The following is a 208,154-nucleotide window of genomic DNA, read 5'->3' as shown; positions in this document are numbered from 1 at the left end:
CATTAACAACTACTTTTTGAGTATGGCCATTCAACTAGTTCCAAATTCATCTGATCATATTATCATATTTTCTACATTTTTCTCTTTTCTATAAGAATAACAAAACACTTTATCAAATGATTTGCTAAAATCTAAGTAAACTGTATTTACTGTCAATCAACTAATAATAATAGCTATTAAATTAATATTTACTAAGTCTCTATTACATGCCAGGTACTGTGCTAAGCCACTAGCAATACAAAGAAAGGTACAAAAATACAGCCCTTGAGAATTTACAGTCTCATGGGGGAGACAATACAAAAACAATGTGCAAACAAAATATACAGCATATATTAATAAATACAGGATAAAATAAATATACAGGGAAAGCACTAAGGTTAAGGAGGACTAGGAAATGAAAATCATAGGTTTCTTAGTTTAATAGCTCTGTCAAATAATGAAACAAGGTAAATCTGGCATTACTTGTTCTTGATGAAGCTATACTGGCTCTTTGTAATTATTGCTTCTTTTTCAGGCTGTTCATTAACCACCTTTTCATAGGCAAGCATAAAGCATGTGCTGACATACCTGGCTCAAAATCTGTACCTGCTTAGACAGCTTTTAAATGATTCATTCTAGAATTTTCCTAAGAGTTGAAGTCCAGTTATTGGTCTATAGTTGCAGATTCTTTTGTCTTCCTCTTTTCCCTTTCCCTTCTCCCCATCAGGAAATTTGCTTCTTCTCCATAGTCTTTCAAATATCACCAACAATGTCTCAGAATCACATCTGCCAGTTTCTTGATTACTTTAGAATGTAGCTCATCTAGGGGCAGTGAGGTGGTGCAGTGGAGAGAGCATCAGCCCTGAAGTCAGAAAGACTTGAGTTCAAATATGACTTCAGACACTTAACATGTCCTAGCTGTGGGATTCTGGGCAAGTCACTTAATGCCAATTGTGCCTCAGCCAAAGGAAAAAAAAAAACAACAGAATGTAGCTCATCTGGATCAGGGGTGGGGTGGGGTGGGGTGGGGGGGCTTGGATTCATCCAGAGCAGCTAGGTATCCTCTCATTATCTCCTTACTTATTTTAGTTATCAACTCCTTGTTAGCTCTTTTTTGTTCTGTGCTTTCCAATCTAAAGATCATTCTCCCTGGCCAGAGGCAACAGCCTCAGAAGCAGAATTGAGCAGCTCTGTCTCTTGTCTCTTGTCAGTTATCAGCACTGCATCTACCCCAAGCACCAGCATAAGATATAATATAGATATAGATACTATGTACATATATATATTGTCAGTAGTCCAGAACCATCCTTTGTGTGGCAACAGGCTAAAGTCAGGAGAAACAGGACACAAATAGAAGCTTAATTTCATAGTGAGGAAAACACACTCCTAAGAAAAAGGGCTTAATATGCTGAGCCAAAGACAGGACTTAGATACCACAAGTGGACTGTGTAATGGCAATCATTCTTAGGTCTTGAGTTACTACTGGTCATTCCCAGGGGCCCTGTAGAAGCCATATTACCTCAAGTCTTGCAGGCCATACCCATCTCGTGGGGCACAGAACCAGAATTCTGTGATGGGAACAGGAGGTCAGTGACAAGATAGAGGGATTGTAACTATATGATGGATGGCCTGGAAACAGGGGGAGCTAAATCTCTCAGTGAATACCCTGGTGCTAGTCCATGGAATACACTTTGCCAGAGGATGATGTAATCTTTAGCAGATTATTATTATGCCAAGTTCAAGACAAACCCTGCTTGCCGGGTCTTAGCTCTAGGAAATAGGGTATTTCCAAAATATTTTGATAGCATTTTATTTTTTCCAAATACATGTAAAGATAGTTTTCAGCATTCATTTTTGTAAGATTTTGTGTTCCAAATTTTTCTCCTCTCACTCTCCTATATCCCCACTCCCCAAGATAGCAAGCAATCTGATATAGGTTAAACATGTACAAATCTTTTAAATATATTTCCATATTTGTTATTTGGTGCAAGATAAATCAGACGAAAAGAGAAAAATCCATGAGAAAGAATAAAACAAACAAAAAGTGAAAATACTATGCTTTGATCCATATTTAGTCTACATTGTTCTCTCTCTGGATGTAGATGGCATTTTCCATCCCAAGTCTATTGGAATTTTCTTGTAGCACTGGTTTGCTGAGAAGAGCCAAGTCCATCACAGTTAATCATCATCAATAATATTGTTTGTTCTCCTGTATAATGTTCTCCTGATTCTGCTCACTTCACTTAGCATCAGTTCATGCAAGTCTTTCCAGACTTTTCTGAAACCAGCCTGCTGATCATTTCATATAGAACAATAATATTCCATTACATTCATATACTATAATTTATTTAGCTATTCCCCAACTGATGGACATCCATTCAAATCCCAGCTACTACAAAAAGGGCTGCTACAAACATTTTTGCACATGTGGGTTCTGTTCCCTCTTTTATGATCTCTTTGGGATACAGGCCCAGGAGTGACACTGCTATCTCCCAAATATTTTGATAATATGTAATACATATCTATGTATATATGTCTGTCTATCTATCTATCTATCTATCTATCTATCTGCCCTTTTTAAGAACATTTAGGTTGGTTGGTAAGAACATTGTGCAGTCACATTAATCTCTTGACTCATTTTTTAAAATTAATTAATTAATTTGTTCTTTATGAATCACATTGGGAGAGAAAAATCAGAACAAAAGAGAAAAACCAACAAAGCTGATAGAATATGGGAATGTGTAATGCTAGGGATTGTGAAAATAAGGACACACTAATGAATGGCTGGTAGAGCTGTGAATAGAGCTAATCATTTGGGAATTAGAAGAAGAAGTAATCAAAATGTCCATATCATTTAACCTAGAGATTCTACTTCCAGGCATTTAAACCAAGGAGATCAATAACAAAAACAAAGAACAAAGACTCTATATATACACCAAATATGTGTGTCACTTTTTGTGGGAACAAAAAACTAGAAACCAAGCAGATGCCCATAAATTGGAGAATAGCCAAACAAATTCTGATACCTAAATGTAAAATAATATTAATGTTCTATAAAAAAATGAATAAACAACAAACAACAACAGCAACTATGAATAAGGGGCAGCTAGGAGGATCTGACTTCAAATCCAGCCTCAGACATTAATACTTCCTAGCTGTGTGACCCTGGGCAAATCAATTCATTCCAATTGCCTTGCCAAAAAAACAAAATAAAAAATGAATAAGATGGTTATGTAATATCCTAACCTCCCCATCTTGGACCTCACCTAACCCTTTTTTGCATTTCTCTAATATGTCTGTCAAGTGTTATTGTATAATTGTTATTTTTCTGTCATATCTCCCATGGAAGGTAGTGTGGTATAAGTAGACAGGAAACCAAGCTCAAAGCCAGAAAGACCTGGATTCAAGCCCTGCCTTTAATATGTACTGTTTCTGTGACACTAAGCAAGTCACTTGAATTCTCAGGTAGGTCTCTGGATAACTTTCTGAGACTGAGAGAAGGTAGCTACCTGCAATGATAGAAAGGTTTTCTCACCCTTTTCATATTTATGAAATCATAGGTCCTTTCCTAAACCTCTCTCTTAGACAATAATCTCAGTGAATCAGGTTTTAACTAAACTTTTTCTCTCCTCCAGGACTTTGCACAAACTTAATAAATATTTGTGAATCAAATTTATGAGCAAATGAGAACCCAGTCAAAGCTGATGAATTTGGCACTTCTGCAATGGTGGCATACAGAGTCCATTCCCATTTTGCTTGTGATTGGGAGGAGGGCTAAGCCAACAAATAAAACGCACCAAACTTGTAAGTTAATTAAGTTTGTCTATCATGTATGGTGTTTGTCCACAAACATTTATTGAGCTTCTCCCACATAGGTATCTTAGTGAGCATTTGGACCTAGAGTCAGGAAAACCTGAGTTCCAAGACAATCTCAAATACTTAGCTGTGTGACCCTAAGCAAGTCACTTAATCTTTATATCTCAGTTTCCTCATCAGTAAAAGTGGAATAACAGTAGTGCTGTAGTGAGGGCAAAATTGGCTATAAGTATCTTTCAGGATCCCCAGCTGCATAAGGCTCTTAAAGGGAGTGGTCTCCATGGTGGTATGGAGAAGAGTCAACAAAGCACATCCTTTTCTACCCTCCTTGTACCCCTCACATAATAAATATTTGTGGAATTAATAATTATTATATATGATAATAACTAACATTTAGATAATTATTAATAATAACTAGCATTTAGATGAACTAGCTGATTTTAGAAAGACCTGGAAAGATTTATACTAACTGATGCTGAGTGAAACAAGCAGGACCAGGAATACATTGTACAGAGTAACAGCAAGAATGTGCAATGATCAACTATGATATTCTTCTCAGTGGTTCAAGTAACCCAAGGTAATCCCAATAAACTTTGGATGGAAAATGCCCTCTGCATTCAAGGAGAGAACTATGGAGACTGAATATAAATCTACACATGCTATGTTCACTTCAGTTTTCTTTTTCTTCTGTTTCTTTTCCTCTCATGGCTTTTCCCTTTTGTTCTGATTTTTTTCTCCCAACATAATTCATAAGAAAATATGTAAAAAAAAGAAAAGAAACAAATGAATATCTATGTATAATCACCCCCCCAAAAAAGAAAAAACAATAATTGTTTTTCTAACTAGAGAAAATTAATTAATTAATTAATTAATTAAAGAATAAGTAGCACTTTAATGTTTGCAAAACACTATAATTTTTTTTTTATTTGACACAACAACTTTGGAAGTTACAAGATATTATTGTCCCCATTTTGCTGATGAGGAAACTGAACATGAGGGACATCAAATAACTTATAAATGATGTGTTCTTCTCTAATAAATAGATCCCAGTTTCATGTATAAAAGACATCTGCTTAAGTGACTTAGCTCTCTACTGGACTGTAAGCTCCTTGAGGACAAGGAGCCTGTCCTGGCTAAACATATACCTCCTCACATAGCACTGCACACAGGACTCTGACAGATCTAGTAGGAATAAGGCACAAACTGCACTAAGAATTTTGGGATTCCCAACATAATTATATTTGTTATAATAATACAGATGATAATACAAAGCATCATAAATATTTTCTCATTTGATTCTCACAACAATTTTGGTATCATTATCCTCATTTTACAGATGAGCAAACTAAGGCAAACAGTGTTAAGTGACTTGCCCAGGGACAGTTGATAAGAGTCTGAGACCAGATTTAAATTTAAGTGTCTTTAACCCCAAGTCCAGTGTTCTACAATATTCATTGTATTACTCATATTATGTTGTTAACAATAATAATAAACTTCCTTTCTATTGTGCAGTGTTTTCTGTGGTTTTCTGAAGCAGGCATTCTGGAAATCTTAAATAGCAATGTGAGTGATGTAAGTATCTATTACAAAAGATTTTGTTAAGATGATGTGACTGTCAAATGTAATGGATTTGGCTCTCTTCACAATAGATTTGTAATGGAAAGTGTTGTCTGCATCCAGAGAGAGACTATGGAGACTGAATGTGAATCAAAATATAATATTTTTTTTCCTTTTGTTGTTGTTGGCTTGTTGTTTTTTTCTTTCTTGTGTTTTATCTCTTTTGATCTGATTTTTCTTGAGCAGCATGATAAATATATTGGATTGCTTGTTGTCTTGGGGAAGGAAGAGGAGGAGAGAAATTTGGAACACAGGGTTTTGCAAAGGTGAATGTTGAAAACTGTCTTTGCGTGTGTTTGAAAAATACTATTAAAATGAAAAAAAAAAAAGACTTTTGTATACCAACACTGTAGTATAACTATTAATAAGTTATATTAATATAATAATATTATATCATATTATGTTATGTTATATATTAATATAACATTATAAATAAATAAAATAATAATTAATTGATTAAGTGACTACATCTGTATCAGGGGCTGTACTAATCACTGGAGAATAGTAAAAATACAGTCCTTGACTTTTAAGGAACTCATATTCTAATGAGGGGGATAACATACAAACAATTCTGTGCAATCAAGATATATGCAGTATAAATTGGAGATAAGCATATAGGGAAGGTGCTAGAATTACTAAGGATTGGGAAAAGCTTCCTGTAGAGGTTGGAATTTGGATTTGAAGAAGAAACCAGGGAAGCCAAGAGCAGAGGAAGGAGAGTACTAGGAATGGGGGACAACCAATGAGCATTTCCAGAGTCACGAGAAGTCTTTTGTGTGAGGAAGAGTAAAAGAAGCTAGTGCCATGGATACAGAGCATGTGACAGAGCAAAGTGTAAGAAGACTGGAAAGATAGGAGGGGATCAAGTTATGAAAGGGCTTTAAAAACTGTGACGACCGCATTAGCACCCTGGATACCTTAGAATCAGCTGGAGTCAGGATATGCAAAAGTCTTTATTCTTGGTCTTTAGCCATAGAAGTGAAAAAAGTGGACACGTAGGATCTCTGAGACCTCACCATCTCATCTTTCTCACAGAAGTGACCCTGGCTAAACTCACTGTACCTCCTAGTCCCTCCCACAATTCTTTGTATACACCAAACGATTGGGCCAGAACAGGATAGTGGGAAGGGCCATTTTCCAAGCATATTCTTATAGAGTATTGTCCAATTGATAATTAGCCTCAAGTGCTCGATTGTCCCACCCCAGTGTGTTGGCTCAAGACTTTCAGCCCTTCACATCTCCCACTTTCTTTTGTTTTAGAACACAGATGGTCATGCCATCCCTGACTTCTCAGGGAGGTGAGAACCCCCAAAAAGAGGTGATCATGCCCTCCCTGATTTTTCAGGAAAGGAGGTGAAGACACCAAAAAGGAGGTGATCACGCCCCCCCCCCCAACTTCTCAGGAAGGGAGATGAAAAGCACCAAGGGAAGTGGGGATTGCTAGTGGGTTTCTGGACTGAAGGGTCTTATCAGAAACAGATATGCACAAACCCATCAGTATGGGAGGTATTACACAAGCACATAGCAATAATGTACAGGCTATCAGTGATGACTCTCCCCATAGCCAGTGCAGGCTCAATGTGGTGTAACAAACATGAATTGTACATGCAAGTAGTGATATAACAAACAATATAAATCAACATGGTCTTGTAAAAGATTTGCAAAAGTCCTAGAAGGAGGGTATGTAAACAATAGTCACAAATACTCCTTCTTCAGCAGCCCAGAGATAGTCCAAACCCAATCTATTGTCCATTGCTTCACATGTCAGGGAATCCAATGATTCCTGCAGATTTTGAAGTCCTGCAATAGTCTTATCATGTCTCAGAGAATCCAAGGATTCTTGAGGGTTTTGAAGTCCTACAACAATTTTTTCATGTCTCAGGGATTCCAATGATTCCTGAGGATTTTGAAGTCCAACAATTTTTGATGACCATGAGTCAAATGCCATAACTGCCATGCTCTTTCAGTAGTGGGTACAGTCAGCAACAGAACCACACGATGTTTCTTGGGTCTTCTCCTTCATTTCAAGGTTCTGCTCCATCTCTCTCTGATGGACAAGGCGAATACAGCTCATTGGCACCCATCTGATTTCTTCTCCATCTGTAGAAATACAAGCAAACCCTCTCCCCCAAGCAGTTAACCTATCTGGTCCCTTCCATTCACCACTTTCTGGGTCTCTCCACATCACCTGGCGATTATCTAAAGATAGTGGAGCTGCTTGCACTGGACATTGCCTTTCTGGTGGGTTATAAAACCTGTCTGCTGAAGTCAGTGTGTCCTCATCAAAACCCAAAAAATTAATAGTATAAAGAGTTAAGTTTAGAAGTTCTCTAAAGTTACTTGTGGCTCCCCCTTTCTTTTGTTTTTGGAGGAGCATCTTATGTCTCTGTTTCTCCTCTCTACTATTGCCTGTCCTTGAGGATTAAAAGGTATGCCAGTAGTGTATATAATCTTATACTGTGCACAAAAGTGTGCAAAATGTTTAGAAGTATATGCAGGCCCATTATCTGTTCTTATTGCTTGTGGCACATCCATAATTGCAAAAGCTTGTATAAGGAATTCAGTGACCACTCGGCTGTCTCTTTTGCTGCTGGTATTGCAAAAGTGAAACCTGATAAAGCGTCTACCACAACATGGATAAAAGACAGACAACCAAAAGATTTATAATGGGTCATATCCATTTACCAAATTTCATTGGGTCTCAAACCACGAGGGTTCTTCCCTGGAGGGAGTGTATGAGCGTGGAAAGGAAGGCAAGCTGGACAGGCTTTTACTATGCTCCTAGCTTCCTCTCTTGTTATTCCAAATTGTAAATGCAAAGCTCAAGCAGCCTGATGATAATGAGATTCTTGGGCATCTTGAAATAAAGAAATATTGGCCAACATAGTTAGAAGGCTACTGCCTTTGAATTACCATCAAAAATAGGACCTGGAAGTCCACTATGAGAGTGGACATGCAAGATATAAATCTTACCTGGATGCTTTCTCATTTACTCTTGAAGTTCCTTAAAGAGTTGATATAGGAGACTTCAGGCCAAGATGGTGGAGAGGAGGCACACAGCTGCTTGAGCTCCATGTGTTCTCTCAGAATTTACTTCATGACAAGCCTTGGAATTAATGCTTGACCAGAAAAAAACCCCACAAATAATTACCAACAGAAGACATCCTTGAAATTTGCCAGAAAAGGTCTGTTTTTGCTCAGGAAAGGGGATGAACAGACTGGGCGAAGGCTGAGGGCAAGTAGCAAGAGAGAGGCAGGCAGCTCACACTGCTCAGACCAGAGGGGGGAAGGGTGCGATCTCTGCTCTTTCGGTAGAACGACCCCAATATGGATATTCCATCTTTGCAGCAAGCCAGGATCAGCAGAGAAGGTGTAAACACAGGAGGTAAAGAATAAAACCCCAGAAAGCTAGCATCTCTTGGGACCTGGCCACCCCCACCCCCCACCTGGAGTGATTCAGTGCGTTCTTAGAGCCTCAGAGTGCAGACTCAGTGCAGCCATCACTTTCCTGTTAGTGCCTCACTGTTGTCTCCCACAGTCTGTAGAGGGAGCCCAGTAACATCATCTAGCACTATCCCCCCCCCCCCCAAAGCAGACCAATTGTCTCTCTTGTCAGTTTGTTTTCTTTGATTCTGCTCTGACAAAATGAACAAAAAATTTAAAAGGGCTCTAACCATTGACAGTTTCTGCATGGATAGAGAGCAGACTTCAAACCCTGAGGAGACGAAAAACAGACTGTCTCCAGAGGAATCCCCTAAGGGGGATATGATCTGCTCCTCAATACACAAGACTCTCATAGAGGAAATCAAAAAGGCTCTCACAAGAGAGCTAGAAGAGAAATGGGAAAAGGAAAGGGAAGCTTGGCAAGAGAGTCTGGAGAAGTCATCCCATGCATTTAAAGACAGAGTGGATAAAGAAATCAAATCATTGAGAAATAAAATTAGTGAGTTGGAAAAAGAAAACAGCTCTCTAAAAAATAAAACTGGCAAAATGGAAAAAAATTTAATAGAAGAAAAAAAACTCACTTAAAAACTCAATTGGACAATTACAAAAAGATATAAAAAAAATGAGTGAAGAAAATACATCGTTGAAAATTAGAATTGAACAAGTAGAATTGAATGACTCAAGGAGAAACCAAGAAGTAGTCAAGCAAAAACCAGAAAAATGAAACAATGGAAAAGAATGTCAAGTACCTTATTGGGAAGACAACAGACCTGGAAAATAGATCCAGGAGAGACAATTTGAGAATAATCGGACTCCCTGAAAAATATGAGGAAAAAAAAAGATCCTGGACACTATTTTCCAGGAAATTGTCAAAGAGAACTGCCCAGATGTTTTAGAAATAGAGGGTAAAATAGACATTGAAAAAAATTCATCAATCACCTACTGAAAGGGACCTTAAAATCAAAACACCAAGAAATACAGTGGCTAAGTTCAAGAATCATCAGAAGAAGGAAAAAATATTGGAAGCTGCCAGAAAAATCAATTCAGATATGGAGTAGCCACAATAAGGATAACACAGGATCTGGCAGCGTCCACATTAAAGGAGCGAAGGGCCTGGAATATGATATTCTGAAAGGCTAAGGAACTTGGGATGCATTCAAGAATAACTTACCCCCCAAAAATGAGCATCATTTTCCAGGGAAGAAGATGGACATTTAACGAAATAAATGAATTCCATCTATTCTTGATGAAAAAAGCAGCTCTACACAAAAAGTTTGATCTTCAAATACAGAACTCAAGAGATTTCTAAAAAGATAAAAAGAAATCTTGAGAACTATATTTCTGTCATAAAGATATGTATAGAACAAATATATAATTTGCCCTAGAAACTAGAGGTGGAAAGGAAATTATATTATAAAAAAGGATAAAGTGATGGTACTACATCTCATGAAGAGGCAAAGGTAACCAGTTATATCTGAGAGAAAGAAAAGAGGGGGATGAATATAGTGTGCATCAATAGACATATTCGATTTATGGTGAAACTCCTTCCATTTCATTGAAAAGTGGGAGGGAAAAAGTGAAAAGGGAAGGAGTAACAGAAATTGTGAGGAAAAGGGGTAAAATAGGGGGAGGAACTTTAAGGTATGGGAGGGATACTAAAAAGGAAGGGCTGTGAAAAGCAAGTGGTGCTCACAAGTTTAATACTGGGGAGGGAGGTAAGGGGGAAGGAAAAGAGAAAAGCATAAGCAGGGGTTAACAGGATGGCAAGCAATATAGAATTAATCATTTTAACCATAAATGTGAATGGGGTAAACTGCCTCATAAAGAGGAAGCAGTTAGCAGACTGGATTAAAAGCCAGAATCCTACCATATGTTGTTTACAGGAAACACACCTGAAACAGGGTGATACATACAGGTAAAAGATTGGAGCAGAATCTACTATGCTTCAGGTAAAGCCAAAAAAGCAGGGGTAGCCATCCTCATCTCAGATCAAGCAAAAGCAAAAATTGATCTAATTAAAAGAGATAAGGAAGGGCATTATATCTTGCTAAAAGGTAGCATAGATAATGAATCAGTATCAATATTAAACGTATACTCACCAAGTGGTGCAGCATCTAAATTCTTAAAAAGAAATAGACAGCAAAACTATAATAGTGGGAGATCTCAACCTTGCACTCTCAGAATTAGATAAATCAAACCAGAAAATAAATAAGAAAGAAGTCAAAGAGGTAAATAGAATACTAGAAAAGTTTGATGTGATGGATCTTTGGAGAAAGCTAAATGGAGACAGAAAGGAGTACACTTCTCAGCAGTTCATGGAAGCTATACAAAAATTGATCATAAGACATAAAAACCTCAAAATCAAATGCAGTAAGGCAGAAGTAGTAAATGCATCCTTTTCAGACCACAATGCAATGAAAATTACATTTAATAAAAAGCCAGGGGAAAATAGACCAAAAAATTATTGGAAACTAAATAATCTTATACTAAAGAATGATTGGGTGAAACAGCAAATCATAGACATATTAACAACTTCACCCAAGAAAATGACAATAATAAGACATCATACCAAAATGTGTGGGACACAGCCAAAGCAGTAATAAGGGGAAATTTCATATCTCAAGAGGCCTATGTGCATAAAATAGAGAAAGAGAAGGTCAATGAATTGGGCTTACAACTAAAAATGCTAGAAAAGGAACAAATTAAAAAAACCCAGACAAACATGAAACTTGAAATTCTAAAAATAAAAGGAGAGATTAATAAAATTGAAAGTAAAAAAAACTACCTTCCGAATCCAATTCTTCCTTTGTAACAACAAAACAACAACAAAATTCCGTTCTGCACATATATATTGTACCGAGGATATACTATAACATATTTATATGTATGGGAAAGCCTGCCATCTAGGGGAGGGAGTGGAGGGAAGGAGGGGAAAAATTTGGAACAGAAGGGAGTAGAAGGGATAGTGTTGTAAAAAATTATCTATGCATATGTACTGTCAAAAAATGTTATAATTATAAAATTAATTTTAAAAAAGAAAGTAAAAAAAAACTATTGAATTAATTAATAAAACTAAGAGTTGGTTCTATGAAAAAACTAACAAAATAGACAAACCCTTAGTAAATCTGATTAAAAAAAGGAAAGAGGAAAAGCAAATTGTTAGTCTTAAAAATGAAAAGGGAGAACTCGCCACTAATGAAGAAGAAATTAGAACAATAATTAGGAGTTACTTTGCACAAATTTATGCCAATAAATTTGATAACTTAAATGAAGTGGTAGAATATCTTCAAAAATATAACTTGCCCAGATTAACAGAGGAAGAAGTAAATAGTCTAAATAGTCCCATTTCAGAAAAAGAAATAGAACAAGCTATTAACCAACTCCCTAAGAAAAAATCCCAGGACCAGATGGATTTACATGTGAATTCTACCAAACATTTAAAGAACAATTAACCCCAATGCTATATAAACTATTTGAAAAAATAGGGATTGAAGGAGTCCTACCAAATTCCTTTTATGACACAGACAGACATGGTACTGATACCTAAACCAGGTAGGTTGAAAACAGAGAAAGAAAATTATAGACCAATCTCCCTAATGAATATTGATGCTAAAATCTTAAATAAAATATTAGGAAAAAGACTACAGAAAATCATCCCCAGGATAATACACTATGACCAAGTGGGATTTATACCAGGAATGCACAGCTGGTTCAATATTAGGAAAACTATTAGCATAATCGACTATATCAATAACCAAATTAACAAAAACCATATGATCATCTCAATAGATGCAGAAAAAGCATTTGATAAAATCCAACATCCATTCCCACTGAAAACACTTGAGAGGATAGGAATAAATGGACTTTTCCTTTAAATAATCAGGAACATATATTTAAAACCATCAGTAAACATCATATGTAATGGTGATAAACTGGAACCTTTCCCAGTAAGATCAGGAGTGAAACAAGGTTGCCCACTATCACCATTACTATTCAATATTGTACTAGAAACGCTAACCTCGGCAATAAGAGCCGAGAAAGAGATTAATGGAATTAGAGTAGGTAATGAGGAAATCAAATTATCACTCTGCAGATGATATGATGGTATACTTAGAGAACCCCAAAGACTCTGCTAAAAAGCTATTAGAAATAATTCAGAACTTTAGCAAAGTTGCAGGATACAAAATAAATCCACATAAATCCTCAGCATTTTTATACATTACCAACACAATCCAAGAGCAAGAGATACAAAGAGAAATTCCATTCAAAATTACTGTTGATAGTATAAAATATTTGGGAATATATATATATACCAAAGGAAAGTCAGGAATTATATGAGCAGAATTACAAAACACTTGCCACAAAAATAAAGTCAGATTTAAATAATTGGAAAGACATTAAGTGGTCTTGGATAGGCCGAGCGAATATAATAAAGATGACAATACTCCCTAAACTAACCTATTTATTTAATGCTATACCAATCAGACTCCCAAGAAACTATTTTAATGACCTAGAAAAAAATAAAACAAAATTCATATGGAAGAACAAAAGATTGAGAATTTCAAGGAAATTAATGAAAAAAAAATCAAATGAAGGTGGCCTAGCTGTACCTGATCTAAAACCATATTATAAAGCAGCAGTCACCAAAACCATTTGGTATTGGCTAAGAAATAGACTAGTTGATCAGTGGAATAGGTTAGGTTGACAGGACAAGATAGTGAATAAAAATAGCAATCTAGTGTTTGACAAACCCAAAGATCCTAACTAATGGGATAAAAATTCATTATTTGACAAAAACTGCTGGGAAAACTGGAAATTAGTATGGCAAAAACTAGGCATGGACCCACACTTAACACCACATACTAAAATAAGATCAAAATGGGTCCATGATTTAGGCATAAAGAACGAAATCATAAATAAATTAGAGGAACATAGGATAGTTTACCTCTCAGACTTGTGGAGGAGGAAGGAATTTGTGACCAAAGGAGAACTAGAGATCATTATTGATTACAAAATAGAAAATTTTGATTACATCATATTAAAAAGCTTTTGTACAAACAATACTAATGCAAACAAGATTAGAAGGGAAGTAACAAATTGGGAAAACATTTTTACAGTTAAAGGTTCTGATAAAGGCCTCATCTCGAAAATATATAGAGAATTGACTTTAATTTATAAGAAATCAAGCCATTCTCCAATTGATAAATGGTCAAAGGATATGAACAGACAATTTTCAGATGATGAAATTGAAACTATTTCCACTCATATGAAAGAGTGTTCCAAATCACTATTGAAATGCAAATTAAGACAACTCTGAGATACCACTACACACCTGTCAGATTGTCTAAGATGACAGGAACAAATAATGATGAATGTCGAAGGGGCTGTGGGAAAACTGGGACACTGATGCATTGTTGGTGGAGTTGTGAAAGAATCCAACTATTCTGGAGATCAATCTGAATTATGCCCCAAAAGTTATCAAACTGTGCATATCCTTTGACCCAGCAGTGCTACTACTAGACTTATATCCCAAAGAAATACTAAAGAAGGGAAAAGGACCTGTATGTGCCAAAATGTTTGTGGCAGCCCTTTTTGTAGTGGCTAGAAACTGGAAAATGAATGGATGGCCATCAATTGGAGAATGGTTGGGTAAATTATGGTATATGAATGTTATGGAATATTATTGTTCTGTAAGAAATGACCAGCAGGATGAATACAGAAAGCCTTGGAGAGACTTACATCAACTGATGCTGAGCAGAACTAGGAGATCATTATACACTTCAACAACGATACTGTATGAGGATATATTCTGATGGAAGTGGGTATCTTCAACATAGAGAAGATCCAACTCACTTCCAGTTGATCAATGATGGACAGAAATAACTACACCCAGAGAAGGAACACTGGGAAATGAGTGTAAACTGTTTGCATTTTTTTTCCCCAGGTTATTTTTACCTTCTGAATCCAATTCTTCCTTTGCAACAACAGTAACAACAACAAAATTCAGTTCTGCACATATATATTGTACCTATGATATACTATAACATATTTAATATGTATGGGAATGCCTGCCATCTAGGGGAGGGGATGGAGAGGAGGGGAAAATTTGGAACAGAAGGGAGTACAAGGGATAATGTTGTAAAAAATTACGTATGCATATGTACTGTCAAAAAATGTTATAATTATAAAATTAATAAAAAAAATTTCTTTTAAAAAATAAAAATAATTAAATAAATAAAATTTTAAAAATAAAAAAATAAATAAAAAAGAGCTGATATATTAGAGGCTACAAATTTTATTTGGGCTGTGGCAATTCTTTGTACCACACCTATTGAATAGGCCAAATCAGATATTATATTTATATCTCCTGGATAATAAGTAAGAAGTAGAATGACTGCATACAATTCATTCTGCTGAGTGGATTGAAAAGGAGTTCTGACTACTCTCTTTATAGTTAAGTCACTAGAGTATACAGTGCAAATATTATGTTTAGATGCATCATTATGTTTAGATAGTTGGTCCTTTAAGAGGAACTTTAGGAACCTTTTCTTCAAGAATCCATTGCCAATTATGTAATAGTCTGGTTATCTTTAATGGAGACCCGTGTATAAAATTTGAAGCCATGGCTAATAAAATTTGTCCTCTGGGATGATTTCACAGCACACATTAATTTGTACATTAGTATAAAACGTGTATATTTTGTCAGGTCTTATCCTGGATAATTTGTACTGCACGCTTAATGGCCTTTAATAAAATTCTAGCCACAAGCACTGTGTAAGGAGTAAGGCTTTGTTCTGGTTGTGGTGGGAGGTTCACCCACTCTATCACACTGTCTCCTTGATGAAGGACTGCTGTGGGTACCTTTTGCCTAGCAAAAACGAATATTTCCAAGGGTTTTTGAGTGACTCTTTCAATTGGATAAAGCCAGTTCAACTTCTCTCAAAGCCTCTTGAGCTTCTTTTGTAAGCTGATGTGATGAGTTTAAAGCACTGTCTCTCCTTAAAATGTCACATAATGGTTGCAATTGATAGGTAATCAAGCCTAACACTGGACCCATTCATTGGATATTTCCTATCAATTTCTGAAAGACATTTAAGGTGTTTAGCTTCTCTATTCTTAAGGACAGTTTTTGTACTTTAAGCACCTTAAGGTATACTTCATATCCTAAATATTGAAAAGGAGCATGTCTTTGAATTTTTTCTGGAGCTATATTCAATTTGTAGTTCCTTAGTGTTTCCATGGTCTTTTGTAGACATACTTCTAACATTTGTTCCTCAGGTGCACATCCTAATATATCATCCATGTAATGTAATAACGTTACTTTTGGAAATGGTTTTCTTACTGGAGTAAGAGCAGCAGCAACATACATTTGACACATAGTAGGGCTGTTTTTCATTCCCTGTGGCAAAATTGTCTGTTCATATCTTTTATAAGGCTCAGGTAAGTTAACGCTGGGCACTGAAAAGGCAAATCTTTTCATATCCTCCTTATCTAGAGGGATAGAATAGAAACAATCTTAAAGTCTATAACCCATAGAGGCCATTCTCTAAGCAACTGAGTAGGAGATGGAAGTCCAGGCTAAAGAGTTCCCATAGTTTCCATCTGTTCAATTACCTTTCTTAAATCAGTCAACATCCTCCATTTTCCAGATTTCTTTCTTACAGAAAATACTAGGGAATTCCAAGGACTTAGAAAAGGTTGTGTCCTTGGTCAAGTTGCTCCTGTATTATATCTAATTAGGCCTGAATTTTATCGCTACTTAAGGTCCACTGTTCTACCCACACTAGTGTATCAGTTTTCCATTGGATAGGAACAGGTGAAAGTGTTAGCAGGCCTTCAACAGAAGCCCTGCCTAAAAAACTGAAGTATTCATTTTTAACCCTAATTGTTGTAAAATGTCTCTTCCCCACAGATTGATGGGGATTTTTTCAACTATAAAAGGAATAAAAACTCCTGTTTCACCTTCAAATATCATCTCAAAGAAGTAACATTAACTTCAGGTGCTATTGATCCTCCTATGCCAGACATGTAGGTGTCTGCTTTAATCTTTGACCAGTGACTGGGCCAATTGGCACCTCTAATGACTGTACGATCTGCACCAGTATCTACCAATCCTTCTTCTTTTTTTTTTATTATAGATTTTTATTTACAAGATATATGCATGGGTAATTCTACAGCACTGACAATTGCCAAGACTTTTGTTCCAATCTTTCCCCTTCTTCCCCCCACCCTCTCCCCCAGATGACAGGTTGACCAATACATGCTACATATGTTAAAGTATAAATTAAATACAATATATGTATACATGTCCAAACAATTATTTTTCTGTGCAAAAAGAATCGGACTTTGAAATAGTGCACAATTAGCTTGTGAAGGAAATAAAAAATGCAGATGGACAAAAATAGGGGTATTGAGAATTCTATGTAGTGGTTCATAGTCATCTCCCAGAATTCTTTCGCTGGATATAGCTGGTTCAGTTCATTACTGCTCTACTGGAACTGATTTGGTTCATCTCATTTTTGAAGAGGGCCCGTCCATCAGAATTGATCATCATATAGTATTGTTGTTGATGATCTTCTGGTCCTACTAATTTCACTCAGCATCAGTTCAGGTAAGTCTTTCCAGGCCTTTCTGAAATCATCCTGCTGATCATTTCTTACAGAACAATAATATTCGATAATATTCATATACCACAATTAAAATTAATCAATTTTAAAAAATTAATTAAAGCTTTTTGTTTTTATATGTGTATACATATTTATAAAGTTCTGTGGTGTGCAATTCTTTTTTACACATTTCCCATGATGCACAAGAAAAATCAGATCAAAAAAGAAAAAAAATGAGAAAAAAACCAAGCAAACAACAACAAAAAAGATGAAAATACTATTTTGTGATCCACATTCAGTCTCCATAATCCTCTCTGTGGATGAAGATGGCTTTCTCTATCAGAAGTCTATTGGAATAGGCCTAAATCACCTCATTGTTAAAAAGAGCCCAGTTCATCAGAATTGATCATAGTTTTATTGTTGCTGTACATTGTGTACAATGTTCTCTTGGTTTTACTCATATCACTTAGCATCAGTTCATGTAAGTCTCTCCAAACCTTTCTGAAATCATCCTGCTGTGAATCCTTATCTCTCTTTTTTTTAAATTTATTTTTTATTTTATAATTATAGTTTTTTACATTACATATGCATGGGTAATTTTTTTTACAGCATTATCCCTTGTACTCACTTCTTTTTTGACTTTTCCCCTCTCTCCCTCTACCCCCTCCCCTAGATGACAGGCAATCCCATACATGTTACATGTGTTACAGTATATCCTAGATACAATATATGTGTGTAAAACCAAGTTTCTTGTTGCATGGTAAGAATTGGATTCAGAAGGTAAAAGTAACCTGGGTAGAAATTCAATAGTGCAAACAGTTTACACTCAATTACCAGTGTTCCTTCTCGGGGTGTAGCTGATTCTGTCCATAATTGATCAACTGGAACTGAATTAGATCTTCTCTATGTTGAAGATATCCACTTCAATCAGAATACATCTTCATACAGTATTGTTGTTGAAGTATATAATGATCTCCTGGTCCTGCTCATTTCACTCAGCAGCAGTTAATGTAAGTCTCTCCATGCCTTTCTGAAATCATCCTGTTACCAATCCTTCTAATGGTATGACATATATATAGATAGTGAACATAGGTCGGTCAGCTGTCACAGATACTGTCCAGTATATTTCTGGATTTTGTTGCTTGGAGTCAGAATCTGGGCAACTATCACCAGATTGCCCATTAGAAGTCTGTATCAATAAACCTGATGCTACTACTTCTCTTGGTTGATAAGTCTCACATTGTTTACCTGTATTAGTGACTGGGATATTATCTACACATTCCCCAGTTTCTCACATCAGTGTATGGATGGACACTGTTTTGTAAGTACTCTCAGGAGGTGAAATGGTCAAGCCTACTGTGCCGGGAGGCAAGAGATCCATAGGCTGGAGAGTAACAGATTTCACCTCTCCAGAGGGTATTTCAATTGTCCCAGCTGCATACAACTCTATCTTCTCCAATTGTAATCCCTTTCTCTCATCAGGTTGCTTCCTGGCTGATTGGTCATGTCTGGGTATTGGACTTCTAGGCACTCTCTGGGTGTAGCATCAGCTGCCATCATGCCCCAAGTGTTTTTTGCCTTGGGCTCTGGGGCTGGGCCCCTCATCCCATTTCCCTGAATCAGACTATATTCTGATGCCCAATGGAAGCCTCTGTTGCATTTTGGACATGGGGTATTGGATCTTGTTCTCCCACCCTGTTTTCTCACTCTGTCTCTATGCCAACACTGAGTTTTTGTATGCCCTACTTTACCACATTGAAAGCATTGACGAGTCTCTCTGGAAGTCCCTTGCCAAAAGAGACCCTGTCTTCCCATGTTGGGATCTTGGGAAGTCTGCATTATAGCCTGGCTAGAAAAGGCTTATGATCTCCTCTAAAGGAGCATCCTTGTGTAGTCCTAGTATAATTCTTCTGCAAACCTCATTACCATTTTCTTTAGTAAGTTGCCTTATCATAATTTCTGTTACTGCATTTTCACCATTAGTTTGTATGACAGCTGTCTGCAAACATCCCACAAAATCAGCAAAGGGTTCATTTGACCCTTGTGATATTTTTGTGAAAGCCTCACCCTTGTCATTTTTACCGGGGAAAAAAGCCCATGCTTTGATTGCAGCAGCAGCAATTTGCTCATGTGCTGCTGTAGGGTAATTAATCTGTACTGAAATGTCTGCATAAGAACCCACACCAGTCAGTTGGTGATAGGTGATTGGAGGATTAACTCCACTTTGCCTATTTTGTTGAGCTCGTGTCCTATAGAGCTCACTATATTCAGAAAGCAACAACAAGTTTTGTCCAGATTCTAAGTGAGTCCTTGCTATAGATTTCCAGTCCCTAGGGGTTAAACTTCATAAGCCAAATTCTGTAATAACATCTTAACATAAGCTGATGTAGCCCCATAAAAAGTGCAAGCCTTTTTCAGGTCTTTGAGGATTTCTATATCAAGAGGAGTGTATCTTCTACTTTCTTGACCAGAAGAGTTAAACTGTTGCATCACGGGATACATATTGATTTTCAAATCAGCTAAATCCTGCCCTTCTTCTGTGACCTTAAGTAGTGTCTTTTTTTTTTTTTTTTTTTTTTTTTTTTTTTGAGGCTGGGGTTAAGTGACTTGCCCAGGGTCACACAGCTAGGAAGTGTTAAGTGTCTGAGACCAGATTTGAACTCAGGTCCTCCTGAATTCAGGGCTGGTGCTCTATCCACTGCGCCACCTAGCTGCCCCTTTAAGTAGTGTCTTTTGCAATCTAGTCATAGGAGGAGGTGATTGCTGGGGAGGTGGTGTTGGTGGTATCATTGCCCCTCCCACTACTCTTCCTCCCTCCATCAGGGAAAGTGAAGTTGATGGGGGTGTGTCAAGTTCTGGTTTAGGCAGGGTTGAAGCTGCCTGGTTAGAGGGAGAATCACCACACCCTTCACCACATCCTTCATCCTCACTTAAATCCACAAGCCCTCTAGTGATATTGCTACTAATCTGTTCATTGTCTTCCTCTTTTTCCTCACACTTCCTCATCTGTCTGTTCTTAACATTTTCCTTTTTTCTATAACTTGCAGGATTCTTTAAGGCCAATTGTATTATGTTGTATGCATAGAATGTTTCCTTGGAAATTGAATGATATCCTTTATCATTGTAGTATTCACAAAGTTGTTATCCTACCAGCTTCCAATTATCTAGCTCTATTTCTTCTTCCTTTAAGAACCAAGGGGACATGCATTCTAATGTACCCAAGGGTCTAGCGATCTGCAGCCAAGTTATAATTAGGCCTTGTCCCTTTATCATCTTAAGCATGCTTTCTATAGCACCCCCTCGGGGTAAGGGTGGGGGTGGGGGTGGGGCTGGGGCTGGGGGAAAATCTTTTCCTAATATCTTCCCCATTTCAACTCGAAAAGGTTATGCATTTAGCCCTTAACAAAGTAAGTTCCCTGTTTGTCTATTAAAATACTCATCCTATTTTATGGTCCCTGAGGGCTTCTTCAGTGAAATTAGGGTCCTTGGCCCACATGCTGGGCATCGAATGTAAGGACAGTGTTAGCACCCTGGATACCTTAGAATCATCTGGAGTTAGGATAAGCAAAAGTCTTCAGCAGTAGAAGTCAAGGGAATGGAAGCAGAATCTCCATGACCTCACCTCTTCGTCTCCCACCCAGAGTCAGTCTGACTAGTCTCACTGCAACTCCTAGTCCCTCCCACAATTCTCTGTATACACCAAATGATTGGGCCAGCACAGGATAGTGGAAAGGGCCATTTTCTAAGCATATCCTAATAGAGTATTGTCCAATCAGTAATTAGACTCAAGTGCTTGGTTGTCCGACCCCAGTGTATTGACTCAAGAGTTTCAGCCCTTTACAAAAAAACCAAACAGAATTTCATAATATCAGCAGGATAGCCAGGAACTATCACATTGAATTTGAACTTTAGTTTCCTCCTAAAATACAGGTAGTTACAATTGTAGTATCTATCTCCTAGGATTGTAGTGAGGCTCAAATAAGATAATTCAATTCAGCAATTCAATATACATTGATGAAGTGCCTACTATGTGTCAGGCAGTATGCCGAGTGCTGGGGATAAAAAATAAGAAAGACAGCCCCTAACCTCAAGGAGTTTATAATCTAATGGGGAAACACAACATAAAAAGGAAGCTGGATAGTATTTTCACACACACACACACACACATACACCCTTTTATTGCTGCTGTTTATTTTTTTCTTTCTCATTTTTTCCCATTTGATCTAATTTTTCTTGTGCAGTATGATAAATGTGGAAATATATTTAGAAGAATTGTACATGTTTAACCTACATTGCATTACTTGTTGTCTAGAGAAGGGGAGATGTGGGAAAGAAGAAAGAAAATTTGGAACACAAAGTTTGCCAAGGAGAATGTTGAAAACTACCTTTGCATGTATTTTGAAAATAAAAAGCTATTATTATTTTTAAAAGAAAGGGGAGGGAGCTGGAAAGGGTCCAGGATCCAGGGAATACCTATATTGTTCTGCAGAGTTGAAATCAGACAGAGCAGCAGATACAGAGTCTGCCCTTGATAAAGTAAAACATCAAGAGGAATTTGGCATTCTTCCCTACAGCCATCCAATCACAGGGGAGAGGAAGCTGAGGAAAGTGGTGTCTGAGGTTTGAGTTAGCAGAATAGTGTTGAGATTAGAAAATGTAGGTGAAATGCTTTCCAGAACTTAACCAGCTATGAAAATGTGGGCTATTATTATTATTAAGCTTTGTTCCCAAACTGTATCTCTCCATAATTATCTTGTAATTTTCATATATTTCTGAATACATAAATATGTATATACATATGTATATTGTCTTTCCCAATAGACAATTGGCTAGCTCAAAAAGGCTATAGTCCCCCACTGTACCTGCAGCCATCTCCAGTCATCCTGCTTTATTATCTTGTCACTGGACCCCAATGGCTCCCGAAGAGAAAGTGAGGCTGGTGACTTTGCACAGCCTTGCCTCACTTAAATCCAATTTACTTGAAATCAAGACATTACCTTTCTTCTTTTTTTTTTTTAATTTATTTTTTATTATAGCTTTTTATATACAAAACATATGCACAAGTAATTTTTCAGCATTGACAAATGTAAAACCTTCTGTTCCAACTCCCCTCCTTCCCCCACCCCCTCCCCAGATAGCAGGTAGTCCCATACATGTTAAATATGTTAAAATATATGTTAAATACAATATATGTATACATATTTATAGTTATCTAAATCTATCGGATTTAGAAAGGGTAAAAATAACCTGAGAAGGAAAAAAAACGAAAATGTAAGCAAACAGTAATAGAAAGAGTGGAAATGTTATGTTGTGGTCCACACTCATTTCCCAGTGTTCTTTCTCTGGGTGTAGCTGGTTCTGTTCATTACAGATCAAGTGGAGCTGATTTGGATCCTCTCATTGTTGAAGATGGCCACTTCCATCAGAATTAATCCTTATATAGTATTGTTGTTGAAGTGTATAATGATCTGGTTCTGCTCATTTCACCTTTCTGATGTTGTAAGTTCCTCTACAGAATCATTTTTTTCTTTGTGTACTTAACACCTGGTATAGTGTCTAGTACTTAGTAGGCACTTAATAAATGCTTATTGATTAATTCATTGTCTGACTGAACCTTGTCTCCTATCTCTAGGTCCAGTGTGTTTCCTCTAACATCCACTGGCCTCTCTTGAATTGGGGACAATTTGGTATAGTAGATAGAGTACTAAACTTTGAGCTAGGAATATATGGGTTCAAATCCACTCTTACTTCATGAACACAGGCAAATACATTAACTTCTCTGAAAAGGATAATAATAACTATAGCCACCAGTGGTTAGTGTGAGGATCACATGGAATTATAAATATCTTTGTATGTGTATATACATATATATGTTTGTGTGTAGTATATATCACATATAAACTACATGCACATATATATGTGTGTGTATATATACATAGATAGATAGATAGATAGATAGTTATTGTTAAACCATAAAATGCTCTGTAAATGTCAGTTATTATTGAGAGTGGTACAGTAGGTGGAATTCTGGGTTTATAGTTAGAAAGAACTGGATTCTACCTTAAACACTCAATAAACAATTGACTGGACAATTCATAGATAGAGTCACTCTCAGCCTCAGATTTCTTAGCTGTCAAATAGATTGAATAATACTGAATAAAAGTTATGGATTTGGTGTCAGAATGAAATGCTTTCTTAACCTTAAAGCAATGTAAAAATGTCAGTTATTTTTTATTTTTTTTCTCCAATTTATGGTTTTTTAATTTTTGAATTTCAGATTCCCTCCCTCTCTCCCTATCTATCCCTCCCCCCTAATTGAGAAGACAAACAATTTGATACAGGTTATACATGTGTAGTTATGTAAAACCTATTTCTGTTAATCATATTATGAAAGAAAAAACAGACTAAAAAACCCAAGATAGATAAAGTAAAGAAAAATATGCTTCAATCAGATCCCATCAGTTCTTTCTTTGGGGGTAAATGGCTTTTTTCATCATGAATACTTAGAACTGTCTTGGATCATTGCATTACTGAGAATAGTCAAGTCATCATCATAATATATTGCTGTTACTATATACAATATTCTTCTGTTTCTTCTCATTTCATTTGCATCAATTTAGGTAAATCTTTTCATGGTTTTTCTCATTATTTCTTACAGCAAAATAGTATTCCATCCCAATCATATACAACTTGTTGTTCATCCAGTCCTCAAATGATGGGCATCCCCTCAATTTCCAATTCTTTGCTACTACAAAAAGAGTTGCTATAAATATTTTGGTATATATTTTTGTTTTAATCTATTTCTAATGCAGACCTCAGAGTGATATTGCTTGGTTGAAGGGAATTCAGCCTTCTTTATAGCCCTTTGGGCATAGTTCCAAATTGCTTTACAGAATGGTTAAATCAGTATAGAATTTCATCAACAATGCAAGTGTCTCAGTTTTCCCACAGCCCCTCCAACATTTCTCATTTTCCTCTTCTGTCATATTGGCTAATCTGATGGGGATAGACTGGTAACTCAGAATTTATTTAATTTGTATTTCTCTAGTGAATAGTGATTTAGAGTATTTTTTCCCATATAACTATGCATAGCTTTGATTACTTCATTTGGAAACTGGCTGTTCATATCCTTTGACCATTTATCAATTGAGAAATGGCCCTTATTTCTTTCAAATTGACTTAGTTCTCCATATATTTGAGAAAATAGGTCTTTATCAAAGAAACTTGCTGTCAACGTTCAAAGTTTTTCTCAGTTACAATTATATTTCCGTCCGTCCTATTTTCCCTCATTTATGCTACTCTCTCCTTTAACCCTGTCCATTCTCAAAAATGTTTTGCTTCTAACTTTTATGGCCCTCCCCACCTTCCTTCCCTTCTATCAGCCCCCCTCCTTCTCTTATCCCCTTCTCCTTCTATTTTCCTGTATGGGAAGATAGATTTTTATCCAACTTGAGCCAATTCCAATGAAAAAGTAAGGTTCATTTTCCTTACATTCTCCTTTGCTATAAAACCTCCTTTGTGCCTCGTTTATGTCAGATAATGTATCTTATTCTACCTCTCCTTTTCCCCTTCTCCTAATGCATTATTTTCTTGCCCCTAAATTTTGTTAAATATCAGTTATTGTTATGCTTGTGCATTCTACTCTCTCCTTGCCTAAGCTCCCTTTTTTTCTAGCATAGGTATGGTGGCTTGGCAATGATGGTGATTCATTGAGCTTGCTTTGATGAGGCTTTCTGCCCCTTACTCCACTTCCTCACCATACTCCTTGTAATCCCCGCAAAGTGCTCTCTTCTTCCATCAGCCAATTAACATTGTACTCATTTAAGGTACTGGCAATCAGTGATCTTATTTTCCTTGACTTCTCTGCAACATTTGACCCTGCTGACCATTGCTTCTTAAAATTGCCCTCCATCAATGATTGCAGGAGATAGTTTGAGATCATTCCTTTGGATTAAGAATGAGAAGACCTGAGGTTCTGGTTTTGCCTTTGTCCGTATCTTATTGTGTGATCTTGGAAATCTCATTAATTCATTCTATATTTCAATTTCTGCTCTGAAAGGGGAAGCTTTTGAATTAAATAATCTCAAAGGTGCCTTCCAAATTTATGGCTTATACAGTTTTTGGGGTCTTACTAATGAACCTCATATTTCCATGATATAACGGAAAGAACATCACTGGCTTTCTCTGTAACTGTATGACTTTGGGTAGCCCACTTACTTTCTCTGTGTCTCCATTTTCTCTCTTCTGTAAAACGAGGGAGTGAAAGTGTAAGTTCACTGAAATCTTGTCCAGCTCTAACTCTTATGATTTTCAGTTTATCCATTGAAAATAGTTCTGTGGCCCCAATAGTTTCACAGGTTCAGTGGAGAGTCCCAGGCAAGATAATTTGAAAAGTGCCATTGCAGTTTCACAACTCTGTTAATAGGCTGGCTTCTCAGCTTCCTTCCTCTATGGTATTCATTGTGATGTGATTCACAGTTCCTGTTCCCAGCCCTCACAAACTGAGTTTGGAGAAAGTCAGAGAACTCTATTAATCTAACCTAATAAAATGTCATGTTGTCTAAACTTTGTTTGGGTCTTCCCTTCCAGACAATGATTCCTAGTATGCACCAAGAGAATGGCTTTTACAGATCTTTTCTCTCCTCAGTTCTACATTCCCATCCATATTCTGTGTTCTTTCAGTGGGTGATCTCACTTCCCACTTTACTGGGCAAGGCAAAAGAAAAATTCCAGGAGGGTCACACCAGCTGCCATGAACCCTTTCGTGCTTCACATAACCCCAACACCCATCTTCCTTTCTCCTTTCCAAGTGTATCGAATTAATCTCTCCCCTTGCTTTTCCAACGATCTGTTCTTGTCCATAATCTCTACTGACTCTTTTCCCCATCTTACACTTGTTATGGTCTTCTCCATCCTGACATTGTTTCATGTCATGTCATGTTGCACTCTAATTATTGTCCCATTTCTCACCTTCTATTCTCTAATACTTCATCAGGATAATGAACAGTCAAGAACTGTGTTCAAATTCCAACTCATGATAAGGTAAAACCAAAATGTCAGAGGGACTCACCTGAGCTCTCCCCCAAACCCCTACAAATTCCTTTAAATAATGACTCTAAACAAACTTTAGAGTATCAGAATCCACAAAAAGACAGAGTGGAACAATTTTCCAGCCAAAGAAAGTCAGCTGGAAAGGTCTATTGTGCCCAGGGGGGAGTCTAGCCCAGTTCCAGAGTAGGCAATTCCAGGGTAAAAGGGCCTTAGAAACCAGCAAACCAAGAGTGCAGCGGAGATGGGCGAAGCTCCTGGAGACTTCAACCCACAGAGGTCTCTTTACTGTCCCTGAGGAAGGACTCTGCTGCTTTAGCACACTAGAACTTATAGCCACAGTGGAGCAGGGACCCTCCTCACAGTACCAGGGTAGAAAAGAAGTCAGGTCCTTAGAAGCATCTGTGAAAACAGCTGCACTAAACCCCTGAAGCTTGGGACAATGCACCCTCCACTGTGGAAATGGAACCTTACTTTAACAAAGAGTTAAAAGCTGAGTAATAGACTGGGAAAATAAACGCACCACAGAAAAAGATTCTGACCATAGAAAGTTATTATAATGAAAAGGAAGATCAAAACATACACTCAAAAGATAACAAAGTCAAAGCTCTTGTATTCAAAGCCTCCAAGAAAAATAACAATTGGTCTCATGCCATGGAAAAACTAAAAAAGAATTCTGAAAATCAAGTAAGAGAGATAGAGGAAAAATTGGGAAGAGAAATGAGAGTGATGAAAAAGGAAATACAAAAAGCTAATGAGGAAAAGAATGTCTTTAAAAACAAAATTGGTCAAATGGGAAAGGAAGTGCAAAAGATCACTAAGGAAAATAATTCCTTAAAAAGTAGAATTGAGCAAATGGAAGCTAATAACTTTCTGAGAAATCAAGAAATGATAAAACAAAACCAAAAGAATGGAAACATTTTTTAAAAAGAGAAGTATCCCACTGGAAAAACAACTGACTTGGAAAATACAGCCAGGAAAGATAATTGTAAAATTATTTGTCTACCTGAAAACCATGATCAAATAAAGAGACTAAAAATCATCTTTCAAAACATTTTCCAGGAAAACTGTCTTGGTATTCTATTACTAGAGGGGAAAATAGAAATTGAAAGAACTGATCACCTCCTGAAAGAGATCCCAATATGAAAACTCCCAGGAATATTACAGCCAAATTCTGTAACTCCCAGGTAAAGGAGAAAATATTGCAGGTATCCAGAAAGAAACAGTTCCAGTGTATATAGTAAAGCCACAGTCAGGATGACACAAGATTTAATAGCTTCTACATTAAAAGTATTGGAGGGCTTGGAAGATAATATTCTAGAGAGCAATGAAGCTAGGATTACAACCAAGGATTACCTACTCAGCAAACCGAGTATAATCCTTTAGGGGAAAAAGTGAATATATAATAAAATAGATGACTTTCAATCATATATAAGGAAAAGAGCAGAACTGAATATAAAATCTGATTTTCAAATACAAGATTCAGAAAAAGCATAAATAGGTAATCAGGAAAGGAATATTACAAGGGACATCTGTTTACATTCTTACTTGGTACTTGTAACTCATAAGAATTTTCTCATTACTATGGCAATTAAAAGTTATATATATATCATATATATACACATATACATGTATATGTGTGTATACATATATATGCATACATGTATATATATACAGAGGGCACAGATGTGAGTTGAATATGAAGGGATAGTAGCATAATATCTTTAAAATATTATTAAGGTGTGAGAGAGGAATGTACTAGGAGAATGGGAAATTATCTGCCATAAAAAGAGTCAAGAAAAACCTTTACAGTAGAGGGGAGAAGAGGAGATAAGAGGGAGTGAAGGAATCTTACCCTCATGAGAATTAGTTCAAAAAGAAAATAATATTATATTCAATGTGGGTATAGGAATCTATCTTACCTTGCAGGTAAATAGAAGGGGAAGGGAATATGAGAAATGAGGAGGGTGATAGAAGAGAGGGCATATTGGGGGAGGGATAGTCATAGCAAAACACTTTTGGGAGGGTCAAGGTGAAAGTACAGAGAGAATAGAATAAACAGGGGAGAAATACAGGTAGCAATAGTAATTGTGAAAAGAATTTTGAAGCAAGTTTCTCTGGTGAAAGCCTCATTTCTCAAATATACAGGGTACAGAGTCAAATTTATTTTTAAAAGATCCATTACTTAATTGATAAATGATCAAAAGATATGAACTATGCCCAAAGGGCTATAAAAATATACATAGCCTTTGACCGAAGAACTTCAAACTATCACCTCTGGCTCTGGTCTCTTCTCCCACCAGTTCATCACATGTATCTTCCCAAACCAACACAGAAGTCCAAAAGCTTCAGTGTTTGGACTATTACTCATTGAATAAAGTCCAATCTCCTTAGTTTAATATTCAAAGTCCTAACCTTAGAAGGCAATGTGTGTCAAGAAGCACTAGGTTGTCATTCTTTTTTACTTCCCATTTGTGTGATCTCAAGCAGGTCACATTACCTCTACCCCCAATCTCAATTTCCTGATCTGTAAATAAGTTTGGACTAGATGTGCTAATAAGCTTCCTCCCAGAATTCAGTCTGTGATTCCTAGAAATTATGTATTTTTCCAGCTATGTTTTTCACTGACCTTCTACATAAATGCCTCTGTAGTCAGACTGTAATCTAAACCATCTCTAAAACACATTTTATGCTATCATACATCCTTAACTTTGCTCATACTGCTTCCCACATCCAAGAAAGAATATTAATAAGGCTCTCTGTATTTTTAGGCTGAAATCTGCCAAAAATAATTTTCATTTAATTTATCAATAGTGTCATATGCAAGCATTTCTTGCTAGGCTAATAACAACAACAAAAAAATAGCTCGCATTTATAGAGTCCCTATTTTGTGCGGGGTATTGTGCTAAGTACTTCACAAATATTATCTCTTTTGAGGTTCATAACAATTCTGGAAGGTTGGTGATATAATTACTCCTCATTTTATAGCTGAGAAAAGTAAGGCAAGCAGAGGTTGTAATTTGTCTGAGGTTACTTGTCTGAGGAAGACCTGGCTTTAAGCTCATACAAGATATAGAGATATATATGTTTGTACATAAATATATATTTGTATGTACATATGTGTATATTGTATGTAGGTATGTGCATATGAGTATTTGTAGCTCTGTGACCATGTGAATGTTATTTAACAAGTCAGACTGGCACATAATTCTTTCCCCAAAATGATTTTAGATAACATAGGCATCCTAAATGACAAAATTATAATATGTGTTTGGAGTAACATTCCAGAGTAGTTGAGTAAGTCACTGTTCCAAAGATCAGTATTGAGATTCTTTACAGAACAGGAAGTGTGGAGAGTACCTCTCTTTCAGGAAAACAGAAGATGCTTCTCTTGGGCAGAGAAAATAAAGAGCATAAAGAAAAGAAGATTGCCTTTGGATGGGCCGCTTTCCAAATCAGTTCTGGATTGGGGAGTGCAACAAATTAAACCATACATAAGTTGTTGAGTGTTTACTTCAATTCATTTTCTTAAGAAAGGCCTTTTTGCCCAAATCTATCACCCATATTACTTTGCAAAGGTTTTTCCCAGAAATCTGGAAATGGCTATACAGAAAAATTGTTCTTAATTTTTTTTACTATAGGGTATCCTAAAAAGCAAATTGCAGCTTAAAGATTCAGTAACTTCCTAAATAAGGTGTTCTTTTTCTTCTTGCCCCTCATCTCCATATATTTAAATTATATATCTTTGTCAAATCAAAAGTTTACAAGTATTTCTTAAGAGCTTATTTATTATAGGTTAGGTTAGGTATTGTACAAAAAAGGGCAAAAAACCCAGCTTATCATGTAAAGAGGGAGACAACATACAAACAACTATACTAGAGTATAAACTGGAGATAATTTCAGCTGGAAAGCACTAGTATTAAAAGGGAATAGCAAAGGCTTGTTGTAGAAAGTAGGATTTCAATCCCCTTCATCCTATATTAGTGAAGTTATCTAGAGGCGACAATGATCTCTTTCTTCCAAAATTAGGATTTAGCATTACACTCAGCTGGCAACTAAACATGTGACATCTCTTGTGTTATTAGTTTCTATTGCTTAACTTGTTATAGGTCTCTTTTTTTGTTCCATTAACTAGATTGCAACATTCTGCAACTGTAATCCACCACTTTCCCTCCAAATGAAGGATCACTATTACTTTTCATTTTGCCTCCCTCAGGAGACAAAGCTTTATTTTTTTCTCAATATTATTTTGTTTTTCCAATTCAAAGTAAATATAGTTTTCAACATTATCTTTTAAAATACATGCAAAGATAATTTTCAACATTCACCCTTGCAAAATCGAGTGTTTCAAATTTTTCTCTCTCCTTCCCTTCCCACCATTCCCCTAGTTATCCACTATAGGTTAAACATGTGCACTTCTTCTAAACATAGTTCCACATTTATCATGTTGCACAAGAAAAATTAGATCAAAAAAAGAAAAAATGAGAAAAAACAAGCAAGCAAACAACAAAAAGTAAAAATAATATTGAACATTAATTTTTGTAAGATTTTGAGTTCCAAATTTTCCCCTCCTTCTCTTACCTCCCTCCTCTCCAAGACAGCAAGCAATCTGGTATGTTATATGATCATATTAAAATATTTCCATATTTGTCATATTATAAAAGAAAAATCAGAATAAAGGGGGAAAAAATCATGAGAAAGCAAAGAAAAAGGTGAAAATGATAGGCTTTGATCTGTATTCAGATTCTATAGTTCTTTCTCTGGGTGTGGAAAGCATTTTCCATAATGAGTCTTTTGGAATTGTCTTGGATCATATTTAATAATTGAACAATATTGCTATTATTATGTACAATGTTCTCCTGATTCTGCTCAGCAGGATCATTGGGTTTGTTTTTGTTTTTGTTTTTGTTTTTTTTAATAAGGATCTCTTTAATATCTCTTTGAGGCATATGTTTCAGTACTTTGCCAACACACAAAACTCATGTTGTCCCCTACAGTAGTTAGAGCTAGGAGAAGCTTAGAGATTTTAACACTAGACCTTAACCCAAAAAAGACCTTCCTTTTCAATGAACTTTAGGGGTCTTTAGGGATTACTTACTCCTTTGATATCATCTTAGGAACTCATACCAAGGTCCCACAATGACATGCAAGTGAATTGGATTTAAGTGAGGGATGGCTGGGCAAAGTCCCCTGCCTCACTTTCCCTTCAAGATAAGAGATAATGCTGAGTGCCCCACAAGAAAAAGAGGGACCCAAAGATTCTAGATATGTCCCAGACTGGATTTCATAGTGATTGACTTTTCAGATAGGCCATATCCATTCATTTTAAAGGCTCTAACATATTGAATTCAAACACTTACTAGTGTGTGACCCTGAGCAAATCCTTTAACCTTGTTTGCCAAGCTCCTCATTTAAAATTAACTGGAGAACGAAATAAAAAAACCATTCCAGAATCTTTGCCAAGAAAATACCAAATGGAGTCACAAAGAGTCTTACCTAACTGAAAAACAATTGATATTGGTAACTAAATTCTAGATAGAAAAGTCAGTAGGGAAGTAGCTCCTCATTTTGTCTTTAATCTCCCTCCTATCCAGGAGAACTGAAGAAGTTGATAGGAATGCAGCTGCAAAATTGTTTGGAAACAACCTAATCAAGTTACAATCCATAAAGTTCAAGATAAGGCTTTACTGAGAAGTGGGAATGAGCTCTTTAGAAGACCAAGCATTTATTCCATTCTACAAAGGGCATTTGAAAAAGTTCCTGTGTGCTCTGTAATTGAATTGCTCACAAGGCTCCCTGGGCGCATTTAGTTCTGACAGATTGAATCTTTAGAAACTATTCACCTGTAGTGATGACCTGAAAGGGAAAAAAGGGAGAGAGACTAAAAAGAGACAGTAAGAGGCGGGAATAGGTGGACTGCATTCTCACAAAGCAACCACCAACTTCCTAGGGTCAGAGGATAGAAAGCCACTAAATATTTTAGAAGTCATCCCATCCAAATTCTTCATTGTATAGAGGAGAAACATGTTATCTACAGTTATTTTAAATAGAATTTCTCTTTCTTGCTGCTGGACTTAGTTGTTAACAAATAGACAAGCTGATGATTTATATGGATTTATTTTGTATTCTGCAAATTTACTAAAGTTGTTAATTGTTTCTAGTAGTTTTTTTAGTTGATTCTCTAGGATTCTCTAAATATACCAGCCTTTTATTTGCAAAGAGTGATATTTTTGTTTCTTTATTACCTGCTCTAATTCTTTTAATTTCTTTTTCTTCTCTTATTGCTAAAGCTAACATTTCTTTTTTTAAAATTTTTATTTATTTATTTATTCTTTTAATGCACATTTCTTTATGATCACGTTGGGAGAGAAAAATCAAAACAAATGGGAAAAACATGGGAGAGAAAAAAAGATAAAAAATATAAACATAGTATATGTTATTTTACATTAAGTATCCATAATTCTTTTTCTGGATGCAGATGACTTTTTCTATCCAAAGTTTATTGAGATTGCCTGGGATAAAGCTAACAACTTAAAACAATATTGAATAGTGATGGTGATAGTGAGTAATCTTGTTTCACCCCTGATCTTACTAGGGATGATTGCTGATGGTTTTAGATAGATGCTGCTTATCATTTTAAGAAAAACTCCATTTATTCCTATGTTCTCTAGTGTTTTTAATAGGAATGGGTGTTATGTTTTGTCAAATGCTTTTTCTGCATCTATTGATATAATCATATGATTTCTGTTGGCTTGGTTATTGATATACTCAATTATGCTAATAGTTTTCCTCAAATTGAACCAGCCCTGCAATCCTGGTATGAATCCTACTTGGTCATGGTGTATTATCCTGGTGATAAATTGCTGTAATTAGAGGAGAAACATGAAAGAAGCTAAATTACTTTTCCAATATCATGCAGCTAATAATAATAATAGAGTTGAGCTTCAAAACTTTGTCTTTTATTATTGTTATTCAGTTATGTCTGACTCCTTGTGACCCCATTTGGGGTTTTCTTGGCAAAGATACTAGAGTGGCTTGCCATTTCCTTCTTCAGCTCATTTTATAGATGAGGAACTAAAGCAAACTGGGTTAAGGGACTTGCCCAGGATCACATAGTTAATGTCGGAAGCTAGATTTGAACTCAGGTCTTCCTGATTCTCTGCCTGATGTCCCATCCACTGAGCCACCTAACTTCCCATGTTTTCTCACTAGACCTCTAAATGTATCTTTTACTCTGTTATAATGTTTCATCTTTCTTTTTTTGCACCCATGCTCACATGAAAATCTAAGCATCATACAATCTCAGAGCTACAAGGCTAGTGTTTCAGAGACTACTTAGTCCAGCCTCTCTCCTAATGTAGGGATTTTCCAAACAGGTGAGCATCCAGTCTTTCTTGGAGGCAGCCCAACATAACAGAAAGAATGATGGTTTGGGAGTCAGTGGACCTGAGCTCAAATCCTGCCTGTGACTTTTATGATCCAAGTTTTCTTGGGCAACCTTCTTGATCTCATCTGTTACATGAGGAGGCTGTACTAGCTAGCTTTCGAGGTCCCTTCTAGCTGGAGATCTATGATCCTATGTTCTCCAGTGACAGAATGCTCATTATCTCTTGAAGTAGCTCCTTCCTTTGTTAGACAGCAATTACTTCTTATAGTGAAGCAATTATACCAGGATCCATGAACTTCTAAAAAAACAGATCTTTATAATTATATTTCAATATAATTGTTTTCCTATGTGTTTTATTTTGTGCATCTTAAAAACATTATTCTGAGAAGGGGCCAATGGCTTTACCTGACTGCCCATGGAGTCCATGATGCCCGAAAAAGGTTAAGAGCCCAGGGTAGGTCCGAAGTCAGGAAGTCAGGGAATCTCCAGTCCTCAGTAACATAACTTTGTGGGGGAAAGGAGTCAGGTATTATCATCACCATTTAGCAAAAAAGGAAATTTTGGCTTCATCTCTCTCCCATTCTGTTCCACTCTATGCGTACAAAGACTTGCTGTCTGCCCATTTTTTACTTTTGTTTCACTCTTTGATGGTAGTATTTGTTAGCATTTGTTCTTTTCATAGTTTGGAAGTGGCTGTTCTTGACCTTTGGAAAATAAAGAGATCTAGCTTTTCAATCTTTGGGCAAAAGCATACTTTATAATATGACATTTCAGCCCAGATAAGTCTACTATTCCTTGCTCACCTGTAGAGAATGCTATTTGGGTGATGCTCCCAATGTTCTACCAGATCTTAACCTACTACTTGATTCTTCTGGTCTTCCTCAATTTGATTTGTTACCATCAAGCCATCCCATATCACCCCTGGGATCCTACAAGCTGCCAAAGACTATGGTAGAGTTTTCTGGAGTATGAAGAATACTAGAAAACTAAAGGTTTTACCTAATCATTCACCAACAATCTGCTGAATGATGGAGTATGAATATTGAAAACTATCTTTTGCATGTATTTTGAAAAATTAAAAATCATTATTTTTTTGGTGTCTGAGGAGCCTTTTTAAAATTAAAGCTTTTTGTTTTCAAAACATATGCACAGATAATTTTCAGCATTCACCCTTGCAAAACCTTGTGTTTCAATTTTTTTCTCCCTCCTTTCCCCACCGCCCCCTCCCTGAGATATCAGAGAATCCAATATATGGTAAACATGTGCAATTCTTCTACACATATTTCCACAATTACCATGCTACACAAGAAAAATCAGACCAAAAAGGAAAAAAAAAAAAAAAGAGAAATAAAACAAAATGCAAGCAAACTACAACAAAAAAGTGAAAATCTACATTGTGATTCACACTCAATCCCCAAAGTCCTCTCTCTGAGTGCAGGGGGCTCTCTCCATCTATCTCCGTCTATTAGAACTGGCAAGAATTACCTTGCTATTGACAAGAGCCACATTCATCAGAATTGATCATTGTATAAAAGCCATTATTATAAAGAAAATAATGTTAGATTCAGTCCCTGCCCTGGAGGAAGCTAGCTGGAGAACTGGGAAACATACACATAAAAAGAGAATTAAGAATTAAAGCGAGGGGCAGCTAGGTGGCGCAGTAGATAGAGCACGAGCCCTGAAGTCAGGAGGACCTGAGTTCAAATATGACCTCAGACACTTAAACCTTCCTAGTTGTGTGACCCTGGGCAAGTCACTTAACCCCAATTGTCTCACAAAAAAAAAAAAAAAAAAAAAATTGGAGCTAAACATAATCAGCATTAAGAATAGCTAGGTGTGCTGAGTGAAATGAGCTAACCAGGAGATCACTATACACTTCAACAATGATACTGTATGAGGATATATTCTGATGGAAGTGGATATCTTCAACATAGGGAAGAGCTAATTCAGTTCCAGTTGATCAATGATGGACAGAAATAACTACACCCAGAGAAGGAACACTGAGAAAGGAGTGTAAAATATTTGCAATTTTGTCTTTCTTCCCAGGTTACTTTTACCTTCTGAATCCAATTCTTCCTGTGCAACAACAACTTCCTCTGCACATATATATTGTATCTAAGATATACTATAACACATTTAACATGTATGGGACTGCCTGTCGTCTAGGGGAAGGGGTAGAGGGAAGGAGGGGAAAATTCGGAACAGAAGGGAGTCCAAGGGATAATGTTGTAAAAAATTACCCATGCATATGTACTGTCTATATATATATATATATATATATAATTAATTTTAAAAAAATAAAAAAAGAAAGAAAAGAGGACACTAATGGAAAAAAAAAAGAATAGCTAGTGCTACAGTGATTAGAGCACCAGTCCTAGAGTCAGGAATACCTGAGTTCAAATCCATCTTCAGACATTTACTAGCTGTATTAGCCTGGACAAGTCACTTTACCCTATTTGACTCAGTTTCTTCATCTATAAAATGAGTTAGAGAAGGAAATGTCAAACCACTCTAGTATCTTTGCCAAGAAAAACCCAAATAGGGTCATAAAAATTCAGATGTAACTGAAAAACAACCGGACAACAACAAGATAGTGGGGAGCCACTGAAGGTTTCACTGAAGTAATGATAGGGTTAAAACAGGAAGCTAGCTACATGATGGATTGGAACAGGGAAAGAGTGCTAGATTTGGAATCTCAATTCTTCCACACTTGTGTCTTCTAGGGTAAATGACTTAGCTTTTTTGGACTTTCTTCTATCTTTTCATCTATAAAATGAATGAGTTGATTAAATAACCTTAGGTCCCTTTCAACTTTAAATACTTGATCCCATGGCTTCTGACATGTCATAATGGAGGGGGGACTCAAGAAATCTAGAGACCATTCCCCACTACAAAATAAGACCATTCTTATAGAACTGACTAGTTTTTCTCACCACTATGGAAATGATAAAGTAATGTCTTCTCTCATTTGTTAAATTTACTTTTCTCCCCACTCTGCAAGGCTGGGACATCCCTTCATGGCTTTCACCCTTGATCTCTGTATTGGAATTTTTGATAACCTTCAATCTTGATCTCCTTATTGGAGTTTTTGATGACCTTGAATCTCAGTCAGTGTTGCTAGGATACTTAATTCAGATGGTTAGAGCCATCTACCGTACCGTACTATACTGAAGCCAATGTCATGGGTTCAATACATAAACCCAGTGGTTTTGCTCCATCCCATAGCTGTATACCATTGCTCCTAAGGGACACTCCTGAGAGAATATGTTTAGCTCATACCTCTGATAGCAAAAAGAACTCAAAAGTGGATATCCATCAGTTGGGGAATGGCTGAATAAGTTATAATGCATAAATGTGATGGAAAATGATTGTTCTATAATAAATGATGAACAGGCTGATTTCAGAAAAGCCTGGAAAGCCTTACATGAACTGATGCTGAGTGAGCAGAAGCACAGTTGATCATCAACTATGATGGATTTGGCATTTTGCAACAATGAGGTGATTCAAGGCAATTGCAACAGACTGGTGATGGAAAATGCCATTTGCATCCAAAGAGAGAACTATGGAGACTGAATGTGTATCAAAAAATAGTATTTTCACCTTATTATTGTTGTTTACTTATTTTTCTTTCTTTCTCGTGGGTTTTTCGCTTTTAATCTTATTTTTCTTGCAAAGTATGATAAATATGGAAATATGTTTAGAAGGATTGCACATCAGATTGCTTGCTATCTTGGGAAGGGGCAGGAAGAAAGAGAGAAAATTTGGAACAGGAGGTTTTGCAAAGGTGAATGTGGATAACTATTTTTGCATGTATTTGGAAAAATGAAATAGTATTTTTAAAAAAGAACTCAAAAGAGTACGCTATACTGAAGGCAAATAGTTGCATTATTATTTTTATATTTGTAAATAATGTGCTGGCTAACTTTTTCTAAAGCCAGTCTCTTAAAAACCACCACCACGACCACCACCAAAACCAAAACAAAGAACCTTATGATGAGGAAGGAGTATTCAGTGCCAATTTTTTCCCTCTACTATGTGTGTGTGTGTGTATGTGTCAAATCTCACTGTACTTTCTCCAGGCAGCCTACTCCCTTTCTATCTAGCCTTTCTTTGTTATTTAGAATCATCTCCACCCACCCACAGACTCTCCCCACACGCTTTCACCATCAACTCCCACCAATGGCTATATTATTCTGTACTCTGCTCTCCCACGACCTCACAGTTTTTCATTTTTTACTTTCTAGTGGGAAAAAGAAAACCCAGTGTCTCCAAAAACTTCAGTATTCTGATAGCAAAAATTGCGACGGAAATCCAAAAAAGCTACGGAATCCCTTCTGTCCCCGCTGCAGATGGGAAGGGACTGGAACAGTTGGGGTTGTAATTAATTTTAAAGCCTGGGGTGACATCTTCTCCCTGAGTATTGACCTCCTTTCATTCTGCCAATTTAGCAAGTGAAATTGGAAATTCAGGTGGGCTTGCCCTACTGGCAGCATCCAGGCCCTCCCTGTAGGTCTGGATACCACTTTCTTATTATGAAGATTCTTTTTTCTCGCACACTGAACTATGTGGGTAATAAGTGCCAGACACACTGCAAGCGCATAGCGACCAAATTCCCACTCTGATAACACAGTGTTGGAAGCTACCTAAGGTCATTGAGCTCTGGCTAGGAAAATAGCTAGCACAGCCATCCCCTGCCCTTGGAGGGATGAGGGCCATTTTAGTTTTAACACGAATTCCTGGCTTTCATGCTACTGAAGTCACCTAATTAGAGCCAATTATATAAGTGGGATGTGGAATATAGATACCAGGTTTTTGAAACCAAAGACCAATAAACCCTAATGACTGGACTGACTCCTGAAGTGCTGAGGCACAAGTTGAGGAAGTGGACTCGGTGTCCCAACCCCACCCTAGTTTTCTCTGTGTGGACACCCTGCGGAATTTTCCAAAGTCTTTATTTCACACCTATGTGATCTGGAGTTCATCAGCTGCCTACACACCTCAGAAATTTATTGTAAAGTACTTAAGTTTCAAAGAACATTTTCTGAGCATCAATTGTGTTTGGAATCCTATCAGAGGAACAAAGAAATAAAAGATAAAAAACTGTTTCTATTCTATGGTCGCTTGAAGTCTGAGGAACTGGAGTGAATACTCATGAAAAAAGATTTAAGAAAATAATATGTTAATAGGTCTAATGCATCAATTTGGGGGAAGACAGGGTAGAAGATATAATTGTGCTAGTATAGGGTTGATCAGGGAAACCTGCTGGAGGAGGGAAGGGAGTTTTGAACCAGAATTTGAAGTTGGGAAGAAAATATGAAAAAAAAAAAAAAGGAGAAAGGATGGGGTGGGGGGCCCCAGAAATAAAGAGGTGTGAATAAACAAGTCATTTTCTTGGGGCAGCAAGTAGATCTGCCCAATTTGAGTGATCAGTTGGAGCTAGACAATAATGATAAACAAGATTAATGAAAAGGGCAGAAGATGACTTGGTATAGGTTAAAGAAGGGCAATTTAGATTTTATTTGTGGATTGAATTTATTTTGTTTAATTATCTTTATTTTTTCCTTAATTACATGTTAAAATATTTTTTAAACATTTGTGTGGTATTTCTTTTTTTTAAGTTTTGAATTCCAAATTCTATTCCTTCATCCCTACTCCCTGAGACTGCATATTGCTTAGATTTGATGATCTCTATTTCTTTTTGTACAAAAGTCCCTCCATCCCTGCCACGGATGGGAATAGATTATTGTTAGGGACATGGGTAGAGGACATCGATCAATGTTTCTACCTTCATGAAGTTATTCTCACAGCTACTCTGAGCACCTCTTGCCTAGATTTTTACCTCTTCATGGACTCCCAGATTCAAATCTCTTCCCAAACTGGTCCATTTTTTTTCCATTGATGCCAAAGTAATTTTCCTTGAATGACCATGTGACTCCCCTCCTCAGATGAGACTCCAGGGCTTCCTATTATATCTAGAATAAAATCTAAACTCCTCTTTTCATCTTTTACAGCTCTGCACAACATTGACTCCAACCTACCTTTCTAGATTTATTGGACATTACTCTTCCTCCCACACTCTGTAATCCAGCCAAACTGGGTTTCTCTCTGTCCCTCACTCATTCACGACATTCCTTCTCTCATCTGCCTTTACCTTGGACATTCCCCATGTCTGGGATGCATTTCCTCCTTAATTTTGCCTCTTTGGGCCCCTCTCATTTAAAATGAAGTCTTAGAAAAGAACCCACAAGTCCAAAAACATTTGTAGCAGCCTTTTTTGTAGTGATAAGGAATGGAAATTGAGTAGATGCCCATCAGTTGGGGGATGGTTGAATAAGTTATGACACGTGAATGTAATGGAATATTATTGCTCTATAATAAATGATGAGCAGAATGATTTCATAAAAGCCTGGGAAGATTTATATGAACTGATGCTGAATGAAGTGAGCAGAACCAAGAGAACACTGTACACAGCAACAAGATGATGTGATGATCAACTGTGGTGGACTTGTCTCTTTTCAACAAAGAGATGATTCAAGGCAATTCTAATAGACTAGTGATGGAAAGTGCCATTCACATCTAGAGAGAAACTATGGAGACTTAACGTAGATCAAAGCATAGTATTTTACCTTTTTGCTATTGTTGTTTGCTTGCTTGTTTGTTTTTTTTTTCTCATGATATTTTTCCCTCTTTGATCTGATTTTTCTTGAGTGGCATGAAAAATATGGAAATATGTTTAGAAGAATTATACATGTTTAATTTATATTAGATTGCTTGCTCCCTGGGGAGGAGTGAAAAGAAGGTGGAGAGAGAAAAATTTGGAACATAAAGCTTTGCAAAAGTATCTTTGAAAGTACTTGAAAAGGGCAGCTAGGTGGCGCAGTGGATAGAGTACCAGCCTTGAATTCGGGGGACCAGAGTTCAAATCTGGTCTCAGACACTTAACACTCCTAGCTGTGTGACCCTGGGCAAGTCACTCAACCCCAGCCTCAGGAAAAAAAGAACAAAAGTACTTGAAAAAATGAAAAGCTATTGTAAAATAAATAAATAAATAAAATTAAGTCTTCCCTATCTCCCAACTGCTAGTGCCCTGCCTCCCATACTGCCTTATGTATAAATATGTACTAATTTATTTGTTAACTTTTTATTTATGCTGTATATATGTGTGTGTATATATATACATATATGTGTATATATATATATATATATACATGTTTATGTGTTCTTGTTATCTTCTACATCAGAATGTAAGCTTCCCTTTTTTAAATATACAATAATTTAAATATGTTTCTATATTAGTCATGTTGTAAAAAAATCAGAACAAAAGGGAAAAACACGAGAAAAAAAAAGTGAAAAAAGATGCTTTGATCTTCTTTCAGTTTCCATAGTTCTCTCTCTGGATGCAGATGGCATTTTCCATCACAAGTCTATTGGAAATGTCTTGTATATTTGCAGTGCTGACAAGAGCTAACTATTATAGTTGATCATCACATAATCTTACTGTTGCAATGTCCTCTTGGTTCTACTCCACTCAGTTCATGCAAGTCTTTCCAGGTTTTTCTAAAAATCAGTCTGCTTATTATTTCTTTTTTGAAAATTCCTTTCTTTTTATTTGTTTTTAATACAGATTGCTTTATGAATAATGTTGGGAGAGAAAAATCAGACCAAAAGGGGAAAACCATGGGAGAGAGAGAATAAAAAAACAGGAAAAAAAAAGTGAATATCATAATATGTGTTGATTTACACTCAATCTCCTTAGTTCTTTTTCTGGATGCAGATGGCATTTTCTGTCCAAAATCTTTTGGGATTGCTTTGAACTGCTCATCATTACAGTAGAATGCAAGCCTCTTTCAAGAAAGAATTGCTTCACTCTATGTATTTTTATCCCCAACACCTAGCATAGTGCCTACTACATAGTGGGCATTTAATTAAATATTGGTTGATTGATTGGCCAGATTGCCAGCACTTCTTTCATTCCCTAAGGAGTCAAACAAATTGTTCACTGATGTTGGATCCAACCATATGCTAAATTGTATTTTGGGTGATATTTGTGCTTGCCACTTTTTTGCCTTAAGAATTCCACTTGCAAATCCAGCTCCGGGGATGGAGATTGGAAGGTGATGGATACCTACAGCCTTTCCTCTTTCACCAAGGAGACCTCACTCTGGCAGTTCCTATGGATATACTCTGGGCTCATGACTTTGACTGAATTCAGTAAGCATTTATTTAGTGCCTCATATGTGTGACATGCCAGGGATATCAAGACACTGAAATATCATGCCTCTCCTCAAAGAACTTACATTTTGCTAAAAAGAAATAAGGTTTAAACAAATAAAAAATATACATATCTTCCTCCAAAATTGGCCCTGTACAGATTGAATACACAAAAATCTTTGATATCTTCATTCTATATCAGACACTTGCTTCTTGTAAATGGATGTTAAAGCACTTTCTCTGCCTGCCTCTGGAATTCCATGGTCAGACACATTTCCTTACCTCCCACCATAAGTTTACATCTTCTGTTCCAAAATAACTTGATCCCACCTCTCTAACCAGGACTCAATATCTTTTATTGTCTCCTAAGATTTAGAGTTCTGTGAACCAATTTGTCTTCCCTTTATAACCCTAGAGTCCAGTTTGGAGCTAAATTCTGGTAGATGTAACCCCACTCAAGTATTCAGTATCTACAATTCTAGAAGAGGCTGCTGTCATATCTTCTTTTGCTATGTGATTATAAATCTACTTTTTACTGTTGATGTTACTCAGGCTTTTATTTAACGAGTACCCTTTATCCATTGAGCCATACCTTATAACAAGGATTTCAAGGGAAAGGGGGGGGGGGGGGGAAAGTAGTCAGACAGTCCATACCCAATGGCCTCCAGCTAAAAAAGGAAGAAAGATACACTTTCCTAAATCTTCTCTGGGGTCAAGTTTGATTGTTATAAATACAGAGTATTTAGTTTAGTTTGGGGATGGCTTATATTTGGGGGGAGGTCTCTCCATTTGCATTGTTCTTGTTTCTTGTTTTCCTGGTTCTCTATTCTGAAACAATTCGTGTCTTCCCATTCTTCTTTGAATTCTTCATATTCATAATTTATCATAGCGCAGCAACATTCCATTATATTAATGTACACCAATTTGTGTAGCTGTTCCCTAACCAATGATCATCTACTTTATTTCAACTTCTGTGGTGTCACAAAAAGTGCTTCCCTGAATATCTGGGTTTATGTGAGCCCTTTCTTTCTGTCTTTGACATTCTTGCTTATGTTCCTAACAATGAGATCTCTGCATCTAATAACCTGTTAGTTCCTTTTTAGCATAATTCCAAATTGCTTGGAACCATGCTCAAAGGGCTATAAAACTGCATACACTTTGATCCAGTAGTGTCACTGCAGGAGCTGTATCCCAAAAAAGAGATACAGAGCTGTATCTTAAAAGAGGGAAAAGGACCCCCATGTGCAAAAATGTTTGTAGCTCCTTTTTAGTAATGGCAAGGAATTTTTTATTTTTGTGATGGCAAGGGAGTTGAATAGATGCCCAACAATTGAGGAATGGCTGAATACGTTATAGTAAATGAATTTAATGGAATATTATTTTCTATAAGAAATGGCTGATTTCAGAAAAGCTGGAAAAATTTACATGAATTGATGCTAATTGAAATGAGTAGAACCAAGACAGCATTGTACACAGCAACTAGATTATGTGATGATCAATTGTGATGGACGGGGCTCTTTTCAACAATGAGGTGATTCGAGGCAATTCCAGTAGATTGGGAATAGAAAATGTGATCCACATTCAGAGAGAGAATTATGGAGATCGAACATGGATTGAAGTATACTGCTTTCACCTTCGTTTCTCTTTTTAAATTTTTCTTTCTTGTGTTTTTTTCCCTTTTATTCTGATTTTTCTCTCCAAACATGACTCATATGGAAGTTTAAAAAAAGGGGCAGGTATAACTTAATAAAATATATTTTTTTCTAATTTTAAAAAACAATTCCAAATTGCTATCCAGAATGATCGGACCAATTCATAACTCCATCAGCAATATAATAGTGTACCTATCTTTCTTTAGCTCATCCAAGAGTGATTATATCTTCTTTCATCTTTGCCAATTTGATGGATAGAAAGTAAAACCGCAGAATAGTTGTAATTTGCATATTTCTTACTTGTACTGATCTGGAACAAAATAGAAGGTTTTAAGTGGTTGTTAATCAGAAATGATTATAAAGCATTTTACTGGATAAATGCTGCTTAGCTAAGTCCATTGGAGTCTTGAAATAATAGTCTTCAAGGTCACCATTATGGAACCATCCACCATATGGAAGAAACCACCTCTTTATAAGTACCTTATGTCACATTATTAAATGAGCCCTTCTTTGGGAGGAATTCAAGTCCTCATACAGAATATTTTTGTATTGTAAGTCACTTAATAGCACTTAGGTCTCAGTGCTTTAAGTTATCAAGATGAGGGATAGCTCATTAGTAAGAGGAGCTGCATCCTGACGAATTAGCCCAGGAAAGGCACAGCTCCAGTCTCCCACTTGTGTCTGTTGACATCTCAGTATTCTGTCTGCTTTTTCTGTGCACAACTGAGCTGGTGATGGGGACTCTCTAATTCTCCATGTAGTCCAGAGGCAAATGTCATGCAATGAACCTTTTTGGTCTTAAGTGTTTCAGGTGGGTCCCTTTGAGGAACTTAGGATCAAACACCACAAATGTGTGGAGATTCAGGAACAAATGTGTCTGAGAGAAGTTCAGAATAGCAACTGGAGGTAATAATGTCCCAGCCTTGGGCACCTCCTATCTCTACAAAGAAACCAGCCAGAGATGCAAAGGCACATCCTTCCTGAACGTACCTGGTCATCAGCAAACCTTGGAAAGGAGGGAGACTGGGAGGCAGAAAAAGCGGTCTATAGGTCCCGCAGGCTGGCAAGACAATCAGGGAATATCCACAGAGGGTTCTGTGAGCTGTTTTGAAAAAAGGAATTTTGGCTAGGACCCAGCCTATGAGATTCCTGAGCCAAACCTTTTGTATTGAACGATTGGTATTCATGACAGCATATGGGCTTCAGCTGGAAGCCGTACATCTTTCATCTACAATGCAGCCTTGAGGTGAGGGTTCTCTATGAAGCTGTCATTCCAGAAACCCAGGCCAATGGCCCTTAAAAGCACAGGAGTGCTGCTCAAGACCCAGAAGGGCTCCCCAAAGGCCTGAGTCCAGTTTTCCCTTTTGAGACATGGGGAAAATCAGATCCCACAAAATTAAATATCTCGTCCGAGTTCACATGGTTAATAAACATTTATCATGTACAACTGTGCATCAGGCACTGTGCTAAGCACAGAATTTGAAACCAGACCTATGATAATGCTGCACAGCCAGGTCTATGTAGAGCTAAGTTTAGTTTCTTTGAAAATGCCCTTGAGTGAGAGGCTAACATGAGAGAAAAGTAAAAAGACTGCACTGTTGGCAGAGTTGAGAACTGGCCCAACCATTTGGGAGAACAATTTGGAATTAATCCCTAATAGCTATAAAATTGCATATTTGTTGACCCAGCAATAACAGTATTAGGTCTATATCCCAAAGAAATTAAATAAAAAGGAAAGGACTTAGATATGCAAAAGTACTTCTAGCAGCTCGTTTTTTTTTTTTTGTTGTTGTTGTTTTGTTTTTTATGATAGCAAAGAACTGGAAATTTAGGGGATGTCCATCATCTGGGTAAGGACCAAACAAATTGTCAGATTCTATTGTGCTATAAGAAATGCCAAACAGAACAGTTTCAGATAAACCTGAGGTTTATATGAACTAATGCAGAATGAAGTGAAACAGGAAAACACTGTACACAATAATGACAATATTGTGATGATCAACAGGGACTTAGCTAATTTGATCAAGATAATGATCTAAGTCAATTCCAAAGGACCTATGTTGCAAAATGCTACCTACATCCAGAGAGAGAACTGGTGAATACTGAATGCAGATTCAAGCATATTTTTTTCCACTTTTTATTTTTCTTGCTTTTTTGCAACATGGCTAATATGGAAATGTTTTGCATGCTTTCACTTATGTAATTGTCTCTTGAATGGGTGGCAGTGGGTAGGAGGGAGGGAGAGAATTTAGAGCTCAAAAATTTTTTTTTGAATGAATGTTTAAAATAAATAAATAATGAACTTGGATCTTAAAGAAAATACCTTTGAGTGACCATCGTCTTTCCTACAAACTAGCCTTGAGGAAATAAGGAAGGGCATATACCAACTTCTTTCAAAGAGAAAAACCTTGATTAAGGCTCTGCAAATGCCAGGAGCTTGTCACCTTTGGGTTTCCCAGTTTCATCCACACCATCTCATCCCAGGTATCAGAAGGGAAGGCTGCATTCTCTCTCTAGATCATTTTTACCTTTCACAGTGACTGGATACGAAGACAATTAGGCAATTAGCAGCCCAGCATGGTCTGAGGACCAGTGTCCTTTGGATTCTGTTCCCTGTCTCTTCAGTGATCAGAAGAAACACTCCTAGCTACTTTCCATTGATTTAATCAATCCAATGTAAGTGTTTATTAAATACCTACAAAGTGCAAGAGGCTGAGGATATAATCCCTGCCCTCAAGAAGTTTACACTCTAACAGGGGAGATGTAAAAATGACGTAGAGGACTGATCCTTGAATCTGGAGTCAGAAAAACATCTAAAATCTCAAAGTAGCTGAGTGAGTTTAGCCAAGGTACTTAACTCTTCTCAATCTCAATTTCCTTATTTGTAAAATGAGGATAATAATTCCAACCTCACAGAATTGGCTGTGAAAACTGGGATAATGGATAAAAGAGTGATTTGCAAAACTTTAGGTTATAGAAATGTTAACTATTATTATTAATAAATTATCTATAGCTATTTATACATTCATCTATTTATGCTATGTATCTATCACCTCTAGATCCATCCATTTATCCATTCAAATATCTTTTTTCTATCCTCTCTAGCTATCCATCCATTCACATATCTATCTTCTATCTATCTATTCATCTATTAATTTATTCTTCATCCTTCTATTCTATTCATCTATCTGTTCTTTCATCTGATCTATTGATCCATCCTTCTATTACTCCATCCATTCTTTCTATTGATCTATTCATTCATAAATCTACCTTATCTATCTAGATTTACTTATCTGTCTACGTCCATACTTCCATCTAGCTAGCCATCCATGCATCTATTCAGCCATCCCTATCTATCCAGCTATTCTGTCTTATCTATTTATCCTTCTATCTACATCCATATATTCATCTAGCTAGCTAGTCATCTAACCATCTATCTAGCCATCATATCTAAACAGCTATTCTATCTATCTATATCTATGTCTGTCTGTCTTTCTATCCATCTACCCACCCATCCTATATATCCGTACATACATACATCCACAAATTATCTCTTCATTTATCTATTCATTCATACATCCATCTATCCATTCATCCTACCCACCAATCCACCCATTTATACATCCCTCTATCTGTCTATCCATTCTTTCTATCTGTCCATTGACCTGGCTATCTTGTGATTTTCTCTTAGTTTCAATCTTTTTTCTTTCCTTCCCAAATAAGTATGTGTGTGTATATGAGTGTTTGTTTTCCTTCACAGATTGTCTTCAACCTACCTGGAAACAGAATAATCCTCTTCATCCATATTGGCTCATTTACTGGTCCCTGAAGTCCCTGTTTTCTAGCCTGTGAGCCTTTATACCGAATTATTATTCTCTATACCTGGAGCAACTGTTTCCTCATCGTATATATCACACACATAAACATGTATATCTACATACACACATATATATTACATGTTGTATAAATGATGTATATAATATATATGTGATGATTTGAGTAGGTGGGAGAGTTCATGAACAGTGAAGGGAATCAGGAAAGGCTTCCCATAATAAGTGACACTTCCATGAAGGAAGTCAGACATTCTAAGAGATGGAGACAAGGAGAGATGCTATTCTGTACAAAGATCTGTCAGAGACTAGGAAATGTTGAAATCCAGGGACTGTTATGTGAACTAGTCTGGCTGAAACCTAGAGTATATGAAGGAAAGGAGGCAGATTGTGAAGGGCCCTAAAGGCCATATTTGCACCTTCCTCTAGAGGCAATAGCAGGCCACTGAACATTTTTGTGCTAGAGAAATAAGTCAGTCAGACTTAAGTTTTAGCAAGAAATATTGGCAGCTATGTGAAGAATGAATTGGGAAAAGGAGACACTGGAAGCTGAAAATAGGAAGGAAGGAAGGAAGGAAGAAAGGAAGGAAGGAAGGAAGGAAGGAAGGAAGGAAGGAAGGAAGGAAGGAAGGAAGGAAGGAAGGAAGGAAGGAAGGAAGGAAGGAAGGAAGGAAGGAAGGAAGGAAGGAAGGAAGGAAGGAAGGAAGGAAGGAAAAGAAAAGAAAATGTATCTAAGACCTTGATGTCCAGAGAACAGCCACTGGAAAAACAAAAATCTCCTTTATCCTATAGCTGTTCCATGGGACAGGTAAATGCAGGTAGATGGCTAAGTGGATAGAATGCTGGGCCTGGAGTTAGGAAGACCTGAGTTCAACTATAACCTCAGACACTTACTAATGTGTGACCCTGCACAAGTTGCCTAACCCTGTATCTGTTATTGGAGAAGGAACTGGCAAATCACTCCAGTATCTTGGCCAAGAAAATCCGAAGACCAGCATGATCCACAGGCTCACAGTCAGACAATTCTGAATGATCAAACGACAGTAGTCAATCTGGTGTTCAGATATGCACACCAAGGGGTAAAGATTGGTCAGGGAGCTCTGGGAATTTCTCCTTTTTCTGGTCTTATTGTGATCATCCTCATCAATCAGGGATAAAGTTCCTATTGTGGGCCTAGCTCTGTGCTAAATACTATGGGAATAAGATCCCTGGCCCCAAGTGGAGAAAAAGTATAAACATGAAAAAATTAGGGGAAAAGAGTTCTAAAAGAAAGTATAAAATTAAGTGCTGCATCATAGGGTATAAGTGCTAGAGGGATTCAGATGTTTGAGGTCTCAGAGTTTAGTCAGGGACAGTGGCCATGGAGAAGGAAAAAGGAAGGGAGATGGTTCTAGATGAAGAGATTGTATGAAGAGGGACAATCCAGATGAGGAGAACCAGAGACAGAAGGCAGCCTGATACAGGAGAGAGAGAGATGGTTAAGCCAGCCCTACTGGAGCAGAACAGATCAAAGGGGAGCAAAGACCCAGAGCCAGAAGGAATCTTAGAGACCATCCCATGTTTTACAGCTGAGGAAACTGAGTCTCAGGGAGACAAAATACCTACAAAGGCAGTTTTCAACATCCACCCTTGCAAAACTGCCAAGGGAGTCAACTTGCCAAGCTCAATCTAGCATTTAAGTTATTCTACTTATTATATTAATATTTATTATATTATTATATGCCTATAATAGGCTCCAAGCATTTAAAATGAGATCCCTCACCTCAAGGAACTCATAGTCTAATAAGGTCAAAGTTCACCCCCAAAATAAGATCCATGGTAGAATGTGAACCCTGGTCCTCCTTCCACTGTGTTGTGCCATCAAGTAATGAATGAGCGTGAATAGACAAGGTGGAATTTAAGGAGGAGGGTTCATCATCGCTTAGGATTTTCACTTCTAGGGTACTTTTACACCAAAAATGAAGCTGAAGTTTCTCAGGGTTAAGCTCACATTAAGTCCTGCAACCTGCCTTCAGAGGCTCACCGTGTGGGCACTGACCCACAAGGAGCACCTGCATGTCTAACCTGGACAAAGTGGAGAGACTCAGTCACTAAAAAAAATACACATAAAACAGGAGAAAGGCCCTCACAGACTATGGGAACCTCTACTACGGGATGGAACTAAATTTTTTTTTTTGCATAATTGTATAATATATATGTATATTGTAGAATGGCTGAATAAGTTATAGTATATGAATATAATGGAATATTGTTGTTCAATAAGAAATGAAGAATTATCTTATTCCTAAAAAGTCTGAAAAACTTAAGGGGGCTTAGTGAAGTGAGCAGTCACAGCATGGGGGAATAGGAGAAAAAAATATATGTTTATGTATAATGTACATATATAAAACAAATATTTATGCCTATGTATGTGTATGTATAATGTACACATGTATGTATATATAATGTGTACATATAAAATATATATGTAGAATGTACATATATAAAATACACATATATGTGTATAAATGCACATACATACAAACACAATCAAAGAGCTTGCTTTTTCAAAGAAGGGAGAACTTTGGAACTCAAAAGTTATAAAAATGAATATAAAAATTGTTCTTACGGTTTTGCAAAGGTGAATGTTGAAAACAACCCTTGTATGTATTTTGAAAAATAAAAAGTTATTAAACAATTGTTTTTACCTATAATGGAGAAAAAAAATAAAAACATTCATTAAAGGGGCAGCTAGGGGCACGGTGCATAGAGCACCAGCCCTGAAGTCAGGAGGACCTCAGACACTTCCTAGCTGTGTGACCCTGGGCAAATCGCTTAACTCCAGTTGCCTCAGCCAAAAAAATAAATAAAATAAATACATTCGTTAAAAAATGTACTCCGTCAACTATATTCTTTTTCTCTATAAGGAGTTCCTTTGAATCATCTTTCCTTTATTTTCTTTTGGTTTTATTCATAGCCAAACAGTTAAGCTTCATAAGAATCTTCCCTAGCAATATCGCAACTGTTCACTATAGTTAGCATCCTCTGGTTACTTTTCTGCCACTCTGCCAATCTATAAAAATAGAAGGGGGCAAAAAAAAATCACAGAGGGCTACTGAAAATTTCTTTTATTCCATCTGTTTTTCATAGTCACCCAACAGGCTACTGATAATGATGTTTTCACATTTCTGATCATTACATCATGTCTGTGAACTTGGTACAATTTGACCCATGGGGAAACTGAGGCACAGGGAGGTCCAAGGTGACCCATCTGGTTAGCATCCACGAGTTCGGTATGGGGCAGCTGCTGGGTCTCCTGAGACCTTCCAAGGTGATTGACAGGACTGGGCTGTCTCCCCAGGTGATGCACTCTGGACTTGGGAAAGCCTCTCGAGAAATTCTGTTCCTCCTTCATTCTCAAGGAGGAGCAATGACTTCTCCAGGGTGATGTCTTGACTTGCTCATGTAAGCGAGGCAGGGCTGGACAAAGTCACTTGCCTCCCTGTCTCCTGCAGAAGTTCAGTGGGGATGGAGCGCATGAAGCAAGCTCATTTCCATGACTAGCAGACCCCGTCTCCCTCTCCCCCTTTCTTTGCTTGTCCCGCCTCTTGGGAGAACAAAGATCTCTCACTGTCGGTGTCCACTGGCAGGGGGCTGGTTCCATCCTCCTTCGCCTTGCAGGGAGAGCAGTCACTCAGCCCTGGGCCCAGTGTTCTCATGGGGTCCTTGCCAACGGACACATCACCCCTCCTTCCTCTGAAGCCAATGGGAAGCCTGCTTCTCCTCTGGCCTAATTACAGCTGCTCCAAGCTCCCTTCAAATCTTCTTCTGAGAACCAGGAGCACAATCCCAGGGTGACCACCGGTGACAGCTCTCAAACAGGAGGCTGTTAGGGGCTATCAAGATACTCGCAGTGCATCTTTTTTTGAAACGTTAATTTGATTGAATCTTTGTGTTTTGACCCGATAGTCATTCCTGAATGTGCGCCACCACTAAATGAACCTTCTTGGACAGCAAAGTAAAACAGTGAAGTAAAACAGCCAGGACAATAACTGTATCTAACAGGGTGGGCAAGACTGCATACTCCTAGTCAGTAAGGAGGGCGAGAAAACAGTATGTGCAATGGCTGGGAGGCGAGAGACAAACAAACACTACAATGACATGAGATCGAGATTAATAGTTTTACATTCATGGCATTCACCTTCATTTTAGTGTTTTTTAGTCTTCCTTACTGCATCTATTCAGATGAGTTTTCCTTGTTCCTCCTAGTTGTTGTTTTCTGAGCACAAAATATGCCATTATTTTCATATTCCATTTTATTCATTCAGCTATACACTAACTAGGGCAGCAAGGTGGTACCATGATGCGCAGAGAGCCCTTCCTGGAGGCAGGAAGCCTCATCTTCCTGAGTTCAAACCTGGCCTCAGACACTTATTAACGTGTGACTCTAGGTGAATCATTTAACTCTGTTTGCCTCAGTTTCCTCATCTGTAAAATGAGCCAGAGAAGGAGACGGCAAACTACACCAGTGTCTCTGCAAAGCAACCCCACATGGAACCATGAAGAGGTGGACACAACTCAAAACTGACCGAAATTCCCTAACCAATGGGCACTAAAATATTATAGTAACACTTTTTTAAATAGTAAAGTATCGGAATTAAAGCATAAGCCTATTGATTGAGAAATGGTTAAACAAATTATGGTACATGAAAGCAATGGAAAATTACTGTGCTATAAGAAACAGTGAAAGTCATGAATGCAGAGAAGCGTGGAAATATCTATATGAACTGATTCAGCGTGAATTAAGTAGAGCAAAGAAAACAACCTACATAATGATTACTACAATGCATAGTAAAGAACTACACAACACTCTCTCACACACATCCAAAATGAATGTTACAAAATTCTTTAGAACAAGCATGGGTCAAAAAAAAAAAAAAGAGATGTGGAAAGTCATCTCCCTCTTGTCTCTTCAAAAAGATGGCAGGCCCACAAATGTTGCATATTGAATATATTTTCAAATTTTTTTAGTGTTTTGATCAATCACATTGCTGTTCCTCTTTTTTTGTCTTAAAAATGCTGTTTCATGTTTAACATTTGTTGGATTACTTGCTATTTAAGGAAGGTAGTGAAGGAAAGGAAGGGAGAAAAACATTTGGAATACAAGGTTTTGCAAAGATGAATGATGAAAACTGCACGTGTTTTGAAAATAATAAGTTTTAAAAAATTCTGCAATACAGAATGGGAGAGGAGGAAAAGGAACACTGAGAGAAACTATAGATATATTATCTAATTATATTACATAAAGACTTCAATAAAAACTTAATTTTTATTGAATTGATCTAAAAGCATAGTATTAGTAATGGGATCTGAGACAAAGAGTATAAACAATTTATTGATTTTTCTCATTTTACCACCTTTGGTTGTTTAATGAATGTCTCTAAAAAAGATAGGTTATACAAACTGATCATGGGTAGAGAGGACTAGAAACGTTTCCTATTAGGAGGATACAAGTATAAAGGAGAATATTTCCCAGAAGGAAGAAGGCAATTCACTGAAGCTCCTTGAAATCCTAGAGTCCTGAGTGTAAAACCCAAGAAGTTCTTGGCCTTCCTCTGGCTCCCTGCTGCACCTCGCAATGCTAGTGCTCAGAGCTGTTCCATGCTAACTACCCCGCTGCTCACTTCAGCTTCCAGAGAGTTGGACATTGGTGACATCATGAGCTGCAAACCTTAAACCAAAACCTTAGTGTCAAGTTCTGTTATTTTGTGCCCCCAGACTTCTCAGCTTGTTGTGGCAGTAGCCTTTCCTTTGGGGTTTCCTCTAGCTCGAGGATTCTTAACCTTTTTTGTTTGTGTTACGGTGGTAAAGTCTATGAACTACTCAGAACAATTTTTTAGATGCAAAAAACAAAACACATTAGATTAGAAAACAAACCGCTTACATTGAAATGCAGTTATCAAAAAAAAAACAACACATTTTTTTTTTTTTAAATTTCACAGACCTCAGGTTAAGGATCCATGCCCAGCAACAGTTTGGATGTCTTTGTTCTGGGGGATGCAATTTAATGTTCAAGGGCCTGGGAGAGGCAGACTTTGAAATGGCCTCCATTTATTTAGGAGTTTTGGGATTTTTTTTTGCTGAGGTAATTGGGGTTAAGTGACTTGCCCAGGGTCACATATCTAGGAGGTCCGAGACAGATTTGAAATCAGGTCCCCCTGACTTCAAGGCTAGTGCTCCTATCCACTGGGCCATCTCACCACCCTCTTTTGCTTCATTTATTTATTTAGGGTTTTTTTTTGTTTGTTTGTTTGTTTGGCGCAGTGGCATCCCTGATGGAGAAAGAAGGGTAAAACGATTGGGATGTATGTACCTAGGTACCTATGGACAAATGGATACAAAGATGTAGGACCCCTGAAGCATTAGAACTATTGGCTCTAACTTGTACTTGCCATCTTCTTATGGTTTGTTTTTTCCTGCCTTAATTCATCAAAGTTCTTAAAGGCTAAAGACTCACGAAAACCACAAATGTGTCTCCTAAATTTGGGCAACTTTACATGTGTACCTAATGTTCTTCAATTGTTTTTCAACTTTCCTCTGGAAAACATTTCATTTGTTTCTGAATGAATCTGAATTCACATCTGAGTAGAGCCATCCCAAGCCAGAGCCCGGTTTGTCTGGTCACCTGTTTACGTGTGAGTCAGAACTGGCTAGAAGTGGAGAAGGGAAGAAGTTGCGACCTCCTCCCTTCCCAGAAAGTTCATTTTGATGTCACAGAAGTAGAACGTGCCTCTGAGTGTGAAGCTCTCTTTGCAGCTTGCCATTCACTGATAGAGCAAGCTATGGATTTAGAGTCAAAAGACTTGCCTTCATATTCTGCCCCTTTTGCTTGAGCTAGGACACATGCTTGGATGAGGAATCAATGTACAGTAATCCCTTTCACATCACAACTTTCCCAGTCATAGTTTGGATATATCACAGGGTAGTGTAAGAAATTAAATGGAGGGGCAGCTAGGTGGTGCAGTGGATAGAGCACCACCCCTGAAGTCAGGAGGATCTGACACTTAACACTTCCTAGCTGTGTGATCCTGGACAAGTCACTCAATCCCAATTGTCTCAGAAAAAAAAAAAATTAAATGGGAATTTTGGGTGAGTTTTCCACCAATAACATGTATAGGCAAACATAACAGAAAAAGTTTAGAAACTCAGAAATGTAAAAAATATATGTATACTATTGTGTAAATATCAACCCAATTTTTATAATAAAGTATTATAAAACACCCCATAAAAGAAAAAAGAAAAAAATCAGACTTCTCTGGTATGAAGAGAGTGCCAAAAAATGGTGCATGGATTTTCCAGGTTGCAGGGGTAGCACACCTCTAACCCCCACTATGTGGAAGGGATAACTGTAGAATGTGGAAGGTGTACCTGCCCCACGTTCCTTATTACAAAGTGTCAGACACATTGCTGTGGGACTTGACATCATCCAGTGTGACCTGAACCAGACTGAGTAAAAATACAATAAAACGTAATTAATGTTAATAAGAGCAACAAGAGCCCAGTGGGTTCCTTACGTACAGTGTAGTGGCCACCAGCCCTGTTTGCTTGACTCTTTCCGTGCTGCGTAGCTCCGTGGTAGTGGTCACTCCAGCTTTGCCTCTTTAGTAAGGTTAATCCTGCCGTCTGGAACACAAACACACTTGGGGATTTTTGACACAATGACTCCATATCCTTATGTTTTCATTCCCGAATTCTTATCTCCCTTCCTTGCCCGAATGATCAGTTCAGAAATGGTGGAGAGATGAGGAATTCCCCTCTCTCTGACTATTCCCAGACTCCCACTCACCCCTTCCCTCAGACCCACTCATACCACCCCCTCTCTAGACTCCTGCAGCAATGCATATTTACTCCCTCTTTGCCTTATGGGTATCATCATGAGGGCCTGCAGCTAGAAACCGATTGGAGAAATCATAATCAGGAGCTAACAATTTTCGGCCCTTGTACTTTCTGTGTATTTTGCCAAGAGGTTTCCATGGAGACATGTCTTTGATCTAATCAGAATAAATGAGGGGTAGGAGAAAATTTCCAAACTGAGTGAAGAATAAGATGGTGAGACCTCCAGCACTTGGGGAAAGAGGTGAGGAACTTTGCATAAGTTAGAGCCCATAGCACTTTTCCTCATAAAATTGACTTGCAGGCCCCCTAACTTGGTAGATGAGGCTTTCAGGTTGGATGGATAGCCCAACCTGTTGGGATGGATTACCCACATGTGGAATCAGCTGATCTCCCCGAGGGACTCTTCGGTTCTGTCTTAGAGAGTTTTACCCAGCGTGCAGAAATAATGCAGAATTATTCCCCAGGAGGAGACTCTAACGGCTGATTTCCTTATTCCCAAGACCATGTCAGCCAAAGACAGAAGACAGGATTGAGAATCACTTCAGTCTCGGTCCTCCTTTGTAACCACCATGTCCTGGAGGCCACGAAAGCCTTCCCTGTGCTGGAAGATCCAGCATCCCTGGAGTGTGCTGGGATGTTGCTGGTCACTAATGCTGTAGAAAGGACTAGCCTGGGATAGGTGGAATCAGGAAACACAGCAAGTTCTCTTTAGAGCCTGAGCCCTGGTGCTGTCCTATTGTTTGTGAGCTCTATAAATATGGGGGTACAATTACAAAACCATCCAACTCTGGTTTTGGAGGGAAAGATTATTAATTTACTTAGTTCTGTGACCACGGAAGAGTCATGGTCACATGGCTTTACTTCTCTATCTCAGGATAACTCCCTATAAAATAGGACTAATGCTTTCCATATCTATTCCACAGGGCCATAAAGATCCAAGAAGAGCTTTGAAAAATATATAATGTTTAGCAAATGTCATGGATAGGGGCTCAGTGGATAGAGTGCCAAGCTTAGAGTAAGGAAGACTTATCTTCCTGAGCTCAGATATGATCTCAGATATTTACTAACTAATGACCCTAGGTGAGTCATTTAACCCTGATTCCCTCAATTTCCTCATCTATAAAATAAGGTGGAGAAGGAAATGGCAAACCCCTCCAATATCTGCCCCCCAAAATCCAAATGGGGTCACCAAAGTCAGATATGACTGAAAAACAAGAGATGGATGTTTATCCCTATCTCTGTTTGTGCAGGAGTTCAAAGGTCCATCCGTAAATACGGCTTTTGCTTTTTTATCTTCTCATGTATGTAATCTTTTTTTCTGAAATCAATAATATTTTATTTTTCCAATTATATGTAAAGAGTTTTTAACATTCATTTTTATAAGATTTTGAGTTGCAAATTTTTTTGTCCTTTCCTTACCTTCCCTTGACTGAAGACAGCAAGTAATCTGATATAATTTAGACATGTACAATCATTTTAAACACATTTCCATGTTACTTTATAAAAGAAAAATCAGACTTAAAAGGGAAAAAAAAGCATAAGAAAAAAAAAAAGCAAGGTGAAAAATACTTCAATCCACATTCAATTTCATGGTTCTCTCTCTGGATGAAGATGGCATTTTCCATCCCAAGTTTATTGGAATTGTCTTGGATCAATGTGTTGCTAAGAAGAGCTAAGTCTATCATAATTGATTCTCACACAATCATGCTGTTATTGTGTAAAATGTTCTCCTGCTTCTGCCACTTCATTCAGCATCAGCTCATCACATGTTTAACCTTACTGAGCATTGTTCAGTCTCACGTGAGAGCTTTTAGCCTCATTTCTTTGTTTTTCTTTGTTTACCCCTGCCTTGAAGAAAGGCTTTATAGACTAATGAAAAATGTCTCATACTAGAAATTGGAGGGACCTGAGTTCTAGTACCCTTCTCTTCTTCCCAGTATTCTTTGGTTAATCCTTTTCTTTGTTCTAAGTGCCAGTTGTGTCTTTGAGAAAGAGAACAAATGATAACCTCAATTTCTGACCATAGGTCTTAGATTTAGACCCTAGACCCTAGACTGGACCCTAGACCATTTAGCCACTAAATCATCTGGAACCCTAGACTACGAGGTCACTAGTCCCATTTTACAGATGAGGAAACTCAGGGCCATAGAAGCAAGGGAATGTATCTACAATCATACAAACAATAAATGGTGGAGTCAAGGTTTGAACCCAAACCTTCTGACTTCCAACTCTTTTTACTGAACCATCAGAAGGTAAAAGAGACCAGAGTCCAGATGTCCCTGGAAATCCAGTGTAACTAAGGTCTAGGAGAAGAATAAATCCAAGAGCAAACTTCACTATTTCTCCCTCAGAAACCCAATTTATCCCTTTGTTTCCTCTCACCATGTCACAGTGGAAAGAATAGTAATCTGGGTTCTGATCCTAGCTGTTATTTTCTAATTGTGTTCTTGGGAAAACTAATTTCCCTCTCTAGTTTTGTGTATTCCCCTATAAAATGAGGACGTTCAACAAGATGGTCTCTGATACATCCTGTACAACTCTTGAGGGTTCTTTGGTTCTCCAGAGAAGCCACAAATTGTCTAGGCCCCAGCAGCTTGCTTTCTTGAGTTGTGGGTTCCTTGAACAAGACACTCATCTCCCAATTCTTGATGTTTTCACTTGGCTGTTCCCTGTTTCTAAAATGCCCTCCTTCCTCATCTTTGTCATCTGGTTTCCTTTAAGTCCCAGCTAACACGCTACTCCCACGGGAAGCCTTTTCTGGTCCTCCTTAACTCTCGTACCTTCTCTCTGGTAACTATTTCCAATTGGTCCTATATGTGGTTTGTTTGTACATAGTTGTTTACATGCTTACACCTTGACTGTCCCATTAGACTATGAGTTCCTTGAGAACAAGGGTGGTGCAGTGGGGAGAGCGCCAGGCTGGGAGTCATGAAGACTCATGTTCCTGAGTTCACATCTATTCTCTGATACTAGCTTGTGCGACTCTGGGCAAGTCACTTCACCCTGTTTGCCTCAGTTTCCTCATTTGTAAAATGAAAGCATTAGATTCCATATTGTTCTGTAAGAAACATTCAGCAGGATGAATACAGAGAGACCTGGAGAGACTTGCAGGAAATGATGCTGAGTGAAGTGAGCAGGAGCAGGAGATCACTGTACATGGCAACAAGAAGACTATATGATGATCAATTCTTCAACAATGAGAGGATTCAGTCTAGTTCCAATGGACTTGTGATGGGGAGAGCCATCTGCACCCAGAGAGAGAACTGTGGGAACTTAATGTCGATTACAACATAGTATTTTCATCTTTTTGTTGCTGTTTGCTTACTTTTTGTTTTCTTTCTCATTTTTTTTCCTTTTTGAATCTGATTTTTCTTATGAAGTATGATAGTTGTGGAAACATGTATAGAAGAACTGCACATATTTAACATATATTGTATTACTTCAGTCTAGGGGAGGAGATGAGGGGAAGGGTGGGGAAAATTTTGAAACAGAAGATTTTGCAAGAGTGAATGTTGAAAATTATGCATGTTTTGAAAATAAAAAGCTTAATAACTAAAAAGATATAGACCTCAAAATAAAAATTTTAAAAAAAAAGGAGAAACTAGATTTGCTGAGGTCCTTTCAGTTCTACATCTACAATCCTCTGAATACTCTTTGAAACATTTAGGTATTTTCTTTGAGCTTTATTCCAGGTTTTGTTGCTGTCCCCTCTGTAGTTATGTGCCTTCTCCTGAAATACTTTTGGGTTGTCAAGAGCAGAAAGTTTGGATTTTAAAGTCCTTTACAATCTGGCCCCTTCCTTCCTTTCTAGTCTCCTCACATTTCAATGTCTTTCATGTATGTACTGTAGGGTCCATTGACATTCATCTTGCTATTCCCCAAACAAAATGTCCCATCTCCCAACTAGCAGTCCTCTGTACCTTCTGTCTTCTCTTCCTAGCTTCCTTCAAGACAAATTCCATCTTCTGCAAGTGGCCTTTCCTGCTCTTCCCTCCCACTTCCACTGCTAGTGCCTTTCTTCTGAGATTACATCCTATTTACACTCTGTCTTGTATATACATATTTTTTTTTGCTTGTTGTGCCCAATAAAATGTGAGCTTTTCCATTCCATTACTAGTTCTTTATCCCAAAGAAAAGGAAAAGGACCATATACACAAAAATATTTATAGCAGCTGTTTCACTAGGGGTAAAGAATTAGAAAATGAGGGCTAGCTCATCAGTTGGGGAATGGCTGAACAAGCTGATGTTATGAATGTGATAGAACACTAGTATGGTATAAGAAAGGATGAATGTGATACAATACTATTACGGTATGAGAAATGATGAAGAGGATGGTTTCAGGAAAACCTGGGAAGACTTTTATGAGGTGATACAAAGTGAAGTGAACAGAACCATGAAAACAATATATATAATATTATATAGCAATATTGCAATAATGATCAATTGTGAAAGACTTAGCTAGTTTGATCAATATGATCTATCACAACTTCAAAGGACTCATCATATAAAAAGCTACCCATCTTCAAAGAATGATGCATTCTGAGTGCTGATTGATTGGAGCTTTATTTTCCCTTTATTTTTCTTGCTTCCCCTCCTCCCAAGAACATGACTTTTACAGAAATTTGCTTAATGGGTATAATAGTTCTTGATTTATCAATAGGTGGAGGATGAAAGAGGGAGGAAGAGAATGTAGACCTGAAAAATAAAATGAATTTTAAGTTTAAAAAAAAAGGGAATGTAAGTTCTGTTAGGGCAGGGAGTTTTTGCCTTAGTATCCCCAACACGCTAGCCCTTACAGGAACTCTTAGAGGTATAAGGCAAAAGCTATTTTAGTAATAAAATTAAATATAAAATGATATTAAAATGTTTTAATTCCTAATGTGGTAAAGATCTATAAATATGACCCACTATTTGGGTTCCTTAACAATTTTTGAAAAGGGTCCTGAGATCAAAAAGTTTTAGAACTACAGTCCTTGGCACATGCTTGTTGACTGACTGAAAGTAAGCTCATTAAGTCATGTCTTTCTCCTCTAACCCTTTTCCAAGTAGTACCAAACCTGAGACTTATCCCTTTTTCAGACATGAAATATAGTCAGGATTTCTTTCTCCAGGAGCAACAGTAGCAACCTTGTACCACTCAAGCTAAGAATAGACTTATTCAAGTCATCCTGCACCAATTCAAAATATGTATACTAATGGAGGACACTGGAGGATAGTGGAATGGGAACTACCATTTACTATCTTTGTGGTCTCTAGCAAGCCATTTTCTTTCAGCCTTTTTCTTCCTCTATAAAATCAAAAGGTTGAACTAGACCTCTATAATCTCTTTGTTTTAATGGATAAAAAGAGCTATGATTGAGGACATGAATCCAAGACCTTGGTGGTGGTGGACACTAATGAAATCAACAATTATATTGCTAGAAGCCCATCTGGGATTCCAACTTTTTCTTCAAACTCAAACCTCTTCCCATTAAAAGGATCTGAGACCTCAGATTGGCTATTTAAGTAATAAAATAGGAGACTTCTTACTGGGGACATCTGGAAACTTGGCTGAAATTGGAAACTCCAGCTTCTTTAGAAATTAATTAGAAATATAGCTATTAGTCTCAACTCATATCACATTCATCCCCCCAAAAAATACCCTCTACCCCTTTAATTGCCTTTCTGTGCCAAGAAGGTTCTCTTCCTGAGTGGGCAGTGTTTTTTTTTTTATTAATTTTATAATTATAAAAAATTTTTGACAGTACATTTGCATGAGTAATTTTTTTTAAAATAACATTATCCCTTGTATTCATTTTTCCAAATTTTCCCCTCCCTCCCTCTACTCCCTCCCCCCGATGACAGGCAATCCCATACATTTTACATGTGTTACAGTATAATCTAGATACAATATATGTGTGTGAATCCAATTTTCTTGTTGCACGTTAAGTATTAGATTCCGAAGGTATAAGTAACCTGGGTAGATAGACAGTAGTGCTAACAATTTACATTCACTTCCCAGTGTTCTCTGGGTGTAGTTGTTTCTGTCCATCATTGATCAGCTGGAAGTGAGTTGCATCTTCTTTATGTTGAAGATTTCCACTTCCATCAGAATACATCCTCATACAGTATTGAAGTGTACAGCGATCTTCTGGTTCTGCTCATTTCCTGAGTGGGCAGTGTTAATAGCCAGCGACAGTGGGTTATCTCAGCCATCACAATGTCTTTACCACTATCACAGGACTCTTGAGTTGATCATGTAGGAGTGATAAAATAAATATTCCCAGGACTGCAGCCAATCTGAGGTCTCAGATCCTTTTAATGGGAAGAGATTTGAGTTTGAAGAAAAAGTTGGAATCCCAGATGGGCTTCTAGCAATATAATTGTTGATTTCATTAGTGTCCACCACCACCAAGGTCTTGGATTCATGTCCTCAATCATAGCTCTTTTTATCCATTAAAACAAAAAGAGATTATAGAGGTCTAGTTCAACCTTTTGATTTTATAGAGGAAGAAAAAGGCTGAAAGAAAATGGCTTGCTAGAGACCACAAAGATAGTAAATGGTAGTTCCCATTCCACTATCCTCCAGTGTCCTCCATTAGTATACATATTTTGATTTGGTGCAGGATGACTTGAATAAGTCTATTCTTAGACAATATGGGGGGAGGTGTGAATATTACATGAGTGGTTTGGCCTTCTTCCAGGCAAGAAGCAGTTAAAATCTGGGCTATCCAAGTTATACAGACCTTTTGCTGGTTTCCCCAAAGGCAGCACAAAAGATAGCAGGTGTGGGAATTTCTGGAACTATTAGGAAAGAAGAGTTATCTCAATAAGTCTGGGAGATATACTTTTGCCTAATAATCTCTTTTACATTCTCCTCTGGCTTAAGACTCTCCATATCTAAGGGACTTGCAGCAATATGCTACTTGGCAAAAAGGCTGGCTCCTCCAGGCCAGGGGAATCCCTCTGGCATGGGTCTGGGGAAATAGGAGTCCTTCCCAGAACAATGTTTTTAGATGCACAACATTAAATAAAAAGATTATAAAGTATTTTGAAATATATTTATCAATATATTAAGAAATTCACAGGCTCCAGGTTCAGAACCCTTGCTCAGGGTAATTCAATCCACAGCCCTTTGTGAAGGGCTCTTTTTTTTTTTTAATAATAGTTTTTCTTTACCAGATATATGCATGGGTAATTTTATAGCATTGACAATTGCCAAACCTTTTATTCTAATTTTTCCCCTCCTTCCCCACCTTTCCTCAGATGGCAGGTTGAACAATACATGTTAAATATGTTAAAGTATAAGTAAAATACAATATATGTATACATGTCCATACAGTTGTTTTGCCGTACAAAAAGAATCAGACTTTGAAATAGTGTACAATTAGCCTGTGAAGGAAATCCAAAATGCAGGCGGACAAAACTAGAGGGATTGGGAATTCTATGTAGTGGTTCATAGTCATCTCCCAGAGTTCTTTTGCTGGGTGTAGCTGGTTCAGTTCATTACTACTCTATTGGAACTGATTTGGTTCATCTCATTGTTGAAGAGGGCCACGTCCATCAGAATTGATCATCATATAATATTGTTGTTGAAGTATATAATGATCTCCTGGTCCTGCTCATATGAAGGGCTCTTCTTGTGATCCCTTTCCCCAAACTTCCTTCCATTGCCAGTGCTTTGGATCTTAGGAGAAGGATCTTTGGGCTCCCCGGGCACTTGCTGAAAGCCAGAGACAAGTTGGGGAGCTGACTCACCTGGGATGGGCCTTTTGGGGCAGAGAGACAAAGAGAGAGACCTCATTTTCCACTGCAGAAGTGGATGACCACTTTGTTCACAAGATGGTGAACAGAACAGTTGGTACCCTTCTGATGAGAGGTATAGGGCTTCAGAGACAGAAGAAAACATGTATTTGGGGGTATGTTCAGTATAGAAATATATTTTGCGTGACCATGCATAATTGTTATGAGAATTTTGGTTTTTTGGATTCCTTCCCTCTTCAGGAGAGAGAGGGTGTCTCTCTGTGTCTTTCTGTCTCTGTCTCTCCCTCGTCCTCTCCCTCTCTCCTCCCCCCTCCCTTTCTCTCTCTCTCTTTCTCCCTTCTCTTCTCCCTTCCTCCCCGGAGTGTAATTTGGACTTTTTAAGCTGTGAACTGAGATCTTTGGAGTAACAATCTGTCCAGCCTATGGGCCACAAAGTTATCAGTATGATATAGTGTCAGTCTTTGATGAGAAAGATGAGGTCAGTCAAAACACTTCAGTTTTATGATTTAAAAAATATACACCTCAGGTGAATGATTTAAAGAAAAGCACAAAAAAATCACAAGATACACATGTTTTCATAGATTACTTTTGTTTTTTAATGTATTGATTTTAAGAATAGTCAGCAGTTTATACTGATAATCACCAAAATGACTTCCATGTTTCTATAACCCTTCCGAACTTTGGTGCTCATTTAACATGAGCCTTTTGCTATTATTGTCCTTAATTATACAGTTATAGTTGTGTCTTTTCTCTCAGTTCTGTTTTCTTCACTCAGCATCATGTCATATTTTTTCCATATCTTAAAATTTCATATTTCTAATTTCAGATTAATATTCCATTAGATTCACATACCATAAGTTGTCTGCTGAATTGCTGAATTCAAAAGTTGTCCCACGGTTGAATATCTCCACAGACCTCATTTCACAGACAAGCAAACTGAGACCCAATAAAGTTAAATGGCTTGCTAAAAGTCATACATGGAGTAAGCATTAGAGGTGGGATTTGAACCCAGGTCTTCTGAATGCATATTGCCAGAACTCCTTCCACTAGACTATGTCCCTCAGCTTGGAATTCAAAGCATTTCACATTCTTTCTCTGCCCTCTGTCTGCACTTATTTAATATTGCTTCCCTTCAATAATTCTATATGCCAGCCAAATTGACAAGATTAGCATTTATCATTTCTTACTTCCAGGTCTTTGCCTGGAATGTTCTTTGCCACTCTCTGGAATATACTCAGCCCTGGCTTTGCAAGGATGGCAGGTGAAAGACTTGAAGTTCAAGCCCATGTGAACTGGCCCCAAAGCCAGTACTCTTTCTGCACTATCATGTCACCTCAAGAAGGATAATTCTTAACAATGAAAAAGAAAATACAAAAAAGAAAAAGGAAGAACTTATATTGTTGAAGTTCACATTTTACTCTAGAGCAAATAATTATTAAAACTGTCCTTGACAAAAAAAAAAAAAAAGAAAGAAAACTAGGTAAGTTTAGAGCTGAAAATGACATGTGAGATAATCTAGTCAAACACAGAATTTTGCAAATGAAGAAACTCAGGCCTAGTGTGGCCTAGTGGGCCCTGGTTTGGCAAGAATGGTAAGTGAAAAATTTGGGATTCAAAGTCCAGCACTTTTTCTGTCCTATCATGCCACATCAAGAAGGGCAAAGCCTTATCAATTAAAAGAAAAAGGGAAAGAAAAAAAGAGCTTCCATTGCCAGAGTTCACATTTTACTCTAAAAACAATAGTTATCACAAATATTACTGCCTAAAAAAGAGAACGCTATATCAGTAGAACAAATTGGAAAATAATGAGTTAGCATTAAATACATATAATAGCTAAGTGTCAAGAAACCTAAGTTCACAAAATACTGAGGGAAATCTTCATTAATCAAGAAAAAAGCTGTTGGGAAAACTAGATGGCAGTTAGCAAAAAATAAGAGTAGATCAGTTTATATCACACACCACCATAAATTCCAAATGAATTAATCTAAATATTTAAAAGACATTTTAAAATAGAGAATTAGCTATATTTTTTCACAACTGTGAAATACAGAAAAATTATGGATGAGTTACTGCTTTTTTTAAGACTCAAATCAGGTGCTACCTCTATAGAAAACCAGTAGGATCTAAGCTTAGTCCTTGAAAGGCAAGTAGTGTTTTTGTTTTTCTGTCTCACCTTTACATCCCCCAAATTGTGAGAGAAGCAAGGTGCAATGCATAGAGGGAAAGTCAGGCAGCCTGGAATGGAAGTCACCTGACGTCTCACCAGCTCTCCCTTATAAATTGCAGAAAACTCTGGTCTTATTAGTAGAGGGAGTTTCCTTTCCTGGAGAATACCCTATATAAATGGAATCATAAATGCATTCCCTATCCTTATCCTGACTCTGATCCCTTGCAGAATATCTTATGTGATTTTTTTTTTTTTTTTTTTTTTTTTTTTTTTACCTACCAGGAATTTTTATTCAAGTACTTAAATCCTCCAAATTCTGATTCATTTTCAATATCACAACGGTTACCACAGATGGGACTGGGATGTAAGTAAATCTGATAAATGCTAGGAGCCAGATACCCTGGTTTTCATTCTTTTCCTTCCCCAATTGCAGTTTTAAAGTGCAGACTTCAAAATCTTTGCATTGAGTTTAGCTCTACAGATAATATTTATTCCTTACCTTTCCAATAGCCATAACTACCTGAACCTTCACTGTCATTTCCAAGTTAAAATGATTAGACAATTTTTCAATTATGAAACCCTTTCTTCAAAAGGTTCAATTATTGCTTGCTAAAGAGGAACATTTCTCTATTGTGTAATCATGAAAGTAAAAATGGTAGTAATTTCATTTAAGGAAAATATTTCAAGTTCAAGTAAATGATAATCATATCTATTCCTGTCCTCAATTGTGCCTTTTTCTAAGCTCTGCTGAAATAGAATGCTCAGTCAAGGAATGAGAAAGTATAAGACAGATTGTTCTTATAAGGACAACTTTTTCTGTCCAAGGAATATACACATAGCAGGAATCCAGGTAGAAGAGACCATTTTTCATGCCCATCTCAGATACCATAACCCTCCCCCTGCCCTAAACATGAAGAGCCAAGGAAAGTTTCTCCTTGCCTTATCTAATGCTCCAAAAAAAGGGGAAAAAAAAAAAAAACACGCTATCAAAAAAAGCAGGAAAGGCCTATATGAAACAATATATAAATTATTCAAATCCAATTAAGTAACTCTCCAAATCTTTCTGGGGGTCTCCTGCCACCATCATGTAAAGTTATGCATCTCAGTTAAAAGAAATGCCCATCCTGACCAGATGGTCTAAAAATCATTTTGTCCCAACTTAAGAGCTTGTTATCCTAATATGCACACAAAACCCTAATTTAACAGCTTTGTAAAAAGCCTTTAGAGGTCTGAAATTGAGACAGAAAGATGTCTAAGCAAATGCTGATGAGGAAATTACAGTTGTTGAAAAAAGGGGTTTGATTAGTCATATTTTCCTCTTAAATGGTAGTCCAACCTATGATTTTCTGCCTCAGATACTTACCTAGCTCAGGTAGGTAGCTAAGAAATGGGGAAGAAATGGACAGGGAGTATCCCTACTCCTCTCTTCCATGAGAGGAACAAGAACTTGATAACTAAAACAATGGCATTTAATGGGAGCTGGGGGCATGGTTACAATTACAAAGTCCGACACAAAACAAGGATAGGGAGCTGCATGGATAGGTTACAAAATAAAGGGATCAACAGTAGGATCTGGAAGGAAAGATGGTCCAGAGATGCCTGAATCAGGCTAATATGGCCTCTCCCGTCTGTCTTGTCTGTGTTCACCCCTTGAGTCCATCTTGCCAGGTCCAAAGCCACCTCTGTCCCCTCCACCCCGGCCCCCTCGGAATCCCCCACGGTCCCCGCCTCTGCCTCGGTACCCTCCACGGTCATAGCCACCTCTGCCACCTCTCCGATCATCTCCAAAATTTCCCCCCATATGAGAGCCTCCAGGTCCCCCTCCAGGTCCATCAGGTTTAGGTGCCTTACACTGGTTACACTCATTTCTCCAAGAAAAGTTCATATTCTCACAGGTGGGATTAGGACACTTCCAATCTCCAGCTCGTTGCTGCCCTCCACCACCACCTCCTCCACTAGGAAATCCGCCTCGGCTGCCACCACCACTGCCACCACCTCCAAAGCCTCCACGGCCCATGGGTCCTCCACGCCCACGGCCACCACGGCCATTGCCACCTCCTCTGTTGAAGTCTGCTCTTCGTGTAGCAAAAGACACTTTAATCGGGTTTCCAGAAAATTCTTTGCCATCAAACCAATCAATGGCCGCCTTGGCAGAGGGGGGGATCATCAAATGATACTGTAGCTTCTCCTTTCAGTTTTCCTGTCTCCCTATCTGTATACAAGTTGATCATAGGCTGCCCAGTCTTCTTATTGGTCTTAATAATGCCAATTTGCTTGAAGTAATCTGCCACAGACTCAATGGTAACATTCTCACCCAAGCCTTGGACGAAGATGGTGTTATTATCAGAATTATCCTGTTCTGAATCATGGCGTGATCCTTGGTCCCTGGGCCCACCAAATTTATTGAAGCCACCACGGTCACTTCCGCCCATGCCACCTCTGCCTCCACGGCCACCTCCACGACCTCTGGGTTCATAGCCACCACTGCTACGGTTGTAGCCACCGCCACTGCCGCTGCCGCCTCCGCCACCTCGTCCTCTTCCCCCACGGTCTTGCTGGCCACCCCCATAGCTGCTGCTGCTACCACCGCCACTCTGGTCCTGGTTGCCATAGCCACCACCACCACTCATAGATGATTGATCTTGGCCATAGCTACCTCCACCACCCCCTCCACCGCCCCCACTGCTGCTGTTATACTGGTTCTGCTGGCCATATCCTTGAGGGGGATTGTAGGAGCTTTGCTGCTGTCCATAGGAACTTTGTTGTCCACCATAACCAGACTGCTGACCATATCCCCCACTCTGGGGCTGTCCATAGCTACTGCTCTGGGAACTGCTACCATAGCTTCCTGAAGTGCTGCTAGGAGCTGGCTGTTGGCTGTAGCAGGATAGGATGACTGCTGACCATAAGAAGGTTGGGAACTTTGGCTACTGCCATAGCCACTGGCTGAACCATATCCTTGGGGAGCTGATTGGGTACCATAGCCTGTGTTCTGGGTTTGTCCATAGGAGGAGCCATAGCTGCTCTGACCATAACCTGAGGTATCAGCTGACTGGCCATAACCACTATAGCTCTGTTGGCCATAGGGCTGACTGCTCTGTTGGGAATACCCTTGTCCAGGCTGGGTAGGGTAAGCCCCATAGCTTTGTGTGGCTGGCTGAGTGTACTCGTTGGAAGCCATGTCCGCGCACGCGCACAACGGCTGCCGAGCAACAGAAAACAGAAGACAGCCGACCACCGACGCCTCGAGGACTGACATCTTATGTGATTTTTTCAGAAACTATGCAGAAAAGAGATATTTCCCCTCTCCCCTTTTGGCTCTTCAAAATAAAAATCCCTTTTACTAGGAGGCACAGCGGGAAAAATGAGAGCCTTTGTGGTGACTAATGACTTATCTGCTTTGTTTTCCTTTATTCCCGCTTTGGTCATGTACTCTAGTATATGCTCTCTGGTCCAGTATCAATAACCTCTGAAAGGATGTGCTGGAGGTGGCCTTGCATTTTTTAGAAAACCAGCTCGATACTTGGACACTCTTGCCACTGTAAAACTGGAGAACCATTCCCAGAAAACATGTTTTAGGAGATCTACATGGGTATAAGTGAGGGTGCTCAGGAGAAAGGGACCATGATAAAATCAGAAGAGATGAACTACAGCAAAAGGCTCATCATACAATGTTGTCAACCACTTTGATTGAAGATCTATGTGTATATTCCCACACTAACAAACACACTTGTTACAAAAACCTTATCAATTATGGGTTCATAGAGTGAATCTTTAATCCTATCACTTTTATAAAATATTCTGTGCTTATCCAAAACAAAAGCCAATCATTTTCTAGGCCAAAAAAGGAAACTCTAACCTATATCAGATTGTTTGCTGTCTTGGGAAAGGGAGAGGGAGAAAAATTCGGAACACAAGACTTTGCAAAAGTGATTGAAAACTAGCTTTGCATGTATTTGGAAAATATAAAATACATTTTAAAAAAATGACACTACTATTTTCCAAAAACAAAATCAATCAATTCTCAGTGACCTATATAAACATGGTGACATGAAGGATAGAAAGTACAAGTTAGTGTTCTTGTTCTCTAAAGGCAGCCTGGCTGGGGATTTGCACTACATATAGAATAAGGTGGCAAGCAACTACTATATGAGTGGTACAGATAAGTATCTTGGGAACTCAGAAGCCATGGCGATCACTAAAGATCTTGGAATGGTCAAGAAAGGTTCCATGGCAGAGCAGATCTGAGCAGATCCTAGAAGGATAGATCAGATTAGTCAGTTGAGAAGGGGAGAGAAGAGGCATTCATGAATCATGAAATTTGCTTCCTACTATCACAGGGTTGTTGACACATGGCAGGTGTTTAGTAAATGTCAAATTTAAAAGTTAACATATGCTGCCATTTGAGTAATTCAGATTTAAGTTCTGAGGAGGAAGAGTTCAGGAAAGGCTTTGTGGATAAGGGGAGACTTAAGCCTAGATTTTGGATTTCAGATGGGGCATTCCAGACTCCCTAAATCTGTGGAGCGCAACATCACCTTGAGTCCCTTAGGATCACAACTTCACGATCCTCAGCTCACTAGCTCTCACCCCATATCCTCCCCATATCCAAACTGTTGCCAAAGTCTCTCGATTTCCCCTTTGGGTCATCTTTCTCATTACTTCTGGTACAGGTCTTCCTCGCCCTGGACTACTGTAATAACTGGCTGCTGATGGACCTGTCTACCTCAAGTCTCTCCTCACTCCAATCCATCCTCCGTTCAGCCACTAAAGTGATTTTTAAAAAAAATATGCAGGTCTGACCATGTCATCACCCCTATTAAATATACTCTAGTGGCTCCTTCTTTTCTCCAGGAACAAATACAAATTCTCTGTGGCATTCAAAGCCTTTCACAACCTATCTTTCTCCAACCTATCCTGTCTTCTTATACCTTAATCCCCAACATTTTCGATCTTTGAGACTCTGATCCAGTAACAGGGGCCTTCTGGATGTTCCACTAACAACACCCTGTCTCTCCCGCCTCTGGACATCCCCCATACCTGGATTGCTCTCTTTCATCTCTCCCAGCAGCTTCCCTGGCTTTTTTTAAGTCCCAACTAAAATGATATTGCCTTCCCTCTCTTATTTGCTTCCTTTCTATCTGGCCTGTAGATTCTTTGTATATGTTTGGGACTAGTCAGCAAACATTTAATATGTTCCTACTATGTGTGGAGGTACTGCGTTAATGCTGAGGATACAAACACAAAAGGCAAACTTGCTTTAGAAGTTCAGTCCAAATAACTAAGTACAATTAACAGCTATATACAAGATCATTTGGAAATAGTCACTGGGGCAGCTAGGTGGCGCCGTGGATAGAGCACCAGCCTTGAATTCAGGAGGACCCGAGTTCAAATCTGGCCTGAGACACTTAACACTTCCTAGCTGTGTGACCCTGGGCAAGTCACTTAACCCCAGCCTCAGGGGGAAAAAAAAAAAAAAGAAAGGAAATAGTCACTAAAGAAAATTACTGGAATTCAGAGTGACTGGGAAAGGCTTCTGGTAGGTAGGATTATAGCTTGAAGGAAGGCTGGAAAGTCAAGTGATGGAGATGCAGGGAGAGAACATCCCAAGAATGGAGAACAGACAGTGAAAATGCTCAGAGTCAAGAGATGGGGCATCTCGTCCAAGAACAACAGAGAAGTCAATATTGTTCATCCTTCATTTTCAAAAAGGACAAATGACATCAGAGGAGGGATGTCTTGACAATGGCCAATGATTAAGATGTAAATGGCAGAGGATGAGTACGTATTCTGTAACAAAACTAGAAAGGTAGTGGGGCATTGGTTAAAAAGGCTTTGAATGCCAATCAGGATTTTATTTTTCATCCCAGAGGTAATAGGAGGCCAGTGGAGTTTATACATAGACAGATCTGAGTGTTAGGAAGATCATTTAATGCCAACTGAGTGAAGGATGGACTGGAATTGGGATTAGTGTCACTTATTAAGTGCCAATTACATGTAGGTATTGTACTAAGGACTGGAGATACAAAGAAAGGCAAAAGATAGTTCCTGCTCCACAGGAGCTCAGTCTAATGGAGGACACAATACACAAACTATGTATGAACCAGATATGGACAAGATAAATTAAGAGGGAAATCAGGGAGATTGAGAGAGTGGAAAGGACTTCTTGCAGAAGGTGGAATGTTAACTGAGACTTGAAGGAAGCCAGTAGGGAGAGATGACTGGGAGAATACTAGGCATGGGGAGCAGCCGAGAAAATGGCTAGCCTCAGGAAAAGGGGTATTATGTGGAAGCAGCAGCAAGGCTACCATGTCCCTAGATCTCAATGGCACTGTGACAAAATAGCAACTGGCCATCTCAAGGGCATCAGACTCTGAAATGGGTGGCACTCTGAAACCTAGGGGTCTTGCTCCTCCAGCTTAAGTCCTGCCCCTGTTACCTACAAGATTTCATAATACAGCAGATCAGATATGAATACTTTGCTGGGTTGAAATAGTTGTCTTGGTCAGCAAAATCAGTCAAATATTTATTAAATAGATATTCTGTTTAAGTGTTGAAAGGAAAAATAAAATCCCTGTCCCCAAGGAGCTGATAGTGTTGGATTAAATGTTCTTTAAATTCCCAGATCAGAATATTGGGAAGTCAAGTTTGGTAGATTCAAGTCTTAAAGTTCTTAGAAAGTTCCTGGGAGACAGGTTTGTTGTGAGAGCCTTACAAGAGGTTTAAGCTCTCACTGTTTTCAATCAATAACGTCTCCCTTTAGACAGAATGTTCTTCATTTTCTCATTTTTTTTCTTATTATTTCTCCATTTTCTTCTTGCAACAGTTTCAATAAGATCATTTTGCCTCAGCCCTGTCAGAAAAAGGAGCAACCACCAATCTTTTATGGAATACCTCCCAATTCCTGCATTTGAGATACACACCTAAGACCTTTTTCATTATCTTTAAAAGAAAAAAGTGACATTAAGCATTGCTTTAACACCCCCCCCTTCCCCAACATCTAAAGGATGATCACAGAACCAGAGATTGTAGAATGGAGGGGGGACCTTGCATTTATAGAGCTTTAAAATTTCCAAAGTGAATGACATCTATGATGTTATTTGATCACCACAACAGTCCTGTGATGTAGGTACTTTTATTGTCCTCATTTAGAGTCCTCATGGGACTTAACATAGGTGAATGAGGCGGGATTCATGTACTTTACCAACTCCAAATGGAAAGCTTCTTTTACCTTATGCTACACATTAATTGAGCTTCCTCTCCTGGGCAGGATTCTACTGGAGCATATTCCTGATAAGATGACCACCCAGTTTCCTTTTAAATACCTCCAGCAACAAGTTTACTACCTCACTTGTGGTTTCATTTGTATAATCTGCTTTTCTGTAACTTCTGTCCTCTGCTCTAAGACTCTGGAGCCACACAAAATAAATTTAATCCATCTTCTACAAGTCTTCCCTTTTTTTAGGCTAAACACTTCTAACAATTCCTTGTATGATGATTTCCAGACTACTTACCATCCTGTATGCACTGCATTTTATGTTACCGTCCCTCTTAAAATGTGTTATTATATTTTACATATACACATTCACATACATAGCACATGGATTGCATGCAAAAGAAATGGGTTGTGACCAGGAAGAGATCCGTCACCATGTGGCTATTAACAAGTCTAAGAGACTTAACTTTTTTGACTTAAACATTAGGCTGACAGGCTGATAAAATCCCTAGGGCTTTTGGGTATATAAATATCTAATCATGTATTGCCCCATCCTGCACTTCTACTGTTGACTTATTCAACCTAAGGGTAGGCCATTATATGAATTCCATTTCATTATCTTAGTTTTTATTCATCAGGGGGCAGCTGAAATATTTTTTAATCTTGACTATCATTCAGGTGTATTAGATATTCTTCTGAGTCATGTAATCTGAAGATCTGATAAACATGTTTACTTTGACTTTCTTAAAATTTGACCACCCTCGAGGTTAACATCATAGAATCATAAATTTGGAGTTGGAAGGTACCTTAGAAGTCATCTAGTCTAAGCCTTTATTTTGAGAGACTGAGCATGCACAGAAAGTAAGTGTTTTGCTCAAAGTTCGGTGTTAGAGATAGGATTCAGGACCTGTGACTCCATTTCAGCATTCTTACAAACTGTAATCTGCCAAAGAATATACAGTGTAAAAACTCATTATCAAAACAAGTAGGTCAGTATAGCCGGACTGGAGACTGAGAAAGAGTGTGAGTGTGTGTGTATTGCGTGTGATAAAGCACAAAAAAGAAGGTATGAGTGAGTTTGAAGGTCTGAGGTTGCAATGACAAACAGGAGCCTTTATGTTTGATTCTGGACTTAATAAGGAGACAGTGAAATAATGAATTGTGATAGTTGACATTGTCATACTTACTTTAGATAAACTACTTTGGCAGCTGAGAAGAAATGGATGTGAAGACTTGAAGCAAGGAGACTGATTAGGCTAGTACAGTAGCTTAAATATACGGTGAGCAAGGGAGGCAGCTTGTGTGCATGGAAGAACATCCACAAGAGATGTTGGGAAGATTTGGCAGTGGACTGAGGGGAGTTGGGAGAACACTGAAGATATGAACTTTGGGGACCGGGGGTGGCAGTAACATCCTGACAGGAACACAAAGTCTGGAAAAGTGGAGAAGCTTGTGGAGGAAGGAGAAGAGACAGAGCTCTCCTTTGGACACTCTGTGATGGAGATGCCCCCTCTTAGATGTTAGAGGGTGGACAGTGAGGGAGGACTAGAAAAACCTTCTAGAATTTTCATCGACAGAGAGGTGCCAACTGAATCCACTGAAATTGATGAGATTGCTGCCCCACACTGCCTCCCATCAATCCATGAATTAATGTTCTTTGGATACAGTTGCTTAACTATGAACTCACCAACTACTCCACTTTTCTCTCTATTCTCTACATACCAAGAAAGACTGCAATGTTGAGATCAAAATATACTCTTTCATATCCCATTACAAAACACAGAATCAAACTGAGGCCATCGTTTTATGTGGCTATACAACAGTCCTCTGCTTCCGAAGTACTACCGAATTTTGATTCTGTTGTCCTCCCCCATCTCTGACTGTCCATAGCCTTTGCTGTCATTTCGAATTATCTTGTATCTTCTATTTCTGATAGCTTCATATGAATGTCCTTTTCTTTTCCCCAAAGTTTTAAGTTTCTTGAGAGCACAAATTCAATCATTTACTTCTTTTGTAATCCCCCATGATGCCTGGCATCTAAGTACTTGATCTTTATTCAAGAGAAGTGTAATTGATAATCCTCTCCTCTCTTACCCCCCCCCCCATCTCAAACTGATTGCTGTATGATGATTAATCTGACAGAGATAATGCCCAGTCCCCTTCGGGCAATCATTCACAGATAAGATGGAATATTCACTATGCATCATAAACCATCATTTGTAAGATGAGAATGCTAACTTCAAAGAAAATAGAGCTTCACAACTCCCATTTTTCCTCTCCTCTAGGAGGGAAGCATTTTGTGCCCCCCTTCACCCAAAGCTTTGCAGCTGGCTATTATTCTGACATTTGAGCAGCAACTCTGGCCAAAGATGAATTTGAGGCTTTCACACAGTTGGTTTACAAAACTGTGAACAAGTTGACAGGGTCCAAGGCAAGTACGGAAACAAGGGTGTGAAATTAAGCACCTCCACAGAGCCAGAGGGAAGAACTTCACACTTGGAAGTAACAGGAAAAAATAATAGCTATGTGGCTAACACATGTGCCTCTAGTAAGGTTTCTATAATAAAACAAAAACATTCACTCAAGATGAAATTTTCTGATTTTTAACTTTGATTAAACTAATAAGGGAGACTTTGATAATAGCAATGATTCTAATTTTTGAGACATATCCAGAACAATATTAAAGACAACCATGTTGTCTTTGATGTACCTTTTAGGAAAAATTTTAGGCTTTCTGCTAATTCTGTCCTTAACGAAAATCAAAGTTAAAATTTCAGATGGTTACCAACCAACAAGCACTTTCTTTTAGCCCAGAATTGCTAGAGCAGGAAGGGTAAGGCTCATCTCCAAATAAAAACTGAATTCATTTTCTTAAACATTAAATTATAAGTTCTTTGAGGACAAGGATTCTTTTTTTTTTTTTTTAATCTATCTCTAGCACTTAGCACAACGTATGACACATAATAGGTACTTAATATTTAGTACTGACTTTTAAAAAAATAATCATGAAAATTCTGTTAAAACTCCCTGAAATTATAGAAAAAAAAAATGTTAGCCTTAAGGTCTAAGATAATGGTGCATACTATTAGTGCTATAACTTCTCCTTTAGAAATAGAGATAAAGTTCTGGGCTTAAGTGGGAGTATCCCCTTACAAGAAGTGTTCAGCAAGCTTGGAAGCTGGGATCCATCTCCAGATGAATTTCTGTGTTTTCATGGTCTTCTCTAAATCTCACATCATCCATTATACCACAAAGCAAATGTCCCAGCTAACACATAAGAAATGACCTAAATAATTTGTGAAGCCAAACTTAACTTGTTTCAAAACAAACTACACAGTCATATAGTTTTCAAATAAAATTTATTTTGTTTAAAAAATAAGACATTTATTTAGCTGTGAAATATAGATTTTATAGCTTGAAATTTGCTGTGTGTGTGTGTGTGTGTTGAGCGAGAGACAGAGACAGAGAGACAGAGAAAGAGAGAGACAGAGATAGACAGAGAGAGAAAAAGAGAGACAGACAGACAGAAAGACAGAGAGAGAGAATGTGTGTGCGTTTAGTTCTTATCTGTCAAATGGTTTGCCTTCTTCAGGTAGGCTTTAAGCTACAGCCAGATTTAAACAGGATCTTCAGATAACTCATGTGCAGAAACAAGCCATTGAGCCTGCTCTTGGCCACACAATCTCAAGTAATTGCTACTGTCCAGGAGACCTCAAGGTAAGCTATATGCTCACCTCTTGCATAACTTTCCAGAGAAGCTGTTTCTCAGTTTTGGGATATGCTATTTCCTGCTGAATTAGTAGCAATCAGCTTCATTTTCTTCCAGAATTCCTACCGTGGCCAGCATGTCCTGCAAGAGGGACTGAGGACTTTTCTCAATGTGGTCACTACTCTTAGCTAGTGTCCCTCGAAGTCCCTCCAAATCTACTGATCTTAGGACTTCTAGCACATCATCAGGCTCTTGGCAATCACCTCTGTCTGCAATCTCACTGGGCTGACCCTGGTCCCTTGCCTTCCACTTCCTTAGAGTTGTTTCCAACCACGCAGTGTTTTGGGTTCCTAAGGATGCAGAACAAGCTTCCCCACTCCCCTGAAGGCTGCCATGATGAGCCAATTTGGCTTTCAAATACAAGAGGACATCACAGGACTTACGGGCCACTGGCCTGTCACAGTCACATAAGGCGCTAAATATAAACTCAAACAGTTTCATATGGCAAAACATCTGCAATGATTCCGTAAGCTGGGTTGACTGAGCCACTGAGGACATTTCCACAGCATAGGGGCACTCAGTCCCATGCTGCCCGAGGGTCTGAACAAGAAAGACCAAAGCCAGTTCTAATCCTTGAACTCTGACTTCCCAATCTAAGTCACAACTCACAACCTGGAGCACTTTGGTTACAAATTGCTCCTTATCCTTTGACACATCTGTGTGACCTTCCCTCAGCCACTCAGTGAAAACCTGGATCACAGCTCTCCGAGGGAAGCCTTCTGAGTCAGTAGAGAGGATTTCTAGAAGTTCCAAGAACAGGCTTTTCTAGAGAGAGCAAATACAACGAATAAGAAGGGCAGGACTGAGGCAGAGTACTGAATTGGATAGATAACAGAAGTATACATTATCTTAATGTTAAAACTCTGTTGTGCTGAACCACTCAACTTGCCTAAAAGCAGTGAAAATTAATGCTCTTAGATTAACTCTCCCCGCCACAATGTACTATCTTTTGACAGATAACTCAAATAACAAAATTACTATAAACAAACTACATTCACTTAAGGTGGAGAAGCAAGGTTTCCTCCTGTCTCCTACCTTTTCATCATTTTTGCTCTCGGTGCCAATGGGGTTTGAACACAGGCCTCTGCTGGACAACTGTCCCATGGCAGTCACGGCACTTGCTCGGACGTAACTCTCTGGATCTCGGAGGAGATCCTCTGCAAGCTCTGGCACCTCCGAAGAGAGGAGAGCTTGTCTGAATCCAGCCTGCCCTGGAGACATATATTCAGCCACAAAAACAAGGCTTAATGGTCTATGCAGTTTCCAATGCAAACACCTTTCTGTCCTATTAACTCCCAGCTGACAGCATCCCCCATTGCCAAAGAGCCACACTGCTCCATGCTGGATACCACCACTCAGGGCTGGCCAGAACCCCCTGAGCAGCTGCACCTTCCAAACACTGAGCTGGAGGGAGTTGAGTCTTAAGGCTGAGGCAGCTGCCACACCCTGAGAGGGGTTTGTTTGGACTGGAGACCAGCCTGGTGTGCATCACAGGCTCTGTAAGGGAGCCCTGCTCAGGAGTTGCCAGGTCGAGTTTCCCCTTGACACTTACCTCCCCACTGTTTCGTTAGCTGCATAAGGAATTCCAGAGCTGAGTCCCTTACTTCCCAGCAAGGGCTACACAAACGCTTCTGCAGTATTGGGAAGAGATCTGTCCAAAAATGAAAGGAAGGACACAAAGCCAAAGTCAGGAGCTCTGGGCTCCTGGGCCAATGTTCACATCTTCCTCTCTTGAGCACCATTGCACAGATTACTCTTGAGTGTCCCTGGCCAATTACGATTAATGGAGAATTCATATGGGGGTGGGACAATCCTACCAAAGATCAGTCACTCACTAAACCACTCGGTAGCTGTGGTTCCTTTTCAGCTTACACCAATAGCGACTGTTTAATTACCTCTAAGGAAATGCTGGGTTTGTGGGCAGAGGTCACTGGAGGTAGAGGTTTTGGACAAACTCAGCAGCCATTTGAGTGTGGCCTGAAATGCCTTCTTCAGAACCTGGAATAGGGCAAAGAAGACTGTAATAATCGGGAGGGATGCTGTACTTCCAGCCCAACTGCTAGTTAATATTGCTCCTTTAGTATCTGCTATACAATGAGTTCTAAAGATAAGGTGGAAGCAGTTGGATCTGCTCCTTTCACTTAAATTATTGTGTGCTGGTCTCTTGTGTCAGACTCTGGTCCATCTAGAAGAGCTGCAATCTATGGTACGGGAATATAGGGAACATGCTCTCTGAAATTCATCTCTAATGCCCTCATGATCATTGTATTGTAGAATCAAGGAAAGGCAAGGTGAAGAACTAATAATACCTAACTTGTAAACAAAAATTGGAGCCACTTTTTTCCCCCTTTTTTCTTCCATTCTGTACTTACTGTAGGACTAGAATCTGGGCTCTTGAGGTACATGAGAAGGATCTCAACTACTCCTCTTACCAATTCACTGGGGCCTAAAACAGAGACAAGAGTTTGAAACACAACAATACCACCTGTTCATACTTATTATTTAGCATTTTGAAGTTTATACAGGCCCTTATATACAATGATTCACAAACTATTAGAGTGAGAAGAATTCTTCTAAAGCATCTAATTCAACCTCTTCATTTTATATAGAAGTTAACTGAGATTCACATTACTTGGACTAAATAAAAAAATTATTAAGTAATGGGCTTCCAAAATAATGACTTCCAATACAGTATTCCTTCTATCCAATTATTATCTCACACCAATTAATAACAAGAGACTCTATGTCACACCGGTAAAATATAAGTCAAAAAAAAAGAAAAAAAAGAAGAAGTCAAAAGTCAAAAAAAGTCAAAAGTCAAAAAAAGTCAAAAAAAAAAAAAAAAGAAGAAGAAGAAGAAGAAAGTCATCATCTATATATCAGACAAAGACCAATTCCTTAAAAGATCACAAATAGCAGAAAAGAAACAAACAAAAAATTTTAAGGAACTACCTTGAGTCCCTTTTACAGGGAAAAGATAAAAAACTAAAAACTTTAATTTGGACTTCATTCACCAAAACTATAGGCTTGTGGAGCTTATACAACACATTTTTTCCTTAGAAGAAAAGGAAACAAAATCTTACTTACTTGGCCCTTGAGAAAGGGTCCCTAAGAAATCAAGTGCTGATCGCTGAACTCTGAAGCAACCAATCAATATCCCACAAAGCCTATCTCCAACACTGGAAGCTGGGGTAGCCTGACCACTGCAGAACCGCAATATGGTCATTACAGCACTGAGCAAAGGAACATGTGGCCAATCTATCAGTAAATGACTCTGAAACACAAAAAAGAAAAACTCAATGACTAAGTTTATAGCACAAATCCAATGATTGTCAGGGCATTAGGGATAAATTTCATAGAGCAAATTCCCTATGTTCCCATACCATAGGTTGTAGCTCTTCCAAATGAGCCAAAGTTTGACACAAGAGACCAGCACATGATGACTTAGAGGAGAGGAGGATATCAGTGATCACAGAGTCATTCACAGATTCACCCAGCAAACCTTGAGAGACAAACAAGAATTGTTTCATAAGGCAATGAAGACAGGAAGAACAACATTCATAAACAAAGAAAAATCCATAAAAAAGTCACAAAATCCTCTATGCCTTCCTATACTAGTGATAATCAACCTATACCAAACCGCATTTTTAAGAAGTTCCAAGTATGCTTCAGACATCATATAGCTTGAGAAACACAAATAGTTAACTATTTTACAAGTAAAACAAATCAAATTGTTGAGTATGACCCATAAAAGGTCCAAGAACTAGGACCAGGTGTACTTACTCATCAGGTCCATGTACTGTTCAAGAATTTTGAAATGAACAACTGTCTAAGGACCAAAAACATATCAATCTTTTGAATAATGAGAGTTGCCCATCTTATTAGATGCTCACAAGTAAAGTTGATGCCACTTTAACATCAATGACATATGATACCAATACCCCATGGAAGAACCTTCCCCACTTCTAAGGTAGTCATTTGGGTCACTTATTAGAAACTCTTTATCTTATTCAATATTATCTCTATTCCAAAAACATGCTTCAGTGACATACCAGCACCATGTAACCATCTGTTAAAGCCATTACTGGTCCTCATTCTCATTGTTACGTTTACCCAGATAGCTGATATATTCTATAATTAAATCTCCCACATTGCCCTCCTGGACTCACATAACCTTAATTTTCCTAGTCTTGTCCTATCATAGTAGCATACCTGGAGATCCAGTAGGTTGAGAAGCAGCTTGCAGAACACAAACTAGTGGCTGAAGCAGGATGCTAAAAGCCTTAGTCCTTAATGTCTGTGGGCTTTTAAAATAGAAAGAAAGAACATATATATTTCCCTTCTTAAACATTAAAGTGGCCCACCAAAAATCCACAGAATAATAAAACTGAAAAGAATCTTAATCATCTCTTTCTTCATTCTGCCTCTACAAAGGTGAAGGTGAACACCTTATTATCCTATGATGAATGATTATCTAGTCTATTTTTAAAGTCTTATGGGGACAGCAAATTCACAACTTCTATTGGTAGCCTATTTGTGTTTTCAGTCATGCTTAAAGACTCAAAAAGTTTTTCTTTAAATTGAATAAAAAAATCTTTTGGCATAATTTAAGTAATACTCTTCAAATGGTTCCCAGAAGGAACTGATCCATATCCTTACCAAAGTCTTTTATAAATTTTAAGACTTTTTATTATTCTTTAACTTTATCTTATGCTAACTACTCAAATTCCTATGTTCTCTCTACAGAGGGCTTACTTTCCATCCCTTTAGTATTTCTGGGGCTCTTCTATCAATCCTCTCCAGTTTGAACCTGGCAAAAATCAAGGGACAGAACAGGAATAGGGGTTAGATCTGTGACTTCATTGATATAAGGAATTTCCCAAATGAAGAAATCCTCTACCAATGCAGATTAGCCCTTTCTCTGCAATTTATGGTTTAGGAGAAATGCCTAAAGCACGAAGTTTAACGTTGTGCCCAGTAGTGTCAGAGGTGGGACTTGAACCCAGATCTTCCTCAATTCAAGACTAGTTCTCTCCTCACTGTTATTTTGCTTCTGTTGGCAAAAATCAAGCTGGATTTAAAAAACAAATTTTCTTTTTTTTCTTCAATAGTGCTTTTCCAAATACACATAAAGATAGTTTTTAACATTCATCTCTGTAAGATTTTGTGTTCCAAAGTTTTTCTCTCTCTTTCCCCTTCCCCAAGATAGCAAGCAATATGATATAGGTTATACATGAATGATCCTTTTAAACATATTTCCATATTTGTCATGTTTTGCAAGAAATGTTAGGCCCAAAGGGGAAAAAAACAAAAGAAAGAAAAAGCAAACAAACAAAAAAAAAGGTGAAAATAGTAAGCTTTGAGCCACAATCAGTCTCCACAGTTCTCTCTCTGGAGGAGGATGGCATTTTTCTATCTCAAGTCTACTGGAATTGTTTTGGATCATTATTTTGCTAAGTCTGTCACAGTTAATTATCCTATAATCTTGTCACTATATGCAATGTTCTCCTGGTTCTGTTTACTTCATTTAGAATCAGTTCATGTACGTCTTTCCAGGGTTTTCACATTCATAACCATAACTTATTTAGCCATTCCCCAACTAAGGGGTATCTACTCAGTTTCCATTTTCTTGCCATCACAGAAAGAACTGCTACAAAGAATTTTGTACATGTGGGAGCTTTTCTCCCTTTTATGATCTCTTTGGGATAAAAGCTCATTAAAGACATTGTTGGATCAAAAGGTATGTACAGTTTTATAGCCTTTTGTGCATAAAGAACAAATTTTCTAAGCTATTCTAAAGCACAGGAAATTTTGTCTTTTTTCCAAACTCTGGCTTTTGCTAGTCAAGCTGATCTTGTTTCCCTTGGCTCTGTGTTCTAACTCACACCACTTTCCTGCCTGATCTTTCTCCCTTGTCCAGCTAAATCCACCCCAGTCTTTCAGACCCATTCTTAGCCCTGACCAATAATGATGAGCTCTCCTCTAAATTTCTGTAATACTTGTTTTCATTACCATTTATTTGGTCAGCATGTGACTGCCTTATAATAACTCAAATAATAATACAATAAAACAACAATTCAATAAAATAATATCTTACATTGGGATTTAAATTTTTTTGTCCCAATGTCTTATTTTTCCAGTATGTTTCTCAAGGGGAAGGTGTATGTTTTAGACTTCTTACATATAATTAAGTATCTGACTTAAATAATATTTTTGATTGATCAAATGATAAAAATAAACCAGAATCCATACCAGTCCTTGAGATTGAGAATTCCTAAAGCTAAGGGCCCTGATTGGGTCGGGCTTAGACGATTCAGGGCCCGTGTTGATAATGTCCACAGATCACATTCCAGATGGCTGAACACAGGAGAGCTGTAAAGAAAGAGAAACAAGGAGAGGCAGTAATATCCTGCCCTACAGAGAGATCCCATGGATGCAGAAACAGCATAGGCAAGCCCCTCTGCAATTTTATCCCCAACTTGTATCAGGCAAACATGCTTTTTTTGATACCAGGATTTTTTTAAAAAACATTTTGTTTTTAATCTGTGCCTTCAATCCTTTTTCTCATTTAAAAGGAAGTTCTCAGGGCAAGCTCTCTCATTCTGCAGTCTCTCACAAAGCACTTCTATAGGGAATTATTCTTTACTAATGATTTAGCCAGGACAAAACAGTCATTATCTTTATAACTTTACCGTGCCATACTAAGGAAGAGATCCACTAGTGAATGTGCAGCCAAGAGGGGTTCTTTCTCCAGGAGTGATCCCACAAATGGATTCATCCGCATCCAAAGAACTTCAGTCCAAGATTCATGGCAACGTCCAAACAATGTGGTCAGTACATTCAATGCCTGTGTGATCTGAGGAACTGTCCCTGAGCGAAGGGATTCTTCTATATGTCCTACAATCATTCGAGCACACACTGGCCAGTCACAGTCCTGAGTAGTGAGGGGCACAGCTCTCCTGGAATGCATGGTGAATCCCAAAATATGCACAAGCAGCTGACTAGCTGCTGAAGCAACAAACAGGCTGGGATCTCCTTGTAAAGAGAAGATCACATCAATAGCACCTGGTAAAAGTAGAGAGAAGAAAAAGACAATTCAATTAATGAACTACAATTCAAATTTATATTTTATATATTATATTTATATTATATATAAAACTATTTTATATTATTATATATATGTTACATACAAATTCAATTCAATAAATATTTTTAAAAGGGTGTACTATGTATGGAACTGGAAGAGAAAAAAAGTTTAGGTAATGTAGGTACTTTTCAAAGATCACATGTGACTTTCAAAATAGCCCTTGCAGGTAAGTGTTATTATGATCCCTTTTTAAAATTGAGGAAACTGAAGTAAACTGAGGTCACATTGCTAGTATCTGAGGCTAGATTGGAACTCAGATTTTCCTGACCCTTGTTTTCAGTGCTCTATCCATTGAGCAATCTGGGTTTACTGTCCAAATATGGGGATATGACATTAAGACATAGCAACTCTAGGTTGAAAAATAAGAGACTATCATCTATTACTCCTTCATATGTGAAAATATTGGAATTTCCCTTATCAACACCTACAAATCTTGTTCAAAATCACACAATTGGTAAGTATCAAAGACAAGATGTGAATTGAGATTTTCATAAGCTCAGCTTCATCTACAATACTGATTGCCTCTATGACACATTAAGTATTATTAAAAATGAAAATGAGAGAGACAAGAACCAATATGGAGAGTAGCAAGAAGTGAACTCTTCCTACAAACAATAGTAACAACAACTAAAAACACAATTCTTTCAACCATATCTGGAAAAAAACAACAGTTCTAATCCTAATGGGACATCCTGTCCAGGCCAGATAAGCATAGGGAGAGACATAGAAACCTACAAGACAATGGAAATGGGGTCTAGCTGCATGTATGATTATAGCATATAGAACAATGCAGCAAGAACATGGGGCAAGGGAAGGTACAGACCTACACAGGGACACCACTTAAAGAGAGCAGGAATGGGTGCCAACTGGCAGCTTTGTTGACCTATTCAGTTCCAGCCAGGAGGGATTGGGAAGGAGACTGACTTCCACCCTATATGGTATTCCCAGTTAGAGAAGTTCCAAGTGAAGAACCAAGAAAGGAGTAGGTTCAGAAGCCAGTTTGTATCTGATGTGACTCAGACCTCAGGAGCAGAGCAGAGTCTCAGTTCCAGATTCTAGACTAGTCTGAAGCCTGTCTTGTTACCAAAGTAAAAATCCCAAACCAATGGGAAGCCTTTACTTTTGTTACTCTGAATCAGATCAGCAAGCTTTCCACCTGGCTAATAAGGGCTGAGTCAAATAGAAGTATGCTGTTGTTCATACCCAGACAGGGAACTTAGAGAACTCAGACCAGGATGGGTTGCAAGAAATTTGTCCTGAATTAGACCATTTTAGCAGCACTAAAAGCTTGCAGGTCACCAGCTTGTCCTTGAGATCTTAGAAAAATACAACAGTCAATATGGAGAAAATATTAACAAGACAAAATCAAATCTTCCCTATAGAAGTGTGTGGAGCTTAGCAATAACATAAAATTAAAAGTCAGAAAGTAGACTGGAAGAATAAGAACAGAAAACAAAATTCCACCATAAAGGAATACTGTGGTAGTGGGGTCACTTAATTATTATTATTATTTTTTATATTAAGAGCATTTATTTTGGGGGGGGGTCACTTAATTAACAAGTGTTGAAAAGAATGACTGAAAATACCTACAAGCAAAGAAAGCATCAAAGAAAAATATAGTTTGGTCATATATTCTACTAGAATTCTTAGAAGAGATGAAAAAGTTTTTTAAAGTGTTTAAAATATTTTTTTATAAATGAGAATTCTTGAGGGGAAAAAAAATTAAAAAGAAAGGAAAACCATGAAAGAAAGTAGTAAGGCAAAAGAGAAACAAAACTTTACCCAACCAACAAACTCCTTAAAAATCTGAATAGCTCAAATATTAGTAACTTCAAATGACAATGAGAAATATTAAAGTAAAAATAAAGAGAATAAAAGAATAGCAGAAAATGTAAAGTATCTCACAGCAAAACCAACTGATCTGGAAAACTGGTAGAGGAGAAAAAATTTGTAAAAATTGCTACATTACTTAAAATTCCAAGATTACCCCCCACCTCTATCACAGAAAAGAGTTTAGACATCCTATGTCAAGAAAACTGCCCAAATTTTAGAATCAGAAGGCAAAATGAAAACAGAATATACTGGTTTTTCTTGAAAGAAACCCCAAAATGAAAACTCCCAGGAACATGATAGCCAAAATGCAAATGTTCCATGTGAAAGAAAAATAACTGCAAGAAGCAGAAAGAAAAAAATTCAAGAATGAAGGAAACACAGTAAAGATCACTCATGGTTTAGTAGCCACTACTATAAAAGAAGAGAGGAATAAGATACTTTAAAAGAGAAGACAGAGTTATGGCCAAGAATAATTTACCCAGAAAAGAAACAGTATACTCAAGGGGGGAAATGAATCTTTATTAAAAGAGGTCTTCTACACATTCCTCTTGAAAAGACCAAGCTGAATAAAAGCCTTGAAGTTCAAACACAGAAGTGGAAAGATATATTAAATAATCACTGGGACGAAACAAGGGCAAATTGCTTACTTTCAAAAACAGGGAAGATGAAACATGTGTCTCCTCAACTATAAAATCATCAGGGATCATGGAAGGAGTCTAATTTGACAATGCCTAAAAGTGATTCTGAGGACAGCTGGGTGGCACAGTGGTAGAGCACCAGCCTGAAGTCAAGAGGACCTGAGTTCAAGACTGGTCTCAGACACTTAATACTTCCTTGCTGTGTGATCCTGGGCAAGTCACTTAACTCCAGTTGTCTCAGGGGAAAACAAAAGTGATTCTGAGTTATCCTAATGATCTTAAGAATGGAAAGGAGAGGAAGAGAAATACACTTGGGGTGGGAAGAGTAGGGAAAATCATTTGACATAATTGGAGTGTTGAAGTAGATATCTACACAAATAAGAAAAATAAGAGGGAAAGAAGAAAAGAGAGAAGGAAATATTAGAGGGAGGACATATTAATGAAGGAATTAGTCCTAAGCAAAACAAACTTAGGTATGTACAAAAATATTAGGGTTTTTTTGAAGTGACAAAGAATGGAAATTTGAGCGGTTGTCCATAAATTGGGGAATGGCCAAACAAGTTATGGGGGCATGTGTGTGTGTGTGTGTGTGTGTGTGTGTGTGTGTGTGTGTGTGTTGGAATGTTACGACATGCTATATAAAATAATGAAGGGGACGGTTTCAGAGAAACCATGAAGATTTTGTATGACCTGATTCAGAGTGAATAGGTCTAATAAAATTATTAATAACAATGATAACTATAAAGTAAAGATAAGTCTGAAAAAATTAGGAACTCTGATTACCAAGCACAATTGCAGAGGACTAATGATGAAGCTTGATACTGAATGAAGTGAACTGTGAAAGCTATCTCACAAGATGGAGACTGTGTTCTAAAGAATCAGTGAAGGTTGGCTGGGCCCCCAGGCCAGGTTTCTTTCTCCAGAAATCAAGTGGTTTACAAGGAGTGGGATCTTTGTGAGACTAAGTCAGGGCCCCCTTGGCACTGGAACTCCCATAGAAGATAATTTAGTTTGTTTTGTTTTGTTTTCTCTTTTTAAAATTAATTTTATAATTATAACTTTTTTTTTTTGACAGTACATATGCATGGGTAATTTTTTACAACATTATCCCTTGCACTCACTTCTGTTCTGAATTTTCCCCTCCTTTCCTCCACCCCCTCCCCTTGATGGCAGGCATTCCCATACATGTTAACTATGCTATAGTATATCCTAGATACAATATATTCGTGCAGAACCGAATTTCTTGTTGCACAGGAAGAATTGGATCCAGAAGGTAAAAATAACCTGGGGAGAAAAACAAAAATGCAAACAGTTTACACTCATTTCCCATGTTCCTTCTCTGGGTGTGGCTGATTCTGTCCATCATTGATCAATTGGAACTGAATTAGATCTTCTCTTTGTTGAAGATTTCCACTTCCATCAGAATACATCCTCATACAGTATTGTTGTTGAAGTGTAAAATGATCTCCTGGTTCTACTCATTTCACTCAGCATCAGTTGATGTAAGTCTCCCCAAGTCTCTCTATATTCCTCCTGCTGGTCATTTCTTACAGAGCAATAATATTCCATAACATTCATATACTATAATTTACCCAACCATTCTCCAATTGATGGGCATCCATTCATTTTCCAGTTTCTAGCAACCACAAAGAGGGCTGCCACAAACATTTTGGCACATACAGGTCCCTATCCCTTCTTTAGTATTTCTTTGGGATATAAGCCCAGTAGTAGCACTGCTGGGTCAAAGGGTATGCACATTTTGATAACTTTTTGGGCATAATTCCAGATTGCTCTCCAGAGTGGTTGGATTCTTTCACAACTTCACCAACAATGCATCAGTGTCCCAGTTTTCCCACATCCCCTCCAACATTCATCATTATTTGTTCCTGTCATCTTAGCCAATCTGACAGGTGTGTAGTGGTATCTCAGAGTTGTCTTAATTTGCATTTCTCTGATCAATAGTGATTTGGAACACTCTTTCATATGAGTAGAAATAGTTTCAATTTCATCATCTAAAAATTGTCTATTCATATCCTTTGACCATTTATCAATTGGAGAATGGCTTGATTTCTTATAAATCAGAGTCAGTTCTCTATATATTTTGGTTCTATATTTAGAACCTTTAACTGTAAAAATGTTTTCCCAGTTTGTTAAGAAGATAATTTAGTAATCCTAAAGGTGTGGTTGGGTTAAGTTTTTCTTCATTTGACTTAGAATGTGAAGTCATTTGTCCTGGCTAATCAGGACAAAGACCCAGCTTATAGAGTGTTAGCCCAGCCCCCTATATAGTTCTTGTCTGTTAACTGGGCCTCCCTTCTCCTTGCCTAACTGCTTGTGGGGGGTGGTGGAGGGGAGATGCTCTTTCTCTTGAGATCATAATAAAATTCCTTTCTGCTTTTGCCTTGAGAAATGTCCTTAATTTATTTGATTTATTTGAGCTGGTGGTCTTGTCCCACACAGTACTCACCTCCCAATAGAAATGAAGGACTCAGAATATAGAACAAGAAATATTTTTTAGACAAGACTAATATAGAAATTTATTTTGCTTTCACTACATATATATAATATATGTGTATATAAAGATAGGTAAACAGATTTTTTTTCTTAAATAGGGGTCTTTTTCTCCTTAGTCAACCAGGAGGACGATAAGGCAAATTTTTGATGATTGAAAATATATACACACACATGTAATTTTTTAAATGGAAAGGTGAGAGTTCAAATAGCAGAAAGCATGTTGAAAATTTACAAAATTAAAAAAAAAAAAAAAAAGGCAATTGAAACCTACCCCTTAGGAAAAGCATCATCCTCATCATCTCGTACTTGGACTATAACAATAGTCTTCTGACATATGCCTCTTCCTACTCCAGTCCACCCAGTTGTCAAAATGATTTTCCTAAAGTATAGATCTGACCATGTCATCTAGCTACACTCAATAAACTCTAGTAGCTTCTTATTGCCTACACCAGGGGTAGGGAATATCCACTTCGGGCCATATAAGAACCAAAATCATTTGCCAAGGCAATTGTAAGTAATGATGAGGTGAAAGCTAAGTACAACCTCCCACTGCTTGAGTTTTTTAAGTTGTTAATTTTTGTATGGCATATGAATGATGTTACAAATATCCAAATGGCCCTTGGCAGGAAAAAGGTTCCCCACTCTTGACCTACAGGATCAAATGTAAAAGCCCTTTGTAATTTGCCTCCCTCTTACATTTCCAGCCTTCTTAGCTCTTACTCTACCTTTCAACCCACCTATAATCTTGCAATTCAAAGACACTGGCTTTGCTGTTTCAAACACAATCATAACCCGATTCCTGCATTTTCTCTGGTTAACCCATATGCCTAGAATCACTCTCCAAATCTGTGTCCTTGGCTTCCCTTTCAAGCCTCAATTAAAATTCCACCTCCTGCACATGTAGCTTTTCTTGATCCCCTTTAAATATCTTCCATCTGAATTTATATCCAATTTATCATAAGTGTACATATTTATTTGTGTGTTGTTTCTTTCATTTAGTCTCTAGTAAGTTCCTTGAGGGCAGGGGCTGTTTCTGCCTTTCTTTGTATCTCCAATTCTTAGGATTATTCTTGGCACAAAAGGTGTTTAATAAAGGCTGGTTGACTTGCCTTTTCTACTTCTGCATGTGACACATTAGGGATTAAGAGGATAGAATTAAAATTAAAATTAGTGGTACTTCCACTATCATTAATATCCACATCCTAAGAGAAGTTAAGGAACTGGTGATATTTTTTTTTTTCTTCCACTCTTTGATATCCTTTCAGCTTCAACCTGAAATACTCTTAAGATAATTTTTGTATAGTATATAAATGATGTTACAAATATCCAAAAGGCCCTTGGCAGAAAAAAGTTTCCTTAATTGGCTTAACTGAATCCCATGTCAAATTTTCTGCAAAGTCTTTTTTGTTTGTTTGTTTGTTTCTACTATTTCCTACTGTTTTATGAGGCAATAGTGTCTCCTCCAAGAAGACTTACAAATGAGTTTATACTCTAAAATTACATTGTGCTTGGCTGCTACATCTTACTGCTTGAAAAGAATATAAAAGAATTTGCTCATTGGGATGATTTCTTTCCTCTTTTAGTCTACTTTGTTATAGTAACTGCTTTACATCAGACTAATTTCTTAGTCAATAGTGATCATCTGTATAATATCTGATGCTTTATTTTCCATTTTTAAAAACAACTTGTCAAAATGGGTTAGTATGGGACTATTTTTATTTACATAGAATATCTTTTCATCTTTATCCTTTCTTCAAAAATGTGAAGATACATATTTTAATCTCCAATTTAACAAGTTGATATGTATATATATTAGGTGATTGTACACAATCAGATAATTCAGACATGTCTGTCACATCACTAATAGTTGTTTCCTATCTGTTAAAATAAGAGTCAATTTCACTTTTTTGTTAATTCTGACTCTCTTCTTAAGAAGAAGAAAAGGCCAAAATTAGTAGAATTCTGGGCAGGCCTAGAAGGGGACATAAAGAAAAAGCATTTTCTTTGTTTATTCATTCTTTTAGTTTTATGTTAACAAAGGCAAGAGATGTGGGAATAAGATTTTACATGTTTCCTTGATGGTTATTAAATTTATAATAAAAAATATATCATTTCCTGACCAATAGGATGATTTCAGAGAGTCCTGGAGAGACTTACATGAATTGATGCTGAGTGAAATGAGCAGAACCAGGAGATCGTTGTATATTTTAACAACAATACTATATGATGATCAGTTCTGATGGACATGGCACTCTTCAACAATGAGATGATTCAAACCAATTCCAATTGTTCAGTAATGAAGAGAGTCATATACACTCAGACTATGGGAACTGAGTGTGAACCACAACATAGCATTTTCACTCTTTCTGTTATTGTTTGCTTGCATTTTTGTTTTCCTTCTCTGATATTTTTTTTGTTTCTAGATATGATTTTTCTTGTGCAGCAAGATAACTGTATAAAATGTATACATATATTGGATTGACCATATTGAATATGTATTGGACTACCTGCCATCTAGGGGAGGGGATGAAGGGAAGGAGGGGAAAACTGGGAACAGAAGGTTTTGTAAGAGTCAATGTTGAAAAAATTACCCATGCATACGCTTTGTAAGTAAAAAGCTATAATAAAAAAAATTACACACACTTACACACACACACACACACACACACACACACACACACACACACACACAATTTCCACAGATAATTAAGTTCTTAATTTTTTTAAAAAGAAGTATTCATATGTAGGGATAAACCTTCTGCATGGCCTACAAGTTTTTGGCCTCTCCTGTATCAATTCTCCATATGACCTTCCAGTATACCTTTCCCCCCCTGTCCACTTTTGGACTGAAGTCAACAAATATTAAAGCATATGTTGATATGGAAGGTCTGATATGACAATCTTTGTAGAATTTCTCTACATCATTTTCTGTAGCATATGTTAGCACGTAAAGTTCAATTCTGTTGCTAATTATAGTTTTTACTAATGCTCATACTCAGGTAAAATGACCCAGCATTCCAGAAAATGGTACTTCTTGTTTTCTTTCGATAAATAACACACCGAATTCCAAGGAGAACCTATAAAGGATCCGTCTATAAAGCTTTTAGTTTTTATTTGTAATGTCAATAGTGACATGATTCAATTTCTCCACTCTTACATTAGACAAAGATTAGTGAGTCAACAGATTAATGTTTACAGATATTCTAAAACCTACATGATTGTTTTAGTGCCATCTGTTCCCCTCTTCCCCTTTAACCACTGTCACAGTGTCTGCAGAAACATAAGTTCATAGAATTTAGGACCATTTGGTATTTTTCTTGGTTTCATAAATAGCTGTAGTCAAAGAACTACTGAGTCAGTGACAAGCTCCAAACTCTCTGCACTTAATTGGTCCTCTGGTATAACAGACACAGCTAGGTACTGGATCCTTACTGGGATAGCCTTCAAGAACATGGGATGATTTCCATGTCACAAGAGGGCAATGTAAACAGAACTTTTGTGAAAAGTTATTCTTTTAAGTGAAAAAAAAAAATTAATGTAGAGGTTGGAAGTAAATTTAACACTTGGCAGTTCCCTGGACAAGATTTGAAAACTTGGAATTTATTCCAATATTAATTGATATATTAAAAAACATTTTGAACCCAGCATAAATTTCAGTACATAATTTTTTCCCCCAAGAAACAGAAAATGTAGAAAATGGTGTCTCTTCCAAAAATTAAAAAGTTATAACCCTTCCAAGGCCTACTTCCACAAGCAAACTTCAGATCTTTCTAAAGATAAAAGGTTGTCTTTATTGGATATTTGCTGGTGCAACAAGATGGTGGGCATAAGAGGGATAGCCCAAACACTACCTCATAAACATGTTTTTTCCAGACTCTGGCTATGAAGTTCAGAGGATTGGCATTTTGACCACTGACTTGCCTAAGACCCTCACTATTTATTATAGTATTTATGTATTTCTAAATCACTTAACATGTATATTGTGCTATATTTTTATGGATTTATATCTTCTATGTCACTTAAATTTTTCAGCTTTGTGCCCCCCCTCATCCCAGTTTTCCCATAAACACTGTGGTTTTTATTGTATGATTTTGTATAACTTGGTGCTTTTGGGGAGTACAAATTATAAATTACAATAGAATTTACTATACCAAGAATATTTTAAAAGGTATTTCCAAAACCACCCACAAGCCCAGTGTTAAGTATCTTTTGGCTTATTCTATAACCTCTTGTCACTTCTGTCACCACCCAGCAACCTGTCTGTTAAGACTTTATGGCACAGTGCTCTAAATGGAATTTCTTTTTCCTCTTATTTCCATCAAGCCAAAGCACATTTGACTCCTGAGAAAATAACTATCTAAGTTATCTCTAAGGTAACTATCCAGTTAGAAAGGCTATGACCTACTAATTCATACCAAGATAACAAAAGCTGGTAAGGCTTAATGGATTATTCCCCTGAGGTTTCCACATATTATCGGAAGTCCTTATTTTTGCCTATAAGGACAAATTCTAATGGCAAAATTACAGCCATCACAACAGGCTCTTTCTGAACTTGGCATGGGGAGATGAGGAATTCCCAGCACTGTCACCTCCCTGCCTGCCCCATCTGCATCTAAGGAGAGCCAATGGCTGAGGGCCTGGGAGCTGCTTCCTGGGAAGCTGGAGGCGCTAATACTCACCACAGTCACATAGGAACTGCACGGCCCTTTCATGCTGTACCATGCTGCCCACACCCTGGATCCAGCCGCTGCGCACAGAGGGATCCTCCCAGGCGGGCCTGCTGAGAGGCCCCGCTTCACTGAAAAGGCTGAGCAACACCTCCCCCTGCTGACTCAACAAAAAAGAAGCAGCACTGTGAGGACCTGCCAGTCAACATTTCCTACATATTAGCTGAGAGAGTAATAGCTAACATTTATATAACATTTTAAGGTTTGCAAAATGTTTCCAACATAATGTCTCATGATGATATCTTAACATCCTGCTGCTTAAATCTAACCTGAGGATCTTTTTCTAGACACTCTGATTTGGATGTTGGTGAGGGCCACTGAGAAAATCATTCTGTTGTTGCATATGCATATGTCTGAGCAAAAATACATATTTATGTCCATTTGTTCAAGTCAGCAGTTTTTTCCCCATAAAGTCTTAGTAAAAACGCCCCCATTAGTGTTCTCTCTACCTTTAACAGAGGAAGACAAGTTTTGTAAAAGAAAAGAATACCACATCCACAAAAAATTAGCACATTTCCTAAAGTAACATCCTACACCTAAAGTAATAACCTCACCCAAAACTCCAATGGTTCTCCATGCCCAGTGGACAAGTAAAAACCATTAAGTCTGGAATTCAAAACTTTCCATAATTAGACCTGCCAGGACAACCTTATCTCCTAGGACATACCCCTTCCTTAAGTCACACACTTCAGTAAAACCTACAACTTTCCAATTCCCATACATGATGCCTACCTGTCCTCAGGCCTTTTCTGGCTGCTCTCTGATGAAATACTGATTATTTCTTAAGTACTAACTCAAAATGCTGATATTTCATGAAGCCTTCACTCAATCACCTTAGACAGAATTCTCTCTTCCTCTCTTTCACTAATTATCTTCTGCCTAACCTTCAATCTTCAGTCTCTTCGTCTCAATTCAATTCAACACACACTAACTGCTTTTTTCTGATACTGCAGATACAAAAATGAAAAAGAACACAGTCATTGCTCTAAAAGAACTTTTTAAAAAAAACAAAGATGAGACATGTAATGAGTTTAAATGTTATAAAATTGGCAAAAATATACAGAGTAATCTGAGAGACATCAAAGTATAAGAAAACACTTCCAATTGAGGGGAAAGATAGCAGGATACAATTCACACAAAAGTAGCACCCAATCTGGACCTAAAAGGTAGGGAAAGATATCAATAGATGAAGATGGGAAAGTTTGCAAAGAGACAGAAGAAGGCAGAATGAGAAAGGGAAAGAGTGAGCTATCCAGATCTTCTGAAGTTTAAGTACATAAAAGGAATAAAAAGAAATAAAACTGAAATGCTATGCTGAAGCAGATGTGAAGGGCCCTGAGACAAGGCTTAGAGATTTATATTTTATTTGGCAGGAGATAACAATAGTCCCCACCTCCCAGGGTGGTTGTGAAGATCAGGGAGATAATAAATAAATAAAGTGCTTAGCACGATGCCTAGCACAAAGCAGAAACTATACAAATACCATCTATTACAACTATACTTACTACCACTACACCTCCTCCTTCCAAAAGCAATAAAGAGACTAAAGAAGAAATGACTCTTAAGACCTATGAATCAAACAATGAAAGTCTAGAGTAGATAGAAAGGGAAGAGAGTAGGAAAAAAAAAAAATCTATTTTAGAAACAAAGCACTGAAAATCACAAACAAATCAAGCTGAAGTGAAAGATACAAAGGGTAAATTCTAACTGAGAAGAAAAAACAAAGGGAACAGTTTATTTTGCATTGGGTACTTCTTAAAAAAAATAAAAAACCAAAACCCAGGAATTATAATGATGCCATCAGACAAAATAAAACAAAAATATACATTTACATTGTTAGGCTGAGTACATTAGGTTTTTTTATTTGTATTACTTAACTTCACTCTATATCAGTTTACATCACTAGTTTTTCAGAATTACTCATATTATTTCTTATTGCACAATAATATTCCAAATACACAGTTTTTCTGGTCATTCACCAATCAATGAGTAATTGTCTAATTTCTAATTCTTTGGTATTTTTTTGGACCCTTCTTTTTCTGTCTTTGATAAATCATCTATTTGGTTTCTAAAGCCCTTCTTAACCTAGTTGCTTCTTACTTTTCCAGTCTTCTTACACCTTTCTCTCTTTATGTACTGCAGCTAGGTGATTCAGTGAATAGAATTCTGGCTCTAGTAAGGAGACTTGAGTTGAAAGGTGGCCTCAAGCACTTATTTATTGGCTGGGTGACCCTTGAAAATCCTGTTTATGAGCTTGGAATTTTCCATTCTCATATTATTTTTAACTTGCCATAGAGTTAAAAACATGAATGGAAATAATAATATATTTGCAAGGTAAAGATTTTCTATGAGGGCAAGGGGGGCTCATTTATCCAGAACTGTGATTGCTTTGATGTAAAGAATTTCACATGAGGAGATCCCCTCTACCAGTGTAGAACAGCACCTGTTCTAGAGCACATAGTTCTAGAGACTACAGAATCTGAGACTCGAGGCACCAGAGGTAAATGACCGGCTAAAGTTAAAAGAATAATTTGGGTCAGAGGCAGGATGATAAGTTTTCCTGACTTGCTAATGATCCTCCACTGACCACTCCTTCTCCTAAATACTCTTTCTTCTCTAGGTTATAAAATACTTATTATGAGTGACTGATACTCCTTTAAAAATTTTTTTTAATTTATAATAGCATAAGCTATTGCTCAGGCACTTTAAATTTACAAAACACTTTCCCTACAACAAATCTCTGAGGTGAATACGTTACTATCCCCATTCTATAAGAAAATTGATGTTCAAATTGAATTTACTTGCCCAAAGTTCATACAAGTTAATAACTGATGGGCCCAGGATTTAAAAAAACAAAACAAAACACTAAACCATTTCCCTTAAATCACACTCCCTCTAGGACCTAGCAATCCTTCAGTGTCCATTCATAGAATCACAGTCTGGGAAAGGATTCAGAGTCTATTTAATCCAGGCCATAGTTGAACAAGAGCTCCCTCTACATCAAAAACAACAAAGTGACATTCAGGGTTTGCTGAAAGACTTTCAGTGAATGAAGACTTCCCCCCCCCCCTTCTTAAATAGACCATTCTACTTTTAGATAACTAATTGTAACCAACTTTGATTTTATTCAGCAAGCCTAAATTTGTCTCTGAAGCATCTATCCTTTGTTTCGGGTTCTATCCTCTAAGGTCAAAAGGTCTAAATTGAAAATATCTATCATATGCACCCCCTCCCAAGCTTTCTCATTGCCAAATTAAACATCACTAGTCCCTTTAACTAATTCCTATATGAAATATCTCAAAACCCTTTATTATTCTGGATATTCCACTCTTACCAATCTCTATTTTAATTAGAGCAATCTTCCTACCATGTGGCCCCCAGAACTTAATAGTACAGATGTAGTCTGATCAAAACATAATCCACTATTTCTCTAATCTAGGATTCTTTGCCTACCAATACAGTCTGTATTGTACTGTATTCTCCTTGGCTCCACTATTTATTTATACAGAGCATGCAATTCACAAAAACTCTTAAAAATCATTTTAGATGAACTGCTATCTAACCACAACTTTTATACTGGTGAAAATTACTTTTTCAACACCAGTAAGACTTTCCTGTGTATTCCTATATTTCATTCCATTGATCTGACCCACTATTCTGGCCTGTTGAATCCTAACTCTGTTTTCCACCATTAGTCATCTATCCCAGCTTTATGTCAATTAAAACTCAATAAACATGTCACTTATATATTCATCTAATTCTTTGGTAAGAATGTTAAATAGCACATGGCTTCCTAGGACACTCCACTGGAGAACTCTCCATGTTGATATAAAATCATTAAGGACTACTGGGTATTGCTATGCACCCAGGTTCAGGTCTATCTAACGGTCTATACCACCAACTAGTTTTCCATCTCTACCTTTTTTTCCAAGGATTTTGTCAAATGTATTGATGTACCATCAGTCTAGGAACCAAATACTAAGTCATGTTTTTGTAAATTATTTATAAAGTATATATAAAGTAGTGGAAGTCTCCCTTTTGTTCTTAAAATATTTTATGAATGCCAATTCAGATACTTATAAAACAATTTTTAATCACTGTGTAATTCTCCAAAGAAAAGAATATAATTTTATAATTATAAATTTACAAAGAGAAAGCGCCCTCTATTAATCCACTGGCACTTCATCTGACTTTACTTGACTATACCAGGATTGTATAGTACATATGAATCAGTGACAGGACTTGAACTTGGGTTAAGTGGCTTCAAATCTGCCCCTCTAGCCACACAACACATTTTAAGTCAAATATAATCAATTCATTTTGAAGAATGCCAAGTTTTAAACCATACTCCAAGATAATTTATACTGAACCCAGCTAGAGGATTGAGTTTCACACTCACTCTACTATAAAAGATACACAATAATAACTACAACTAAAGACTTCTTTTGAGTTATGTATATACGTGAATGTATACAGATATACATTTGTATGGGGGTGTATAAGTAGGTGCATATATGCATGTATGTTTTGTGTGTGAATCAGTTTGAAGCTATAAAACAGCACTAAGACTTTGGGGACATCCTGCTTCTTTAGTCAAGCAGGAGATCAGAAAATATATGAGGCATATGTCTTAAACGAATGGACAAAACTCTGCTTCAATCAATGTAAGAAATTTTAAAACTGAAGGGGGGGCCAGCAGTGGTTTTAATGAATTTCTGCTAAAGAACTTACAGGAAAACAAAAAAGAAATGGACAAGAATTACATAGAATGAAAAGACCTAGATGGGTTGAAATCTTTGTCAATGGAAGCTGTATCCTTATAAATGAGAATGTATTTACTCAAAAGTATGTAAAAAATACAATATATGGTACACATGTCTACATATGTATTCCTGTAAATAAAGCCCCACAGAATTACATATGCACAGCATTGACGAGATCAACACTGAACTCACCTGGAGATATTGAAAGCTGTTTTCATGGGCTGCAAATATTCCTGCAAGTCGTAGAGTAAAAGACAGGATATTGGAATTCACATCCTGTAGTTTCACCACATGAAAGAGAAGCTCTGTAAGGCAGGGATTCTCCTGTAACACTAGCAGACTGGACTCTGTGAAATAAGCGAGCATCGGAAAAGGATGATTATTCCTTTATCATTTTAGAAAACAACAGGAAATTATTTTGTATCATCTTCCATTTCCCTCAAGAAATTTTCATCCTTCCTCTTTTAAAAGCCCATCTATATTCATAACAGTCATCTATTATAAACTGAGGATTCTCTTTAATTTTACTTAAATTAGAATTTAAAATACAAACAACCCTTACAATTCCCACACTCCAACTTGCTTTCACGTCCTTAGAATCGGTTGAAAAGTATGATAGATACCAAATCCATTTATTTAGACATGTGGAGCACTGTTGAGTCATCATGTACCATGTCATAATTCTCTAAATACATCCATCAGCCTATGGGTAAACAGGGAGCATACACTACCACAATTACCTGCTTCAGTTACTGTCTTAAACCAGTCTAGTAGTTTTTCCAAACAGGTATCATCAGCCACAAACTGCTTTGGGTCTACCAAAACTGCACAGACAGAAGGTAGGAGCCGTGAACATTCAATGTCCATAGTGAATGCAGTGGGTCCTGTTAATGAAATGTGAAAAAAAAAAAAAAAAAAACAAGAAAAAAAAGCACTTAGTACCCAGTATTCAAAGCCAAGTAGCCACAGCAGTGTCTTGGTAGCCCCTTCAAGTTATGGGATTTGGTATACTTGGCCAGAATTACTTCATCTCTTGTTTCTTCAAATATCTGAAAATGCAATGGCCAGTGTGGCAATGAGCCAGAGACATTAACCAATCTATGGCTGGAGTCCTTGATTACTTAGCTTTCCCTAATAAAATAGTGACTTGAAGCCAGGGACTGGCTAGCTTTGGTATATGTATCTGGAGGGCCTACTACCTACATGGCACATAGTAGGCTCTTAAATAAATGTTTGCTTGATCATAATCCTAAATAGGTCGTTCCTAAGGATCATGATAAAATTTATCGAGACAATAGTATTACGGACAGACCTGGTAGAGAGGGGATATAGGACCTCTGTAATTAGTTTTATAAGGACTCTTATAACTTTAGTCAGTCCTTTTTACCCCAGGTATTTTTTACTTGTTTTTTCTTTCTTTTAGAGAAGGAAGAGGTAGAAGTATGAGATGAGAATAAGCTGATTTCAAGCTTTCTATTTCACAGGGTCATAGATTTCCAGAAGTTGGAAGAAAATTCATGTATTTCAATCCTTTCATTTAAAAATTAAGGGAACTGAGGCTCCGGGAAGTTAAGTGAAGGTTAAACGGAAGCCTCCTAGATTACCCCACTCCTTCCGCCGTGGTAAGCATCAGAGATGGTTCTGTGGGTGTCTTTTTGCGTGCCCGTTTCAGGGGATATTTGTGGGGTCTGTAACAGGGCAAGTGTACGAAAGGACCAGGGGCACATTCCTATCGAGGGCACTGAGAGCCCGTTTGCCCGCGAGCACGAGACCTATCAAGATCTTAAAGTAGTATCTCTGAATTGGACGGGGGGGGAGGGAGTGCTCGGCGAAGGGAAGGTGAATGGAGAGCGGCGGTGGGGGGGGGTGTCTACCAAACTCCGGGAGGCTTTGGATCCCCGGGCAGAGGAGGCCACTCCGAGGTCAAGCCGTCCCCAATTATGGCTCCTCTGGAGCCTGGTTTGGGCTGAGGCCCACCCCCCTTCATCCCACCATCCCCACCGCTCCCGGGAAGGAGCAACCCGTCCATTAGAGTGTGGAGCCCACCCCCGAGCCCCTCACCAGCTCGGCTACACTCCGCTCCTTCGGCGCCGCCTCGCCCCGCCCCTTCCCTCGCGCTCGGTCCTCCGGCTCAGACCACGTCAGAGAGCGGTAGGGGGGAGAATAAGGAAAAAAATAACTTCGTTGTCGAGCAAACATATCAATATTTTTAAAAGGAATATTTCGGAATAAAGTATCTTCTTGTCTTCTGATATAGCTGGTTCTCCTCTGATCTTTTCAGTGGCACGCAAAGAGAGAGGCATTTCACAGGACTCCCCCATCTGTGCACCTAATAGTTGATGCCAAAGCTATGCGCAGTAGGCGGGATCACGTTTTAGGAAGTGGGCGTGGCTACGTGAAACGGGGGCGGGGCTTTGTCTGTCTAGGACAGCGTGTCTCACCGAATCCTCAAATTGTGAGGAGGGAGAACCAAGCAAAATTCGGGGGTCAAAGGATTTAAAGCTGTAAGAGACCCTAGAGACCAGAGAATTCAACTCCGCAATTGAAATAAAAGTGGGTAAGGGAATTGTTTTTTGTGGCGTAGTGGGAAGAATGCTGGGCCTGCCGGCACCAGTTTGCAGAATTTTGAGAGTTGTGGCCGTATGGTCTATTCCATACGGGAACGATGCGCCCAGCACCACTGCCTCCGATGGGGAACTCATCCCTTGGCGGAGGAAGGGAGGGCAATAGGAGGGAATAGCCTATTTCTCTCTCAGAAAGATCCAATGATTGGTAAATTTCTTCTGACATCAAGCCTAAATAGTGACCTCTTTGAAATAACCATTCCTTCTGATGTTTGGGATCAAACAGCAAGTCTGATCTCTCACAAAGAGCAGAACTTGTCTTCCACAGATTGAAGTCCTTCCAGTATTTGAACAATAAATAGCTAGTTATGTCTCCTACTCTTCCTCTCCTCATACCCTTAGTCATTTCTTCCCCAGCGTAAATAACTCCAGATTCTTCGACTGATCCTCACAAAATCGTAGATTTAGAGCATGAAGTAATTTGGAGTTTATAAACCATCAAATTCATCTATAAAATAGATGAGGAAACTGAGGCAAATCAAAACTTGTCCAGCCGCACCTAGGGGATCGGAAGGCAAGCCCCCTGGCTCCAGAGTGAGCCCCTTTCCGACTTCATTCCTTAAACATATAATGCAATATTGCAGAAAATGAATGATTAGGGAAGAGAAGATACAAATGTAATTATCCCCTCTATTTCTAGAAACTCTGCCTCTCATGATGCAGCCCAGGATCACTATTAGCCCACTGATATTGAGCTTGGAAAACAAACTGTTACCTAATTATACTACTTTACATTTGTCCCTAATGAATTATACACCTAATATTGTAGTCTGGCAAAATCCTTTGGTGTCTTGGCTCTGTCTTGCAATGTATTAGGCATCCTTCCTATTTGATGTCAGCTGTAAATTTGACGAGCATCTTATCTCACCTATACCTTTATCAAAGTCATTGATAAAAATATTAAACGGCCAAGTACAGGTGTCTTGGTCTTGTATTTGGTAGATTTTGAGTCAAAATCTAGATTGCATCACTTAGGTGATCAATAGTAATCCACTTATCCTCTCTGAGCCTCACCTTTTTTCACCTGTAAAATCATAATACATGCACCTTCCTTTCTCATCTGGTACTTAAGAAGTCTTTTTAAAAATCACATATTAGATTGCAGCTGTGGAAATTTTTAAAACTGTTCACTAGAGCCAATGCTTATTTGGGAAAAAAAATCCTTCTGAAGAACCAACAAAAATGTTTTGGGTTTTTTTCTTTTTTTCATCCCAGTAGTTTTATGGGTTTGTCTGATTGAACAGGATTTCCTTCAGAACATAATAAAATGCAGTAACTTGTACCAAAAATATAACTTTGAAATATGATTTGAGACTTGTTCAGTTGTGTCCAATTCTTCATGACCCATGAACCATAGCACGTCAGGCTTTTCTTTCTTCCACTGTCTCCTTAACTGTGCAATCTCATATTCATTGCTTCCATAGTTATCTATCCACTTTGTCCCCTGCCAAGAGATATGACCAAGAATATCTAATTTCTAATTTTCATAACTGCTTGTTTATAGATCCTTGTATTTTAATGTGACAATGATTTACAAAAAAGTCATAATTATTTTATTATAATCTTGAAAGGAATATGAATAAGACATGATTTTATTAGTGTAGGAATTTACTAGATTAGGACAAGCCTACTAGCACAGGTCAACATCTTTTCTGCAATTTGTAATAGGTATGGTGCTAGTAAAGGGAACAGTGGAATTTGTATTCCAAGAACCTAAATTCAGATTTTGAGTCATTTGTGATCTGGGTCACCTTTACTAAATTGTTCAACTTTTCTGGGCTCTGAGTTTTCTCATATAAAATTTTGAGTTAAACTTTCTTTTCAGCTCTAAATCTATATTTCTCTGCTATGTACTAAATAGAATGAGGGTTTTTGAAGGCAGAGACTTATTTCTTAGTTTTCATCTCCAACACCCAGTGGAATGCCTTGCTTTTAGAAGTATATGACATGAATGTTTGTTGAATTGTTGAATAGAGGTGCTTAATCCAAGAAAAATCTGAAATTTTTACAAAATAGGAAATTTTTACAAAATAGGAAATGACCACTGGGTGGTGCAATTCAATTGTCAAAGGGACCCTCATTTGTATTAGAAGATAAAAGGTCTTGAGTTTAATTAACCCCATTCAACTGATTGGATTTAATGTGATCTCTCAAAATTTTTGACACTGTTGACACCTTCCTGATGTTCTCCATCTTCTGTGTTTTTGTGACCTAGTCCATTCCTGGTTCTCCTATGTAGCTGATCATTTCTACTTGACTTTCTCTATGCTGAATAATAATGTTTCTTATAGTTTACAAAATACACAACTTATTCTGAGGAAGTTTGGCTTTCTTACAAGGGCCCCTGTTCTGTCCCCAGGTATGTGGTTTGGACTCTCCAAATAGGGGCTTAGGTTCCCTTTTCTCACACTCATCTGCTTAATAAATCCCCTATCCTGGCACTCCCAGAGATGATTTACTTATATCTCAGGGTATGACTTGTATCTAGGTTTTGCCAAAAGTTGTAAAACTAATCAATTTATAAGACCTGGGTATGGAATAGGTAATTTATTACTATATATGCAAGAAATGCTAAACACATGGTAGAACAAAATTCAGTAACTTTAACTTTTATATGCTGTACAGTTAGCTGGAAAGGTAATACTCAAATATCATTAGAACATAAGTCATTCTGCAGGACTAATAGGTTTACATTTCTTCTTGGCATTGTCCAAACAAACTATTTTCAGTGTGTTTGCTGGTAAAACAGCCAGCTTGGGGCCAGTCCTTTTATCAGTGGACATGCCCTCCAAAGACTAAACCGTACTTGCTATTAGTCATCTCTAACTCCTGACAACACAGGACCTCCAGGACCAGAGAGACAGCTCTAAAAAAAAAAAAAAAAAAAAAAAAAAAAAAAAAAAGATTGATAAAACTAAAGTGAAACATGATTATTCAGTGTTCTCCAAAAAGAGCCCTCCCATTCTTGCCAAAGCTCCAGAAGTCATATTTAATGAAAGTAAATAAAAAGGACAACCTAAGTAATCTCAGCAAGGTTGTAGACTTTCACTGAGATATGTTTGTAGCCTCACCATAACTGGGATTCCTTTTTCAATGGGATTTGGAGAAGGGAGAGGTGAGTGGTCAGGCTGCTCCCTTTTATAATCTCCATTGAATTATGTCTAGCAATTCTGGCTACACAGTATAGCTGGAAACGCTCTCTGTCCTACCCCCTAATTATTGCCCCTCCATTTTCCATATAGTCATACAGTTCTAGAAATAACAATTGAATATATTCCATGGGGGGAAGGGATAGAGGGAGGCACACATACATTATCTTCTATGAACTTTTTAAATAGCCTTGTGAGATGAGAACTAGAGATATCTTCATTTAACAGATGAAGAATCTGATGTCTTTAGTCACATTATTAGTGACATCAGAAACAGAATTTGTTATATAGTGGAAATAGTGCTGAATCTGGGAGTCAGGACTAGGATCTGGATTAGAATCCTGCACTTGACACATACAAACTATATTATTTTTGGCAAGTCACTTCCTTCACTCTCCGGGCCTGTTTCTCTCACCTGTAAAATGAGTATAACAATAGTACTTGCCCCTCAGGGTTGTAAGGACCAAATAAAATAAGAGGATTTTTAAAAGAATTTTGAAAAAATGCTACATAAATAATTAGCTATTAAATAGAGGCTAGATTTCTATCTTCAGGAACATGCCTTAAACCAAAATCAATCTGATTATTATTGGCCACCATTAAAGCCCCATTTGGTCCTTGTGGGGTCATGATTAAGATTGAATGCAAGTAGCAACCATTTCTGTTTTGTCTGAAAACAGAGGCTCTTCTCCTAGATGTGAATTTTTTTGGGGGGGATTAGGTGAAATAGTTGATTTTTTGCCTCAGCTGCTACCTAGCCTTAATCACTGAATGGGTGTGGCCTCAGTCAAACTGAGACTCATTGAAGACCTAAGCTCAAAAAGGCCAATGTTTCCCTTTTCATCTAAGACTATCTCTATTCGTCCTGATGTAGATCTTGCCAGTGGACCCAGAAGGCCCTGGAGGGGAAAGTGTGGCAGGTGACCTTGCACAGACTTCCCTCACTTAAATCCAATTTACTTGAACATCATGGCATCACCAACCTGATGTCATGGTCCTCTTCCAGAATGAAGGATAAACAACAATCCAGACACCAAATACAGCAATCTATTCTCCACTCCATACTACTTCTCAACTTGGCACTATTTGTTTTGAAATTAATTTTATTGCTATATTTTTTGTATTATCTACATTTCTCAGTGTATTTGTTCTTCCTTCTCCTCCCATCTCTTAAAAGAAAAAAAAAAAAGTCCCACAAAACTAAGGTGGATGAATAGTCAGTATTTTCTACCGATAGCCCTCCACCTCTGCAAAATAAGAGTGGAAGGTGCCTTCTCATAACTCTTCTTTACAGTCATATTTGGTCATAAGGTTGAAGTATTCAGTTTCAATGGTTTATTGCTGCTGTTCTTTTCAATTTATATTGCTACAGTCATTGTGTATATTATTTTCTTGGTTGTACATTTTTCAGTTTGCATCCACTTATGTCTTCTCATATTTCTCTATATTTATCATATGGCAGCACTTTTTGGAAAGGCCTAAAGAACTGGAAACAAAAAAAAATGCCTGTTGATGGAGATATGGTTAAACAAATTATGAAACATGAGTATGACGAATTTCTATCCCTTTTGCCCATCTTTATTACTAACTTCTCAACTTGGCTTCTCTTTTATTGAGCTGCTAGCATTTTCAGAGCAGGGAAAATAGATATCCCTGATTTAATCCCATATTTATCAGAAAGTTTTAAGTATTTTCCCCTTAAATGAAATGCTTACTTTAGTAAATAAAAAATGCTTGGTTTTATACTTTGTAATATTAAAATATTCTATTCTTATTTTTAATTTTTAAGCATGTTACATTTTGTCAAAGGCTTATTCTGAATCTTAATATAATCATGTGGTTTTGGCTATTTTTGTTTTTTAATATGATGGTATTATTTTCCCAATGTTGAATTATCCTTGGATTCCTAGTATAAATCTAACCTGGTGAGAGTAAATGATTTTTTGACAAATTATTGATAGTCTTAAGATTTTATATAAAATTTTTGAATATTCATTAATGATATTGGTTTCTTAGAAAATAAGCCTTTCCCAACCAGCAAGGAAGGAAGGAAGGAATCCCCAGTCTTAAGTCACTTTCTCTGAATGATCTCAGTAAGATAGAATTTGCCCAGAATAGGACTCATGGCTCAGGTACTGTTGACATCATTGAGGTTATTTCATTTTCACTTCCTTAGAGAGGATGCTGCTTTCCCAGGGTCCTAATTCAGCTTCCCAAGGAATCATCTGCACTATTTCCCTCCTGTTCATCTCTCTTCCCCATTTTAGATGCACTGGGGCAAGAGATTCTGCCCTTCCTTCCCTTCAGCATTGGAAGTCTCATCTGTCAATCATGGTCTGCTCCTAGAAGTCCATGGCAGATCTAATCTCTTACAGATTGAGAGAAACACAATGAGATTTATAATCCAGACTAGCAGGCATCACCTCTGTGCATATCTTCTCTGTACCTCAAAAGACATTAAGACAGGGGCAAGTAGGTGGTGCAGTGGATAGAGCACCAGCCTTGAATTCAGGAGGACCCGAGTTCAAATCTAGCCTGAGACACTTAACACTTCCTAGCCCTGTGACCCTAGGCAAATCACTTAACCCCAGCCTCAGGGGAAAAAAAAAAAAAAAAAAGACATGACAGGAAAGAATGCCCTATTAGACAAGAATTGCTAGGAAAATAAGGAAACAATATAATAGAAATTTGATTTAGACCAACATCTTATACAAAATACCACAATAAACTAAAAATGGATATCTGAATATTAAAGGTCAAATCATTAAAAAAAATGATCAAGTAACTTTCAAATTAAAAAAAAAAGAGCTAAAAGATGAATTCTTACCCAAATAACATAATCAACAAAAATAAAGTGATAATATCAATTACATAAAATTGAAAACTTTTGTATGAACAAAATGGATGCAATTTGGATAAAATACAAAGGAAGTGACTGGGAAATATCTTTGTTACCAAATAACTTTTGGTAAAGGGCTGATATACAAGACTTATAGGCAACTAACAATATATAAGGCATTTCCCAATATTGTCAAAGTATATGAACCAACAGTTTTCAAGAAGATTTCAAATTATTAACAATTATATGAAAGAATGTTCCAAATCAGTAGATTTGTGCATAATAGATAACTGTGTATTATGAATAACTGTATAATAGAATAACTAACAAAGCTGGCCAATGAGGGCCCAATCCCTGGAACACTTACTCATTTGCCTGTTCTGTTAAGTTACTTGGAGCATTTATATTATCTCTTTGCCTTGTTTCAACCTAAAATATAGTTAAGTGTTAAGCCAGTAGACTGAGGAGATGAGATGCTTTGTGAAATTTACCAATTGGCTTTAAGGCTCTGAAATTCAGCTCAGCTGGATGAGGATAGATCCACAAGTTCTATCTGCTACCAGACCAACATGTGTATGTGAATGCATGGTGCCTATGTTTCTTTTTGTCTTTTTTGTGTTTACTCTTTCCAGGTCTTGGGTGATTAACTATCTGGAAATAAAGTTCAATGGGTTCTGACCTTGGAAGTTTTAAAAGTTTTAAAACTATCCAAAGTCTCAACAACAACCAGAGCTGATAACAGAAACCATTGGAAATGGGAACATTGGTTGAGTCCAGAGGAAGAACCAACCCTAAAAAGTAACATGCTTGATCCAGCTCAACAGTTGATTGACCAAGACATTGAGAAACCAGTTCTTAAAGGAGCTAGCCCAATTAAGCAAGGGAGTGTGATTCAATCATCAAAAAAATTAACATTGAGAAGCAAAACTTGGTGGAGACTCCAAGAAAGGAGAAAATTCCCAGTGTCTTACATATGTTCTGTACCTCTTCCTCATTTAGTGCTTTTTTAAAAATTGTGGACTAAATTACTTTTATCAAATGGAATATTGATGCTTTTTAATAAATTTTTTATTTTTTAAAATTAATGTTCTATTTTTTAATAACATGCAAAACCAAAATTTAACATTAATTTTTTTTAAATGTTGAGTTCCTGATGCTCAGTGAAATGAGAACCAGGAGATCATTGTATACTTCAACAACAATACTATATGATGATTAATTCTGATGGATGTGACCATTTTCAACAATGAGATGAACCAAATCAGTTCCAATAGAGCAGTAATGAACTGAACCAGCTATACCCAGCGAAAGAACTCTGGGAGATGTCTATGAACCACTACATAGAATTCCCAATCCCTCTATTTTTGTCTGCCTGCATTTTGGATTTCCTTCACAGGCTAATTATACACTATTTCAAAGTCCGATTCTTTTTGGACAGTAAAACAACTGTTTGGTCATGTATACATATATTGTATTTAATTTATACTTTAACATATTGAACATGTATTGGTCAACCTGCCATCTGGGGGGAGGGGAAAAATTAGAACAAAAGGTTTGGCAATTATCAATGTTGTAAAATTACCCATGCATATATCTGATAAATAAAAACTATTAAAAAAAAAAAAAACTGGCTTCCTATCCAACAATAAACTTCTACTTTTGCCAATTAAAAAAAAAATGTTGAGTTCCATTTCCTGCCCCCTTTCCCTCTTCTACTTAATCATTGAGAAAGCAAGCATTTTGATTTAGGTTATAGGTGATATATGTGAAGTTATACAAACAGTTCTACATTAGTCATATTGTGAAAGAAAACACAAAAACAGTACTTGCCCATAATTTCCAGAGATCTTATTTGTATGTTCAAGGAGAGAAGGTACCCCTAAGTTTGTGAAGATTATCTTGAAATATGTTCTTGGTAAAAATTCCTTTTATAATAGCTAATTAATATTCTCCAGTTATTCTAAATTGAAGGAAGCATAGTAGGAGGGGACTAAAAAAAAAAAAAGCATCAAAGATGAACACAAAAATCTTGAGGGGAACAGTAAACACTGCCTTCTGAAAACCCAATCTATTCATTCTATTTGGAGTTGGAAGAACATGACAATAATAATTGAAATGCAAGACAAAATAAAGAATTTCATCTTCTTGGAGTTCAAAGAGGACCTCAAAAAGGTTGGGGTTCTAGACTGGCATGGTAAAACACCTTTACTCAAAAGAATTTGCAGGCTTAGACCCATCTCCGAGACAAAGGGCAAAGTTTATTATAATTGTAATGCCAATTAATTAGTGGGCTTAGTTCCAAAAGAAGCTAGCAAAGAACCAGGGGCAAGAAGATAAATTTATAGGGAAAAATTGAGACCAGGTGCATCATGTCATTGATATGCTCATTTTAAGCTGAGGGGTACAGCTAAGGAGTAGTCTGGTTCTAACTTTGTGCACAGGTGTAATACCTATAATTCCCTGGGCAGAACTCCTGGGAGGACCTTCTGAATTTTTTTTTTAAGCTTTTTATTTTCAAAATATATGCATAGTTTTCAACATTCACTCTTGTAAAACCGTGTGTTCCAAACTTTTTTTTTTTCTCTCTCCCTTCCTTTTACCTGATCCCTCAGATGGTAAGTAATCCAATATATGTTAAACATATACAATTCTTCTAAACATATTTCCACAATTATCATGATGTACAAGAAAAATCAGATCAAAGAGGAAAAAAATGAGGAAGAAAACAAAATGCAAGCAAACATCAATTGAAAGAGTTTAAATACTATGTTGTGATCCATACTAAGTCCCCACAGTCCTCTCTCTGGGTGCAGATAGCTCTCTCCATCACAAGACCATTGGAATTGGACTGAATCACCTCAATGTTGAAAAGAGCCATGTCCATCAGAATTGATCATTGTATAATCTTCTTGTTGCTGTGTACAATGTCATCTTGGTTCTACTCACTTCACTTAGCATCAGTTCATGAAAGTCTCTCCAGGTCTTCTGAAATCAGTAGGATGCTGATTGTTTCTTATAGAACAATTATATTCCATAACATTCATGTACCATAACTTATTCGGCTATTCCCCAACTGATGGGCATCTACTCAGTTTCCAGTTCTTTGCCACTACAAAAAAGGCTGCCACAAATATTTTTGCATATGTCAGTCCTTTTCCCTTTTTTATGACCCAGTACATATATTGCTGGATCACAGGATATGGACAATTTGATAGCCCTTTGGGCATAGTTCCATATTGCTCCTGGAGGTGTGTTTTTAGGCCTGAAACATCACTAGGTCATGTGGCAGACATCCAATTTTGTTCTGTGGCTGCATTAACTTTAAGCATCTCATTATTGTTGCTCATTAGTCTCAGAAATTCTGTTATCACTCACCAATATGGTGATAATATGACAGTCAGCAGTATTTGTAGCCTGGTCATATAGAGTAAAGTGGGGCAGAATAACATGGGAAGAAATATATCATTTCCAACTACATCACTGCCAACGCCAAGTGGCCTTAAAGTTATTGTTACATCTTCCCTAGAAGTTTACCATATCAATTTCATATCAAGGAAACTGGGAAAATGACAAAAGGATGAGAAGTCAAAATTTGGAGAAGTTACGGAAAGATGGGAGAAATTAATACCCTGATGCCCTGCCATTGATGAAAATTGATACAATCAATGTGGGAAGAAAAAATTATATGAAGAAAGTGACTAAAATGTCCAGAAAGATACTTTGACCCAGAGAATCAATTCCTAAGCATATGTTCTAAAGAGGCCAATAATAAAAAGAAAGATCTCATTTGTATTAAAATATTTCTAGCAGCTCTTTTCTTTATATTCATAAAGAATTAACACAGAGTCAGTGCCTATCAATTGTAGGACTAAGCATCTTATGTTAAAGAAATATAATGGAATATTATTGTGCTATAAAACATGATGAATATGATCAAATAAAGAAGCATGGGAAGATATATGAACTGATGAAAAAATAAAATTAGCAAAAGCAAGAATTACCACTTTCCAAATATCTATGGCAGTATATTATGAAAAAAACAAAGCAATTGAAAATGAAGGTTGTGAAGTTACAAAGGCCAAGCTTGGTGCCCCTAAAGAGATATATGGTCATCTTTTTTTTTTTTTTTTTTTTCTTTTTGCAGAGCTAAAAGATTATGAATAAGGATGGTTAGTTTTGCCCAATTTTTTTTCACTTTTTTTTTTTAATTCTTCTAAGTGATAGCTTTTTTTCCTAAGTGACAGAAGGCCTGTCACTACTAAGAGGATGTATAGAAATGGTGATATAAAACAATATATAAAACAAAGATATACCTAGAGGACGGTTTCATGAAGAAAGTGGACTTGGCTTTGAAGAAAGTGAAGAATTGAATAGGCAGAATCCATTTGGAAAGGGCTGTTTAGTCTAGACATAGTTCACAGTATTACACAAAAAAATAGAGGCAAGACAGGATAGTTTGAGACGGAAGTATTAATGGTGACTTTGGAAAGAACATAAAATAAATAGAGATGTAAAGAGAAGCAAGGCTGGAATGTCAAGATGGAGGCAGAGTTTGAATACCAACCTGCATATGTATTTTATTCACCAAGCATAGGGAGCTGCTAAGTGATACAATCTACTCAAATACCCTCATTTTACCTTATTTTTAAAAGGCTTGTTGCCACTTAAAAATACATTTCATAATATTCTCTGCCCTTTAAGCTTTCTTATAATAAAATAGTAAATAAAGCTAATTGGTCAAGAAAGCAGTATCTATCTATCCATCTATCTATCTCTATCTCCATATATTTTCTACAATAAGCATGTATAATTCCTGCTCTATCTACTAACAGGAAGGAGTATTTCATAACTTTGCCTCTGGAATCAGTATTCTTTGCATTTAGCTAAGTTAAGCAGCCTATTGTTTTCATTTATTGTCATTGTGTAAACAGTATTCTAGTTGTGCTTACTTCGTTATTCACATCCATCTATATCTATGGGTTTCCAATTTATAGCTAGTTTTCTGACTACTGATTTGTTCATACAAATGTTTTTTATATAATAAAAATGTATGGGTTTTTGTGTGTGTGTGTGTGAGATTTGGTTAGGAAATCTCAACCTAGCCACAGATCTTTCAGTTATCTAATTATTGTGATGTTTCCTTCATCTTGTGGTCTTTTATCTATTAGGAGCTTTATTTTCTGCCAAACTACTTTCTAGTTTTCCAGCATTTCTTTTGTAATAAATTCTTTCTCCAATAGTTTGTGTGGGATTATTATGCTGTTTTCCTTTGCCTCCACATTTAGTTAGCTAGTCAATTCCACTGATTTATTTCTGAATAAATTCATTTTGGCATTTTCATTTGCTTTTTTCAATGTCAAAATTATTTTGTCCAATTCTATAAGGTAGTCCTTCAGTAATAAGACTCAATTAAATCTGTAAATTTTTATTGTGCATTTTTATTATATTAGTTCAGCATAGCCATGAACAATGAATATCTCTGTGTGCTTGTTGGTTTACTTCCAGGTGTTTGAGCATTTTGTAATTATTTTGTATAGATTTTTAAAAATGTTTCTCCTAGCTTCTACTATTAATAAACATATTTTGATATATGTTGATATACAAAAGAGCCACTGGTTTTCTTTATTTTTTTATTCTGCTTCTTTACTGAAATTATTGTTTTGATTTTGTTGTTGAATCTCTTGGACAGCTTAAGCAAATCAAGAAATTAGTAAACATTGATTAAAGGCTTCTTAGGTGCTACAGACTATGCTATTCTAAATATGCCATATTATTGACAAAGGTAATACTGCTTCTTCTCTTTTAGTATATATGTTTATATTAATATGAAATATTTAAATCTTAAAAATACAAATGCTATTATATTGAACATATCTTAAAATACTCAATATATATATGTATAAATGTTTTATAATATAAATAATATAAATGTTTTAGTGTATCATTTACATTACATCTTACACTACTTTTGTTGTGGTTCAGTCGTTTTTGACGATGACCCCATTTGTGGTTTTCTTGGATACTGGAGTGATTTGCCATTTCTTTCTGTAGATAAGGAAATGGAGGCAAACAGCCAATTACTTTGAACTCGGGTCTTCCCGGCTCCGGCCCCAGCCCCCCCTGACGGTGATAGCTAGCTGCTCATACGAGCTGCACGAAATAAGAACCCAATAGCTCCCATCATATCTGTGTGTGCTAGTCAGAGTGTCTCCCCGCTGCCCCGAAGAGCTGCAGCAGGAGTCGCAGAGGCCTGGGATCTGGGGCCATTCATAAGATGCCAGGTTCGTTCACGCATCCGGGGCCGCGGCCACTAGTGCTGACTTATGTGCTGGGGCCGGGCCTGGCCGGCTCCGGAGAAGACAGTGAGGCTGCCGCTTGGGCAGCTCCGTCTTACGTGAATCCAATTTAGGCGCAAGTGAAGACACCATCTCGCGATAGGACGCGTCCTCTTGGGAGAGGAAGACCCAACAAAGTGAACATATACATACTAGAAATACACAGACGTTACAACCTTTATACGTCAATCCGTCTGCCATATAAGCATACCTAACATACTTAATCGTGCCCCACAGTCCTTTCCCTCCTCCCTCTCACCTTTCTCTCCTTTTCCCCATTTTCCAGAACCCTAGTCAATGGACAGAACTAAGAGCACTTCCTCTTCCAGTTCAAGGCTGTAAACAGTGAGCGCGCTCTCAGTCCACCCAGCATCAACCACTTTGGCCTCCATCAGTTTCCTTTTACCCAGGGAGCCCTGCGGTTCTCCTCCGGGAAGTCGCTCTTTCCTTCCGGAGCTGTTGGAGGCGGGCTTGCTGGAGCTGCGTTGGGTACCTCCTTGCCGTTGTCATGGAGACAGTCCTCCGGAAGTGCCGGGACCGGCCCGGGTCGTGTGCGGTGGCCTGCAGCCTACGCGGCGGGCGGCGGGCGGCGGCGGCGGCGGCGGCTGGGGGTGGGGGGCATGGCGGGCATGTGGCGCTGGAGCCCACCGATTCCGTGAACCTCTTAGCGGGGAACCCGCCATTCCCGGCTCCCGAGAGCCCCCCACCCGGCCGCCGCTATGTTACAGGAAATCAGTGAGCAGGGCTCGGAAGCGGTAAGGGAAGGAAGCGGGCCCACCCCGAGGTGGCCTCTCCCACCGTGCTCAACGGCCACCCTCTGCTCCGCGTAGCGATGCACGGTGGGCCCACGAGGAGAATGGGTGCAGCGGGGCGGTCCCAGGCCCAGGGTTTAAATTCCGCCTCTTGATGCTTACTCCGTGCCTCCCTTGTGTGACCTCCCAGGCCGCCGTGCCCTCCTCGGTACTGTGCAGAGGGGAGAGCGGAGGAGCCCCGAGGGCCCTTCCAGAGTTTATAATGTCCCAGAAGTTTCACTGCAGTCGTAAACGCCTAAAGCTCTGCGTTACGCCACGAAAGCTTGGAGAGGCCGGAATCTTGTGGGACACGGTTTTATCTTTTATTTGGGCTTGGCAAAGGCAGTAGCTCTTTCGTTGCATCTATTCTCCCTTTGAAGTTATTTAAAAAAGAAAAAATTCCGAGCAGGACGGTACCTTGGGGATCCATTGGCCTATCCAAATCTTTATTTTCCAGAAGAGGACACTGGGGAGGGGGCGGGGTGAGAAGTGAACTTTCCCAAGGAAACATGGCAAAACCGAACCTTTCTGGTTCTCACTGAGAACCTGGCAGTCTTTCACCTCCTAGAATTTTACAACTGAAAGCGAACTGAGAGATCCTCTAGTGCCCGGATTCTAACCCAGTCCCTGCCTTCATCTTGTAAAAGGTGGCCAAGCCACCAAAAAAGTGTTAGAGCCCAACGTTTTAACCAGTTTTCGCTATACCAACACTGCCTCCTACTGCTGCTTTAATACTGCGTTAGTGCTCTCTTTTTTATAACTGTTTTGGATCTAGCCTATTCTCCTTGAGGTTAGAAATTGTATTTTAGGACTTTATTAATTTAGATTCTAAACTTTAGAGCACTAGAGAATGATCTAGCATTTAGAGAAGTTACTCCTAAACTTTTCCCTTCACTGTGAAGGTAAACATTTTACTCCTCAGTTTATCACTTTTGCTTCAATTTCCTTCTTTAATAATCTTGATCTTTAAGTTAAGTCTAACTCTCTACTATTCTCTCCTTCTAGGTCTTTATTCTCATGTCTTATGATTCTTACATCTTTGCCAAATCCCATCCTTAAATTACTTCTATCTTCTCTCTCCTCTGTACATTCTCCAGTTAGCTGCCAAAGTGGTCTTCCCAAACCACACATGATGCTGAGAAACTATGAGGTAGGGAGAGGGGGAGTTGAGGGACCTTCTTTTGAATGGCCTTAGTCTTGTCTTTCCTTTTTAAAAATTTTTTTGGCCCTAGTCTTTTTAATGAAATAAGAGGTTATTATAATTTCCTATAAATATTAAGAATGGGGATACAGTTCATAAGATAATAGATAAGAGCTGGAAAGGATCTTGGATTTTAGTCAGGTTGAAAGCTTGAAAGAAGAAAACATTTGGAACAATCACTGGAGAATTTTCTAGAGGATTGAAATTGTAGCTCAAGAGATTTGTCAAGAAAGGATTAGGTTTAACTTAATCTTGCTATGTCCAGATCTGTGATTTCCATCAGTATAGAAACTCCCTCTACTGATATAGATCAGTAACTGACAAGTAATACTTAAAGTTGTCTGAAAACATTGAGAAGAGAAGTAGCTTGCCCATTCTCCCATAGCTAGTCCATGTTAGAGGCAGAATTTGAATCCAGATCTTCCTCAGGGTTGGCTCTAACTACCACTAAACCCCACCCTATTTTCTAAAATTACCTTTTATAACCATAAATTTTTAATGGGTAAAATCAACTTAATTTAATGATGTTTTAATAATGAAAGCTAAAGGGAGAAAGAAATGAATAAGATATGCCTAAATCATGTTACAGATGATGAAGTGGACTGAGGGGTTAAATAACAGAGGACATCACCTTAATATGGTTAACTCTCAAGCATGCTAGGAGTTGCAGCACCAGTTTGAAATCTTACAGTATACATACATCCTCCAATCAATCCCCTGCTGTCCAGTTATGTTCCAAGAGAATTAAGAATTAAGAGGTGTCTAGTTTACCTAGACTTGTGTAAGGGAATATTTGTGAAGTTTCATATGTCTCACTGAATTCCTAATTAGGAGTTTATCTTATGTTCCTTCTTTTTATCCAATAGTTTAAATTAAAAAGGGTTGGTTAGAATAGTTAAGTCTTGAAATTATCTCTAGGTTAGATTGCAAAATAATATAACTTCACAATAATGAGGTTGAGCTTTTAATTTGATCAAAGGGATTATCAACAATGAAGCTAGCTTGCTTCGCTGACATCAGATTTTTTACCCATCTTTTCTGCAAAACTGTCAAGAAAAGCTTCCAGAAACTGAAAGTAAGGGTATAGAAATACTGTAACAGCATGTAAATATCCTGATTTTTTGGGGGGAGAGTCTTTTGACCTCTTGTGAAGCAACCCATCATATCCTATTTAGGCATTGTGCATAGAGTTATCATAGCAGAGAGAAGAATGATTAACTGAAGAGATGTAGTAATAACGCTACAAGGAATTCTTCCTTTGGGAAATTAAACACTGTATGTGGTACTTGTCCTTCCATCTGAAATTGTGTCAATAAATAATGTCTTTCATTCTCCTTTTTTATCTCTACCCAGTAACATTTCCTTGATTCACCAGGTTCTCATTTTCGTCCTTTAAAAAAAAAATACTTCTAATCAAGTAGAGATGATAACCAGAAAAGACCATGAAAGGAACAGAAACGCTGAAATTGACTGCAAAAACAATAAGCATAGACTTTTAGTTAGAGTGTTGGAATCAGTCAGTCAATGGAAGTTTATTAAGTGCCAGGATCTGTATTAGGTGATGATGTAATGACAAAAGATTAAACAGTCTCTGTCCTCAAGAAGCTTATTACATTCTATTGGAAGAATTTAAATATGAGATTGAGGAATCTTCTCAGCCCATTGCAGGTGCTATCATTTGAATAATTTGCAGTATAGTGAGTCTAGACGCAGTGCTCCTCACACTTTTTAAATAGAGGGCCAGTTCACTGTCCCTCAGACTATGGGAGGGCCGGACTACAGTAAAAACAAAACCTCACACTCTGTCTCCACCCCTCAGCCCATTTACCATAACCCAGAGGGCTGCTGCATAAATGTCCTCAGTGGGCTGTATCTGGCCCTCGTCTGGCCATGGGCCATACTTTGAGAACCCCTGATCTAGAGTCAGAAGACCTAGGTTCACATCCCATTTCCACTTAATACTTTCAGTGTGAATAAGGAGCAGATACTTTCACCTTTCTGGCCCTGGGTTTCTTCAGTTGTAAAATGAAAGAACTGAACTAGATAATCTCAGAGGTCTAACTCTAAATCCTACGATTTGGAGTCACAAAGGAAGAAGATCGTTACAATTATTATATTGTATCTGGAACTATTATAGCACTATGAAACATAGTGTTTGATATTTGATAACTATTCATTAAATTTTGAAAAGAAACAAGCTTTTAGAAATTACTGGGCAGATCAAAAGAATATAGTAGTTCTTAACATAATGTACTTTACCTCAAAATTACTTAAATCCTCATCACATGTGAACTACTCTGTTTCAAGCAACTAAGTGACCATCATTTGTTTCCTTGTTGGCATAATGGCCACCATGAGATCTTTTCTTTTTAGGGTCAATTAAGATGTAGAATTTTTAGGGATACTAGACCAAAAAGTGGGAACAGATGGATACCCTTAGTAGATACTACAATTGCCTTATATTCTTTTCTTTGTTAAAATGTTTATACTTTATAGTCTTTCCTGTGTTGAAATGTTTATGCATAATCTTCTAATCAAACATTTTCTTGGCATGGGCTGAACATTTTGACTGTTTAAGGTCAGCACTTAGTGCTGAAGATCAGATTTTACAGCAGGTGTTTTTATTTCTGGAAATTATCCAAATTCAAGTAATAATGAAGTGGTAAAAAGCACCATTATGAAATAATTTTTTAAAAAGGCACCAGGATAAATAAATTTGGGAGAGTTATAGTTGTAAAAGAATATTTTATAAAACTAGCATAATAGAGATTTAGTTTGTGGCTAAAGAAATTGTCACAGTCAGCCATCACAGGTTATTCTATTTACATGAAAATAGTTTCACAGGCTCAAGCAATTACAATCCAGAAGACAGTCATACTCAATGAGCATATTGGTTTGGGAAAACAATTTTTTAACAGTGAGTAAAGAAGTTGTAATGGGGAGAAACCAAAGGAGAGTTGGGAAGATAAAAGCAGGATAAAGGAAGATCCAGGTTGATTACACCTAACTGACCAGATCCAAGACCTGTCTAAAGATAAACCAATCAAATTTCAAAGGTTGTGACTGTTTTTAAAGATACTAACTAGGCAGTCTCAGAGGTTGGAGTTCTAGGCATTGGAGAACATATGAGCCTATTAAAAAGTTTTGGTCTCATATATTAAGAGTTTCACCTCTTTAGAAACAGAATAATCTAGGAGAACTTGCTTCCTTTTTGTGCTTAATTATGGTTTATATTAGCAAGATGGGCTCCTTTTAGCATAGTTTAGGGTATATATCAGTAACATGTTATAATTGTCAGATATCTATATAGCAACTATAAAATTGATCAGCTATAACAATTGTCACACATCTGAATACAATTTATAGGAAGAATAAAATTATTGTACTATGTATGAAATATTAATAGTTAACTTAGTTGATGATTTTTTTTATCAACTCGCATACATTTGAAATGCATTAGTACTCTACCAGTGTATATTACCTAGACTTGAATAGTACACATAAGACAAAGCATGTCTTTTGAAATATAAAAATCTATTGTAAAATCTGAATATAACATTGTTAGTCTTAAAATATGGTTGTTCTAATTTAAAGGGATTGAAAATCTTCCATCTTTTCTGTTTCTGAGAGATTGAGTGAGCAGTATATTGGCATATTCTTCCATATGAAAAATGTGTTTTTTTTTTCCTACTTGGCAACCCAGTCTTGACAACATACTCAGCTAATATGTAATCTCTAAAGATTAGGAATGGAAAAGGACCTTCTTAAATAGAAGTCTCTTGTTAAACAATGTGGTAATGTCAGTGAGTTTTTAAGAAAGAATTTTCAACAAGTATTTTAACAAAAGAGGTTCATTTGTGGCCTGTCTCATAACCAAGTTCATTGATTGAAGGAGAAAATAAGAGCAACTCTTGTTTAAAACAAAACATTTTTATTTAGAAGTAATTTAAAATCAGAATATAAAGACTTCTAGGGTTTTCATAGACAGTAATTAGTTTATTTCATTGCCATCCAATTACTACATGAAGCGGTTTTCTTTTTTTCTATACTGATAGCAAGATTGAACAAGCTAGCAGATATTTGGCCTATGAGATTTTCTTCTTTTCAGGTCAGCGTTTTGAGAGTCTGTTAGAGCAAAAAGAGATTGCTTTAGAATCAGGAAGATGAACTGAGTTCATGTCCTTTCTACCTTTAACGTAGATGGCTTCTGCAACTCAAGATGGTTAATTCACTGCTATTGGGGAACTTTCTTTGTCTTTATGATACAGATCTGCTTTGAACGAATGAAAAACATTTATTTAGGGTTTATTTTTATTTTGAGTGGATTATGGAAATAGTTCATCATTCTCTCAAGAAGCTTATATTCTGTTGTTCACTCTTTGCAGTTGTCTTTTAGACATGTCAGACTCATTGTAACACCATTTGGGATTTTCTTGATAATGATACTCAAGAGATTTGCCATTTTCTTTACCTCATTTTACAGATTTTGCAGAAATCGAGGCAGAGTCTTATGTGATTTATCCAGTATCATAGCTAGTCTGAAGACTGATTTGAACTTAGAAAAGATGAGTCTTCCTGACTTCAGGCCCAGGCTCTTCCACAATGCCACCCAGCTGCCCAATTTATCTTCTGATAGATACCAATTAACCAGGAAAGGGAGTTTTGACCTTGAGTCACCTAGACCAGTGAGAGTCATTTCATTTCTATATCGTTTTCTGGAGAAATGGTAGTACTGATTCTCTTATTCTTCCCAGAGCAGTTTGTGGAAGGGGGAAAAGATCCCAAGAAAGGTCGGTTAGCCAGATACATAAAGCAGAAAGCTCCTTGGGATAGTAAGTATGACTTGGGGCTGGCTAGTTGTATTGGGTTAGATGAGTTTGAATGCACTCTTTTGTCAATCAAGATCAGCCATAGGGTAGGAATTCTTGAAAACTGAGTATATTAGTTCTTCTTGGGAGGAGAGGGGAAAAGGGGTCTCTGGATTTCCACTCTGGATTGTGTTATTCCAGGTGGGATAAGGGTGAGGAGTGGCAGGGCCTATGGCAGGATGCCAGGGATGGATGGATGGATGGATGGATGGATGGATGGATGGATGGATGGATGGATGGATGGATGGATAACATTGGAAGAGAGAGTTTGCTTATTGAAAGTTTCCTAGATTAGTGTGTGTATTCCCAGGTCTGGTTCCTTCTTTTAGTATAGTTAAATAAATTGTTGCTAGCTTAGGAGATTTTATGAGATGGGTGCATTAGGAGCCAAGTCAGATTCATAAAATGATGGTGTACACATCTCTTTTTTCTAGGGAGATGACAGTCTATCTGCGATTACCTACGAATCAGACTTAGAGATGGTAAGTGTACACTTTCCAATCAGCTGTATGCTTCAGTACCCTAGCAAATTCACTCTTGCAAACATCCTAGACAGTTCTTTGGTCCCATTTTTTTTTTTTTTTTTTAGGTCAGGTTCTAAAATAGAAATTTAAAATATTCCCTTTGAGTTTGGAGAAAAATTCAGGTTTGAGATGCTAAGAAGAGTAATTTTTACAAATTGAATAAATAAAATTGTCAACATTTCATCTATAAAGATGAATACTTTTCATTGGCAGAGTTCAAATAAATTATAAAAGTTCATTGTCTATTAGAAAATAAGAACATTCAAATTTCAGGCAAGAAAGATTGATGTTCTAGTGATGTCTTAATTTCTACAGATATGTAGCGGGCCATTTTATTATGTTGGAAATAAAGTCTCAGAATATTTTTTTTTTTTTTTTTTTTTTTGCTTTTGTTGCTTCTTCATTGTTAGGCTTACCCTTAATAGGTGGTAGTAGCTTGCTATATCTAGAACAGTAGGATAAGCTGCCAATTATAACTACTTAGTTATTGTGGACAAGGAGTTGTGGAGTTGTTGAGATTCTTTTTTGGGTAGCATTCTAATCTGGCTTAATTCTTTTTAAGTTGTCATGCTTTCTACTTTTCCTTTGTATTATTATATATGTGTCTTTGAGTTCCCATTTAGTTTTAAGATTAGGTGAGAGAACTAAATCTGATCTCCTTTTGATAGATCATTGTGTTGTAAGCCTTCTCTTTTGCTTAGTCATCTCCTTTAGGTCAGATAAATCAATTGCCCATATTTTTGCAATGAGACTTCTTCTGACATATTACTGCAACTTATTCTGAACTCTTTTACAAGCCACATATTAAGTGGTTCAGTAGTGGTACTGTTTTTGTAAAAGAAAAACACATGTTTTCACATCATTTCTTCTGCCTTTCAGAAATCAAAAAAGAAAACTTTTCACAAATATCCACCAAGATCACCAAGTAAGTATGATACAGTTCTTTTCCTCTGATCATATATGTATAGAGACATCCATAAAATGTTTTACATTGGAAGTGTTTGTTTTTTCATTAAACTATCCTTTACTAGTGATCTAGGTAGTAGACCAAAATAATTTCTTTCTGCAGATAAGTGAAATCAGACAGCTCAATTAGCTGATTTATCTTTATAGTATACTCTGGGGTACGACTTAGGCATTCATTGAATTGTATCATTAGAATTGGAAGCAGTGTCAAAAGTCATTTAGTCCGACTTCTCTGGAAATCCTGATTTTCTTAACTGATTCTCCTTACCTGCTGCTACCGCATCATTCATGCTCTCATCACCCATCTCTTAAATGACTTTAATAACCTCTAATATTCTCCTTTCTCCATTCTGCCCCATTTTTTCACTTCATCTTTCCCATAGCTTTCATAACGATCTTCCCTCCTAAAGTGATGGATTGGTCATGTCACTCCCTTGTTCATAAATATAAATGGCTACTTTGTGCCTCTAGGATGAAATAGAAACTCTTCAGCCTAGCAGTTGAGGTTATCCATGGTTTGGCTTCAGCCAACCCTTTCAAATTTTATTTCATGATATTCCCCTTCACCTCATTTGTATAGTAGTTATAGAAATATAGCTACTATATTTGTAGTAGGTTTCTGATAGAAAAATATTCTGTAACTACTGTTTCTGTGAGTACATGCTGTCACTGAGAGTTAATTGTATCTCCTGATTGTCTGTTACTGGTTAACACTTGAGTGTAGGAAGCTGTGGTGGAAGATTGTGCAAATAACCCGAGGGCATGCTATGTGTGTAATAATGAAAATTTCTATGTCCATTTTGCCTGTTCCTACAGAATAGCAAAATTCCTTGAGGCAGAGAATATTTTATTTGTCTTTGTATTTCAATTCCTTAGGGACAATATCAAAGTAATTCACCATTTGGTGGCTATATGAGCTTGTCTAATCTTGGGCAACTGACATAATTTTTGAGAATCTTTGTATCATGTTGAAGAATGAAATTTAAGTGTAAAATTTCCTGTCATTGAAGTGTTTTTTAAAAATATTGCTTTAGTGACTTTTTTCTTCATATTAATTATTTTCTCCAGTTTACACATAAAAATGATTTTTGACATTCATTTTTTAAAAAATTGAATTGCAAATTCTCTTCTTCCCCTTGCTGAGAAAGCAAAGCAGTTTGATATAGGTCATACACATGCAGTCATGCAGAACATTATTATTGATTTTATTGTAAAAGAAAATATAGTTTTGTATTTTTCTTGTATTTTTGTATTTGTAGTAAAAAAGATATTTTCTTAAAGTTTTGAAAAGTGTGTTTTGATCTGTTCTTTCTCTAGATGTTGATAGCATTTTTCATCATAAGTCCTTTGAAATTGTCTTGAATCATCAGTGTTGTTGAGAATAGCTAAGCCCTTTGATCCAGCAGTTTTTCTACTGGGCTATATCCCAAAGAGATCTTAAAGGAAAGAAAAGGCCTATATGTGCAAAAATGTTTGTGGCAGCTCTTTTTGTAGGGGCAAGAAACTGGAAACTGAGTGGATGCCCATTAGTTGGAGAATAGCTGAATTAAGTTGTGGTATATGAATATTATGGAATATTATTGTTCTGTAAGAAAAAATCATCAGGATGATTTCAGAGAGGCTTGGAGAGACCTACATGAACTGATGCTAAGTGAAATGAGCAGAACCAGGAAATCATTGTACACAGCGACAAGATTATACAATGATCAATTCTAATAGACATCTTTCCAACAATGAGATGATTCAGACAAGTTCCAATGATCTTGTGATGAAGAGAGCCATCTGCACCCAGAGAAAGGCCTGCGGGAATTGAATGTGGATCATAATATAACATTCTCACTCTATTTGATGTTGTTTGTTTGCATCTTCTTTTCTTAACTCATTTTCTTTCCTTTTTGATCTGATTTTTCTTGTGCAGCAAGAGAATTGTATAAATGTTTACACATATTGGATTTAACATGTATAACTTATATTGGATTGCTTGCTATGTATGGGAATGAGTGAGGGGAAGAAGGAGAAAATCTGAAACAAAAGGCTATACAAGGGGTCAATGTTGAAAAATTATCTGTGCATACGTTTTGAAAATAAAAAGCTTTAAAAATAAAAAGAGAATAGCTTACAGTATTGCTGTCGCTGTGTACCATTGTTCTCCTAGTTCTGCTCATTTCATTTTGCATTATTTGTTCACATAACTTTTTCAAGGCCAATTTTTATAGCATGATAGTATTACAGTACAATCATTTAGACAACTTGTTTAATTGTTCCCAATTGATGGCTATCTCCTCAATTTCTAATTCTTTGCCACCACTAAAAGCAGTCACAAATATTTCTTTATATAAAGGTTCCTTTTCATTTTTGTTTTTAATTTCTTAGGGCATTGCTAGGTCAAAGGGTATGCATGATTTTATGGTCCTTTGGTCATAGTTCCTAATTGCTCTCCAGAATGATTGAACTATTTCACAATTTCACCAATAAATTAGTCTCTGAGTTTTCCCACATCCTCTTCAACATTTGTCATTTTTCTTTTCTGTCATATTAGCTAATTTGATAGGTGTGAAGTAGCACCTCTGAGTTGTTTTAATTTGCATTTCTTCAATTGATGGTGATTTTGAGCATTTTTCCCCCACTAACTATAGATAACTTTGATTACTTCATTTGAACACTGTTTATATACTTTGACCATTGACCAAATGGGGAGTGATTTGTTTTTTATAAATTTGATTCAGTTCTCTACATATTTGAGAAATGAGACCTTTATCAGGGAAACTTGCTGTAAATTTTTTTTCACAGTTATGAATTACTAACTATATTTCCCATTATCCTATGTTTCCTTTTGTTTAATCCAAATTTTCTCTCTTCTTTCACCTTGTCCATACTTAAAAGTGTTTTGCTTTTAATTATTAACCCTTATAATCTACCCTCCTTTCTGTCAGCACCCTATCCTCCTTCTCTTAACCCCTTTCCTTCTTACTTTCCTGTAGGGTAAAATAGATTTCTGTATACAACTAAGTATGTTTATTATTTTCTGCTTTGAGCCATTTCCAATGAGAATAAAATTCAAGCTCTCTGTCCCTTCCTCTGAACTCCGTCTTTTCTCCTTCACTTTTAAAACTCTTTTTGTGCCTCTTTTATGTGAGATAATTTACCCCATTCTATCTCTAGCTACCTTCCTTCTTCCAGTGAATTCTTCTTTCTCACCCCTTAATTTAAATTAATTTTTTTTAGGTATTATCCCATCATATTAAGCAATTCATGACTTCTGTCTTTGTATAATACTCCTTGTCTATGTATAATACTCCTTCTGACTGCCCTAATAATTATAATGTTCTTAGGAATTACAAATATCATCTTCCCATAGAGGAATGTAGCTTAACCTTACTGAATCCTTTATGATTTCTCTTTTCCTAGTTATATTTTTATGCTTTTCTTGAGTCATGTATTTGAAAGTAAAATTTTCTATTTAGCTCTGGTCTTTTTAATCAGGAATGCTTGAAAGTCCTCTATTTTATTAAATATACATTTTTACCCCCGACAGATTATATGCAATTTTGCTGGGTAAATCTTGGTTCTTAGTTGTGCTAGTTCCTTTGCCCTCTAGAGTATCAAAATTCAAATCCTCTAGTTTTAGAATGTAGAAGTTACTAAATCTTGGATTATCCTGCCTGTGACTCCACAGAATTTCTGACTTTTTGTAATATTTTCTCCTTGACTTGAGAATTCTGGAACTTGGAATTTTCATTTTGGTATCTCTTTCAGGAGATGATTGGAGAACATCTATTCAATTTCTTTGCATTTCTATTTTACCCTCTGGCTTTAGACTTATCAGAACAGTTTTTCTTAATTTCTTAAAAGGTAAGCTTTAGGCTTTTATTTTATTTTATTTTTTTGATCATGGCTTTTAGATAGTCCAATGTTTCTTAAATTCTGAAACAATAATACAATAACAACAAAATTGTGTGATGCTTTTCTCAGGAATACAATAATCCAAGACAACTCCAAGAAACTCATGGTGGAAAATGATCTCCATAACTAGAAAAAAAGAATAATGGTTTCTAAGTGCAGTTTGAAGCATACTCTTCATGTTTTTTTGATTTTTTTTGTGTATTTTGTTTGTTTGGTTGGTTTTTTTACTCATGGTTTCCCCCTTATGATGTGTTTCTTCTTTCACAATATAATTAATGTGGAAATATGTTTAGCGCAATTGCAAATATATAACCTATATTAGATTGCATGACATTTTGGGGCGGAGGGAGAAAATTGGAATTCTAACTCTTATTAAAAGTGTCTTTGCATGTAATTGGAAAAAAATAAAATGCTGTTTTTTAAAAAAATTATTTTTCCTGAATCTATTTTACAAGTCAGTTAACTGTTTTATCCAATAAGTTATTTCACAGTTTTTTTTCTTTTTCTTTTTTTCTTTTTTCTTTTTTTTAACTTTGTTTTATTGTTTCTTGAAGTCTCATGGAGTCATTAGCTTAACTTACTCGGTTCTAATTTTTAAGGAATTATTTTCCTCATTGAGCTTTTGTACTCCCTTTTCTATTTGTCCAATTCTACTTTTTAAAAATTATTATTATAGTTTTATATTTACAAGATAGATGCATGGGTAATTTTTCAGCATTGACAATTGCAAACCTTTTGTTCCAACTTTTCCCCTTTCTCCCCACCCCTCCCCCCAGATGACAGGTTGACCAATACATGTTAAGTATGTTAAAGTATAAGTTAAATACAATATATGTATACATGTCCAAACAGTTATTTTGCTGTACAGAAAGAATCGGACTTTGAAATAGTGTACAATTAGCCTGTGAAGGAAATAAAAAATGCAGGCAAACAAAATTAGAGGGATTGGGAATTCTATGTAGTGGTTTGCAGTCAGCTCCCAGAGTTCTTTCGCTGGGTGTATCTAGTTCAGTTCATTACTCTTCTATTGGAACTGATTTGGTTCCTCTCCTTGTTGGAGAGGGCCACGTCCATCAGAATTGATCATCATATAGTATTGTTCTTGAAGTATACAACAATCTCCTGGTCCTGCTCATTTCACTCAGCATCAGTTCATATAAGTCTCTCCAGGCCTTTCTGAAATCATCCTGTTGGTCATTTCTTATAGAACAATAATATTCCATAATATTCATATACCACAATTTATTCAGCCAATCTCCAATTGATGGGCATCCATATCAGTTTCCAGTTTCTTGCCACTACAAAGAGGACTGCCACAAAAATTCCCCTCCCCCCCCCAGGCTGGGGTTAAGTGACTTGCCCAGGGTCACACAGCTAGGAAGTGTTAAGTGTCTGAGACCAGATTTGAACTTGGGTCCTCCTGAATTCAAGGCTGGTGCTCTATCCACTGTGCCACTTAGCTGCCCCCTACCACAAACATTTTTGCACATGTGGGTTCCTTTCCCTTCTTTAAAATCTCTTTGGGATTATAAGCCCAGTAGTAACACTGCTGAATCAAAGAGTATGCACAGTTTGATAACTTTTTGAGCATAGTTCCAAATTGCTATGTACAATAGCTGAATGTATTCACAATTCCACCAACAATGAATCAGTGTCCCAGTTTTCCCACATCCCCTCCAATATTCCGAATTATCTTTCCCTGCCATTCTAGCCAATCTGACAGGTGTGTAATGGTATCTTAGAGTTGTCTTAATTTGCATTTCTCTGATTAATAATGACTTGGAGCATCTTTTCATATGGCTAGAAATAGTTTTAATTTCTTTGAGAATTGTCTGTTCATATCCTTTGACCATTTATCAATTGGAGAATGGCATAATTTCTTATAAATTAGAGTCAATTCTCTATATATTTTGGAAATGAGGCCTTTATTTGAACCTTTGACTGTAAAAATGTTTTTCCAGTTTCCAATTCTACTTTTTAAGGACTAATTTTCTTGAGTGAATTTTTATTCATCTTTTTCCAGTTGGGAAATTCTGCTTTTAAAATAGTACTTCTCTTCAGTAAATTTTGTGCCTCTTTTAGCATTTGGTGTATTTTGTTTTTTTGAGGAGTTCTTTTCTCCTCACAATTCACATTTTTCTTTGGGAAATGGGGTGAAAGGGATGAGGATTTGGATATAGCAATTTTGACTCAAATATAGCAACAATTTAGATATAGCAAAATTTGACTTTCTTTACTAACAAAAAATAAACTTTTTTTTTTCTGCACTTTTTGTTGCTGGGGTTATCCTGTCAAGAGTAGGAGCTTCTGAAACTTTTAAGGATAAAAAGGGCAAGTTAAGAAGTTGATTCACTCTCTTACCCTAAAGTTCTAGTGAATAAACTGAAGGTTGTGAAAAGAATTGTTTATTCAAAGTTGGGATTCTCTTGAACCTTTCTCTCTTACCATACCTTTTGTAGTCTCACTGACTTGTATATCACATTTTCCCTGTCTGGGTCACTTTTTCTTTTCCTTTTTCTTTTCTTTTCTTTTTTTTTCTTTTTCTTTTCTTTTTTTTTTTTTTTTGTTTCTCCAGGTTCCTCATTTCCCTTAGATGATAATCATTTTCCTTTTCATTCTTTTTAAAATTTCTACTTGTAATAGTTCAAAATATGAAAGAGAATTATACTTTTAAGTATTTGTTTTATTTTGCACATTTTTAATTTTTAAAATCAGATAAGTAATTATATCTCAGATTTTAAAAATTAAAATAAAAAAAAAATTTTTCCACTTAACATGCAAAGATAGCTTTTAACACTCACCCCTGTAAGACCCTGAGTTCTTTTTTCCCCCTACTTCCCTTACCTTCTCCCTCCCCAAGACATCAAATAATCTAATATAGATTATACATGTACAACCATTCCAAACATACTCCTATATTAATCATGTTGTGAAAGAAAAATCAGAATGAAAGGGAAAAACCACGAGGGAAAAAAAGCAAACAAAAAATAAAAGGTGAAAGTAGTTTACTTTGATCCATATTGAGTCACAGTTCTCTGTCTGGATGTGGATGCTATTTTTTTCCCTAAGTTTATTGGAATTGTCTTGGGTCGCTTATCATAAGTCTTATCATAGTTGATCATCACATAATCTTATTACTGTGTACAATATTCTCCTGGTTCTGTTCACTTATATTTAGTATCTCTTCATGTAAGTATCTCCAGGCTTTTCTGAAATCAACCTGCTCATCATTTCTTACAAAATAATAATATTCCATTCCAATTATATACCATAACTTATTCAGTCATTCCCCAATAGATGGACATCTACTCAATTTCTAATTCTTTGCCACCACAAAAAGAGCTACTGCAGACATTTTTGTATATGTGGGTTCTTTTCCCTTTCTTATAATCTTTTTAGGATATAGATCCAGTAGTGGGTCTATGGATTTTTAATCCAGTAGATCAAAAAATATGCACAGTTATCCTCAGCATTTTTATACATTACCAACACAATCCAACAGCAAGAGATACAAAGAGAAATCCCATTCAAAATAACGGTCGATAGTATAAAATATTTGGGAATATATATACCAAAGGAGAGTCAGGAATTATATGAGCAAAATTACAAAACACTTGCCACAAAAATAAAGTCAGATTTAAATAATTGGAAAGACATTCAGTGCTCTTGGATAGGCCGAGCGAATATAATTAAGATGACAATACTCCCTAAACTAATCTATTTATTTAGTGCTATACCAATCAGACTTCCAAGAAACTATTTTAATGACCTAGAAAAAATAACAACAGAATCATATGGAACAACAAAAGGTCGAGAATTTCAAGGGAAGTAATGAAAAAAAAATTAAGTGAAGGTGATCTATTGGTACCTGATCTAGAACTGTATTATAAAGCAACAGTCACCAAAACCATTTGGTATTGGCTAAGAAATAGACTAGTTGATCAGTGGCATAGGTTAGGATCACAGGGCAAGATAGTGAATAAAAATAGCAATCTAGTGTTTGACAAACCCAAAGATCACAAATTTTGGGATAAGAATTCATTATTTGGCAAAAACTGCTGGGAAAACTGGAAATTAGTATGGCAGAAACTAGGCATGGACCCACATTTAACACCACATACTAAGATTAGATCAAAATGGGTCCAAGATTTAGGCATAAGGAACGAAATCGTAAATAAATTGGATGAACAGGGGATGGTTTACCTCTCAGACTTGTGGAGGAGGAAGGAGTTTGTGTCCAAGGGAGAACTAGAGACCATTATTGATCACAAAATAGAAAATTTTGATTACACCAAATTAAAAAGTATCTGCACAAACAAAACTAATGCAAACAAGATTAGAAGGGAAGTAACAAATTGGGAAAACATTTTTACAGTTAAAAGTCCTGATAAAGGCCTCATCTCCAAAACATACAGAGAATTGACTTTAATTTATAAGAAATCAAGCCATTCTCCAGTTGATAAATGGTCAAAGGATATGAACAGACACTTTTCAGATGATGAAATTAAAACTATTTCCACTCATATGAAAGTGTTCCAAATCACTATTGATCAGAGAAATGCAAATTAAGACAACTCTGAGATATCATTACACACCTGTCAGATTGGCTAAGATGACAGGAACAAATAATGATGAATGTTGGAGGGGCTGAGGGAAAACTGGGACACTGATGCATTGTTGGTGGAGTTGTGAAAGAATCCAACCATTCTGGAGAGCAATCTGGAATTATGCCCAAAAAGTTAACAAAATGTGCATACCCTTTGACCCAGCCATACTACTACTGGGTTTATATCCCAAGGAAATACTAAAGAAGGGAAAGGGACCCGTATGTGACAAAATGTTTGTGGCAGCCCTTTTCATAGTGGCTAGAAGCTGGAAGATGAATGGATGGATTCTCCATCAATGGAGAATGGTTAGGTAAATTATGGTATATGAATGTTATGGAATATTATTGTTCTGTAAGAAATGACCAACAGGAGAAATACAGAGAGGCTTGGAGAGACTTACATCAACTGATGCTAAGTGAAACGAGCAGAACCAGAAGATCATTATACACTTCAACAATGATACTGTATGAAGATGTATTCTGATGGAAGTGGTTATCTTCAACATAGAGAAGAGCTAATCCAATTCCAATTGATTAATGATGGACAGAATCAGCTACATCCAGAAAAGGAACACTGGGAAATGAGGGTAACTGTTATTTTTACCTTCTGAATCCAATTCTTCCTGTGCAACAAGAAATTTGGTTCTACACACATATATTGTATCTAGAATATATTGTAATATATTTAACATGTATAAGACTGCTTGCCATCTGGGGGAGGGGGTTGGGGGAGGAAGGGAAAAAATCTGAACAGAAGTAAGTGCAAGGGATAATGTTATAAAAAATTACTCATGCATATGTACTGTCAAAAAAAAAAGTTATAATTATAAAATAAAATAAAAATTAAATTTAAAAAATATGCACAGTTTTATAATCCTTTGGGTATAATTCCAAATTGTTCTCCCCAATAGTTGAATCATTTCACAATTCTACCCACATCCCCTCCAATATTTATCATCTTTTCCTGTCATCTTAGTCATTCTGAAGTTGGTATGAAGTGGTACCTCAGAGTTGATTTATTTGAATTTTTCTAATTAATAGTAATTTAGAGCATTTTGGCGTGTGACTTTAGATGGCTTTAATTTTGAAGATAGTTTTCAGCATTGATTTTTGTAAGATTTTAAATTCCAAATTTTTACTCTTTCGTCCCATATTGCCCTCTTCCCCAAGACAGTAAACAATCTAATATGATCTATATATGCAATCATTTTAAACATATTTTCACATTAGTCATATTGTGAAAGAAAAGTCAGAGCTAAAAGGGAAATCCACAAGAAAGAACAAAAAATGAAAACTGTATGGCTTGATCCTCATTCATTCTCCATAGTTCTTTCTCTCGAGGCAGATGTCATTTTCCATCCCAAGTCTATTAGAATTGTCTTGAATTACTCTAGTGCTGCAATGAGCTAAGTCTGTCTTATACAAAGTCTGAGAAAAAAGGGTATTAAGGGACAAATATCAAGAGGAGTACATACTTGGCATGGAGAGTAGCAGTTAAAATAGGATTGAGTGTCAGGTGTTACCAGTCACCTAGTAGTCTAATTTGGTGGAAGTATAGAGTTTATAAAAGGTGGTATGAAATGAGGCTGTGAAAGGTAGGTGAGAGTCAGATTGTAGAGGGTCTTAAAATGCCAGGCATTTATATTTTGGGTCCCTAATTGTGCAATGTAATTAATTAGTTAAATGCAATGCAACTTAATTAGTTAAAAGTAACTTCAGCTTCTAACTATCACCATTTTGCCATTTTACAAGTGTTATAGTCATTTCTCTTCCTAACTTCCCTGTTTTGGTTGAGGTCCACTCAGTCATCCATTTAAAATAAAATCTTGTAGTAATCCTTGAGTTTTCCTTTTCGTTCACCCCTTCTATCAAATTAGTCATCTGTTTATGTTCTGCCTCTGAACTTTCACCTTTAGGCTCCCCTCTACTTTTACTACCATCATCTTAATTAGGACTCTTTTTACCTTTTATCTACATTTTTGTAGTAGCCTCCTAATTAACTGTTCTGCATGCCTCTAGTTTCCCTCCTCTATAGATCACAGCTGCCTGAGTAATCTTCCTAATGTACATTTTTTATTCCGTTATTTTTCTCATGTTCTGAAGTCTTTCTTTTGAAAGCCTAGCCCAGGACAGCTATCTCTATGAAGCTTTTCCTGATACTTTTAGCTAGAAGTATTCTCTCCCATATTTAACAGAATCTCGAAGTTGAAAGAGACCTAGTCCAACTATTTATGAAAGGGATCTTTTATACAATATAACTACCACTAATGTTTATCTAGTTCCTGCTTGGAGTTTTTTTTGTGTGGATCAACCTGCTAGTTCTGGTAGCCCATCCTACTTTTGGATAACTTTGTTAGGATTTTTTACATTACCTGAAGCCTAATTTTTCCTCCTTCCAATTTAGGCCCAGTATAGCACCTTGTTTGTCCTTTCTTATTCATTTAATCATTCTTTGCCTTTTATCCTAGTTACATGTATACTTATTTGTTTCTTTCCCTTACCCTTTCTTTACATGATAAGTTCTTTAAGGGGTAAGGACAAGTGTTATTTTTCATCTTTGTGTCTCTAGCACCTAATGTTTTAACAATTAATAATATAATGTGAATTGGTGGTGTGACTCTCTGTATAGACCTCAATTGATTTTCTCCCCACAATGGGTCAGCCCCTTAGAAGAACAGGTTTTCCAATTCTTTCTGAAACTTAATATTTCTTTAACTATATTTTAATATCTAATTCTCTGACTTAAATTTTATTTTCATATATAAATAGCTTATTTTTCATGTACACATGATATGAATATTATTGGTTGTTTTAAAGCATAGCTAATTAGATAAATGATTAATAGTAACTTCTTTATCCTTGTTCATAGCCTCCATACCATTACTGAAACAACTTGATATGCTAAAACTGTCATTTGCATATAAGTAAAAGAAATATTTTTATAATCAAATTTAGAATAATAATTATGAATATTTATGTGATATATATCTGTCCTGTTTTACATTTAATATTATTGTAAAATGCATATCACCAATTCAGCTATCTGTTCATGAATCACTTACTCTGGAGTTATCTATAGTACAATTTAAATTATATATATATATATATATATATATATATATATATATATATTTTTTTTTTTTTTTAATTTAATTTTTTTCCCCCCTGAGGCTGGGGTTAAGTGACTAGATTTGAACTCAGGTCCTCCAGAACTCAAGGCTGGTGCTCTATCCACAGCGCCACCTAGCTGCCCCCTTTAAATTATATTTTGACTTCCTTTTGCATCATGGTAAATTCTGTCTGGTGTATACTTGGGGAGTACAGGTTCATTAGCCTAAGCCAGACTTAATTAAAAAGATAAAGTACTCCCTAAAGCATGTTATATTTTAGAATCAATTTTATTTTCTATTATTATTTTGCATTATTCTCCATTAACATGAATAATAAATCTGAGAGTTCACTGTATCATTAAATAAAAAGAACATGTGAGTATGGGTTTAAAATGTGCAAATATTCACTTTTTAAAATTTTCTCAGTTTTGAATTATCTCTCTGAATGGTCTTTCAGCTAAAATGCTCATTTTCTCATTATTATCCCTGAAAGGGTAAGCATTTGAGGGTGCTATGAATATTCAAGTTGGAACAAGCTAGCTTTATTTGATTAGACATTACTTTTGGCTTTTGTATTTGGTCTTTATAAACATCCAAATGCAGGTTTTCAAAAGCAGTCTCCTTATTAGGAATATAAAATATATTGTATAAAACTTGGTCTCTTTGAATTATGTATTTGACATTTGACGTAGAAAATAAAGGAAAAAATAAGCAAAGTTTTTGTTTTGTTTTGTTTTTTTGCTTTTTGAAGGGAAATTGTTTTTCTGAATTTTTCTTAGCTATTTATGTATTTGTAGTTCTTAATTCATATAACTATTTTGAGTAGAATAATTTTGCCTGAAGGTATTATCTTTATACAAATTTTCTTTTATGCAAAATTTTTGTTCCACAGCAAATTTATTGAGGAAAACATGGTATTTTATCACTACAACATCATCTGTTTTGTTTTTTAGAGTCTCCCTATCATACTAAGCCTAAACAGATTGCGTCTTGGAGATATTTAAAGGCAACAGGGACAATGCCTCTCAGTGGCAGGATGGCTTTAACCCCACAGAAGCTATGGCTTGGACCCTCAAAACAAGGTATGTGACTGCTTCAGTCCATTTCTTCCCTGATGAGAAATTCCCCTAGAGTAATTATTGAAAATTTGGAAAATGATCTAAAAATGCAATTTATTATTAGAGGATGCAGCTCATCCTAATGTTTTGAACGTTAGGTTAACTTTGATTTACTCGTAAATCTTTTAGCATGTCATGACTTGTAAGATGAGATGTTCTCTCAAACTAGATGCTTTGGAGAATTGACACAGCTTCCCTTAACCCAGAAATTGGTCAGTTATTATAGGATAAAGATTGACCTGTGTTGTCCTGATAATATCAATTAAATTCATGCTGTTGTGTTCTCAGGAAAGTTGATTTGGCCTATGAAATCAAACTTAGACTTAGGACATGTGTGGATTAACCTCAGAATATTTGAAAGAAGTACTAGGAATTAAAAGTCAAAAGTACAAACATTCTTTAACAGTGGTGAGCTTGTCAGTGAAGATAAAACAATAGAACCATTAGATTTATTGTGACCTTTGACAAGATTGAAATTTTGTCAGATTAAAAAAAATGGATACAAAAGCATGCTATATCTCTGTCACGACTTCCAAAACGCAGAATAAACAGAGACTAGTAGTGAATGTTAAGAACAACATAAAAGATTTTTTAAGCCATTTTTCTGGGGGTGAGAGAATGACTAAAGAAGGGATAGACCACTCCTCTGGATGAATACGAAAATAACACAATGGAGAGAAGACAGAATTATTCAACTTCTGTGTTGCTTTCATTTACTCTGCCAAGTACTATGATCTTTGGTCAGTCCAAAGATTGAAAATAATTGAAAATTGAGATATAAAAATAATTTGTTTAATCATTTTCAGCCGTATCATTCTTGGTGACCCCATTTGGGCAGAGATATTGGAGTGGTTTGCCATTTCCTTCTCCAGCTCATTTTACAGATGAGGAAATTGAGGCAAACAGGGTGAAGTGACTTGCCCTGGGTCCTACAGGTAGTGTCTGACTGGATTTGAACTTATGAAGATGAATCTTCCTGGCTTTCAGACCAGGCACTCTATCCACTATGACATCTAATTGCCCTTATACATACATCTACATATACATTATATGTATACATACACACACACATTTTTAAACAGAGAGTTGAAATACAGGATAAATAAAAAGTTAATAGCTCTTGAAGAGTTCAAATTATCAGCCCCAGACAAAACTACCTCCTAGTGTACTGAAAAGAACTAATTTTTTAAAAAGTGAAAAGGATAGAAACTATAGAAAATAGAACTGTGACTACAATTTTTTGCAAATTCTGAAAATAGGTTTTTTTTTTAAGTGAAAAGAATAAGAATAGAATCTATAGAAAATAGAACTGAGAGTGGACTATAATTTTTGGCAAATTCTGGAATACTTTTTTTTTTTTTTTGGCTGAGGCAATTGGGGTTAAGTGACCTGCAACTTGCCCAGGGTCACACAGCTAGGAAACATTGCCTGAGGCCAGATTTGAATTCTGGACCTCCTGTCTTCAGATCTGGTGCTCTATCTACTGGGCCATCTAGCTACCCCTTAGAATACATTATTAAAAGGATGGTTTGTGAACATCTGCAAAGGGAAACTGTGATCTCAAAGAGTTAGCATGGTCTTGATCAAACATCATGCTAAATCTCATTTTCTTTTTTGACAGCATTACTAGATTGATAGAGAATTCTATAAAATAATCACAAGAACAGTGATACCTGATTTTATGTAATACTTTGAACTCTGCAAAATATTTTATATGCACCATTTCATATGACCTAACAATAACTCTGTGTAATAGGTACTACAGGCATTATTTTCCCCATTTTACAAATAAGAATACTGAGACTCAGATTGTTACATGGCTAGCCCATGGCAGATGCCAAGGGAGAGATTTGACCCCAAATTCTTATCACTCCAAATTGAGCATTCTAATCACCATTGCAGTATCTTTTGTATTCTTACTTGTAGAGTAGATGGAGAGAGAAATAGAGTAGAAGACTGCAGAGTGACACCTACTTAAAGCTAGTAAAGTGATGAAGGTCAAAGAGTACCCATTCATGACTTAAAGTCAAGGAAGAGGGAAAACTTGAATAGATAGAAAAAAAGTCTCTGGCTCAACTCTGTTCTGTTTAAGATTTTTACCACTGAGCTAAACAAATTTGCAGATGACACATGAAGCTTATCTAACAAAGTAAATGGAAAATCTTTTTTAGTTTGAAAAAAAATTCACAAATACAAGATTGGGGAGGCTAGTTCTTGTGAAAATAATCTGAGGTTTTTACTAGACTGAAAACTCAAGATGAGTTCACAGTTCAACATAGAAATTTTAAAAAAAAAAACCTCCATTAAGCTTAAGCGGCTTAGTATCTATGACATGGAAGACAGTAATCTTGTACTGTGCATATGCAGGATGGTGCTCAGTTTGGAGCACTATAGTAACAACCTAGAGCGCATCCAGTAGAAAGCAATCATGATGGTGAGGTGATCATGCCAGATGAAAGTTGGTTGAAGAAACTGGGATGATGGTACACACTCAATTGGGTATAGAAATCTATCTTACCATAAAGGTAAGTAGGAAAGGAAGGGGATATGAAAAGGGAGGAGGGTGATAAAAGAAAGGGAAGACTGTGGAAAGGGGTTTAGAAACAAAACAAGGGGCAGAATGAAAGAAGAGAAAATAGAATAACCAAGAGGGGAAATATAATTAGCAGGAATAATTGTGAAAAGAATTTTGAGCAAGTTTTTCTGATAAAGGCTCAGTTCTCAAACATATAGAGAACTAAGTCATATTTATAAAAAGTAAGAGCCATTCCCCAATTGACAATTGATCAAAAGATATGAACAATTTTCAGATTAAATGATCAAAGTTTTTTATAACGATATGAAAAAAATAAATAACTCACTATTGATTGGAAAAATGGAAATTAAAACAATTCTGAGGTAGTACCTCATATTTTAGATTGGCTAATAGGCCAGAAAAGGAAAATGACAAATGTTGAAGGGAATGTGGGAAAAATTAGACATTAATGCATTATTGATAGAATTACAAATTGATTCAGCCATTCTGTAAAGTAATTTGAAACTGTGCCCAAACTAGCTATAAAAATACAAAAACCATTTCTCCTAACAATACCACTATTAAACATATATCTTAAAAGATATTTTATTTAAAAAGGGAAAAGGACCTATATGTACAAAAATATTTATAGCAGCTCTTTTCTCAGGGCAAAGAATTGGAAATTGAGGGGACGTCTATCAATTGGGGAATGGCTGAACAAATTGTGGTATGTCATTATGGTAGAATATTATTGAACTATAAGAAATGATGACCAACAAAGGATATGAAAAGATAATTTTCAGATGAAGAAAAATTAAAACCATTTCTAATTATATGAAAAGGTGCTCTAAATCACTTTTGATCAGAGAAATGCAAATTGAGACAACTCTGAGATACCACTACATACCTCTCAGATTGGCTAAGATAACAGGAAAAGATAATGACAGATGTTGGAGGGAATGTGGGAAAACTGGGACACCCATGCATTGTTGTTGGAACGGTGAACAGATCCAGCTATTCTGGAGAGAATGGAGAGAGTTCTCTGAAGAGAACTATGTTCAAATAGTTATCAAACTGCGCATACCCTTTGACTCAGCAGTGTTTCTATTGGGCCTGTATCCCAAAGAGATCTTGAAGGAAAGGGACACAAAATTGGACATGACTAAAATGACTAAGCAATAAAGTAATAAGGATTCACAATCTTTATCTTGGGAGCTTCAAATCTGAACAGTTTAAATTTTAAAATGTTAAATAGTCTAAATGTTTCATTCCTATTATAGTTTATTCTATCTTGACTATAAATTATATATTTACATTCTCATTTTTCTTAAATTTTACTTTTTCTGTCTCTAGGAAATTTGTTTAATTGGTTATATGATATAATAATGATTATAAAATCCTATGAATTGTTTATATTTATTATGAGAAAAAACCTTTTTTCTTCTGTCTCTGAAACATTGTGATCTTTGAAATCCTGGTTATATTAAAGTTAAAGATTATAATTCCTTTCCAAGTAATTTTATAATTAATTTTCTTTTTGTCCTTTTCTAGGTCATAGTCCTGGGGCCCCTGTTTATAGAGAGAAGGAAGATATGTATGATGAGATTATTGAATTAAAGAAGGTAGTATTTCTTTTTGTTCTCTACTGTTTTTGAACAATGAAAGTTTCTGGTAATGGATAAAAAAAAGTTAATTCTTGATGGAACTCTTAATGGATCAGATGTAAAGTCATTTTCCATTTAAAGCATCTAACCTTATACCTTATTTCCCTCCAGACATTTACAATGTGGGCACACAGTCTACTTGCTGTTCCTCAGGTGACATTGTGCATAGTCATTCTATGTGGCTTTACAATGGCTGCTCTCCCTATACCTCAAAAACTCTTCTACCTCCCTTCAATCTCTTAGAATCTCTGGTTTTCTTCAAAACTTTAGCTTTTACTAGGCAGAAATCCCCTTAAGTTCTTTAGTAGCCAGGAATCCTATTTTATATCATACATCTTTACCTGCTATGGCACAATGTACTATCTTTAGCATGGGGATTTTCATTTTCCCCAGTTACCTTCCTTCTACTTAGTTTATACTCTCTGGGTACTTGTTTTTATATATGTCTTTTCCATTAGAATGAAAGCTACCTTCTAATCTACAGGAAAAGGACTGGTTTTTGCCTTGATTTTTTTATCCTCAGCATATAGCACAATGTCTGGCACAGAGTAGTGCTTAATTAATACTTATTGGTCAATATATAATATACAAAGTATACATTGATCTAGGAACAGACTAGAATTTTCAACTTATAGTCACTAGTAGCCACATGAGTTCATTTAGCTAAGGTATGTATTCACTGAAATGTATTATTGATAAATTTTTTTGATAAGTTTAATATATAATTTGATTAACATTTCATATTTTTGCTAAATATAATCTTATGTGAGTTAAGTGGGACTATGAATATAGTGCCAGCTGAAATCAGGAAGATTCATCTTCCTGAGTTCAAATCTGGCCTCAGACACTTGCAAGCTCTGTGATCCTGACCAAGTCACTTAACCTTGTTTACTTTGGTTTCTTCATCTATAAAAGGAGCTGGAGAAGGATATAGCAAATCACTCCAGTATCTTTGCCAAGAAAATCCCAAATCAGTTTACAAAGAGTCAAACATGACTAAACAACAATAAGAAAATCCCATATATTCAGGGAAGGTAGATGATGCAGTATGTAGCTTGCCAGGCCTGGAGTCATAAAGACTTATCTCCTTGAGTTCAGGGAAGGTAGGTGTTACAACAACAGGTAGATGGTACAATGGAATAGAGTGGCACTTGGACTCATGAAGACCTGAGTTCATCTGTGGTCTTAGACACTCCCTGTGAGACTCTGAGCAAATCAGTTAACCCTGTTTGCCTCAGTTTCCTCATCTGTAAAATGTGCTGCAGAATGTGCTAAGAAAACTCCAAATGGGGTCATGAAGACACAGCTGAAACAATGACATATTTTAAGTTTCAGGAAAAGTAATAGTAGTAGTCCTTTTTGTCCATACTAATCCTACTTGTCTCTTTTATTTCCTTCACTTCCATCTATAGACACTTGTTCCTACAAGCATTCTCTCTCTTTTTTAAATTTTCAGTTATTTATGCACTGGATTTTTTTCTGATATCTATAAACAAGTCCATTATTTCCTCATCCTTCACTTGACCTTGCCATCCTCTCACAACATCTCCCATAGTTCTCTCGTTTACAGCTAAATGCCTGTATAAAGTTATTACCTCTGTCTTGAACAAATAGGATCATAGATTAAAAGCTGAAAGGGAGATTAAAGGTAATTTAGTTCAACACCCTTATTTTATTTTTTTAATTTTAATTTATTTATTTTTTTCTGAGGCTGGGGTTAAGTGACTTGCCCAGGGTCACACAGCTAGGAAATGCTAAGTGTCTGAGACCAGATTTGAACTCGGGTCCTCCTGACTTCGGGGCTGGTGCTCTATCTACTGCGCCACCTAGCTGCCCCTACACCCTTATTTTATAAAGAAACTGGTCCAGAAAAATTAAATGACTTGCTCAAGATAGTATGTGGCAGAGTGAGAACTCAAATGGAGGTCTTTTAACTTCAGATTCATTGTTGTTATTATTGTCTCACACTTATTTTCTTATCCTACTTCTTAACCCTTTGTATTCATAGCTTTTGTTCCTCCCATTCAATTGATACTATGTTCTCCAAGATGACCTAAAAACTCTTACTAAATTCAAAGACTTTTACTCAGTTCTTATCCTTCTTGAATCTCCCTGAGGCATTTGATGTTGATTATTCCTCCTTTTTAATGCTGTCATCTCTAGATGTTCCTGCCCCTACTGTCTCCTAGTTCTCTTGTTTGTCCATTTCTTTTCCTTATTCTATTCTGGATCATCGCCTGTACTCAGTAGGATTCACCCCTCTGACACTGTTCTGGATGGATCAAAAACTGGAATTAAGATTGCTGGGAGAAATAGCTATACTCTCAGATATTCAGGCAATACCAGTCTTATAGCAGAAATGAAGAAGAATTGATGGGGGTGAAAGAGAAAAGTATAGAATTTGGTTTGAAGTTTAATATTAAAAAACAAACAAACAAAGATTATGGCAACCAATCTCATCATTTCTGGAAAATAGAGAAGAAATGGAAGTAGTATCAGATTTTATGTTCTTGAGTTCATCACTGCAAACATTGACTGCAGCCATGAAATTAAAAGACTCTTATTACTTGGAAGGAAAGCTATGAAAAATCTGGACAACATAATAAAGAACAGAGACATAATTGTGTTGACAAAGGTCCTTATGGTCGGAGTTTTGGTTTTTCCATTGAGCAATGTGCGACTATGAGAAGTACATTGTAAGGAAAGTTGAGACTGCAGAATCTATGCTTTTGAATTGTGCTAGAGAAGGTTTTTGAGTCTTTGGGACAACAAGGAGATTAAATCAGTATTTTTAAAAAATAATTTAGACTACTCATTTAATAAGTACTGAAGCTAAAACTTAAAAATTTTGGCTATATAGGGAGCAGACATGATTCATGGTCCCTAATGTTGAGAAAGATGGAAGGAAAAAAGGAAAGCAGAGAATGATATATAGAGTGTCATGGAAGCAACACATAAAAACTTGGGCAGACTTTAGGAGATAGTGGAGGAGAGAAAGATAAGGCATACTATGGTCCAAGGGGTCATAAATAGTCAGACACAACTGAATGAATGAAGGGAATTAGTGTGTTCAAAATAAATATAAGATCCTTTTGAGAGAAAGTGCACTAACATCTGTGAAGAAGAAAAGTTTCATGTATGAACCACTGCTCTTAAACTCAGGTTGTGAGGATCCCCTGTATAGTGTGAAAAATATGTTAGTACTGGGAACCACATTTTAGGAAGAAGATTGACAAGTTAGAATACATCCAAAGGAAGATTACCAGGTGAGGAACCTTGAGACCAAGCCTTAAAAGAATTATTTGAGGAAAGGGACAGCATTTATCCTTTAAAGAGAAGATTTAAGAGGGATGTGATAACTAGCTTCATACAATTGAAGGATTATCATGGAGAAGAGAGTTTATACTTGTCATTCTAGGCTCAGAGGGCAGAATTAGAAGCAACAAAGAAAATTCACACAGACTTCTTATTTTGGATAAAAAAAATCTTTTTCAGATGTTTTTGATTGGACATTAGAGCATCAATGCAGAATTTTTATTGTTGAACATTTTTTTAAAATAGTCATTATATGTCATTTATATCAGTGATCTCAAAATCAAATGGAAACATTGAGACTGCATATTTATTGACTTTGAAAACCACATATTAATATTATCTACATTATATTATATTTTTATACATTTTGCTAAACATTTCCCAAATACATGTCAGTCTGGTTCAGATAGCTATGGACAGCTACTTTGATATCTCTGATATTACATCTGCAATTATTTGCATATAATCCTACTATCTTACCCATCTTTAGCATTCTATTTAAAAACATTGAAGATGATCCTTTTGGCTTGAGTGTTATAGGATATAGCTTCTCAATAATCTTTCCAAATGGCTATGATGAATTATATTGAACCTTCTCAATTATTCAACCTTTTTTTTTTGAACACACTATGATCACTAACCAAATTTCCTGTTTTTACTAGTGAGGTAAGTACGATAGAATAGGAATGATTCTAGTTCACATCTTCATTGTGTCTCATCAATAGTTTAATAAGCCTCCTGATTGATCTCTTTGCCTCAAGTATAGCTCTGATCGTGTTATTCTTCTGATCAATAAATACCAGGAGTTCCTTATTACCTGTAGGATCAAATGCAAATACTTCTTTTTGACATTTAGAACCCTTTCCACCTAGATGCAGGAGCTATTTCATACAGGTTCATGAGAGCTAATTATTAAATTTTCACGTAAATACATTTCAGAAATAGGCAAATGCTACAAATCAAGGATTTTTGTGGCTATTAATTGCCTAAAATTAAGAAAGTGATGGGAAAAATATTTTTATAATATAGATTAAATTTAAAAGTATCTTGTGGATATTTTTTTCCCCAAAAAACTTCCCCTACCCATATCCAACTTATCTCTCAGGGTTATCATACAAATTCTGTTTACAAATTCCACAGCCCACTCAAACTGTTCATCTTTCCATCTTCTATTTCTTTGCTTATGCTCAAGCAATATCCCCTTATGTTGAGAATACACTCCCTCTTTATTCCTCCTTCATGAACAATTCATATGCATTTATGAGACCTTATTCTCCCAACTATTGACCCAAAATTATCCTTTTAAAATTTATTTTATATATATCTTGTGTGTGTATATGTATGTATATGTATATATAGATATGTATACATACATATGTATGTCTTTATATAGATAGATATAAAATATGTGTGTGTTTATATATGTACATATTATTTTTCTCAATAGAATGTAAGTTTCTTGAGGATAGTGACTTTCATTTTTGTCTTCGTGTTGCCAGTGCCTACCAGAGTGCCTCTCACATAGGGGGCACTTAGTAAATGCTTACTTAATTGGATCAAATTCAAATTTGACTTCCTGAGCACTAGATGACTGACCTATCTAGCCCCAAACTAGGACTGTGGGTAAGGATTAAAAACAGTATATCTTTGTATTTGATTATGGGGTGTATTGAAAAAAAAAAAAAAAAAAAAAAAAAAGGCCAAACCTGTAGACTTTTTTCCTTTTAGTCATTACACTCTCAAAAAGGTGATGTGGATTTTATGAAAACAAAACTTCGACGATTAGAAGAAGAAAACAGCAGAAAGGATCGGCAGATTGAACATCTCCTGGATCCTAATCGAGTAAGTTATATAGTCTTTATTGTTGTAATTCTCCTGGCAAGAACAAAACTTGAGAGTATTAAGATCTATAGGTCAAGATTAGGTTAGGTTAGGTTAAGATTTTTGTGGCTACTGTCATTGAAAGGCCTAGACAAACATAGTTGTATGCATGTTTTGGGCAGATTGCCATTTATAGTCCTCTTTGATCTAAAACCTATCCATTCTGCCAGATATTGGAGTTGGTCACAGAGCCATCATGAAGCCTCTTAGTCATGTACCCTTACCAAGGGAGCTATGGAACAGGCAGATGAATGCTCACGTCCTGGAATTTTTTGAATGACATCTGCATTTATTTAGGTAGAGTCAATGGAAAAGCTATAAAACTTATCACTTAGAACTATTGGGTCCTTCACAATAGACCATCTTCTAACTTCTGATAAGGGATGGTCATAATAAAGTTTTCTTTGAGCAGCTCTAGTGACCATGGGCAGAGAGGGGAAACAGAATTTGTGGTACCAGAGTGTGTATGAAGGAAAGTACTAGAAATGAAATGAAGCCAATAGTTGGTATAGAAGAATGTGTTCCAGATAGAAGCCTACATAGAATAGAGGAGTTCTGTTAAGGGTAGAATGAAGATCTAGATGTATGGTGTATATTGCTCCAGGGTACAATTTATTCATTCAGTTAAGAATTAATTATATAGTGGAAGGATGTATTTTTTCTCAGAGGACTGTCCAGAAAAGTGTTGCCTAGGATGTGTGACATATGAGATTCATGGCCTATATATATGAAAAGGTGATCTGAGTAAAAGATCTCCTAAAAGAGCAGATAGGTGGTCTTTATGGCATTGGAGATTCAGCACTGAGGAAAAAGTGATAATCATAACAAAGGATCATAGGTTTGGAACTGGAAGAGATCTTGGAGGCTATTCTGTCCAACCCCTTCATTTTATAGATATGGAATCTGAAGTCATGTGTCTAGTTTAAGGTGTATAGCTATTAAGTGTCAGAGGCAGGATTTGAGCTCAACTTCTCCTGGATTTAAAACCAGTACTTTTAACCATTACCCAGTGTTACTTCTATGATGTCTACAACCATCATAATGAAGATTAAGACTTGGGATGGGCAGATATATGATGAAATCCAAGAACACTTGTCATTCATGACTGGGGAAGTGTACAAAGTAGTTTCAAAAAATTCCATTGCAAGGTTCAAGCCCCATTTTTCAGTCAGGTTCTTGGCTTCAGCCGTGGACCTATTATTAAGCCATATTAAGTGATATTATGGGACATCTGAGGCCTTGATTGTCTTTTCTCAGTGTCTTGGACAAAGTAGATTCTTTATAAAAGAGGTTTGTTAGTTGAATTGAGGTTTGGGCACCAAAAGACCTGGGTAGCCAGATGAAAGATTTTCTATATCTCTCTGTTTTGTCAACCCATTATGGCAGAGGCAGAGGAAATATATGACAGAAGTGAATGTTATAGCCCATCAGGGATAGATTCTCTCTTTGAATTGCTAGAGGGGCTCTGGAATGGGTATACAAATATTCCTGGGCATCCAGAAGGACTTCCTAGATTACTTTATCTAAGAGTTCTGTTCTATTTGGGATCTTCGTTTACAGGCTGGTTTACAGCCTGAAGAGTCTTCCTACCAAATCTCTTTCTTGTCAGTACTACTAGATCTAATGATTTGCAGCCTTAGACAATGGTGATCTCTTAAAACTCTATGGGATCTTTGTCATACCACCATTGAACTTCTTTAGCAGGTCACTATTTCCAATCAAGAATGCCAGGCAGCATGACCAGTACCATAGAATGGGAATCAAACTTTCATTTGGTTGGTGAGAAAGTCCTGTGGCCTCAGCCACAAGCAAGCAAGTTCTTCAGCCTCCCTCTTGGATTTCCCCAGGGACTTATTTGACTGGGCAGATACTTTGGGCATCCTCAGTATTTTCCTTTTAATATTGCCATCTCACCTTGCAAATTGTAATTTTCAAATTTTATTTTATCCAGTTGCACCTAAAAAGTATTAGTTTTTTCTTTTAGAGTCACCACTTTGGCCAGTTCAAATCCAAATCTATCATCCTTGGAAATTTTCTGCCAATAGTCTTAAATGACTTGACTTTCTCCATTGTTATCTTAGAATTAGGAGAAAGGGAGGTAGTTATGGGATGGTCATATAAAATGATGCTTTTGATGAGTAGAATTGCTGAGAGTTCATAATTTATCCATAATGTAATCCATAATCCATAATGTAAGCAAGGTGAATAGTATAGCCAGGGGAATCAGCTGTGGATCAGGACTAGAGGTTAATGCACACACTTTAAGATCAGTTAAGGAATTAAATTGAGTTTCAGTAAAAATGGAATAATCTATAGTTACAACCAAATACAAGGGGTCAGTAGTTAGTTGGTGTCCTGGAGGGCTAGTATACTATATTGGAGACATAGCTTATAAATGTCCAAGCCTGTTTTTAAATGCCCCTTTGCATCTACCAATACTTTATGACTTGCCCAAAGGCAACAGTAATTGGGTTCATTCACTTAACTCATCGTTCAATTCTTCATTTGAACTGTCAACCCCTGATGTGGGAAAACTGGGACACTGATGCGTTGTTGGTGGAATTGTGAAAGAATCCAACCATTCTGGAGAGCAATCTGGAATTATGCCCCAAAAGTTATCAAACTGTGCATACCCTTTGATCCAGCAATGCTACTACTAGGCTTATATCCCAAAGAGATACTAAAGAAGGGAAAGAGACATCTATGTGCCAAAATGTTTGTGGCAGCCCTTTTTGTAGTGGCCAGAAACTGGAAAATGAATGGATGCCTATCAATTGGAGAATGGTTGGGTAAATTGTGGTATATGAATATTATGGAATATTATTGTTCTATAAGAAATGACCAACAGGATGAATACAGAGAGGCTTGGAGAGACTTACATCAACTGATGCTGAGTGAAATGAACAGAACTAGGGGATCATTATACACTTCAACAATGATACTGTATGAGGATGTATTCTGATAGAAGTGGATATCTTCAACATAGAGAAGAGCTAATCCAATTCCAATTGATCAATGATGGACAGAATCAGCTACACCCAGAAAAGGAACACTGGGAAATGAGTGTAAACTGTTAGCATTTTTTTATTTTTCTCCCCTGATTATTTTTACCTTCCGAATTCAATTCTTCCTTTGCAACAACAACAAAAAAATTCAGTTCTGCATATATATATATTGTACCTAGGATATACTATAACATATTTAATATGTATGGGAATGCCTGCCATCTAGGGGAGGGGGTGAAGGGAAGGAGGGGAAAAATTCGGAACAAAAGGGAGTACAAGGGATAATGTAAAAAATTACCTATGCATATGTACTGTCAAAAAAATGTTATAATTATAAAATTAATTAAAAAGAAAAAAGAAATGTCAACCCTAAAATTGAGGGAATTGTAAATTTTAATTCCTCAGATTAGGTGAAATTTAAAAAAAAAATTGAATTACAAAGACTAATTTTTTTTTTAATATTTTTTTTTGTTACAGGGCTGTGATTTTGCCCGGAGTATGGTTGACAAAAGGCCTGGTACTGGCTGGGTAAGTGTGATCTCCAGAAAGGCAAATAACTTTCCTATTGAAACCTAATTAAAATGCCAACCAACATTCAGATGAGAGCTATTCCTTCCCTAAAGAGATTACAATGATAGATATGGGGAAAGAACAGTGAGGTACTCATTCAGAATGTATGTGAACAGTCTTTGCCCAATGAAGACTTTTTTTTTTGCTATAATTTATGGAGAGAATTAATTTCACAGTACCATGGGTTCTAGACCCTGCTGTTTCCTTGTGGGCTGTGAGTTCTTTATTCCTTAATCACTACCTAGGAGTTGGTTATAGAATGGTCAGAAACTCCAGGATAACTTGTAGTAAATTCAGGAGGTAGCACTTTTAACCTTGGAGATGATGTTTCCTACTGCTCCTGCATGATTTTGAGAACCATTATGTTGAGAATTATTATAGGTCTTAATCTTGTCACAGGAGAAGGTTTTTAGGCCTGACAATAATAATTGTATATTTGAATTACAATCAGAACCCTGAGGAAAGACAGATGTCAAAGGAAGACACTCCTTTCAGAGTCTTTCTGGATTATTCTTTATAGTTTGTGGTAAAGTGGATTTCTCTGAGATACTTATTAAGAGAGATTAGTCATAATCTAATATGTGTGACAGGCTGTTGAAAGGATATTGTTTAAGGAAAAAGCATTTGCTATTTCCAAAATTGATACATGTGCATGGTGTACACATAGTTGCAAGTTATATTTTTAATATTTAAGGCAAGTGAGGAAAAAGGTGGGGTCCTACTAGAGAAGAGTATTATATATTATCAGACACAATTATTGTGTCCATTGGTTTTCTCTGTTTTTCTTTGTAACAAATGAAGGACTTGTTTCGGGGTGGGGAGGGAGGTGGAAGAAATGGTAAAGAAATATATTCAGAAATGATTGTGATTTAAAAATCAGAGGCATCAGTAACACTTATTCTTAAAATATTTAAGGCAACAGGGTTTTACCCAGCACTCTTTCGGAGAATACTTTTCATGTAAACTAATATCTGTTATGTCTTCCCTTCCAACTCTGAAAATTGTGAGTAAATTATAAAGGACTGCTCTTTTTATTTGTCAACTGTGAACAGGATTATCTGATAAATAATTTCCAGAGAGCTGTTGCTAACTTAAAAATGTTTTAAATCAATTATCCTGTTCCTACATATTCTCTTAGTAATAATGATAAACCTGTTAAGGATTTCATTCCTATTTTGGTGTGCTATTTTGGCTGTTTGTAATGTTTTTTTAAATGTAATACTAGATAGAATGAAAAAGACCAAATTTCAAGAGGAGACTGATGGAATAAGCATATCAGAAACCTCCAGGCTTGATATGTTTATATTTTTTTGGCAGGTCATTAATGGACTAAAACAGAGGATTATAAAGTTGGAACAGCAGTGCAAAGAAAAGGACAATACAATCACGTATGGAGACTTTTGCATTGGGCTCTTGTGTGGGTTGGGAAGAATCTTGAGAATCATCTATACCATTAGCAGAGGCTGCATTTATTTTTAAAGTTGTCATCTATCAAGTTTTCTCAAACTCCAGTTTCTGACCCTGATTGCAGTTCTGCTATTATCCTCACCCAGTACTTCTCTGGGTACTATATGAATACGCTGACCTTCACTAGTATTCCTGTGTAGTATTTTACCATTTGGTTCTCACGGTTCTTTTTAAAAGTAGTCCCTCTTTTGCTAGTACCCCAAGAATCCCCTTCACACAAACATAAATGAATATTCCAATTGAAGGAAAGGGAGGGAAAAGAATAAACATGCCTATATGGACCAGGCACCAAGTGCTTTACAGATTTCTTATTCAATCTTCACAAGAACTGTGCAAAGTACATACTGTTATCCCCATTTTACAGTTGAAGAAATTGAGTCACACAAGTTAAGAGACTTGCTCACGGTGACTGCAGGAGTTTCTTGGACTAGATTTGAACTCATATCTTTCTAATTCCAGGCCCAGTACTGTCTGCTCAGCTACTTAGGTACCTAAAATGTGTAATCCCTTCCATTATACCTAATACATGTCCCATTTATAGGTACAAACTCTGTGGGTAACAGAATTATGTTTAATTAATGAAGATTTAGATCATGAGGCATCTCATACAGTCCTTGAGTCATACTGTAGTAATTCCACACCCCCTTTTTTTTCTGTGTGCCATCCTCCACCGAGTATTATATTGCCCTGTACCAGCAAATGTCAAAGGATGACGTGCTTGTTCCTCATCTCTAGAACATTGGCTTTATCCAGATCACTGAACAAATCATTTGGTGTCACTGGTGTTGACTTACTATCACTTCTGAACATTGTCTTCCTATCTTCTGTTGGACCACAGAAGTCCTTGGATAACTGACTTTTAAGTCCCAGTTCTAGTCTGTGGATAACCTAAGGCTAATGAAATTATCCTTGACCCTATAGTTGGTCTCTGTTCCCTTCAAAAGTTGCCAGAGCTGGAATAACCAGATGCAAATCACTCCATGACTAGATAAAAGTCTTTCTTAGATTAAAGAAGCCCTAACATCTTTCCTTAATACTTATAGTTGCTCTTAAAATCATTTGGATTTTTATCTGAATCTTCCTTAGATAGACTTCTCTGTCTATGGAGAAACCTTTCTGAGACCTAATTTTCAAGCTTTCCCACACTTCCCATTCTTTTCCCTAATCTGAGTAACTCCCTTATGGGCAGGTAATCACTATGATACATTTTCTTTTCAGGGGTTTAATCTTTTATTGGATCAATTCTGTAATGTAGAATGTCTAATCTCTTGAAAAGCCATATATGGAATCACTTTCTCCTCCAGCTGGGTAGCATAGTGGATAGAGCTCTAGGCCTGGAGTCAGAAAGAATCAAGTTTAAATCCTGCCTCTAGCGTGTGACTTTGAGAAAGTCACTTATCCCTGTTTTCCTCCATTTCCTCATATATAAAATAAGCTGGAGAAGGAAATGGCAAACCACTTCAAAATCTTTACCAGGAAAACCCCTGATGGGGGTCACAAAGAATTAGATATGATTGAAATGACTGAAGAGAAATAAACTTTCTATTGGATCTATTACCTTGTGTTTTCTTGGGAGGGCAAGATTTCAGAGAAGAAATTTACCCCCTAGTATTGCTTACTTCTCTTCTCTTTCTCAAGGAAGCAATTGAATAGTAGCTATTCAGGAATATTTAACCCAAAACTATAATTTAATATATCCTAGCCTTTTTTTTTGTTGTTGTTGTTTGAGATTCCTATAAATCTTAACTATTTACTTCTATGGAGAGAATGATATCTGAGGCCATAGAGTCAGGGGAAAAGAACTGTGCCAGATTGGACAACGCTCTCTCTGGCTTAGAAATGCTTAATTGTTAGGTGAATGAAATAAAATTGTTTCTGGTTGTTGTACCTAAAACCCAGAGTACAGTATTAATGAAGAGGTTTTTTGGACAGCATATCTATGTAAGTTTCCTCCCTTAGAATGTATAAGCTCTATAAGAGCATCATTTTTGATTTTGTATCAACACAGGGGGTATTTAATAAATGCTTGTTGATTGGTCTATTGTAAGCTTCTCACATTAATTGTGAATGGTTAGAGTATTCAGCTCATTCCTCCCCCTTACTGCCTGAGGTACTTTGGTAGTACTCTGAACAGTCTTGAGATTAATTCTAATAAATACAAAAGCCTTAGAAATATTATCTGTGTCTAGACACACCAGGGTCCATGGTACCTACCTTTTCAGTGATACCTATGACTTTTCTGGGAAGCTCCAAATATGTCATGTAACCCTGATATGAATAGTTCTTCTCACTCATAATGCAGAGTCTATAGACATAACTGCCTCAGATTTTCTTGATGAAATACTTAGTATATAATTGTTATCTGTGGATCCATTGTCTAGCATTGTGAAAAACTGTTTGCTATTATCATCGCTGTACAGGTATCCTATGTGTTTAGGTAGAAAGGATCTGAAATGCTTGCTGGGGCAATAGTTAATTTCCTATGAGCCCTAAGAAATCCGGGCCCTCGCCTCACCTTGACTTTCCAGTGCCAACCTGGTAGATTACTTCTACTAATGATGGTTTCTATGCTTGAGTGGGTGGATTGTATATATTCCACAATTGTAGTAAAAACATTGTCCAGCCCTTTTGGGGTCAAAGTTAAGTACCAATTCCCTGGTCAGCATCCTTAAATGAGAGACTTGGGTCTGCTAGATTTGCAGGGAAGAATGATACCAAACAGTGGTTTGACAGATAATGTGCTTTGTTCAGACTTCATTGGTGAGCTCTATCATGTCTTATTTAAACCACTCTTTTGGTTTTTGGCATATACTTGAAGAAATAGCTAAGAGACCTGCAGGCTAGTTGTTATATCCTCTACTAATCTCTTATCTTTATACTCTACCTTTATCTCCTTTATTAACCAGATTAATTTCAAATCACTTGGAAGCTATTGCCAGAATAACAGTTTATCATGTAAATCATGGCACTTTGGTCAACCTTGTATGGTTTATGTGTTTCCCAGTCACCATATCTTTTGTTACTGTACTTTGAAGTAGTTTAAAATAAAAGAAATAAGTAAAGAAAGATTTGAGCAAGAGAATGGAATGATCACATTATTTTGGCTTCTGTGTAGAAGCTGGGTTGAAGAGGAATCTTGAGAAGTTTGGAGAGGCCAATTAGGATGTGGTTGGATAGCCAGAAGGACTTAGCAATACAAATATCCTTTATAGGAATAGGGAAGTTTACAAAGAGATGGCTTTTGAGGAAAAGTAATGAGTTACCTTTTGGGTGAGTTCCATGTTGAGTTTGAGATACCTATAGGACATTTAGGTAGAGAGGTCCAATGGACAGTTAACAAACAATATAATAGGGGCTGAAAAACTCGGGAGGGAGGTGATACCTAGAATGATTATTGAATCTATGGGAATTAAAGAGTGTTGAGGGAGGATATAAAGATAGAAAACACTAAGAACTTTTTTAGGGTCAGGAGGCAGAATATGAATGTTGAGCCAGCAAAGAAGATCTACATTGTGGTCAGACAAGTAAGAAAACCAAGACAAAGCATTTTTTCCTCTATTTCTCTCTCTCTCTCTCTCTCTCTCTCTCTCTCTCTCTCTCTCTCTCTCTCTCTCTCTCTCTCTCTCTCTCTCTCTCTCTCTCTCTCTCTCTCTCTCTCTCTTTTTTGATTAAAGCTTTTCATTTTCAAAACATAGATAATTTTCAGCATTCACTTTTGCAAAACTTTGTGTTCCAATTTTTTTCCTTCCCTTCCTACCACCTTCTTTCCTAGATAACAAGTAATCCAATATATTAAACATCTGCAATTTTTCTATACATTTCCACAGTCATGCTGCACTAGAAAAATCAGATCAGAAAGGGGAAAAAAATGGAAAAAAAAAAAAAAAAGCAAAATGCAATCAAACAATAATTTTAAAAAGATGAAAATACTATGTTGTGATCCACGCTCAGTCAGTCCCCACAGTCCCTCTCTGAGTGCAGATGGCTCTCTTCATCACAAGACCATTGGAACTGGCCTGAATCACCTCGCTGTTTGAAAAAAAGCCATGTCCAAGACAAAGCATTTTTACATAATCTGAAAGAAAAGAGAATATATATTGGAGGACAGGATTGATCAGCCCAGGTTAAAAACTACAGCAAGGTCAAAAAGTATGAATGAGAAAAGTCTATTAAGTTAGCAGTTAAAAGATCTATTATTGCTAATGTTGAAGAGGAAACTTTTCTTTTCTTTTCTTTTCTTTTTTTTGCTGAGGCAATATTGGGGTTAAATGACTTGCCCAGGATCACAACATCTAGGACATGTTAAGTGTCTACGGCTGGATTTGAACCCAGGTCCTCCTGACTTTAGGGCTGGTGCTCTAACTATTGCACCATTTACCTGCCCCAAAGAGAACATTGTAGTACTTATTTTTCGAAGGTCCATTGCAGAACTGAGAAGTGAATGGGAAGAAATGAATTCAAGAAGGATAGGCAACTTTAAAAAAAGTGTGTGTTTTGTGTTTATATTGTATCCCTCCCCACTTCTACCTCCACCCCTCTGTGGAAGTTACACTCCTTTTTTGACAAAAAAAACCAAAACTAGTCAACATAGATACTAAGTATATAACATTCTGTAATCTTTTACCATTTTTTTGAAAGGAGGGAAATGTATTTGATCTTAATTTTCCAGGCTTGAAGAATAGTCACCGACCATAGTTAATCAGACTTTGTCTATTTGTTCATTTATATTATTTTAATTATTGTATGTATTCTCTTAGGAAAAATCTTTTCATGTTTCTCTGAATTTTTCAAATTAAGTTTCTTATGACACAAAAATAATCCTTTATGCTTATATTGGTACATTGTTTCCTGTTGTACTGATCTTTCTTATTGCTACAGAATGATTTCTGTAGAAATTCCCCAATTATCAAGCATCTGTCTAGTATGCTTCCAATTTTATTTGTTCACTGGGTTTTTTTATGCTGGAAGTGCTGCTATAGATATTGTGTTGCATATGAAACCTTTCCCAATCCCTTTGTTTTTCTTTGAGGTAAATATCTTGTAAAGGAATTGAGTAGATGGTTTTTTCTAGTTTAGTTTTGAAAAGGATATAGGTCTAAGGTCTTGGCTTGAAAAGATGGCAGAATCAAATGAAAGATTTTATAAGTGGGAGAAGTTGGTCCCTGACCAATCCCCAATATATGTGTGTGTGTGTGTGTGTGTGTGTGTGTGTGTGTGTGTGTGTGTGTGTGTGTGTGTGTGTGTGTAATTCTCTGATTGAATTGGAAGAGGAACTTGGCCAAGAGTGAAAAAGATTAACCATACTACACACCTCTCAGAGTGACTAAGATGACAGGAAGAGATAATGATAAGTATTGAAGGGGATGTGGGATCTGGAACACTAATACATTGTTGGTGGAGTTATGAACTGATCCAACCATTCTGGAGAGCAATTTGGAATTGGGTTATCAAACTGTGCATACCCTTTGATCCAGCAGTGTTTCTACTGGATCTATATCCTAAAGAGATCATAAAGGAGAGAAAAAGACCTACATTTGCAAAAATGTTTGTAGCAGCCCTTTTTATAATGGCAAGAAACTGGAAACTGAATGGATGCCCATCATTTGGAGAATGGCTGAATAAATTAATAGTATATGAATGTTATGGAATATTATTGTTTGGCAAGAAACGACCACTGGAATGATTTCAGAGAGGCCTGGAGAGACTTACGTGAACTGACACTAAGTGAAATGAGCAGAACCGGGAGATCATTGTACATGGCAACAAGATTATACGATGATCAGTTCTGATGGATGTGGCTTTTTTTCAACTATGAGGTGATTCAGGCTAAGCCCAATAGACTTGTGATAGAGAGAGAGCCATCTGTATCCAAGAAAGAAGACTGTTGTGGGTATTAAGTGTGGATCACAACATAGTGTTTTCACCTTTTTTGTTGTTGCTTGCATTTTGTTTTCTTTCTCATTTTTTTCCTTTGTGATCTCACTTTTTTTATGCAGCATGATAATTGTGGAAATATGTATTGAAGAATCACACATGTTTAACATATATTGGATTACATGCCATCTAGGGGAGGGGGTGAGGGTAGGCAGGAAAAAATTTAGAACACATGTTTTAAATTATCCATGTATATATTTTGAACATAAAAAACTTTAATTAAAAAAAAACCAGTGACCATGCCTGGTGGTGGCTCTTAAAAATTCATCTTGCTAGCTTTGAAAGTGACCTCTGGGTGGGAGCAGATTTGTAACTTTTGTACCTGTGTCCTTTTTTTGGAGGTGGGGAGGTGTGAGTGAAAAGGAGGAAAAAAAATGCTTATTAATTTAAATATATAGGTTTTGTAAGAATTTTTAAAATTAAAGAATGAAAAAAAAAAGCAGAAAAACAAAGCCCTATAACAAATTCATATGGCCAAGCAAAACAAATTTCCATATTGATCATGACTATGAATATGTCTTGTTTTATATCTGTAGCATATCACTTCTGAGATGAGGTAGATAACAAACTTAATCATTTGACCTCTGGAATAATAAGAACTTCCTAAGTCTTTCAAAATGGTTCATTTTTTACAATGTTATTGTTATAGTATAACTTGTACTCCTGGTTCTACTCACTTTACTTTGCATTACTTCATAAAATTTTATGTTTCTTAGAAAATCATTCCTTTTGTTATTTATTAATGTATAATAATTATTCCATTCTATTCATTTATCAAAATTTGTTTAGCCATTCCTCAGTTAATGGCCACTTACTTTTTTTTTTACAATGTTGCTATAAATATTTGTGTGCTTAGGGCTTAGGCTCCTCCTCTTATATCTGGGGTCTAAACCTAGTAGTGGTTATCATTTTTCTCACATTTTGAAGATGAGAGCTTTTTGGGGGGTGTTTTTGTTGTTGCTTTCCACACAATATTTGCCTTTAAAAACGTTCCAAGTATTTTAAGGATATCAACATTTTCAAATGTTAACTCTTTAAAAAAACAAAAAACAAACAAACTTTTTTTTCCCAATTGCATCTAAAAATCAGTTTTTTAGCATTTTTTTTTAATATTTTGAGTTCTAAATTCTCTCTTTTTTTCCTTTTCTCCCTCCCTAAGATAGCACATATTTTGAGCCAGGCTGTGTCTGTGCAATCATGCAAAACATAGTTCCATATTAGTCATGTTGTGAAAGTAAACACAGGCTAAAAAAAAAACCACAACATATCTATATATACAAATAAAGAAAGTAAAAAATAGTGTGCTTTAATCTGCACTTTAGAGTCAGTGCTTTCTCTGTAGCTGGATAGCATTTTTCATCATAAATCCTTCAGAATTGTCACAAATCATTGTACTACTAAGAATAGTTAAGTCATTCACAGTTGTTCATAATACAGTATCACTATTACTATGTACACTATTCTCCTGTTTTTGCTCATTTCACAGCATTAGTTCAAGTAAGTCTTTTCCGCTTTTTTGGAAGCATCTTGATTATCATTTCTTGTAGCATGTTAGTATTCTATACAATCACATACCAAGACTTGTTCAGCCATTCCTCAATTAATGGATATCCCCTCATTTTTCTAACTCTTTACCATCACTGAAAGAGCTGCTGTGTATTTTTATACATGTGAGTCCTTCTGTTTAAAAAATATATATATTTTGTGAATACAGACCTAATAGTGGTTTTGTTATATCAAAGAATATTGCATGGCAAAGTTTTATAGCTTTGAGAATCATGTCAAATTGCTCTCCAGAATAGTTAATACTGAGCATAATTATAGATTTACTTTTAATGCTTAGAAAAATGCAGTATTCTCCCAATATCCCTATTGTTATTTCCACTTACAGAGGAAAAATCTGAGTCACAAAGTTAAACTGTGACAAAATTGATGACAAAATCCAGTTTTCTTTCCCCCAATCCTGTTTTTGTTTGTTTGTTTGTTTGTTTTTTTTTTAAGATTATATGACTTCTATGAATGTTTGTGCCATGTCTTGGTATCAGAGAGACCATCAGGATATTGGACTCATCTTTGCAGTACCAGGACCTCCATGCTAACTTTTTGTTTGGATTTTCAGTAAACTTCAGACGGATATAAAGATGACTAATTTGGAGGAAATGAGGATTGCCATGGAGACTTATTATGAGGAGGTATAAGCTCTTTTTCCTAATGCAATATCAAGGGAAGGGGAAATTACAGGCCATGGACAGAAAGCAATAATCTAATTACACTAAACAAAACTGAAGGGACTTTATAAGCTAGAGTCTTGGTGCTGAGGTCAGCATTGCTGGAATTGTGTGCTCTTACTTTATCATGACTTTTAGGTGAAAACACACTTTGGTTTGTTTTGTTCCTAAGCAATGCCTCAGATCTCTCTAGTGGAAGTGTCCTCAAAGGAAATTCTTTTCGATGCTAGTGATGTGTTTTTTAAAATGCATTCTAACTTTGGTATTTTACAGATCCATCGTCTCCAGGTTCTTTTGGCAAATACTGAAACTACAGGAAAGAAGTATGTTAGTTTCCTTGGGGGCATATATTTTGTATATTGATTCACATTATTTAAATGTTATAATAAAGAAAATAATCATCTAGGAACTTTTGATATCCATTACTTGGAAGCATCTTGAAACACCTTTCCTTTTAAAAAAAGGAATAGTTAGAATTAGACCTCTCACATTTAGATATCTGAGCTTCTTGAATCACAGAGATGATTCTCATTATTAGCTTTTTAATTGTTGATAATATTTTAATCAGGTCTGTTATCAAGCTGCTAGTTCTTAAACTCTTATTATTAATGACACTTTCACATAATGCATTAAGGTTTTCAAAGAACTTTTCTTTCAGTAGCTCTGAATTAAATATATCATCATCATCATCATCATTATGGTCTCTATTGCATAAATGAAGAAATTTGATTGTCAGGTTAAATGTCTTGTCCATGGTCAGACAATTAATTATTGGAGTCAGGATTAAAACCTAGATCTTGTGACTTCAAGTCCATTGCTTTTCCCACTATGCCACATAAGCTATCACCTTAGTACAGTTTTGTTCTCCCACTTTACTTTCTCTCAGTCTATATTATCTGGAAATATACCAGACATTCTATTCATTCATCCAGCAAATATTTATTAAGTGCTTATTATATGCCATGCATCATGCTACATCTTGGGATCATAAAGATAACACAACAGTTTGCATTTGAGGGAAACTGGGAATCAATAGGAATACCAATAAGTGCATGTACAATATTCACTAGGAGTCGTCATATGAGATGAACCTTGATGACAGAAATCAGTTCTATAAATTACAGATTAGAAGAAAGTGCATTTCAGTCAGGGACACATTGGTTGGAACATAAGAGTAGATGGAGCAGAGTCCTAGGAAGTAAGCCTGGAAAGATAAGCTGGAACCAGATTGGCAAGGACATAAAATGTCAAGCAGAAGCCCCTTCCCATGGTTCAGTGGATATGATATCAGTTAGCATAGATTCTTTCTTAGCATAGATTTCTTATGCTTTATTGCTTTGGTTATCATATTTTTGGATCATTGATTTGATTTAAAGTTCTCCCTCCTTAGCACCATTTGGAGAACTGTTTCCATATTATCTGCTTCCACCTTCCATTGAATTCCATATTCCATTTGAACTTCACTATTAATGTCAATTATAGTTTGTTTTTGTTTTTGTTTTTAAAGGCAAGTCAGAAGGTTTCAAAGAAAGTCTTAAGAGGAACATTATAGCTTTGGGGATCACTAGATGGCACCATAGTGCGCAGAATGCTGGGCAGAATGCTGGGCAGAATGCTGGGCCTGGATTCAGGAAGAGTCCTCTTCCTGAATTCAATTCTAGCCTCAGAAATTATCTGTGTGATCCTGGACAAGTCACATAACTCTGCTTCAGGTCCTCATTGCTAAGAGTTGGAGAAGGAAAGGGCAAACCCTTCCAGTATCTTTGCCAAGAAAACCAAAAGTAACAGTCATGAAGAGTTGGACATGACTAAAAAATGGCTGAACAAAAGCAACTGAACAACATAGCTTTAGACCCACTGAAGTGTTTTCAAAAACAGTGTTTCTCCCTCCACCCCCATCTCTGTGTTAGCTACTTGTATTTTAGCATGAATAAAATCTCTCTTTAAATAAGAAGCCAGAGAGCTCTCTGATTTTTTTTTTTTTTTTAAGCATAGGAAAAATAATCCCTGAGGTAAGTTTTAGAAAAGATTGATTAGTTGACCTGTTTTAGGTTAAACAATTTGTGAAGAGAAAAATATATTTTCTCCTGACTTATGACATTAATGGTATCTGTTTAGAAATCATTTGTTTATCTTTGAGGTATTTTACTTTTTGGTTTGTTTTGTACATAGGTCCCCAACTGATAAAAAGTCAACTCAGAAAAGGCAGAAGAAATTGAGTGCTACTGTTCTCCACTTGTCCAGAAATGTTCAGGAACTTCAAGAGGAGAACCAAAGCTTAAAAGAAGATTTGGATCGGGTGCTAAGCAATTCCCCTATTTCTAATAAAGCAAAAGGTATAATCTACAAATATCATCTACAAGAGCATTTACAAATGAAGGGGGATTTAACTTCAGCTTTTCCATGAGGGTAAAGATCAAAGATTCCACAAGAGTCTCAACCTTTACTTTGCCCAGCTACATGATTAGGTGGCATATTGGTAATATCTGAAACAAGGCCACAAAGCTATGGGAAGAATTTATCTTTTGAAGAGTCAAAGCATGCAGTTAATGAGTCTATATCTTTACCATTAGGCAAATGAATCTTTTTTTTTTAAGTAACTTTTTATTTTTCCAAATACATGCAAAGATAGTTTTCAATATTTACCTTTGCAAAACCTTGTGCTCTAAAATTTTCTCTCCCATTAAAAAAACAAACAAGCAGTTCAATATATATTAAACAGATGTAATTCTTCTAAACATCAGTCTATGAATAGATAATTTTCAGCTCTATAGTCATTAAAAAATGCTCTAAATCACTATTGATTAGAGAAATTCAAATTAAAGCAATTCTGAGATCCCACCTTATATTTCTCAGATTAGCTAAGATGACAAGAAAAGATAATGATAAATGTTAGAAGGGATGTGGGGAAACTAGAACATTAATGTATTGGTGGAGCTGTGAATTGATCCAATCATTCTGGATAACAATTTGGATCTATGCCCAAAGGGCTATAAAACTGTGCATTCCCTTTGATTCAGAAGTGCCATTACTGGGTCTGTATCCAAAGAAATCATAAAGGAGGGAAAAGGACTTACATATGCAAAAATGTTAGTAGCAGCTCTCTAGAGGTGTGGTGGTAAAGAATTGGAAAATGAATAGTTAGGAAATGGCTGAATCAGTTATGTTATATGAACATGTGCAAAAATGTTTGTAGCAGTTATTTTTTTTTTTTTTTTTTGTGGTGGCAAAGAATTGGAAAATGAGTAGATAGGGAATGGCTGAATTAGTTATGTTATATGAAAGTAATGGCATATTGTTGTTTGATTTTAGAAAAGCCTGGAAAGATTTACATGAACTGATGCTGAGCTAAATAAACAGAACTAGGAATACATTGTATACAGACAATAAGAATGTGCGATGATCAATTATGACAGACTTGGTTCTTCTCAGCAGTTTAGTGATCCAAGACAATCCCAATAAACTTTGGATAGAAAACTCCAAGACTGAATATAGATCAACACATGCTATGTTCATTTTTTTTTCTGTTTTTTTTTTCTCCTCTCTCTCGTGGTTTTTCCCCTTTGTTCTGATTTTTCTCTCCTAATATGATTCATAAGGAAATGTGTAAAAAAAAATGTGCAAGTAAAACCAGAAAAAAAAAAAACAGTTCTTTAAAACATATTTCCATGTTCACCATACTGCACAGGAAAAATCTGATCAAAAGGTGAAAGAAAAATGAAAAAAAATAACAACAAAGGTGAAAATACTCTGTTTTGATCCACATTCATTTTCCATAGTTCTCTCTCTCGACGCAAATGGCTCTTTCCATGACAAGTCTATTGGAATTACCTTGAATCACTTGAAAAGAACCAAGTCCATCACAGTTGATTTTTCCATAATCTTCTTGTCACTGTATACAATGTTTTTCTGGTTCTGCTCACTGCACTTAAAATCAGTTCATGTAAAGTCTTTCCAGGCTTTTCTGAAATCATCCTGCTGATCGTTTCTTATAGATCAAAAATATTCCATCACATTTATAACCATAACTTATTTAGCTGTTCCCCAACTATGGGATCCACTCAGTTTCCATTTCCTTGCCAATACAAAAAGGACTGCTACAAACATTTTTGCACGTGTGGATCCTTTTCCCTTTTTTGATCTCTTTGGGATTCAGACCCATTAGAGGCACGCTGGATTAAAGGGAATGCACAGTTTGGTAACCCTTTGGCCATAGTTCCAAATAGCAATGAATCTTGACATAACTTGAAATATGCCTTTTGAATTTTAACATGGTGTGGGAGTGATGTTTAAGATTTCAATGTTAAAGAGTCAGCTTATGGCACAATGGGTAGATCACTGGATCTGGAGTCAGAAAGACTGGAGTTCAAAACCAGTCTCAGATATTTATTGACTTGTGTGACCTTGGATTAGTCACTTAACCTCTATTTGCCTCAGTTTTCTTAACTTCAAAATGGGGATAATTACAGTATAGGGTTGTTGTAAAAATCCAATGAGGTAATATTTGCAAAACTCCCAGCAGAGTGCCTGGCACATATAAGTGCTATAGAAAAGCTCATTTCCTTCCCCATTATCTCATCTTTTATATCAGCTTCTGAAAGTTGAGTTTTATTTAGCCCCTTGAAATGAGTGATTCTGTTTGTTATTCCTTCCTTTATCCCCTTTATATGTCCTGTGTCTGCCAACTGTCTTGCTGTTTTCCCCATTTCCCACCTCTGTGCCATTGTTCTGACTGTAACCCACTCTGATAATGTGCTGCACCTTTTAACATCCCTCATTTCATTTGCTTCAACACACCACCTTAAACATGAAGCTTTTCTTTTTAGTGCTTCTATTGACAGTCCTTTTTCTTCTACCCTTTTATCTTGTATTTATTTTGTATATACTTATTTATACATATATGGTGCCTTCTCTGGAGTGTCTCCCATTTTTGACTATATCCTCACAGTCTTGCACAGTACCTGACATATAGTAGGGACTTATTAAATGCTGATTGATTGTCTATTAAAGGCATTGTTGTTCCCTTTAGGTTATAGTGAATGGAGTAAACAAAGGCTAATGAGACGAATCTCAGAGTTGGAAAAGGTGAGTGACATAATTATTTTTGAAACAGTTTTTTGAGCTTTTTGTTTTGTATTTATTTATATTTAATTTTTGGTTTAATTTAAACTTTTTCATTTTTAAAGTGATATGACTTATGTTTTTAAAAATTATTTTTTAAAAACTGACCCAATGAAATATTAGTCATCTTGATAAGTTTCAATTGTTTTAACATGGTCAAGATTTGTAATGTCATTGGTGTAAGGAATTTAAAGTGAGGAAGCTCTACTAGTGGAGATCAGCCACTATTCTGTAGCTTAGAGAATTACTAAGAATAGGGAAACTAGGTGGCTCAGTGGACAGAGCACTGGACCTGAGTTCAAATCAAGACTCTTGACCTAGCTATGTGATCCTAGGCAAATCACTTAACCCTGATTGCCTCCAAAAGAAAGAGACAGAGAGTTTCCAGAACCATGACTTGCAGAGAGTCAGACAGAAAACTTCTCTGCAGTAGTGGGATTTGAACCAAGTTTCTGCTGTCTCCAAAGCTGATTCTCCAGCACATTATTAACAATAACTTATTTACTCTGTCCTCTTCTTGTCTCTTTTTATGAATTTTCATTTAATTTTTTTAAATTCTGAAACTAAGAAATAGCAAATAAAATGAACACCTCCATATGTATTATTAGAACAGGAAAAGATTGTATGTAAAGTTTATTTTTCTTTAAAAATAAATAATAAATTCAATACATAACTTTCCATCACTTCCCCCTCCCCCCCCAGGCTGGGTTTAAGTGACTTGTCCAGGGTCACACAGCTAGGAAGTGTTAAGTGTCTGAGACCAGATTTGAACTCCGGTCCTCCTGAACTCAAGACTGGTGCTCTATCCACTGTGCCACCTAGCTGCCCCCCAATACATTACTTTCAAAGCCATTCAGCTATGACTCCTGGTGTTTCTTGTGGTCTCTGTTCTATTTTGGATTGTTGGAAGCAGATTTTCTTCCTCCCTCCTTCCCTCCCTCTTTCTCTTACCTTCTCTTCCAATTTCTTTTTAATCAGTTAGTAAACAGGCAGTTCTTAAAATACCTATTATGTGCCAGGCATCTATATACTTCTTAAGTTGTATTGCTTTTGCTTTCATACTGTTAAAATGTGTAAAATTGTTCTGATTTTGTTTTCTTTGTATCAATTTCCATATGCCTATATTTCTTGGTATTTATAGTTTACATTTGCATAGCAGTTTTACATGTATAAAACATTTTCCTTATAATAGCCCTGTGAAGGGATAATAAAAGTATTATCTTCATTTTACAGATGAGGAAAAAATTGAACCTTAAGAAAGTTAACTGATGTACTATACTTAGAGAACTAGGATTCAAACCTAGATCTCTTAACTTTAAGTCTAGCAGCCCATGCTGTATTTGTTATATATGTAATTTTTGTGTTATAATGATTTTTTATTACATTGATGTGCTACATCTTATTTAACCATTTTCCAACTTGAGTATATCAACATATTTATTTTTCCCCTAGATTTTCACTACTCCAAACAAAATAGCAGTAACTGTTTTTAGTAATATTTATAGTTTGTCCCTAGAAGTGAGATCACTGGATCAAAATTTTATTTATTTTTTGTATACTTCTAGATGACCATAAAAAATATTAACATTCAAATTCATTTTCACCAGAAATGAAACAGTGCATAGATTCCCCTGGGCCTCCAATATCGAATTTTATTGTTTTACATTTCTTGCCGATTTAATGGATATAAGATGGTACCTCAGAATTGTTTTAAATTTGCCTTTCTCTTATTGTTAAGAGTTAGACAACATTTTCAAATGGTCATTAACAGTTTATGTTTTCTCTTTTAGAAATTTTTCTGTTCATGTCTTTGGATTTTTCATATATATATAATAGACTTTACTATTATAAATTTGTGTCAGTTCCCATTCTAGAAATAACTTTTTAAATATATTTACAATACAGCAGGATTTTCCTTTTCTTTTTATTTTGAATACATTGCTTTTTGATGTATAATTTTTTAATATATTATCAAATCTACACACTGCCTATAGTCATTCCTCCTATGTTCAAAAATGTTCAAAAGGTAGAAAATTTTCTCTTTCAAAATTGCGATGATAAATTTTCTTTTATAATTCCTTTCTCTAATGGTTTTTATTATTGAGTTTATAGAATGTGAATCCTATATCTGGTTCTATTTCCTTTTTCCCTCTTTTGAATTATTAATAACACTTTTCTATTTTATTAAAGTTGACCCTCTTGATCAATTTCTTCTCCTGTATACACTCTCCTCTCTGGATTTTCATGACACAGCTGCTATGATTCTCTTCTACTTATCTGATAGTTTCTTCTCAGTTTGTGTTACTGCATCATCTTATCATGTTTACTGACTAGGGGAAAACACAAGGCTTGTCTTGGGCCTTCTTTTTTCTCTCAGTACTATCTCGTTTGGCAATCTTGGTGCAATTATTATTTCTTATGCAAATGATTTCAAGATTTCTAGATCCAGTCCTAGTGTCTCTCCTGAACTCCAGTTCTCTGTCACCAGTTGCCGTTTATACATTTCTACCCATAGCATTTCACATTCAACATGTCTAAAACAAAATTCATTACCTTCCTTCCAAATCCTCTGGAATTCTTTTGAACTTCCTTGTTACTGTCAAGGACACCTCCAGACGACAACATCAGTGCAATGTTCAGTTTCTTAGCCTACATATCCAGTCAGTTGTCAAATCTTGTCATTTCTACCCTATCTATTCATTAAATTCTAATGATTCCTTATTACTTCCAGGATCAAATATAAAGTTCTCTGGTATATACAATTCTTTACAACATAGATATTCAACATTTCCAGTGTTCTTACATTTCATTTCCCTTTATGTACTTTACAATCCAGTTATACTGGCCAATTAGCTGTTTTTTACATACCATATTTCATCTTCCTTCTCTCCTTACTCTTGTATTGCCCTTCCCCTTTGCCTGAAATATTTTCCTTCTTCACCTTTGCTTCTTTGTTTCCTCCATCTTCTTTCAAGACTCAGATAAAAACTCACCTTCTCTGGATTGCCATTCTTGGGAATTACTTTGTTTTGTTTTTTAATTTTTATTTTCCTCAGTTACACAGAAAAACATTTTTTAAATTTATACATGTACATTCATTTTTTTTTTTTATAAATTCTATTGAGAGAGAAAAATCAGAACAGAATGGAAAAACCACAAGAGGAAAAGAAAAAGAAAAAGGGGGTGGAAAGTGAACATAGCATATGTTGATTTACATTCAGTTTCCATAGTTCTCTTCCTGAATGCAGATGGTGTTTTCCATTCAAAATTTATTTTGAATTATTTATTATTTATCGCCTTGGATCAGTGAACTGTTGAGAAGAACCAAGTCCATCATAGTTGATCACTGCACAATCTTATTTTTGCTGTATACAATGTTTTCTTTTTGTTCTGTTTGTTTTGCTCAGCATCAGTTCATGTAAATCTTTCTAGGCCTTTCTAAAGTCAACCTGTTTATTATTTTTATTAAACAATAATATTCCATTATTTTCATATACCATAACTTATTTAGCTTTCCCCGATTGATGAGTTCATTTTCCAATTGTTTGCCACCATAAAAAAAAGCTGCTATATACTTTTTTTTTTTTTATTCATTTTTCCAAATTATCCCCTCCCTCCCTCCACTCCCTCCCCCCGATGGCAGGTAATCCCATACATTTTACATGTGTTACAATATAACCTAGATACAATATATGTGTGTAAATACCTTTTTCTTGTTGCACATTAATTATTAGCTTCCGAAGGTATAAGTAACCTGGGTAGATAGACAGTAGTGCTAACAATTTACATTCACTTCCCAGTGTTCCTTCTCTGGGTGTAGCTATCTCTGTCCATCATTGATCAACTGGAAGTGAGTTGGTTCTTCTTTATGTTGAAGATATCCACTTCCATCAGAATACTTCCTCATACAGTATTGTTGTTGAAGTATATAGTGATCTTCTGGTTCTGCTCATTTCACTTAGCATCAGTTGATGTAAGTCTCTCCAAACCTCTCTGTATTCATGCTGCTGGTTATTTCTTATAGAGCAATAATATTCCATAACCTTCATATACCACAATTTACCCAACCATTCTCCAATTGTTGGACATCCATTCAATTTCCAGTTTCTAGCTACAACAAAAAGAGCTGCCACAAACATTTTGGCACATACAGGTCCCTTTCCACTCTTTAGTATTTCCTTGGGATATAAGCCCAGTAGTAGCAATGCTGGGTCAAAGAGTATGCACAGTTTGACAACTTTTTGGGCATAGTTCCAAATTGCTCTCCAGAATGGCTGGATTCTTTCACAACTCCACCAACAATGTATCAGTGTCCCAGTTTTCCCACATCCCCTCCAACATTCATCATTATTTGTTCCTGTCATTTTAGCCAATCTGACAGGTGTGTAGTGGTATCTCAGAGTTGTCTTAATTTGCATTTCTCTGATCAGTAATGATTTGGAACACTCTTTCATATGAGTGGAAATAGTTTCAATTTCATCATCTGAGAATTGTCTGTTCATATCCCTTGACCATTTATCAATTGGAGAATGGTTTGGTTTCCTATAAATCAGGGTCAGTTCTCTATATATTTTGGAAATGAGACCTTTGTCAGAACCTTTACTTTTAAAAATATTTTCCCAATTTGTTACTTCCCTTCTAATCTTGTTTGCATTAGTATTGTTTGTACAGAAACTTTTTAGTTTGATGTAATCAAAATCCTCTATTTTGTGATCAATAATGATCTCTAATTCTCCTCTGGTCATAAATTCCTTCCTCCTCCACAGGTCTGAGAGGTAGACTATTCTCTGTTCCTCTAATCTATTTATGATCTCATTCTTTATGCCTAAATCATGGACCCATTTTGATCTTATCTTGGTTGCTATAAACTTTTTTGTACATGTGGGTCCTTTTCCTTCCTTTATGATTTTTTTGGGATACAAACTCAATCATGGCACCGCTGGATCAAAGGGTATGAATGGCTTTATAGTCCTTTGGACATAGCCTGGAAATTACTTTGTGAATTTAGTTATTTAACTATAATTTTCTCCATTAGAAGATGAGCTTCTTAGGGGTAAGGGGTTGTTTTTGTCTTTCTTTCCTTATACTTAGCACAATGCCTGACATTATAGCAACTGATTAATAAATGCTTATTGACTGACCTAATAATGTATTTTCAAATCAGGCTGAGTGAATCATCTACTTTCATAAATATTTTTCCATAATTTCCTTTGGTATCCTGAACTATTATACAAATGATCTCATTCAGCTTTGCCTAATTGTTATTTTGATTAATAGTGAATAAATCTATAAATAAACTTGGAGTGTATTGACATTTTTACCACTTATCTAATGTACATGTCGATTAACTGTTCATTTTTCCTTTATTTCCATTAAAGCTGTTTAAAAAAATTTTTTTACATCCCATATGTATATGATTTAGTAATTTAATGTACTTGGACTTTTGTTGTCATTTGGTAAATGGTTTCCCCCATTTTATAATTTTTTTTCTATTTTTTTATTAGTCATGTGAAAAATACAGGTAATTTGGGGGCAAGTTATCTTATAACTGTTAACTTTTAAAAATAACTTAAAACTGCAGATCCTTTCTTGTTGATTCTATCGATACTTAAAGATATATAATCATGACATTACAATTTTTTTAAAGTACTAAGAATCAATAAATGTGTCATATTAAATTCTATGCCACATAAAGCTATTTTCATAAATCTTGCTTGCTTGCCTTAGAGGGACTGATAATGTTGAAGAAGTAACCCTAAACATGTAAAATGATTGCAAAGGAGCAGACAAAAGTGTTTTTAAGCATTGGAATCATTGAGCTGAAAAGAGACTTTAAAGATTATCTTGTCTAGGCCTCTTATTCTTCATAGTGAGAAACAGACTCTCACAAGAAAGGATAAAAGAAAAAATTTTGGAAAATTCTGGGTGGAATATACTAACAAAAAAGTAAGCAAAACTAGGATAATAATTTATACAAGTTCAGCGACATTCTGAAGAACCCTGAACAATTCAATGACCAGTCATGTCTCCAGAGAACCCATGATATAGCATGTTAGTCAAGATAAAGAACTGATAAAACTGAAGATTCAAAGATATATTTTTAGGGATGGCCACTGTGTGTATTGTTTTTGCTTGATTGTGTTTATTTGTTACAGGATTTTTCCTCCTTCCTTTTTCTTGGTTTTTAATTGAGAAGGCCAAAAAAAATGTAAACACAGAAGAGAAAAGTTCAGAAGGAAGAACAAACAGGACAGTAATGTGTAGAATTTCTTATTTTTTTTTTAAACACATAGTATGAAATGGTGCAAGCCATGGTTTCATATTCTTTTTATGTTTTGCTGCACATAGGGAAATATTCTTTTAGCACAAGACTTTTGAGAAATTAAGCATCATGCCTCAGATCACTCATCAATGCAGTACAAGTGTTTATAACATTTTTAATTTCTAATAGTACAGGTAGCCAATTTTATTTGGCTATTTTTAATGTGGCTTCTTAAAAATCTTATCTTTTCAAGATACAGCTTCATTAATACTTATTTTCATTTAGTTGTAACTTTATTTTCTTTTTTTTTTCCTCTTCTGTTCATATATACAGTGTACAGTGTTATGAACTAACTTGCATTTCTAAATCCTTAATACAAATATAGCAACTGAACTAATTCCTTTGGAATTTAATAGAATGTCAACACACTTGAGGAAAAATTTAAATTTTTTCCTAACAAAGCAGATGTTTAGAATAAATGGAAAATATCTCAAAAATAATTTTTTAAGATGTTTACCAAAAAAAGTGGCTATAAAAATTTGGGGGGGGGCATATCTGGAAATTAAAGTAAATAATTTTAGAGAAGATGCAATAAAAATGGAGAACTAAGGTATTTCTGGTTCACATAACTAGCAAAACAAATCTTTTTCTCTTAAATTAAAATTTTAGTTTTTATAGGTTATCAGAAGGATCTAGAAAATGAGAAATAGCAAGTTATTGCATAAAAAATCCTGAAAGTTTTTGGCTTACCAGTTTACAATTCATTTTCATAGTAGCTTTTGACTACTTTGCTATTCTTTGCCACCTACGTAGGACTCTTAAGCCTGAGCTCTAATATGTCCTTCCTGGAAGATCCATAGTAGAATGGAAAGAGGACTCACCTTTGATTAGATAATCCAAATTCAAATTCTACTTCCCTTCTTACTAGCTGTGTATGGCTTTGAACAAGCTGTCAAACCTCTCTAAACCTCAGCCTCCTCTGCAAAATGAAGATAATAGCACTTATACTTTCTCACAGTGCCGTTATAAGGAAAGTCTCCTGTAAACTGTAAAAAGTTGATGTTATTAAGTGATCCAGAATTAACTTTTGATTTGCATTTCTGTTGCTACCTTTTTTTCACAAGAATTTTTTCTTTTCCTCAATTCATAAATTATCTCAGATAACACTGCTAAAACCTCAAAATTTTTAATGAATTTCAACCTCTATTATTTTAGTAAACAGTATATAATAGGCAAATATCTTAAGACTGTTCCTTCTTAAGATGTCAATATGAGACCTATAGATCCATAAAGGTCACTTCCAGCTATAAAGCCTATGAAATCTAAAAATAAGAAAAATAATAGCTAAGTATTTGTGTTTGTTTTCAGAAAGTGGGTGAGCTCGAGAACACAGGATCTCATTCCCCAGAACAGGTCAGATTGGTTCCTTTGATTCAGTCAGCACCAAACACAGCACCACAGGATCTACTGAGATCTGAGCACTCTGATGAGTGTGATCGACTTCGAGGGATAGTGAGAAAGTTGAAGGGGGACCGGAGCACTCTGCAAGCTCAGCTGTCTGATAAAGAGTACGTCTCTTTGCAACACAGCTACCCTCCTTCCACCATGTGAAAAAGTTCTTGCTTCTTCGTGTTAAACAGTTTTGCATCTGAAGTAAATCTAGTTTGGTTTGGGAGAAAACCATCTGTTTTCTAGGCCCCAAACTGACAGTGTTCAATAAAGAATTGTTTACTATGCTGAAATTTCTTAGACTTTGGCTTCAAATTCTGCTTTAGTGGTAATAAAACATTTGCTGAATTACCCCTAATGCATATAAATTACAGTATATCAAAAATGGGTTAAATCACACTATTAGAAAAATTACTTAAAAATGCAAATCCAGGCCACATCATATTGCAGTGATTTCCAAAGGAGTTTCCAATTCTTTTCATAATGAAATTTTATCATATGTTGCTTGAAATAAACAGGCCATTGATTGAATTGGTTCTTTGTTTGTTTGTTTTCTTACCATTATAACAGTATTTGATCCAATTTTGTATTCTTTTAAATTTTGGTTATAAGAATTTGGTAAAGCAAAAAAAAAAAAAAAAAAAAAAAAAAAAAAAGGATGAATTTTTTTCCTATTCAGTTTTCTTTCTCTGGTACCTTGTTTTTTTGGCTTAATTGAAATGTGGTGCCTCTGCTAGATTTGTAATTACATACTTTTCTACTCTGTATAGTTATAATTCTGATCAGGTCAGGATAAATCTAACTTTTAGAGATTGAGTTTATTTGCTTAGTTTCTGAGTATCATGCTATTTGTTTGGCAGTTAACTATGATCCTGTTGATTTAGCCCACTAAGTTCTGTCTTTTTAGAAGCCAAATCCTGTCATTCCCACTGTCTTTCTATTTATAATTAAACTATATTTTGTGTGAACAAAGAAACTCTTTAAATCCAAATTTGAAAAATTCACATTTAAATAGGTGGTATTTAAGGTAATTGTTTTGAGTAGCAAATAATTTCTGTAGTCATTTGATTAAGCTAGATAATGATAAGTAAGAACATGTTAAATGAACACTGAAATTTCCCTCTGATCCTGTATATTCAGTTTGGAAATGAAGCAGTTACTACAGGCAAAAGCTGCTTTGGAGAAGGAGCTGAAAAAAGTGGAGGATACAGAAAAAGACAGAAAAGAAAATGAAGATACCATGAGGTAAATGGATTGAAGTGTCCTGAATTTGTAAAGAGAATGCAAAATGCATGCTGGTGTTTTTTGAATGGGGTCAAAAAAGTGCAAAAAGGTGAAGACCTAATCTGAAAGTATTGATGAACTAAAAGCAGAAGCTGAACAGAAATATTTTGTATTGAGTCATCACTAAGAAATTCCTGGAAATGATCAGTTGAAGAGGACAACTTGATTTGTTTGGGGTGGAGGGAGAGAAGGGAATAAATAGTATTTTAACTTTTTTTTTTTTTTAAGAAGGTGGGAATTGAAATAATGAGGAAATGATATATTTGCTTAAAAATAATGTTTTCTTTTTTCATCTTCAGTGTTTGTAATGAGGAATTATATTTTTCCTCTTCTCATTGCTTATTACAACCATTTAACCTAATTAGGATAACACTTTATAAGGGAACCATGTAGTTCCTGCTCTCAGGCTTACATCTATTTAAGTTAATGCTAGGTCTGAGTCCAAGCCAGGTTTGGTATTTGGTCCCTGTGTAATTTTCATTTTGTTTTACTAGATTTTGGGGTCAGACAAAACACATTATTAATATCAACATGACTGTGTTATCCCCAGGTCATCCCCAATGTATCAGGACAACCTAATGAGTGCCTATTTCTCACTGTGGGACATTCATCAAATTCCACTATTCAAAAGAAAGATTATGATTACAAATAATATTTGATCTTTGCCCTTACCACTTCAGAGAGGAAATTCAAAGACTTACCAAGAAGTTGCAAGAGACGGAAGTAGACCCACGAAAAATTGAAGATGACCCCATGGAGATAACACATGAGGTATAGCGTAGCTGTATTTTCCCTATCCCATGTTCAGGCCCTGAGGATTTCTCAAGCTAGTTTTAAGGGATGGTTTTAACTTTTTCTCAGATTGAAACTTTTTTTGACTGGCTTTTCCCAAATGAATTTCTCATTTGTTATCTTAACAGGTTTCTCTGCCTTAAGATATTATTTTATAGTTTGAAGTTTGTAATGAATGTATTGTCAGCAAGATGGCTTCTTGAATTAGTACCCTGCTCTTACTTCAAGAGGTGCTTTTACTCTTCAGTTACATTTCTTTCTAGGACAGTACGTTGGTAAGGAATTACAAGCAAGGATACATTTTCACTCTGGCACTTTGCTTTACTAGTGTTCTTCTATATGCAAAAAATTTAAGGTTATGGAATTTTTCAAATGAGTAATTTACTTAGAGCAGAAATGCATTAGGATGTGACTCTTAATAAGACAGGGATTTGGTTAGATTGTAAACATCTTGTTGAAAGGAAATGAAAAGATAAGTACATCTCTCTGCAAATCTGGGAGAGCAGAAAGATGTTCATTGGGACATACTCACACCCCTTTTTCTTGCTTTTTGTTGAAAGACCTACACATATGGATTTTGAAACAGTCAGGTTAGGTGGTTAGAAGCTTTCTCTTTTTTTCTGCCAGCAGGTAACCTGGCTTGGCCCCTGTCAATCTTGACCGTGTCAGAAAGGTCTGACCTTCTTTTAGGTAGCATCTGTGATGGCTGGCTGATTTGCTGTATGGCACTATCAAAGTCGCAGCCTCTCCAAACATCTTCATTTTCTTCATCTGTAGAAGGGGATTGGACTAGAGAATTTCTGAAGTCCCTTCTAGCTGTAATCTTCTGTTCAGGCAGAGGTGGAGGGGGCAGCTAGGTAGTGCAGTGAATAGAGCAGTACCCTTGAAATCAGGAGGATCTGAGTTCAAATTTGATCTCAGACACTTAACATTTTATAGCTGTGTCACTTTAACACCAATTGCCTCAAAAACAAAGTATACAGGCAGAGGTTGGACTAGATAAGCTCTGAGCTCCATCAGCCTCTGTGCTTCTTCATTATCTCCCTTATAGCTGTTTCCTGGATTCTTTTAAATCTGTACCATAGAAAGCCAAAGCAGAACCCAGACCAGACTGGTCTAAATGTTAACTGGTTTAAATGTTAAAATCCCTCAGGCTGCTACATGCTCTGAGAGAAGCACAGGGTGTGCATATGACAGAGAAGGACAGTTTAAGCTAATTTGTCACCAAAACACATACCTGAAATAGGGAAGCAGTTTATCTCACAGAATCTTTGCTTTCTTTGGCAATACCTCTTTGTTCATTATTGTTAGAGGAAACTGGAAGGTTGAAATCAATTCTTAGTTGGTAGACCAATATCTTTGGTTTCTACCTGGTACACAAGGACAATACAATACATCTTAGTTTCAAGGGTTTATTTCTTTGAGTAAAAAACAAGTTGCTTTTTTATTTTAAAGGCTGCATTCTTATGTAGTTTTCTCGGGGCCTTTAAAAACTAAGGATTTATTGAGGCCAGAGTTTTCTTTGTGTATGCCACCAATTGAAAATTAAATTTTTATTTAATTTTTATTTAATAAAATTGATTCATTTATGTTCCACTTTTAGTTTTTTGGCTCCTTATCATGTAATAAGCATTGAATCTTAAGTATCTCAACTCTTGGCATAGAAGAAGAAAAAAATTTTTACGGGGCAGCAGTGGATAGAGCACCAGCCTTGAATTCAGTAGGACTTGAGTTCAAATGTGGTCTCAGACACTTAACACTTCCTAGCTGTGTGATCCTGGGCAAGTCACTAAACCCCAGCCTCAAAAAAGAAAAAAAAATTTTTTTTTTACTATTTGGAAAACCTCACTAGCACTGTTTTAATTGCAAATTTGGATAAGCCACAAACCTAACAGCTAAGCAGCAAAAATCAGGATTTCCTATAGAACAGGCTAAGGTGACTTCTGCCTGATAGTTTATATGATGCTATCTTGTTATTATTGACAACTGCTTGGAGAAGTATCTGTTAAAGAGGTTTCATCCTTTACTTAATTCTGTTTTAGTCTTTCCTGGAAAATATTTTTCATTAATGAATGAAACATAATTTATACACTATATGTAAGGTGTGTTTTTGTGGCAGTTTTCCCAGTTACATACTGAGTAATACACAAATACTTTTCCAGTCAACTAGAAAAATTCGTCATTTTTCAAAAGCTCCTTTGTTTGACTAAATGCTTAATTTGCTATAAAATATTTTCTAATACCAGGCAAGATCTTCAATTTGAAACAGCATAGCAGCAAAACAGAGCTCAAAGTCCCCTACTCTGTATCCTAAGAACACCAGGATCTCTAACCATATAAATGACATGGCATTATATGTAACCAAGTTGTATTTTTTCCCTTGCTTTAGGTTACAGATAAAGTTAATATTTAGTGTACATTTATAATTATTTTTGAAGGCATTGTAAAAAATGTTTACAAAGGAATGTTGACTTTAGGAAGATATTTTTGAATGATATCAAGATGCCTTCCCTGTTAAAGCAGTATCTGTCTCCTCTGTAATTTTTCATAACATCTTGTTCATACTTCTTTTTTGTATATAACAGGTTCTGACTTATACATCTCCTCTCTATAAACATAAATACTATGAGGATAGGGACTATTTTGTCTTATTTTTATTTTATCTTGTACCTCATACATTCATAAACGCTGTTGAATAAATAAGGAATTGGGGACTGTCTTGGACTTGAAAAATTGTTAGTCCTATGAAACCCATATTTTAGTTCTCCAGTTTCCTTCAGTAAATTTGGATATTCTTTGTAGAATTTTAACCTTTTTAAAGAAAAATTCCATTTTCTTGAGGAGTTAGGGTTTTCCCACATATTTGGGAATGTGTTTTCTTAGTGTCTCTTAGATTAAAGCTCATCCAAATTTGGAGCTCTTCCTTTATCTCTTGCTCCATAAGATGTTCTCCAGACCATTAAAGAAAAGTAAGAGACAAACATGTCTGTCCTATTTTCTTATTTTTTTGGCATGTTAACTTGGAAATTTTGAGAAGAAATGGCTTTAATGCAATGAATGCCTGTCTTTGTACCATTGTGTAGAATCTCGAACCAGTCAGAAAAGAAGGTCTCTTGTTATATTAAATTCTATCTCCTTACATTTTCTTAAGGATCTGATATTATGGCTGGTTATGTGAACTTAAAGGATGAAGGTGTATGCATATATATATATATATATATATATATATATATATATATATATATATATATATATACACACACACACACACACACACACACACACACACACACACATATACATACATACATGGTAGGTATATATATACATATAGTCCCCTTTTCATCATGAAGAGATTTCATCCGTTTACTTAATCTTGATAATTTGGCATTGAAACTCTATTAGCTCAACTATAATGCTGAGGTGCCATATCAGCAGGGTCTCCTAACTTTTACCTCCCTAGTTATTGTCTTGCCTTCAAAGTATCCAAGCCTGTAGGCAGCAGCCAAATTTTTCTTGACTAAAACTTTGAGGAAATTTGTTCAGTGGATTTACAGTTGAATAATGTTTTTCTTTTTGCCATTCTTTTTTTCTTCTAAAACTGGGCAGTCTCAAACTCTTGAGAATCAACTCCTATAAGAAGGCAAAAAGCTGGATAATTTTTTTTTTACTACTCTCTTATAGCTTAGATCCCTATATAGTTATATTTAAGATGTTCACAGTGAATTCTGTTTTTAGAAATTTAAGATCCCTTTGCTTCTACCAGGAGATTACCTATTGATTATTTTTTTCCTTGATAATTCCTTTCCTTTTTTGAATTTACTTGCTACAGGCTCCCATAAATAAACATTGTAAACAGATAATAGAAAATATCTCTGGAAAATAGAATAATAAAGTAATTGACATAAGAAGTTTTTATTCCAAGAGCCTTTTTCTTTTTTCTTTTTCCTCCTCCTTTTTTTTTTTTTTTTTTTTTTTTTAAAGCAGAGGAGCCAAGAATACTTAGTGTTGATTCAAAGAAAGGTAAAGCTATTGGGTAGAGTTTGAGTAGTACTCTAAATAGACAAGAGAGAGATCTGAATAGTACTAATTGTCAGTGATCATTCTAAAACAGTGTAATCCAGCTTGTTACTTTACTTTAAGGAATTGAAATGTGTTATAATTTGAAAAATTAGAACTTGCTGCCAAGTTGCTTAAGTTGACTTGCTTTTCTTTAGTCAAGTATGAAGTGCATTAATATATTCTCAGGGTAAAAAAACCTTATAGGCTGTTATCAGAAGGAATTGTAATTACCATTCTTTCTCATCATCACACTGGTAGTAAATTGACAAGTTGCTCCCTTCAATAAAGCATCATTGTCCATAGATCATAGTACTCTGGGGAAAGGAAGAATGTAGGTTGGTGAACTTGGTCAAACAGATGTGATGGCAACCAATTGTTCTTGACAGTATTTTGTTAAAAGACATTTGACTTAGTTATAAATTTTCCATAGTTTTCTGAATTGTTTCTTTTATGAGATCTTTTCCCAATAATTTTGTCTCTGCTGAATTTAGAGATTAGTATTTTCATTGTTAGAAATATGACATTAAGACATATTGAGAGAAAATATGTACCAGAAAGCTAGTGACAATATGGAAACAATAGTTATTTGATGATTATAATGGAAAAACTTCTTTCTTCCTACCTACAAAACTGATATTTACCATAGTTAATCCTTCCATCTGTATTTTCTGTTTATTAATGATAATTGATAAATTAATTAAGTTAATAAATTCACCTAATTTACTTTGGTTATTAAACCTAAGTAAAAAGGGGGGAGGGGCTTTTCCAATTATTATGTTTATAATATCAGAAATTTGCTTTTATTCATTCTAATTTAAGATATGATTATCTTTTTAAAATCATAAACCATTTTAAAGGATTAGTGACTCAGGCTTCTAAAAATAGTGGTAATGCTAAAAATGCATCTTGGCTTTAGAAGGTTAATTCAAACTCAAAACTTATACTCTTCTGCCCCAATCGTAGGAAATATTTTTTCCAACAGAAGAATTTGGCCCATCCCTTGATATTAGGTATCATTAATGTTGCCATTGATCTGTCAGAGCACTAAATAACCCAAGAAGCAGATATTCTATGTTCTATCCTCATTGGTGCTGCTAACTTGCTTTGTGACTTCAAGCAAAATTAATAACCCTCTCTATGCTTTAAGTGTTCTCAAGCTATAAATTAGGGATGCTGATATTTTTCACCTACTTACCTCCTTGGGGTTTGAAAACAATTAATCATGTCTGGAAGGCTTTTTGAAACCCATCAGAAAAAATATTGAAGTATTGCCATGCTGGCAGGATCACAAGTGATGTCGTGGTGTTTTTTTTTTGTTTTTTTTTTTGTTCCCCCCAAGAAGAGTGCTGCCATAAAGAAGTTTAGAGGCTTTAATGAAAAATGACTTTGAATCCATTTTACAGTTTGTACTTTGTTTCTCACCAAAGATTTTGTCAAGCTGAGCAGTGGATACAGATTTTCTCCAAATTAAAAAGCATGATCAGAATATCCTGTTATCATGTGAAGTAATATCCTGCCACCTTACCTGATAGTTATCTACCCTGCTTCTACTTATTCATTTCCTTCCATGACTCATTCTTTTCTGTCTTGAATTTCTTGCAGGCTCAGGAAGATGCCTTTATCTCCTCCAACGTTACCTGTATCCAGACTCGGCAAAGTTCTGTACCGCGTTCAAGTAATGTGTCCTCTTGGCCTCCCACTTTCCAGTCTGCTACAAGAAACAAAGAGCACAGAAGAGATAAAGCTGCCAGAATTATCCAAAATCAATGGAAGATATTTAAAAGAAAGGTGATAATTTCCTGAAAAGAAATACTGTTCTACATAGCTATTACCTCTTTCTGTTCTAGACTTCTCTGGCTTTTTAATGAATGTTCTTAAAAAAGCACTCTCCTAGAATCATAGACTCTTAGAGCTGGAAGGGATTTAGAGAGCCCAGCCATCAATGGGTCTAGCCCTTTGTTTTTATTAGTGAAAAAACTGAGGCCTAGCCTGGTGAAATGATTTCTCCAAAGTCACATGGATAATCAGCAGCAGAACCTAATTCAATTTGAGTGCTACCCCAGACTTTCCCACTGCTGGCACATGAGTGACTGGCATTATCCTAAAAGCCTTCCCAGTAAAAGATAGAGGAGCTTAATTCCCATAAAAATTCTTAATAGACCTGGAATCTATAGTCACAAGCTTGTGTGATGCTTTTCATTTCAACTCATGTAAAAATCATAGGACTTTTGCTTTTCCTATAGAAAAATAATGCTATTGATCATAGTACCCAAAGGTTGAGTTACTTTTATATTTGAGTTACTTTTCTAGTAGTTAGAGTGGGTTACTGAAACTATTCATCTACTCACCTGATGATCAGATGAGCAAAATGTGATTTGTGAAATGATTAATTGGAGTTAGGGGTTCAGTCTGTCTTAACAAAACTCAGTTTTTCATGGTACAAAATTAACAGACTGATATGTAGATTAATCCTTCTAGCCTTGGCTTCATTTTCATGGTCAACCAACTGAACTAACTCTTCCAGAACTCTTTAAGATAAAAATATCTTGAATGTATTTCTGACCATATAGTCACGACCTCTGATAACAGATAAATGTTTCTAGAACTCATATCTGGAAATTTTATCTCTAATTCTATTAAAGGAATGCAGACTGGTTTTTATGAGACAGATACTGTTTACTTGATCTACTTTTATGGGCACAAGAGAAGCTAAAAAAGTTCTCTAACAATGCCAAAAAGATTAAGCATGTGTAGGAATTATGGAAACTTATACATGATGTTTTAAATACTAAGAGTTCAAACAATCTTAAAGGTTAACTAGTCTACCACAAGGGAGAATGGAAATGAAACCTTGTTATATATATATTGTTCTATTTGTTACAAAGGATCTTAGAGGAAAAATGTAATTGATTTGTTGAGTTGTCAATATTTTATTTTTGTTTTACTTTTCTAAAATGACCATGGAGTTATCTGTTTACCTGAATGCTGATATCTGCTCCATTGCATTAGATTCCCTACTTCCATAGTCCTCAAAGAATAGTTGTAATCCCCTTCTCCTTTTTGAAGATTATATATTGCTGTTCTGGAAATCATAGCAAGACTTTCTATTTTGGTTGAAAAATAATGGAGTTGCTAGAGCAATGCTGTAACCTAGAACATATACTGTCTCTATTCCCATGTCCCTTAATCTTCAGTAGCCACCCAGTTCTTCACTTTCATTCAGCTTTCCTCTATAATTTACTCCGCAGGTATTAGTTGAAAAAGTTAATCAGTTCCAGCTAAAGTCCCATCTTCTACAAGAAGTCTTTCTGGATTCTCCCTTAATGCCTAGTAGCTTTTCTCTATGGATTACTTCCAGTTTATACTTGATGTGTCTTGTTTGTACATAGTTGTTTGTGGTTGTTTCCCCTATTAGACCTGAGAGCAGGGACGTCCTTTTGCCTTTCTTTGCATCTTCATTGCTTAGCACAGTGCCTGGCACATAGTAGGTACTTAACAAATGCTTATTGATTGACTGACTAACAAGATAGTTGGCATTTTCCCTCTAAGTTCTAAGACAATACTAAGAGAATTCAGATTCTGATAACTCTATTTTTGCTAAAGGTGTAATGTCATGTAAATCTGATGCTACTAATATGGTCATCTGAATATAATTTGTCTATATTGGGCCTGTTTATTGTAAAACCTACATCTTTAATCAAGTGATCAAAAAAATTTAATCTTAGCTTAGCACAGTTCCTGGCACATAGTAGGTGCTTGACAAAAAAAATGCTTATTATTAAGCTCAATTCCATTCAATTCAATTATAAAATAAGAATAGCATAAAATCATAGAATCTCTGGGTAGAATGGGCCTCAGAGTCTTCTGAGTCTGACCTGCATTTAAAAAGGAATACTCTTTCTAATATGACTTGAGAAGGAATCCTCTGTGACTGCTACATGGAGACTTCAAGTATTGGAGTACTCATTCCTTCCCAAAGCAGTCCAGTATATAATCTTCCAGTATTAATGCTTGTACAAAGCTCTGAGTCTATAGAAGGCATTTTGTCTTCTTTTAATTTACTATATCTAATGTCCAAACCACAACTGAACTTGAAATTAATGATTGGTTGGTCTCCACATGAGCTGCTACCTCTCGGCTTATGTCCAACTTACATTCAAAAAGTCAGCATTTTTTTAGATATTAAAGTTAGAGAGAGGAATAGTGGTGCTAAAGGTTACTAACTACCCTTCTTAATAGTGGCAAGTGGCAAAATGCAAATGATTTTCATCAAGTAATAATAAGATTGTTCCAAAATTTATTATTCTTTTATTTTCTCTGTACTGTGACAGTTTGAGCAAATTCAACAGACATATTAAGGCATTTACTCTTTGTAAAATACTCTTTTAAGATCCTGGGGAGATAAAAATGAAATAACCCCTGCTCCAAAGGAACTTATATTCTACTGATATATTCATAGTCTTCAGCTTTTATTCTGTAATGTGCTAAATGATCTTCTGTCCTCTATATGCCTTGGACCTCATCTTTGCAACATGTACCCACTCCTTTCTCCTTCCCATTAAAATACATATTTATTTCCCTCCATTCCACATCATCTTGCTCTTTATCTATTTCTTGGTCTATTGATGGACAGATCTTTTTCCTGTGATGCTTTTTACTTAGATAAGTTAGTTATTACTAAACATCAACTGGCTAATATAATATTCATCATCAGTGCCAAACACTAATAGAGAGTACTATTGCTCCAAATTGGCAAATACTACTGAAACCTTTTACTTTAATTTGAGAATTTTTAGTCAGTAGACTTGCCTTCCTATTTATGTTTTGCTTGGGTCAGGGGAAGGAGCTAGGTTGAAGAAAAAGTTCATTTCATTTCAGTCCAAGTTGTGTTATCGTTTTGCTTTTATCTCCATAAAAACTATGTTTTTCAGTCCCTTAGTTGATCAAATAGCAATGGTAAGGAGGAAAAAATAAATCCCCTGGGGGAAGAATGTGATTTTAAAAGGTTGCTAGACCTTCTAATGTTAATTTAGAATTTGTTTTTTTGTTTCAGAAAAAAGAGGCTAATCTGGATGAGGTAAGTGTGGGTTATTATACCAGTAAGGTAACATGAAACATCAGGGGATGTTTTAATATTGAAGTTTACTAAATTTGTGTGGTTTTCAAAGGCGTCTCTTTAAGTTCTCATTTTAATTAAAACAAATTCCATTATTAAATTTAGTATGAAAAAGTGACATAAAGATCATTTCCATTTTTTTCCCAAACATAAGATTTTGATATTTCTTGATGAGTAGAAGGATACAGTTCTCAAAACTACTCTGTGTCTGTATGTGAATACACACACACACACACACACACACACACACACACACACACACACACACACACACACACACAAAATAAGAGAGAGTTCTAGAGATGTGGCACTCCTCAGCTGCCTTTTTATTAAAGACCAAGTCATCTTTTCTGGAAAGAGTACACAGAGTAGATTGATGTATGTGGGATTTTTCTTTTTTTGGAGTCCTGGAAATCTCTCTACTCTTCCCTCCCCTACTTTCTCACTTCCTTCTTTTCTTTTTCAGAGGTATTGCTTGGGTTTCTTCTATAGATCAGCAGTTTTATTCCTAGTTCATCCAGAATGTGTGACCTTTTGGATCATTAAAAGGAAAAAGATTTCTTCTACTTGTAGAGGTTAAGCATTACTATCACAATTGCTTTACCATTAATCTAAAGAGTATTACCCTCTTAACGGTGGCAAACAGATGTTAGTAAAGAAAAGTGATTGACCTTTGATTGTTGCCCAAGTAGCTTAGGTTAGTTCCGAAATGTATTGCTTTAATTTTTTTTCTTCAACCACCTATATTCAGGTACTTTTCTTTGTTGTTTTTTTACTTACATTATATGTGACAATTTCCTCACCTTCATCAAAAATCAGTCCTGCAATCAAATAAATCTATTATCCCATGATCCTGCCTTAAATCCTGCCTTTTACATGACGATTATGACAAAAATATCTGGACCTTGAAAGGAATGTTAAGAATTTGTGCTCAGTATGTCTGTCTGTCTATTGTTTGGCTAAAATGAGATGAGAGCTTCAGTTCCCTTGTCAAGTGTTTGGTATTTTTAATTAAGAATGGGTTGGTGTATTATTAATCCCACCTCTATTCCAGAGATAAAAGTGTAGAGCCTATGAAGTCTCCATACTGACTTCCAGAAATAGAAGGAAAAAAAAAACTACCAAAACATTTTCTATGCCATGCCAGAACCTGTCAAACACTGCCTGATTTACAATATGTGTTTGAGTATCCAGAGCCTTTGAATAACTAGATTCTAACATGAAAACATTAGCACATGTCTTGAGCTGTCAAATATGGGTCAGAAATAAGCAGCTACAATGTAATCGCATTGACAAGTACTATCATTTTTAGATTTTTCAGGATTCAATTTGATCATTGGGTTAAGGATCAATGAGTTTATTCTCAGTGTAGATTGGGATCTTTCTGATTGCAGTAGATTTTGTGAGTGAGGGGGAGAAAAGTACTTTTTAAATATTTCTGTGAATATGCAACAGTCAGGGAATATATTTTCTTTGCAGTTCTACCTTTTCCCTCTTGAATCTGCTTTAATTTGTAGCTGCCAGCTTTCCAGGGAATTAACATCCATTTCTCTCTTTCTCCCTGCTAGGCGGCTGCTGTGCTGCAGGCAGTTTTCAGGGGACATTTAGCACGGGAGAAGCTGTTTTCGAGCGATACATTTGGTTCAGAATCTCCCAGCATGCCCAGCTTTCCAAATAAGGTAGCCATCAAGACGGCTGGACACAGACTCAATATGTCACTCTGTTTCTTCTTTTGGTGCAATTTGTCAACTAGGGGAAGTACTAGACATTTTTAAACTTAGTCTTGAAAAGAATTCTCACCCAATGGGCTTAACCTAATGCTCCAGGCTGTAGTATATTTTCAGACCTCACTAATTTTGCCTCTAGCCCAGCTAAAGAAAATCTAGATTTGAGGTTAGATTGCTATTTGGGAGCCATAGAATAAAGCAGCATATCTTACCTTGTTACTAAGATAAAAGAACTCCTATCTAAATTATTATCTCCCATAAGAAAAGACTTGTATCTTAACAGCTTTTAGAGTATAAGAATCTATAATCTGGTGGTTGCTCACTTAATAGCATCAGTCATCAGTGAACCACCCAAGGAAGGAGATCTTGCTCTTTGTCTATCTTGTTTCCAGGGTGGTAAACCTTAACTTTATTGTGAAAGGTTTGATGTCAAACCTTTACTTTGCTCCTTTGATATCATTACATTGTAGAGATCCAACACATCCCGCTGTCATAGTTCCTCAATTTTGGTGGCTGATAACAAGGAGGAAGACGAGGAGGCTATTGCAGTTATCCAGTCGATTTTCAGGGCACACTCAACACGGATGGGATACCAGTAAGTCAGAAGCAGCTGGTTCAAAGTGTGATTTGGATTTTTTGTTAGGTCTATTTCTGATATATTAAGAGGAAACATAAGTCTCAAAGGGAGAAAAGGTGCCAGTGTCACAGTCACCCAAGAATAACACCTGATAGCATTTAGTCATTAGACAGACAGTGTGTTGCAGCAAGTTAACATATCAGCTATTTGAGAGCAAAAGCCACAGTTTTGGGTTTTTTTGTTTTTTCCAATTCTTTTGATGAACAGTTAGTAATACACTGTGGACATGTGGTGAGCCTTAAACTTGATCAGATTTGAAGAGCCCTTGGGATCATCATCTCATGCCATAATCACTTTGCTTTTTTTGTTCTGGGGGAAAAGATATAGATAATATTTTGGTCACCTCTTGGTCCAGGTAACCACGAGTCTGTAGACTTCCTGTCTTAATTGCTTTTTTTTTTTTTTTTTTTTTTTTTTTTTAAAATGTGTAATTCTGGTATTTAACAGATGAAATATCCCAAAAGGCCCAGAATAGATTCCTTCTTTCATTGCACAGACTTTTTTCAACAGCAGTCCCATCATCTAATCTCTGCCCGGGCTTTATGGTGACTCTGTCCAATCTCACTTCCTCCTACCTTTGCTCTACAGTACTCTCCCTGACCTTCTTTGAAAGCCTTAGGGCTACCTAAAGACATAATGCACCAAAAGACAAGAAGGGGGAAAGGATGGTTTAAAAAGCCTTTTTACAAAATCTCAACAGGCTGGGCCTCCATTTCCTCCTTTGTACAGTAAGGTGTTAGCCTAGATGATCTGTGAGGTACCTTCCAGCTCTGAACATTCTATGAGTCTATAAACAAGCCTTTATAGCCTGTTTGCTAAAGTTTGAATTGTTTCATTGATTATGATTGTATTTTTCTCCAGATCCTTCTCTTCATCCTTACAGGCAAAATAATGAGCCCTGCTTTGGGCCTCAAACCACTATAATACGTTCTTTTAAAAACTTTTTAATGTTTTTTTTTTTTTTTTTCCCCAGTGCAAAAACAGGCTTTGATTCTCCCATAAATGAAAAGAATCCTATTTCAGCAGTTTGCAAGAAATCAACTTCTCTAGTCTCTGCACCATCTTCTCTTGGTAATCTCATTTTTAAAAAAATTAGATACAAGGGAATGTTTATTTTTAGCAAGAGGATAGTTGTTCTAAGTTCTTTTTTATACAGTAAAATAATAAGGCCTAAATATTTCTTTAAACACTATATCTTGACTGAGGTTTATTTTTGATACCATCTCAGATCAACACAGTTCATCCCATCCCTTTTTAAAATGTATGCAGGAGGAAAGAACCTCAACTTATTCCCATAAGTTATAGGTTATACTTTTATATGTAGATTACTTAGGTTATAGGAATATTTTGATATTAGTTATCAGGGTATCTTGTTTATCACTAACTTAATCCAGTGTGTCCCTCTTTTTTTTTTTCCCTTGTATTTTTAGACCTATCTCTCACCAGAAAAGAATGGTTTCTCTACCTTGATTAGTGGCTTTTTTTTGTTTGATTTTTAAGGAAAATATCTCTTTTAATTTCCATTCCTATTATATTGAAGCTCAAAGTAGTATTATACTACAATTATTATATTTAGCATCTTAACTACATAATCCTGAAAATCCTTTCCAAGAATCTATGAATGAAGCACAGACTTCTTTCTGCCCACTGAAGAGCAATAATAAATTGAGTTCCTTCACTTGGTGTTTTTGATGTGAATAGCAGAAAAATGCTTACCAAAAGCAATGAGGAACTATTTGATTTTATAAGTGAAACTTTTGAGATTTTGAGATACCATTAAATCACAAAATATAGTCTTGATCATTTGTGAACATAACACTGAGGGCAAACAAGGGATCTTCTGTATGATGGCATTTTAGAAAATAGTCCTGTTCTCATTTAGTAGTGTTCAGAGTCAGCCATAAACTTTACTGTAGCTGCTTCTAATCTAAGAGATGGCATCACCTGGGGGCTGGAGGTGGGCATGGGCAGGTAGAAATGAAATTTCCTAAACTAGTAAAATCAAAATGTGCAGAGGAGGAGATGAAATACATTATAAATACGAGAGTTTTATTTGCTTTGCCATTGATGTACATCTTTGAAGTTTCTGACTTTTGAGTTATTCCAGGTAAAGAAGACAGTGAATTTAGTAGCGAAGAGGCTGCAGAAGAATTACCACCTGATGATGATGACAATATACAGCCCAAAGACCTGAAATCACTGATTCATCAACAAGCCTCTTGTGGTAAGTGTCCAGATACATTCAGTGAATCTCAGGAAAGAAGCCTGAGCGGTCTTCTTTCACAAAGAGAGTCGGGGTTTCTCTGGCCATGGAGTTGTCTCTTTGCTTGCTGACTGGAAAACATCCACCTGGCTGAAGGAAACGACAAGACAGTTTGGGTGAGAGGATAGGACAGAACAGCATATTCACTTGTCTGAGCACACTGGTGTTATGATCTGTCCTTTTAGTGGCTGAGTTCCTCATGTGCTTTTCTTGACTGACTTGCCATAAGCCTCCAGAAAGTAAGCTCAGTATAGTTTTTGTGGAGATCACTGCCTTTTAGGTCGTATTCCTGTTCATTTGCACCAGTGTTCCAACTCTTCTAGAACTGAATTCTGAGACTCTTAAATCAACCAAATTGTCCAAGCACTGTGGTCTAGTAAAGAAAGTGCTGGACTTGGAATAAGGAGACCAGGATTTGATTTCCGGCTCTGACCTTTACTGACTGTGTGACCGTGGGGAAGTCATTCAGTCTATCTGAGCTTTTGGTTCCCCATCTGTAAAGTGGGGAATCACAATACTTACACTTAACTCCCTCACAGAGTTGGTGTGAGAAAAGCTTTGTGAACCATAAATTGCTATAGAAATGCCAGTTGTTTTAATTAATATATTCAGGATGTAGTAGACAGAGGACCAGCCTTGAATCACAAAGACTCCAGCTCCTTCTGACATATACTAGCACAGTAACCATGGACATGTCATTGAAACTGCCAGTGACCTAAACACAGTCTAAATCACAACTTTGTTTCTTTCTCTTCCCTCTCTTTACTTATTTTTCATACACATACAGTCACATCACATACATATGCATAAGAATTTTTTTGAAAGGAGTACAAAGGTACTTAAGGTACAAAAAGTTCTATTGGTTTCCAGTGCACCAGAATGTTGAGAATGCCTTCTAATAACTTTCAGACTTCTAAATAGGTTTGAGTAGCATAGCTTCTTATTGACTTTTAATGTCCCCAGTGCTAAATTTTTGTGAAAGAATATAATTGTACTTCCCATTAGTCTTCTGGTTCAGAGTTACTCTAAACTCAAGATTTATTCTTATGCCTAAAATTAATGTGTATTCATGTGATTCAGGTACTTTTATCATTCTGTTTTCACTTAGGAAATGAGTCAGTCTCAGAGAAAGAGAGAGAGAGAACAAGAATAAATAAAATATCTGAGGCAGGATTCAATTATAATTTTCTTCTCTGTATCTCAGACATCATAGCTGCCATGACCAAAGAATTCATCACCAAGGGGTCTATCTGTGATGAACTTCTGTATAATTGGTCCTCAGAAAGCCATACTCATATTTCAATTAAGTGACTAATCATCTTAATCCTTAAATCTTTATAAACCAATTGTCTTGGTATGTGGAGAGTGCACTTTTTTCCAAACAATTATATCATCTAAACTCTTAAATTTGAATAGTAATTATGTTGGTTTTTTAAGAGTCATAGTCTTGATGGAATTGTCCAAAATAGTGTTTCAGAATGCCCTTCTTATTAGTTCTGTAGAATCGTTTTCTGAGAATAGCTGAAAAGTTTTGAACATAATACAGGTGAGAAGAAAAATAGTTATAATTGCAATACAGGGTATTTGGAGAGATGACATATCTTTATGAATCATCTTTTCTTTTTTTCATTTTATGTAAGTATGACTATATTGAAAAGAATCTTTAAAAATACACATACTAGATCTTATGCTTCCAAATGAATACAATCCTTTTCAGATCAGTCATTGTATTTCACTGTCTTTTCAGTTTATTGAAAATAAGTTTACAGTTCTTCTATGGGAGTTGCTTTTGGAAATTTTTGCCCTTTTTTTTTTTAACATTTTTATTGATTTGTCTTGTTCTTATATTATCTTTATTTTTAAATATATCCTTCTCCTTCCCCAAGCTAGAGCTCTATCCTTTATTAATAAAGAATAAAAAGAGCAGGGGTGGAGGGAAGAGGAAGAGAGAAGCAGAATTCAGCACAACTATCCAACACATTAACCAAGTCTTGTAATTTATGCAACATTCCACTCCTAGTCCCTCACATCTACAACAGAGATTTTTCATCTCTTCTTCAGAGTCAAGCTGAGTTATAATTTTGTGGCACTAAGTTTCATTTCTTTTGTTCTTTCCATTTTCATTGCTATAACTATTATGTGTTTATTTTTCTAGTTCAGCTTACTTCATTTGGGATCAGTTTACATAAGTCTTCCCAAGTTTTTCTGAATTCTTCAAACACATTTCTCATGGTATAATAATATTCCATTATGTTCATATACCACAGTTTGTTTAGTTATTCCTCATTATGAATCTGTTTTGTTTCCTGTTATTTGTTACCAGAAAAAGGTGACAAGTTTTTTTTTGAATAGTTTTGGTGATGGCAAACTTAACTGTTCAAGTATGGATTTAATTCATTAAAATAGCTCAAAGTCATTTGGAGCCAAGTCTGGTGAATAAGGTGGGTAATGAAGTTGACCTCTTTTCTGCCTATTGGTGCTGAAGTTGTGCATTTTTAAAGGTGTGATATTGCAAGTCAGCTCACTCATCCTCAGTTTCCTCCTTCTATAAACTGAGAGGTTCAGACAGGTGATTATTAAAATTTCTTCTAATTCTAAACCTGAGGTCCTATAAAGTACAAAATTGATTTTCTTGCATGCCTTACAGCCTGCTTTGGAAGACAGTTCTTAAGAACTAAAGAGTTAAAGCTGCAAGGGACCTTACCAATCTTCTGGTTCAACTCCCTCATTTTACAGATGAAGAAACTGAGGCTGAGAATAAATAACAATCTTTCTTCAAGATCATATAAGTAATAAGTAGTCAGCCTACTTCCTGGGCATCCTAGTGCAACACTTTCAGCTGTGCACGCACTTGTTTTGTTGTTTACATTCTTAAACAGTTGTAATCTTAAGGACACTTTTGTTCCTTAGGCCTCAACCTGGAAGGGACTGAAACATCCCACTTTGACTTTGCCTGTTTTTTACTGGATCCATTTTCCCCATTGAGACATGGTTCTGGTGTTTCAGCTCCACATTCCTTCATTTGGGAGTAGTATTTGTAATGATTTGAGAAGATTTCTTGATAAAATCAATTAATCTTGGCCAATGATCTATGCTGTATTGCTCTTTTACTCCTGCCTGTAGGAGGAGAGCTAATAATGTTTGTATGTTTCAAATGGGTCCCTTTTGTTCTGGAAGTTCAGTTGCCTGGAGAGAATTGTTTCTTTGAGGAGCTTATATGGTGTTATTGAATCTCATTTTCTTTGTGGTTAATTTCAGCTGTTTCCTCCCACACCCGGTTGCAGTCCATTGTTGCTCCACCGGTGGATGAAGTAAGCTCCGACGATTCCGATGATATTGTCATCTCTCCATCTCTGCCCATGAAGAAAAAAAACTCTCCCCATGTTAGCTCTAGGCTCTTGTAACTACCCACAGGAACGGTCCTACACATACAGCTGCTCTTTATTCCTGGATGAGGTTAAGGCTAAAAGCATAGAGGACTTCCTGAGCCCTTATTCTCTAATGCTGGAAGAGCAGTTTGATTGGTAGGGAAATGACATCTATTTACTCTTCTTAGAGATTTAAGGCACAAGCTAGCCACAATGCAAAAGTTGTGATGAGTGATAGAGGATCAAAGAAAGCTTCAAGTAGAGTCCAGGGTAGTTTTTCCCTTTTTTTTTTTTTTTTTTTTTAAGCATCATTATCATCATTCTTAACAGCTGAGAGCTATATTTCAATGAACAAAAGCTGAATTTCAGTTTCTTGTAGTAAAGCTCTTGTGGACATGATACTTCCCGTATTCCTGGGCATATCTACCACCTGCTTTAGAGCTCTATACTGAGCAACACTACAACTCTTTAGAGCGGAGCTGGGTGATTATGCTACTGGGGAGAAAAAAAGGTAAAAAACACAAAATTACAAACTGAAGAAGCTACATTAAAATTATTTTTGAAAATGTATTAGATTGAATTATAAACTGAAGAAGCTACATTAAAATTATTTTTGAAAATGTATTAGATTGGCTTAGCAAGGTGGCCTTACAAAGCCCAGCTACTGGTGTGGCAGGTTGAGGAGAGGAAAAGTCTCTGATCACAAAGTGAAAATGAAGTCATCCTATTCTGATATTTTAAAAACTCTTGGTTCTCATCATCATTTGTTTTGTTCCTGCTACATATTGAAGACTATCCTTAAATCTTGGACAGCCCTAACACTTGTAAAAGCTATAATTAACAGTAGGTCAACTGCTGAATTCTTCCAGAATCCAGCTGCCCCAAATGGAAAGAGCTGCCATGCTTGGAAGGAACAGTTGAAACATTGGGGATTATGTGTGTCAGAAGAGCACCTCATCTTCTATGAGGAATGTTTTTGTTTTTCCCTTAGGAAATCACAGATGAGTCCTTTCTTTAAAAATACACACATAGACCTAGTTTCCCCTTAAATTGTTATGTGTTATAATTTGAAGGGGATGAAATGTCACAATGCCCCTTGATCAGAAGAGTTGTAATGCATTTTTAGAAAGCAAGATCAAACTGTTACATTTATACCCAGCTTTCTAGAATCTTATTCTAAGGGTTCCAGTATAAACTCCTGGTTCTACATTTCCTTGTAGCTTAAAGTGTGAGCACGGGCATCAGGGAAGCAAGCAGGAGATATTGATTTACATGGAGATTCTATCTAGTGACCAGATAAACTGTCTCCGATACTCTGTCCCCATACAAATTCTGTCTTTATCATAAGTGTGAAAAAATCAAGTCAACTCAGTATTTAGAGTCTTCTGCAGTCATCATTCAGTTGGGCGGTTTTTATAGAACTAGTTCAAAAGTGAAAAAATTCATTCAAACACCCAAATCTTTTTGTATTGTTATTAATTTTCATGTTATCAAAATTTTTTGACTGGTGGCTTGACTGAACTGTATGGTGGTTTTGGCATTTGGGGAATTCAGCCTTAAATTTGTTTCTTTGTGATCTCCTTTCTTTCACTAGCTTCCAGAACTAATCTATTCAATAAGGTATAAGTACCAGGAGGATTCAGTTAAATCCAAGAAATCCTTGTCTGTAACTACTCAGATTAAAAATTAGAGCTTAAAAATTAAAATTTCTATTTACTACTCCCCCACTTAAAAAATATTCAATTGCTTTTTGTGTCTGCTTTTTAATTCTTGGGAATTAATGATCCAAGAAGTTATTTATAACTTCCTGAGGAAGAGGGGGGAATAATAGCCTTTCTTTTCCTGTTAGGAGATTTGGTTGTATCTTCTTTTGAGCCCAAAGCTCCACAGATAAAGCTGTGGAGGGTGACAGGATAACAGGCAACTGTCAACCCAAACAGTGATTACCAGAGCAAACAAGCTCAATATGCCTCTGTCAAGTCAGAAAAGTTTGATTATTCTGTAGAATGTCAAGAATGAGAAGAAAGTACAAATGACCTTTATAATGTAATCTGGAGGTGAGAAAGCACAACCCATTTTCTTCAGCATTTCTAATATGATAAAAAGAATTATTTTTATAGGAAGACTTATGTTTTCAAGTGGATACCACTGGGAATTGCACATATGATAATTTTTTTCTGTATGTTATACTTAAATACTAAATTTAAGAGCTTATATTCGGGGATTTCTATAGTTCTTTTCCTGGAGAAAACCATAGGATGTTATCAGCTTCTGGTGTGTCTTACAGGTGCCATTCTATGTATGGTCCTTTCTGTTGTGTGCCACATAAGTTGAAATTGGCAGAAAAAACTGCTAGCAATGTTTGGCAGGAAGAGAAGATGTGCCAAATCCAAGTATGACTTGTGGATATGAAGAGAAAAGGAAGCTTCTTGGGCTGACATGCCTAGCTGAAGAAAATAGGCCTCTTTCTCCAGATTGTGCATTTTCCTTCAGTTGAAACAGAATCACTCTTAATATTTTGCTACCTAGAGTATGATCCCCTCCATGTTCCATCTATGTACTTGCACCCTTATTTGAGAATCTTAGAAAATTATCTATTTGCTTGAACAGAAAACAGTTGCATTTATTGAAAGTCATTTAAGGACCTCAGAAGAAAACCAAGGGCCTGTATGAGTGTTTCTGGATTAATGTATAGGTGAAGATTTTTGAAGTGAGAATTCTCACTGTTTGTGGAATAAACTCGGACTTACATTCTAAAGATCATATTTTTACATTACAAAAGCCTAATTATACTCTGATAGTCTCTAATAGGTAGGCTGAGACTTAGACCGCCTCCTTGAAGATGGTGTTTCATACCTTTGAAGGGAGGACTTGTATTGCTATCTTCTGCATCTTCCTTTGGAGAAGGAAATGGCAAAACATTCCAGTATCTTTGCCAAGAAAACCCCAAAAGGGGTCATGAGAATTTGGACATGCTTGAAAAATGACAACAACTGAACCTCCTCTCTGGATAAATAGGACTGCAGGTAATAGGCCTATTTGTTTAACATTTTTCACCCCAACACCACGGCATTCCTTTGAAAATGTAAAATAATATGAGGAAAGATGATGTTACTTACTGTTTTTTAGAATATTAAATTCTAGCAGTTAATTTTGAAGGAAAAAAACCCCCATAAACTCTCAATTTCAGATATTTTAGAAGTGATCCATGAACAGAAAGCTTAATTTTAGTTATGGAACTTTTCATCATTTTTTTCCCAAAAATGTGTTTGTTTATTTTTTTAATATCAGCAACCATTGAATTAAATGAACGGAGAGGACTTTTTGTTTGTGGCTTATCATAGCTCACATCAGCATTGTCAGCCAAAGGAAACTGAGTGGCTACTTCACAATGAGGCTGCTTCCATTTTATCCCCTCAGTGGAAATACTGTCTGAGCAGTTTCCATGGGCTGCCTCTGAGAACCCTTCATCCCCACCATTGCCCATTCTGTGGAACCAACCTTCCTCACTAGATGTATTACTACTACTGCTGAGCTTTCATAAACACAATTGTTCTCTTCTATAGGGATTGGGGGAAAGGGGAGAGAAATAATACTCTTCTCAGGAGCTAAGAATAGGTTGCTCTATTAGCTTTTTTGAAGATGTCTTTAGAGCTACATGGGAGTGACTTCTAGTTAATCTAAATGGTAGTACCTCCGTATAGATCACTTGCTTCAGATTCATCCACTGGATTCAGGGATACTGGGAAAAGAAAGTGGGGAAGACTGTAGAACATGTGGAATATACAGGTGTTGAGGCCAGAGTGATGTAGCTTCAAAGTCTTTTCTGGGTTAGGGAGTGTTTAGATAATGCAAATCATTAAAAGGGGACTCCATTACTGAATTATACAGCAATGCAAAACTTAGCAAAACACATTAGAATCCAATACAGGGACACACAGTTTTTTAAAATTGAATTGTAAAATATTTTAAATGGAGTTAAATCTAAAACACTGGAAGTGTTTGTTTCTTAAGCCCAAAGAAAGGAAAACTATTGAAGTGGAAGGTGTAGCTTGACTCCTTGGTATCAGAGAAAGGGATTTGCCAGCAAAGGAAAGAAGTGCCCACTTAGAGGGTCAAATCAAATAGTGTCTAAACAGAACATCTTCCAGTAGACTATGAAATGCAATAGCTATAAAACTGCTTAGACTTGATGATAGGAAGCAGGATAGAGATATAAGGGGAAAAAGCTTAAGATGTTAGAAATATTTACATTTTCTTATATCATTCTTGTTAAAGAATGTTAAAGAAACATTGCAAAAAGAAATGAATGATTCTGATTAAAAAGATTTCATTTGACATCCACTCACCATTACTCCCAAAAAGAAAAATGGAAGAAAGAAGTATAACCTTGGTTCTCCAAATGGGTCAGTCAACTCTCCCTTTTCCTCATTCCCAGTGATAAAACCAACTTTATTTAGGAAAAAGACCATCTTGGCTTGAATCTATCAAGCCATGTCCAGCCAAGCCTTGCTCCAAAGCTTATGTCCGAGAAATAAATGTTCTCTGCAGAAAAGACCAATGACCTTGTGAAGTCTTCAAGGTACAAATGAAAATTAAACTGCACTATAACTTGTCTAATTGCAAAGGCTCCATTTTTTTGTTATGGAAGCTCAGCTTGCATGTTGCTCTTCTATAATCTATAGCAATTTACATTAGTACATTAGGCTTGAGGAAGCAAGAATGTGATGCAGCATGTACAACAGCATGATGCCCTGACCATATTCTGAACTTGCATTTCTCACATTGTCCTATCTTCAAGTGCCTAAAACCTAATAAATGTGGTGTACTATTCTACACAGTCCTTTACTGATCATGGTTAAATAATATTTTTTAAATTGGAAAAATTAGGAAAATTCTTAAAAGAATGAATTGTAAAACTATTAACTTGAATTGCTAGAAAGAGCATTGCTTTTAATGGTTTCTTAATTTTTTTTTTATTTAGAAATATTCTAATCTTGTTAATTTATATGTAAATCTCTTGGAATGGGAAAGATTTTTACTTTGCCTCATCATTATTCTTTATAAATAAAAGTTGTTTTGCAGAATAATTGTCTTGATTGCCATATAAATGTTTTGTTTTTTTAATTACTTCCAGGTGTGCTATTACTTTAATTCACATGGCACAACTTTAGAAATCCCATTTTCTGGAATTACATAGTTTTGTTCTTGTCATAAACATGGGTCCTGAAATTTAGAAACAGGCAGGATAATGGTGGGTCTCCTTGCCAATGTAAAGAGGTCTACTTCAACTGGTGGCTCCTTGTTCCATCTTTTAATCTTCTATTTAGTGCACACAAGGGAGGAGAGGAGCTGTAAGAAACTGAAGAGTCCAGGAGTATTTCTATTAATTTGACTGAATATTTGTTTCTGGAGCAACTTCTTTGGAGTTCAAACAATATTCAAATATGTCCAAACCAAAAAAAAGATGGGTTTTATTTTTGTATTTGTTTTTCTTCATTTGGTTGCAAAGAGTAGTTGCAACAAGATGATTTCAGATTAAAATGTTTATATTCTCTTCTAACCTCTGACCTCCTAAATTCTATGTCTATATTGTTTTAATCCCTTCAAGATTACCTTGTAAATTGTCCCTGGTGTTAGAAAGCTGAGCAGTATCCTTGTTCCTTCAGTGTTATCTGATGGTTAGTTGCTCATTTGGAAAATTTTTTGATTTGCCTCAAAAAAAGAAAAATCTGCAGCATTCTGCATAACTGGTGGAAAGAATGGCATTCTAGACTCCGAGCTTCATTCCTCAACCCTGTATCTTCCCAAAGAGTTCCTTTATTTCAATGAGGCTTAACATTTATTAGCAGAAAGTCATATTCTTCATTGTGAGTATTTTGCACTGGATTTGTGAAGGATGGGACTATCCATTTTTAACATGCATTTAGCCATTTACAAATGACTTAACAATTGTACTTTCAGGTTTCCCATGATGAAGAATTTCCATTCTTGCTCTAGACTGTTCTCCAGATGGGAAAGCAAAAACCCATTGTGATGCAGCCCATGTACCTCTGGGAACATTCTTTCCTACTAGTATATCCATTCCAAAGACTGATAGAATCCCTTAAATTATCCCCAAATTCCATTTTTCAGAGTACTTTAGAATGTAGGAGCCCCTCAGATATCTAAGGAAAAAGTACTTCCTTACCTTTTCATTCTTTTCTGGATTTCCAAAAAAACAGTTTTACAATAAAAGGAGCCTTAGGTCTGAGGTTAGAAAATCTCTATTCAAGTTCAGCCATTGAATTGTGGGCATTATAACCTCTCTATGTGTCAGATTTCTCACCCATAAAATGATGATACTACTGCTTGGACTCTGTGTATATGCAATGGGTGTTCTCTTGGATTTCTTAGACAACCTATTTTATATTTATATTTGACACCTATGCAATTAAGCATTTTCTAACTTGTATTATAGTTATTTGTATAGATGTTTTATCCCTCCTACTAGACTATATTTTAAGGTACTATGTAAATGTGAAGTGTTGTTATTTTTAGAGGAGTCAGAACTTTGACAATTAAGGTGCAAGGAGAATGGGTGAATAGGTCTTGAATCTTTTCATGTTATGGCTCCTTGCCAAAAACTCTCTCCCCCCTCAACCTGTCAAGGTGAAGGTAGCTGCTTTAAAATCTTAATTTGATCTGGCCCAATTTAAGCTCTGAGTGACATGTCTGTTAGACATTGCTGACCTAAGGAATATCAAAAGTTTAGTTTTCTGAGTGTCCTTGTTTCCATGGTACTAGTCTCAATTGGAGAAAGAGGGTGGAGTAGAAGAATCATGACCCGTATATTAATTAGCCAGCAGCATAATAGTTTGAGGTTCAAAGGAAAAGTTCAAATTCATGCGCACTGTAAGAAGCAGTGTTTCAATCGGAGGTAGAAAGCAAAGCCAGCCATTCACCTTAATGCAGTCCTTAAACCATTTTTCTAGCCACAACTCAACCTTGTCACCCTTGTCAGTGAACTGGAGTAAAAGACTTTCTTATACAAAAGAAGCAGGCAATGAGCCCCACACATCAATGAGGCTGGAAAGGCTTACAAGATGGGGAGAGATTTTATAGTGACCACCTTGAGAAGAGAAAAAGCATCCACAGGGCTTGCAGAGGTGCCGCTGGAAAAGAGGAAAGAAGAATGCTTACAGCTGTCATATTAGCTGCAATATCAGAAGAGCCCAGATGTGAGATGAGCATCAGAATTTGTAGATTTTCGCCTTGCCCACTCCCACCCCACACCCATAGTCTTGGATCCTTACAAGTCTCACTATCATCAACTACTTTGATGCTCCCAGATTCCACAACGAATCCGAATTATGGGGAATGTTTAATTCAAACAAATTAAGAGAAAATGTAGCTGGTATCACATGACTCAGGTTGTATGGAGCTCTTGAAAAAGTAGGCACCTAGGACCAGTGAACTACCCTAGAGCCAGCCAGTTCCTCTCAATCGTGAGGGATCCTCTCTGTTTTATACTACGATTATCTCGAGCAGGTTATCAATGTAAAAAGTGAGAGACTAGGGCAGAAATAAAAATAACTTTTAACTTCCCTTGTGCTCATCTCTTTTAAGTGACTTGCCTAGGATTATTCAACTACAGATTAGATTTGAATTTAGGACCTCCTGAGTGCAGGGCCAGTTCTCTATCCACTGCACCACCTCTATTTCCTTAGTACAAGACCCTGAGCAGGCTGGTGAGAGTGTTACTTGATTGTGTTTTCAAGCTAGCTTCTAAATACTTCCTACCCTTCCCTAATGTTACAAAATCTTAGTTTTAGGGAAGGAATCTTCCCTAATGCTTCTATGAAGCATATATCTAAAATAACTTGAATAAGGAGTCATTTAGCATGTACTTGAAGACTTTTATAAACAGAAAATTCACTACCTTGAGGCAGTCATTTCATTTTTATACAACTGTTAGTCTCCTATATTGAGTAAAAATCTACTTCCCTGAGACTTCCACCCATGGGTCCTAATTCTGCTCACGGTGGTCAAGCGAACCCCTTATGCATGTGAGAATCTTTCAGATACTTGAAAAAAAAAACATACTTGACTCCCCCAGCCTGACTTGGTATTCTCTAAATATCCTTAATTCCTTTAACTTGCCAACCACCATGATAGGTATTAGGGATAGAGACCCACCCTTGAGGACTTTTTACAGATGAGAAACTAAAGGATTTGACCAGGATCACACAATTAACAGCCTGTCTGACATTTGAACCCAGGTCCTTTGACTCCACATCCAGTATTTGTACCACATGGCTTCTCGTGTAATATGTGTATATGGGTGGGTGGGTGGGTGGATATGTATGTGTGTATATATGGCCTGGATTCATAGGATCTGAGGGAGGGGAGTTGTGATGTATGTGTATATGTATGTGTAATGATATATCAAGTGCTGAATGAGTAATACAATCATTGCCTTAGAAGAGACAGATCACTGTGGGAGGAAATTGAACTGGAAAAATTTGGATATGGAGGAGATTAGAGAAGTTACATTTGATTTGAGTTCAATGAATACAAAATGAAATGTTCACTAGAGCTGCCTCCTTATGAAAACATCCTTGGTGCTCAGTGAGAAGAGATCAGGAGTTTAAGCAGTCTATCTCAGTAGTCAATTGTAATTGATTTTTAATGTCATAGAAAGGGATTTAGTCATGTCCCTGCATTGTACTATGGTGTTTACAGGGATTAATTAGCCTGATGACAGAAGTACCTTCCCTTTACAATGTATGGTTTATAGATAGAGTAAGGAAAATGAACCTTTACATAATTAAGTCCTGGACAATGAGATCTGGAAACAATGTAACTGAAGTTCTCCCTAGTGCAGTACAAGGAGAACTTTGAGTAGGTCACACTGTCCCCTTTTGCTCTTCCCTCCTCTCCTTTTTACCCTGATAAAATCAGGTTATGATGAATCCAAGGATAACTTTAAAGCAGGGAAGAAGACACAAAAACATAGAACATGGATAGAGAGGTGGAGAGGAGAGTAGAAAGGGAGAGGGATAGTCTCTCTTGATTTTACTTTAGTAAGGGATAACATTTTATGGGATTGGTTATTTGTAGCTGAACCTTAGGTTTCGTAGAATTAAAAACTATAAAGGACCTTAGAGATCATTGTCTGATCTCTTTAATAATAATAACTACTCCCATTTCTATAGCACTAAAGTTTATGGAGCACTTTCTTAACCAACAATACCATAAGTTATTTAATGCAAGAGTGATTATCATTCATTCCCTTTTTATGAATGAGGAACGAGGTCCAAAGAGTGACTCAGCCCATGGTCACACAGCTGGTTAGTGTTGGAGTGGGATACACACCTAGATCTCCAGATTCATCCAGTACCATACATGCTGTCTTCTTTTATGTTTTTTTAAGAATCAGCTCAAGGAACCCTCTTCTTCTCATTCGATTGGCTGTCTAACTTATTCACTCCCTACCCAGTAGTCAAGTATTATTGCTGGGGGTTGGGGGGTGTCCTACCCCTGGGAGGGAGGCAGCAGGATGGAGTAGGGATTGCCTTGGATGTAACCCACCCTGAAATAGTCTATTGCTGTAGAGAGGTAAAGTTCTCATTGACTACTCTTTGCTATTCTATTGTTTGTCTTCATCTCCCAGGGTCCCAGGCATTGGATCTGTTGCCGTATATCTAAGTCAGTTATCAGTTTTATTTTGATTGTCTCTTCACATGTCTTTTTTTTCTCCTTGAGCTGGGAGGAACTGGCAAGAACAGCAGGAAGAGGAGGAAGTGATCACCGGAAACTCCTCAGTCTCCAAGACCCTTCTGGCCGCTGCTGAGCAGGAATTTTACAAATTCATTACAGAATTTTGAGGATAAGAACCATATTTTTTTTTCCTTTTTATGCTTTCCTGAATTCTGGCATTTGTGACTGGCTGCCAGGAAGATACAATGTGGATTTTATATGTTACCAGTCACCAGCCTGCTTCCATGCTCATCTCCTTCTTCCTTGTAATGGAGACTCACAGGCCAAATCCAGCTTCAGTAAAGCCTGCTTGCAACATCTTCAGGGGAATGAGCTGTTCCACATAAGTACATTTGCAATATAAAAGAAGCTTGCCCCTTTAAAGGTCAAAATTTGTTTTGTTTTAAAGTATTTTGGATGAAAATTTCTCTAAAATGTAATATATTTTCATAAGCAGAGTAGAGTGAATAGAACCGATGCGGTAAAAGAATTGGAATCAGATTAGGTGTTCAAAATCCTGAATCTGCTACTCGATATCCATTTAACTTTGGGCAACTCATCTGTGCCTTATTGTATTAACTGATCTCTTAGCTCCCTTCCTAGGGCAGTTAGATGGCTCAATGGATAGAGTGCCAGGCTAGAATCAGATTCATCTTCCTGAGTTCAAATCCAGCTGCAGACATTTACCAGCTGTGTGACCCTGGACAAGTCACTTAACCCTGTTTGCCTCAGTTTCCTCATTTGTAAAATGAACTAGAGAAGGAAAGGGAGAACTATTCTAGTATCTTTGTTAAGAAAACCCCAAATGAGATAATGAAGAGTGGGACACCAATGAAATGATGAAACAACAATAGGTCCTTTCCAGGTCTAAATTTATGATTTCATGCTTCCATGACTCAGAATCATGACTTTGAGAAAGTAACTTCATTGTGCCTGCATGGGGGGAAAGGCACAGGGAAGGAACACATTAATAAGTAGGGCTTTGAGGAAATAACAACTGATGGTGGTTCCTTCAATGAAGACACATCTGTTTTAATACAATTTCAGGGAGGGATAAAGTAGAGGAAGAATAATTATAGATCAGTCTCACAAAAATATTGATACATTTCAGTAAAAATTTAGCAAAGAGATTATAGCAATCTATCAAAAAATTATTCATTATAACCAAGTTGAATTTATGCTAGTGATGTAGGGATGGTTCAACATTAATAAAACAATTAGCATAAAAACAAAAATATAATTATTTCAATAGAGAAAACAATCTGACAAAATATAGTTCTCATATCAAAAAATCCCAAAAATACAGGCTTGAGGAGGGATCCTTCTTAAAATAGATTAGATGGCCACTGAAATCCCTTCTAACTTTCAAATTCTATGATTGTGTTTCTTTAAATTGACAAAAAGCCCATTTAAAACCAAGTGTATCATTTGCATGATACAAACACTCAAAATTTTCCTAAGTGTAGAGTGCCTCTTTTCCTCTAGATGATTCTAGATATATTAACAAGTTGAAAAATATAACTTTAAGATATAGCACTTTCTCTTTTTTTCTCTTTTTTTAATTAGTTTTTATAATTATAACTTTTTTTGACAGTACATATGCATAGGTAATTTTTTTTTACACAACATTATCCATTGTACTCCCTTCTGTTCCGAATTTTTCCCCTCCTTCCCTCCACCCCCTCCCCTAGATGACAGGCATTCCCATACATATTAAATATCTTATAGTATATCCTAGGTACAATATATATGTGCAGAACCGAATTTTGTTGTTGTTAATGCAAAGGAACAATTGTATTCGGAAGGTAAAAATAATCTGGGAAGAAAAACAAACAAACAAACAAAATGCTCACAGTTTACACTCATTTCCCAGTGTTCCTTTTCTGGGTGTAGCTGATTCTGTCCATCATTGATCAAGTGGAATTGGATTAGCTCTTCTCTATGTTGAAGATATCCACTTCCATCAGAATACATCCTCACACAGTATCGTTGTTGAAGTGTATAGTGATCTTCTGGTTCTGCTCATTTCACTCAGCATCAGTTGATGTAAGTCTCTCCAAGCTTCTCTGTATTCCTCCTGTTGGACATTTCTTACAGAACAATAATATTCCATAACGTTCATATACCATAATTAAGATATAGCACTTTCAAAGATAAAATTATCTTATTGCAAATTATATAATTGTTTACTTAGAAAACCCACAGAATCATTGAAAAAATAAGATGATTAATAACTTCAGCAAAATCACAGTATACTAAATCCACAAAAATAAGCATTTGTATATAGGATTAACATATAGTAGGAGACAATTATTCCTTTCAAGAGGACTACAAAATATATAAAATATTGGGAAGATATTACCAAAACACAGTCAGGAGTTAATATAACTACAACTTCAAAATGCTGCAAAAATAAAAAATTGTAATTGACGAGGCCACACCAACATATTTTACAGACTTAGTGTTATATCAAACTGGATAAAGTAATAATCATTTTAAAAGGAAAAGTATTTTCAAGAGAAATAATCACCCTGGACCTTAGCTTTATTAGAACTCTTTATTGAGTTCTAATCATAAAGTGGTAATCATATAAACTCTTTAGTATTAATTTAAAAACTGAAAATCAAATCAGTGGAATAAGAATTGACCAGACAAGGCCCAGAAGTAACTGAATACTGAAGCTTAGTGTATGATAAATACAAGCTACTTAAGTGTTTAGGGGAAAACTGGTAACCAATTTGATGGAAATTAGGTTTCATATCCAGCATTTCATACCACTAGCCATAATCTCCAAATGGAGAGGTTACTCTAAAAGGTCATATTATTTCATATAATTTGTAATGCTAAATGAAGCTTTGATGCCATTAAATCCTAGGAGGGATTGGTGTGGTTGTAACTTTTTCCTTTACATTTATTTATTTCGGCTTCCTCATTTGAAAAATAAAGGAGTATGGTGTTTTCTGGCTCTGACAGTATATGCTTCCATAGCTATTTGGAATATCTTCTGTAAATATGCTGTTCAATAATAAAGAAATGTTCTCAGACTTTACTGAGGTATGTCATAGAATTAATTGCCTTAGACTCCTGGGACTTTTTTGTTCTATATTGGCTCCTTGTGGATTTTTCTATTTCTTTTTTTCCTGTCAGCTCTCATTTCTGATTGTTGTTATAAATGCCTCTGGCATTTTCTGTCCCCTAGCCCTTTCTCATTTGCTGTTTCTAGGCTATTATATAATGAAATAAACAAGCTTGTTAGGATAGTGTATAAAATAGAAGTAAGTGGACATTGAGGGAGGGATTTGGGGCTGAGTAAACCACATATTTGATGGACTTTGTAACATTTTATTTTGCCTGTGTTTCTCCCACTTTCTTCCTGGTTATTGATTATAACATAGGGAAAGGAGGCTACTGGAGCAATCAGAGTGATCACCTCCAGATAAACGAAGGTTTTCTATCTTTGAAGCATAGAATAAGAGAAAGGGTATTGGACCCGAAAGCAGAAAAACTTGGATTTAAGTTTGGTCTCTGTCACTAACCTGGCCCCTTTGGGTCTTGGTTCCTTCATTTTGGCTAGATAATCTCATAAGGTCCTTTTCATATCTAACATTTCCATAACTCCACCATTTGACCATCTCACCCCAGCTCTAGGCAATATCAGTATTAAGCCTTTTACCCCATTCTGTGCAAGATGCTTGAAATCCTCCCAGAGACAGTGTAGTCTTTCTTCCAGCCATTAATAGCACTGGGCTATTTTATATTACAAGCAGATTGAAAACTGTTCATGGGTGATTTACATCAGCTCTATCCAGCCAGGTCTCTGGGTTATTTCAAGTGTTTGCTGCAGCTGTCAGCCCTCCAAGCTCAGTTTAGTGCTGACAAAAGCTAGAGGACTGAAGAAAAAAAAAAAACACAAAACCTCAGCACCTCTGTGGAGACTGAAGGCTTGCTCACTTGTTCTTTACTCTCCATACAGGGATCTGTTGGAGCAGAAACATCTGGGGAGTGGACTCTATCCAAGTATAGCTGAGCTCTTAATTACTTTAGCACCATCTACTTCCCTCCTCCCCACTCTAATGTCCCCAGTATAAGGGTATTTTTGGCTCTGGCTTTAGTTCACAGAGGAACTTGTCACCCTTTCTTTGTGAAGACTAGGACGATTGTATGCTTTAGAAATGAGCTCTCAGTGAATAATTTCCAATGCAGCCCTGGGAAAATCTATGGGAGATGTCTGGGCTAAGAGTGGAAAAACCAAGCAGAATCTCTCTGAACCATAATTCAAATTCACTCACAAAGCTATAGACAACAGTGGATATATCTTTTGTTGGATTTACCATGGAGGAAAAAAAAGTTGCCAACCTTCCTGTTTGTTATTGGCAATGAATTTGGTGTTTTGATTACCTTCCAGTAATAATAGTAACATTTATACAGCACTTTAATGTTTGTAAGATACTTTACAAATATTTCATTTTATCCTCACAGGAAGGATAAAATGAGGGATAGGTGCTATTATTATCTCCAATTTATAGGTGAGAAAACTTGAGGCAGTGAGTGACTTGCCCAGAGTTAGCCAGCTACTAAGTGGATGATGCTGGATTTGAATTCAGGTCTTCCTGACTCTAGGTCCAGTCACTCTAGATTTCTGTACACATAAGGTTTGATTTTTCTGAAGAAAAAGTCTTGTAGTATTTGGCTAGGAATTACAGGAACTGAGTTTTGGGCCCAGCTCTCTTTTTGATTAGCCTCTCATTCTGCTTCTCTATCTGTAATATAATTAGGCTAGATTATAGAGAATCTTGAAATTCCCTTCTAGTTCCTGAACAAAATTTATCACAGAACTAAAGATTAGAACTTGAAAATGTGAAAGGAAGAGTCACTTCAGCTGGTCAGTTGTTGCTTGAAGGCTTCAGGTGGCAATGAAGCAGGCTTGTGCTGGTAAATGTCAAAAAGCTCACCACCAAAAAAAAAAAAAAAAAAAAAAAAGTACAACATGCTTTTTTTTTCTTTCATTTATATAGTATTTTTATATTTCTCCAGTTACATGTAAGACATTTTAATATTCATTTTTAAAACTTTTGAGTTCCAGATTCTCTCCTTATTTCCCTCCTTTCCCCCTTCATTGAGAAGACAACTTAATAGATGTTATACATGTGTAGTCATGCAAAACATTTCCATAAAAGTCATGTTGTAAAAGAAAACATAAACCAAAAAAAAACCCTCAAGAAAAATAAAGCAAAAATAGTATGTTTAAATCTGAAAATTGCCATTGGTTCTTTCTCTGGGTATGGATAGCATTTTTCATTATAAGTCCTTAAGAATTGCATGACACCTTTTTAATCATGATCTGCATCATTCACATTTTCTCTATCACTTTCTTAAGCTTACTCAATCAACAATAATAAGTCAAGCCCTGATTTGTGGTATTTGCTGGTTTCCTTTCCACGGTACAAATGCTTACAATGAACATTTCACAATTAAGTCTGCTCTCCCTGGCAAAGTTGAGCTGGCTTCAGCATAGTTCTTTAAGGAAGCTACTTTTTCTTATGGCAGTTCATTCTATTTTCGGGAATAGCTTGAATTTTTAGAAAACTTCTGATGTCCAGCTGAACTATACCTCCCATGCCTTGTTCCTAGTTCTACCCTCCAAGATCAAGTAGAAAAGTTCCTTTCTCCATGAAGAGAGAATTCCTTCATATACATGAAGACTGCTGTCCTATCCCTACTAAGTCTCTTCTTCAAGATAAACTTTCCTAGTTCTTTCAAATAATTTACCTATGGCATAGTTTCTAAACTTTACACTTAAGGTTGTTTTCTTTTGGACATATTCCATTTTGCCAACATCCTAAGTATAGTACATAGAACTCTTCACTTCTACTTAACTTCTATCATTCAGGGACACTATCCTTCCTTCCCTTAGTACAGACTATGATTATTTTAGCTTTTTTGACTTCCACATAATATTGTTGATTTATCTAGAACACATGGTATCCACTAAGACCTCTAGATTTTTTTTCACAGAACCTGATTGTCTAGCTGCACCTCCTCTTCCTCTATATATATGAAGTTAATTTTTTAACTCAAATGTGGAATTATAAATATTTGTCCCTATTAAAAGCTATCATTGATTTATTATTCTAACCAACATCTTTGGGAATCTTGTGCTTTCTAATGCATTAACTAGCTTTGCTAATTGGGGGCAGCTACAAGTTTTTATAAGCACGCTATCTATATCTTCATCCAAGTCATTAATTAATAATGTTGAATAGAGTAGGCCAAAGGGCAGATTTCTTGGGCAATCCACTGGAGACTTTTCTCCAACTTGATTGATGATAGTACTCTTTGGACTTGGTTATTCAACCAATTCTTAATCCACCAAATGATACTATTATCCAGTCTACATTTCTCCACCTCTGACATCCTGTAATTCTAATAAAATGACCCCTGCTTAAAGAAAGCTTTAAGACAAGGCTTCTCTTCCTGGCAAAGTTCTATAGCATATTATGATAACTTGTGAGCATTTATAAAGGGCTGCAGTAATCATTCCCAGCCAGGTAGTTTCATCAAAAACACAATCATGTTGGACAAACCTAATTTCATTTTTCGTTCTTCCCTATTTCCCTCCCCCTTTTTCCTCCTCCCTCTCCTTTCATTCCTTTCTTTAATTTCTTTCTCCTTCCTTTTCTCCCTTTTTTCTTTCTTCTTGTCTTCTTTCCTCCCTTCTTTTCTTTATTCATTCCTCCCTCCCTCTCTTTCCTTTTTTCTTTTCATCACAGTGCCTGACATATAGTGAGCACTTAATGTTTGTTGACTGATTCTCTAAATGCTAAATGAATGGAATATTTAGGTTTTAACAAAATATTTGATACAGTCATCTATGCTTCCCTTATGGACAAGATGAGAAGATGTCTCTAAATGATTATATAGTTAAATAGATTTAGGACTTTTTAGAATGACTTGATCCAAAGAGTAGTCATTAATAAGTCAATGGCAACTTGGAAGAAGCACTCTAATGGAATGCTCCAGGGACATGTTCTTGACCTTGTTCTGTTCAATATTTTTATCAGTGACTTGGATGAAGTCACAGATGATATACTTGCCAGATTTATAGGTGATTAATCTGGGAGGGCTACTAACCCAATGAATTTAGATCCAAAAAGATGCAGACAGGCTAGAAAAATCAGTTGAATAAGAAAAATTTCATAAGGATGAATGTTAAGTTCAACAATTAGAGATTTAGAATTGGGTGGGATCTTCTGGCACCATCTAGCCCAACCACCTAATTTTACAGATAAGAAAAAAGACCCCGGAATATTAAAGAACTTGCTCAAGGCCAGGTAGATAATAAGTGACAAAGCTGGGATTTATAATCTGATTTCCTTGATTCCTGAGCCAGCATCTTTTCCCTTTCACTACTTTCCTGGTCTTCTCCTTCCCAACCCACAAAAACCCATCAATACAAGACAGAGGAAAAAGTGTGGCTAGAGAGTAGTTTCTGTGAATAAGAACTAGGGATTTTAATAGATTGCAAATGAAAATGAATCCACAATATGAATTACAGCCTTAAAAAAATAGCAAACAAGAAACACCAATAAAAAAAAAAAAAAGCAGAGTTGTCCATTTTGAAGGAAATCATCTCCAGAGTATTGCATTCTGGGCCCATTTTTAGGAAACACATAGACAAGCTGGATCTTGTCCAGAAGAGGTCAGCTTGGGTGGTGAGAAGACTAGAAACCATACTGTACATAGATCAGTTGAAAGAACTGGGGATGTTTAGCTTGGAGAAGAGAAGGAGGTCAGAGATGGTATGAGACATCATAACTGTCATATATTTGAAGAGATGTCATATGGAAGAGGGATTATACTTGCTCTATTTCATATCCCAGAGAATAGGACTTTTAAAAATGAATGGAAATTGCCAAAAACCAGATTAACCTTAGTATAAAACAAAAATTTTTAACAGCTAACCTTCTCCAAAGGTAAATTATACTGGTTTTTTTCCCTCCCTTGAAATCTTTCAATATAAGTTAGTCAATCACATGTTAGTGATATTTTAGAAGGGATGCTTGATTAGGTACAGGTTGGACTGGGTGAGGATTTGAGATCCTTTACATTTCTCTTCTGTGAAGATGTTTTAGTCAGTGCTAGACTCTATCCTTGATCCCTTAAAAAATGTAAAATATCAATTTAAGTCCTCAGGACATTTACTTGAGGCAGCTAGGTGGCACAGGAGTGAATAAGTACTTATCCTAAAGTCAAAAAACCCTAATTCAAATCTGGCCTCACACACCTACCAGCTCTGTGACCCAAGGGAAGTCAATATCAATCTGCCTCAGTTTCCTCATCTGTAAAACGGGGATAATAATAGCACTTATCTTCCAGAGTGGCTGTGAGAATTAAATGAGGTAATAATTGTAAAGTACTTTGCACATAGCAAGTTCTATATAAATGTAAATTATTCCTTTGTGTCCTATTCAAAAAAATTGCAGAGAAGTTTATTATTTGTTTACTGACATCTTCATACCTTCAGAGGTTTTTTTTTTAATGGTATATTGCTGTTTTTCTTTTCTTTTTTAATTGTTTTTTTTCTGGTTATATGTTAGGTTCTTACTAAGTGTTAATGAGATAATGAGATATTAGGTTTTTACTAAGTGCTAAGTCGGTACTTAACAATTTTCTAGTTCCGGCTCTTCAGTTACAGTTATATATGTACATTAATTTTTTAAATACACATTTCTTTTAAATCATGTTGTGCTGTTTTTATTTTCAACATTACTGTCATTTCCTAATGATTCCTCTTTGAGCTCCTTTAGGACTTTCCTTATGGCAAAGAAACATAGTTCAAGAAAATGAATGGGTACATTGGCTGTGCTGAAAAAATATGCCCCCCTACACACTTATAGTCCATCACCTCCCTGCCAAGATGGGAAGCATCCTTCATCACTAATCCAAGAAGTTTCTTCATCTATAATTTTGATAGCACTGCTAGGGTCAGATCTTGAATTCCCCCTTGTACAATTTGTTGAACAAGCATTAGCCCTGTGGAAAGGGGTCGTCCCTTTCCTTTTGGGAATACACATACTAGGCTGGCTTCACTTTACTTTTGAGTGTGTTTGGTCTTGGCTGTACTGTACCTTTTATCAGCAGCTCTACAGCAATACTGTGGAAACACATTTCTAAGCTGTCACAGACAATTGGAGCTGGAAATAATACCCAGCAAGGGCAAAGAGCAGTCTGAGTGCTTATAAACACAGTTTTCCTAGTGAGCAATTGCAAGATCTGAGCGTATGAATTGGCTCAGCTTGGACAGAGCACAATTACCCACAGACATTCTTGTCACATGAGAACATCAGCCTGAAGCTTCTGCAGTATTTTCCCTCTGTCTCTGTCTCTGTCACTCTGTATCTCTGTCTCTTTCTATCTCTATATGTGTGTGTGTCTCTTTGTATGTCTGTCTCTGTCGCTGACTTTCTTTGTATTTGTATCCCTCTGTCTCTATCTCTTGCTGAGATCTGTTAAAGACTTTACTTAAAAAGGTCCAGGTCTCCCACTGCTTCCAGGGCCATCTCCAGTCATTTTGATCTATATCTGGCCACTGGACCCAGATGACTCTGGAGGAGAAAGTGAGGCAGGTGACCTTGCTCAGCCCTCCCTCACTCAGGCCCAATTCACTCGCATGTTATGGCATCATCTCCTTGATGTCATGGTCTTCTTTGAGAAAGAAGGACAGGCAACATGTATAT

The 208,154-nt window shown here is 36.4% G+C and overlaps 2 protein-coding genes and 1 pseudogene across 11 annotated transcripts; 1 reads left to right on the top strand and 2 right to left on the bottom strand.

Moving 5' to 3' along the window:
* Nucleotides 1-66,822: 66,822 nt before the first annotated feature.
* LOC141550482 (RNA-binding protein FUS pseudogene) lies at nt 66,823-68,625 on the bottom strand (annotated as a pseudogene).
* A 7,308-nt stretch (nt 68,626-75,933) lies between these two features.
* On the bottom strand, nt 75,934-100,161 carry BRAT1 (BRCA1 associated ATM activator 1). 2 transcript variants are annotated; one of them, XM_074281176.1, is made up of 14 exons: nt 100,044-100,161; nt 98,723-98,866; nt 98,175-98,329; nt 93,172-93,319; nt 83,053-83,425; nt 82,613-82,732; nt 80,573-80,664; nt 79,744-79,862; nt 79,448-79,634; nt 78,733-78,806; nt 78,256-78,358; nt 77,913-78,011; nt 77,396-77,571; nt 75,934-77,125 (listed from the first exon to the last, which is right to left on the bottom strand). In XM_074281176.1, exons 2-14 carry the CDS (start codon nt 98,847-98,849, stop codon nt 76,388-76,390), a joined length of 2,511 nt encoding a protein of 836 aa, XP_074137277.1. In that variant the 5' UTR covers nt 98,850-98,866; nt 100,044-100,161; the 3' UTR covers nt 75,934-76,387. The 2 variants fall into 2 exon arrangements, with proteins under 2 accessions (XP_074137277.1, XP_074137278.1); XM_074281177.1 differs by lacking the exon at nt 93,172-93,319 and having other exon boundaries at nt 100,044-100,102.
* Nucleotides 98,747-198,809, top strand: IQCE (IQ motif containing E). Of its 9 annotated transcripts, none has more exons than XM_074281183.1 (23): nt 98,747-98,821; nt 99,467-99,604; nt 120,224-120,271; nt 121,193-121,238; nt 133,852-133,980; nt 138,083-138,153; nt 143,239-143,352; nt 146,874-146,924; nt 148,284-148,354; nt 156,487-156,559; nt 156,869-156,918; nt 158,768-158,931; nt 161,625-161,680; nt 169,347-169,546; nt 170,568-170,672; nt 171,392-171,482; nt 177,168-177,353; nt 180,619-180,642; nt 182,250-182,360; nt 182,879-183,003; nt 184,019-184,116; nt 185,153-185,269; nt 188,567-190,414. In XM_074281183.1, exons 3-23 carry the CDS (start codon nt 120,269-120,271, stop codon nt 188,710-188,712), a joined length of 2,031 nt encoding a protein of 676 aa, XP_074137284.1. In that variant the 5' UTR covers nt 98,747-98,821; nt 99,467-99,604; nt 120,224-120,268; the 3' UTR covers nt 188,713-190,414. The 9 variants fall into 9 exon arrangements, with proteins under 9 accessions (XP_074137284.1, XP_074137283.1, XP_074137280.1 ...); XM_074281179.1 differs by lacking the exons at nt 98,747-98,821; nt 99,467-99,604; nt 188,567-190,414 and adding exons at nt 113,463-113,684; nt 125,036-125,131; nt 198,424-198,809; XM_074281178.1 differs by lacking the exons at nt 98,747-98,821; nt 99,467-99,604 and adding exons at nt 113,463-113,684; nt 125,036-125,131.
* The last annotated feature ends 9,345 nt before the right edge of the window (nt 198,810-208,154 follow it).

The sequence above is a fragment of the Sminthopsis crassicaudata genome, chromosome 1 (genome assembly GCF_048593235.1).
Source record: "Sminthopsis crassicaudata isolate SCR6 chromosome 1, ASM4859323v1, whole genome shotgun sequence".
In the NCBI taxonomy this organism is placed as follows: Eukaryota; Metazoa; Chordata; class Mammalia; order Dasyuromorphia; family Dasyuridae; genus Sminthopsis; species Sminthopsis crassicaudata.
This window is presented reverse-complemented; position numbering and strand designations above follow the sequence as displayed.

What these genes read in the sequence shown, in the direction of transcription:
- BRAT1 (XM_074281176.1), bottom strand. Translation starts at nt 98,849, where the DNA reads ATGGACATTGAATGTTCACGGCTCCTACCTTCTGTCTGTGCAGTTTTG. An exon ending in TAAGACAGTAACTGAAGCAG is followed by an intron (nt 98,330 to 98,722) that starts GTAATTGTGGTA and finishes CTTATTTCACAG; the next exon opens with AGTCCAGTCTGCTAGTGTTA. An exon ending in TCAACCTACTGGATCTCCAG is followed by an intron (nt 79,863 to 80,572) that starts GTATGCTACTAT and finishes TTGTCTCTCAAG; the next exon opens with GTTTGCTGGGTGAATCTGTG.
- IQCE (XM_074281178.1), top strand. Translation starts at nt 113,649, where the DNA reads ATGTTACAGGAAATCAGTGAGCAGGGCTCGGAAGCG. An exon ending in AGATTATTGAATTAAAGAAG is followed by an intron (nt 138,154 to 143,238) that starts GTAGTATTTCTT and finishes TTTTCCTTTTAG; the next exon opens with TCATTACACTCTCAAAAAGG. An exon ending in GCTCAGCTGTCTGATAAAGA is followed by an intron (nt 169,547 to 170,567) that starts GTACGTCTCTTT and finishes CTGTATATTCAG; the next exon opens with TTTGGAAATGAAGCAGTTAC.